Source organism: Pantherophis guttatus, chromosome 1 (genome assembly GCF_059756535.1).
Source record: "Pantherophis guttatus breed Tessera chromosome 1, ASM5975653v1, whole genome shotgun sequence".
Classification (NCBI taxonomy): domain Eukaryota; kingdom Metazoa; phylum Chordata; class Lepidosauria; order Squamata; family Colubridae; genus Pantherophis; species Pantherophis guttatus.
The window spans coordinates 236,254,700-236,543,057 of NC_142063.1; the positions used below are offsets into that span (position 1 = coordinate 236,254,700).

At 37.3% G+C, this 288,358-nt stretch overlaps 5 protein-coding genes and 4 long non-coding RNA genes across 13 annotated transcripts; 4 read left to right on the forward strand and 5 right to left on the reverse strand.

Annotated features, from left to right (window-relative positions):
• Window positions 1-45,058: 45,058 nt before the first annotated feature.
• RNGTT (RNA guanylyltransferase and 5'-phosphatase) lies at window positions 45,059-165,155 on the reverse strand. Its single transcript, XM_034408958.3, has 16 exons — window positions 164,898-165,155; window positions 159,552-159,661; window positions 158,038-158,141; window positions 157,872-157,960; window positions 152,895-152,970; window positions 146,321-146,573; window positions 130,610-130,719; window positions 126,691-126,792; window positions 122,074-122,209; window positions 118,798-118,869; window positions 110,495-110,659; window positions 100,768-100,836; window positions 67,884-67,984; window positions 56,747-56,813; window positions 47,814-47,937; window positions 45,059-45,732 (listed from the first exon to the last, which is right to left on the reverse strand). The coding sequence occupies exons 1-16, from the start codon at window positions 164,959-164,961 to the stop codon at window positions 45,569-45,571; spliced, it is 1,806 nt and encodes a 601-aa protein (XP_034264849.1). The 5' UTR covers window positions 164,962-165,155; the 3' UTR covers window positions 45,059-45,568.
• LOC148116808 (uncharacterized) lies at window positions 65,582-70,841 on the forward strand. Its single transcript, XR_015731382.1, has 2 exons — window positions 65,582-65,689; window positions 70,673-70,841. It is a non-coding gene; the product is annotated as an uncharacterized LOC148116808 (long non-coding RNA).
• On the forward strand, window positions 119,805-120,333 carry LOC132711101 (uncharacterized). Its single transcript, XR_009621891.2, has 2 exons — window positions 119,805-119,867; window positions 120,294-120,333. It is a non-coding gene; the product is annotated as an uncharacterized LOC132711101 (long non-coding RNA).
• A 14,848-nt stretch (window positions 165,156-180,003) lies between the features above and the next one.
• On the reverse strand, window positions 180,004-184,740 carry LOC117660758 (uncharacterized). Its single transcript, XR_015731384.1, has 2 exons — window positions 184,454-184,740; window positions 180,004-183,642 (listed from the first exon to the last, which is right to left on the reverse strand). It is a non-coding gene; the product is annotated as an uncharacterized LOC117660758 (long non-coding RNA).
• On the forward strand, window positions 183,903-187,589 carry PNRC1 (proline rich nuclear receptor coactivator 1). Its single transcript, XM_034408959.3, has 2 exons — window positions 183,903-184,653; window positions 186,564-187,589. Exons 1-2 carry the CDS (start codon window positions 184,219-184,221, stop codon window positions 186,996-186,998), a joined length of 870 nt encoding a protein of 289 aa, XP_034264850.1. The 5' UTR covers window positions 183,903-184,218; the 3' UTR covers window positions 186,999-187,589.
• Window positions 187,590-196,155: 8,566 nt separating this feature from the next.
• On the reverse strand, window positions 196,156-207,125 carry SRSF12 (serine and arginine rich splicing factor 12). Of its 3 annotated transcripts, XR_015731383.1 has the most exons (6): window positions 206,864-207,125; window positions 202,275-202,379; window positions 200,448-200,551; window positions 200,097-200,238; window positions 198,196-199,067; window positions 196,156-196,598 (listed from the first exon to the last, which is right to left on the reverse strand). XR_015731383.1 is itself a non-coding variant. In XM_034408961.3 (5 exons), the coding sequence occupies exons 1-5, from the start codon at window positions 206,926-206,928 to the stop codon at window positions 198,779-198,781; spliced, it is 705 nt and encodes a 234-aa protein (XP_034264852.1). In that variant the 5' UTR covers window positions 206,929-207,125; the 3' UTR covers window positions 196,682-198,778. The 3 variants fall into 3 exon arrangements, 2 of the variants coding, with proteins under 2 accessions (XP_034264852.1, XP_034264851.1); XM_034408961.3 differs by lacking the exon at window positions 196,156-196,598 and having other exon boundaries at window positions 196,682-199,067; XM_034408960.3 differs by lacking the exon at window positions 196,156-196,598 and having other exon boundaries at window positions 196,682-199,127.
• Window positions 207,126-209,616: 2,491 nt separating this feature from the next.
• On the reverse strand, window positions 209,617-219,155 carry LOC117660762 (uncharacterized). Of its 2 annotated transcripts, XR_009621890.2 has the most exons (4): window positions 218,038-219,155; window positions 216,566-216,736; window positions 211,768-211,887; window positions 209,617-209,958 (listed from the first exon to the last, which is right to left on the reverse strand). It is a non-coding gene; the product is annotated as an uncharacterized LOC117660762 (long non-coding RNA). The 2 variants fall into 2 exon arrangements; XR_004589789.2 differs by lacking the exon at window positions 209,617-209,958 and having other exon boundaries at window positions 211,718-211,887; window positions 218,038-219,151.
• Window positions 219,156-220,060: 905 nt separating this feature from the next.
• PM20D2 (peptidase M20 domain containing 2) lies at window positions 220,061-240,932 on the forward strand. 2 transcript variants are annotated; one of them, XM_034408962.3, is made up of 7 exons: window positions 220,061-220,817; window positions 221,529-221,677; window positions 227,627-227,769; window positions 233,514-233,668; window positions 234,486-234,618; window positions 235,558-235,665; window positions 237,658-240,932. In XM_034408962.3, the coding sequence occupies exons 1-7, from the start codon at window positions 220,311-220,313 to the stop codon at window positions 237,861-237,863; spliced, it is 1,401 nt and encodes a 466-aa protein (XP_034264853.1). In that variant the 5' UTR covers window positions 220,061-220,310; the 3' UTR covers window positions 237,864-240,932. The 2 variants fall into 2 exon arrangements, with proteins under 2 accessions (XP_034264853.1, XP_034264854.1); XM_034408963.3 differs by having other exon boundaries at window positions 220,084-220,817; window positions 237,164-237,906.
• A 12,156-nt stretch (window positions 240,933-253,088) lies between these two features.
• On the reverse strand, window positions 253,089-280,058 carry LOC117660763 (gamma-aminobutyric acid receptor subunit rho-1). Its single transcript, XM_034408964.3, has 10 exons — window positions 279,818-280,058; window positions 273,362-273,415; window positions 270,477-270,583; window positions 268,500-268,567; window positions 267,120-267,343; window positions 264,423-264,505; window positions 261,993-262,133; window positions 257,464-257,616; window positions 255,471-255,667; window positions 253,089-255,077 (listed from the first exon to the last, which is right to left on the reverse strand). Exons 1-10 carry the CDS (start codon window positions 279,931-279,933, stop codon window positions 254,787-254,789), a joined length of 1,434 nt encoding a protein of 477 aa, XP_034264855.1. The 5' UTR covers window positions 279,934-280,058; the 3' UTR covers window positions 253,089-254,786.
• Between the last annotated feature and the right edge of the window lie 8,300 nt (window positions 280,059-288,358).

The window sequence follows — 288,358 nt, forward strand, 5'->3', positions numbered from 1 at the left end:
ATCTCCATTCCCATCCCACTCCAGGGGAAGGTTACTGCAAAATCCCCATTTCTTCCCAATCAGCTGGGACTTGGGAGGCAGGGAATAGATGGGGGTGGGGCCAGTCAGAATTTTTACTACCGGTTCTCCGAACTACTCAAAATTTCCACTCCAGAACTGGTCAGAACCTGCTGAAATCCACCTCTGGTCTAAAGAGAGAAAGAGACTTTGAGTGACTGAGAGATAGCTGAATTCACATACATCAAAATGTTTCAGGCAATGTCAGAAGTTTTGGACAAACACAACACGCTTTTACATATAATTGATAATTGATAAGGTGCTTGTAATCTGTCTCATGTGTAACTTGCAGCTGCATACCCAATTTATTTTCCCCTTCCTTCCACGTCTTGCCTCATTTCAGTTTAATCCTGCATCATGGATTAAATCTGAAGTGAGCTACAGCTCACAAAAGCTTATGCCTTTTAATAACATTTGTTAATCAGAAAAGGTGCTATCGGAGTCCTTTTGATTTTTGGCTGCCCCTGACAAGACAACTTTCCTTCTACATTGTCTTCTGAAGATGCGAGAAGAACAGGATGTGATTCCACTATCAGTTTATGCACAGACAAGGCTACTTTTTATATGAACTGCACATATCGTGCTGCAAGCTTTCTGTTTTGAGTGTTGTAGAGAAAGTTGTCTCTTGATTGCTTTTCTGTTCTGACATACTGCAGCCTTGCCATCAGTAAGTTTCAGAGGTATACCTGAAAACAGCTGAAGTCTGTCAACTCACCCAACTGGCAAGCAATTCCACATTTCACAGCAGGAAGAGAAATTAAATGTATTGCTTTGTTGATCCTTGACAGAGTTACACTCAGAAAAAAAAAATCAAGCATATTTTTAAGTGTCATGGCATAAAGCCGTATGTCAGCCAAAGCAATTGAAGTAAAGATTGGAAAACATAAGACCGATGAAGTAAATTCTACAAATCTTCCCAGGATGTCTGGTAATGGAACGTAATCATTAGTAGTTTGATCATTTGAAAAAACAAGCAGGTAAACAAAGCTCCACTAATTCCACAGTACCTGTGTGATTATTTACGTTTGTGAAATATTGAAAAAATATTGAAACCTTTCTCAGAGCTGCAGCCCTTCTAGACAATGTCATTGCTGTTCTTTTCTGTCCAAAGAGAACAAATTATGGATCCAGTATGAGTCATAAAGAAAGAAAGCAATAGATGTGTCTGATGATGGATAACAAATAGCTACCTAATGTACATACCATCAAATAAACCAATTTATTGAATTGCCTATTGGAATCAACCAAGAAGCTATGGAACATTTACCTTATGCTTACTGAGGCTGTTTGAAGAGTTTCTCATTTGTGTTTTTACATTTTTAAAACTGTGTCTCTTTATAGTGGAGATTCTTCAAACGCTGAAACTGAGGACAGGAATCTTTTTCAAGGTAAACATTTAGATTCAAATTGGATTTAAGATGAGTTGGGATCAAAAGAAATGTGATCAAAAGAAATGTGTCAGAGAAGAACATAAACTAAACTAAACCAAACCAAACCCTTTCCAGTTTCATAGCTCCAGAAGCTATGTTTGTCTGGAATGGTATGGGGTCTCCTGCCTGAGCAGGGGGTTGGACTAGAAGACCTCCAAGGTCCCTTCCAGCTCTATTCTGATTCATTGAAGTCTTGGACAAGAAGACTCATAATTCCAATTGTCATTTAGCTCTTTTTCTGAATCTCTATTCTCTCCGTTCTATAACAACAGTATATTTATGGAACAATATTTATGGAAAATAACATAAATTATTATTCTAATAATCACACTATCACCTAAATGGAATTATTATAAGGGGACCTAGTGTTTTTCATTAGCCTTTTTTTTTTGTTCTAGTCCTAACCCTCTTCATAGTTTATATATCGTCATTCAATGATGACTGAATTTCTCTATTATTTCTCTAGCTGCTGATGGGAGCTAAAAGTACTGTTGATGTGGAGATTTCGTAAGAACGCCGCAAAGCAAGGGATGAATCTCTTGCTTCCTATCAACATCATCTGAGAGTGACCACAGAAGAAAGAAGTGAACCAGGACAGCAGGGACCCCTCTCTACTCCAATCCCTGAAGCTGCTCCAGAAGGATACCATGGTTGATGGTATCAAAAGCTGCCAAGAAATCAAATACACCTAGGAGGGATACACTACTCCCATCCTGCTTTAGTGATCATCAAAAAGCCCAATCAATGCTATTTCCATTCCATATCCAGGTCTGAATCCTGACTGGAAAGGGTCCAGATAATTCTATCTATCTATCATCTATCTATCATCTATCTATCTATCTATCTATCTATCTATCTATCTATCTATCTATCTACCTACCTATCTATCTATCTATCTATCTATCTATCTATCTATCTATCTATTTATTTATTTATTTAGTCAAACATGTACAAGATAACAGGTATAAGTATAAACATGGACAGGAACATAGGAAATGAGTACAAATAAATGGGAACAGTAGGATAGGGATGGTAGGCACGCTGGTGCGCTTATGCACGCCCCCTTTACAGACCTCTTAGGAATGGGGTGAGGTCCACAGTAGACAGTTTAAGGTTGAAGCTGTGGGGGTTTGAGGATGTAACAACGGAGTCAGGTAGAGCATTCCAGGCATTGATCACTCTGTTGCTGAAGTCGTATTTTCTGCAATCAAGTTTTTATTGCTTAATGCATTGTAAGCTGCCCCGAGTCTCCAGAGAAGGGCGGCATATAAATCAAATTAAAAAAAAAAAGTTTGGAGCGGTTTACCTTGAGTTTGTATCAATTGTTTGCCCAAATATTATTGAGGTTGAAGCTGAAGTAGTTGTTGACAGGAGGGATGTTGTAGCAGACAATTTTGTGTACTATGCTTAGGTCAGACCATAGGCGGCGTAGTTCCAGCTTGTCCAGGCCCAAAATTTCAAGCCTGGTGGCATAAGGGATTCTACTGTGAGCAGAGGAGTGGAGTACTCTTGTCGTGAAATACCTCTGGACCTGCTCAATTGTATTAAGGTCCGATATACAGTGTGTGTTCCAGGCAGACAAGCTGTATTCGAGAATTGGACTGACAAATGTTTTGTCCAGGAACCTCTGGAGCTGCCATGCAACCACCTTTTCTACAACCTTCCCTGGAAAGGGAAGATTGGAAACAGGAAAAAAATTATCCAATAGGGTAAAGTCTAGTGATGGCTTCTTAAGAAAAGGGTGGACCACAGCCTCTTTAAAAGGCTGGGGCACCATCTAAACCCACCGCATGTCACCTCCTTGGAAGCTTTTGCAAGCCTGGTGGGATATGGATTGAAAACACAGATGCCTGTGCTCAAATTTCCTAAGGTCCTGTCCACTTCCTCAGGAGCAACAGAGTCAAACCGTTCCCAGATAAATAAGGCACCAGATAGGTTTTCCTGTTTCCCTTTCTGTTTCTGAATGTGTTTAATACCCAATTTTTAAGCTGGATAAAGTGGCAAAAAAAAATGCATTCAAATAACATTGGTTGCCCAAGCAACTTTATGTGGATATTTGCTTCTTCGAGTGGCACCATTCCTGATGGTTTCTGTCCACCCCTGTCGTGCCTCTTTGTTATTTTTTTAGTAAGCTGTCCAGAATATATCATTAGCAGTCAAAGTATAAAAGCTATCAATGCATACATTCTTCAAGGCCATTAAGTGGATAAGCATAAAATATATAGTCAGGAGATCAATGTCCTTTAGTATGTGTCTGGGCAAAAATCATGACCTCATTCCCTTGACAGTACTGTAATTTTCTCTTCTTGATTAAAAAGGTGGTGATTGAAGCAGTTAGAATTGACAAGGGCTGGTGTTTCTTTCCATTAGTGAGGCTTCTTCCCCTGCCTGAAGATACTATCTGCAAATCAATGCCTAAGACGTACATCAAAACAAATAATAGGCTATGTCTTTAAGATTAGGTAATTACGTATTGAGCTTATAAACCACTCCTGCCATTGCCAACTCAGTGTAGCTTACATTGCCAACATCTGTGAATCAAAATAAGACAATAAATTATTATTACACATAACAAGACACAACTTCCACTTATTGTATATACCGAGGAACATAAAACTTTATTATGCAAACACTCCACTGCAACAAAGGATCAATCCCATTGATATCAACACCCAAGTCTGCTTAAGAGTTTTAATGCCTTTTCTGAATCCTAGCAGGGCTGGGTCACCTGGATCTATGGGAGCATGTTGGTCCATAAAGGTAGGACAGCAATGTAGAAAGAAGAACTACTGGAAAACAGTGTCCTCCACGCCTAACTCCCAGACGCAGTCCAAAAAGATACAATTATTGATTATATGAAGAGACATCAAATCAAATAAGAACTCTTTTATTTATTTACTGGATTTGTATCCCGCCTTCATAACTTTATAAGTAACTCAAGGCAGCAAACATATATAATACTCCTTCCTACACCTATTTTCCCCACAACAGCAATCCTGTGAGGTGAATTGGGCTGAGGGAGAGTGATTGGCCCAAAGTCACCCACTTGGTTTTCATGTCTAAGGCACATTTGGAATTCACAGTCTTCTGATTTCTAGGCCAGCATCTTAAGTACTACATCAATACATTTCTCACATACCCATTCCAGACTCACTAGAGTTCTCCCATAAGTACAGTTGTTGGACTTGGGAAAATACTGTAGGTAATTCCTACTTTAGTTTGCACTCAGCATATTCCCAGTCCATACCTATACCCAAATTGGAAAAAGCACACATGCCTCACCTTTCAGCTAGCCAAAAATATAGCTTGGTGTTTATTTATTAAACAACAGCAAACATCTGAAAGCAATGGTAAGATGGGACCAACAGCAGCAAAAGCAAAGAGAAAGACAAGAACAATAGGCAATATTTGATGTTATCTGTATATTTATCTATGTAGAAATAGATCAAAGAGACAGAACTTTCCAGAACCTCTGGAAACAATCCAATAGGTAATTAGTCTGGATAGGGTCGAAGGGAGATTCCAGTCTTAAAACTTTTATATATATCTAATATTAGCAAAATAGAGATGGCAAATGCAACATCAGGTAATCCTTCCTCTATTCTGCCCCATGAAAGAAACAGTGGGGTGAATGGAGATGATACATCCAACAGCTGGAATCTTGGCAGTGTCCCCAATGTCACATCAGTGAAGGTTGAGCTAAGCTATTTCCTCTAGGGCTCTTTGTGTCTTACCACAGAGCATTCACTGTTCATTTTATGCTATTTCATAAACAAAATGATTCACTTAGGCTGAACAGGAGGCATTTTGATTTTGTCAAAATGCAATACAGTCAGTCTCACTATTTCTGGCTTGGATAAATGAGGTTCCCTCACCTCTGTGGAATAGGTACATATTGGAGAAAAAGCAGCTGCTCACCTCTGGATCTTACTCCCTTGTACATTGTGGTGTGGAAATCTCCTTCCAATTATTATTATTATTATTTTATTATTTATTATATTTCTATACCGCCCTTCTCCCAAAGGACTCGTGGCGGTGTACAGCCATGATAAAATAATACCAACACAAAAATTAAAAACAATTTAAAATAATTTAAACCATTGGCCGTATTTAAAACCCCTAGCTAAAACCCCTTTAAAACCATTAAAACCCATTTAAGTTAATTCATTTGGTCAGGCCAGCTTGCTGAAACAATAAAGTCTTCAGCGCATGACAGAAGATGCGGAGGTTGGGGATCCTCCTTATGTCCGGGGGCAGCTCATTCCATAGGGCAGGAGCCCCCAGAGAGAAGGCTCTCCCCCTGGGGGTCGCCAGCCGACATTGTTTGGCCGACGGCACCCTGAGGAGGCCCTCTCTGTGGGAACGTATCGGGCAGTGGGAGGCATGCGGTATCAGAAGGTGGTCCTGTAAGTATCCCGGTCCTAAGCCATGGAGCGCTTTGAAGATTGTGACTAGCACCTTGAAACACACCCAGAAGACCACTGGGAGCCAGTGCAGCTCGCGCAAGAGAGGTGTTACATGGGAGCGACAGGTCGCCCCCCATAACCACTCGTGCGGCCGCGTTCTGAACCAGTTGGAGCCTCCGGATGCTCCTCAAGGGGAGCCCCATGTAGAGAGCGTTACAGTAGTCCAGACGGGAAGTGACAAGGGCGTGAGTGGCCGTATGTAAGGCGTCCCGATCCAGAAAGGGACGCAACTAGGGAATCAGGCGAACCTGATAAAAAGCCCCCCTGGCCACAGCCATCATATGATCGTCTAAAGACAGTCGCATATCCAGGAGGATGCCCAAGTTGCGAACCCTCTCTGAGGGGGGTAAGATCTCATCCCCAATAGCCAGCGATGGTACCAGCTGGCTATATCGGGGCGCCTATTTGTTTAAAATTAGATCAACATGTGGCAAGAATATTTCTTTCTTTGATGTATCATTGATACATCAATAATCAGAACTCTGATTATTTTTCACAGCCACTCTTTATTGGCTAAAAGACTACCATATAATGTTATTAAATACCAGCATTAATTATTACATTTTCTGGGTTTTTCTTGCCTTTGCCCCAGAAGCTAAAAGTGGCTAATTTAGAAATCTAATTCAATTTTCATCTGAGAACTTTAATACTATAAAACTGGTTGAGCTAAAAAAGAGAGAGAGAGAGAGAGAGAGAGAGAGATTGTCCAAAAGGAACCCATCATGATTTTTCCATGGCTGAAAGAGAATATTCCGCTGTTCCTAGAAGTTGTTTCTCATCCATGATCACTTGATTTTACTTTACCAGTTGAGGAATATTAATAACATGACTGAATAAATGCTATTTTCAAGGGTGGAGGGGACACGCTATCCGTTGCCAGAATTACATCTGAGCTTGTTGCATTATTTTACAGAGAAAACTCAAGCTCCTTTCATTCTTCATTGAAGAAAACCTTGGGGACTCAGAGTGAGCAATGTGTATGGGAAGCATGCAACTCATTGTGCATGACAGCAGTAAATCAAGACTTTAAAGGAACTTCATGAATTCATAAAAAAGGGCTCGTTCTTCTCCAATGGACACATTTATGTAGGGGCTAGCTCGAGTGTTTGCTTTTTTTGCCATTGTGTTTTTATTTTGGCTTCTAACTTATGACCCTAAGTTTTTCTGATAGTCTCCCATCAAATATGCTATTCATGAGCTTGGCTTCTTTCAGCTAAGGCTGCATGGGTGCTGTACAGTGCTGGGATTCAAAAATTTTTACTACCGGTTCTGTGAACATGGCTTGGTGGGCGTGGCTTGGTGGGCGTGGCAGGGGAAGGATACTGTAAAATCTCCATTCCCACCCCACTCCAGGGGAAGGATACTGTAAAATCTCCATTTCCTCCCAATCAGCTGGTACTCAGGAGGCAGAGAATAGATGAGGGTGGGGTAAATCAGGGGTGGTATTTACTGATTCTCCAAACTACTCAAAATTTCCGCTACTGGTTCTCCAGAACTGGTCAGAACCTGCTGAAACCCACCTCTGGTGCTGTAACAGTAGTGAAGACGTGCATTCTAAAACAAGAAAAAATTTATTTGTGGGGTGATGTTTGGACTAGTGGTTAAGGCACCAGGATAGAAAGCTGGAGACCGTGAGTTTTAGTGTCACCTCAGCATGAAGCCACCTCAGCATGAAGCCCACCTCAGCGACTGAGAGTGAGTCAGCCACTCTCTCTCAACCCAACCCACTTTACTGGGTTGTTATGGGGAAAATAGGCGGAGGAAAATGTCTTGGATATTTTACTCCATCTTTATCATGTAAACATACAAACAAACAAATATCCAACCCCAGGCCCCTTCCAACTCTGTAGTTCTAGGGATATTAGCTTCAAATTTCTCTTAGTGGTAAATTTCTCCACGTTAAACAGCAGTGAATCTAAGAGTCCCCGCTCCAATAATTAATATACAAATGACATTGACAATTACCCAGATATCACACGACTTCACTGCATCATTTATTTTCAGACAGAGGAGCTTCTAAGTTGTTCCCTCCCGCCCAACCTCACCACATTTAACTTTGAATATGGAATGAGCCGTTTGATTCGCTTGATAAAAATCAAGGACAATTAAACTAAATTGAGTTTTAATTTCAGACCCAGAACATATTTTTGCGGCTGAGCATTTTCTCCTGCGCCATCTGATGTAGCTGATGAGCTGCTCAAGCTAAAAATGGGGATGTTAAGAGGAGATAAGTGTGGGCCTATTGATTTGTGAGATGGGGAGGGGAGAAAAAATATGCCAGCCTCTAAATAACGAGAAGGATCTTTGTTTAGAATGATAAAGTTTCCTTTGAAACAAGCTCAACCTCTTGTGACTTCACGGACAGGTCCATATCGTTTTCCTGGCACCAGTTCAGAAGTGGTTTGTATTGCAGTCTTATAATTTCCCAATCTAGCCAACAGCCTGTGCAGAAGGTCAAATAACACTTGCTTTCAGCCAATTAAATTCTGATCAAAGTGCTAAGTGGTCCAGCTGTCGCTAGGTTTTATAAGAACTCCATTTCCTCAGCAGCAGCTCTCAAAAACTACTCAGTGTGAATCCATATCCATCCCTTCAAATCCTGATTGGTAAAAACATCGCTGAAAGCACACACTGAAGACACCCACGGCCCACTTGCAGACAGGCCAAGGGAGGCCTGGCTATAACCAGGTCTGCTTCATGAGACAACCTGATATGTTATTTATCCACCATTCACTGTGCAGTAGCTGCAGAGATATCTGCAAAGGGTGGATAAAATAGTGGTAACAGTGGTGCGATAAAAGTAATTTCCAGTGATCATCACAACAAATATAAACAAATTTAATAACTCTTCAGCCTCTCTAAAGTGATGAACATTTATCTCTTCATCCCACAGCCTATCTTTTATGTATAAACAAATCCATAAAATATCATCTTTTCAGCCCTGATGTCAGCAGAAAATCCACAAGGGATTGCCAGAAGTAACAAAATATCCTGTTTTAACTTTGGCCAAATAAACCACCTTCATATTTCTTCTTTTTACTTCCAACAGTCTTAATCTTTAGTTCATTCAAATATCGCTGTAAGATTTGATTTCTCTTCATTTCTTTGCCCCATTGCACAGAATTCTTCAAGGCTTTCACAAACCTCTTTTATAAATCCAGTAAAAAAAAAGTTACCCAGTTCACACTCTTGGTTAATTTGTATGTCCCTTTTAAATTTTAAAACCTCGGCCAGTTTCTTTTGTATATCTAATGAAATCCTTTTCCAAGTTATCCTCTTGGCTTGTCAGTTATAAATCCATTTTCAATACCCCTTCTAATCAGATAAAATTTTATTCTATATTTGTTATTCCTTCATTAGTGTTATTCCTTCCTACAGTGTTGATATTGTAGTTACTAATTTTTGGTTCCAAGATTTCCTTTAATATTTCCAATGTTTCATGTCATTTTGTAAGACCCATTATTAACTAGCATCAAGTACAGGCTGGGTTTTTTTTTTTTTTCACTTTTGCTTAGAATCTTTGGTCTCCTCTAGGTCCAGGTTCTAAAATCATTACTTACTTTTGTTGTGGCTTGTAATAGTCATGGTAGCCAAAGTAGGTCTGTTTCCCATTAGAAGCTATTTATTTTTTTATAGTTAATTCCAAAATCTTATAGTGAAAGTCAATATTCCAGATTTATCTGGACCTTTGATCTTTTTATAATTTTCTTAAAACAAAAACATATTTTAAGCTGCTTCTTTCATTTTTTTAAAAGTTCTTAAGCATATAATTAATTTTTCTCTTGTTCAGAGTTGAAGATAAACTCATCCAATGAAGATCTTTTTTCACACTTTATTCCAAAAATCTCTAAGAGCTTTAAGATGGTTAACAGGCAGTTTCCAAAGTGATTAGAAAGTAAACATAATGTCCTTTAAAAGGCTTTGTCACGGCTACAACACTCAGATGGTTGATCCCATCATCTCTCAGTGCTCAAGCCCACAGAATAACTACTTGAGCAAAGCAGCTGCACAGAGCACACATGGGCGACCTCTTGTCCTCTCTTTATCCAGAGAGGTTCCAAAGAACTTATCTTCTCATCAGTTCCTTGGTCTTTGTCATGGTCGCCAATTCCACTTCTGCAGAGCTGTCTTCAGTTCACTATGCCCCCACCCCACCAGAACTACAAAGTTCCACCTGCTTTTTAACAGGTAGAGCACCATCTTGATTTTTTGACCACAGACATATAACTCTCTGTGTCTAGTCAATTTACACTTTCTGGCCAGAGACAGAGCTATCACAAAAGCATGTCCCTGCTGTAATTAGAGTGGCCCCAGCTTGTAGTCATCCCCATCTCCTGGCACAACATCTGGAAGAGAAAGTTATTCAAGGGTTAAGCCTTTTATCTGATTACAGAGAGCCAAGAAAAGATTTAAAAGAACAAAAAGCAATGCATAATCTCTGGCAGTGTCTTTCAAACCAGATTATTTGCTTATTTATTTGACTCTTGAATAAGGTAGTCTTAGGTAGACATTATATTAATTGGAAATCTTTTTCTTTCCGGCTTGTCAAGTACCTGTACCAACTTTATCCACTTGTATTCCTTGTCCAGGAGACATTAGCAAGCATATTTTTCTGGAAAGCTAAAGGACAAATGCAATTCTCCCTTCAAAAGTCTCTACCACAGCTTCTGTCTTTGTTAACTTGCATCTGATTTCTTTTCAGAAGGCTCTCTTGTTAGCTTTCAGGCAAAGCTTGGGACTGCTCCATTTAGATGGGTTTTTTTTTTAAAAAAAATTGTGATTATGTTAACATTCTCTATCTCTCACCTATCAAAAAGTCATTAAGCACAATATCTTTTTAGACTGAACAGCTTAGAGGACTGCTTGGGAAAGGTGCCCCAATGAGTTCCTTTAAAGCAGACCTCCCCACCACCACCCTCCAAAAATACATCCTGAGTCTTTCAGGAGCAAAATCATGGCAAAAATAGATTTGAACAATTGCGTATCCTTGCACTAGCATTATCAGACACGAATCCGTCAAATGGCCGCTAGAGAATATGGACCTAAAATCAACTGTTTTCCCAGAGATTCTGAATACATTGACATAAAACAATCTGGAAGCACTAAAAAGGCATCTGAACATATTGAGCCCTGGTGAATCATTTAATTAGAATAGAAACTGCACAAAGCCAGGAGGGGGGAAAAAAAAGGGGGGGGATTTGCATCCATCAGAAACATCCGCTATCACAGAGAGCCATAGTGTCAGATATTATGCAGCTTAAGGAAAAGGAATTAATAAAGCCATTTTTTTTCTTATGAAACACATAAAAAAAATTACATCCCCACGTCATTTCTGACCAATATATCCATTTTTTCTTTGTTTTATAGCACAATAGTTAGATGATTAGCAGATTTGATGAGCCAGAAAGAACAACAACAAGGCTTAAGGGTAGAAGCTTTTCAACATATCTAGCCATGACTAGTATTATCAAAACCAGGGTGTCTTTTTTTTTTTCCCCTTTACCCTGTGGGAAGATGCACATTTCTTTTTTCTTTTCTTTTATTACGGTTTACTTTTAAAAGTTTGTTTTTTCATCTTTAAGGGAGAAATCCTGTATGCTGTAGAATGCAAGTGCTAGGACTTATGGGTTTGATTTAAAAAAAAAAAATCCTGCCAAACTGCCAAAGACAATCTGTGCTGACTGCAAAGCAGATACACCAGAGAAACAACATCTCTTGAATTTGGTTGACAACACTCCAGGGGCGGGTGATGTCTGGAAGTTATGCCAAGACTCTCCATGGTGCAAGGACTGATGAGATATCAGATACTTCCTGGAGAAAGTGCAAGAATTCTGAATTCCCAAATGGTTAATTTTGACCCAATTAGTAGCACAAACATGCACTGGAGAGATTGCAAAAGAAGGAGAATATAGAATAGAATATAGAGAACAGAGAACAGAGAACAGAGAACAGAACAGAACAGAACAGAACAGAACAGAACAGAACAGAACAGAACAGAATAGAATAGAATAGAATAGAATAGAATAGAATAGAATAGAATAGAATAGAATTCTTTATTGGTCACATGTGATTGAAAACACAGGGAATTTGTCTTCAGTGCATAAGCTCTCAGTGTACATAAGATACACTGTATTTTTCGGACTATAAAATACTCCAGATTATAAGACACACCTAGCTTTTGGGGAGGAAAACAAGAAAAAAAATCTGCCTCTGCCTCTTAGCAATTTGCCTCCTTGCAGCAAACAGCCTGGTCAGCTTCAGCACAGCCTGATTTAGCACAAGCAGCTGATTGGCGGTTGGATCTGCCTCCCAGAATACTGCCTATCAGCTGTTCCAGGCTGTGGTCATCACCGCCACCCATCACCGCTGCCACCTATCACTGCCCCTGTGCATCCCATTTTTGGCCTCCACGCATCCTGTTTTTGGCTTCTGCGTGCCCCATTTTTGGGCTCCGGGTGTCCCATTTTTGGCCCGTTCCAGGTGGTAGGGATAGGCAGTGGCAGCAGTGATCGCCACCACCTGGAATGGGCCAAAAATGGGGTGCACAGGAACCGAAAATGGGATGCGTGGAAGCCTAAAATGGGGTGCGCAGAGGCCAAAAATGAAATGCACAGAGGCCAATTATTGGGCACGCAGAGGTGGAGATAGGTGGCAGTGGCAATGGGGAGTGACGGTGGCGATGGGCAGTGGCGATCACCGCAGCCTGGAACACCTGATAGGTGGTATTCCAGAAGGCAGATCCAACCGCCAATCAGCTGCTAATGCTAAGTCAGGCTGTGCTGAAGCTGACCAGACTGTTTGCTGTTTGCTGCAAGGAGACAAACTGCTGGGAGGCAGAGGCTGAAGAGTGGGGGCCAGTGGGTGGCCGGTGCTTCAGCAACATTCGCTGTATAAGATGCATAGACATTTTCACCTACTTTTTTTGGGGGGGAGTGCGTCTTATACACCGAAAAAATACAGTAAGTGATAAATCATGATCATAGTCATCATAAATATATTCATCATAGGAGATGCACACATTCTCATACATAAAATTTCAGACTGGAGAGGACAGGACGTAACAAACAGCAATGGTTAAACTTTATTTCTGTCATGGACCCCAGAGTAAATAAAATTGCAAACCAAGTGAAACATTTTGGCTCCTTAGTGTATGTACCAGGGGTGAAATCCAGCAAGTTCTGGAGAACCGGTAGCAGAAATTTTGAGCAGTTCGGAGAACCGGTAGTGGTAATTTTGAGTAGTTCGAGAACCAGCAAATACCATCTCTGACTGGTCCCAGAGTGGGGTGGGAATGGAGATTTTGCAATATCCTTCCCTCAGGAGTGGGGAGGGAATGGAGATTTTGCAGTATCCTTCCCCTGCCATGCCCACCAAGCCATGCCCACCAAACCACACCAAGCCCACCAAGCCACGCCCACAAAACCAGTAGTAAAAAAATTTGGATTTCACCACTGGTATGTACCCAAACAAACATCAATATATTCAGATTACTTTCTAGTTGCTAGGTAGCAGAATTGGCAACTATATGGCAAATTTGGGGCTCGGTCTACTCTAAAGCATCTCTAATAAAATTCCTCTGTTCTACTGGGAACATTTTTCAAAAGCAACCAGACTAGTTTTTGTTTCAGGTCAGAATAAAATATGCAGCATTGAAAATCATTTTCCATTCTCTGTGCAATGATATTTTGCTGAGTCTGCCCTCTGAGAGGGTTGAGGGAAGGACATAAAAGTTAATTCTAAAAGGGCCATTGCTAGTTATAATATGTAAGAGGGGAAAAAAAGAAAAAAGAAACAATTTGCAGATAAAATTTTCAGCAGGGAGAAAGAAAAGACCAGAGGCACTGAAAGCTTTCTGATTCAGCTTTCAGATCTATTCTTCTAATAGACTTCTTTTCTTGAGGAAATTAGTTGTTTGACACAGGGACCTGCATATTGATCTTCTATTCTTCTAACAGGGTACAGTAATGTGGATGATCTAACTGGCATCGTCTGTGAAAAAGTCTTATCATAATCCACACGTGCCAAATAATAGAAATTAAGGCACAAACCCCCAAGTTCATTGTGCCACACAATCAGGAGAGCAACTGCTGGCTGGTTTTTCACCAGTAAGTGATATTTTGGGGGTGGGGGGGAAGAAATGACACTAGGAAATCAACCAGTTAGTGCCCTGAAACAGGGGTCTCCAACTCCCAGTCCATGGACCAGCACCAGTCCATGGCATACCAGAAACCAGGTCACACAAACAAACGAAGCCCCATCCATGGGATGCAGGCAGCACGTGAAACCACGCTCCCTCCATCTGTGAAAAAACCTCTCTCCATGGAACCGGTCCCTGGTACCCAAAAGGTTGGGGGACACTGCCCTGAAATCCTGATCTCAGCCTTCCCAGGTAAACCAGACAGAAAATCTGACTGCATGAACTAAATCTTCTTTATTGTAAGGCTTTATAGAACCCTACAAGTCTGAAAATACAAACTTCCCGCCCTCTGCTTCTAACCCGCTCCATTAGGGTGGGTCCTTCCTTAGTTTGCTTCTCTGTTTCTCTGATGGTTAAGCAACTGCAGACTTGTGTTCATTTTAGTGTGATGGTTTTCTGGATAACACTTCTTCTCCTCTTTCCTCAAGGTCACCCATACAGTCCATTACATCTGCTTTGCATGAGGACAGCAACATTGTCCAGCCTCTTTTTTGAGGCATGATAAACATGGCCATGGATTCTGCCCAATTTATGTCTATATTCTTTCCTCCCAACTCAAGGATGTCATCCTTGGGTAGTGGGTTAACCTCTTGAGGACATCTTTGGACAGTACTATATATCAGCCTAGGGTATTTAGTTATGACTGAAGACTGATTCATGGTTTGACAAGGGAAGGAGAATAACAAGGTGCCCAGATGAGAAATTAGTGTTCTCAGGGTGTAAGGTAAAGGTAAAGGTTCCCCTCGCACATATGTGCTAGTCATTCCCGACTCTAGGGGGCAATGCTCATCTCCGTTTCAAAACCAAAGAGACAGAGTTGTCTGAAGACATCTCTGTGGTCATGTGTGTTGTAACCTAGGCTTACTGAGTCATTACAAGACACAATTAGTCCCAAATAAACCTATTTTATTGTAACAGCTGAGAATTACGTTCATTCCCAGCTGAGTCCCAATTAGTTGCAAAACAAGTCCTTCGGAAGAAGTGCTTTGGGATAATCACCAACCTTCATCTTCTTTGACACCCTGCCAAAGGCCTTACTTGGCAAAGCCACACGAAGTTCAGAAATAAACAAGAGATGCCGACTGGAAACAGAGTTAGCAACGTTGCTTTCCTGCAAAAAGGCCCAAGTGCCTTTGTTTCTCTTTTAAGCCTTATGGGAGGGGCCAATCATCTCCTGGCCTTACTACCAAGTCGTCCCTTTTGCTTTAGCTGCTCTTGCCTTCTGGCAGCTCTGCGCATGCGTGGACTAGGAACAGGCTCCTCCTGTTCCTCTGCCTCTCTGCTGTCCGACTCTGGGGGCTCCGGAGTCCGTGCATCACTCCCAGATGGCCCTGACCCCGGCCCCATCTCTGCCTCCGATGCAGAGCCCTCATCTAGGCCTTCCCTGGACTCCAGGACTGGTCCATGTTCCTCCCCAGCCTCCTCACTCTCCGACTCCTCTGCCAGCTCCGCAGGCTGCTGGTGGACCACAAAAATGTGGCCGGCATGACTAAATGCCAAAGGTGCACAGAACGCTGTTACCTTTCCACCAAAGGTGGTCCCTATTTTTCTACTTGCATTTTTTACGTGCTTTCGAACTGCTAGGTTGGCAGAAGCTGGAACAAGTAATGGGAGCTCACTAGGGATTCAAATCGCTGAACTGCCGACTTTTCGATCAACAAACTCAGCATCTTAGCCACTGAGCCACCGTGTCCCTTTTTCTCAGGGTTTGCCATACTTAATTACAAATGAGAAAAGAGCAACAGGGGGGTCAGACAAACAGGCAGGAGCATCGGGGCCTTTAAGGGTTGGCTTTGGATCTTCTGCTGAATGCGAGTCTCAGCAGATGCTCAGTGATATAGCTTTCAAAACTCTGACAACCAGAAGTCAATACGTAGGGATTCAGTGAGATCCTCGCCCTTGATCTTTTGTTACACATCCCTTTAAGCTAGAGTTTTTAGAAGACTGTGGCAAGTGTGTGAATTAGTTAAAAAGATGGGTTCCAAAGAGAACTTATTTTATGGATTTCACTCCACCTCCCTCGCTTCACTCTTTCCTCATGAACCAAACACTGCCTTGGCATCTTGTCCAAGGAAAAAAGGCAACGGACGGTGTCAGAGCACTCCAAGCTTGAGAGAGAAAATTTCCTTGAACAAGAAATAAATTGCTTGACAGGTGACGAGCTCCTTCCATTCCCAGTATTGAAGTTCTCCTTCAATCATCACTCCCACTGATATAAACAGGAGACCATATAAGAACATGGGAGGAAGGAAGGGAGTTCATAGGGCTTGTTCTGCATGAGAAATGCCTGATTAATGGTATGCTGCGAAGTTGTGAAAGAGGTGCTCCGGAATGCACAGGAATTGTACAAAGCACCCTCTTTTCAAATTATTCAAGCTGCCAAGTGTCTTTCAAAGGTTGCACAGCTACTTCCAAAGCTGCCCCCAGCTGTCTCTTATTGTGAAGAGCTGCACGTGCATTTTCAGGAAGAAATACCTCAGAGCGGTTGTGAAGTTGTCACATGAACCTGGAAAAAGACAGCTTCTTTAATGCTGCAGGAAAAGTGCCCCTATGCCTATACATGTGCCAAAACACCCTTTTAAATGGACTTGCAGGAAAGGCAAGAGAATACTGGACAAAAATACATACTTGGTTAGAAAAAATGATAAAGCAACACATAGATTCGAAACCAGAAATATTTCTGTTGGGTATATTACCAGAACAGTATAATAAAGGGAATACATACTTAATTTTACATGTATTAATGGCAGCAAGAATTGTGTTTGCACAACAACGGAAAAATGAAGAGATCCCTACAGAGGAAAGTGTTATAAAAAAATATTAGAATGTGCTGAGATGGCTAGATCAACATTTAAAAGAAAAGAAAAGGAAGAAACAGAATTGTCTTTAACAAGGGACTTGTTTTACCAATGGCTAACTAATAGAAACAGAGGTTAGACATTAAAAAGATTAAAAAGATAATTTAAAAAATTTGTGTTGAAAATTTTGCAAGATGGATAAACTAATTGTTACAAAGTACTATTACTTTGTGATTAATATTGACATGTTTATTATGATTATGATTATTGTTGTACTTTTACTTAAAACTAACTGTGCCCAGACAACACGCTGTTCAGGTAGATATGGAACTTTTTATGTTTATTTTTTAAAAGTGTATCAATAAAACATTTTTTTAATGGACTTGCTCAGCCCTAACATGCAGCATGAAACATGAAAAATATATTATTCCCGTAACATTTGAGGCCTTTAAAAAGCTAGTTTTTCATTTTTCATTTTCATTTTCATTTTATTAAATTTGTATACCGCCCTACTCCCGAAGGACTCAGTTTTAAAAGCCTGTCAGAAATTCAGCATAATAGAACAGGGTTTACTCCATGGATTCCCACATATTATTGTTCTTTATCAAGAACAGTGAAATATTCTTTGTGACTCAGGGGCTGGATAAACATTGATTGTAGATTAAAGCAATGGTAAATGTAAATCTTGGAAATTTCTGCAGAAAACTGCTTATTGAAAAACTCAATTTGAATTAAGAGTTTTTCAAGTGTGTCAAAAGAACAGATACAAATTTATATTTATAAGAGATATAAATTTGAATATGTGTGCAGATGCCTGGCACCAAGAGAGACTTGGAAAGCATGGTTAACCAGTAGTTCAGTGCACAGAGTGAGAGAGATTATTGCTTTGGGAGCTGTTGTTCTTTTTTCTGAAGAGGACAACACAGCACAATTGTCATAATTTACTGCCAACTGAATATCACTAAAATTTGCAGCCCAGCGAAGTTGTCAAGATATTGAATCAAACAGGAAATCGTGAAAAGACTTTTAAAAAAAAACCGTCTGTCAAAGATTTGTTTCAGAAACATCAAAGCAGCTATCTTCAATCATGCTGAACTTAGTCTAGTATTCTCTTTCCTTTTCTGCAAGTTTAGAAAATTAATAAAGTTAGCAGCAATCATTTAATCTGATCAACTGTGCTCTAACATTCTTATCTCTGAAGCCCTTTGCAATTGGATATTTTAGCCACTTTCAAGTCCATTTAGTATGAAAGTGTGCATGCTTCTGCCAGATGCAAAACCAACAGCAGGAGGGTGGGTGCAATAAGGACTATTAAATTTCTTTGGATCCATAAACTTGAAAGTTTTTAAATAGCTTTGAGCTGCCAACATAGTATAAAGACCAAGCCTTGACGATTTATATTGGAATCAACTCAAACGTTTTTCAGCTGAATGATGATACATGTTCAGGGATAGCAGAAATTAGCTCCAAGCCTGCAGGACAAGGTTCAGAGCAACTGGATGACAACAACTGCCTAATTTGCTGAATGGATTCATATATCACATTAAGTGACAATATGATTTGATTCATTTGGGTTATATAAACCAATCATTATGGTTTCCTCAGTACACCACAGGTAAACAAACTGCAGCTTATAACAATTAGTCAACTAAGTTTTTGGATTGGATTTGCCTTTGTTCATTTAACATGCAATAATACCATGATACCATAAGTTTTATCAGAATATTTAAGAATTCACCAGTGTAGAATCTCAAGCTTCATAATTGTAAGGATTCACAGGTCAAACTTCTTCCAAATTTGTAGACCACAAATCTAAGATTCTATAGGAGTTAAAAGTAACTCATCTTAACTTTGTTTGAGTGCTTCGAAGACCTCCAAAACCTAATAGCTACTGTATGACTAACTGGATCTTTATTTATTTCTGGGCACTCCATTTATTGGCCACTCAACTCCAGTGGATTCTGGGCAGCATACAGAACTAGAAAAAAACATAAAAACAGCTGAAAACATTACATCAAACAGAAAGCCCCCCCCCAATAATTTAATCTATATATATAAAAGTGAAATACCACTCACACATCATCACAAAATCTCAAGAACCATAAAGCCTACAAACCTGAAATTTGCCACATATGTTCTTCTTGGCTCCTAGGTTCTCACTAAGAAAGGATTTTTCAAAATGACCATCAGAGCATTAGTATTTCCTATATTATTATTAACACTCTCTGATGCTAAGGAGTCCTACTCCCCCTCCCCACCTGAAAAGAAATCTGTTCCAAATGCAAAACACAAGCAGAGGAGAGGAGTTTCAGTTTCAGTTTTCCTTTCATAGCAGCAAGCAGGGGATAGGATATGGGAGGCTTCTGTGGGGCAAGCCTGGGGGAGAGAAGGGGCATAGGATAGGCTTCTGTGGGGCAAGGCTGAGGGAGAGAAGGGGAGAGGAGAGGCCAATCATAACTACTCAATTATTTTCAAGCTGTAAGTGTTGATTTATGAAGCCCGATCACATAGTTTAGTAGTGGAGCACGGGTTTTCAGCTAGTAGAGAATAAAATCAACAAAACAAAAAAGGGGCTATTGAACAAATAACAAGCAACAACCTCAGACCTGAGATTAAAGTCAGGTTTTCAAGGCTTTCTGGAACCCCAGGAGAAAGGGTGCCATCCTTATCTCTGGAGGATTCTGTCCCTGAGGGTTGGGGCCAAGGGTGGGCTTAAAAATTTTTAGCAAGGGGTTCTCTGCCTGGTTGCTGGGTGGGCGTGGCCATGGTGGACATGGCCTAGTCAGCCTCCTCCACCATGATGGGGGTGGGGCATTTTTGCCCTCCCCAAGCTCCAGAGGCTTTACTTGAGCCTCCGGGAGGGTGAAAATAGCCTCCCCAGGCTCTGGAGGCCTCTGGGCCTACCAGGAATTCGGGAAGGCCGGAACTTCTAGTAGGCCCGTTTTTCATCCTCCCCAAGCCTCCGTGTGCACCCTGCACTTACCTGCATCCAAAACAGGCAGCATGGAGACTCCTGGAAGGGAAGGGGTGGGGTGGGCAGGGCAAGCTTGGAGTGGGATTTGGGAGTTCTCTGAACTGCACAGAATCTTAGCTAGAGGTTTTCCCGAACCCCTGAGAACCCCCAGCAGCTCACCCCTGATTGGGGCCACAACAAGAAGGCACGCTTCCTTGATCCCACAAGACAGCAATGTTTAATGATATAGACTTGGAACACATCCACATTCATTCTCTTTACCGAGAAAAGGAGGCAAGCGAGGTTGAAGTCAGGCTGAGCTGAAGCAGAGAACAGACATTGCTTATTGCAGGAAACCAGATGAAATTTATAGGAGAAATCGAAATCTCTGGGAGGCTAGGACTGTGCAAATCATTCACTGATTTACTTTGCATAGCTAACCATCCAACATCCTCAAAGCAGCCATGCCAAGACTTTGAGCAATTGCAGGCACCATGCTGTTTGGTGGAACAAACCACTGTCTTCTTCACATGGAAGGCTTTCTCCTTATGGTCACACCATAAAACTATATTATTATATAACCGAAATTCAATTAGCTTCCAGCTAGCACTGAGGATTTGAACAGGCATTCCTGTTCCTCTTGCCTATCTCATCAACAGATAGATATAAATCTTAGAAATAGGGAAAGGGGAAAAGGCAGCAAGGCTAACAAGCGAATGAACCAAATTCATGAGTGAACTGTGAATAAAATACTGGCTGCAAGCAATAGGATCTTGAGCAGAAAAATTCTTGAGCTATGCTTCGTGCTGAATTATTTGGGGAGAATTAATAGTTGCAACTGGGCCTAAAAAAGATGCTTAAGATTATCTTTTTTTTTAAAAAATCACTTTTTTCAAAGATAGATAGTTATCTATCTGTAATAGATAACTATTAAAACTATTTTTGTCTCTCCAAAGGCAAATAAAAGAGAATGGGAGAGGAAGTAGAGCGTGACATGCAGTCTCCGTGACAAAATGAAATGTGTTGCTTTCCCAATATATTCATAATTGCTCGTGGCAGTTTGGACACTGTTCTTCTCGTATTATGACTACGTTGCTCTCTTTCTTGTCATTGAACAAATGCCATTAAGTGGCTAGGTTTCCAGTGCTGCTGAGAGAGCACTGTTATTTTGATAATCTAGTGTTTCAGAGTGCAAGATATAAAGTGGGGAAGCATATGGCCCCAAAATTACAAATGGTAACCTTCCCTCCCAATGTGAAGGTCTGTTGACTAAACCCAGTTTAAAGATCGTCATAGAAAGGAAAAACAGAGGCCACAGATTTTCCCATTAGCATTTCGCAAGCTGTGTACAAACTGAACCGAGACAATCTGACTTGAGAGCTTCATACAGAACTTGAGAAACAGCAAAACCCAGCCAAGAATTCACCCAGAATTTAATCCAATTCATTGTCTGCAATCAGAACACAATCTTCCATTATTTAGCATGGGAAGCATATATAGATCAGATGATATCTGTTGACTCATTAAACCTTTCTGATCAGATCAACTTCGCCAATTACCATTAATTTGGTTGTTTTCAGAGGTGGGTTTCAGCAGGTTCTGACCAGTTCTGGAGAACCGGTAGCAGAAATTTTGAGTAGTTCGGAGAACCGGTAGTAAAAATTCTGACTGGCCCCGCCCCCATCTATTCTCTGCCTCCCAAGTCCCAGCTGAGCGGGAGGAAATGGGGATTTTGCAGTAACCTTCCCCTGCCACATCCACCAAGCCACACCCACCAAGCCATGCCACGCCTACCAAGCCACACCCACAGAACCGGTAGTAAAAAAAATTTGAAACCCACCACTGATTGTTTTCATTGTCTTGTTCAATTCAACATTTTATATGTGGGGTTTTCTTAATTATGGCTTGAAGGGTTTTTTTTTTTACTTTTATTCTTTTATTTTTTTGGCTGAAATTGTTTTTGTGGTGTGCCTTCCAGAGTGATATTGTTTAGGTTAGACAGCCTTATAAATACCTGAGTGACTGACTGAGTGACTGACTGACTGACTGACTGACTGAATGAATGAATGAATGAATGAATGAATGAATGAATGAAAAGAAGCTGATTTTGCAGGCTGTTGAAGGGGATATAAGTGAATTATCCTTCAGATTTGCAAGGAGCTTAACAATTACTCATGACATGATTTTAGTGTGAAAATTATGAACCGTATCCATCTATGATAAACCGCTTCAAAGACTACAAAGGCTACAAGGCTACAATCTTCAAAGGCTACAAAATTAGAAGACTGATTAGCAGTAATTTTCTGAGCCCCCTTTGGAGAATAAGGACGTTTTACATGCAGATATACTAAGATTATTAGCTTCCTGAAGTTACCAATGAACACATGATTACTTTGTTCTTATTGATTTTATTGTATTGGAAAATGGTGCCAACAGACATTCAACGTTAATTTATTTAAGGAATTGGCGATATAGAATTGGCAATATCCCTACATATTTATTTACTACTTGCTTTATAAACTGCCTCAATTGCTGATACAACTCTAAACAACATACATTAAAACATACATAAACGAAGTAGCAGAACAATAATCCAGACATTTTAAACTGCTCTATCGGGGAGAGAAGATCCCAGAGTAACTAGTATATTAATTATTTAATATTATAAATTAATTATTTAGTAAGCATTAATTAATATGACACCCAGTATCAATGGGGAGGGGGCAAAAATTGCCCTGCCCAGGGCTTGTGGTAAAAGTTAACTTCAGAATTCATTTTAACTATATTTTTAGAAGAATACAATATAAATGAAAACTTGACTGTAAAAAAATATGATTTCTATAATAGAGTTGTCAAAGTCTGGAATGCCCTACCTGATTCAGTTGTCTCAGCTACAAATTTTCACAGTTTCATTCACAAATTGACTTCTGTGGACCTTACTTCATACTTAAGTGGTCAGTAGACGGGAAGTGCATAAGTACATTAATGTGCCTATAGTTCCTGTCATTGTATTTTTATTCTCTTATTCTTGTTCTTGCTTTTGTTTGACAAATTTCAATAAATAAAAATAAATACTAAATAAATAAAATTCTGGCAATCTCACATAAAATACCTCAAAAAATTTGGGATTTGGGTTTTTTATTTATATATATGTATATGTATGTATGTATGTATGTATGTATGTATGTATGTATGTATATAGATATATAGATATATATAGATATATAGATATTCCTTTTTCGTAGGCTTTTATGTGCATATTCTTTCTAGCCAGGTTTTACCTACGTAAACTAAGTTGTTCTACAGCCCTGGTTCTGTGAAATCTCATTCACAAGTTTCTGGGCCTTTTTTCTGCTGACAAACTGCAACTCCCAGAGAGCAACACAGAGTTGCAGTTTGTCAGCAGAAAAAAGGCCCAGAAACTTGTGAATAAGATTTCACAGAACCAGGGCTGTAGAACAACTTAGTTTACGTAGGTAAAACCTGGCTAGAAAGAATATGCATATATATATGCATATTCAGCTGGGCCGGTCACATTCTCTCAGCCCTAGGAAGGAGGTAATGGCAAACCACTTCTAAAAAACCTTGTCAAGAAAACTGCAGGGACTTATCCAGGCAATCTCCAATAATTGAACATAATTGAACAGAAGAAAAGGAAAGATTAATGTTCCACATTTCCTTCCAAATCTCTAGGTGACATACATAGAACGTTCTCCTCTGAAGTACTTTCTCCACACAGCAAAAGCCCTGTGAGGTAGGGAAGTAGCATGAAATCACCCAATGAATCTCTATAGATAAAGATGGATTTGAATCTGGGTCTCCTGTGGTGAAAGTCCAACACCTTAATTGGGGTTTCTTAAGCAGAACTACACATTGGGTAGTGTAATGTTCATAAATTAAGGGGAAAGTGTAGATTTCAGTATTAGAAGTAAAATATATACCTGAGCATAATAATGAAAAGTTAGAAAGCAGGCATACTTTTGGATTGATTTTTACTTGTATTTTTGCAAAGCAACAGCAAAAGTATTAGTAGCTGATAAAATTACCTCTGGATTTCAAAGCATTGATTTCTCTGCAAGAAGCATTATATCTTTTTTTTTTTTTTAAACGTTTACATTTTCTGTGGAGCAGAAAACAAACTGTAAATTGATTTTAAAAAGCCCAACCTGGCTCTTGAAACTGGATTGCTCTTTTTGATTTTTAGCTTATGAATGAATCCTGGAGATGTGAAGGATGTCTTGGCAGGGAACCTTCCATCTATTCAGAATACAAATATGCATGTGAATAGGGGTTTGTTTTTTTTAACCTTAGGGGTGCCAGCAACTTATGATTGAAAATGTCTAAAATCTAAGAGATACCCTAACCCCTCTATATACTACAGAATAACAGAGTTGGAAGGGGCCTTGGAGGTCTTTTAGTCCAGCCCTTTGCTCAAGCAGAAAACCCTATGCCATTTTATTTATTTATTTATTTATTTATTTATTATATTTCTATACCACCTTTCTCCCGTAGGACTCAAGGCGGTGTACAGTCAAGAAAAACATAGACACACAAACACCACAAAATTGCTAATTAAAATTGCCACTTAGTTTGGTCAATTAAATAAAACTCAGAATTAGATAACATTTAAAAAATCATTCGCATGTTTGTATGTTTAGCCCTGCCTGTTGGAACATCAGGGTCTTGAGGGCACGGCGGAAAGCACGGAGATCAGGGATATTCCGTATCTCCGGGGGCAGTTCATTCCAAAGGGTTGGAGCCCCCACAGAGAAGGCCCTCCCCCTGGGAGTTGCCAGTCGACATAATTTGGCTGACGGTACCCTGAGTAGTCCCTCCCTGTGAGAACGAACTGGTCGGTGGGAGGCTATTGGTGGCAAAAGACGGTCTCGTAGGTACCCAGGTCATTTAAACAAATGATTGTACAATCTCTTCTTAAAAACCTCCAGTGTTCGAGACCCACAACTTCTAGAAGCAAGTTGCTCCACTGATTAATTGTTCTAACTATCAGGAAATTCCTCCTTAGTTCTAGGTTGCTTCTCTCCTTAATTAGTTTCCATCCATTGTTTCTTGTCTTGCCTTCTGGTGCTTTGGAAAATAAGTTGACCCCTCTTCTTTGTGGCAGCCCCTGAGATATTGGAACAACTATCATGTCACCCCTAGTCCTTCTTTTCATTGGATTAACCATACCCAATTCCTGTAACCACTCTTCAGTAACAGTTGATGGTCCTAGCATCACAGTTGTTGTTGTTTTGTTGGAAATTAAAAAGTCAGCTTTTTATAGTCTTTCAGATAAGGTTGAACTCAATGCCCATCACCCATACCAATTAAGATTGATAGGAACTGGCATTCAACAACTTTCAGAAGACTATATAGCACTCTGATTCATTGGGCATGTGAGCCTTACAAGAGATGCTGTATGGAGCAGCTTTTTTCAGATCAGATCAGTGGTGGGTTTCAAAAATTTTTACTACCGGTTCTATGGGTGTGGCTTGGTGGGCGTGGCATGGCTTGGTGGCCATGGCTTGGTGGGCGTGGCAGGGGAAGGATACTGTAAAATCTCCATTCCCTCCCCACTCCAGGGGAAGGTTACTGCAAAATCCCCATTTCTTCCCAATCAGCTGGGACTCAGGAGGCAGAGAATAGATGGGGGCGGTGCCAGTCAGAGGTGGTATTTACTGGTTCTCCAAACTACTCAAAATTTCCGCTACCGGTTCTCCAGAACTGGTCAGAACCTGCTGAATACCACCTCTGGTTCAGATATGTTGAATTTTAACTCCCCTAATTTCTGCTGGTTAGGAATAGAAAGATGTGCTGCAATACTATTGGAAGCCATGACATTAGGAAAGGGGAAAGGAGGATACTGCATGGAGACCTAAATGACAAAACAGCTAGTAAAATTATCTACTGTCTGTATATTTCACTGCAAGAGAAAATGAATGATATAGAATATAATTAACGGTTCTGATGAGTTTTATGATCAAGTTCAGTTTGAATTTGACAGAATGTAAAAACAAATTACGGATCATTTAGTGAATGTTCGAAGTTACAACAGCACTGAAAATAGTGACTTATGACCATTTTTCACATTTACGACCACTGCAGCATCCCCATGGTCATGTGATCAAAATTCAGACACTTGGCAACTGGCTCATATGTATGATGGTTGCAGTGTCACTGCAGTAACACTGCATAGGAAATCCAGATTCACTTATCAACCATGTTACTAACTTAACAACTCCAGTGAAAAGTTGTAAAAAGGAACAAAACTTAACAAATATCTCACTTAGCAACATAAATGTTGGGCTCAGTTGTGGTCGTAAGTCAAGGACCACCTGAGTGCTGCTTAGGATTGAAGACTGGAATCTCAAAGCTGGAAACATTAAAGAGGAAAATGTAGTTCAACTGTATGGCTTAGAAAACTGAAATGAAGCAGGAAATTGATGTACTAATTTCTGCCACTCTAGTAATTTTTTTATAGTTACCACTGTTTTCACACAACTATACAACTTCTCTTATATGGACATCACCCGATGGCGTGCACAGAAAGCAATCTGGCTATATTATTACTAAAAGGAGTTGGAGAAGCTCAATCATTGCATCAAAGGCATGGCCAGGTGCTGACTGTGTAATAGATGGAGAACTACTCATTGTGCAAGTAGAAAGAAGTAGAAAACCAACCTGTTTTCACAATACGAACTTGGGCATATACCCACCATTTTCAAGGAGAACATCTAGAAATGCTTTGAAGTCCTGAACCCCATTGAAAGGGAACCATTAAAGATAAACCTGAAAAGAAACTGCCGAAAATGAAGTATGAAAAGAAAGCAAACTGGATGCCAGAGCAAACTGTGGAAATTGCTAAGAAGAAACAAGAAGCCAAAGGAAAAAAAAGAGAGAGAGACAAAAATCTCCGAAAGAAACTTAATCAAGGGTTTCAGAGAGCTGTTAGATGAGACAAGAAGCCCTTTGGTCATTACTAAGTCAGAAGGCTACAGGAGCTCATAGAATACCCACTGAAATATGGCAAGCAACGTAAGAATCAGTAAATATTCTAATCAAGCTGTTTTGGCACAGTGGCCAACAGACTGGAAGATGTCAATCTACATGCCAATACCAAAAAAGGAGACTTAACAAAGAATGCAAACTATTATACAATATCCTTAATTTCACATTGCTAGAAAAGAAATGTTCAGGATCATCCAATGCAGATGGAAAAAGAGATACCAGATATTCAAAGAAAAGGCCAAGGAACACAAGGTACTATCCTTGGTGCATGCTGGAGAATTGAGAAAGACAAAGAATACCCAAAAGAAGTCACTATGTGTTTCATTCATTATACAAAGACCGTTGATTGTGTCCATCATATCAAACTATGGGATGTGCTTAGACAAACAAAGTTCCTGAATATCTCATAATTCTCACACAGGTTAGGAATCTACAGTATGGGCAAAATATTGGCAAAACAGACCAGCTCCAGGCTGGCAAAGGAATGCAACAAGAGTGTATACCAGAGGTCTTCAAACTTGGCAGCTTTAAGACTTGTGGACTTCAACTCCCAGAACTCTCCAGCCAGCTATGCTGCCAAGTCTTAAAGTCTTAAAGCTGCCAAGTTTGGGGACCCCTGGTGTATACTCTCCCTTTATTTATTTATTCAATTTATATGCTGAGCATATATTAAAGAGAAGCTGGTTTGGAAGAAAATGAGCATGGTTTTTTAAAACTGATAGAAGAATAACCTGTGCTAAGGTGATGACACTACACTGAAAATGCAAAGGATCAGCAAGGTCTAATAGTCACGTTAATATACCCATTTTCCCATTATTTGAGCTGATGCAAAGTCCAGCATATACCAAGTTATTTCACATCAACCTCTTTCTTCTCAGGTAGTGAGGCTGTTAGTCATTTTTATAATAATAGCTTGTCTAGTTCTACATATTTTAACCCCATCAACTTTCCCCTCATTGGGCATTCACAATTACAGTACTAATTATAGTACTGCTAGCTTCTTTTCAGTTCATATAGAGTTACTGCAACCTCTTTTATCAACAGGAAAAGAAAGAAGAAAAATGGGAGGGGTACTCTGCTTGAGCTCTTCTTCCTCCCCTGCCTCACCACCCTCCTGAAACATAGATGGAGAAGGTGGAAATGTATTCCAAAATTTTTGGAGATCACCAGAAATGGAAAGGCTGGTGTATAAGTATTTTTTTACACCACCCTTTCTTGAATAAGAAATTCAAAAAAGAGGTTAGACTATACTGCACTGCTTTATTGAAGTCCCATTCTGATAGATAAAATAATGTTCAAATAACATTTGGAAAACATAATGTACCACTTGTCTTGTTATGGTCTTCTTCCTATTGTTTAGCATTTTCAAAGCCACATTGAAACAGCCAATTACAGAATGGTAGCATTTTAATGCAATTTTATAATACATCCATGAAAAAGCACCCATACTTCACAACAGCTGACATAGTTGTCTAAAGCATAGCGTAAAGAATTATGTATGGGTAATTAAAGAAACAGAAAGCTCTCCCTTGCTGTGAAGATGGGACATTTCTACTGTGTAATTATTTTAAATGTATGCCAAGTCACACATTAACATTACAACATGCCTGACAATTCACCCATATTAAAATTAAAAGCGAAACCAAAATTGCTGACAACCTAGTACATAATATGATTAACCCTGTATGGTATTTGTAGCTGTTCAGGCCTAGTTTGCAGAAAGCTCCAAAGATGTAGAATCACAGTTTGGCAGGAGAAGGGTCAAGAGTTCCTGCCACACATCTTGGAGGTAATTAGGTTCAGTAGCAAGTTCCATACCCAGAAACATAGTCCTGGTTGGAGGAGCCATGGTCTTTCAGTTATTGGTGAATTATAAAAGCAACAGCCATAGTTCTGACCAATTTGATCAATGATCAAGCTCAGTAACCTCTAGAAGGTTATCATTTCTCCACCTCTATCCTAATCTATCTTGACCAAAGCCTAGGCAAAAAAAGGCCCATCCAGAAAGGAGGTGGCGGATAGAATCCCATTGTTCTGTCCCCCCACCTCACATAGGCAGACACACGAGCAAAAGACGTCTAAAGTAATTTATTTTTACAAGCCGACCTGAATCCCTTTGGCAGATAAAAATTCTGGCAGCTACTTTCCAAATGCCTGCCAAGTTTCTTATCACCTCTAGAAACAGGAGTCAGTGTATCTGTAGTCCGTTGCTGGGGCAACCAAGAGTTCAAAGAGTAGTCAGAAGTCATTCACAAAGTCCAAGCCTTAATTCCGAAAAATATCCCATCCGAAGCTCACGATATGCAGTTTTTGTCCGTCACAGAGCCTGCAGAGCAACCCCGCCCACTTTTATCCCCTGTGGGGCATGGCTCAGTGACTCAGCAATCTCTGGCCCTTCCCCACCTCTTCCTTTGCTGCGCATGCCTCTCCCTCTGACGCTGCCTGGGATCAATCCAAGATTGATCTTCATCACTCCCTATTAGTGGGTCCCCCGACATGCTTTCCTCCTGGCCTTCAGCTGGAACCTGAGGCGTTGCCAGAAAGGAGGGTCCTGGAGAGGGAGGCCTTGTCAGTTCCTCCCATCATTTTCAGAGTCATCTTCCTCCGTGAGGACAGGCTCGGGAGCCAGAGTCACAACACCCATTTTCTGCAAAATGTGTCATCAGAAGCAGTGGTGGGTTGCCCCAGGTTCGGACCAGTTCACAAGAACCGATAGTAAAACCGCCCACCACCCCAGATGTCATCATAGGCGATCTGCACATGCGAACTGGGAGTAAAGGTAAGTAGAACCCACCCTTGATCAGAAGCCTTCATAACCCACTCCAATGAGAGATACAACCTATCTCTCTACAGAGTAACAGTAAATTACATGTGAGCATAATGATCACAACAAAAGTACATCACTAGAGAATTTTACATTGCCAATGGAAATAGTAATGAAGGTAGCTCTCTTCCCATTTATCCAAAAATTGAGGGTTTGGAAAAAAAATAATTTCAAGCATCTGTTTCTGCCTCCAATTTCTCCTCTTTCTTCCACTAGGTCAAAGGGGAAAAAAAAGTTTTCTTGGAGAAGGCAGAAGAACTTGCAGAGATGGGTGTATGTGTAAACGTGCAGAACATCTTTCTTACTGGGGTTCTTAGTCTTGTAGCCCGAGTTCAAGGATCCCTGCATATCAGGAGATGATAGGATAGGAGGGGACCCACTGTCAACTCCATGGGCTCATTCATTATATTTTTCAAAGAAAGATTTCTTCTCCTGGAAAAAGGAAATTAGAATGTGGAGGTAACATGTGCAACTTGCTTGGGTCCAGACATAGTACAATTTCATGCTGTAATGTACCGTGTTTCCCTGAAAATAAGACCCAACCGGAAAATAAACCCTAGCATGATTTTTCAGAATGCTCATAATATAAACCCTTCCCCCAAAATAAACCCCAGTTAAAACTGTCAGCCAGCCGGCCGCATTTAGTACCGTATTTCCCCGAAAATAAGACCTAACTGGAAAATAAGCCCTAATAGATCTGTTGGAGCAAAAATTAATGTAAGACCCGGTCTTATTTTAGGTGAAACACAGCTATAAACCAACAAGAGAATACTATTTTTCCTCATACCAACATAGAAGCAACGTGTGTGGCAATTTTCCAATGAGCTTTGTACAATAAATGTCATTATCTGGAAAAGAAAGCCAGGCCAGCATGGTAGGAAATCAAGACATGAAGATCAGAAACAATCAGCAATTAAAATATAAGAAGACAGTATCAGTATGGTTAACTGTGAAAAGAAACTTAATATTCCCAAACTGTATGCTGCTATGAAAGAATGGAAAACTTCAAAATTTATTAAAATGACAATGTAATTATAGTAATGCTATCATTTTTCCAGGCTATCTCATATTATATTCTCATTTAATTCAAGATTTCCTTAGATCTCAATTTTGAGTCCAACACTGTTTCTTCATACACTCCCCTCCTAGGCCCTCTTATTTTTATATTCCAAATTATGCATATATCCTGACAATTTTGACATTTGCCTATCCCTGCCCTGGATGACATGATGTGAGCATCTATTTCCAATTAATTGCCTAGGAGACTTTCAGTTTGGATGTGCCTATTGTCTTCAGGTTGGAGAAGGCAGTCCTTTGGATAAGTAGGTGCCAAACCATGAAGATTCTATAGGTCAACACCAAGACTTTAAACTTTTTACCCGGAAATAAATTATCAACCAGTGCAGGACCTCAGGATTAGTATTATATGTTCTTCTAGAACCAATAACAGAATGTGGTCTGTCACATTCTGAATAATTGCAATTTCTGACAGTCTTTAAGGGTAACCACATGTATAGTCCATTGCAGCAGTTTACTTGAGTGATAATCAAAATGTAAGTGACTACAGCCAGATACTTCTACATCAGATAGGTTCACAACTGGCCAAGCAGTAAAGCTAGATAAAGTCCCCTCTAGCCTTGCATCCACTTGCTGTTTTAGCAAGAGCTGTGAGTCTATAAGAATCCCCCAAATTTAAGGTGACCAGACGTCCCGCTTTTGGTGGGACAGTCCCAATTTTTAGCAATTTGTCCCGCGTCCCGCGGCGTTTTTAAAAAGTCCCGATTTTTCATTCTGACTCCTGAGTCCCGGCTGCCTCCTGAGTCCCAGCTGATGGCTAGAGGGGAAAAAAAACTGTTTAAACTCTTGCCGCGGGGCTTCAAAGGGCCTCCCTACAGCTGATCAGTGTTAAAAGAAAACAAATGAGTAGACCAATGCCTGCAAAAATAGAAAAAACAGCCCCTTACAGCTTCCGCATAGGTTAATTAGCACAAGTTGATTAGCTTGGCTTCCCCACTCTCAGCTGATTTGCTCTCAGCTGTTTTGTGCAGAGCTCTGTTCTGTTGCTAGCTGCAAAGAGTTCCTGGAGCAGATTTTTTTCCCCTAGCTATGCTGAAAAAGCAAAAGTGAAAGTAAAGCAGGGTCTTTGTTGCAACGTGACAAAATGAGGCAGAGAGAGATTTCTTTTTCTTTTTCCTCACCAAAAAAGGTAAGTGCAAAACTGCAAACAATGGGAAATTTAGGGCAAAAGAGATTTTAAAACACAAAAGAAAAAAAGCTCTATTTAACTAGGGAATTGTAATAATTAAGATACTATTAATTGTATATTGTGTTGAAAGCAGAAATGGTTAAGTTGTGGTTTGGAGGAATATATGGGGGAAATTATTTGGTTTATTGTTATTGGTAAATATAATTAATTGATTTGTAAGAAATTGGATTGCATGGAAATAATTGGAATATTCATGTTCATATTGATTAATATACAAAAAAGATAGTTATATAACTAATTGATTTATATTAAAATGTTGAATTTGTATTAAACAACTGTATTACATAATTACATAATTAACCAATGTGAGGATGGATATAAAAATAGATGACAATGGGAAGGGGTATAATATAGAATAGAAGGGAAAATTTGCATTTGATTAAGATTAGAGATGAAGATGAAGGGTAATATTGTTTTTTTTAAAAAATAGATGAGGAATAAATATGGCAAAAAGGAAATATGGAAATTGTAAATTTAATTGAAATGACTAAACACTGTTTAAATCTGTGAACCAGCCAAAAATTTTGTTCAAAGAAAATACATTGTATGTTTGTATGTGTGTTTCTAATTATTACTATTTATTCATATTTGTTCTCTTTTATTCTTTAAAGTTTAACAATTCATTCTTTATCTTAATATCTTTATATTTGTTTGGGGTTGGCTTTCTTCCCTTTCATCCTTTTTATTGTACAGCAATCTTTCTCCTCAAACCTACCACCTCTCTCTTTTCTTTCCTTCTTACTTTCTCTTCCCCCCCCCACCCTCTTCTTCTCCTCCCTACTTCCTCTTCCTTTCTCCTTCTCCTCCTCTCTTCCTTCCTCTCTTACCCTCACTCCTACTCTAATTTCCTTCCCTTCCTTCATTCCTCTCTATTGCTGTATCCTTTTACATTTTTGCCCTATCTTGTCATCATGGTGAAGAGAAGCAGTTGTGAAATGAGTGACATGGTTGTTAAGAATGCTGCACGGGCATAAATGTGAGGATAGTCATAAGTGTGAGGACCAGTCAAAAGTGCGAGGACCTGTCAGAAATGACTTTTTTCAGCCCTCTGAGTAGTCCCTATACACATAGCCATGGCCACCCGGTCACATGACCAGCTAGCCACGCCCACCCAGTCACATGACCTCCAAGCCACGCCCACAAAATAAGCCACACCCACAATGGTGTCCTGCTTTACCAATGTTAAAATCTGGTCACCTTACCCAAATTGCAAACATCTTCTTTCATGGATGGGGTCTGCCCATCCAGAGACAACAGTGGACTCAACAGAGAACCTCAATGTACAAATACAGCCATTTTTGGCTGTGCAACAACTCCAAGCTAGACCCTTCCTTGACCCTTTCCCTCCAGCCTAGCTGACAATTATCCAACATAATGTGTGAGTAGTTCATATACTTTTATGTTTTTTGCTAAAGCAAAAGTGTAAGCAGGTCACAAGTGGTGGGATGATCATTTTTCATATTGTATGGTCCATAAGGGACCTCTTGGAGCTCCCCAACCCTAGCCACCATTTATGGAAGAGCAGACAGCAACTTTGAAGGAATCAATTCTATAGAACCAGGAACATTATTTTTTTTTTTTACAAACTTTGGAAAGATGCAGGTATAATCCCAGGATTAGCTCCAACTTTATATCTTGGGCCACATAATTGACTGTAATATGCTATTATAGCAAAGATTGTTTTATATAGTATGTCTACATTGCAGTTAGTTATAAGGGCATAATAAAAATACTATTCCCTGCTCAGAGAAATATATAATCTGAAGTACAGAAACTTCAAGTTTACGGTCTTCTATAATTGCCTTTCCTTTCTCCATCCGCTATATTTAAAAGTTAATCTTATTGCAGCCCACATTCCAAGGCCTGAAATATATTTTTTGCTAAATAAAATTGCTATTTCTAAATTGCTTTTCTATAAAGATGGATTTTTTTGTACCAGTGCAATAATCTTTAAACAAGATTTACCCTGAAATCTTAAACCATGCCAGAAAATATTACAAATTTAAAATAATAAAATAAAATAACTTTCATATACATACATTTATATGTATTTATGTATATAATAGATTATTTATGTCATTGCTTCTGACTTCTAATATCTATACACCTTTCCATATCTATTTGCCTGTAATTCATATTTAAATGTTTATCTTGTATTTTCATTCTCCCAGAAGTCAATGCTCTATAAATCAACCGAGCATAAATATTCTCTTCAGAAGGACTTTACACTGAGACACTATTATTATTCTGCCAACCAAAGTTCTCAGCTTCATTTGTAGATTCCTGATCACATTTGCAGATTAGAAAAAAACAATATATAATTCTTCAACATTTTGGAACAATTATGAAAGGAAATTGATATAATAGCCAACCTGGTATAAAGGTCAAGGCATGCTGGACTGATGCTGGGAAGATCCAGGTTTAAGTCCACCCTCAACCATGGCAGTTCGTTAACTGGTCACTTTCTCTCAGATCAAGCTAACCAATGAGATTGCAACTAGAGAGGTGGAAAAAAAGGACTATTAAACTGGATTGAGCATATTATATTTGACTGGGAAGTAAGAAACACAAGCCAAAGTCTGGACTGATACAGGATAACTTAAACAAGACACCATTTTGCTGGACTGTATTGTGCTCCTTGAAGTTGGGTTGATCTAGCCAAGGATTTGGCACAGTCTTGCATGTAACAATTTGATTACAGCCAAGCCAGACTCTAACTCCATCACCTTGTCCTGCTCTCTGTTGCCTATTCAGCTACTGTCCTCTCTCAGACGGGGTGATTTTCAATAATTGGATTTTTTAAAAACTGGAGAGCTAGCTTTAAATATGTTTGCACACCTTGCAACAAAAACTACACCCTGTGCAAGTGTGTGTGAAAGAATATGTGTGTAAAAACGCACAAGTGCATTGACTAAGACAAAGCAACCACAGGATGTGCATGAGGCCTCTCGGCATTCTGCACAGCAAAGGAAATGCCGGGAATCAATGGAGCTGGAACAAATCATTGACATTTCATCTGTCCTTTTTATTTTTATTTTTCCCACTGGTAATGCTAAGGAACAAAACAGCAAGAGAGATTGAAACCACTCAGAGTCCTCTAGGCCAGAGGTCCCCAATCTGTGGGCCGCGGCCAATTGGCCACCAGACCACGTGAATAATAGCCACACTCAAACAAGCATCACCACGAGTGTCACAGGCATTCATGGCCCCGCTCGCATGGCCACTCGCAGCCCGACTAACATGAGCATCGCTGCAAGCATCTCAGCCCCATTCAAGTTGTCACGGGCACTCGCAGCCCCATTTACATGAACAGGTGTTTGCATGCACACATGCACCGATGCATACATGCACCTGTCCCTCCACAAAACCATCCCCCCTCTCCCCCCTCCCCCCACTCCGGGCCACCAACCCAGAAAGGTTGGGGAGCTCTGCTCTAGGCCTCAAAATACTCTAGGTACCACTCAGAATAATATTGATTAGAAAATCCTCCACATTCCTATTATTTTTTTCTACTGCTCTTGACATTTACATATTCAATACCTCTAATTCTAAGATTCGTATTCACTAGTGAATGCTAAGGTTAGCTAATCAAGCTGTTGCTGGCTTATTTCATTATTACATAAAAGGAAGCAGTAATTCACTGCCTGAGGTATTCATGTCTTTCAGACTTTCGAGCCATTTGTATGATTGAGTTCAACTAAAATGAAATAATCAAGAGGGAAACTGAGGGGCTAGGAAGCTCTTCTAAAGACCAGGGGCGTCTACAGGAAATGGGTTTTTTTAAAAAAAGTCAAGATGGCAGGCACAATTGTACAAAGGTTCCACCCATTTTTATGTACACTGAAAGGGGGCAGAGCTTCAATTGTGCAGCTGCATTCACTATCTTCTTCGGTATAGACTGCTAGTTAATCTATTCCTCTGCTGTACTTTAGTCCGATAGGTAAAAATAGGGCTTATTTTCTACGTTGTGTTAAATTTGGAAAAAGTTGTTTTCGTATTTCCTTTCTGAGTGATCTACTTCTGTGGGACCTTCCATGATTCTGCTTTTAGATGTGATTGGCTCTTCCAGTGATTCTTGGCTGTGTGACAAGCATTTCATTCTCAGAAGTACTTTCAGAAAGAGTTGCCTATTTCCAATTTGTTTATTCATCTATTATTAACAGAGCCTTGATACTTAACGTAGCTGTTGCAAATAGGCAAGTACGTCAAACACAGTATAGAAGAGAAAAATGGCATGTTAAAAAACCCATAGGTAGCAAGGCTAAGAGTTCTGTGTCTTAAAATATATAACTAATGTATATGCAGGGAGAATCGTAGCCTAGAAACTATTCCCTACTGCTCGTTCTGTTTTGTTTGCTTTTGAAGGGCTTTTGGACATAGATGTGGGTCCTTTCATAAAGATTTCTAAGGATTGCTAATGTTATTATTTTTATTGCCACTGGTCAGGTGGTCTGAAATATACATAGAAATGCTTGGCTGCCTTTTTGTCTCTATATAAGGCACCATGACTGGTCATTAGCAGGAAAGGCCCCTTTTTAATCATTTTCTTTAAGCAGGCAGCTTAATTCATTTCTCATTTTGTCTGCTAGGCAGCAATTTTTATTAGCTGGAAACTGTCAGTTGTCTTTAGATTCTTTTCTCCAATCTTCTCTGAAAATGAGCTCTATCGATGCAAAATCCTATTTGAAATATAGTCTGTGGCTATGGATTGTAGCTATTTAAAATGCTGTGTTTCTTACCACTATCCTTGCAAAGAAAAGAATTATTTCACTGTATTGCTTGCTATTCTGTTTTCCCAGCCTATGTTGAACACTGACACAAATCAACCTGCTTGAAAAATCAATGGAATAAATTATTGGAGGGGTAGATAACACTGGGTGCAGGTGGCCTTAAAGACACTCTTTTGTAATTCAAAAAAAAAAAAATCCAACATTTTTTTTCATACTGGTCACTAACTTTTGAATTTAATACATTATCATCATCATCATCTCATACTTATTTATATGTGATCATAGATCAGACAAGCATTTGATGCAACAAAATGGATCCGTAATCATATAATTACCCACAATGTTGGGAAGAATAGGCAGATAGAAACAAACTAGGAGATAAACTCTTTTAAAGAAAACTCGGATTATCATCAGAAGAGACAGAGCTCTCAACCACTAGCACAGAACAGGGGTGTCAAACTGGCGGCCTGTGGGCCGAATGTGTCACGCGCAAGCCACGCCCACCCCAGCTCCGTGAAGAGGAAAAACATTGTGAAACATCACGTGATGGCAACATGATGCTGCTAGTTTGACACCTGTGCACTAGCACATCACAGCTGAACAATGATATTGCAATTGGTAAAAAAAAAAAAAAAAATGATGCCATGCTAAATTTGCAACTCTGCACCCTCTAACTCTGTTCCAGAGGTACAAACTACAATTTACTGCTACTTGGCTGCCTCTGGCCCTGATCATTCTCAAACTGAAAAGCTTCCTGAAGAAATTTCAAATTGTTCCCATTTGGGTTTTCAAGGATTCTATTTGCAACCCTCCTAGAAATCAGGAATCGGGCTAAGGTTGCAATGGAAGATTAACAAACAGGAAAAGATTGGTGTATACCTCTTTTGTCAGCAGCCTCAGACAAGGCTTAAAATTGAACCCCTCCCTAGGCCTAAAGATAATAAGCATTGTTCAATCAAACACAAAAGAGAGATGCAGATTCAATCAAAGAGAAAATAGATTAGTTAATGGAGAGGGAGTTAATCTGGTCATTTAAAATTCTCATTCAGATTCAGCAAAATGAAATAATATTAGATTGGAAGCAATAAAAAGCATGCTGGTATCCACTGCATCTACCACAAAGTCACTAAAATGGATAATTCCAATTAAAAATCTAAACCTTCCCCCCCCCCAAAAAAAAGAACATTATATATTACATTAAATAACAAAACAAGGAGCAAACCTGCAGATAGATTTCAGACCCCAGCAAGTATTTTAAAACTACATAATGGAAGAGCCCAATGCAAATCCAAGAAGGCAACAATATATTGCAACAAATATACCATTCAGACATCAATCAGCAAAGATACACAGTTCAAACAGCACAACCTTCACTGCTTCCTCATTAACCAAAAAATGCAAATACAGAACCCAACAGCTGTAGTGTATGTGCCCTAAATGACAAGGGGAATTTATTCCATCTTGATCAAGCCATAATAGTTGTTTTGATTCATCCTGTTGAAAGATCTGGTAGGGAAGTATGTAATTCTACCCAAGCTTTTAAAGCAGCAATTTCCATAAAGCTATTCTATGTCTGGTGGAAATTTTGACACAATTACCTCTTTTATTGATCCAGATTATTTGAGTAATCTATGGAAATATCTGATTGAACATTCTATTGAGGAAGTCACAGAAATTTGCAGAATAATCTCAGATTTCAACAGGAAATACAGAATCTGAAGCATGCTTATTGCCCTTCAACCTGTAATGCTAATCCTCAATTATTGGATAAATAACTTAATTGTACTACTCACTGTGGGTGTCCACCCAAGTCTACAGGTTCCAAAATTTACTACACAGATGAAATTTTTGCTATCTAGAGAATTAAAGCTTGTTGAGGCTTTGCCATCTGCCTCAATTTTGGGAGGCATTTCATTCCCCACAGTTGCTAACATCAACTGATTTCCTAATTCAGTTATTAAAGTATCTGTTTGCTTTTTGCTTCCAAATTGAAGAACAGACATTTCCCAAGACTGCTCTATGCAGATGTCACTGTCATTCTATCTTTAATACATGTACGACTAGAGAATAATCATTGTCTTGATCCAGTACTTTCATGAGAAGTACCTGATTATTAATAACTCCCCAAAACAAGATGTTTTTTTCTCCAACAAACCTAAAAACTTAAGTTGAATCATTAATGGTCACAGGATACGACTAATTAAAATATTGAAATATCTTGGGATTATATGGAAGAAAGGGGCATTCATGCTGCTTATGAATCCAACTTGGTCAAAACATTAATTTAGCAATTGTATGATTTTATTATTCATAATAAAATGTTATTGTCATTTTATTATCTAACTTTAGACTGCTTTAATCTGAGTAATCAAGTTTCCTTAGTGCTATATAGTCATTGACATTCTTATATGTGTTTTAATGGGACTCTCAGGCAAGACTCTGGACTAATTAAGAATAGAAACAAGAGCAAGGTAATATTTAATTATTGACTGGCATTCATTTATCTTCCAATTGGCTGCTGCACTTTGTTTTAAATGTTGCCTTTCAATCCACCTGGCAGAAGTCCCTAAAGTAATAAATTATTTCAAGAGGCCTGTCCCTCACTATTTTAGGTAGCCTTTGCTGGTCCCAGCCAAAAGTCATGTTGTGGCCCCTAGAAATTGAATTACAGCACAATCTGAATCAATTGCCCACTTTTTCAAGACATCAAATTAACTAATATTTAATTGGAGATTAATTTCAATATTTAATTGAAGGTACAATTGGAACACTGTACCTTCATACAATGTTATACCAAAAAATAGCACTGGGCTAGCATGTTGCAATGTCCTATGGTGCTCTCTTGTCTGTGTCCATGTGACACAGAAGAGTTTGAATTGATTGCACATGTTCTATTGGATTGCAGATTTTGATAATGTATAACAAAAACTTATTTTCCCCCTTTGAGTGACAATCCCTGGCCATTCAGATGAGTTCTGTGCTGATTTTCTTCTTGATGACAATGCTTTTTTTGTAATATAGAGAATGGAGTTTTGTTTCGTAGCTTCAAGACTCAAATAGGAGATTCACAATGAAAAATAACCTGAATGCTTTATTTCCTTATGGGTGTTTTTGTTTGGTCTCTTCATAATCGTTTGGAGAGAATCTTGCAGAATTCTCTCGGAAAACTAAGAAAATAATACTTAATAAAATGAAAAGCTTTCTCTTCATAATAATAATAACCATTCTCATTTCTTATATCTGTCTCATTTTAATTTTTAACTCATTCAAAAGCCACAAGAGCTTTCAAAATAGCCTCCCCTGTTTTTTTAATCCCTTTGGAATTGTTTCAAGTGCATTTGCACCATCTTGTTTTTGAGAACTTCCCACTTGTATTATACTTGAGGATTTCTGCCCACTAGAACATGGTTTTGCAAGAACTTGATAGGGTTCTGTCTGTAGGGGAGGGAGAGGAGAGGAGTTCAGACGCAGCCAACTTTTTAATTACCAATGCTTTGACTTTTAGGGAATCCAACTAATTCTGTGCTGCTGCCAAGAAAGCTGCCTGGATATATTCATGGACTTGACAAGACAGGAGCTCAAAGATACTACTTTCTTTATATTAAATGTATATGGTCAGCTTTTCATGTCTACTAAATGATCACTGGAGAAAAGCCATGCAATTTGGCCTTGATCTTCTATTCTAAAGAGTTTGAATAATAAGAGTTGAGAGGAGCCAATCTGGCCACCAAATTCAATCCCCTGCTCACTGAAAAAAAATCCATTCTAAAAAGTCTGCTGGCTCTCTAGCTTTTGCCTACAAAAGGGGGGCCTATAGTTCTATTGTCAAACATCTTTTATTGTTAGGTTCCACTGGAATCTACTTTCTTGTAACTTAAAACCAGTACCATGTATTGTGCATTCAGAGGTAGTAGAAGACAGATGTTTATATTTTCCTATGTAGCATTTTTTCAGGTATTTCCACTCAGTTTTCTCTTCTTGGAGTAAAACATTTCCAGTTTCTTCAAGCTCTCTTCTAGTTTCTGGTTCTCGGATGGCTCTTCTTTTGTTCATCCTGATGGCTCTTCTCTCCAAGTCTGTTCCAGCCTGTCAGAAGCTTCGTGAAAGTACAGGTAGTCCTCGACATACAACAGTTCATTTAGTGACCATTCAAAGTTACAATGGCACTGAATAAAGTGACTTATGATCATTTTTCACACTTATGACCGTTGCAGAATCCCCATGATCACATGATTTACACTCGGATGCTTGACAACTGACTCACATTTATGACGGTTGCAGTGTCCTGGAGTCATGTGATCCCCTTTTGCAACCTTCTGACAAGCAAAGTCAATGGGGAAACCAGATTCACTTAGCAACCATGTTACTAATTTAAGAACTGTATTGATTCACTTAACAAATGTGGCAAGAAAAGTTGTAAAATGGAGCAAACTCACTTAACAACTTTCTCACTTAACAACATAAATTATGGGCTCAGTTGTGATTGTAAGTTAAGGACTACCTGTGTATGCACAAGAGGAGATGAAATACACAAGGTGGGATATAACCATTTCAAAGAGAAGTAAAAATATTACTTCCTTGGTTGAGCCTTGGTAGCACAGTGGACTAATGCACTGTTATTAACATCTGCTGCTTGCAATTACTGCAAGTTCAAATCCCACCAGGCTCAAGGTTGACTCAGCCTTCTGTCCTTTCAAAGGTAGGTAAAATGAGGACCCAGATTGTGGGGGCAATAAGCTGACTTTGTATAAATATACAAAAGTATGAAGGCTATTGCTTAACGCATTATAAGCCGCCCTGAGTCTCCGGAGAAGGGCGGCATATAAATTAAAGCAAAAAAAAAAATTACTTCCAATGATTTAAACAGTTTTAAGATTACCTTTGCCTTTTCTGCAGCTACTAGACACTGATTCATATTGTAATCAACTACAATTCCAAGATCTTCCCAAATACTATTGCCACGACTGTTATCTCCTGTTTTATACCTATGAATTTGACCATTGTTTCCTAAATGTATTTATTTGCATTATTTCTGTTATAATTCATTCTATTACTTTAATCCCATTTTTTTCTAACATATCAATAGCATTTTGAACATTTGCCTTCTTGGGTAATAGGTATCCTATCCAATTTTGTGTCTTTTATAAAAATGATAAGCATTCTTTCCACTTCTTTATTCAAGTATTTAATACAAAAAAGTTGAACACAGCAGACCTCAAGGGCAGGGGTGAAATCTAAAAATTTTTGCTACCGGTTCTGTGGGCGTGGCTTAATTAGTGGGTGGGGCTTGGTGGTAAGGTGACTGGGAGGGCGTGGCTTGTTGGTCAGGTGGGCATGGCCAAGTCAATGTCACTTCTTTGCCCTTTTTTAACCTACAAAACACAACTCAACACAACTGGCTCACCCACAATATAAAATGTCTTTAGAAGAGCATATGACGGCCGTGGCCAGGGGAGCTTTTTATCAGGTTCGCCTGATATGCCAGTTGCGTCCCTTTCTGGATTGGGACTCCCTACACACGGTCACTCAAGCACTCATCACTTCCCGCCTGGAATACTGCAATGCTCTCTACATGGGGCTCCCCTTGGGGTGCACCCGGAGGCTGCAGTTGGTCCAGAACGCAGTCGCGCGGGGGATTATGGGAGCGACGGGGCGCTCACATATAACACCTCTCCTGCGCGAGCTGCACTGGCTCCCTATGGTCTTCCAGGTGCGCTTCAAGGTGTTGGTGACCACCTTTAAAGCGTTCCATGGCTTAGGGCCGGGGTATTTGCGAGACCGCCTTCTGCCACCAATAGCCTCCCACTGACCGGTTCGCTCACACAGAGAGGGCCTCCTCAGGGTGCCGTCGGCCAGGCAATGCCGGCTGGCGACCCCCAGGGGGAGAGCCTTTTCTGTGGCAGCACCTGCCCTCTGGAATGACCTGCCCCCTGAGATACGCACGATATCAGACCTCCGGACTTTTCGTCGGGCCCTGAAAACACACTTGTTCCATCTAGCTGGGTTGGCTTGATCCCATCCTCTCAGTTTTTAATTGAATTTCGGTTTTAATTGGGTTGTTTTAAAGTTGGGCCAAAATTATTTAATTGTTTTTTAAAATGTTTTTAAATTTTATATGCTATGTTTTATCCTGGCTGTACACCGCCCTGAGTCCCACAGGAGAAGGGCGGTATAGAAATATAATAAAATAAATAAAATAAATAAAAGCAGCTGTGCTAGACCCAAAATGGCCCCTGCAACAAGCAGGAACCTCACACAGCCACAAAAAGCCCAAAAAACCAACTTTCACACTTTACACACACACAACACAACACAACTGGCTCACCCACAATGTAAAAGCAGCTGTGCTAGACCCAAAATGGCCCCTGCAACAAGCAGGAACCTCACACAGCCCCAAAAAGCCCCCAAAAACAACTTTCACACTTTACACACACACAACACAACACAACACAACTGGCTCACCCACAATGTAAAAGCAGCTGTGCTAGACCCAAAATGGCCCCTGAAACAAGCAGGCAGAGCCATTTAAAAGGAAATTTTTTTTTTCTTTTACATGGCTCTGGCGATCCAACCTGAGTTGCCTGATTAGCAGGCAACTGAGCTGGGATTGTCAAGAGCTTGGCTGGTCAGAGTCATTTAAAAGAAAAAAAAGCCTCTGATGATCGCGCGGCTCAGCTGGGCATGGGGGGCGGGGGCAGGGATTTTTGCTACCGGTTCTCCGAACTGGCCGCCACCATCGCTACCTACTCGCACGAGCCGGTCCGGACCGGGAGCATTTCACCCCTGCTCAAGGGCCTTACCTGATACTTCATTTTAGTTCGTCTGCAGCACTGCTATGAGCACTGCTTGTTAAGGAAGTTACCCCACCCAAGAGTCTCTGCAGATTTTACTCGATTTTACTCATTGCCAACTATAGGGGCCCTCAGCTCCATTTCCCCATCCATAAATGAAGTAAAATTTGACTGCTTAAGTTTTGTTTTTCTTTTATCTGGCTGACTACTGAAAATCACTGCAGGATTTTCAAGGTGTTTAGAGTTGTGATCTGTCCTAGAATTTTTGCAGGTATTGGTGGTAGACTGGCTTGCCTATAATTTCCTATACACAACTTTTTAAAGACAGGACCCCAATTTTTCATAGACGATAGCATGCAGGTTTGATCAACTCATCCTTCAGTACCTTAAGCAGGAAGGGCACTAGGATTTATGTAGTCTGGAAATTGAATCTAATTCAAACTAAATAAGCAATTTTAGGAACTTTCATCCTCCTGTTCAAATTGCCTGATGGAACATATTTCATTTTCTCAAAACAGATTGCTCCAAATAGGAGTTGTGTAATTCCAATTTTTCCTACATATTAGCATTCTGTTGTTTTCATTCAGCATTTAGCATACTGAAACTTTTCTCTTCCCTTCCTTGAATATATCTAGATAAGCTTTTTATTGTTGTTTTTAGTATCCTCCTCCAATCTTAGCTCATTCTGCACACCAATGTATTTAGCATTTTAATTGCATAAAATAATTAACCACATTTTTCCTTCAATGCTTGAAATATATTTTTGTAGAATCCAAAATGGGCACTGAACAAAGCACAAACTGATCTCCATGAAGAAAATGATTAAACTTTAAAAATATGAACACTAAATGTTTCTAATATATTCTGTTCAAAGTGGCTACCACTATATTACTAACAAATTTACTCAAATTTGTTGTGATCTACACATAAATGCTATTAAAATGCCAGCTGGTTTCTTTTACAGTCAACTTGTGAAAATGTTTACCCTTACAAATATTTCTCTTTTTTAAAGACAACTTTGTTCTCCACATCAATGAAATGCTATAGGGGCAGAATAAAACATACTTGTCCTGCAACTAATCATGATTTATTTTAAACTAGAATATTAAAACACCAGATTGTGAAAGATGTTGGCAATCAGCTAAACTGACTCTTGCTTCAAAAACTGAACATCTGACCTAAAACTGAACTGAGCTTATCATTCTAACTTCCTCAATGAAAATATTTCCTTTTATATTAACTGTTCTAATAGGCATTCTTCCTGGAATTGAGACTAAATGCCGCTTTTATATATGTATTTTGTTTTTTCTTCTATCATCTCTTTTTAGAAACTAACGTTATATTGTTAAAATGGCTCATCTTCATGAAACTCAAATTATATACCTTTTTGATATAACTTGTATTTATTTGTACAGAAATGGGAAATAATTTTTTATATCAAGGACTGTTTATGGTTGGTACTAATACAGAATCCAGTTTTAAAACAGATTCAGCAAATATTTAGTTCAAGATGAAAAAAAACACTCAGTGCACATCCAATACAATTTTTATATAAGACCTTGTAATGTCTTTAATATAAAAGGCTATATTTAAAAAAATAGTGAAACCTGGTAAACTTTTATTTAAGAAGAACATTACAATACCATTTGCAATTATTTTTAAAACAAGACCCTAAGAACTAAATTAAATGAAACAAGGCAATAAGTTTCACACACTCACTGAAATACTGTTGTTGTTTTTAAAAAAAGGGGGAAAACATTTTTATCATGGCTTCACAGTTCCAGATTGCTGGTATAAAATATCAAATTTGAAAGTTATCTACCAAACAATAGCTTTCCACTGATTCCACATCTTTTTAACCTAACTCTTTAGATTTAATATTTTTCAAATTTAGAAACAATGTTCAACTTATCAAGTAGAAAACAAATCTTAGTTCCTGATGCGGCATTCCAAAAAAAATGCACTTAAGTATTTACAGGATATTTACACCAAACATATTATATTGTAGAATTCTAAACAATTCTACTATTTTCTTGGTCAGAAGAGATTCGTTATGACGACAGCCGAGGCCTTTTAGGTGGTGGTGGTGGCATGAGTTCAGTGTCAGGATCTAGGTGATGTTTACGTGGCTGTCCTGGAGTTGCTGCCATACATTTTTCAATGAATTCAAAAAGGAATTCCTTTGTCACTGGATGTTGTATACTGTTGCATACAGCTGGAAGGCAATAACACATTGTGTGAGATGGAGAAGAGCAAGAAAAAACATTTATTCACAGCTGCATTTACAGAAAATTTAGATTCTCAAAATCCAGTGGATCCAAACCAAATTGCCTTGCAAACTGTTATGAGTATCATGACAACATAATCCATGCAATGAAACTCAAAGAAAGTCTTATTCATATGCAGACATGTTCAACTAGTTCAAAAGAAGAAGCTTCCCATTACAATGTTCCTGTAAAGGTCAATTTCTACACTGAAAGCTAAAACTCCTCATACCCTCAAAACTAGAATTGTTGATGTTTTTTCTCCAGCCTCTGAGACCTCTATTACTAAGATCAATCAATCAAGCAGAATAGAGCTGGAAGGGACATTGGAGGTCTCCTAGTCCAATCCCCTGCTCAAGCAGGAGACCCTATGCCATTTCAGATAGGTGGTTGTCCAGTCTTTTCTTAAAAACCTCCAGTGATGAAGCACTTACAACTTCTGAAGGCAAGCTGTTCTTCGTAGTTATTTATTGTCCTCACTGTTAGGAAGTTAATTCCAGGTTGCTTCTCTTCTTGATTAGTTTCCATCCATTGTTTCTTGTCTTGCCTGCTGGTGCTTTGGAAAATAAGTTAACCCCCTCTTTTTTGTGGCAGCTCCTCAAATAGTGGAATACTCTTTTCTCTAAACTGGCCATACCCAATTCCTGCAACCATTCTTCACATGTTTTTGTCTCCAGGCCTTTAATCATCTTAGTTGCTCTTCTTTGCCTTTTTCCAATGTCTCAACATCTTTTTTGTAATATGGTGATCAACAACTGGATGCAGTATGGCCTTACTAAGGCTTTATAAAGCGGTACTAATGTTTCATGTGATTTTTATTCTATGCCTCTATTTATACAATCAAGGATTGTATTAGGTTTTTTTGGCTGTTCTCAGACATTGCTAGCTCATGTTTAAATGATTGTCCACTAGAACTCCAAGATCCCTCCCAAAATTACTATTTTTGAGCCAGGTTTTGCCTAATCTGTACTTGTACCTTTGGTTTTTCCTGCCTAGGTATAAAACCTTGATAGGACCCATTGTTCAAGTCTGTCAAATCTTTTTGGATCTTGAGCTTGTCTTCTGGGGTGTTCGCTATTCCTGCCAGTTTAGCATCATCTGCACTATACTGTACTGAATCCTGTAATGAACAGCCTGGTGTGTGCCTTGTAACTATGTAATACATTTTGATATAGTATTTTTGGTCTAAAAGGTTAACTCATTATTGTTAAGAAGTAATTAAAACCTTTTAAATAAATTTCAATATTTTCTATTAATTGTAAGTGATTGTGCTATGTTTAGGCATGTACAAGCAACATATTATTTGGAGAACAGTACATATTTTTAAGTAATTTCATGTTTTTGTGGAAAGTATTGACACCTAAACTGTACAAATATGGAATCGTGAACTGCATGTAACTATGGTTGTATGGATAAATATCAGTGAGTTGTTAATAAATGTTAGTATCACATGGTACTTAAATATTTTTTGTAACTTTTGTTACAACATACCAATAGTATTTTTCCTCTGAATTTTTCAAAATAAGTTTTTGTCACATGAAGTGTATAGAGTTAAAATGCATTTTAGCTATATCTATTCAATATCGACAATAATAATTTGTAATGATTTTTAAGCATTTGCCTTGGAAAGAATCTTACTGTCTTATATATTTAATTAGATTATTTTTAATAGTAGTAGGAAATTGGAATGTACTACATAAACAACCATTTTTCATACTTTTAATCTTTTATTTCCCATGCTTTACACATTACTTTAGGATGTAGAAATTTTCACTGAGTAGGCTGTCTTAATATGAATACAATTGAAAGTGCCAGACAAGAGAAGACCACTTGATATGAATGCTCCATGCCAGTCCACATTTCATTTTTAAATATGCATGAGTCAAACTGCGGTTCTGAACTCCAATTTTTATTGAAGCCAAGAGAACTCAAATTATGAGTCTTAGAGTCTTTGCAAAAAAAAAAATGGTTAATTTTACTGGCTAAAGTTTAATAACAAAATGCAAATACAGAACCAGTTTATTGCACTTACCCATTGCTGTACTGTAAGCATTGGGAAAACTTTTGTCTATCCTTTGTCTCATAAAGACCCAGCTGTTGTTTTCAAACTTGCATTCTATTATTTTATTATCATATTGCTTCAAATCTTTTGTTACCTGTTTTTTGTTACAAATGAAAAAAGGAAGTCATTTTTTTTTCTTAAATTCAGATCATTCAGTACCAAATTACTTGCTACAAACATATAATGTACCTCAAAGATACAAGAGACATGATAAAAGCGGAAAACAGCCAAGTTAAATTTCAATCTATCTATCTATCTATCTATCTATCTATCTATCTATCTATCTATCTATCTATCTACCTACCTACCTACCTACCTACCTACCTACCTACCTATCTATCTATCCATCTATCCATCTATATAAAATATAAATAAATATATAAATTATATTTGAATACATCCCTATGGGGCGTATAATTTTTTTAAGGGGAAAAAAACCTAGAATGCAGAAATGCAAAGGATTTCTGTTCAAATCACAAGAAGTTTTATTCTTGATGTAATTACGGTACGTCTACAGAAATAAGAGTATCAAATGGAACACAGGAAATTGTGTCTATTGTGTTATTTAATCAGAAGAATATATTCCATAAGCTCCTAAAACTAACCATTTAGATTTTTAAATAAATTATACTTGTCATTTGAATCAGAAAATTTATATTAAAATCAACTCTTAAAATTGTCCAACATTTCTGTAATCCTATTTCTTCTCAAACTAACAATAATTATGGTCACGAAAAAAGTATGAGTTTGTACAAATTTACAATGATAAAATTTCCCACTGGTGTAAGTTACAAAACCGCTTTCCATCTGTGTGAAACTAAGTAACTGATGGGAAATCTATGGCCTCCAGATGTTGATAACTGTAGCTTCCAATATTCATTTCCATTAATATCCTCACTGGGGCTGCAGGGAATTATAATTTAACACATTTGAGCATCAGAAATGCCATATACTTGTCCTAGTGCCTTTATAATAAAATAATCTGAATGCTTCTAGGGTTGGTTTTATTTAAAAAAAAAGTTAAACCATACGCAGATATCTTTCAAGCTGTATTTTACTATTAGATTAACACTAAATCATAGAATTACTTGTATCCACTTAACATTTTATTTGTTTTGTATACTTTATCTTGTGCACCTTATTAGCCATGCAAAATTTTGGAGTAGCTATGGTAACTTCTGTTGTTGAACATGTTTTATTTTTCTAAACAAAACCCATGCTATTCTTGTTTTCATTATATGAGAAATGGTTTCTGTATTAGAGTGGAAATGAATAGCCTAATCTTGTCCCAAGGCAATATTTTATAATTCTTTGTTTTTTCACATACATTTTATTAAGAATTTTAAGCAGCAGATAAAACCTAAAAAGAATTAATGTAAAGAAAAGAAAGGAAAAAAGACAAAGACAAAGACAAATGTACAAAATGAAAAAATGAAAAAATGAAAAGAAACAGAAGGAAGTAGCTTTTGATTGTATAGATACCCTGCAGTAAAGGGCTTGGGTCTTTCCAAAAATTGACGATAGAATTCCAAAGGTATTCACTGGTGACACCATTTTGATGACCAATGTCCCTGATTCTCTCTTCTACTATTAATTCGGCCATCTCCAGGGTTAATTGGCTTAAAGATTCAGGGTAAGCACAACTGCAAAGTTCTGCTATACAGATACAGAGCCAATGAGATTGGTAGCTGTCTGTCAACAGCAGAGACATCAGGCCTATAGGATCAAACTTGATTCTAAATACTGAGATTAGAATCCTAGACCAGGCCTGAGTCTTAATACTTAGTACATTAGCTTCAAGCCTCAATACTGCACTTGGATACTGAACGAAGTCCTAAGGAAATTTCAATGGCTTCATAAACGCTCAGATTTGTGGGTGGGTCAAATTGTAGTCCACATAAAAGTTGGGCAATTGTTTTAGCTGTAAACAATTTAACTGCTGCTAGAATGTAATTTGCCTGTTGCCTATAAACTTTAATTATTGTTTGTGTGCTCTTTTGAGCAGTAGAAGTGGCATAATTTACCTGGGTTGTTAATTTCCTGGTGGCCTGAAATACTATGCTCAAATACTAAAACATCTGACCTGCTCTAATTCATGGGAACCAATTGTCCACTTTTGCTTTGTAAGGAAAAAAAAACTAGAACTTTGGATTTATCATAATTGATTATAAATTGTTCCTCATTACCAGGGTTCCCAATGCCTGCTTCATGCCTACAGAAGTATTTCAGCTTAACTAGTATCTCTAGTAACTAGTAACACTACTGTTAAAGCAGCAAGGTATTATTTTGTTCTGAAGAAATTTTACAAGTTCTCAAATGCACTTCCAAAATTTTTTCCCATCTTCTTAATTTTAAACTATTATTTCTGTAATAATTTAAATTTATTTAAATCTAATCATCACAAATGCTTCCTTCTAATCCTATCCCTCCCCCCAGCCCCCTATACACACACCAGTAATTCATATCACCACCACCGTAGCAACTATATTGATTTCTGGTGGATCATTGGATTTAAATCTTTTTAGCAGAAGTGACATCATGAGAAAGGTTGGGAGTTTTACTCAACAAGTTATCCACCACAAAATAGGGTTAAAATCATTCCCATTTTGTTTAGTATGATTAACAGCCCAATGTGTCCATCCATAATCTTTTTTATAGCATATCACATATATGTCACAGAAAAGCATTTCTCAGCCAGAGGTTTTATAGTTGTGGAATCAGCTAGTCACATTCAGGAAAATATACACTTTCCTAATCCATAGTGAATATGATTGCCCACAGAAAAAAACATTAGGCTACGTAATGGCTTGAAAATGCATATTAACTGGTAATCACTGCCAGGTAAAATTTATCTCTAGCTAGCTAAGTCCATCCATCCATTTCCTGTTGAAGGAGGAAAAGATGTTAGTGAACCACCTGTTTGAGAAGAAAAAGGGAAGGGAAGAAAGTTTATTGTAGTCAATGACTTTCACAAATCAGCATTCTCTATAAGGCTGTGTCACAATTTATCATTCTTATGGTGTTCACAGAATTAAAATAGCAGAAAATTATGTGCTTGCTCTATTTCACTGTGACAATTAAGTGGGATTAACTAACTATCTATGTACTTGCTTGGCCATTCATTAACAATCTGGAAGATCTTTCCAGAAAATGATAACATCTGCCAGAACAACGACCTAAATGCATTTTCCTAACAGAAAGGGCTGATCAGTTTAAACAATGACATGTTACTATAATTAGTCTGAATATGCTTGGAAGGAGGGGAGGGGGAGAAAACATTCCTTCCCGCCCCCCCATGTAATTTATGTGATCGCTATCTACTATAATCATTGGTCCAACCTACAAATCACGACTGAGTAATATCAGAAAGTAACACTGTTGTAAAAATTAGGATGACTTAGTTTCATCAATATTAGCCATCAATATAAAGATTGTTCTTGTTTTGTAAAGCAGACCCTCCAGAATTCTCTGCTTTTCTTATCCATTAAAACAGGAACAAGCAATATTTGGAAATGGACATTGTATGTATGTGGTTTTTTTTTTAATTAACCTTCAAGGGCCACTTGATACATTACTAGAAGAAGCCATCACCTTTTCCTCCATAAATGTGGAAAACCAGTCATAAGTCCCTTTTTGCAGGACCTTTGCTTTCCATTGAGGACCTGTATGCTGCACGAGCCATAAAGAGGGCTGTGAAAATATCTACAGACCCCTCACATCCTGGACATAAACTGTTTCAACTCCTACCCTCAAAATAACGCTATAGGGCCATGATGGCAAATCTATGGCATGTGTGCCAGAGGTGGCACACAGAGCCCTCTCTGTGGGCACACGGGCTGTTGCCAGCTGCTCTTCTGGTTTCCGGCGCACCCAAAGACCAGCTGACTGGTGCACATGCGAGCACCGGCCAGCTGGTCTTCGGGTTTCTGCTGCTCTGGCGCACACACATTCTGGTTTGGGCACTCGGTGCCAAAAAGGTTCGCCAACACAGCTATAGGACATTGCATGCCAAAGCTAGACACAAGGATAGGTTTTTGCCCCTGCCATCACTATGCTAAACAACTAATTCCCACAACACTGTCTAAGCCCTAGGATGTCAAACCACATAGTAAAGCTGTATTACCTATTATCCTTCTCATCTTTCCTATTACCTATTTCCTTAGCTACTTATAACTTTGTTGCTTCTATCTCATGATTTATGCTGATTGTCTTTATTTAGTATCCTATTAGGATTTATGCTGTTTGCTTATTTAGTATCCTATGACTATCACTGAGTTTGTAGCCTGATTTACGATGGTATTTTATGATTATGATCATGATTTATTACTTGTTGCTTGTATATATACTGAGAACTTATGCACTGGAGACAAATTCTTTGTTTCTGTTTCTATTCTATTCTATTCTATTCTATTCTATTCTATTCTATTTTCTAGTCTACCCTACCCTACTCTATTTTCTATTTATATAATCATGTATAAAAAGAATCCCCAAAAAGCAAAAAGAAAAAAAGAAAAAACAAGGAATTTTTATCTGTAAATGTTTACATAATAATATAGTTCAAATATATTTTAAAAATAACTGTCAGTATATTTTGCAAAACTGCTCCCAAATCACGATGTAAGAACAGCTGAACTGCCACAGCAATTCAGAGGTATAAGATAATACATTCTTTCAGTTCTACTCTTTAATTTGAAAGATGCTGTCCTTCATCATTTTAAATCCTTTTAGATAATAAAACAATGTTTCTACATAAAGCCTCTCTTCATCGAACACAGCCTCCCAGTTGGCATAGCATGGAGGAAATCCAATACATGTTTCTGTTAAAACAGCAGGGAATCCATTTCTTTTGGTGCCTCGGACCCTACTTGTTTACTTCATAGCTGATGGCTGCAGCAAAGAAGGGCAATGCGATGATGCTACTAGTAAGGCAGGGACCAAATACCTAAAATGTAATTATACTTTTAAAGATGTTTTAACCTATAGGAGGCTTCTTTCAACTCCTTCCCCTTAACTGCATGCTAAAATCAGCAGTGCGTCATGCCACTAAGTTTTGGTAGATTGCTGCTGATGGGGAACAGAGGAGGGGGACTGATTAAGTAACAGTCCTAACAGAAGCATCTTCTTCTAAGGACCTGGAAGGGAGAATGCTCCTGTTTCCTGCACTCCCCTGCCAAATACATTATAAATAATTTGCAGGACCACAGAAAGGAGAACTCCTGCTAACACAATATTAGATTCTACCATTTGTAATGTTCCTGAAAAAGAATGACAAGCCATTGCTTGTCATTTTAAATATATACTTTAAAATCAATGAATGTGACTTATAAATCCATATAAAACTGGTGACTTATCAAGGAGCAAATATAGATTTCAATTCTGTCACTGTATATGTGCTTGATGTTAACTGCAGTCTGCCCTATATATTAAGTGAAATGCCCTATATATAGCATATAGAATTAAAATGTCTCATTAAAATGACAATTTCAACATATGAACGAATCATTTAAATCATATTAAAATATGGAAAAATAAACAGGAATCCTTTGACACTTACTGTTATTTACTGTTTCACATAAAACTGAAAAACCAGGTAATTGAAAGTTTTCCTCAACTGTGCTTTGCTTCCCAGAAGCTAGCTTTATGCAAGTGTTTTTTGTTTTTTTTTGTTTTTTTTTAAATCGAACAAGCTTTCAACCCTGGAAACAATTATGCTAAAGCTGCCAGAAAATGTGTTTGCTTTGTTAAATTGAGCTTCAAAAGTATTTCAATTGAACACACATTTGTAATTGCAAGTAAGGCCTATTCTTATATCCAATTCAAAAACGCTTATTTTATTACAGCTTATTACGAATATGCTGTCTAAAATGCAACAGCATGACTCTTCCATTTCTAGCCCATAATTTTATGATAATTATATGTAATAGTATGCATGAGCTGGTTTCTGCTCCTAACAAAGACCCAGATTGGCATGATAGCAGTTCTGCTTTCCCTATGGTATAATACTTGCCTGCATAGGAACATTCTACAATAAGAAGAGATAAGATTTAATCACGTGTTCTCAGTTTTATATCTTTTCATCTGGCTGCAGTATACCAAAAGAATAAACATAATCTCCAAAGACTAATTATGGTATGTTTTCAGTAGCCAAGATTGGCAACTATGAAATATGTCTTTTATTAACTATCTCACATCCAAATGTTATTTATGGAAATCATCAGTTAAATCCTGCAGATCTGTTATTTCAACATGAAGTTATCTGAAAGCAATTTCATTCAGGCAAGATTCCAGTCACTTTCCTATAAATTAAACGATCGTGCCAGTGTTATATTTCTAAACTGTTGTATAATTTTGTCTTTGACTTAATCATAGCCAGGTTATCTTGGTATCATTTCAACAGGATTCTCGTTTGGTGTGGAAATTTTCTCTTATAAGATTTGGCAATCCAGATAAAGTTTCCCTTAAAATATAAACTCTTCTAATTGCTTTATTAAAGAAGTAAACGATTAAGATTTGGAAACTGTTTCACAAAAAATAAATATTTTCATAACATGGTTAAGAGAATCTGAGTGACGAAGAGAGAAAAAAGTGTATCAAGAACCACCTGATTAGTTATGCACATCTCCTTGGAGCATGTAGATTTGATCGCCAGCCCTTAAAATGGAATATGTACATAACAAAAGAGCTAAAATAATTGGGGTGTGTGGCTATTTCAATCTTTCTCAGAGGAAAACATAGACTATCTGTAAATTTAAAGTGGTTTTTCTCCCTCTAAAAATTTAGGATCATTTCTTAAAATAAATGCATTGACATCCAGAAGCATTCAAAGTTAAACATTGCTTATACAATGCATAGCTAAACTATGGGATTTGCTGCCATCAGGCCAATTGATAACCAGCAATTTAGTCAGCTATGAAAGAGGACTGGATAAATAAATAGAGTACTAAGCTATTGATGATACTAACCTTGATAACTCTTTATTACACCTAGAACTGTAGGCAGCATGTCTTAAATATAAGATGCTAGGAAGCAACAGTGGAAACAGCTATTGCCTTCCTCTTTGTGACAGTATTATTATTCTCTCTACAATAATTACAGCAATAGTAATAGCATTTAGGCTTATATACCACCCCATAGTGTTTTACAGCACACGCTGAGCAGTTTACTATGTTAAAGCATTATTTGCATATTGCCCCCAACAATCTGGGTCCTCATTTTACCAACCTCAGAAGGATGGAAGGCTGAATCAACCTTGAACCCCGTCAGGATCAAACTCCAGACTGTTAACAGAGTTAGCCTACAATATTGCATTCTAATCACTGCGCTACCAGGGCTCCTAATATAGAAATTAACCTGGAATTATTTAATCCTCATGAAAAAGATGAGTATCTCAGATCCTAATACACTAATTCTACCAAATGTCTGAAAAAGAATGGATTTAAGAAAGTAAAGAACATAATCATTTTAAAGTATAAATACTTTATCAAAATGTTTTAAAATATTGTATTTTTCGGAGTATAAGATGCACCTTTTTACCTCCCAAAAGGGGGTGGAAATTTAGGTGCGTCTTATACACCGAATGTAGCCCTGCCCACCCACTGGCTCCCACCCTTGGGGCTGTGCCTCCAGCAGTTACCTCCTTGCAAGCAAACAGTAAGAAAAAATAGCTCCTTTCAGCTCCAGCATAGGTTAATTAGCACAAGTTGATTAGATCGGCCTCCCGACTCTCAGCTGATTTGCTCTCAGCTGTTCTGCGCAGGGCTCTGCTGCTTGCTGTTTGCTGCAGGAGATTTTTTCCCCCTAGCTATGCTGAAAAACGAAACTGAAAGTAAAGCAGGCTCTTTGCTCCAACAAAATGGCAAAATGAGACAGAGATTTCTTTTTCCTCACCAAAAAAGATAGGTGCAAACAATGGGAAATTTAGGGCAAAAGAGGGGAGTTCAAGATTTTAAAACACAAAAGAAAAAAGGCAAAAATAAAAATAAGAAAGGAGAAAAAGAAAAAGAAATGAAAGAGAAAGATGTTATACATATTTAGAATTGAAATATGAATAGTAGTAAGAAATAAATGGGAAATCATGATTGTAAAAATGAAATGAATAATAACTGGAATATTTTTCTATATGGGCAAAACTTTGGGTTATTCGGAGAGTTTAAGATGTGAAAATGAGTAACATAAGGGGAAAGCTCTATTTAACTAGGTAATTGTAATAATTGAGATACTATTAATTGTATATTGTGTTGAAAGCAGAAATGGTTAAGTTGTGGTTTGGAGGAATTTATGGAGAAAATTATTTGGTTTATTATTATTGGTAAATATAATTAATTTGATTTGTAAGAAATTGGATTGCATGGAAATAATTGGAATATTCATGTTCATATTAATATACAAAAAAGAATTGTAATATTACATAATTAATCAATGTGAGGATGGATATAAAAATAGATGACAATGGGAAGGAGTATAATATAGAAGGGAAAAATTAATTTGATTAAGATTAGAGATGAGAATGAAGGGTAATACTGGTTTTTAAAAAAAAAATAGATGAGGAATAAATATGGCAAAAAGGAAATATGGAAATTTTAAATTTAATTGAAATGACTAAACACTGTTTAAATTTGTGAGCCGGCCAAATACTCTGTTCAAAGAAAATACATTGTATCTTTGTATGTGTGTTTGTCTAAAAAATAAAAAAAACCTTTTTTTAAAAAAAACAACCAAAAAAGGTAGGTGCTTCTTATACTCCGGTGCGTCTTATACTCCGAAAAATACGGTAAGTTGCTTATTTCTCACAAAGTTGCGAATGCTGAGCATAGGAATGGTACCACACACACACACATATACACACAAATTAACAGTTTTATAACTTTATCTAGGCAAAAACTTACAAAATTAATTGCTGTTACCTTAATTTCTGCAAAAGGTCTATCTAAACTTCCAACATAAAGCAATCCGACGTTCCGTGGGAGAAGCCTAAAAAAAGAAAATGTCTAATTAAAAGCTGTCAATACCATTGTGCATGTTTTGATAAGTAAAGTAATCTATCCTGGCCCATATATACTGTATATTTTAGTTAATATACCCAGAACTGAAGTAATAGTATAAAATCTAGTAATATACCAAAGTCCATGTTTTGTATTTTTGTCAGAAGGCACACCTCCAGAAAACTAATTATTATGCTTCTCAAAGCATGAGCTGATTAGGAATGGACAAAACTCACTTCATTATTTCTACAAAAATGAGTACTTAACCAAAAAAAAGGTTACATGTTTGGAATAAATATAAAATTCTCACAAGAGTACAATTTTCTAATTTATATGGCACTTCTTAGCTAGCATTAGAATAACTTTTCCCTTACCGAAAGATGGAGATCTGACTTTCAAGTTATGTTACACTTACTGATAATGATCAATGCATGATTCTAAAAGATCTGTGGAAGAAGTCATGCAGAGATCCAACACAGATTCAAACTTAAGAAAAGGCGAGGCCAATGGCCAAAATTCTTTTGTAAAGACTTTCCTTCTGAGGCCTACTTAGAACATGCCTATATGGAAGCTATCATAAGTATCCCATATTATCTCATAAAGATCCCAATCCTCCAAAGAAAGGCAGCTACTAAAACAGGTAACACATAAATTGCATGTTATGTAAACTACAAAAATTATCCAGATCTTCAGATTTCAAACTTTTATTCAGACTTTTAAGCATCTATAGAAAATTAAAATGGTTGCTGAGTTTAATCCTGACCTGGGCATTTTATGGCCCCTAGGTGACATCTAGCCCTTAGGTTCGTTGTCTGCCCTTTGTGGATTGCTTTTATTTTGAAGACAACTGCTATTTTTTTTTCCAATATGTCTGTGTGTGCATGCCTATGCGCCTTCACAACCCTATTGGTTTGGCCCTCCACAACAGTCCCCGTTTTCTCATGTGGCTCCTTGGAAAAATTAATTGCCCACCCTGGTTTAATATATCTATATCCTTATTGTGGATAATATAGTATCCCCATCCTATTCCTGCTACTTGTCAGAATATTTAAGTTTCAGAATAAATGGCTAAAATTCATTTTTATCAGATTATCATAGGCAAAAAAGCCTTCCATGAAAAGAGCAACAGCATTTATTTAGCATAAGAAAACAAACATAAAATAGTCCGTGATAGTTGCTTTTGCTATTAGATAGGCTTCTGTAGATTATAGAAGAATATTTTAATTAGTTTTCTCGTTTTGGTTATTTTAAATATTGTTTTACACAAGTACTAAAGTAGGTTTTCTCCAAATCATTTTCTCCCATGCAATCCAGAAAGAAATTGTGTTTTTAGCTAATTGAGCATCAAAAGTCATAAATCCAATTTAAGATTCTTAGTTGAAATTAATCAAAATGTAAATATGGAAAAGTAGCAAATTGGCAGTCAAAACTGTAATACTCAAGATTTCAAAATCAATTGCAACTTCATCAGCCATACTTCCTGAAAGGCAAATTTTTGTTAAGCAACATTTACAAAACTTTTTTTACTAATCAATGCAAAACACAATGCTAAAATGTAATTGGAAAATAAAATGTAAGAGTTATCTCTCTGTTATAATTATGGTTTTCTTTTAGTTAAGGGTTCTGTGGTTGAATATCAACATTTTAGGATAATAAATATGAAATCATTATCGCAACTTGCTAGGAAAGTTGCTGCTTATTTAAATGAAGGCATATGCATTAATGGAGCTGCGATGGTGAAGTGGTTAGAATGCTGTACTGCAAGTAACTCTGCCTACCACCAGGAGTTCGTTCCTGAGCAGCTCAAGATTGACTCAGCCTTCAATTCTTCTGAGATAAATAAAATGAGGACCCAAATTATTGGGGACAATATGCTGGCATTTGTAAACCACTCAGAGAGTGCTATAAAGCACTATGGAGTACTATATAAATCTAAGTGCTATTGCTATTAACAGAGAGAAAATTCTACATGAATTATAATTAATATTCAAAAAGCCATCCTTTAGACGTATCGAGGCTTAAAGCAGAATATGTCATCCCCTTAACTTCAACATAGGAAGGACATTGCTTTGATGAGAAGCAAATATTTATATATAGGACTAAGTTATCCCAGATCAGTTTTCATTGTTTGAAATATAAACCAGCTATAGTGAGAACCGAATCAACTGGATAGGAGAGTTGTTGCTTTTTTGATTATGATATAAATGGACTAGCACCAACTCTAGTGTTCTTTGCTTTCATATTGTATTTCCTTAATGTACCATTAGGACTCAGATTAAGTTTCACTGATAATATTTAAGGGAAAGATATGCAAACATTCAGAAAATCCATAAAGGAGTAAGTATATTTTCACAGAACTCTGTATAAACTGGCTAATACTTAAGTCAGAGTTAAAGATTCATATTCTTTCTCGTATATAAGTATTATTAAGGGTAATAAAAATTAAAAAGGACAGCTTTTTTGCTTTCATAATTTTTTCATAAAAATTGTATTTTTTTTCCCTTGTGTATTTTAACCTTGGAAATATTTTTTTTTAAAAGAACAGCATAGTAAATAGCACCACATGCCTTTACTTTCACCTGACAGTTTCATTATAGTGTGTTGAATACTTCGTCCATCCTATTTATAAATTATTCAAAGAATTGATCTTCTCTCATTCCTTAGGGAGATTATTATTTCATCTAACAGCCATTGTTAGAATCTTCTCCATTTTGGTGAAGTCTCAATTCCCTCTTCCATTTCATCCCCATGTAAGAAACTTTTGTCCTCTCAACAAAATATGTACAGGAAATATGAGAATAATCCGCAAATCCTCCACAGTACTTTTTGGACTGGCAGTTTTTAATTCTTATACTGATTTTAATTCACAAATCAGATAAATTGTTTTAATTCTGTCAAAAGTTTGACAGACTAAAGCAATTGTTTTGCAGATTGCTGAAATCTGTCTATGAAGGATGACAGCAATGTATTTCTACAAGCGCTGAACTATTAAACAATTTCTATTATTAAATAGTGGCATCCTCTGACTATTTTAAAAGTATATTTTCTCTTGTTCTCTTTAAGCAATACTTCTATTATCTAAAGACTTGATCTGATTAATATTGTAGTTATTTTTTTCCTATCCTGATCTCTTACCTTCTGAGAAGGAAGATATCAAAATAAGGAAGGAAAAACTATCTAATACTGGATGTAAAACTGAAATGATAAATGTAGCTTTTTAATTTGTAATGCTATCCTTTGTGTGTATAAATGGAAAATCTACTATTCCATCCTTATCTTTTGAACAAGTTAAACAGCTACCTTAAAGAATTGCAGTTTTGATATACAACCAGCAGCTCATATAAATGATAGCATGTTGTTAATCTAATTAGCTACAGGATGTTATTTCTCTATCCCTGGGCTCCAGTCCATTTTATCCAGTGTTCATTTGTTATTTTGGAACATCACTCTTACATAAGGGAATGAAAAAACAGGATAGACTAGAAAACAAAAAGCTCAATAACAAATGCCAGTAGAGATGCCCAATTCAATTCCATCAAAGCAGACACATTATTTTTGTAGTAAACATTAAATATAAAGTTGACCAATCCTTCACTTAAAATATCTATAAACCTGACTGGCTTACAAATTTTAGCAAGGACAAGCATTAAATATGTCACTTTCACAAGGTTATATATACACTGTATATTATGTTGATGCAAACCTTAATAATCTACTAGAATAAATCAAATGTTAATTTAAATGATTTTGGGATATTTGCAAAGATGGAAAACTTTATTCAAGTTAGCTTGACTAAAGGACTTCCATTGATCAACAGACTTCACTGTGAATTAGGCACATGACCAAATGCCTGCTGATACTACATAGCATGTAAACATTGCAACTACATTTAATATTGGTCCTATGAACAGCAATAATAGTCCTCAATTTACGATGGCAACTGGGGTCAGAATTTCTGTCACTAAACATTAACCGAATCCCATGTTAGACTAGGCAACTTCCAAGGCAATAACAAAGTCAGTAGGGAAGCCAACGGGAAGTTGAAAGTCTCAGGTGGCTTGTAAGCAGGCTAGCAAGCAGGTAAGTAAGTTGCCAGGTGGAGGACGGCATGAGATGTGAGGGAGGCTCAGAAAAGCTAGAAGAGGATGCAAGGGAGGCACAGCAAGGCTTGGGGAGAATGTGAAAATGGCTGATGCAACACAAATGCAGAAGGGCTGGGGAAGGGTGCGCGAGTAGGGAAGATTTACCCCAGTTAATTTTGATCTTCCCTGTCAGCTTCCCCATTGACTTTCTGGGGAAGCCAGCAGGGAAGTTCATAAATGGCAATCATGTTATCATGGGGCACTGCAAGCCATTTGCCAAGTGCCCTCAATACCATGATTCCAGGGTTGTTGGGATGACCAAAACTCTGAAGACCAATCAATCCCACCATTTGTTCAGTGCCATCATCAATTTGAATGGTGGCTGAACGAATGGTTCTAAATCAAGGATTATCTGTATAGTCAAAAGAATGACAGCTAGAGCATATCATTAAAGTATAATATATTACTTCAAGATTTGCAGATTAGAAGTCCAAATTTAGTTAACATCTATCTAGCTAACATCTATCAAATGTAGCATGACTTTATTCTAGAAATCCACTTCAGATGCTGTAAATTAAAGAAGTCAAGATAAAAAACAATTTAGTGCATAAACGTGCATAAAACAACCCTAATATGTAAAACAGACCCCATCTGGGAATATTTTGATGAAATTCAACTATTTGTACTTGAGAACAAGAGAAGCAAGCATGAAAATGCAAATAGTGCAACAAAATATAAGATCTGTTTGCCCAAATGAAGCATCATTATGAGAAATGCTGCTCCAGCTGTAAAACTCTGAAAGGAGCATGAGTACTAAAATATAATTCAATTTTAATGCCAATTCATCTAAAAATAATCAATATTATTCTATATGCTAAATGTACCTTCTAGAAATGAAATTTACATCTCACTGTCAAAGGTGTCATCAAATAAATGCACTTTTAACTAGAAATGGTAATAGGATCTTCCAGAACAGTAACTAAAATCATGATTTAAATCATTAAATTTCAATCTTCTCTACTAATATTTTAAATCAAATCTACCCTGGTTTCCAAGCAACTATCCATAAGAATTTTTACAAATGTCCTCCCCTTTCCCATGTTAAATGGGTTACTTTTAATTCTTGGTTAACGGGGATTTAAATGATTTTTGACTTTTTGAATAAAGCTTAAAACTAGAGTTTAAATCTACTTCTAAATTAACAAATATTTGCCAAAATAGACATGGTATTAGCAAATTTATCTTGATGCTTTTTTCCACTATTCTATGAAATACTTGAACTTCTTAAAATGTATGCATGGAAACAAAAAGCTGGTGTCTGATAAATTACTATTCAATTGGCCGCAAATTGACCTAACTTTAAACATTTATACAACTTAAAATCATTCTTGTTTAAAATGTAGTACAGTAGAAAGCAATTGTCTTGGACCTTCAAGTCTCATCATAAAAACATAACTTGCACCAAAAGACTGGAAACATTTTTCTAGTATTAAGTTTTATATCCAGTTTAGTAACTGAGATAGCAATATGAATTTTACTTTGCTCTCTCTTTATGCATTCCATCACCAAGCAGAAGGACTATAAAATAATTTAAGGTATTCAATATTGTTATGCATTCCAATTCAATAAACATATTGAATACCTCAAAGTTGTGGTTGTAATGTTGTTACCTTCTACTGTCTAAAGAGAATCGGAAGATGGTGCCTTTTTCTTTTTTTTCCCATTATACTATATTCCTTCTTTTTCCCTTCCTCTCTTAGTTTTTATGCCTTTTTTCCTTTGTATTTTATACGTTGATAGACTAATAAAGAAGTTAAATCTTAAAAATTCAATAAACATATTGAAACATAGTTTTTTCACAGTTTAAAGTATGTAGAAGTATATTTGTCCATTTCTATATAAATTCAATGTCTTCATATTGTATCTATTGATCTATTAGAGGAAGTATATTTTAAAAACAAACCAAAACCATCTTTTTTTAATCGTGAAGATAATTCTTAATATCACAGGTAATAACAACTTTGTGGTAAATGCAAAATCACAGCAATCAACACAGAATCTGGGTTTATTTATATGTTATAGTTGAGAGGAAAGAGTTATTATGGAGTAACCACAATACATAATTACATATAATGTCAAAAACTATTCTAAAGCAAAGTAATAGGGAGAAAAACAGAATAGAAGCTTCTAATTAAAGAAACACTCTAGGCAAGGCAAACAGGAGAACAATGGGAGGTAATGTGAAAAACAAAACAGAGAATGCATAGGTTAAGGAAGACAAAAGCCATGAAGAATAACCCATGTCTTTGTAGCTAATGCTTGGTTAGAAAAAGGAAGAGGAGGAGGCAAGGATGCTCTACATTTAATATTCAACGTAGTCGTTTATTTATTGATCTCAAAGATTCAATAGAATGGGGAAGTGTCCCAAATGGCACAGAGCTTTATTGTCCTGGCTTGAAAACTGAACCATGTATAGATTAGATTCTTAAATTCAATTTAATCAAGCTATTGGTGCCCAATAGCTTTTCTAGTGAAATCCACTTGCTGATTTATTTGTGGCAATACAATTTTGTAATACTAGTAGGTCTTATAATGAAATATTGTAAAGTTTTGATCAAACTAAGCCAGTTCAAATCTGTTGATAACAGCCAATATTTATCATTGTCATGAAATGGTATATTTCCCACTGCAAAGATTACTCAGCTGTGATAGTTTCATCTTCCGGTAAATCATATCACACATCAAAGTTTCATTTTTAAAACAAAACAAAACAAAAACAAAACCCCTGCACTGTAGCAATTTGTGCATTTTTTCTATTTTATTTTTTAAAAAGGAGGGGGAAGGCAGAGAGAAGAACAAGAAAAATTTAAGGTAGTGTGATAACAGTTATCTGGATATCCCATATGACTGGATGGGTGCACAGTAATTCTTTAGAACCTGGTATACAAAGCTCATTAATTGTAAATAAGGAATATCATATCATATAATACCGTATTAAGGTCTGAACTGGTATTAATAATAAGCAGAACATCAGAAGTAGAACAAATTCCTGACTGGAACTTGACATAATGGATGTATGAATAAAAATAGTTACAAAATTTGTAGTTAATATAAACTGCATTAATGAACTCTATATAAAATGTGGTTCAGATTTAACAGCCTATCCAACTCAATATTACCTATTAATCTATTAAATCAAGTATTTATTGTATTGAATACTTTCCCATGGATGAGTGGACTACCATGAGCAGCATATTTTATCTTTTAATATACTGTAGCTTTAATTTTAAAAGCGACATTTTCATAGATTAAATATATTTTAAAAATTCTGTCTGGCTATTATTTTTCTTACTTATTTGACCTACTTTCAAGACTAAGCTACTAGTCTTGAAGCTACATAGATACTCTTGTATGTTTTTAATAAGTTGGGGCAGTCTATCTTTTCTAAAATTTTGCAAATCCAAAATTATTTGTAAGATGTGTGATTGAAGTTAATACTTGCTAACAGAAATATCTGTCTTGGAGTATAGTTTGATCTATATATGATATAAAGCAGGGGTGAAATGCTCCCAGTTCGGACCAGATCGCCCGATCCAGTAGCAATGGCGGCGGGTGGTTCGGAGAACTGGTAGCAAAAATCCCTGCGCCCCCCACCATGCCCAGCTGAGCCGCACGATCATCAGAGGCTTTTTTAAAAAACTTTTAAAAGCATTTTTTCTACAACTTCTTCTGCCGAAAAAATGCTTTTAAAAATAAAAAAAAAAAAGCCTCTGATGATCGCGCGGCTCAGCTAGGATCTCAGAGGCTTTTCAAAGCATTTTTTTCTGCAACCTCTTCTGGGGAAGAGGTGGTTTAAAAAATGCTTTGAAAGGGCTCTGACGATCAGGCAACACAGCTGGGATCATCAGAGCCTTTTCAAAGCATTTTTTTAACCACCTCTTCCCCCAGAAGAGGTTGCAGAAAAAAATGCTTTAAAAGTCTCTCTGACAATCCCAGCTGAGTTGCCTGATCGTCAGAGAGCCTTTTCAAAGCATTTTTTTCTGCAACCTCTTCAGCGGAAGAAGTGGTTAAAAAAATGCTTTGAAAAGGCTCTGACGATCCCAGCTGTGTTCCTGATCGTCAGAGGCTTTTCAAAGCATTTTTTGCATTTGCAGAAAAAGTGCTTTGAAAAGTTAAAAAAAAAAAAGTTGGCCACGCCCACCCAGTCACATTACCGCCCCACCAAGCCACTCCCACAGAACTGGTAGTAACAAATTTTACATTTCACCCCTGATATAAAGGATATATTCTTCAGCCAAAATATATAAATTCCAGGCCTCTATTGGGTTTCTTTCTTTAATTGGCAATACAGTACTACCAATTGTAAAGCAATATCAAGCGTAATGTAATAATGTTCAGTTAACAGAAGAGCAGATTGTTTTGCAGCAGGATGAGATGTCCTGCTTGGGTCAGAGTTGTAAATTAGTCTCAAGGTTATGTCTTTGCCTATTTGCCAGATCCATGCAAAGTGTCACACAGACACTAGAAGCTTCCTGCCTAATTAATACAACTGACAGAAGGGATGTCTGCCTTTGGGGGACAATATATAAAATTGACAGAACTGTTAGGTAATGTGGAGTGGGGGGTTTGTGTTTGTGCTGTGTGAGTCAGAAGAGGAATCTGTAGCTGAGGACTAGCAAGAGCAAAAGGATCAGAAAGAACAATTGGCAGGGCAATCTGGCTGGAGAAAAGGACAACAAGGTTTACAAGGACAGATCAGAAGTCAGCAAGGACTTTGACAAAGGTACTGCAATTCCAAGAAATTCAGAAGAGTTGTTTTTTCTTTTCCCATTCTCTTCTCTAGGCTTAAAGCCAGTCCAAGAAATGAAAATAATGAGGCTGTGGTAGTAGCAGAGTAAGCATATCAAGGTTGTGCTAAGAAACACATGAATCAAAGAGGAAGGAATAAGACAATTAAGATACTAAAATGCTCTGTAAAGAAATGTCTGTATGAAAATGTTTGTATGATTTATTAATTAAGCAAAGGGGGAGGCAGGGTGGAAGGGGTTAGAGAGAATAAGCACCATTTATTTACTTGAAAAGCAGTATAACACATAATTACATCATTGTAATTTAGAGTACAGTGTGTGCATATGTGTCTGTGCCTGTCTGTCTAGAAAATTGCTGACATTTTCCTATCCTTTGACATTCCTGTTATCAAAAGGTACAGATTTCTCTGTACCTTTTTCGGTCTTCTGACATGGTTCTATTTTAAAACCATTATAGAAAAAACTTATCCCAAAGGAAGAGTTCTGCAAAGTCTGAACTTCCTTTTCCCAAAAACTTTTGCAATGATAGGAAGACATTGTGCTATTGTCTTCAGCAGTTTTACTCCCCTTCCTCTGATGTGTTCTTTATGCTTACTTTTAAGCTACAATCTCCTTAGCATAAATGCTGCCTCTCTCATTGTTTAAAAAGAATCATTTATAAAGATGATTCTATAATGTAAAAATGTTTCCTCAACAATGTGTCATTTGTAACACAGGACTAGCACAACTATTAAAAATACTGAATACCTTCCTATAGCCTTTCATACTTTTCATAGTAAGCAGGAAGAACCTAGACGGTATTGTTAAAGCATAAATAATGGGAAACAGCTAAAACCTATAAATTTTATGTTAGTCGGCCAATGCAAACTGTCCCATTTGAAGCTCTTAGGAGAAAATACACCTATAAGACAGTACATGAATTATATCTAAGGTGGCAATGAACTGCACTGCTTTTCAAGCATTCCTCTCTTTGATGAGATATCAATTTCAAAATTGTTGAAACAACTACTCTAAAAGTGAAAGTCTGAGCTACAGTCATTTGTATCAGTTTGATTGATTCCAAGTTAATAAAGCTGCCTTTAGAGCAGGGATCTCCAACCTTGGCAACTTTAAGACTTGTGGACTTCAACTCCCAGAATTCCTCAGCCAACTTTGCTTTGCTGGTTGAGGAATTCTGGGAGTTGAAGTCCACAAGTCTTAAAGTTGCCAAGGTTGGAGACCCCTGCTTTAGAGCACAGTAATGATGTTAGTTAAAACACAACAAGAAACAGAAGTAGCACCAAAAAGATTTAAATTTGTGAATTTAACCTTCAATTTTCCATGGTCAAAGGAAAATATATGTAATACAAATTATACACTTCTGCTCATATATTGGGATTCTTGAGAACATATTTGAAAAGGGATAGGGAAATGAAACTGATACTAGATGCAATTTAGTGACTGAATGTTATACTGTCTTTGCAACATCTATGGACTACTTCAACAGATCTTACAAATCCAACAGAAAAACATCCAAAACAAAAAGAAGGAAACAGAACAAATAATTGTTTACAGATTTATATTCAAGTATTGCAAGGGGGCTTGTTGGATTATGATTATCAATACTGCATTTTAGGGGTTTTTAAGAAGTCTGAGAATACAGGTAGTCTTCAAGTTATGACCACTCATTCAGCCACCATTCGAAGTTACAATGATGCTGAACAAGGTGGACTTGCAACCAGAGCTCCAAATTCTGGCTGTCCCCAAATCTGGGCACTTGATGAAAAGTTATTTGGTTATTTTACATCAGTATCTAGAATTCAGTTAATTACTTTCCATCTCTTTACATTGGAGTTTTTATGAGCTTCATAATATTTGATCCATCTGCTTCCTACCAAGCAACAGGATGTTTTTAAAAATTGTACAGAAATGAAAAAAAGGGAAAATTGAGATACCGTGTGAATTTCTGTCCCAGAGTCTTTCTCTGCCCAGCCTTTTTATTTCTCTTCAGCTTCCTTCTCAAGCAATTGTCTTCAGCTATTGTTCCTGTGTTGATCTGGGCTTCTGAAGCCGGAATGATTACCTTGTCTGATAAATCTCTTCTTATGCTAATCAATTTTGCCTGTAGCTTTTTTCTTTTTACCAGCAGCTCATTTCTGATAATAAGTTCCTTATGCAAGACATACATACCCTTCTCCAACAACTCTTGCAATTTTTAGGCGAAAATCAACTGAATTTAGACTGGGTGGCTTCCATTTCAAAATGTCATCACACCGTCCAGGCTTGTATTTCTTAAAAACGAAAAATTAAAGAAAGTTTATTTGTTTGCTTTCAAGCCAGCATTTAATACACCTGTTAAATATTTGAAGAAAAATAGTTATAAAGTCATACTGTATCATCCTTTCTTAACATGTATAACACAGAAAGCATTGCAATTAGTAATTGCAATAATAACGAACTTTACTAAGTTTTAGGATTCAGTGGTTTAATGATTAAGGCACGGACTAGAAACCAGGAGACTATGACTTTTACCAGTAGTTCTGCTTTAAGCATGAAAGCTGGCCTGGGTGACCTTGGGCCAGTCACTCTGTCTCAGCCCAAATCACCGCACATGGTTGTTATTGTGGGGAAAATAGGAAGAGGAGGAAGTATTAGATAACCAGCGTGAGTTATTTATAAAAATAATAAAGGCAGGGTATTTTTTCTTAAAGAGTTTATTAAAAATTCTTGTTTCCACGTGTATAATGCAATATACATTATTCATGTTATTCATTTTAATCTTCCGAGGGTATTTATTGGGGAATTCATGTGGGTTGGATATAGTGAAGTGAGAAAATTCCCACCTTTTTCAATTCAATTCTGACTTTCAATTCCAGACAGTAATCAGACTTTTATTTTTCAGGTGTCAGATTGATTGATAATTCATGAATGAGAATGCTAGTAGTATATTTAAGTCTATGTGGCAGACATCCCAAAGAAGCAAATTAAAAAGAAAACTAATATTGACCTGGAAGAAATTCCACATGGTTTTAGGAAGGTAAACAAATAATCATGATAATGTTGGGCAACAATAATGTTATGTCCAGTTAGACATATTGAAAGTCACTGAAGTCAATGGGTTGAAGTCATTGATTCAATTGTGCATAAAAAGCTGTCTAATATTGTTGATGCTTGAATCATATGTTTTTCATTGTATCCAATTTCCTTTTTCCTGCACTATATTAAATAAATAGATTAAAAAGAGTAAAAGAGAATAGACTTTCTCACAATACTAAAATTCAGGTTTATCTGGTTAAAATCAACATGATTAACTGCCCTAGACAGAATTATCTTTGGTAAGCAATCTTATACCTGTTAAGGGTGCTCATTAAATTAAGTATGTGTGTATATAAATGCTTAAACTGTAATATTATAACATAGATATTTTATTTCTTATAGCTATTGCCCCAGATTGTCTGCATCTTCTGCATTTGATTTCTCTTAAATCTACTGTTTATCATTCTTCCAGTCACAAGCAAATTCTCCTTAGACAGAATAATATTTCAGAGGGCAAATGAAGTTGTCTGTATTCCTTGATCATAGCTGACTTCATAAATATATCAAACAGATGTCACAAAAATCTGGTCTATTATTTCTGTTCTGCCATCAAGTTTATAGTGATATGTTGCCCACAGCTTCTTCCTTACTTTTGTCTTTAGTGTTCTGTCACTCCACCCAGGTGCAGATATGATCTTTAATTAGATTTTTTTGTATAAACTTTTAATTCAGTGGAGCTGGCTGTCTCAAAAGAAATAAATGATGCCCTTGTATGTTCCATTATACTGTATTTGATTATTCCTATTATGGCAAACACATTGCTGTCTAGTAGAATTTTTAAGATATAGATTGAGGGCAAACATTTTATCTGCATGCATTATTATTTCTCTGGGCAATCAACAACCTTTTTGTAAGACAGGCTCCTACATAATTGGTTTCTCTCTCAAAGCACAATCTCTTAAGGCTAAACTTCAGATGAGCTAACACTGAATAAAACTTACAAAGAGTAGTTTCAACCAGAGACTCCAAGAGCTCACTTATTAGATGCAATTCTAATAACTGAATATTTGTAAGAGTTAATGCTATGATAGTAGTAATTATACATTCTGAAATATGCCGGTAGATGAAAATCTTCTATCTAGACACTTATTGAAGCAATCTTTGATTTAGCAAGATCACAATGATTAGTAACCATATTCCTGCAAGGAGGGCTAAAATAGCTACAGATTTTTCATACATTTTTAATGAACATCCATGTTCTTAGCATGTAGAAAAAAATACTTGATACCCCCTAAGTCGAATTCAATACATTGCATGCCAGTGTTTCCTGCCACGGGCCCCGATTCCAACCTGTTTTTAATTGATTACAACAATGCCATATAAAGCACTAACAATGTAGCCCAATGACTTTGCAGAAAGACAATAAATAACTTAATGCATACAATACAGGGAGTTATCTCAGGCACTGATAATATGGATATATGTTAAAGGACTAAGCCTGGTCTAGTTCATCAGGAATCAAATATTAAAATTCAGCACATTTAGCAGCTAGTCAAATACATATATTAATGGTATCACTTACTTAATCATTATTGTATGGTCAGAAAGGAGGGAGGGAGGGAGGGAGGGAGGGAAGAAGGAAGGAAGGAAGGAAGGAAGGAAGGAAGGAAGGAAGGAAGGAAGGAAGGAAGGAAGGAAGGAAGGAAGGAAGGAAGGAAGGAAGGAAGGAAGATTTACTATTAGCTATAGTACAGAAAAACCAAAACAAAACCATATAGGAAATGTTTCATAATGAGCTCAGTGAAGAAAAAACAGAAACTGCATCTTCTATATTTTTACTGTTCTTCTCCAGTTTCTGGTAACAGTAAGATACAAAACAGCCACCCTTTACTTTCTCACACATTTATCATCCTCCTTCACAAGTCTTTTCTTATTTGTTGCAGGATGGAGAGGCACTGTTTCTTTCAAAAAATAACTGGATTAAGCATTTCAAAAAGAAAAATGGAAGCCTTGATGAGGTGAAATTGGCATTGCTTTATCTCTACCCTCAATCATGTTAAAACCTGTGAAGTTCTTCCTTGAACTATAATAAATGGTAACTCTCAGAAATCATTTATGTGGCAAAGATACCTTTTTTTCTTTTATGTCTTAACCAGGTTTCAGCCTTCAAGGGCTGAGTGTTTAGTTTCATCTTGTTTACTGACAGCCATAAATATTCAAAATCAAAACGACTTAAAATATAGGAGTGTAATTTAAATGTACTTGATTACAGAATAATTTTCAAGCATACCGTTGTATTTCTGTTGTCTGAATTTTTCAAATGGCCCTGCTTTTAAGGATTAGTTTCCCATTGCAAAGAAAACAAGTTATTAACATTTGGAAACCGATGCTGAACAATTTTCAGGAAGACATGGAAATGAGCAGCAGACACCCATAGAACAGGCTTTCTAGAATGCAATAGTCTATAGAATATGAACCAACTTTCCAAATTAATTCATATGCTGGGTAATATTTTGCCACATACACTTCCATAGTCCTGCTTCCATGAATGATGGAAGATTTATAGACTACATGACAGCAGGTAATTAAAATCAGTAACCTGAATAGCATTATTGTAACACTGCATTGCTTGTTTGCACCACTAAAATGCATAATCATAAAAATAAAATAGATCTCCTCAGTTTATCAAGTACATATAAGTTTTTGACTAAAAGAAGAAGATACCATTTACTGCAGGGGAGAAAACATTTATACTTAGAGGCAGATAAATTTAATTTGGCATCTCTCAGTATCAACTTTTTTTTTATTCTCTTTTGCAGGCCCCTAAAATTCTTCCAAGGAACATCAGGTTTTTCCAGAATACAATCTGAAGACTAGCTAATTTAACAGACCATTTGCTTTTAAGGAAACAAAACAAAACTGCCAAAGATATCTGACTAATAAGACAGATCAGAGCTCATGTTGACATTTCAGTTGTTAAATAAGAATATTTCGTGCCACAGTTTCTTGCAAAAGCACAATTTCCCCACACTGACACTCATTTCCAGTTATTAGAAACAACTCCTTGCAATTAATTAATATGTAATATGAGAATGGGAGAGAGGAATGGGCAGCTGAACGCTTCTGTCCATGTAATGAGTTATTAAACTGATCACAATCAATGCAAACCCATTTGAATTGACATAATCATAACTATCAGATGCCTTCATCTCTATTATGAATGGATGCATTTCTGTGGTAACTCCGGTAACTGAAAAGATTTATTCCAGACCAGCAGTTAGAAGACAAATAGTGGCAGTTTCCTAACTTCAACATCAAAGTACTGACCCCTGGTCATTTGTATATATTTTTATTTATTGCTTAATATTTTTTTCATGTCATGAAAAATTGCCAGTTGCTGGGAAATACAAACAGGAGATTGTTCTTATGTTCATATCTTGCTTTGGGATTTCTCTTATGAGCATCTGGTTCGCAAAAGTGGGAATTAATATACAGAATTAACAGGTTCTTTAGTCTGATCCTACAATGCTTTTATGTTTTTAACAAGAAATACATAGTGGTGTACTTCGAAGATTTTGTTCTGACCTAGGCTTCCTGAGTCAGTAAAACACATGAGTAGTCCCAAAACCCTGTTTTATTTTAACAGCTGTGAATTCTGTTCATTCACAGATGAGTCCCAAATAGTTGTAAAGAGTCCTTTGGGATAAGGCTGATAATCACCCTCCTTTATCTCCCTTGGCACGCTGTCAAAGTCCTAATTGGCAAAGCCACACGGAGTCCAGAATCAAACAGAGCTTCAGACTTTAAACTGCACAGAATTACGAGCATTGCTTCCTACAAAGGCCCACATGCTTTTGCTCCTCTTTTAAGTCTTATGAGAGCAGCCAATCATCTCCAAGCCCTATTCCCAAATCGTCCCTTTTGTTTTAACTGTTATTGCCTTCTGGCAGCTCTGCGCATGCGCGCACTGGGAACAGGTTCCCCCTGTTCCTCTGCCTCACTGAGGTCCGACTCTGAAGGCAGCATGTACCTCCCAGATGGTCCTTTCTCTGCTTCCGACGCAAAGCCCTCGTCCGAGCCTTCCCAAGACTCCAGGACTGGCCCATGTTCCTCCCCAGCCTCCTCACTGTCCGACTCTGCTGCCAGCTCCGCAGGATGCTGGCGGACTACAACAGATTTCATTCATCTTCTTCTGTGGTGGGCTCTAACCCATATATGTAGGATGCTATAACAGATCATCTAGTGGACCTTCATAGACAACTGAATTACTCTCTTAATACCAGTAACAAAAGTTAACTTAATTTCCTATATGCTGGCCTGGGTACACCGTTCTAAACAAAAGTGGGACAAAAATACAACAAACTAATTACAGAAGATTACAATTTCAGCTGAGTCAATTTAGCAATGCTAAAATTTATCTTCATTGCTTTACCATCACATTGTCTGATACAACTTCAAAACATATTAGAAATAAATAACCTCAAAAACAGAATTTCCCTTTCTTCCTAAAATCACTAATGTATTGTCTTATGCTCCAGCCTTTTCTCATGATCCAGCTAAAGAAAAATAGCATATTTTTACCATGGTTGTTTTAGTTGGGAGGACAGAAAACAATAAATTATATGTTGTAATAAATATAAATGTGCTTTTTGATATTTTTTGGATAACACTACTTTTTTCGTGAAAGTTGGACCATAAGAAAGGCTGAGCACCAAAGAATTGAGGCCTTTGAACTATGGTGCTGGAGAAGGCTTCTGCGAGTCTCTTGGACTGCAAGGCGATCAAACAGGTCAGTCCTAGAGGAGATCAACCCTGATTGCTCTTTAGAAGGCCAAATCCTGAAGATGAAACTGAAATACTTTGGCCACCTAATGAGGAGGAAGGACTCACTGGAGAAGAGCCTAATGCTGGGAAAGATTGAGGGCAAAAGAAGAATGGGACGACAGAGAATGAGGTGGCTTGATGGAGTCACTGAAGTAGTAGGTGTGAGCTTAAATGGACTCCAGAGGATGGTAGAAGATAGGAAGTTCTGAAGGAACGTTGTTCATGGGGTCATGATGGGTCGGATACGACTTCGCAGATTTTCTGCAAATTTTCGTAGATTTAAACTGTATGGCTTTTTTGTCCCCCAAATCTTCTAGAATAGAATCACAGAATGGCAGAGTTTGAAAGGGCCATATCTGCCATTAAGTTAAACCCTATGCCCAGTATATAAAAAAGGAGACCCTGTGGATTTTACTCCTCTAGCTGTTGCCAACTATGGGGGGGGGGTGTGCTCATCAAGGCCACTGAGCCAGCATTGTCCAAAAATATTTCCAAGTTCATGTAACCAGCATGATGTTATGGAGCACTGTTATCTTCCCACAGAAGTGGTACCTATTTATCTACTCGCATTTGCATGCTTTCGAATTGCTACATTGGCACGAGCTGGAGTGACAACAGGAGCTCATCCAGTCACATGGTGCTCAGGTCTTAAACCTGGGCTGTTGGCTTTCCAACCAACAAGCACAGCATCTTAACCACTGAGCTACTGCCCAGAATAGATACCCAAATTACAGCATTTTAAACTGATGGACGTCTGGCTTCTGCCTGAACACCTTCCAAGAAATGGTACTCAGTTCCTCATTGGGTACTTAGGTCTAATTTTTTAACATTTAATTGGGATCTGCCTGTAACTTAAATCCATTATTCCATGTCCTGCAATCTGGAATAAAATAAAATAAAATGTGCCTTTCTTCTATGTGCCATCCTTTCAGATATTTGAAGAATGCTACCATACCCTGCCTCAGTCATCTTTTCTCAAGTCTAAACAAACCCAGGTCTTACTGGCTTAAGGTGCGCTTCAAGGTGCTGGTTATCACCTTTAAAGCGCTCCATGGCATCGGGCCTAGCTATCTTCGAGACCGCCTGCTGCTACCGACGACCTCCCATCGTCCCGTGTGCTCCCACAGAGAGGGCCTCCTCAGGGTGCCATCAGCCAATCAATGTAGGCTGGTGACCCCCAGGGGGAGGGCCTTCTCTGTGGGGGCACCTACCCTCTGGAATCAGTTGCCCCCAGAGATAAGGAGAATCCAAGACCTTAGTGCCTTCCGCCGTGCCCTTAAAACCCACTTTTTCCAGCAAGCCAGGCTGGCTTAAGAAGAAATTTAAATGTTTTAATTGGTTTGTATTTTTAATTTTGGGCCAAATTTATATATATTTTAATTGTTTTTTAATATTTGTATTTTATGTTTTTTCATTCTGGCTGTACACCGCCCTGAGTCCTCAGGGAGAAGGGCGGTATATAAATTTAAATAAAAAAAAAAAAGTCAATTTGCAATCAAGTACTATTTCAAGATCTTTTTCACAAGTACAATTATCAAGACGGTATCCCCACCCTACATCCTAATCCAAGCATTAGGATTTTCTTGTTTCCTAAGTGAAGAACTTTGCTCTTGTTTGCATTGAAATTCATTCTATTTCAGCACATTTTTTCCAATCTACTCGGATTTTATTTTTGTCTTCTGGAGTATTAGCTATCTAGTCCAATTTTGCATTATCTGACGATCTGATATGCAACCCCCTCCATCTATTCATCCAAATTATTGATGGATGACAACAGAAACACAACACCCTTTGAAGCCTTTGTCCAATAAGTACCACTGATGAGCACCTGAGCACAATTTTCAAGCCAACTAAGTATCTACTTGTCATATCATCCAGTCCATACATTAGAAGGAATACAGTAACTGTCTTATGTGAAGCCAGTCTTTTTATCTATCTAGCTTAGTATTGTTTATTTATTTTTTTATTTATTTTTATTTATTTATTTGATTTGTATACCGCCCTACTCCCGAAGGACTCAGGGCGGTGAACAGCCAACAATAAAATACATAAATACACAAAATTTAAAAACCCGATAAAATCAAATTAAACTTTTTGGCCCAGACAAATTAAAATACCCCAATAATTTAAAAACAGATTAAAATTTACATATTTTAAAAAGGGAAGAGATCAGTTTACACTGACTATTTAACAACTCTTAAATGTTTCCAACTTGATTATTTTTCTAGCTTTATCTGGAGAAGCAAAGAATTAAATCTGGGACTTTAATATGCAAACCAGGGGTCTACCTCTTAGGCTACAGTCTTTCTTACAACTTGAAAACACAATGAGAATTAACACATTTAGTAACAGTGATGCTTATGTTAAGTACATATAGGCAGAAATGAATATATTTGGGCAGTCTATGTTCATGTTATTGATCAGCCATTTTATTCATCAGTTAACTGAAAATAACTTATTTGATTGCTATGTTGCATCAACAATCTTAAATCTATATACCTATTTCTGGAATTGTGGGTTTTGTGTCTGGCTGCACATTTAACAAAGTAGGGGAAACATACTAAGCAAGGCTTCTTATATTCTTTCCATCCCCTTAATCATATTTCTGCTCTGGCCACATGGTAAGGAAAAGGGAAGACTTACAGTAAGGAATCAACAATATTCTTGGTAAGTATCCAATTGTCTCTCCTAGAGGGATGAATTGAGAATTTTTTTTACTAGAAATTTCTTCTCTGCAAAACTCAACTACATCAAGCAAAGTAAAGATTCAGAAAAGGACAAATAAGATAATTGGAAGATCAGCAATTAAGTCCTCTATACAGAATGAAAGGATTGAGAATGCTTCACCTTGAAAAGATTGAATGGAGGTAAACAAAAGGATATCAATGAAAAGAAGCTCACCCTTGCTCTTGTCAACTTACAGAACAGAAGAAAAAATAATGGACTTCAGATACAGGAAAATAGATTCTCACTGAAGGTTAGAAAAAAAAATCCTAATCATAAGAATAGTTTGACAGTGGAACTATCTGAGACCAAAGAACTATCTGAGACCATAATAGAGTCGTAGGCCAAGATAATACATCTTAATGTCCTTGCTTGAGTAGTATGAAGCTTTAGTAGTGGTGGCACTATATACCAAAATGTTCAATGGAAACATTAACTCATGAAGGAATAAAGAATACATTTCCAAAGACATTATTGTAACATGACTGAGAGAAAATGTGGAGGGTGCTGTCTAGAACCATCCCTCCAAAAAAGAGCTCAATTCTAAAATGTTCAAATAATGCCTGTGCAAATATAGGAAAAACCTGCCCATAATGAACAGAAATCAGAGTGAAAAATCTACAGATATTACATAAACATTTTCTATAAGATCCTAAAACATCAAGCTTCACTGGTATTTCTTACAAAATATCCTAAAAGTCACATGTCATGTCAGCAACAAACAGCTATCTTGCTTGAAAAAAAATACTTTCTCATAAAGTTTTCTCTTTCGCATTAGGGTAAATCTGAAGCTGGGTTCCAAAAATCTGGCATAAGGAGATCAACAAAAATGGCTTGTAATATTATTGTTATTTTCAAATGTAGGCCTACAGAAGTACTGATTTAGTGGGCAGCCACTTACCTCCAGTGATGACAAAACTCTCTGACTTCTGGAATGCGTTTCTCATAAATCTCCATCTATGATAAAGCATATTAAAGCTTTATACCCCTGAAATATTTCCTTAGAGAGGAAACAAAATTCCATAACTGGAATATCATATTGGAATTTGGAAATTTAGCAGTTGGACTAAATAGCTACAGTTAAAAAGTTGAGGAAAAAAAGTTTACTCTCCAATCATGCATTTATAAATTTCTTCTTTTGTCACAATAAAATTACAATTAGGTAACAACTGCTGAAAGTTTTGGGTGGCTGTTCACAGGTCTTTCAGATAGCCTTAGGTCATAACCTACCTTCCTATGAAATCTATTTTAGGACAGGGATAAGAATTCAGATATGAAAAAGTCATGATTTAAACAATGGTACTGTTTATTGCCATGGATACCAATAATTTTATAAACTATAATTTCATATGTTATAAATTTTGGTATAGGGAATCTTTATTTTCTTAATTGTTTTTGCTTCTAATGGTTTTGTTTTGTCAAAAGATTATAATATGTTAATGCAATGGAGCATTGAGATGAATGAATGAATCATCATTTTTTCCATAAGTTTCTCTGTAGTTTCAGGATAGAAATTTGCTTTATCAAAAAAATCAGACAACTGGACTCAGTTGCACTAATCTAGGATTTTTGTAAATAGTGCAATCGATTTTCAATGTCTGGATTAAAAATTAACTTCAAGCCTAAACTATTTTGCCACCTTGGCCCATCTAATTCATGTGCCTTGGATAAGTTACAAATTGCTATGCGAACTGAATTGCCAACAAAATGCTGGATTGGCTGACCTGCACTCTTCTTCTTCCTCTTCACCCACTCACATCACCCTCCTCTTTTGAATGGTACTACCATTCAAGGTACTACACAAGGAGATACACTTGAATTATAACTTGGTTGCAAAAATACTTGCAATATTTCAATAGTTCTTCAGAGTCTTTTGACAGATCAACATGTTATATTGCATTTGTAATTACAGAGTATAAATGTCTATTTCTCATGCACCAGCATTTATTACTGAGACTTCAAGCCTCATTAAACATCTTATTTCAAAAAGCAGCTAATCCTTTTCATGATACTTTATTCTACTGAGCAAAGAAACATGACCACATTTTATCCACAGATTTAGACATTTATAATTAAAACCATTATTTCTTTGATATTTCAGACCACACTAAAAATTTTCCGATTTAGAGGGAAGCGGCTACAAAAGTTATCAACTTCTATTTCTGCCAAATATTACTTCCTTCTGCTTCTGAATGCAAAAATCGCACCACAAAAGTGGGCAATTTTGCTACTGAATTTTGGCAATATGATATGGGAACACAAAATCAGATCAAGGCAGGTCACAGGTTGCCTACCCTTATTTAATATATGCCAAATGACACCATAATGAAGCATAGCAAGATGTAAATTTGAGGTGAAGATAAATGCAGAAAAACTGATTTTCTAATTGCCGTAACCATGCAACATTCAAAAGGGCACTGCCCATAATCTCAAGGCCTATGGCAGCAATTAAGAATGCTCGACAACTCATGAGCTTCACATGCCCTGGTAGAGATCACTAAAATTGAGATGCCAGAGTGGGAGGAAAAAACACACTCTGGCATTTCAAAGTAGAATTCAGGGACACTGAAACAACAAAGCTGGTAAAGAACTAACCAAGATAAGCAGTTTACAAGTTATAATGTCCCAATTGTTCCAGTCGCCAGCTTTGCTAGCCATATATGAAGAACATTATTATTAGTAGAGCCAAGAGAACTACCATAGTAGTTTATATTGATTCTCTCAAACATGGTTTTCCTCGTTAGTTACTCCTTCTTCTTAAAAAAACAGGCTATTTGTGGGCTATATACCTTCCCCTCAACCAAATACTCTGTAGGATTTGATCAAACTGTGGCAAAGCTTAATTCAAGCAGGATATCTAGGTCTTTTTTTAAAAAAAAAACTTCAATTACCACAAGCTCATATATGCTCCAGTTTACACAACTAGATACATTTATCATATATTTCATGCCCTACATAGAAGGGCATTTACTTTGCTACCATTTGATGCCAAGCTTACCCTTAGTGATCAGGATTATCTTTCCATGACCGTAAGGAATCAAGGTTGAGTTCACAACACGTTAAGTCTTTTTTTTTAATCATACTGTGATTTCCTTAATCCACTTTACTAGCATGTTTTCTTGCCTGTCACAATCAGTGATTATAGATCAGCTGCTGCAAGATCAGTGCATCAAAACATCTAAGAAGGTCACAAGAGTCCATAGCTGCAACTAAACCCATTACGAATCAACAGGTTTATTCTACAACCAGCTAAAACCAGGGTTTTTTTTCCTTTTTCATTTCTCTCTTCTACAATTGTTCTGTTGTGAGCCACAATTCAGAATGTGACTCTGACGTTCATGATGTTGTTCCAGTTGAATCTGTGGAACTTCAGATTGTCAGCCTCCAGAATTATTAAGCCAGGATTGATTTGAGGCTGATCACCCACAGACATCTCCTGTACTGCTACAACAGTGAGATGAGGCACCAAATCTGGACGGTAAACAAAGCAATACTCCTTAATGAGGCTGGGTCCTCACTAGACAAAGGGTAAGGCATGAGTATGCAGACTGAATTAAATAGCTGCTATGCTTTTAGTCTTTGTTGGAAACAACTATTCGGTATTCCAACTTTTGATACTTGTTCCTGCTTCTTGATTCCTGGACTGGCTGACGATTCAATTTGGCATTCTCTAATTCTTGGAATATATTAGGACTATCTCTTGCTTCTTGGACTGTAATCAGCACTCTTCAGGCAAGCTCTCTCTGCTAGATATTTGAATTATGATCCTGTCTGCAATTATAAGCCTAAACTGTAGTGAATACTTCAGTTCCTTAGAAACTCCAAGTGTGTGCCTGCAACCTTGACACAGAACAAGGTTCCCTCACCAATCTCTGTACAGAACATCAATATATTTTGCAATACTTTATTCATTACCAAGTTTGAGCTATTCATTAGGTTGACCTTTGTTGTGTTAGAAATGTATTTATATTCTACAATTATTACTACTTAAGAATTACTATTAATTACTAATATTTTCTTTCTTTTTTCTTTATCTATGGTCTATGACCATTTACAAATAAGTGAATGTGGCAATATCCAACCATGATCCTTTAATATCAGATTTGCACTAAGCCTTTGAGATGATGATCATGATAATGACTGTTGCTCTTATTGTATTCCTTTCACTGAAAATATTTATGAAGTGATTACTTCTTTACTCTGCCCTGAATGTATACACATCTAGAAATAGCAATCTCTCGAATGAAAAGCTCAAAACACTTTAAAGAGTTGAATTAAATAAGATACAAAACATCTAGACCTTTTTCCAGGATGGCTTCATTCAAATGAATAAAGTAATTTTTGATTTGGATTCAAAGAACATCATAATGCAACATACAGAATTTTTCTTTCAAAATTTATGCCCTAATGTATTGATGAGTTTTAATTACATTAAGTGCATATCCTCATAATATATCTAGATTAAAATTGCTACTGCTAAATTTAACTGTGCTTAATTCTGCAAGAATACATTTCAATAGTTAATTGGAGGAAAGGATAGGATATTTCATTTTTTTTCTGTCAAGTTATCAAATTCCGAAAGATTTAGAAAGCTGAGTAATACATATATTGAAACATTTGCAGAATACCTTTACTTCTATACTAATAAATAAGTTTTAATTGTTAGTTTGTTTAATGCTGCCGTGCTCTGAGGATAAAATAGTTTCAGTATACCATGGAAAGGAAAGGGCTGTAATCTTGAGAATATTTTGCATCTGAATAGGCTATCCCAGAAAAACAGTCCTATATGAACTTTACAAAGCCAGAAATATATAGTTCTCAAACTTTAAAGTCAGAAAACATGGACTACCAAAATAGCCAGCAATAATGAAACATTGGTTCATTTTAGGTGATAAAATCCTGCTTTAATTTTGGAGTACATCCACCATAGAAAGTCTTTATCCTTTCCAACACATTAAAATGCTGAAATTATGTAAATAATTCAAATCTTTTGTCAGCAGGATAGTTCTTCCAAAATGGAACAAAATAGGACTAACGTTGATTTACTGGGAGAAGCCAGCAAAAGACAAACTAGGCAAGATCTGGCTGAAGACTGCAGAGAAAAGTATTCTTTAAAAAAACAAAAAACAAAAACAAAAACCAGCCTCCACTTTATACAATTGGAAGAGGCACTTTGGGGGAAGTATGGAGTGCTGACTGCCCCAATCTGAGCCCTACTCCTTCACCACATGACCCAGGGAAACAAACAGAGACATAAGATATTTGTTCATTACACATAACAAAGCATAGTGTCTCTTAGAAAGAATTTTTTAATATAAACCAGGATATAAATTTATTTCTCAGAATAAAATTTATATTTTGCTCATAAAAAAAAAATCACTGGACAAGTGAGGCGGAAGAAATATTAAATATGTTTGCTATCTTGAGTTGTTTATATAAATAAAAGAGGGTTGGATATAAACAAAATATAACACCTCCAAACATTCAGTGCTGTTTACTTCTGGCATAATACAGAAAAAAAATAAAAGTACCCTGTTTCCCCCAAAATAAGACATCCCCTGATAATAAACCCAATTGGGCTTTTGAGCACATGGCAATAAGGCCAAGCACTTATTTCAAGGTTCAAAAAAATATAAGATAGGGTTTTATTTTCAGGGAAACACAGTATATACTGAAGACTATATCTAGAATTCCTGTCTAGCTAGGGGAAAATAAAAGGATGGCGTATTAGCGGCCAGTAGAGGCACTCCAGAACAGATTTTGAGAAGAAAACTAACAGTGTCTCATCTGGAACATAGGCTACTATACTAGCATTTTGAGAAATAGATGGATGAATGGATGGACAAATGTGTCCGATATTTCAATGCCTCTAGCAATAATAGATTTCACCAATAATATTTATAAATAGAACCACTAAAGTTTGATGGGAAATCTGCTTGGTTCATTTAAAATTAATTATTAGATATTAATATCTAAGAGGAATGGATTGGCAAAAATGAAATAGTGGTTGAACCTGAAAATGTACTATGACTTCAACCACAGAGACAATTGTGTGATTTAGATAATCCCAGGTATATAAAGTCATTCTATAAAACAAAGTTTAAAAAAAGCAACTCAAGTGCAACTGTGACTTCTTTTTCCTGCTGGAGTAGTGAATTTAAAAAAAAAATACATGGAAAGGAAAGCAACTTGGTAAAGTAGGAGTATTTGTAATGTGAGGTATAAAGAATTAAGGAACACATCAGGAATGGCAATTAGAATAATTTCTGCAGAAGAATTACAAAAGCTGCCAGCAGATTGCTATTCCATTTATCATAATTACTGTTCAGTAATTAGGCCTGAAATGACTAGTACATTTATATATGTTGATTATACCACATCAAACTGTTATTTTTTATGCTTCAATAGCTCTTAATATATTAATTGCGTCAGAATGCAATATAGAAACCCCATTGAAAAGATGGGGGGGTTTAGAATGGGTGGAACTGTGCTGATACATAAGCACCTACATAGACATATCATGACAAGATACATTTTAGCACCCAAAATGTACAACAGAGGACAAAACCTTTCCTGGGGTTCAAGGCCTACTAATATTTGTAAGCAAATGTCATGGAAACCAAAGCTCTCTCCATGGTAACATCACTCTTGGAACAGCACCTAGCCACAACAATACTGAGCAACTCATCTTGGAGCGTAGTATTAGTATTATTTTACAATATTCAATGTATCTAACAACTGCAAGATATAATCAGTAACTTCAAATGCAATCTTCAGTCAAAACTTAAATATCTAAAAAATAAATTACAAAACTGTAAATTGTTCTGGATGTGTCCAAAAATCCTCAATGTTCAATCTATTGAAGCTTATTTTATTATTTATTTATCAAATTTATATGCTCATTTTGCAATGTGAAGCAACACCGAGCGGCTTAGATAAACTGTCCATTCAGTTTATATTGAGAAGCCACGTTTGCTACATTTCTACTTCCAGCCCATATCTATACTGCTGACTATGATTCTTAGAATGTAATTCGATCTCTTGAGAATGAAAACTTTGGGATTTTCTTTTCATTTCAAAACAAATTTGCAGGTATCATAACTAATCATATAGGTTTGGAAGAACTGTGGTACCAAGTAAGATCTTAAAAGCTACAAAGGTAATTAAATCTGATTTTAAAGTTTAAATAAAAGATTCAAAGACAGATTTCTCTCATGACAAACAAAGCAAGAATCATGAGAATAGCAATTCCAAAATAGGATAAATTATGTAAACTGTTCCAAAGTTTTACACAGCACTTCAGCTTTCTGGTGCAACATTTGGATTGGCTGACACATAATTTTATTTTTTTTAATTTGATTTATATGTCGCCCTTCTGTGGAGACTCAGGGCGGCTTACAATGTGTTAAGCAATAGCCTTCATACTTTTGTATATTTATACAAAGTCATCTTATTGCCCCCATAATCTGGATCCTCATTTTACCTACCTTAGAAAGGATGGAAGGCTGAGTCAACCTTGAGCCTGGTGAGATTTGAACTTGCAATAATTGCAGGCAGCAGATGTAAGTGGATGTTAAGTAGTCTGCTGAGCCACCAGAGCTTCCTATTTTTTTTTAAAGAAAAGGATGCTGAATACAGATAGCTTTTGCTATTTTAAAAGTATTTTCAACACCTTGAGAAACGAAGCTATTTGATTTTTTTATAACTTCATCCACTAGTTCAAATAGGCTTTTCAGGTTTCTGAAGCCATGTTTGATAAACATACGGCTTTTCCCACCCAAGAACAAAAATCCCTAAAGGCAGCTAGGAAAAGGAATGCATTATGCATGTTTTACCACAATATGGAGAACTTGGCAATTACCATATTTTTTGCAGTATAAGAAGCACTGGACCATAAGACGCACATTAGCTTTAGAAGAGGAAAATTAAAAAAAAAAATCTGCCTCTGCCTCCCAGCATTCATCCGGTATCCAATAAACAGCCTGATCAGCTTCAGCACATTCAGCACATTATCGCAGCCCCAGCACGTGGCTCATCAGGGCTCTGCTCCATTGAACCTACCACGGGTCAACTGAGCTAGAGGCTTCGCTGCTGAGCACCTGATTGGCAGTTGGATCGGCATCCCAGAATACCACCAATCAGCTGTTCTAAGCCGCAGGGATCACCACCGATTGCCACTGCTGCCATCAATTGCAGCTGTCACCCTTCATCAGCAATTGGCGGCAGCGAATGGCGGCGGAGATGACCGCCACCTAGAACAGCTGATCGGGGTATTCTTGGAGGCCAATCCAACCGCCGATCAGCTGCTCAGAAGCAAAGGCTCCAGCGTTCCCTGGTGGCGGCGAACGGAGGCGGCAGGGACCAACCCCCCTCCCCCCACTGCAATATTTGCTCTATAAGACGCACAGACATTTCCACCCACTTTTTTGGGGGGGGGAGAGTGTGTCTTATAGTGCGAAAAATATGGCAATATGAACCATGTAACAAAGGTGGTCTAATTTCATTTACAGAATTTTTATATCTTGAGTAAGAATTCCTCAAGTAATTGTCCAAGTGTAATTTAAATACTGTATTTTTTGGAGTATAAGACGCACCTTAGTTTTTGGGGAGAAAAATAGGGGGAGGGGAAATTCTGCCTACCAGGTATTCATCTGGCTAGTCCCAGCACATTAGTTCGCTTGCTGATTTTGATTTTGGTTGGGGCTATGCTTTTAAAGCGCAGCTGATTGTCGGAGGGAGCAGCAATTAGAAAAGCAGGCAAAACACAGAAGATCACTTCACTTTCGTTGGGACTGAAAAACAGTTTCAAAAGCACAGCTGATCCTCTGAGGGAGCTCCAGTGACTAAAGCAGGCAAAGCATAGAAAGGGTAGGAGAAGGCAGCAGCTGTTCCAGGTAGCCATTTTGGGGACTGCACGGGGTTACATTTAGAGCAGTGGTTCTCAACCTTCCTAATGCCACGACCCTTTAATACAGTTCCTCATGTTGTGGTGACCCCCAACCAGGGGTGGGTTCTAAATTTTTTTACTACCGGTTCTGTGGGTGTGGCTTATTTTGTGGGTGTGGCTTGGAGGTCATGTGACTGAGTGGGCGTGGCTAGCTGGTCATGTGACCGGGTGACCATGGCTATGTGTATAGGGACTACTCAGAGGACTGAAAAAAGTCATTTCTGACAGGTCCTTGCACTTTTGACTGGTCCTCACACTTATGACCATCCTCACATTTATGCCTGTGCAACATTCTTAACAACTATGTCACTCATTTCACAACTGCTTCTCTTCAACATGGTATAAGATAGGGCAAAAAACGTAAAATGTGAGGACAGTCGTAAATTCGAGGACTGGTCAAAAGTGCGAGGACCAGTCAAAAATAACTTTTTCAGCCCTCTGAGTAGTCCCTGTGCACAAAAGGACTACCCAGAGGGCTGAAAAATGTGATTTCTGACAGGTCTTCGCACTTTTGACCGGTCTTCGCAGTTATCATCATTTATGCCCATTGTACCATTCTTAACAACCATGTCCTCATTTCACAACTGCTTCTCTTCACCATGGTGACAAGATAGGGCAAAAACGTAAATTGTGAGGACAGTCGTAAGTTCGAGGATTGGTCAAAAGTATGAGGACCAGTCAAAAATAACTTTTTCAGCCCTCTGAGTAGTCCATATGCATAAAAGGATACAGCAATAGAGAGGGATGAAGGAAGGGAAGGGAAATTAGAGTAGAAGTGAAGGTAAGAGAGGGAGGAAGAGAGGAGGAGAAGGAGAAAGAAAGAGGAAGTAGGGAGAAGAAGAAGAGGGTGGGAAGAGAAAGTAAGAAAGAAAGAAAAGACAGAGGTGGTAGGTTTGAGGAGAAAGATTGCTGTACAATAAAAAAGATGAAAGGGAAGAAAGCCAACCCCAAACAAATATTAAGATATTAAGATAAAGAATGAATTGTTAAACTTTAAAGAATAAAAGAGAACAAATAGCAATAAATAGCAATAATTAGAAACACACATACAAACATACAACGTATTTTCTTTGATCAGAGTATTTGGCCGGTTCACAAATTTAAACAGTTGTAGGAGGTTAGCACCCACCCCTTTCCTAGAAGAATGAAATATTTTGGGAAATATTAAAAAGGCAGAATATTATATTTTCCTGTATGAGAAATGGGGAAGCATATTTTACAGACAAAGCAACTCCCACCTTCCTGCCCCCCACCCTTTGTTAATGGGCCAGACGCACAAACTCAATCCTTTGTCAAAGGACATTTGCAACACAATAGCAACAGAAACTAACACAATGGGCCCCATCAAGCCATGTGATCCTGTCCACCATTAAACCATCTTTCCAAGCAGTCTCCATGTTTCCAGTGTCTTTTTCCCCACTTGGAGCAGAACCCAGAAGGATATTTCTTCCAACACAGTATTTAGTCATTTCAATTAAATTTACAATTTTTATATTTCCTTTTTACCATATTTATTCCTCATCTATTTTTTTAAAAAACCAATATTACCCTTCATCCTCATCTCTAATCTTAATCAAATTCAATTTTTCCCTTCTATTCTATATTATACCCCTTCCCATTGTCATCTATTTTTATATCCATCCTCACATGGGTTAATTATGTAATACAGTTGTTTAATACAAATTCAACATTTTAATATAAATCAATTAGTTATATAACTACCTTTGTTGTACATTAATCAATATGAACATGAATATTCCAATTATTTCCATGCAATCCAATTTCTTACAAATCAATTAATTATATTTACCAATAATAATAAACCAAATAATTTCCCCCATATATTCCTCCAAACCATAACTTAACCATTTCTGCTTTCAACACAATATGCAATTAATAGTATATCAATTATTACAATTCCCTAGTTAAATAGAGCTTTTTTTCTTCTGTGTTTTAAAATCTTGAACCTCCTCTTGCCCTAAATTTCCCATTGTTTGCAGTTTGCACCTACCTTTTTTGGTGAGGAAAAAGAAAAAGAAATCTCTCTGCCTCATTTTGTCACGTTGCAGCCAAGACCCTGCTTACTTTCAATTTCGCTTTTTCAGCATAGCTAGGGGGGAAAAAATCTGCTCCAGGAATTTACCTCTTTGCAGCTAGCTAGCAACAGAGCCCTCCTCAAAACAGCTGAGAGTAGGGCGGCTCTTTGAAGCCCCGCGGCAAGAATTTAAAGTTTTTTCCCCTCTAGCCATCAGCTGGGACTCCGGAGGCAGCAATAGATTGGGAGTGGGCGGGGTAAACGAACGGCGACCGGGCGATCCAGCAGAGGCAGAGGGGGAGGGGGAGTGAAGGCGTGGGGGGGGCGAGAGAGGGCTTTGGCGACCCCTGTGAAATGGCCGTTCAACCCCCAAAGGGGTCGCGACCCCCAGGTTGAGAACCGCTGATTTAGAGTATAAGATGCACCTAAATTTTCAGCCTCTTTTAGGAGAGAAAAAAGTATGTTTTATACTCCGAAAAATATGGTATTTTAATATAAAATTACAGCAAGTAATAATAATCCAAATTTGTTGTGGTTTCTATGATGAAATAATCCTGTACTGTAATTAAATGCTTGCAGGCACTGATAGACAGATTCATTGCAATTGAGACTATATTTTAAATACTATAAACTTTGAAGATTATATATTATTTAAACATATGGTAAAACTAACATACAATTAAAGTACAGTTTCCCACAGAGATAAAAGTTGGTTTATTTTAATCTAAGCTATACATAATAAATTGGCTCTCAGTTCTGTCAGTCATTTAATTACTGAAAAAGCAATTCAACTTAATAACATGTAATTTAAAAGTTAAGATCTCATAGGATGTTGCAGATTTAATTGCAAGTAACTCTTTTAACTTTCTATAACTTAAACCTAAAAAAGGGTGGAGTAAGAAACAACAATACTCAGAGGTTATTTTACACAGTATTCTCAAAATGGATAATAAATGACATAAGTATGTTAAGTCTTAATCCCATGTGCAGTATACATAAGAGAAATAGGATGCATCAGATTCATGTCATTCATTTTTCCAAATGCACAGGTGTAAAAACAACATTAATACCTCAACAAATTCAATCCCTGTAATACATGCCACTTCCAAATCAAGCATAATACTACCAAATTTTGCTCATGGATTTGACTTGAAATTTCATTACGCAATATAACTTAAAATGTCTGTTACAGAGCCTGATGCATGGTCTATACATTATTATCCACATGTTAATTTCTCCCATGCCTGAGGCATTCAATAAACAGGCATTGTAAAAGTATAACAATGCACATGAACAAAGAATAGGCAGTCTACAAAAATCCACTGATATTGTATTGTTTCTATAAACTGCACAGTATTTTCTCTCTTTAACACCATCCAACATGTTTTAATTTATTTAAATACTACTATTTACACATGACCTTGGAATAGTCTCCAAATGTTTGCATGTTGGCAGGGTTGCACTCCCTAGCAAGAGTACAGAAACTGTTCCTTATTAGTGTTGCTGTAACATACCATACCGTTGAGAAACAGAAACTGATATGGATAAGTTTTATTGGGCTATTAAAAATGTCTCTGGGTGATCTTTGTGGACAGTGCATACATATGTTTGGGGATTTGTGGTATTTTAGGACAAAATCACTAGTTGATAAGTAGCTTACTTCCTACCTATAATAGACTATGAAAAGACAAAAAGATCATATAAGTGTCAGTTAAAGATCTGCAATCTTTGAGCTACAGGAATTCTTCTCAGCCTTTTTCCCAAGTGTTCCAACCAGGGTTTGAACTTCCAACTATAAACAAGTAAATAGCAATACTTTTTGGGTCAAATAGATATTGACTCTCAAGTTATGCTAGTTACCCAGAGATACCTGCATGTTTCTTATATGTGCTAGCCACTAAACATGCCTGGATTTTACTGAATTATCATTCCCACCTGTATGATTCCTGACAACATTGTGCAAGTTTTTTGTTTGTGTGTGTGATTGCTCACTTACTTGAACCAAGAATGTCTAGCCTTTAAAAAAATGTAATTCAAGTCTATCCAACAACAAAATGGGTACTGTAGTTAACATAAAAGTGATTTAGAATAACATTTCTGGGAAAATTTGCTATGAAAAGTATTTTTAATGGATATCTATTCATGGCCAGAAAATGCAGCTGTAAGGGTCAGAAGTGTTGTAGAAAACATACACCATGTTCTTTACAAAAGGGCAGTCAGCTACCTCGGCATGACAAGTAGCCAATTTCATAAGTAATTAATTTAATTTTTAGAGGAAGGAAGCAGGCACAGAGAGGCATGACTACCAATGAAGTTAAAAATATTTGCTTCTGATTATATAAGCTGAAAGAATAAATTTTTCTTTATCTATCTATCTCTCTATCTATCTATCTATCTATCTATCTATCTATCTATCTATCTATCTATCGTATGTTAAAGCAGTTATCCTGCTATAAAAATAATTTATTTCTAAGAAACATTTTGCCCATTTAAAAATGAGGGAAATATTCAGAAAATAATCTCATCAAGAGTGATTTCAAATGTTACATCATGGAAAACTGGTCACCAAACTCTTGCAACATTCCTTTTCTCTCTCACACACAAGAGATAACTGCTTGCTCTGAGCCAAAGCTTTTCGTTCTCTAAAAATATTTCAGTGGTGCTATCCATGAATACAGAACTACCTAAAGGACTCTTAGAAGAAAAATCCATCTGGTAGGTTGGTAGGTTTTCCTGAATTTAGGGCAAATTTGAGAGCTAATTTTAACAGTCTTTATAATCATGGAATCATAGAGTTGTAAGGACGTTAGAAGTCATCTAATCCATCCCCTTGCTTTGAACAGGATCCAGCATCTCTGGCATACGATTGCTCAGCTTCTGCTTGATCATCTCTTGTAAAAGAGAGGTCATCACCTCATGTAGCCACCAGTTTTGCTGGCAAACAATGCATAATCAAGAGGGTCCTCCAAACATCAAAATGTAACTTACTTCTGTGTTGTTTTTAACCACCGATTCTGCTTCTGCCTCCTGAGCAATAGAGAGTAAGTCTATTTTATCTTCAGTGTGGCACCCTTCAGAAATTTGGAGATTCTTTCTCTTATACCTCCCTTGGTTATCTCTTATCTCCTCTGTAGGCTAAACATATCTGGCTCTTTTATCCCATCCTCATAGGCCTTGGTTTCCAGATCATCATCGTAGGAGACCTTCTCATCATCGTAAACCTTCTCTGAAGTTGTTCCAATTTCACTTTTTTTTTTTCAAACTGGACACAGTACTCCAAATGGAATATGATCATGGCAAAGAACACTGGGACACTCCCCATGGTATGTTATCTTAATGCAGCCCAAAATATTTGTTTGCTTTTTTTAGCATCTGCTTCACACTGTTTATTTATTTATTAGTCATAGTTCTATGCCGCCCACTCTTCGAGGACTCTGGGCGGCTTACACCAAAGACAGTATACTAAATAGCACATTGCCCCCTAACAATCTGGGTCCTCGTTTTACCCACCTCGAAAGGATGGAAGGCTGAGTCAACCTTGAGCTGGTGAGATTTGATCCGCTGATCTGCTAAACTAGCAGTCAGATGAAGTAGCTGCAGTAATGCACTCTAACCACTGCGCCACCTCGGCTCTGTTGCCTTATGTTGGTGACTGACACATGGAGCCTTTTCATATGTATTATTGTCATGCCAGATATCCCCTATCCTAAACTTGTGTGTTTCATTTTAATGTCCAGTGGTATAATTTCACATTTTTTTTTCTATTGAATTTCATATTATTCAATTCAGACTCTGCTCACATTTGTCTTGATCTTTTTGAATCCCTTCCCTGTAAATTAACAAAAACTTCCAAACTTTGTGACTTCTGCAAACTGGCCTCCCTTATTCAAGTCACTGATAAATATACTGCTCAAAAAAATAAAAGGAACACAAGCAGACGACCTCCGAGATCTGAATGAATGAAATAGCCATATTAAATACTTTGTTCGTTACATACAGTAGTTTATACACTGCTCAAACAACTAAAGGGAACACAAAACTACTGTATGTAACAAACAAAGTATTTAATAAGGCTATTTCATTCATTCAGATCTTGGATGTCTTCTGCTTGTGTTCCCTTTATTTTTTTGAGCAGTGTATGTTGAATAGCACAGGGTCCCAGCCTTGAGCCCTGTAACACACCTGTAGATCCTTCCATCCATGCACGCTTTACTGAACATCCTCTGAGTACAGTTATTCAGTCAACTGAATCCATCCAGAATAAGATAAATCTAGCCCATATTTTATCATTCTATTGAGGAAAATATGACGACTTTGATGAAGACTTTGATTGTGTCATGATATACTACATATAAGGCATTCCCCTTATCTACTAAGCTAATAACTGCATCAAAGATATAATTACTTCGGTGCAATTTATCTGTAATAACCATACTGGCTCCTGTTTACTGGAAAATGTCAATCCAATGCACATGATATAATGCTACTTATCTGGAACATCCTTCCTCTCTGAAAGAGAGAACCTTCTCTTCCAATCTTCTGGGATTTTTCCAGTCCTTCAGGGGTTCTCAAAAATTACTGAGAACTGTTCTGTGATCATACCCACTATTCCCTCAGTTACCCTGTGATGTAACCATTTGGCCCCAGAGACCTGAATTAATTTAAATTAGTCAAGAAAAGAAAAGCCACATATTATAACTTTAAGTTACCTTTACTCTGAATATATTTCCATTTTAAGTGCAATTGACAGTAATTTTGTGGCTGCAGAAGTCATGAGAACTGACGCCCTGAGATTTAGTTTTGATCTCAAATTGGGACTGAAGAGATCCAATCATTGTTGCTTGCCTTCTCCATGTTTTTTAAAATGCCAAAGGTCTGTTAAGATATGTTCAGATTTCCATGGGGATGGGCCAAGCAACACCTTTGCTTTGTTCTCAGTACTCATTTACTGAAATAGTGTTACCCGCTCGCACAAGAAGTACACTGATAACATGTAAAAAAAGGTTACAATGACTTTAGATACTACAGATGATAAACCAACTGCCTATTAATCAAAGCAGTCTCAGCTGAGAGAGAATAATGTTCTCTGCCTAATGTTGTTATTCTGGCACTTGTCTCACTTATGATGATAAGATGCTCCTTGAGAGCAAAGACATACACAATAGGGGAAGAATGCTTAACCCAAAGTGAAAATTGCAGGGAAGAACGCTATTAATCACTTCCAAGAAGTATCTCAGACTTTTTAGAATTTGGGCACATAAAAATGGGCAGTTTAAAAATACAGAATTTGACAATTATTGACATTCTTCTGAGATTCTGATACCAAGTATTGAGGAGGAGGAGGGGGAGGCAACTGTACAAAATTGCTTAATGTTATCCAATACCTCAAACCACTGAGAATTTGCAGTAGCACGAAATCAGCATACAAGCAATGTTCTACCCTTTATCTAAGATTAAGGGGTGTGGTTTCAAAGTTATACATATGTTTGCTGAAAGCATTTTCTGCGGTTAGTGCTCTCTATAGTAATGCTTGCATTGGCATCTACTTCAAGCAATATTTACAGTTTCTAAAACTTACATGTACATATCACAATTTTGAAATAAAGGTCGAAGATTAAGGTAGGCATCCATACATACAAAAAGGAGCAGGAGCCAATTGGTCTACTGTGCTGCATTAGCATTTCAGTTTTACTATATATTAAGCAAAGATGGTGAATTTGATTTCATAAAGTGTGGCTGACAGGTCAAACTCTTTTTATACTAAATTTACTAAAAATTGCAATTAAAAAGATAAAAATGAATACAAATTAAAATGCAAAATAATAAAAAGAAAAAATAGAAAATAGAAAAGTAACAATGAACAAAAGTGAAAGAAATATAAAGAAATTATTCACCTTTCATTACAATAAACAGTTTTAGTAGCTTGTCACCTGCTCATAAATTACAACAAATGATCTCTTCTTTCCATATCCCATCTCTTTATCTATAAACAAATCCATGAGGGATCATCATTTCAGTCCTGCCTGGTGTCAACAAAAGATTATCAAAGATAACAATATATTTATTTAATCTTGATCAAATAAACCAACCCTTCCTTTTACTATTAACAATATAATTCCTTAGTCCCTTCAAATCATGTTCTAAAAATTCATTTCTTTTCATTTTTTTCTTTGTCCTTTCTCAAAAATTCTTCAAAGTCCCTTTTGTAAATCCAACATAAGAAAGCTATCCTGGTCACTCTTTTGCTTTATTATTTCCCCATCCTTTTAATTATTAAGACATCAATTGGTTCCTCTTGTTTGTTGTATAGAAGCTTTTTTCCAAATTATTCTTGTATTCTGTCATTTTTAAATCCACATTCACATCACTCTGTTTTGTCCAGAAAAACTTGTTCTCTTCCGTAATATCTTTTAAACATAGTCTTTCTATAGAGGCAGGCACTCTTAAAACTGACTTCTGGGTCCATTGTTCAAATATATCCTTCAGTATCTCCAAAATTAAAGTATTTTGCTCCATTCTCTATGAGTAAGTCAAATTTTTAAGTGTTCTTCTTTACTTGTAATCTTTAGTTCCTTCTGGTTGCCTCTAGGATACAACCTTCTAAGCCTATTATGGTTTTTCTTACAATTAATGTCAAAATCTTACTTCAAATGCACTATTAGTCTCTTTCCAAAATCAACATTCTAATTGCCCTTTGTTGTTTATTTCATAAAAAATTGCAATTATATTTTAAACATCTCTCACTAAGAATTGAAAAAAAAACAAACTCATCAGGGGCTTCCTAAAACTTGTCGATCCAAAGGTTTATAAAAGCTGAAAGGCAGTTAACAATTAATTTTCAAAAGTGTTTAGAAAAGGAAGTACATGAACCCAGTGTTCTTTTAAAGGCACTAACACAGTTTGAACAAGATGGGTATTCCCTTGTCAACCAGAACTCTAAATTGACCAGAGACCGCTGTTTTGTGGTCTCCTCATGAGGAGCAACTTTCTAGAGCACTTGTGAGTGATCTCAAATCCTCTCCTTGTTAGAATTACAAATGGCCAGTTTGCTCTTCAGCCCTTCTTTCTGCCATAATCATTAACTCTGCTTTTAGCAGAACCATCTTCAGTTCATCATTTTTTTTTTCCTGGAACTTCCCACTACAGCTCAAACTCTTCTAGAAAAAGAATAAGATTTTCAAGCCCATAAACAAAGAGCCATTTATGGCTGAGTGCTCCACTTACTGAGACAGTTATAAAGCCAAAAAAAAAAAAAAAGTAAAATGTATTACTTAATTAGCAGCAGTTTTTAAGCACAGAGTAGTATTTTGGAGAAAATAAATGACATTTATAGATGTACTTTTCCACAACAAGACAATACTAATAAAGTACCTTTGAGAGTTTTTAGATAAAAAATAAAATATTTAAGCAGATTATAAATACATCAAACAATAACTAAAAACTATATTACAATATCATGATTCAAGATAGGCTGGGAAGCTGTAATATGAATTTTTATAGGTATTATTCCTTTTTTTTAAAGTAGAACTTTTTGATGAATGCAATCATTCTTGATGTTTTACTTGTAATTAGCAATTATTTAACTAATAGCAAAGATAGGATTTTGTGTATTCATTTATTTATGTGCTAGAATTGCTTATCCAATCTAATTAGCAATAAATTTATAAATCCGTGGGGATATTTATGATTGTCCACTTCTGCTTACAAAGCAAAAACTTCAAGTGTCTCATTTGCAATATAGGCATTTGATTACCTTCTTTTTTTTTTCCTCAAGTTTTTCATAGACATATTTGTTGGGAAAAGAGCACCAGTGCTACTGATTGCAGGCAGGCAGTATTACCATGATATCTATATTAAATTATTCTGATTCTAGGAAATCTATTTCTAATTATGGTGAGCAGAGCCAAGTCTTAGCTTGCATGCAGAGTTTCAATTAGCTTTATTGAAAATTCTTGTGCAGGTTCACATATTAGTTTTTCTTAAAAATCATAAAGCACCAAGAAATATTGTTCAGCAATTATATCCTACAAAGTGGTTTAGAGAAAATTGCTTGTATGGTACAATACATAGTATTTGAAACTATTTAACAGATTATTAAACAGCATGATCTGAAGTGTATTTCTAACAATGTTACATAGTGAGGAATGTCACCTATTCCAACTAGAATGGCATATAAAAATAATAGACCATTATGAATTCCAGTGCACCGAGAGTTAAAGGTATTATAAAATATCTATACCATGAAGATAATTTTATGCCTTTACCGGATAGTAATTTTATTTCCTTGGAGAATGAATAATTTTATGTTCAAAATTTTATTTTAAAAATTTACTGCCATTTTCTAGTTTCATCTGTGATGTGGAACAAGAAGATGCATTAAAAAACTAAACTGTCTGTTTTCTGCAGCATTAGTTAGTTTATACTTTCCAAAAAGAAAATTTTGTCACTAATATGAAATGATCAAAGATTAACCTATATGAGAAAGTTATGGATAAACACTGGTCTTGGATGCTCAACAGAGTTTACTTAATTTTAATCTAGTCCTATATGTACCAAGAAATAATTTGGAGAAAGCCACACTCACATCTATGCTAGGGATAAATCAAATTCACTGAAACTGCTTGCAGCTTATGTTGAAAGATCAAATGTTCACGGTATGCTGAAAAGCTATCCCACCAAATTTTCAAGGAATTAATTGAATTATTTTTCCCTAATCATTTTACATTATCATTTGACCATACTAATACAATTTAAAAAGTAGAGAATATTTGGTGAATATCCATTTGAATAAAAAACCTAAAATGCTCACTCCATTATTTGATGAGAATGTTTATTCACAACCTTAAGAATGGTGCTACTTTAAGACTAAAAATCTAGTATTAACCCAGTATATTACTCCAAGATTTATAAAGAAGTCATTAATAATTATGCATCCTTATTAAACATTTACATTTTGAACACATCCGCATAAAATATTAGTATATATTTTATATATTATCCTCAGTAGATATAATATTTCTCTCTCCATCCTACTGAGTCTCTCAGTGACATTTTTGAAACAATGAGCAAAAACAGTCACTGGATTATAAATCACTGATATGAATTGAAACATACAAAAAAAATAGAGCAGAAAAGAAAAAATATATGAATAGAAAAGAAAGGAAAATAAGAATATAGTAAAGAAAAAGAAATGATTTCCTCCTAAATCACAGGTATAAACAATTTTTGTAACTTGTCACCTGCTCTTGAATTACAGCTAATGATCTCTTCTTTTCATATCCCATCTCTTATCTATAAAATCCATAAAGGATCGTCATTTCAGTCCTGCCTAGTGTCAGGAAAAGTCCATTAAAGATTACCAGAGATAACAACATATTTATTTTAATCTTAATCAAATAAACCAACCCCTCCTTTTACTTTTAACAATATAGTTCCTTAGTCCCTTCAAATCATGTTTTAAAAAATTATTTTCATTTTTTCTCTGTCCTTCTCACAAGATTCTTCAAAGTCCCTTTGGTATATCTGATATAAAAAAAATTATCCAGGTCACATTTTTGGTTTATTATTTGCACATCCTTTTAATTATTTAAGGTATCAGTTGGTTTTTCTTGTGTGACATATAGAATCTTTTCTCAAATCATTCTTGGATTTTATCATGTTTAAATCCACTTTCACATCAATCTGTCTTGTCCAGAAAACTTGTTCCTCTTCCATAACATCTGTTAAACATAGTCTTTAAGAGGCAGGTACTCTTAAAATTGCTTCTGGGTCCATTGTTGAAATATATATATTTCAGTATCTTCAAAATTAAAATATAAATCTTGACTATTGCAATGCGCTCTACATGGGTCTGTCCTTGAAAAGCAACCAAATGTTATTATTATTTTATTATTTTTTACTTGTATTATTTTTATTTTTTCTATACTATGTTTTTATTGTCTGTAAGCCAACTAGAGTTGCTATGAGCAAGTAGGTGCTATATAAATTATCTTAAATAAATAAATAAATAAATAAATAAATAAATAAATAAATAAATAAATAAATAAATAAATAAATAAAATTTTAGTCCATTCTGTATGAGTAAGTCAAATTTTTCAGTGCTCTTCTTTACTTGTAATCTTTAGTTCCTTCTGGTTCCCCTTAGGGTCTAGCCTTCAAAAGTCTATTATAGTTGTTTTAACAGTTCAAAACAGCAGCATTTTCTCTTAGGAAGGATTCTTATAATTAACGTCAAAATCTTACTTCACATCCATCTGGACCCTTAATCCATTTGTAACTTTCCAAAATCAACATTCTAATTGCTCTTTTGTTGTTTATTTTGGGGGGGGGGGAAATTACAATTATATTTAAAACTTCTCTCACTATGGTTTGAAGAAAACTCACCAAGTAGTTTCTAAAACTTCAAAGGTTCCTAATAGCTGAAAAGCAGTTGACAATAGTACTTTATAGTACTCCAAAGAAAATCTAAGACTCTAAAGGTTCTATTTAATTAGCATCACTCTGCTTATAAAAGACCTCTTCTTTGATAGATTGGTTATAGGTATGATTTTGGAAATTGATTAGAAAAGGAAATATGGAGCCCAGTGTCCTTTTGAAGGGCACTGACTGCGGTTTGAATGAAAATGGCTTTCCTTTATCTCCCAGAGCTATAAATTCACTGGAGACTACTATCTTGTTGTCTCCTCATAAAGAGCAACTATCTGCAGAACTTGTGGGCAATCTCAAGTTCTCTCCTTGTCTGGAGAAGAATTACAAAACAAATTACTCTCTGGCTCTTCATTCCACTATGGTAATCAGCTCTAATTTTAGCAGAACCTTCTTCAGTTCACCATTTCTTCCCCAGAAGATGAGCAATTTGCTGTCATAGGTAGTTTTCATGTGTTTCCATCTCTTTGGAACAGAATAAAATTGTCAAATGTGCAAGGAGAGATCAACATAAATCATATCTGTAACCAATCTATCAATAAAATAGTATTTTATAAGTGGAGCGATATCAACTAAAAGTAACCCCTAGAGCCTTAGGATGTTTCTTTTGAATTACTAAATTAGCACTGTGACAAATCTTTTGAGGTAATAAATTGACATTAACCTGTTGAATTGTAATTAATTCTATGATTGAGTGTATAATTTAAGCAAAAAATCATATATTTATATGAGTAATGAATTATTCAGAAAGTAACAAACTTTCTGAAAATTCTGTAATTTGAAGCTAGGAAGGTCGTATTATTTTTTTTCTTTTTATTCTATAGAATTACTTGTCTGCTTTCTTAATATTTGGGAAAAAACAACTGAAAAGATTAATAGGTATGTCATGTTTCTTGTTAACAAATGTTTGTTTCTTGTTAATAAAATACTATATATCTCTATCTGCAGCAGGATTTTCACAAATCAAAAATAATGCATTAACCAATATTTATATATAGTCATTCAATGCAGAACAGATAGTTCTCATTTAGCAACCATAATTGGGACCAGCAACTCAGTCACTAAGCGACATGATCACTAAGTGGAAAATAAAAAGACTATGAATCTGGTTACAAATTGACTTCATTTTTCCTTTTTTTTTCACTGCCTGCTCGTTTAATGTTCACTATGGTGCTAGAATAATTAGCAAGAAGTGAATTAATGTTTATATTTACATTGATTGGAGAGGAAAGGATTACAAGAGCACAAGTAGGCACACAGTGGTGAATACACATCAAAAGCAATGTGCTGGTTGTCAATATGCCTCTTCCAGGAGCTCCTTAGGAGGCAAACAAAATCCGAAGGAGTGAAAGAGATACATGGAGGCTAATTAAAGTCATAGAACTGAGCTTGTTAACGTAGATAGAACTTAGAACCTTTAGGAGAAGCACTGCGCTGATGTGGAGAAAAGCAGCTCAGGAAGAGATTGTTTGGTTAAGTAATCTTTCTGCTTTGGTGGGAGCAGAGAAAAATGGATCAGGCACAGAACAATGGGTACTAATTGACTTTAATGGCAAACACAAGACTGAGGGAGGCAAACACATGACTCATGACACATGACAGGGATACTGTGAAAGGACGTAAATGGACATTGGTTGCAAAGTTATTTCCAAGTTTGTAAATATGGGCATATTTACAAATATGGTGCAAGGGGTGGGGCGAGGCACACAGATAAAAAACAACTTTGAATCTTTGCTGTCCAAGGCACTTGGTTAGTGAGGTATCCCACCCACCAGTCATTTCTGATCTAAAGGTAAATATAATAGAACATTACAAAGGACAATTGCATTGTGCAACACTTGTCGAGTACCATTTGGTACCAAATCAGTACCATTTCTGAAAAATTAACAGAAATAAATTGTTCTTACTATAGAACATACTTATGTTAAGCACTATAGAAGAATGCCTTAGCGTTCTCAAAATTGAAGAATGTCTTAGTGAATAGTAGTGTGTGTGTGTGTGTGTGCGCGCACACACACATGCATACATAAACACATAGATCTTGCTCTTTTTCCCCACCCCATTCTCAGAATTATATTTCATGCATCTAGTGAAATGAATTGTGATAGATGATATCTTGGTATCTTTAGTTGATATCAACTAAAGCAAATTGGTTAATCTTTAAAGTGCCACAAGACAATTTGTGGAGTTTCATAGTATTCTAAGATATTTATTCTGAAACAACTGAATCTTCTAAACATTTAAGAATATGTAATATATTTATGATTTATAAACTGAGAGGTAATAAAAATACGTAATCTTAAATATTTCATATTAATAGGGCATGCTATTTTTTTGCAGAAACAAGGAAAAAGTTACTATCAAAAATATTCTATTTTAAGTACTGTTTCTCCAAAAAGACGACCCACCTTGAAAAGAAGCCCTATCACGTTTTTGAGTACATGCAATCAAATTAAGCCCCACCCACAAAATTAACCCTAATTAAGACCCCGCCCACCCCGGGGTGCAGGGGGTGAGGTGAGGCACACAGGTAAAAAAACAAGCTATGGGGGGGATGGGGGGGGAGCTGCCCTACTTACCAGGCCTCGCACACCCTGACACCTGCCTCGCCTTCTTCTGCAGCTGCTTGCTGCCACTCGCATGCATCGCCCTGGCCTCCGTTTTGCCTTCAAATGTCTGCTGGAAAGCATCTGCAGCCATAACAGAGTTCTGGATCGATTCGGAGCTCTATTATTGGCTGCAGAGGGCCTTCTGGCAGGCATCTGAAGGTGAAACAGATGCCGGGGTGATGCGTGCGAGTGGTGGCAAATGGCCGGATAAGAAGTAGGCCAGCAGCGGGCTCCTGCTGGGCAGGGCTGTCGATGCCACCACCGTGAGGTGAGTCAATAATTAGAACCCTCCAAAAAGAAGGCCTAGCCATTTTTTCAGAGGTCAAAAGAAAATAAGACCAGGCCTTCTTTTTGGAGAAACATGGTAGAATGTTTTTGGTAGCAATTTAAGCATTCTTCTGTAGCTTAAATTGATTACTTTTAAAATTTATCACATTATTTTAATACAGTAATAATCAAATTCATGCAACTTACTCCTACAGGCTGAAAAATTAGTCCATCCACTTCATGAGAAACTTCTCTTGCAAAATTTCCCTCAAGAAGCTGCAAGAAGCACCAAATGATTATTGGCAATTACAATTAAGAAGTAAAACAATCCTGGCATAGAGAAGAAAAATATCTAAACATCTATACTTATTTAGTTATGGTATTTATATATTATATAACTCTCCTCAAGATTATACACAGCATTTATTGGAAAGAATTAGCTTCTAATGTCTATTAATTAATCGTTTAAAAAGCAGATGGTATTAGGAGATAAACACTGCAATAAAACAGTAAACACATGTTTTCATGTTCATGAACTGAAGTCTGCATTGCAGAAGACATGAGGCCAGTTGAGATGTAATAGTCCTTGCCTTTATTGTGCCCATTTTTTATCTTGCTTCTCCCACACTAATTTCTAATTCATACCAACAGTGGCTCTAAGCATTACTAGTCAGCATCGTTTTAAATGCTTCCAAGTATGAGTATGGGAGTCATTTTACATGTGGCCATATTACATTTTACTCATTCTATCTGAATTAGCAGCAGTTCAACTGCAGAAAAGAAAAAAATAATCCAACTAAATTAGGGATCTAAGGCTTCATCCACCCATTCCTCAAATATGACCATGAGATTAGATTAGCCAGAGTTTATTCAGGTTAAGACATAGAACTAAACTCTAGGGAGTCAAAAGTGAAAGCTGCCAGAGGAGAGGGGAAGTACCGTAAGCATTTTACAATAAACATTTTTTGTAATTGTTCCTAGTGTTTTTCTAGTGTAGAATCTGCTTTTATCAGAACAACCAAGTACTGATCCATTTGGTGGCAACAGGAATTGACCAACCAACCTGTTGCTTAAGTCTGGCATTGTGGTCTGAGAGACAGCAACTGAGAGAGAGCAGGCTTTCATGACTAAGGTAGATTAAGGTAAAACGCCTGGTTTCTAGCCCGGAGCCTTAACCACTGGACCAAACTGGCTCTCGCTAAGGTATGCAATACATCTTTAGGTATACATTAATATAACAATGTTCATCATTATGCCAATAAGATCTCCCTTTTGCAGGCTTGTTTCTTTTTTGAATAGTCTTTATAGGACCACTTTTTCCCCAGTTATTTTTTTTTTCTTAACTTTTTCCATTACCTTATAAAAGCCAATGAATTTGTATCTGAAGTTGTTATAAATCCCTTAACATTTTTTAAGGTAAACATCAACTTCTTCTAGTAGTTGGGTTATTACATATGAATGAGGAAGTCTTGGGAATGTTAGAAGATGAAATCTACTAGTATGTACTTAGTATAAAAAAGCTGCTATAAATTTAAGCCAAATAAAATCTCTTTTTTGTTAAAACTACTGGTCTACTGTGTTTATTCTGCCTAAATATTAATAGGAAAGGCAGCACACTGCTTAAAAAGAATAAAGGTAAATTCAAATATCCATTCTTCTTCAGACCATAGTATTAGAGTAAATATTAAATCTGATTAAAATCTGATTAAGATGTATTAAATGTTAACTATAATGGAAGTTTTAATTACTGGTAAATGAATTTATGGCAGGCACAAGAATGAGAATGCTGTTATACTAATAGATTTTTTTTGTACAATTTCGATAATGCAACATGAGCTATTTATAATTGCAAAAAAGGATAGCCAAGTATATCATATATATGGGGGACAGATACTAATACTAATATAATCAGCAAATACAAAATACACATAATATTACAGAGCAAAATATATTAAAACAGTTGTTGAAGACAGTAGTAATATGTTGCTAATTTCACAGGTTTTATTTTTACTTTTCATTTGCTAGTGCATATAATCAAATACAATTTACTATTCCAGAGCTAAGGATTTTTAAATAAAATACTGTTTTTATAATGAAAAAATAAAACTAAATAAATAAATTCCATTCTGAATTATATTGAAAAAGGCCATTATCTGCAATAATTTTATATCGGCCAAGGAAGAACATGTAATAAGCATGTGTATGTGTGTGTGCATGCACACTCACATGTGTGTGTGTGGGAATTTGATACACAGACATACCACATTCTGGTATTCATGACTAGGCTAACTTATTCCAAAACATATCTCATAATAAAAGCATAACTCTCTAATTAGCCTGATAAAATTAATTGACAGAGGGGAAAATCAAAAGTGATTTTGCACACCATTGTACTACTATGGAAAAAAGACCTGTTTTGGGTCATAGTAGTACTAGTATGTGGAGAACAGGATGCAAAGCAAGACCTCTTCCTGAGATATAAGAGCAGATGGAAATATACCATCACTGGTATATATTAAGACCCAAGAGAAAAAAAATGTTTGGAACAGTGAAAATATGTCTAGCACAATCTAAGAGTTGAATTCAATCTTATTCATACTTTAGACAAATCCTTTGAAATTAGTACAGCTGTGAATAAATTCTCATCAATTTCAACAGGAATATTTTTTAAATGGCTACTTTTAGATTCAGCTACCACTAAACATAAAGCACAGAAACCTATGTAATGTTTGGATAGCCAATTTGAAGTGACTTTTTTAATACATTTAAAAGTAATATTCAGTCTCATAGTGATGCATGTACATATTTGCCTGGAGGGAAATAAACAAGATTATAATTAATTGTATAGGGGTAAAAAAAAAAAAAGGCATCACTCAATTCTGAGTGGCACACAATAAAACCAACAGAATAAAAACAAACTGTAATAATTATGAAAATAAAGAAATAAAAGAAATAAATAAGAACTGATGGAAGATCTATACAATCACACTCACAAGCAATCTGGCAGGAGCCCCAAGCACCCTAACCCAAGGTCTTTAAGGCTTTCCAGAAAGCCTAAAGAGTGGAAGCCACCTTGGAGTATCTTATTTCAGAGGACAAGCAATGTGACAGAGAAGGGGTGGGTCTGTCTGCTTTTGGAGCTCAAATATGACATTGTTTAATTGAAAGGACCCAGAGTGACCAGCTCTGTCAGACTGAACGAACCAGGCCGATTCCACAGGAGATAGGTTTTCCCTCATGTAACCAGGCCCAATGCCACATAGGGTTTTACAGGTCATAACCAGCACCTTCCATTTTTCTGAGAAGCATACTGGTGTCACTTAGGCATATAAAAACATGTCTATTATTGTCCACAAAACTGAATTCTGGACCAATTGAAGCTTCCGAGTGGGCTTCAAGGACAGCCCACTCACAGCCCACTTACATGTGTAATTCACATGTAAAGTGAATTACAACAATCACACAATGAAGTGGCTAGGACATTAGTGGCTGTCTGAAGTACTTTCCAAGCTAGAAAAGTGGGCAATTGGCATATTAGATGAAAGTATGCAAAGGCTTTTCTAGCCAAAGTAACCACCTGTATAGATTGCACACCACTCTAAAACCATTTCTTTATCTGGTTACGCTTTTAATATAATAAATCAGACTAGCTAATGAAGAGGAGGGAAATTCATTGTGCAGAATTCTAAAGATATTATTATCACCAACTATAAATTAACAACGTAATTGTTTTTTTTTCCAAAAAGAAAGGAAAAAACAGTATGATATTGCTGCTTGCTAATAGCATCAGCTCACTAATTACTATCCATGATTCATTTGTAGCATTCCAAGCCTGATTAATGTCAGGTCAAGTTTAACATATGACAAGGTTTATTACTAATGTTTTGCTAGCCCACAGCTTGACAGTCTTTCACAGTGAGTGCCATCTGTTACATAAGGGAATAAAAGTCAGAGCACTGCTAACTCTGAGTTGCTCTAGGTCACTATGGTATGTTTTCAAAGCTGTCCAGGGCAATTAGGCTAATAGTATTTGGTAGTAATTGCTAACTTTAAAAGCTACTCATCATGTACTTTATTTCATTTGTAGTAATGCTCATATAACATGGCCTTAAAACTATATTGCTAATCATCCATATCTTATAACTGCCAGGCAATTATAATGTGCTACACTTTACAATCAGCAATTAATCCTAAATTCAAGTCACAAAATTGGAAACAGAACAGTAATGCCCATGGCTCATTAAATTTGAACCCAAGGTAAAATACTCTATGCCCAATACATCACCACCTATGGATATTCCAGCCTCTGTATGTATATCTCAAAAATCTATTAGTAGTTAGTCTTCACTTAACAAACCTAATTAGGATTGGAATCTCCACTGATAAGCTATGCTGTTGTTAAGTAAAATATTACAGGACCACACTGCTTAGCGACAGCAGTTCTGGTAGTCTCAGTTGCAGTCATTAAGTGAGGCCCTCATGCTTCTTATGCCCTATTGTGCTAGTCTCTGCTTCAACTCCTCCCACCAGCCTCCCATCTCTGCTCTTTTGTCCTCCCTGCACTCTGCCACCTACCCTAACTGTCCTCACCATCCATGGAGGATCTTTGCAGTGTGGCCTCTCCAAAGTAACCTTGGAGTAGTCACATAAGAGCCTCGCAAAAGGCAACAGCTGCCTCAGTCAAATGTGTCTCATGCGCAGCAGGAAGAAAAAGACAGAGGGGAAGGAGTAGGCAGCAGAGTGCAAAGTAGACAAAAGGCAAAAGATGAGAGGAGATGGCTGTCTGGCTGTCTGGCTGGCTGGCTGGATGGATGGATGGATGGATGGATGGATGGATGGATGGATGGATGGACGCAGCTGAAGCTCACGCCGCAGTCATAAATGCAGTCAGACTGCCAAGAATCCAGATTTTGATCCTGTGACCATGGGGGAACAATGCAACAGTCACAACTTTGAAGACTGGCCATAACTACCGTTTGTTCAGGATCATTGTAACTTTGAATGGTCACTGAATGAATAGTTTGTTAAGTAAATACTTTGTTAAGTAAGTAATAGTTTGTTAATGGTAAATCCTATTAACAAGAATTTCTTGTTAATAGGATTTACCTGTTAATGTAGATTTAACATTATAGAGGCTTTTATTTTTTTTCCAAATAATGATTTTTTTCCTGTAATATTTTCAAAACCCTTGAGTGTCTATATAAAAATAAAACCCCAATAATTTCAATGGGTCTTAGTTTCAGTCAGTTTAAATTGCAGGATGCAATTTAAAGTAACAATCAGCTCTGGATTCTTTGTAACACTGTTTAAATTATACTGCTTCAGCTTCAATCTTGACAATAAGGATTGAATTCACAAGTCATATTTGAACCCAGACAAAAACTGCAAACCAGCTTCGTCATATTTAATGCACTCAAAATAATAACCTCGAAGCTACACTAACATATTCCAATGCTTAATTCAACAATACGTACACATTAGTACATTTAGTATGTAGAGATACCTCAGTACATTTAGGAGAAAGGTAGAGCATATTTTAGAAATGCTCTTTGAAAGGTGCATTTTTTTCATTCTTGTTGCATGTGCTGCTGCTGCTGCTCTTTAAAGTCCACAAGATAAACAGGAAGTTCCCCTTTCCCACTGCTAACTAGTGCAGCCATATAGTCACAGTTACTCAGGGTGCATTCAAAAGGAAAAGAGAGCCAGCCATGACTGGCAAAAGGAAGGGCAACCTAATCCAAGCCACAGCGAGCACTGAAAAAAAATGTGAGATTTTCAAACCAAATTAGCAAACTAGATGGGCTTTGTTCTGACTCATCTTTTGTTATTAGAGCATATGAAAAGTAGCGTTTTATTTAGCCCTTTTTTCCTCAACAGTTCAGTTCAAGTAACTAATTACTCCACCACACATTCCTTTCTTCTGTAATATGTAGACTAATTACCCTTTCAGGGGATAATTATCCCCCCTCTCTCCCTCATCCCCCAAATTACATTTTCTACCTTCCAAAGAGACAGAACAAGCAATGCTAAACATTTTCCACTTTTCTCATTTCATTAATGAGAAAAATGAGAGCGAGATATCATATCCTAAAATTTTAAGACAAAAGCTATTTAATATGCTAATCTGCGAAACAGCATCAACTGATGTTAAAATTGAGAGCAAATTGTGAAATAGTACATGAGCCATGAAAATAACATTTCTTCTCCTTTGGAAATGTACCCTACATGAACATGATTTGCCTCTCCATATATGTTGTAAGTAATAAGCCCTAATATATATGTTAAATGCTGAGGAGATAGGCATGGCATTCAGTGATGACTGTAAAGCAGGGTAAAACAATTAAGCCAACTTGCAAATCATCATCTACAACGCTGAGGCTCAAGCATCCTCTTACACTGACACTCTATGTTAAGTCCCTTTCCCTTCCGAGATAGATTTCATTACATGTTGTACACAAACCATTAATAACAAATTTGATTGTCAGTCAAGCTTGTGTCAGTACTGCCATAAATGGTAAATTAACACAACAGTAAACTATGGAAAGAAGGAAAAATAGAAGCAAAATAGATTTGGAAAATGAAGGTATGCAATACAGGGTTTTGCTATGATTTGTGACAATCCTTCTAGCAGTTGATCATTAAATACTAAAAGAAATATTTTTGCAAGGGGCGCTTCATGGATTTCATCTGCAAATTAAACTAGTTCAGTCACTAATTCAAAACATAAGCCAAATGGTTATTTGAATATTGTAAACAAATAAAAAAGCTACCTTATAGGTTGATTGTTACACTGGCTTAAAATTTTAATTATCCCAATTGATTTTGAGATCACTATTGACTTATTGAATAAGTAATGCTGCCCTATTGTCTAACCTGAATTACTAGGATGTCATACAAACAGATTTAAATGTCCCCCCCCCACCCTTAAAATGGTTACCTCAAAAATGAAAGAAACGGGGTATAATGGTGTCTGTTTGGCTTCAGATACTCATCAGTGAAACCATATAAGCAACTCTCAGTGCTTATTTTCAGCCCAAAGAACTGACAGATATAGCAACCTTATCTGCAGTATTCCAAAAAAGCAAATCCCAGCAGTCAGTAAATTGTGACTGTGTAGTTTATTGTTCAAGTCACAAATGGAGGAGTGGTATGGACAGCTGTTAAGAAAGGAAATGAAGAAACAGTGTGAGGGAGAAACAGGAGCAGCTGGAGGGCAACTAGAAAGAAACAGCAGTGGGGGCAGATCCCAGTAATATTTTTTTAAAAAATCTATGTGCAATTCATCAGCTTGGAAACCTCTCAGTTCTAGTGTATTTTATTTTGATTTGGAACTGGAAGCGTCACTCTTGATGAGTGTTAATCGTGATTCAATCAGGATTGTGTTTCATAGCATGACTTGAAATTAAGGAACAAGTTCTTACACTGCGCAGAAGAAAACAAAATAGTGAAATAACACGGCAAAGAAGAGAACAGTGATCACATTTATAAAAGGAAAAAAAATGGACATTACTAGGCATTTTTTCCCCAAGAAAATGGAGATAGAAAAAATGACAATGCAAAACAGAGAAGGCATAGGGAGAAGAGACGAACTGTGAGAAGATAGAAGACAAAAAGGGGGGAAATGGAAATGAACAGATGGAGCTAGGAAAAGGCAGAGAAAAGAATGCTATGTCAATTCTGGCAGAAAATATGGGGCTGATATAGGTGATTCAGAATTACTGATGGACTAGAGAATAAAAACAAAACTGAAAATAAAACAAAGGAAGGAGTGGGGGGGGTCATGATTTTGGCAAAGTAATAGCTCCAGATGGTGTCAACAGTTCCTCTCTTTAGCTATAGAAGTCGATGAGTTCAATACCCACATATTTCTTCTTGTGTCTTCTAATGTATTTTTGTTCTCTTCAACGCCTAGCACATTTTCATTTTACAATGGCAAAAAACTAATCCATCCTCTACCAATTATTAATTTCAAGTCTGAAATATCACTATTTCAAAACTCTCCCTACTCTGCTAAGAGGATGGAAAACAGTTCAATATTAAATGTGATCACTTTCTAGAGATGAGCAGAACTTCAGAAAATATTGTGGGAACAGAAGGCAGATCCAATTTGCTTGAAAAGCAAACCACTGCCGCTTCCTCAAGTCCTATGTCCCTTACCCTATTTCTTCTGTTAGCTTTATAAGCTAACCTAATATATTCTTCCTAGATGGATTTATAAATGTGCAGCAAGATGGAAATCTGCAGTTGCAGTAATAAATAATAAGAAAGTGACTAATGCTTCCTAAAAAATAATAATATAATGGCAATCTTTAAATCCGAGCACAAAATTCAACTTTCTCACTATTAATTATGTGGCTCATGATCAGGCACTATTTCCATGAGAAAGACAGAAAGATCAATTATACAATGCACTTTGATTAAACAGACTCTACCAAAAGAGTCAGTATTAAAATGCCATTGATCATTGTTGCTTACTCTGAAGTTATCTGTTTCTGAAGTTCAGAAGAAAACACAAGCTTATTTAGCTAAACAACACATCTGCATCAGCAGTTGGCATCAGCAAAATTCAAAGTTTGCAGAAGCCCAAAATGCTGAGCAAAAAAAGAAAGGGAAGAAGACCCTTCAGAACTCTCTAATAAAAATTGCATAAAGGATAGAATTCTAGATAAGGTATGTCTGACTAAATAAAATGTAACAAAAGCACTTTGCAAAGGCATAACTATTTGCCATGGCAATATACTTAATAAATTTAGCGCAGGCCCAACCTGAAAGTATTTAGTGTTAGAAATCATTACCTATTAAAGTTTCTCATATATTAATTAAGTTTAACATATACTATTATAGGACAGGACTACATTTTTCCAGAAACATCTGGAAATCTAATGACCACTGAAAATGTATTGTCGTACAGACTATAAAGGACACTTTGGCATAGGTACATAGCTGTTACTAACACAGAAGGGGGGGGAATGAAAAACGAAATACTTGTTACAGATCACAAAACATTCAAATTTTGTGTATTAAGACTTCGTGATTCCATTAACTGAAAGGTTTATTGCTTGTCTAATGAGTTTAGTTTCAGGCTGAAAAGCTCTCTTATTCATTCAAGCATTTTACCAGTTGAAATGATAAAGCAGAGCTGTGTGCCCATGTTGATGAGTTTTCCAGACTGACATTTAGTGAATGATATAATAAGAAGTTATGTTTTATACATGAACTTACAAGTATCAATAAAACAGTAATTCATTTTTGAAGTATATTATAATGGAAACAAATAAATAAGAACAAATGCAAATCAGCACATACTACTATGGATTTTTTTATATATAAACAAAGATCAAAAGCAAGTGAAGCAGTACATTGATATGGCATGCCTCTTGATTAACAGGGTCATTAGGTCAGCAGAAACCATATCTCTAATACATAAGAGGCCTGTGTTCAATCTTTCCAGGCCTGATTCTTTCCCTATAATCAAGCTACAAAGGAGACTTATCTGTGTTATTTATGAAATAATACTTTTTTTTGCTATTTCCCAACCTAGACAAGAGTTTTGCAAAGCTGCTGACACTAAAGGACATTTTAGATGTCCTCCTTCACACTCTGCTATGTGTGACTTTATTCTTGGCCCCTTGCTTTTTCCTTGAGAATTTGAGCAAAGAAACATTTTCTCAGAAAATAACTGGCAATGTTATTCATTAAGAGATCAAATCTTGACTTAGTTGCATGCCTGATTTTGTCCTTCACTTTTCTGAGAAAACATAATTAGAAGCTGGAATCCATTGGAAAGCTATTTCTATACACATGTACATACACATACACAAACACACACACGCATACTTTGAATAGAATGTTTAAATTTAGTAAAGTCTTGTAAGGCTTGAAGCATTATGTGCTAAGAAAATTACTATTCAGCAGATATCAAGAGTATTTTTACCTTTTTTGCAACGTGGATGTCAAAAAATGGTTTGTTACGAACACTAAAAGGTTCTTGTGCTTTGTCAATTTGACCATTCTTCATTTTATCATGCCGTGGGAGTATAATCTCTTTTTCTATACATGACAGACGAATATTAAAATCACATTCTCCAACTGGTTGTGCCTGCCAAATTAAAATATCAGAAGTCCATGAATATACAATTTATAAAAATTAGATAATACACAAAAAAATGTTCACTTAGGTGTGTTTAACTCAACAATGACTTTCTAACATTGTCATAATTTTGCTCTAGCAATAAGGGTAGAAACGAAAATAATGATTGGAAGGGAAACAGGACATCTTTTATTTTGGAGTTCAAATCATTTTGAAAGTTTTATATTTATTGATTTAAGAGGACACTTCAAACTATGGACAAATCTAACATATTTTATTAATAGTCTCCTTTCTTTTTTGTGCCCAGTATGTATTCCTACGTCTGCATAGCAGGATTTCAATTATCTAATCTTTTCCTTCATATTTCTCTGTATTCCATTTTCATTACTCGTCTTCTCTTTTTAGTCTTTCTTAAGTATGTACATTCAGTCCATGTTAACCCCTCTCTTGCTCTGGAGCCTCTTGAGCCTCTCTCCATAGTATTCCACATTCCCTCCACTTTCCTTATATAAGTTTGTTGTCCCATCAAATTCTCCACTTCATTTTTTCCCATCACCCATCTATAATATTCCTTTTACTGCATGAACACCAACAATTAAAAAGGCGTTCACTCTCCCAGTAAGGTGTAACATGCTGGTGGATAATGCATTATGGTCTGTTTATTACAGTGGATCAAAAAAAAAAAAGGTAATGTCGATTGAATCAGAGATGTATTGGAGACTAACAATATAAGCATTCTCTACTCCTCCCTTCATTTACACAAGTGCATTTATTGATCTCAACAAACCTTAGATGATGCCAATAAAACTATAAGAATTCAGAGGGCAGCAAAATGTATAGAGAGAAAGAGCTGTAATTATCCTTATGTTTTGTAGGGATAGTCTACTACAACAAACATGGAGTACAACGATTGACTTTGCCCCAGAAATTCCAACAAAAAACAGCAAATGTAACAGTCACTCTGACCAAATTTGACAATGTATAGCTTTTCCTTCAAAAAATACATCATTTTCCCCTAAAGTAGAACATGCTTTCTTTATTACTTAAATCCTTTTTAAAACCACTCATTAGAAGTGCCAGTCTCAACTATACTCCTGCATTTCCCTAAATTGCTTCCTTTCAAACCAATGGAAGACACACATTCCTACTTCAAACAACACTAAAAAGTTTTATGTCTCAGTATAGAAGTTTCTTTATTAAGACTGGTATGTAAACTTTGACTTTAAACTGTTTTCTTAAATACATGGTCATAAAAATCATTCATCATTGGCATCTTTCAGTCTCAAGAGACTATGGTATCGTGCTCTGGAAAGAGGTCCTAAAACAGCATCTAGTGTGACTAAAAAGGCCAATTCGAGAGTGACAATCCCTTCCACTCAGCAATCCCTCAGTGTGGGCACACTGAGGGCAGGGGACAGAATGTATCATAAAAATAACACTTAATAAAATAACATAAGGTTATCCAAAGCAAGTAATCTAAATATATTTCTTATGCCAATGTGACATATTAATGATTCAACACATTAAAATGTATTTAATATCAGATTTCACTTTAATTTCTTAATGCTGACCTTAAAAATAATGGATTTCTACAAATATCACAGCTAATTAAATTGAGGGCTACAAATATTATAAGGTAAAGTATGTAAGAAGGGTTTTGTGTATATGCGTGTGTCTCTGTGTATGTGTCTGTCTGCCGGTATATGTGTGTGTGATTTCATGTTCATTCAAATATAGAATCTGGCTACACACACACACAGACACACACATTCATATAGCAGAAAGTTAAATCATCAGATAGACTCCACTTGAGAATATCCCACTAACTCAAAAGTAAAAATGGCTAGTCTAATCAAAATATTTTAACTTTTACCAAAGAACTGGAAGCAGTAATTTTGATACTAGAGTTTTAAAGAAGTCTAAGAGGATCCATGGCATGGTGAAACTGTATGTATTTATGTATGTATTTATTAAGCCTTTACATCAGAGGTCTTCAAACTTGGCAGCTTTAAGACTTGTGAACTTCAACTCCCAGAATTGTCCAGCCAGCTAGCTTAAAGCTGCCAAGTTTGGGGACCTCTGCTTTACACCCACAACTCTTGTTGAAGAGGAATCTATGAAGAAACCCTATGGATTTTGGAAAGGTAAACCTCAACAATTTTTCAGTGTAATTTCAGAGTACAAAGAAAAACATGGACAGAAATGATTCAACAGAAATGGCATAATCAGAGGAGCTATCTTGCCCAATGGGAATGGCTCATTCCACTCACTCCAGTGGAAGAGGCCTACTTTGGATCCTTCTGCCAATGTATTTCAGCTGGTGGAGTCCAAGACAAGAACCTTTCCTTCTGTGGCCTCGCCCTTTGGAATATTCTCTCTCCAGAGGTGAGGTTGGCTCCCACACTCCTGCCTTAATGAAAGAACCTTAAAACCTGCTTCTGCCAGCTGGCTTGGGGCCCCAATAATGGTGTTCTATGCTGGAGATGGCAGATGGACTAGAGCGAAGATCCCCATCCCTAAGTCACCAGTCCTTTGGTTTTTAACCTTTAGATAATCTTTCTTAATTTTAATTGTGTTGTATTTTATTTTTATCATCCTGTAAACCGCCTAGAGTTGCTGCAACAGAGATGATGGGCAGCATATAAATTTAATTAATTAACAATGGCGCTTCCCACATCATTCTGATAGAATCTTTCACTGAAAATTTGAATAAACAATTCAAGATGAAGTAAGCCGCCTGTTTGCAGCTGAGAGCCACATTTAGTGTTTCCTTGGTTTACCAGTAGGATAATGATACAGAGCAAACAAGTCACAGAATTTATGTGGGAGCAGCAGGGGTGAAATGCTCCTGATCCGGTAGTGATGGAGGTGGGTGGTTCGGAGAACCGGTAGCAAAAATTCCTGGCCCTCCTCCCATGCAAAGCTGACGCGTGCAAACATCAGAGGCTTTTTTATTTTTAAAAGCATTTTTTCTACAACCTCTTCGGCCGAAGAGATTGTAGAAAAAATGCTTTAAAAAGCCTCTGACGATCCCAGCTGAGTTGCCTGATCCGCAGAGGCTTTTAAAAGCATTTTTTTAACAACCTCTTCGGCCGAAGAGATTGTAGAAAAAATGTTTTTTTTAAAAAAAAAAAGCCTCTGCCGATCAGGCAACTCAGCTGGGATCGTCAGCGGGTTTTACAAGCATTTTTTTTACAACCTCTTCGGCCGAAAAAAAAATAGAAAAAGCATAGAAAAAATGCTTTTAAAAGTTAAAAAAAAAAGTTGGCCACACCCACCCAGTCACATTAAACCCACCACCACCACCAAGCCACACCCACAGAACCGGTAGTAACAAATTTTACATTTCACCACTGGGGAGCAGCCATTATTTTCTTGGCTTTGTTGGAAAGGGGCTAGAGATTTCTTCTTTTGAAATCTACTTAAAGTTTACATTATGTTTTATACATTTCCTGACAATTTTCAACTACCACATGTTTTACTGTCACATATGGCCCAGAGCTCACTGGTTGTTCATCAAGAGGACCAGTCACTTTATGGTCAAATTGATTAAGGAAGAAGAAAGTAATTTCTTGACCCAAACCTCGTACACTCAAGTACATTATATTGTATATACGGGAAAGTCAATATCTCTCATATGGTCACTGAAAAAATAGAAAATTTTGCGCCAATGCTAAATGCATAAATTATCTGTAAATCAAAATAAAATAAAAAATTCAGACCACATTCAATTCTATATCATTATTTATAAACTATCATGGTAAGTTTTGTCTAAGAGAACAAAGTAACAGTAACTTATTTCCTAATAATGGACCATATGTGTGAAGAAACTGTCCATTATTCTCAAGTTATCTATTCAAGATGCTAGTACATTGTCATGGTCATTTACATCATGGCATAATCAATCACCACAGATGTCATAAGATTACAGAAAAAATAATTTACCTCATCCGCCTCATGTAAATAGAAATTTGATACGCTGCATCTAAAGTGTGCTGGGGGGAATCCATTAAATTGAGCTTTCACAGTGTATCATTTTTTGCAGCATATTAGATTTTAGCTTAAATTTAAATGTGAGGCGCAAAAACTTTAAACACTTTTCAATTAAAGTATTTGCTCAATTTCACAGTTCATTTGAAATAATTAGTAATACTTTACTAGCAACAAAATAAGACTGAAGCATAAGAAATAAAATATTTAGAGTTCTATTAGTGGGAAAGTCTCAGTAGTTATAAGAACACAAACTAGACACTGTTTGGGGTAGACCAGATGTGTATAAAGACCAGACAGGAGCAATGTAAGCAGGGCAGAGAGGCAACTCAAATATGCCACCATCAGACCAAGTTGCAATCGTGGTTGAGAAGAGCTGCCAGAACCTACTGGTCAATCATCAGCACAGAAACCTATCAATTTAGGAAAGAATGGTATCTACTGTATTTCCCCAGAACAAAGGCAAACCCAATTTTATGAACTCTGCCCTTCCCTCAAAACATGTGGCCAGGAAACATAGTATAACAAAAGTCCTGTAAAAACCTAGCTTTCCTACTAGATTGCCAACTTTTAACTAAAACCAGTCCTTCCTCTCCCCAATGAACACATGCACATGACATATTTGTGTGACTGCATGTGTGTAAGTACAGTCTACATCTGCCAAAAATGCTTCAAAAAGCTCAATGGTTGGGATAAAAATAAACTGAATTAATTACTATTAATTTAAATTACACGCCTCTAAAATTTATTAACTGTAAATAAAATAAATAAAAATAAGAAAATAAATTGAACCCCCTCTAAATAAACCCATAATTCTCTATCACACATAGAAACATACATGCACACATTCCCCACCCTCTTCTTTCAAGCATCAAATAGGAAAAATACTGAATGAAGATGGACAACAGGAACGATAGCTGAAAGGAGTAGAAACACAAAGGAACAAAACTGGATAGAAGTAGGGTAAGGGGAAAGGTAACTAGAGCGAGGATGAAAGGAAAATGAGAGATGTCCTATTTAAATGTTCGAAACATAGCTAAAAGTCACTAGGCAAATCTCCCCTCCCAAATAAACTCATTCTCAAAAGCATTCACACTTTTTTGTATAGCTTGCAATTATCTGTAACTCCTGCCCATTTCTTTTATTTTCTACAGCTTTTGCTATTCTTAACAGCCCCCTTATTGATCTAGGAAAAGAAAGCCTACTCTTAAATAGGGTAATGTTTCCAGGAAATCTTTTCATTTAAGTATTTCAAATTTCTAATACCTGACCATTTTTAAGTTGGTATTTTTAACATTCAAGTGCCAAACGTGGGCAGAAGGAAGGGAGGGAAAGAAAGAAAGAAAAAAAAGAAAGAAAGGGGAAAACAATGTAAGATACTAAAGAGACCACAAGGTGGCTCTGATCTGCTACAAATAAACACCCATTGGCCTAAAATATTACAGGATACAAAACAAGAAATCAAAATTTTATAGATTCCAAGAACATTCTTTAAAAAACATTCTGAATATTCATAATTGTTTGCTATACGAATGAATGCCAAAATCAAACACTCTGCACTATTAACATGTACAGAAAAATAAAAAGAGATAAAGAGTGAACACAACCCAGAAAACCCAGATCAGAAATCTAGCAAAAATTCTTGGCTATTTTCTGAAAATAAATACACACAAACACACACACAAAAACAAACACACACACACACATATGAGGAATGGGTAGTTAATGTCACTATACACTACTTTACAAGAAACTATCTCATTTCAGATGATGTAAATTGTGAGTCTCAAGTCTGCAGCCTAACAATGCTTAAACCAATACCCTAGAGCTGACTTTAAGGACCTTGCTTGTTAAGACATAATGGAATGATGATATATCTCTCTTAAGTGACTTGGATATACAACTCTAGATAAAAGTATTCTTAAATGTTACAGCAACTGCGTAAATATTGCTTGTGTACTATTCCAGTGTGATTCGAAGTATGACTTTTGAAGAATAACCAAATTTGGGTTTCAAATTTTTGAAGCCTTTTTTAAGATGAAGGAACCAATTGAATTCTCTGACACCTATTGTAGAAATGATATGAATAGGAAATGGGTAAATTAATTCATCAGATACTAAATTATCAGCTCAGACTTTGATTCTAAGGCCAGAATGCCCCATATTAATTTGTCTGACCTCCTGTAAAGAAAATTACATCTCTTCCCATTATTTAACATCCGAAGAATCCAATTTGCATTTAGACAGACCTTGTCTAAGAAAAAAATAACTGTCCTCATTTTGAACAGTACATTTTATTTCTCCTTTCAGAACATTAAGGAACTACTAAAGTAGTTGTACTCCCCAACCACCAAAAATCTTTGGACCAGTTGCTTTGACTAGCTTTTAATCTCATTTTTCCATTATTAGGAAGAGAAAGCTGCTTTCTGTTGTCAGTTAAAGAACCAAAAGTCATCAGCAATAGTACTTTTTATCTTCTAGGAAGAACAAGGGGGAGGACAGCTTAGTCCATTCATATAAGCAGTCTTGTGAGGGTAGCAAACAGTCTGGCCTGTGAGCATTTCCTTCTTTGCAAGTATAGCACAGCAGGATAATAATTAGCCTGGACTCAACTTTATTGTTGTTATTGTCAATACATTTTTTTGCATTAAATGTTTCCTATCTTATTGCTTTGCTCTCCTAGCATCTTAAATCTCTTAGTCTTTAAACAAAGAAGGAAGATCCATTCATTTAGGTGCAATTCCATTTGAGCAAATGTTTCATTTTTCAAGCCACTATAAATCGACTAACCTGACGTCCAGAATAAAACACATGAACAAAGGTGCCCCAAGTTTAGACATAATGAGAAAAGCTTATGTTTTAAAACTCCACCGTGTATAAATGTCAAAGAAAAAGATGACAGTAATAGCCATTACTTAAGTATGTAACGTGTGTACGTGCATACACAAATATGCACGCACACCTTCAAGTCCTTATCGATTCCTGGTAAAATGCCCGGATAAGTCCTTGCAGTTTTCTTGGCAGCTTTTTCAGAAGTGGGCTGCCCTTGCTTGCTTCCTAGGGCTGAGAGTGAATGACTGGTTCAAAGTCACACCACTGGCTTTGTCTCCAAGGCATGGCTACAACTCAGTCTCCCGGTTTCTAGTTTGGTGCCTTAAATCTCTAGAACAAACTGGCTTTCTGCCTATGTTACTTTTTGCCAAAACAAATATCATTAACCTTTTATTTTTGCAATTAAACCTTTATATCTAGCATAAAGACAGTTTATTGACTTTAACAAATCTTTACAGCTTGGCTGTAAATGCCGTTAATTTTGCTGTTAATGGCCCTTTTCCAATAAAGTCCTGCTTCTGCTTCTGCTGATAACATATAGGCTGAACTTGTCCTTCATTTGGAAGCACAACGCTGCCTAGAAAACTCCCATTAGAGGTTCCCACTGAATTCAATGTAAGCTAAAATATTTTGACTCAAACATTACTGATTGCAACCACATGTAGTATATTTTGCTTACTAATAAAATGTGTCCTGCACCACAGACCTTCCTTTCTTGCTTACTGAATCAAACAATCTTTTGCATCTTCAGTCCAACAACTTCTAGAATATCTTATTAATAGCTTTATTGAATAAGAATGAATATTCTCTAACATTGAATCTTTTCTGATAATAAGAAAAGCTATGTTCTCTCTGTTCAATAAGGCAAAAGGTAATTGTACTTCCCAAGTTCCCTAAATAAATTTATTTACTTAACTTACTTATTTGATTTCTATAGCCACTTAGCAGGCAACTCTAGTCTATCTACCTAAAAAATGAAGGTACACCTGCAGTTCTTCATCAGTTTCGTACATCTCCCCACTCCTTTTTTTAAAAAACATCAGTTTGTCTTACATAATTCTTCAAGAACTTTTAAAAAAGCTTTAGAACTCAGATTAGTTCTATCATTCAAACCACTGTAAACATATTTGAAAGTGCATTCTATATTATCACAAATATGGCAATCTATTATATGTTTTATATTATTTGACTGATGTAATTATGTGCCTTATTCTGATCTTTCCAATGGCACCTTTGATTTATCTATATTTATTAAAAACATTCCTCCCTTCTAAAACCTACAAGTTACATAGACAAATGGGCTAATCAAAATATAACATACTTACATTGAATTTTATTATGTCATATATCAAGTACCGAGGAACAACTTGACCATTTACCTTGTCAATTATCATTTCCTTAAAAAGAAAAGCAAAACAGTATTTTAATATTCACTCAACAACTTTGGCAACAGTTCAACAATTGATTTTAATTAAAAAATATTTTATGCAGATTTCCACAACTGATTTTAGCTAAAACATTATTTATATTGGACACTCTTTTCAACATGGTTGATTTATTTTTGTCTTTTGTCAAAATCAAGCAGGCAACTGAAAGAGATGAGTAGGAATAAAATGGAATGATGTAGCAACTTTCTTAGAATTTTATCATTTCTTTTTATCTTCAAGGATACAATTTACAATATCAAGATTTTAGCAATATTTTTTGTAAAGCAGATCCATTTAGAACTCCTGTTCATAACCCCTAGCAGAAAATAACCAAAACTGGGAATCCATAAAGATTATACCCAGATATTGTCATTCTAAGGCAAAGCTACAGCGGTACATTCATCTGAATAGCACATTCTACCTTTCATTAACATGAAATTAATCAAATCCAGGAATTGCAACATTACTCTGCTGAAGGCAATAATTATTATGAGCCATGATGCAGAATCTGACTCTGACCTTGAATCTGATGATGTTGCTCCTGTCTGTGCCTCAAGATTGTCAGCCCCAGGAATCAGTAAGCCAGGATTCAACTGAGGCTGAACAGTCACAGACGTGCCCTGTTCCACTAGAGCAGACAGGTAACTTTGCACACACACCCCAAGTCCTAGATGCATACTGAGTCAAGCAGAGCAACAATCCTTGATGACGCTCTTCACTAAGCAAAAGGTGAAGCATGAGTAATTGCAGACAGCTGTCTGCAGACAGATTTAGATAGCTCCTTTGCAGCCTTTGTTGGAGACCAACCATTTGGCTGCCCAGCTCAGGAACAGCTTCTTCCTGTTTCTTGTTTGTGATCCCTTGACCAGCTGACTACCTGATTTGGCTTTCTGTGACTCCTGGAAAGTATTTGGACTAGGCTATTGCTTTTTGGACTCTAATGACACTTTTCAGGCAAGCACTCTCTGGTAGGCATTTGAATTACATTTCAGTCTGTTGTTATTTACTTCAACTACAGTAAACAAGTTCTGAGTACTGTATCTGTGTGTGTCTGTAACTTTGAAAGAAAACAATAGGTGAGAACAACAGAAGTCTCTATGAAGATTTCTATTATCCCTGTTGTGTTGCTAAGAAAACAAAAAATAACTATGGCATAGTCGGGTGATGCTCTGAACTCCCAATAAAGAATTCTGAAGAACTAATAGATTTAGTTGCAAAGTGATTATCTTTAACAAGCACTTTATATTTTATTAGAACTATTCCTGACCTTGAATATGGTTTTCAATGCACTAAATAAAAACAGCTTTTATTCAGGTCAATATTAAACTTGTGCTGCAATGGATAATATGACCTCTGATTTATTCTTAAATGTCTTTTTTTTTTTAATCTTCTAGGTTTAGATGAAGAAAGAGTCTACTTCTGAAAGAAAAACCTCTCACACTGCATTGAAGTCATTGGTCCTGGGAAAAGATAGGGTAGCAAATCTGAAAAAGATATCGCTCAATGTTGAATTGAAAGTTATGGGTTGGGTAAGGGATCTTATTACTGCCTGTCAGTTTAAATAAACCCAAGTGTGAAACTACATAAAGTGATGGTGATTAAAGATTTTAAAAGATATATCATGATTCATTTCTTTCTCTACCAGCCACCATGAACATCATTGTGGTTACTGTAGAGACAAAATGAAGGAAAATGCCCATGTAAATTGCCCTGAGCTCCTGGACAAAAGGCAGAATATTGGTCAAATATATAAACATGCTTAAAATACACAAGAATTAAATCCGCTCAAGAAATGATGTGTAGATACATGTTGCTCTAACACCAGGGCATTTTTGTAAAGTTCCATGATAAAATAAATATAGTAGGATCTCCGGCCAAAGACAAATTTCAGTCTTTCAATTGGTGACTAACATGACAGTGACACATTTCACTACTAATGATCTATCACAACTTGTAGCATAAAGAAAACTTGCTTTGTAACGGGATTTTTATAAAATGATGTACTGCTGATACTTGTCACCAGACCAATTTTCTAGAATCTATAAAGTTACTTCAAATACGTTGGAAATGTGAGCATGAAGAAACATTTTATCATGTTTGGTGCAAATGTAAAAAACCCAAAACATTTTGGATACAAATGCACACACTAATTCAGAAGATTCTAAAGGTTAAAATACAACTGAAACCAGATTCTGCATGGAACATGCCGAGATGGCTAAATTAACTTCTTCAATTAGAGAAAAAACATCTACATTGATAGCTGACTGGTAACCCCATACAGATTTTTCACATGAAATGAGGGAGATTGCACTTATGGTTTGTGGTTTTGATGATTAGAAAAAAACTGTATAATAGAAAAAGAGCACTTTTTCTTTTCTTTGTAATCACACAGCAAGAATTAATTTTGTAAAGGTATTTCTATTTGCTAGGAGCCATGGTGGCGCAGTGGTTAGAACGCAGTATTGCAGGCTAATTCTGCTGACTGCCAGGAGTTCAATCCTGGCCAGTTTAAGGTTGATCCAGCCTTCTATCCTTCTGAGATCAGTGAAACGACGACCCAAATTGTTGGGAGCAATATGCTGACTCTGTACCCCACTCAGAGAGTGCTGTAAAGTGCTATGGGACAGTATATAAGCCTAAGTGCTAAGTCTAAGTGCTATTGTTGCAGAAGAAACTGGAAGCTTCTTTTTTCTGCTCTTTCTGCAGTTTTTTCTTTCTTTTCTCCTTTAACTCCTTATTAGTTTGTGCATTTTGTAAAACTTTTAATAACATTTCTTAAAAACAAAACAAGTGTTGATTGATGCATTTATTTGCTATTTCACCAAAGATCACTGCAATCTTAGATTAAAATAAAGTCATATTCGTTCATCTGTGGAATGACGGTACCAGAAAAAACAAGGAGCTATTTCTATTAAAATTTCTCACTTTTAATGGTTCTCTGATAAGGTCCAACTCTGGAATTTGGGAATAAAAACAATAAAATAATAATATTATTATAGTGTGGCAATAAGAAACCAATCCCAAGGACACATATTTGGTAAATAGCAATTTATTTTGTGAACCCTAGGAGTCTGCCCTACTAGGATAGTATCTGCGCTTTACCATTACAATAATCACTACAAAATCCAATACTGAATTTAAGGAAAGCATGATTCTACAAAGAAAACCTCTTACCCCATCCAAAAGAGTATTTTCTAAATGCACACGTGGATCTTTACGAAATGGAAACTCCAAATTAGACACATGAAACACAGAGTTATCTCTGTCAATCATATAAACTTCATTCTTACCATCAATTAACATCATATACCTAAGGGGAAAAAAGAATGTAATATCAATTGAAATTCTATTTCCTTCATAATGTTTACTCTATAGTTATTGAATCTTACCCCTCTTAACAAACTTTTTTTTTTCAAAAAGAAAGGGAAACTACTACTTTCAACTCAAGCTGAGTTTGAACCATTGGTTTTTTAGGATCATCTATTGTTCATGTAATTTCATACTACATTTGAAATGACATTAGGCAAAACAGATATACATAATTGAAAATTACACATTGCACACTCTTTAAGCAAGCAAGAACACAATGAATGCTAAAGCATAAATCTTCATGCTCAGACCTGCCTACAGCTTGCTAAAAATTGCATTTGTCAAGGCTGGAACAAAATGAAATTTTAAAAAAATATATTATATATGCTTAATATATAACATCATTGGAACAAATCTCTGTAATGCAGAAAAGCAAATGTGTCCAGTTACTTGCACGTACTGTTTCCCTGAAAATAAGCCCTCCCCCGAAAATAAACCCTCCCCGAAAATATTTAAGTGTATGCGCAGCCGGTCCCTGTCATTTCCTCTGGTTAGGGGGACAGAGCTGGAAATCAGGTAAGATGGCAAGAGGAGCCCCAAAATAATAAGACCTCCCCAAAAATAAGGCCAAGCACTTATTTCAGGGTTCAAAAAAAATATAAGACAAGGTCTTATTTTCGGGGAAACACGGTGTGCATGATTTATTTTGAACCAAAGGAATAGCAGACAACTTGAACTTCAGAGCTAAATACTTGCCAAGAAAGTCAATAGCAAATCATCTTGACAGACATACAGTATACAGTACACTCAAATATCCATTTGTAACTTGATGAACCATGGAATATACCTTAATGAATGTTCATGAAGCTCTTTTAAAAACTACCTGTAGAAAACTCCAGTATTCATTCAACATTAAAAATATTTTACTTAATATAGTTTACTATCACATTATCTTACTGCTTTCATAGCCAGGTAATTTAAGCCAGGTAATTTAAGCATCCTTAATCATTACTAAATCAATCTACAGTATATATTTTTATAGGTTTGGTGATTTCAAAATTGTAACTGAGAAAAAACTAAAACTTTATTGGAAATTTAGGCATTTCAGAAATTCAACCTGCCATGAGCATAAAAAAACCTCCTTTTTTACAACCCTGTAATCCATTAATTCAGGGTAGAGTGGGGGTGACTGGATGGAGCATAGCACTTACTGGCTGGATGCCCTAGGAGAGAAACATCTGCCTCTATTTAGGATTGCATTCTCAACCTTCCAAGTGGGAGGCAAGTGTCTTTACCACTAAGCTACCATGTTGCTCAAGCATAAATAACTGTTAATACTTTATATATTAATTTGTATGTAGTACTGAACTCATAATATACTAAATATTATCTTTCTTTGGGCTTTCTTTTTTTAAAAAGAAAAACTTTTATATGACTAAAAACTTTTTTCTTACCATAACCTCAGCCCCATGTTACATGGACAACAACAAGGACACTATTAGGACTATCATATTTGGACAAGTATTTAGAGCTTTTGGACAAGTATTTAGAGCTATTTTCAGTGGATTTTGTCTATCTAACATGAAATTATAATGCAATTGCCAACTTTCCAGTGTTTATGAGACTTTAAATTTTTCTATTCTTGCTACTTATTAGACACCACGATATACATATATATTTACCTGGATATATTTGTATTATAAACCAACAGCCATTTTCAGAATTAACTAAATTGATGTTTCATCTTTTTATTTAAATAATATGATTTTTTCTCTTTGGGTTTCTAGAACAATATTTTCCATGTTGGTATTGAACACATGTTCAGAATCATCTTAAGTTCAAGTATAAATGAGATCTCATAAACCTAAATTCTTCCCATTCCTGCATTAAAATATTGCATTGAAAAGAAGAAAAAATGAGGATGTAGTAATTTTATAAACTATCAGGAAGTGATTTCATTAACATCACTTCAAAGAGATATTTCATTTTACCTACTACATCCCAGCAATACTTTTGACCTGAGGAAAAAAAACTGTTTTATTTACTGGTTTTGCCTATAAGCATCTCTGTGCATTTGAGAAATGCAACCACTGTGATTTTATGCTGAATTACTTAAACCAATAGAAACCCCCAATCATCAAAATATTATTTATGCAAGTTAGAAGTTAATCAGGTTCAAATGTAACAACAGATGTTGCACAGAAAAGCAGACTGAGCTAGCATGTTCACATTTGGTTTGTTACAGCTAACAACTATGCACATGTTATTAAAATGCAACAATTATTTTCCAAAACAAAACAAAACAATTTCCTCAAGCTAAAGGAACATTGCCTCTATGTGTCTCTTTTAATAATTTCAGGAAATTACAAGTAAGCCTCAAAAGCAAAATTATTACATTTCCTAACAATTGGATTTCACGTAATCGGTTTTGGTCAGTTTGCACATTTCTATACATAAAATGTAGGATTGCCTTCTCATAACTGCCATTTATTTCGCAGACTACCAACATCTTTTTAAAATTATCTGTAGCTTTATTCTCCTAAAGATGAGTGTCTCATTACCTTTGCTATGCCATTCAGGCCTGAACATTCAACTCTACTCATTAGAAAAAACATCTGCTACAAACATTATTAATGAGGTATGTATCTAGGGACTGGAGAAAGCCACTAACCACCTGGGCTAATTATACTTTTTATTATAAAAGCCAAGAGCACCACATATAGAGAACAAACCTCTCCTTCCTGTGATAATTACCTTTCTTGTATAATTTCAATTTTGATAACCTACTTCTTCCAAAGTTATTATGTTTGTAAAACTATAGCTCCCTGAACTATTAAATTTAGAAGCCACCTGACTCCAAAATGACTCTGGGCAGCTTATATTTAAATAGGGGGGAAAAAAAGAAAGAATTAATCTAAGTATCTGCAAAAACTATCAACCAATCATTCAGGGTTCCCCAAATATCCTATCCTAGGGCTTAGGAAACTAGACAGACTTTTAACAACTTGTACAATATCATCAAGATAGCACCCAAATTAAGCTCTGGAGGTGTCACAACAGAGAAGGTATACCAGATGACAATCCCAGATGTTGGTTCACTTTCAAGTTCTCCTTCTCCATGGTCATCCTGGAGGATGTAGCATACAACAATTTCTGTTCCTACTCTAACAACAGAGTTTCATTTTTTAATTGACTATCTCTAATTTGTACAAGATGCATTCCAATTATGCTAACTTGGAAACTTAGCAATTTGTCTATTTTTAAAACATTGACACCTATCAATATGATATCAGAAAAAATACTAATACCAATAGGTAAGACAAAACAAACTTTTTTAGTGTTTCTCAGACAGTCCCAATAATTATCTTTGTACCAAGTTATTAAATGTAAAAGCAAACTCAAAAAAAAATGTATGGCTATAACCATATAAAAAATTTCCAACAATCAATTCAAAATATCTGAATCTTAACAATCTCAGAATTAGAGGAAAAATATGGAAAGGAGCTTAGCACATTTATCAAATGGCAATCCTACTTCTCAGAAAAGCAGATTAAGGCAAGCTGCATACATAAAGCAGCATTACTTACTCTACAGTTTCATCAAAATCACAGATTTTAATACAGAATACAAGACTTCTTCTTAAAGACTATTATTATACAAACGTAAGGCCCCATAGGTAATTTATTATATAAATTATATAATAATATAATATAAATTCATTGCCATTTTTTCCTAAACATTTTCTTACTCATTCGTTGTGCCTTTGAACATTTTCTCTCAAAAAAAATCATTAATAAAATGAATAAAACATATTGTGATCGGCCTATGGGACCTGACTTTTCGTATATCCTGTCTGTTGGGGAAAATGTACAAATGAAATATTCAGCCTTTGTCAATATATATTATGTTATTCACAGTTGGATGTAATCTTCTTTAAATCATCCTGACTACAGCTGCTTATTTTCTTAACAGGTCAGCTTTCATGTACTTCTGCTCTTAATTTTGGTTAATCGAAAGCATTAGTTAAGTACCCACCTGCACACTGACCAAAACAACCAGCACCCAACTGATCTTATGTTGTTCTTCCCCTATCACATTAGTGAATAAGGTTAATTGGGTGTTGCAGCATTTAATATCCCATGTTAGTACTATAAATAATTCATTGGTATGTGTTAAAAGCAAAAGGATCCCATTTTTATTTGGAGACAGACCTTAATAAGCACCATAGCATTTATACAATAAAAAAACCTTCATGGTAAGACAAAACATGCAAATTAAAATGAAAGATGAAAAGTACTGGTGTAACACATAAGAAGCAAGCTAAAAATATTCAGACTGAAGGTTTTGCAACCTTAGCATAAACTAATTTATTAAATTGTAAGGCTATATAAAACTGTACCAACAGATTTAAAAAAGAAAACAAACCTAATGTATCAGAATTACTGAAATAACTCCTTTGATTCACAAAGAACTTCAACTTACCGAGTTCCATCTGCTTTCCAACTTACTTTATAGGGCTTTTGCTCTAACAATTTAATATTCTGTTCATCCATGGAAATAGGCTGTGCCCCAGGGAATCCAGTCCTAATGAGAGGAAGTGAAAAAGGATCTTAAATAGTACCCAGTACCAACCATTTCTAATCAGTCTTTCATGAATATCAATTTTACTATGAGTTTGAAGGTAGGAATATTTTTAATAAGGTGGACAAAACAATCTTCTTCGTGCTCCATTTAATCCATTGCTGGATCTTCAGACAATTTCTAAATTAAAGTAGCTTTTGTTATGAAGATTATTTAGAACACTGCACACTATTTAACCCCATACCCTTTTATCATCATTTTAATACTGCAATTATAACATTAAAATGTAGGAGTTGATAGTTGAGGGTCAAGGATTGACAAGAATTAGTTGAAAATGATATTACAGATTGTTAGATAGCTGTCACACACCAGTGTAGAAAAATGAACTGTCGGTTCCTTTAAAAAGTCTGAAACTTTCCTCTGTTTTTCAAATGAATTGACTTGCTTTCAGATTTTTTAATGGAAGAAATAAATATTTTAGAAACAATGACATTTTTGGAGTAGTGCTTCTCGCATGTATGCTTTACATATAGCTAAAAGCTAAGTGGGTTTTGGGTTTGTTTGTTTTGTTTTATTTCATTCTAGATAGGGTCAGGCTGCTATAGATTTCAGAGATTCAAAGACAGCAACAATTGGACTATATGTAACCCATCTCCTCCCACTTATGACTGTATGTCTGTAACCTTGCTACTGGTATCCTTAAGATTTATATTGACTACTTCCCTATGACTATCACTAAGTGTTGTACCTTATGATTCTAGACGAATGTATCTTTTCTTTTATGTACTCCAAGAGCATATGCACCAAGACAAATTCCTTGTGTGTCCAATCACTCTTGGCCAATAAAGAATTCTATTCTATTCTATTCTAACTGAAAAGACTTTGAGGAGGCATGCATACCAATAAAGAAAACAAAATGTTATAAAATTAAAATATGGTAAATCTAAAAAAAATAAAATTAACTATATACCCTGTTTTCCCCAAAATAAGACATCCCCTGATAATAAGCCCAATCGGGCTTTTGAGCGCATGGCAATAAGGCCAAGCGCTTATTTCAGGGTTCAAAAAAATATAAGACAGGGTCTTACTTTTGGGAAAACACGGTAATATATTTCAGAAATATTTCCAGACAACTTGGGGGAAATACTATGTTTATTGGTACTGAGAAGACTAATATGGTAGTATGCACGAAGGACTTGGTGCATTATATACTGAGAAGCAAAACAAATATATCCAAACAGACATATAAGTTATATCATTCTTATTTAACTAGTACATTTTTAATAATATGAACAGTATAGTTCTTACACTCATTCATTCACTCACTGAAATAAATGTGGATTCTTCTCGGGTAATCACAGTTGATTCAATATTACTGAAAAATTCTCAGAATTAATTTCAGTGGAGTAAATTATAGATGTATCAATGGAATTTTAAAAACACAATTTTAATGCTGTACAGGTTTGTAAAAATGCTGTCCCTATAGCAATATTTTTTATACCAGCATCATGTAGAAGAGCAGACAGAGGGGGAGGAGGCAAAGTTAAGTGTGTCATCATCTTAGAGTTGTTACATTGCCACAAATCCAGACCCCCCTTGAATCCGTTGCCTCTTATCTACTGTCTATATAGTGCTGACCATTAGTTGACTAGATTCTTATGTATAGGCTTGAGTTATAAATTCTGAACTGCAACTTAATGAACATATGGTCCTGATCCTGTTATATCACCACATTTGAATCAACCACTTCATAAGAAGCTCATTTGATCTTATCTGAAGATGCTTCTTATTTCATTATTTCATGCCAGTTCCTTAAAAAACCCTAATGATATAATATACAGGTCCTCATTTACAATCAGGCCTAAGCAAGTCCCATAATCCTTAAATATTATCCATGCTAACTAACAGATTTATGAGAGCTAAAGTCCAGATCATCAGTCCACTTTGTTTAGCTGTATTTATTTATTTATGAGATTTATATGGCCATTCATCTTAAGTTAACTCTGGGCAGCTTAGAACAACTCTGAAATGAATAAATAAATAAATCATATAAACAATAAACAAAACCAGCAGAATTGTTTCCCTTGTGGTGCCTGCGGCAGGCTCAGCTACCCTCCTTCCATGCCTTCTACCCATAAAATCCCAGCACCTCAATAAAAAGCCAAATTTTAACAGCCTTCCAAAAGGCTAGAAGGCCTGTCAAATTTCCAGCAGAACGATGTTCTACAAGGTAGAGGCAGCTATGGAGAAATCATGCTTTTAAAGTCCTGTTAGATGACAAAATATCAGGGACGGGACCTAGAGCACACACATTCTTTCTGATCTATGGAGAACAACAGATATTCTCAGAGAAAGGTAGATCCACAAATAACCAGGTCCCATACATAACGTGTCAGGCTTTAACGAAACTAAGCAGGACCTTGGATTGCACCAGAAAACTGGAAGACAATGCAGCTTGCACAATAAGGATGAAACATGAACAAACCTACTGGTATCCAATATTGTGTATACTGCTGCATTCTGAACCAGTTGCAACTTCCAAATGTTTTTCAAGGGCAACTCCATATAAAACACATTGCAATACTTCAGTTGGGAGGTACCTAAGTCATGAGTGACTCTAAGCAAGGTCTCCTGGTCCAGGAAAGGCACAATTAGCACACAAGACAAATCTGTACAATCGAACAGAAGCCATGGAGGGCTCTAAAATTGGTTCAAAAAATCCAGTTCAGTCCAGGGAAGTTGAACCCCATCCAGAATCAAATCACCAGATCTTGGAGATATAAAAATTAAAATTGCTATTCTGTATTATCAGAGTTGAGCCAAAGTCAGTTCATCCCCTTCCAGACTCTTCTAGCCTCGAGGCATTCAAACTATACCAGAACACATCACTTACCTGGCCCAGGGTACAGATGTACAGACACTCAAAGATTCTACCCAATGTTGCATCTAATGCCTCACGCAACATTCCTTCAATCCAACTCTTCCATCATCCAAAACCCAACCTTTCTTCTTATACCCCATCTCCCCACCCCATTCTTGCTGTCACCTGGGAGTGGAGAAGTCATGCACACACCCAAAAAGAATGGGCCACAGACCCCTCTTAATACATACTGTTTCTCACACAAGGGGACCAAAAAGGATCCATCCACACCAAACAATCACTCAAACCAAAACCAAGCAAAAAACCCTCCTGGCTCATATAAAATCTCAAATGTAAGTGCCAGTGGCCTCCATCCCAAGTCTTTCCTGGTCTGCAAAAGAATCCAGCAAAATGGTTGCTTTACCATGCAGTAATTGGAACAGCAGTTGCAAGACACACAACAATTTCCCCACAGCTCTTCTGCTTTCTCCTGCTCCTGGTGCCACAAACTGCCTGATGCCTAGGCCATCAGCTCATCCTGTACCAGCCCAGCCAAGTCTATCTTTAAAATTTTCTATAGCAACATTCCCAAGAAGGTGGGCAAGAGCCAAGTCCTCTGGAGTTTATTCTGAGCCCCTTGTCAACTGAAGTAAAACAACTGATCCACTGCACTACTAAGCACAACCATTGAAATGGAGAGACCACTGCCCAACATAGTTCCACTTTTCTATGTCGAGAAAAGCACACAAGCCTCAAACTACTCAATCCACTGTTGTCTTGCCAGCTATCTGCGCCATTGTTATTGCTGCTGCCACTCGTTCTGTTCCTCCTGTTGGCCAAGCAACTGGCACCATTCACAACATCCCCAAATAAAACAAGTAGACATTCATCTTGGTGCCGTGATGGAGAAAATGTATTACAGAATATTCAAACTACATTTTAAAAATTATATTCACATACCCTTTCCAGCCACAAAATTGTTGGCATTTAAGTTGGATTTCTCCTAACCGTGGTTGAGTTGTGACTTGAGTTACACGTTTAACTGATATTCCTTCCAAAAACACAGCACCCTAAAATGTAAAAGAAAACATAACAATTTTAGAATACTATCAGCAACACTCAGAATGTTTCAAATTTTATTAAGATTTCAACTTTCAGTTAATTTAATTTTAAATTTAGAATTGATTTATTAGATTATGTGCCATCAAATCAGAGTCAATTCTTAGCAACCACGTAGATTTTCTCCATGAGGATCTGCCCTAACCCTAATCTCCAGATCTATGAATGATGCATCCATCACTTTAATTGAACCCATCCATCTTACAAACTTAATTTTTTTTTCCTTTAACAACCTTATAATCCCTTGCATTGAGGTGGAATCGAGGTGACCGAATGGAGCTGAGTATTTACTGGCCAGATGCCCTTCCTGATGCCTACACTGAGTTCACAGCAGATATTTTCTCTTCGCACCCAGAGAGAGAAATCTGTTGCTACCTAGGATCGAACTCACAGCCTCCTGATTGTGAGGCAAGAGAGTTCCACTTCTGGGCGACCAGGCTGCTCAGCTTGCAAAGTTACAATAAGAGAAAGAAATTAAAAAACATAAAAAATATCTGCCATCCCTTCACTTGTAATGCAGAATAATGATTTAATCAAAACTTAAACTGCTACCAAATTACAATGCATAATCTATAAAAGTCATTATCATACCATGGTCACTAAACATAACCATAGACTGTAATAGCTACTAATTGTTATGGCTCAAACTGGACGTCTAGGATCAGAAGCAACAATCTGAAGTCACAGGGAAAGTTGCCTGCTCAAAGTAATAGAAAATTTCTTTCTCAGAAGATTTCTAAATGCAAAAGAGAAAAAAACGATCCAAATTTGAAGAATTAAAAAGAACTGGAATAATGGAAATAATTAAATGGGAATTAGAGAAACAATGTGTAACTAATTAGAAGACAACAGACATCATCTTAATCTCAAAATTAAATCAGCCATGAGATTCTGTCAGCCTGAGCTTCAATAATAGAAATGCTCAGTTTCATTTCTGTCTAGAAATGGATTGATTACCAACCTTATCACCTTCAGACAATAATAAAAAAAAATAAGAGTTGGTTAAATTACAGATAGTTCTTTATTTACAACTGTTAATTGAGCCTGGTAATTATAGTCTTAAAATGAGATGGTCATAAAATGTGACTGGACCCATTTTTATAACCTTTTCTTAGGGTAATTGTTAAGTGACCTGTTAAGTGTTTAAACAAACTCATTGTTCACTATGGATGGTTTCTTTGCCAAGTAACCACTAGTTTGCCACAAAAGTAATCACAAGTGTGCCACAGAACATCATAAATCAAGGTCACATAACCACATAATTGTGGGCTGATTGCCCAAAATATGGTCACATGTTTGGTTACACAGGGAAGGGGTTCGACACTGGAATTTCAAAAGCAGGTTAAGTCCATTTTGGGAGGTTTGAAGTAACCTAAAATGATCTCTAAGTAACTGGTTATAAGTCAATAACTACCTGTATTCACATGAAGTTTGAATTAACTACTATGAGCAATGTTTTAATTCAAATAGCATTGACCTAGAAATTCGAAAGTTACACTTAGTATAAACCTTAGTAAATGACAGCTTTAAGCCTTGAACATGTTATAAGTATATAAAACTACTGTACAGGGCTTTTATATGGTATATGGATTTTAATTATATTTATTTTTCTTGGATTTTGACTTATTATACACTATCAGAGCAATTATGTTCAAGCTGAGCAGCCTCATTCATTCATTCATTCAATAACTATAATGGGAAAAGTTATCTTAGCTTCTATTTATTCAGCCATTTTATTTTCCATCTTGTATGAATCTTGTTGAAGTGGGCCTCATTGAGATGAAACTGTCACACATTAAATCAGACATTAAAAAATGAAGCCACTAAGCGTAGCATTTAATCAACAAGCACAGAGCCAGGAGAAATAAGGAACTCTGATTTAAGATGTAGCCAAACCATAAATTTGTCAAAATATTTAAAAGACATAAGGGAAGGAAGCCATTTTATAATCTGAGACAGAATGTGTCATGACAAGGGTAGCTCTCTCCCTATTTACCATTTAGCATACTTACGTGCTTGAGCAAGTTATTTTGAGCGGAGTTTCTCTTGCTAACCTGAATAAATGAAACCGCTCCGATTAATCTGATACTATGATGTTTTTTGTTTAAAGGAGATAAAACATTGTAATTAAACTCAGAAATTAATGTTAGCACTAAATAAAATTCTATCACCTTTGCTACATGTAGGCTGGGTTCAACAAATTATCTGTTGAATCACAACTGAGTAACCTTAAGTAACAAACCATGGTTTACAAGACCCAATATACCGTATTTTTCGGAGTATAAGATGCTCCGGAGTATAAGACGCACCTTAGTTTTGGGAAAGGAAAATAAGAAAACCTTCTTAACTCAAAACTCAACCTTCTTCATAAAACATGATTAAGGCAAACAGATGTCACTTATTGCATATTTCTGTTGAATGATGACAACTGAAAAATGAATTGACTTGATGACAACTGTGAATTGATTTCTGTAAAGATATGGAATGGCTAGTAAGCCTTGATACAGAACAGGATGCAAAAAAGTTATGTAACTGAAATTTAATTTATATGAAAGCTGGGACATGATCAATGAAGTAAAGACAAGGATAGAGAAAGTTTGAACAGCATTCTTCAAAATGTAAAAGGTCTTCTGCAGTCACGACATAAGCCTAAGACTGAAAATCAGGCTTGTCAGACGTTACATCTTTTCTATCCTGCTCTACAGAGTAGAGAGTTGGTCTCTGACAGAAAACCACTTGAAGAAATTGGAAGCATTTGAAATGTGAATTTCACAACTGTTATGTATAAGATGGGTTAACAAAATCACAAATGAGGTGATAAGCCGCCTGGGAAAGCAAAGGGAAATAATCAAATCCAATAAAAAGCGAAAGTTAGAATATTTTGGACATGTGATGCGACACCCAGAAAAATACGGCATCCTTCACTTAATCCTCCAGGGAAACATTGAAGGCAAATGAGATCCAGGCAGAAGAAGAATATCGTGGCTTCAAAACCTAAGGGACTGGTTTAGACAAAATTCAGCAGCACTTTTTTAATGCGGCTGTTGACAAAAATAGGATTGCCAACATGATCGCCAACGTCCGATGACGGATATGGCACAAGAAGAAGAAGAACTGAAATCAGTATTTCTTGCTAGAAATTCTTGTTTTGGTTAATGCTCTTTTCAGCATATATCACGGGATGAAAAGTTGATAACATGAAAGAATCTTAATAGAAAAATAACAGAAACAGAAAATAGGAAAAACCCAATCTTAAATTTAAAAAAAGAAAGAAAGAAACAACAAATCAAGTGAGCAGCAAGGCTATCTTTGGCCCATGAGTCTGAGCATATAGCACTCAAGCTGGGATTAGGTATATGCTGCCATGTCAGCATAAGGGCAGCTCCATAGGAGGGAGAGGATTTTCCTACCAAAGTGGTATGGGGGCTAGTTGTGTTCTGTTGGCTGTGCTGTGTAGATGCTATGCAGAATGGAAGCAAACCTGGCTCATTCTGCAGCCAGCTCTCCGGAAGCAACAGATGGACACGTTAATGAAAACTGCTCTGCCCTAGTTATGCATCTTCCAACCCAGGTTGCTCAGGGTTTAAAGCAACATGCCACTACTAAAATTGCACATTCCTAGCATCAGGTAGAAAGGGAGTGCTATGGAGGTGGGGGCTAAGCATTTCCAAAAACAGCCCCACAGGAAGACAGGGATTGGTGCCTGTTATCCTCTGGATCTGAATTTCAGTCCTGTGGAGTTGTGCGAATGGAGTGCTGAGTCAGGCTGGGGGAAGAGGGGGGGGGTTGTTGATGTGGGTAAGATAGACATTCACAACAGGTTGGATAGGAGTGGAATATTGAGCAGTAAATGACCCAACAGTGGTGCATCAAGTCTGGTGGAAGAGTTGTGCTTTGGAAACAAAACTGGCAGGAGCAGCCAAAACTGGACAATTTATTTATCATCTAGTTTCAACATTTAGCCACCAATCACAAAAGCAACCACTAATTACAGGGCTGGCTAATGTACTTGAAAATTCACTTATCATTTATTTATTAATAAAATATTTATGCGACGCAACAGCTCTGGGCAGCCTGACATGTACAAGAACTATAAAGTCACCAGTAAAACGTAATATAGTATCACCCAGAAAGAACAACTAACGAATTGTATCTCCCACCGGAAAAGTCCCACATGTGAGAACCTGAGACAAAACTGTGTGAAAATGTGAAACCAACTTGAAGTTGCAATCTTCTAAAAATAGAGGTGGCATGGGTGTGGGGAGGATAAAAGCCAAAACACCTTTCAAGAGATAGATAAGAATCAATTTGTTAAGGAGAAATATTACCAAAGGAGCCTGCGGGGTTGGCATTGAGCACACAGAAAGAACTCTTAATCCCATCAATGGCTACCAGAACTCATGAATCAACAAAGCAAGGACTTTAAAGGATAAAAGGTCTCCTAAAACTCGTCCTTATTGCAGTTGTTCTGGATGCAAACTTTGTGGTTTCCATCTATCTAACCAGTATATGGACAGCCTAGTTGAGAAATGCATTGGTTACCAGATGATCAAATGTATGAGAGACAGAAGGCGAATCCAGTGAAGCTTAGCTGAAATTTTGAATTAGTCAAATCTCCATGTATTCCATGATAACACTATGTACCCCACTGTTCAGTTTATTTGAATATGTTCCTAAATATTTCCTGGCTGTTAATCAGAGTTGTTTCATATACTCTAAACCTAGGTAGCGAGCAGGAGAGCACTATAAGATGTGCAGGCCCAACAGGCCATGTGTACAACTGAATGACCATAAGACTAACCTAGATGTGCATGTAACATACACAACCATACTAATCCACATTCTTCTAGGGAAAGAGACATGTTTTCAATTCTCTTTTATAGTCTGGTAAACTAATGGTCCCACAAATCTCCAGGGGATGCTGTTTCAGAGGACAGGCATAATAATAGAGAAGCTCCTGTTTCCTGAGACCTGCTAGATGGTATTGTTAATCAATAGGACAAGCAGCACATTTAATTGCACCCAGAAGTCAACTGGTAACCAATGCATTGCACAAAACATAGGGGCTAAAGGGGCATGTACATTACTGCTCATGCTGCTGCTTTCTAAACCAGCTATAGCTTTTTTGAACAGTTTACAAGAGCAGCCCCACATAAAGCACTTTGCAATAATCCTTCCATGAGATGACAAACGATGAGTGATCATAAGAAGGATTTATGGGTCCAGAAAGGGTGCAACTGGTACACAAAATCATCTGTTGAAAGACATTCTGCCATACTGTCTTTCAAACAGGAGCTGTGAGTCCAAAAATATCCTAGATTGTGCAGCAGACTCAAATGAAGTAGTATGACTCCTTTCTGGATTAAAGATAAAAGATCTGGAGCACCAGGTGGCCTAAGGACCCACGGCCATTCAAGCTTGTCAGATTAATCCTAAACTTCTTCCTTCCCATTCAAACATTCAACTTCTTCCAGGCACTGCATATGGCTTTAACATTATCATTTGGGTTTGCCTAGCCTTAGAGTCAAGATGAAATAACTTGAGAGGTACCGGCACATTTCTGATATACCAAATGAATTGATTCAGAGACTTCATGTAGATGTTAAACAGGAAGTTTAACTGTTCATCAAGGCTTGAAACTCCACACAAATTACAGCCATCGGACTCAACCTCTTTCTTGCAACCAACATCAACTGGACTGGCCATGGAAAAAGGAGATCCATCGCTCCATGCAGTCAGTCCAGACGTGTACCATAATCAATGGTACTAAAAGCTGCTAAAAGATCAAGAAGAACCAGGAGTGTTGCACTCCCACGATTCCTGCTCCATTACAACATCAAACAGTATCTCCATATTATGTGTCAACCTGAATTTAGCTATATATTTGACTCATATAAGTAAAGTCAACTTATATAAGTATAATGGGCAACTTTCTCCAGAAACAGAGTTATTAAAACATATCAAATCACTCCTAGCTATAGTTCTGTCTACATTATCTCATGGCATTTCCACCCAAGAAGCCTATAGCTAGAAAAAACCTGGACCTGGTTATCGTAACAATTTTTATCTCCAGGCTAAAGCTGCACAAACGGAACAGCATTCATAAAAATAAGACAGCTGCCAAAGCCCTCTTTGGATCTAGGATGTCAGCAATTACTGTATACTCATGAGTATTTCTTTTTGAAACAAGAACTTAAGGGGATGGTGACTAGACACTTGCAGACTTTTCAGAGGATACCAAATCATCTTGACCCTTTTAAGACTGAGTTCTTGTTTCAAGAATCAGCCATGGTAGCTCTGATTGATGGCTTCTGCCAAAAAGACATCTAGGATGACTCTGTTGAGCCTACTTGATCTATTAGTTCTCTTACCAGTTTTTTTGCTACTTGCAGGGAAGGCCTCAGAGAACAGCACTAAATGACCATGCAGCCTCCTTGGCAATTTTGCTACAGGATACAAGGTATTCTTCTATTCCCAATACTATTTAACAACTATATGAAATTACTGGGGACAGTCATCAATCTAGTTCTCTGTAACATATGAATGTGGAAAGGATACATGTATTCTGAACCAGCATCTAGATACAGTAATAAGAATAATAAACTGAGGCTAGATCTTGTCAGGATACAGGCTTTATAGACAGACAGCTGTCTCTACCGTGTTTCCCCAAAAATAAGACCCCGTCTTATATTTTTTTAAACATCGAAATAAGCGCTTGGCCTTATTTTCGGGGCGGTCTTATTATTTTGGGGTGCATGGAGAAAGATGTGGCTTCTCTTGCCATCTTACCTGATTTCCAGCTCTGTGTTTAAATATTTTCGGGGAGGGCTTATTTTCAGGGGGAGGCTTATTTTAGCGCATGCGCTCAAAAGCCCGATTGGGCTTATTATCAGGGGATACCTTATTTTCAGAGAAACAGGCTACTTGCTATCTAAGTATAGCTTATTTCAAATGGGATTGCACTACCTTAAGGGGGAAAAACAGGCTAGAGTTAGGCTTATTTGGGATCAATGTCATTAAACGCTGAAAGCAGCTTCATCTAGTATAGAAACTTCCCTTTTTGCTTGATAAACAGAGCTGGCTATTATTGTCCATGCACTACTAATTGCATTATTGTAATGAACTTTAGTGGGTAACCCTTGAATAGGGTTTAAACGCTGCAGTCCATGCAAAATGCAACAACACAGTGAAGCAACTGCAATGGCTGCCAATTGGCTACTGAGCTAGGTTCAAAGTTCTGATTATGATTTACAGTACAGATTAGACCTGGTCAACCACTGAGATGAACAGGGGAAAAGTTGCTGTCTGTGCTGATACTCTTCACTACTTACTTGTGATCATAATGGTTTGATAAAAAAAAGTATGTGGCTCCAAATGAAATTCAGCACTGCATCTGTAACTCACAAACAAAATTTCCCAAAGGCCTTACTTCAAGAGCTGTTAAATCTTTGAAAACAAATATTTGTGAAGAAAATAATGAGCAAGACCACCCAGAAAGCCTGGAAATTTTTGATTCAGTCGATCAAGGAAATGAATTATTTTTTTCTTCTGCCAAATCATTGCATATTATCTTAAGTCCCCAGAGAGCTCAGCCAATAAAAATCCTAGGCATTTTAGACAAGCATGGAAGGACTTGTAGGCAGATCCTGACATGAAATGAATAGGGATTATCTAGTTATGAATAACTGTCCAGTAGGCTCTCAGTTTCCTTGATAGAAGTGGTTAAACTGGTAACAGTTTTTAAGCATGTAGAAGGAAGCATATAGTGAATTTGTCCTACCTGAAATAATGAAAATGAGCCCAGACTTATGGGCCCCTTTGTTAATTTGTTTGTTAACCTTTTAAAAAACTTTTTATTTAACAGATTTGAAACCAAAACAAAGAAAAAGAGAAAAATGAAATAAAAAATTTACAAGCTACAAAAAATTAAACAAGAATTTTTCTATGTGACATTAGAATAGTACTGCATATAAAGGTGATCTTAATTTATTATTAGTCAGAGAAAGCATCTCATAATTATAATGAATCACACAAAATATGACATTTTAAAGTCTAACATTAAGAAATACACAAACTTCGGATGTGGCGTAAATTCATGCACTAAGTCGTACTCTATAAATGGTTTCCAGATTAAATTAAATTCAGTATTTTTAACTACAAAGCTATTTTTTGACAATAATGCATATTCCCACAGCTAGTTTGCTACTGTTCTAAAAAAAAAAAAAGGAATTACATGTAATTTCTAGTAAGAAGGATAAAGTATCAAAGCAGTTGTTATCATATACAACAGCAACTGTGTATGCTTTGTAGGAATATTAATGTTTAATAATATAGAAAAATAGCTGGTGGAAAATACATTTAAAATTTGGCTCATTCTAGGATGAATCATCTTCCAGGATTGTTGAGCTTTATGACATTGCCACCAAGTCTAAAAAAAAATGATCCATCCCTATTATTGTATTTCTAGCAGATTCTGAATCTGAATTATCAATTTTGGCAATCAACAATAGTATAGTATAGCAACAAAAAATCATCTTGTACCAATTCTGAATGTAATACCAGCATAAATTTAATAATGATCTTCCATTGTTATTCACATGGTTTCATTATCAATCATTCTATTTAAATTCTGTATCTATTTAATGGTACATTCTTTAATTTGTTTAGTTTTGAATCATATTCCAGTAACAAAACAAACAAATAAGCCCAGCGGGTATTTTGAAGTTTTGTTACAAACTTTTCAAATTTTACTAGGTCTCTTAAGAGTCCATCCTGTTTCTGTCATTCCTTTCAAACTATTGTATTTGTTTGAAGATAATGGAACAAATAGGGTATTTCTAACCATTATTAAGAAAATGTCTCAGAAAACATCCTCTTTGTTTCATTTAAGATTAAAGGCCTTTCCAAACTGTCAAAAGTTATCTTTGCATCAAGAACAAACATACCAGCTTTCTTACTTGGCTGATTAATATTACCAACAACATTCAAAATATACCTTATATTGTTTTTCATGTTTCTTTGGGACAAATCAAGTCTGATCTCATTCACTTTCACTGACAAAACAGGAAACATCACCAAAGGTTTTTATTTATTGGGGAGGGGGGGGGTACCAATTGGTATAAGTACCAATACACCAAAATATAACAAGAGACCTATTAGGCTTTTAAATATAGTAAACCAATTATAAAATTATAAGCTAACACATACACTAAAATTTCCAATACTGGATGGACCTTAGTTGTACAACTAGAAATGAACAAACAAGATTTAGAACAGGGTGTCAGAGTGTATTTTATAATTATGATTATCCCTTGTTGCTTGTATGCACATTGAGAGCTTTATGCATCAGAGACAAATTCCTTGTGTGTGTCCTATCACACTTGGCCAATAAAGAATTCTATCTTCTATTTATCTTCTATCTTCTATATCTGGTTTTTCTTGATTTCAAATTTGCCTCTGAATTTGAATCCAGCACCATCTCATTAGAAAACCTTAAAAGTACATCAATTTATATGATTACTTTTTTCCCGATTCAGAAGTTTAACAGATCTTTAAGAATGAGATGCAATCCACAACAGCTGCTCTAAAAATGATAAATAGAGAAAGGAGTGAGGCCCCTGCCCTATTTAATTCTGTATTAGTTCCATGGCAAACACTTTAAATCAGGGGTCTCCAACCTTGGCAACTTTAAGAGTTGTGGACTTCAACTGAGTTGAAGTCCACAAGTCTTAAAGTTGCCAAGGTTGGAGACCCCTGCTTTAAATAACCTAGACATCAAATTGCAGGAGGTAATTCCTGCGTTCTTGTACAAGAATGGTGCAGCCTTCATCTCGCCTGTTTCCACTGGACTAAAAAGAGGAGTACAATGTTTGGTCACCGATTTCCAAAAATTTGGGTATAGGCCAAAAAAAAAAGCAAAACTACAAGGAGGGCTCACTGAAGACAGTAGAAAAGATCTGGATCATACTTTTAAATATTTTTAGATCAATATTTAATTCCAGAAAGCATGCTTAAAATGTGCTATCCGAATGGTATTAAAACCTTGATGGCCATTACAAGTTTCTTTTTTACTAAAAGGAAGAGAATAAACCATAGCTGCTTCAAAACATGTTGAGATCCAAATTTAATACGGCATCCACCCAAGTGACAATTTATGCAAACAAAAGAAAAGAAAAAGTGCCAACAAAATTTGTGAGGTCCCCACTCCAGAGGCATACCTAATGTACTACTGTTGACTTGTGACTGGAATGTCTCACATCAAAATGAGAATTTGGAAGCAAATGATCAGTTTAAGAGCCATTTTTCCTCACATATTTATTATCCTTAGCTCTAGCTGATGACCACTCCATGAGTGTCAAAAACAGCAACTGAATCAACATTAATGTGTTACGGATTTGTGGTAGAATTATTTGTTATCCATTGGTTATGAAAAGATTTAAAAGATTTTTCTTCAAAAACTAAGCGATACGGAACACCAAAACAAAGTTAACAGGATCTCAGAGTAAAAAATAGTGGGCCGCAAAATCTACTTGGGAACTTGGGATCTAAGTACACTTACCTTCCCCAGATTGAGAAAAGAATTTTTAAGGCTAGGCACAACGTTCTGCCTTCTGCACTTTTGCAAGGTAGATACTGTAAAACCCCATTAGCTGAGCGTACTTGCCCATGTGAATCTGGGGAAATTGAAACAATACAGCATATTCTATTATACTATGCTTTCCAGGATCTCTGTAAAAGTTATATTTTGCCCTTCCTATGCCAATATCCAGGCAAAACACATGAGATTTATGTCAACGTTCATCTTACAAATACAAAACATTCCATTACCTATATAACAGCCAAATATTGAGTAGCCACCTTGAAAATGAGGCAACAGATGATGTAAACATGACAAAGCCTTGTATTATTGTCTGTATATAATTTTGTTGATCACTAATTACAAATAAAGACATAGATGCAATATGCTTTTTCATCATTCGGCCGCCTGATTTCCAGAATGCTCCTCCCCAGAAATGCATCAAGTAGCTAAATCTTTTAAACTCTTTACAGGGTCTTTTCTAAATGAAATTGGATGAATGGGAGGTTTTAGTTTTCATTTTCCCCACCTGATTTGTATATGAAACTGATCAAAATGCTTCTGGAGTAATTCATTCATATTCAAACCAACATCTGAGACTGAAATGAGATTGATCCAAGCTCAAGATGGAGTTGTTTCATACTCAGAATGCTTCTAGTATGGTCATATCAATATCAAAATACTTCTGAACATGTCTTCTGAATTCAACAGAGGACATTTTAAAATAATAGAAAATACTTGCAGTTTGGGTTTTAGATTTTGGCAGTGGTTTGCTCTCCAAGCTTGTTTCAATTTAGTTTCTGAACATTTCGTTACTAAACTAGGTAACATCATCAGCAAGATCTTCTTGGCTATTTTATTTATTTATTTATTTATTTTATTAGTTTGATTTATATGCCGCCCTTCCCCGGAGACTCAGGGCGGCTTACAATGCATTAAGCATTTTTTTCTTTAATTTTAATACAATGCATTAAGCTTGTATATGCTTTAATACAATGCATTAAGCATTTTTTTCTTAATTTTCTTTAGCTTATAAATGTATTGATTTTAATAGAGGACATTTTAACTCAAAACAGAATTTCTTCCTTGAAAGTTTTGGAATCTGAACTATTTTGCACACCACTTCTTTTGATTAGGTTTTTCCTGTCCTGAGCCCTAAATATCTAATGAATGACCACCCACATCGTCCCCAGATAGTAGGGAAGATTGAGAAAGCTTTATTACATTACATTATCAATATAGGATATTGTATACAAAAGTTAAAGGAAACTGTCATGACACATTTTAAATCTACAAAAAAGGACTATGATGGGAAATATAACTGGTTTCATATTAAAAATTCACATCATGATTATACATCCTTCTTTGAAAAATAAAATATAATGTACATTGAACAGAAATACCTCTTAAGAATCTGGGCAATGTATCATCTTTCACCTTATTATACTTCCTGCATAAATTATAATGGAATCATACTAAGAAAAATAACTACAGGCTATAACAGTGATGGCTCAACTTTTTGACATCAGGTGCCAGGAAGGGGAGGGGGCGGGGGACGTTTGCGCGTGCGTGTGCCCACACCCATAATTCTATGTACCCCGCCACACGCATGCAAGAGCAACCCCCCTTGCCCCCCTCTCCTGGCACGCGATGGCCCGGTAGGCCCATTTTTCTTTCTCACCTGGCTCCAGATCTTCTCTATGCATCTGGGGAGGGCAAAAACAGCCTTCCCCACCCCCTCGGAGGTCAGAAGTTGAGAAACGGGCCATTTCGGGCCTCCGAGGGGGTGGGGAAGGCTGTTTTCGCCCTCCCCAGATGCATAGAGAGGATCTGGAGCCAGGGAAAAAGAAAAATGGGCCTTCCCCCCCCCCACCAAGCCCTCTTCTGGTGGGCCCAAAAGGGCTGAAAATCAGCTGACGGAGCTGAGCTGGCATGCCAGGCAACATGACTCCGCGTGCCACCTGTGGCATAGCTTCGCCATCATGGGGCTATATTTTATGCCTAAAAGTGATCTAAACTGAAATCACATCAAGTTTTAATTTATATTTCTAGCTATGAAAATGAATACTTTTTCTCTAAAGCCATCCTATAAAGCTGTTTTTAGCAAAACATATAAAAGGTAAAGTTGCTTTAAACCAAAGGGATACCCATTTTACTTGTTAAACCACACTATCTTCCATCTCAAATATACCCTGCGCATGTACATAATAAACATAGGAGATTTCACTTTCATCTCACATGTTTCTCAAATGTCACTTTGATAAGCATACAATTGCATTTCTATGCCCTCCCCAGGATAAAGAGTGCTGGAAAAGCTGTAAAACTAAGTCAAATGAATCTACCAAATTATTTTGTTGTTTTTTTTTCAAATCTTTTCACCTTTGAATTAAAATTATCAATATGCTTATTTGACCATTAGCCTTCTTTTTTAATGGATAATCCATTAATTTCTGTCCAGCTGGGTCTTTTTTGACTTCTGTTCTGAGGATGGACACAAAGATAATGAATCAAAATCACAGCACAAAAATACAAATACTGCCGGGGGGAAATTAAAAAAAATACTCTCGTGGTTATCAAGTCACTCAAACCAAATAGTTATGTACAATAAGTCATATTTGTTAATGAATAGTATCTTATATTACATTTCCTGGCTGCATTCCCCAATGCACATTTACTCATCTATATACTACTAACACTTTTTGGTTTGTCCATGTGTAGCCTTTAACTGGGCAAAACAGCACATCATAGGACAACAAATTTTGAATCAAAATACCTCAAACAGGCTAACTCACAGAATGTGTCCAAAATCTGGAACCCATGACTCTTGTAAGCATTGAAAACTGGCACATTTTATAAAATATTTTGTGGCATAATACAAAATGCCATAAAATATTTCTTCTGGTCAACTCTTGCTGTTTGACTCTGCCATACAGTTCAACATGGGCTATTTTCAAGGCAGATACATCTCTAAATATGTACCTGGACTTTTAAAAACTTTTGCAGTGAAGGTAGTACATTAGAAGCTCTGTCACTGTTGAAGGCATTGGGGAATCTGGTAAGAATGAGTCAGGCATTGAGGAATCAGTCCAATGTGTCATGGGGTCATCAAATGTGTGTATGTAGACAGAGACAGGAGACAGGCAGAGATGTAGGCAGAGGCAGAAGCAGAGATGTAGACTTAGAGGTAGACAGAGGCAAAGCGAGAGCCCTCTCTTCTCCCCAGGTAAGATTAAATTATGCTTTGTTAATAAAAAGCCTTTGTTGGTAGAACTGGCAGAATCCAATGTCCTTACAGTCCTCAACACAACTGCACCCCACCTTATCACCACAGTACAAAAAGCTAAGGTATTCTCCAAAACATCAGGATTGCAGAATTATCTAAAACCTTACTCTTCTTCATCTGGTTAATGATGGGACCTTAGATTCTATCTTTTAGGGCTAGCAGAAAATCAGAAAAAAAGATTTATTAATACTCATATTATTGCTTGACAAATCACATAAAACATACAAAATTATATGAAGTTTATATACTAATTTAATAAACACAGAATTTTAATATCTTGGCTAGCTAGAAAGTCCTACTCATTAACTAAAAGCTCAAAGCTCTTTCAAAATTAGATCACATAAAAGCCATTAGAATGCCAATTATGACCTGATACGATTATGTTCATTCTTAATTCTTTTAAGAGTTAATTCATTTTTTAAAAAAACAATTTTTCCATTATCATTCAGAATTCTTTATCAGTTGCTGTATTCCTTCTTTTTAACAAAATGTAAAAGCATTATGTTTAACTAAAACCATTAGTTTTTAATTGTGCAATATTAAATAACAGTAGCAGCAGAATTATAAATGTAATCAAAATTTGTATTAATTTAACATGGGTGCAAGCCTTTTATTTATTTATTATAACTTTTAGAATAGAGGTATTTATGGCTGATAAAGTAAGTGAAAAGGAAAAAAACACATTGAATATGGAAAGCGAAGGCGGACGAACAACCAAAACAGTTATTTAGAACATCGTAAATTTTGAAATATTTTTATGATATTCCAAAACTCTCTGAGAATTTGGCTGCTTTTCCAGGCTTGGGGGTAGATTTGTTAAGTACTTTTTCTTTGGTATATTGTGTTTTTTTCTTCTGGATGTGCCTGATCATTTTCTTTTCATATTATGGTACTTTACTGGAAGCTACCCAGAGTAGTTTGGCAGTATATTTTATTAACTAAATTAATATTTCACTAGATGCCTTCCAATCCTGGACCCCAAATTCAGTATGCAACTTCAAATGTCTTACCGATCAGGGATTTCTTCTCTAACACTATCAGAATAATACTACACTCTAAACTATTAGAGCTGAAAACCAAAGGGCTCAAAACTTTTTTTTCGTCTATCAAAATGAGATCCCATCTTATCTCTCGTATTGGTCTACCAAGCATGAAATTAATGCTAGATTAAAAGAATGTGTGATTAATACAAATTTGGTACCTTAAACAACATAGCCATCTTGTATGTTAATTGTACTATCTGTATTCTACCAGCACTCTGTAAAGGAGAGGTACTTCTTGTTTTAACTCTATATTTCAGCAGCAACTCTGTGGTTTCAGTACAGCATGTACAATGGGGAAATCAGGATGCTAAAGTTATGAAATTGTGGGTAATTTATCAGGTTCTGAATAGCTTAAATTTAGCATGCTCTATTAACATTGACAACATTTTCATAACTGGCTTGCCAATGTCTTCTTTCTAGGGTCAAGAAAGAGTGACTGGCTCAAGTTATCCAGACGACTTAATGTCTAAAGCAGTACTAGAATTCAGTGTTTTGATTTCCAACCTGGTGCCTTAACAATTATACCAAGAAAATTGCAGGGACAGTCCAGGGAGTTGCCAGGAATCAATTCTGACTTGAAGGCACATATTTTAAAAAAGTAATTACAATAACATATTTAAAAAGACTATTATGCTCTAGTTCATCATTACCAGCTTTAAGTGTTCTTTTCTTCTTCTGCCAGAAAAGGAAGTTGACGAGCAAGCTTCTGATTCTGGAGTTCCCAGTTTGCAGTTATCTTCTTCACCGTCTTCCTCATCTTCCTCAAAGCACCATTCTGGTAGAGGAGGTGGCGCTGGCATATCAGCCACATCACCATAACGACGGAAGAGTTCTTTCAAATAGTCACCTTTGTAGATACCAGGCGGTCTGGCTTGAGTAAACGTAGCCACAGAAGCTTCAACACTGCAAAAAAAAAAAGTGACATTGTGTGAGACAATGTAGGCGTGAAAAGAAATATTCAGAAATACTGTAGCTCCAAAAAACCAAGAGGATGGAGCAGAAGCAGATCCAAGAGTCAAACATCAAATATTCCCAACTGGCTCCCATAAAAACTCACAGCAGTTCTTATTACACTGCCAAGAGGCTATATTGAGAGGGTTCTTAACCGAGGCTTTCCTGAGGGCCATGAATAGATGTCATGGGACCCATGAACCTGGATAGCAAATAATATTATTTTACTTTGACTAACCTTTAACTAAAACTTAGCTTTTCATTCAATAATATATACAGGCAAAAAACCAATTTACGGGCTGCAGACTCCCAAAAATGTTTCTTAACTTCAATAAAGTGTAGGTATCTAAAATGATTATTTACAAGTGTGCACCTTTGTTACTGATGTAATAAAGAAGCACACAATATTACTAAAGCACATATTTGTTATTGTTGTAATATTTTGATATCTACATTTGAAATGTATTTATTTAATTGCTTGGCTACCCAACTTGAACAATACGTAACTAAATAATTTGTAAACTGGAATTGCTGAGAATTGAGCAGCATATATATTTGATTAATTAACAATGAGACTCTGAGCAGCTTACAAGAAATCACCAAGATAAAACCAACAATCAGGAATTAATAATAATTGCAAAAGGTAACTTTACTTGGAACAGCTTACATCTACAATGATACTTTTAATGCCATCAAAAAAAATCTGCCTATCCCAGGTCCTTAGGAAGGACTCAATAAGTGGATAAAAATACCAAATCCAGTCTAAACATCTGGTTGACAGCATGACAAACCATAATTACAACTCATTTCTTTTATATAGGTAGCCTTTGAGTTATGATAGCAATTGGGACCAGAATTTCTGTCACTAAGCAGCAGTATGATCATAAAATGCAACATCCTGTGACCACATAACTTACTACCGGCAATTTCAGTTGTCATCATAATTAAGGACTGCAGAGGATATTAAGTGAAAACCACATCTGATCACAACTTCTGACCTCCTGCCAGCTTCCCCATTGACTTTGCTTGTGGGAAGCCAGCAAGAAACAATGGAAATTGTGATCACATGATTGCAGCTTCTGTAATGTTGTAATCATGAGCTGGGCATCAAACAACCAGATCATAACCATGTGCCTACAAGAATACTGCAATAGCTGGAACTCCCAAGAACCAGTCATAAGTACCATTCTATAGTGCTGTTGTAACTTCGAACAATATAGTAAATGAATGGTCATATAACCCAAGGATTACCTGCAATACAATATATATCTATGCATTTAATTTTATGCATTTAAATACATTTTACTGAGAAAGGGTCCATACGTTTCACCAGAAACTCAAAGAGGTCTATAGCACAAAGAACAGTATGTCTGTACAAAAAACTGTATTTCAAAACTTCTCCCAAACCACAGAAAGTTAAGGCATACAAGAATTTCACCGAGATCACAGAGCCATTCAATGATAAGCACAGATCATGAATTATCACTGGCCATGCAGAACAACAGAAATAAAATGATTGTTTCTTCTGTCAAGAAGTAGCTCCCTTTGATCCTCCCTGAAGGTTCATCAGCAGAAAAAAACAGACAACCATAACAATTAAAGAACCATGTAGGTGGATAACCTTGGCTGATCAGGAAAAACTAAGCACAAATAAACCAGGTTTGTGTTCAGATAGGAACCAAGAAATCCGTAGGCTTGTTGATTAAACTGGAAAATAAAAGCAAACAGCAAAATCTGGGAAGAAGGGCATGGCAAACCACTTCTGTATCACTGCTCAGAAAACTCCATGAGTTTACCAGGAGTTAAGCTCACCTCAAAGGAGACTTTATTCTTAATGGTAAACACAAGAAAACCAAGCTTGTTTTTTTTCTATCCTCCTTCACAATTCTTTTTTCCTTATTTTTTATATAGATAAACCCAAGTATAAGACTATCTAGGCAAGTCACTTTGATAGTATGCTTGCCTAAAAACAGGGAAAATATTTAAAAGTTCTAAATATTTGAAATTTTAAAATATTTTAAAGTAAATATAATTCCTAACTAGTAATTATTAAATCTTGGGTTCCCAACATATCCTGCAACAGTAACGGGTCTTTCATAATGTGTCAAGAAAATATGAAACTGTCAAGAGAAACCAAAATATATTAGGAAATTAGCATGGGTTTCAGTCTTAACATACTTAAGGTTTTTTTTTTTTGTAATATTGTATACTTCTGGTGGAAATAAGGGAGCAAAATTATAAAAGTAATTGCCAATATATACTATGTTTTAATTACAAAAGAAACAGCCTTGCATTTTCATGGAATACAATTGCTTTGGAAAAAAAGCAAAGTGGTTGCTAAAGAAGAAAATACAACAAAGCTCCCCAAACAATTATTGGTATGATGCTCTTTTTCTTAAACAAGCTATAAAATCCATATCAGCATTTTGCATCTGTATTTCTACTATATTCACATGCCTAAGGAATAAATGATAATAGAATATTCTGTAGGAAATGTATTCTCATAAATGCAAATAAACACTAAATGTCTATTTGAAACAGCGCTGTAACAAAGGACTTTTTAAAATGTGACGATTCTGTTAAACTATTATCTTGAAGAGATTCTCCCCTTGATTCCATCCTTTCCACCATTTTTAGAAAATACTTTAAATCTGCTAGATTGTCAGCCAAAGGTGAGCAGAAAAAACAAGAACTACAATTATTAATTTATTCATTTAGCTACTGTATCTCGTATGCTACTCAATTCAAAATGGTTCCAACCAATATATTGTATCTACAGTAGATACAAAATAACTGTATTTCGTATTTTCAGGTTGTAATCTGGAGAGCTTTAGGAACATAAAATTAAAATCTGGCAGCATATAAATAATGCAAGTAAAATGTATAACAACAGCACAATAAAACAATTTTCTGATCAGGAGAAGCATCTCCCCTCAGTGGCATAAAAGGCACATTGATAGCTAAATGATAAAACTAGAAAACTTTAATTCTAAATATAGTAAGCATAAAATCCTTCATTTTTGGTGATCCTTTTATTTGGTGAATAAAATATTCACCAAAGCAAAGCCACAGGACACCTCTGAACACTTAAAATCATGACAGAATGTTAGACAGGAGGGATTTAGCCCAGTAAAAGACATACATACAAAAAAATGGAATCTGGTGATCTCTACAGAACCCAAACACCCAAAAATTATGCCCACTGAAGAGCTTCCTAAAACAGTGGGGCAGGATGTCACTTTCTAATTTTCTGCTAAAGACGGGATACCTCTCCACTTGACTGTGATTCCAAATTAAAGAAGATGACCATCTTCAGCACTAAGCAATGACATTTTTTTGAGAAATGGCATGCCTTGAGAATGCAAAAAAAAAGGGGGGGATGTAATTAAATACAAACTGCAACTATTACAGGAGCTACTGTAAAATATTATTAATATGTGTCTAGACATCACTGAAGTGTGAAAAATTTAAGAACATAAAAAATAGTTACTGCTGGCATGTACCATTCAACATTTAATTAATGGAGAGAAGCAATATAGGTTCTTCAAGAACCTTCCAATTCACCTGAGCATATGACAAAGAAACCGTATTCCTAAAATCTTAACTTTTCCTGGATATAATCTTCAAATTATCTGAATAAAATGTAAAAACATATCTCAACGATCTTGAAATTTTAAATCCTATCAAGGACGACAATTGAATATTATTTCAGTGTATACAACTGTGTACCCAAGCCACACTGCTAATGCCACATACCGCCATCTCAAGATGATTTTTTTAAAAAAGTATTTTCAAATCTTTCACCTTTCTATATCACATATAGAGCACAGATTGCGGTTAGTTCTTGAATAAAATAGATTTATCCCTGGGTATGTATAAGATTACCCTTTTTACAAAAACTGGTCACCCTGGAATAACCAATTTGCTCAGCAGAGGGTCTGTTAATGTCAGCTATTCTTTAGAAGAGGTTATTTTCAAGCATGAGGGCATAATAAGCATCTCTCTTTGCATCTTTAAAGCAGCCACATCTTTTATCATGCTAATGATGCAGTTATGAAAGTATATGCACATGCATAACTGGCCTTGCTTCCTTCTACAATCTGTCATGCAGCCACTGTTAAAACAGTCCCCCTTCCTTCTCATGTAATGTCAATTTTCACCCTTCCTTCCCCTCCTATTATATGCCTGCCAATTTAGTATTATACTTCAAATTTCTGATGGAATATCCTCCAGTCCATTATGCCAAAATAAAGCACATTAATATTTAATACGCCACAAGCAGCAGCTGCACAAGCCCAGAAAAAGATCTGGCTGATTTAATGATTCAAAGAAAAAGTACTTCTTACACATCCCACACATTGCAATGCACTCCTTTCAAAGGAAGGTCAGGCAGCTGGCTTTGTGCCTGGGGCAGGACTAGAACTCCGGGTCTCCCGATTCCTAGTCTGAAGCATTCACCACTACATCCAACTGGCTTTTGAATACTTTTTATAGATATGTAAAATGTTTGCATTTCTCTTAAAATCATATCTATATCGTTGTGGGCTGAGGGTTGTTTAAATGTGCTTTTCTTTGTTTTACTTTCTTTTAACCTTATGCTGGGGGGCGGGGCGGTTACAAAAGATTATTTTCTACAATCTGCAGGATATGTTAGATTGGACCAAAGTTCAAATTATGGGAATAAAAGCAAAATGACTCTATTAAATTTTTTTCATTGAATGAAATGGACAGGTCTGACATCTATTCAGCTCTACCACTGGACTCTTGTTGATTTGTTTTTCCAGAACTTTGCTAGGCAACTAAGGGTAGCAACTAAGGCCACTCCAGAAAAGAAGGGAAAAAATGCTACATGTATAAAACTACAGGTAGTCCTAGACTTACAACAGTTCATTTAGTGACCGAAGTTATAACGGCACTGAAAACAGTGGCTTATGACCATTTTTCACACTTATGACCGTTCAGCATCCCCATGGTCATGTGATCAAAATTCAGACAGATGACAACTGACTCATATTTGTGATAGTTGGGAGTGTCCCTGGATCATGTAATCACTTTCTGCGAACTTCCGACAAGCAAAGTCAAAGGGGAAGCCAGATTCACTTAACCACCATGTTACCAACTTAACAACTGCAGTGATTTACTTAATAACTGTGGCAAGAAAATGGGGTGAAATTCACTTAAATGTCTCACTTAGCAACAAAAATGTTGGGCTCAATTGTGGTCGTAAATCAAGAACTACCTGTACAGACTGGAGAGAAGAGAAAGTAGAAACATGTGTTTTGACAGGTCTGCTTTCCTATTAAACATTTATTGCCCTAACAGCAGCATTTCTGGAAGGGAAAGAGAACTCGGTGTTAAGTTTTATCACTTATTGTTCATTATACTGTCACTCACTCTCCTGCTATATGACAATGTTTATAAATAGTTCATGAAATTCATAAAGTTGTTGGGAAACAAAAAAAAATAGTTGTAAGCCACCATGAATCTGATCAAGCTTTGTAGCACACAAATGATAACAGCAATGATAATGGTAGACTAAGGAAAAAGGTGATATTTGTTTTCCAAATTTCAGATCAAAAACAGACATCAAGTCAAAATTACCTTCAAAACATTTGAAACAGGTCAAACTTTTTCTAAAATCCAGATCAGTCTTGAAACAAATTAATCTAAATATTTCTATCTGGCAATAATAAAATCCATTGAAGAATACATAAACTTATTTTGCCTCCTTGATGATATACTGGAAAGTTGACAAATACTATATAACACAAAATATTCCATTTTATGGGGTGGGGCAGTGGCTCAATAGTTAAGACACTGGTCTTGTCAGCTGAAAAGCTGGATGCCCAGATTCGAGACCCAAAAGCCACACAACAGGATAAGATCCTGTCCTCATCCCAGCTCCTGCCAACCAGCAGTTCAAAACCATGCAAATGTGAGTAGATAAATAGGTACTACTTCCATGGGAAAGTAACAGCACTCCTTGATGTCATGTTGGCCACATGACCATGGACAGCTCTGGCTCAATGCCCTTGAAACAGAGATGAGTACTGCCCCTTATAGTCAGCAATGACTAGCAAAGTAAAATCCACAGGGTCTCCTTACTTTTATTAAATTTTATAGCCATTTTAATTTATATACCCCACTAGCAAGATGTAGCAAAAATTATCTATAATTAATTATGTTGATGTCGTATTTAAATAATGTAATTATGCTATTATTGCTATATCGCCCAAAAGTTTGGATGCCCAAAAGTTTTTTATAAAAAATTACCTCCAATCCAACTTTGCAACCAGAAAGGCACAGATAAGAAATCCAGTACGATTGAAACCATGTGTACAATGAACACCTAGAAGACAAAATTGAAGAAAAAATATAATTGCAATTACCAAGCTCATATAAAAGCATCAGGAACATTTGCTTGTCATAATCACTTTCCTTTCAAGGGAATTAATCCTCAGCTAGTATGTGATAATTCATTCTCTTCTCCTACCATTTACTTCTTCCTTCTCTGCAAGAGGAAATTGGAGCATGAACAGGGCCAGCCACATAAACAGTTCCTTGAATAAGCAAAAACTTCAGTTCTTTGCTTTGCACATTCAAAACAAAACTAGGGATTGAGGGCAAAAGAGCAACCTATGACCATGGAAGGCATTTTTCCAACCAGTTTTCAATCATCATTCTCTAGCTCTAAAGTGTCAGCAAATATCAATAGCTACTGACACATGAAGAAAATAAATATTCTGTAGGTTTCTGAATATATCTTAAGAATGTTCCTATCAGAATTTTTTTTTGGGGGGGGGGGGGGGAATCTTCAGTATATTTTGCATAATACACATTTAGGAGGGAAAGCCGGGACAATAGTCTGCTTTTTCAATACAATATAGTACATTTGCTGAGTTGTCATATTCCTTTGAATGAATGCATACTTCTCTAAACAAGCTTCTGACAGTCACATCATATTCCATTCATCCCAAAACCCTGCATATAAATAACTGTATCAATGGCTTTAAATATCTGATTGAACCATAGACACACTGAACAAATTTAGCAACCGAAACCAGGAAAAGAGAAAAAATGCACTTACGTAAAATCAAATATATACCAAGGTATTTCTTTGAACATCATCAGAGTGTGAGTCCGAAACCTTTCCACACCCTGTTAAACTGTCCTTTCTAACCTATCCTGTACTTCTGTACTATCCTGTACAGAAGTCCACCGCCATTTTCTTTCTCATGAGGATCTGGAGAGGAAAATTCTTTCCTGGCCCATTAGCTTCTTCTTGCCTCTACCTTTTATAGTTTACTGTCAGTTTTGATTTTATGACCGAACCTGATTACTGAATGTTTCATGATGCATGGCACTTAAAGAGACTAGCCATCAACAAGCTGTTTAGCTCAATTTATACAGCAGCGGGGGGGGGGGGGACACAAAAAAATGCTACTGTTGCAACATAAGGCAAAAAAAAATCTTCATAGAACACGTAGTTAACAATACTCACAATTGGTGAAATTTTGTTGCCTATATAGCACAAAAAAAGAGCATCAAACAGATTATGGGAAGTACATTCAGTAGTTATTCTGGAATCAAAAGAGCACATGCTTTCATCTTGATATCAATTGCTGAAATGAGGCTACTGCTTCACCTCTTATTGCCAGAAACCAGGGCCCTATTTCTGGAATAAATGGGCCTCGGGGCTCTCCTATTCTCATAGGATTTTTCACTCACTAGCTTCTATTTTAATATGGCTTAAAACTGACTGCACATCAGCAATCAGCAACTGTTATAAGAAAATTCTAAAGACTGCATTCAATTAAAGCAATGAAGCAGTAGCACTAAAAAAAATCCAAAAACATCTCTGCCTTATTTCTGTGATAATGTCTCCATCTAGTGGCCAAGAAAAAAAGAAATTCTTAAAAATTACATGGAGGTATCCAGTTCACGTTTTAAAATTCAAATGAGGCTGTTGGAGTGAAATAGTCATTAAATATCTGTTGCAATTATTCTGGACAGCAACTCATTAGAACAAATAAGTTTGCTCAGGAGCACCGTCTTTCATGGATTTCATTATGTTTCAATATTGGAATAATTTAAGACTTTTCATCAGTTTTGAATCTCCCAAATCTGTCTAAATTAGCTCAATTCAATTTGATTATGTGTCTTGAAGTTGGTGTTCAGTTTTACCAAATAGATAGATCTGCTTCAGGATGACCTGTTCCCAACATGGCCCTGCAGGCCTTTCAATGTGCACCCAGCAGGGTGGATTTGATTTAAATCGAGTTGATTTAAATCACAATTTAAATCATGATTTAAAGCACTAGTAAAGGCTTGATTTAAATCAACTCTATTTAAATCATAATTTTTAAAGAGCAACTGTCATCTCTGCTACTCCTTTGACCCACTGTTGACTCACCGATAGTCCCAGTGTTGCAGAATATACAGCCTCATGCTACATAACTAAGCTCCATTTCATGCTGAATAAACTAAATTATTTATGTATCTTAAATAGAAAACTATCTTACGATAGATTTTTACCCCAAAAGTTTTTTATTAAAATAAATTTAAAAAATTTAAAAAAATTCAATTTAAATCAAAAAAATCCAATTTAAATCAAAAAAATCTGATTTTTTTTATTTTCTTTTAAAAATCATTGATTTTTATCCACCCTGGCACCCAGTAACTGAATCCTCTGCCTTGCTGTTGGTCATCTTCTTTCTTTCCACCTTTCCCAGAGAGCTAGGCCTTCACATAGTATGTCCACATTTTGGTAATTTGAACCTAGTCATTTGGGTGAGAGATCTGGACTGTCCTATGATCCATTCCATTTGTTTTTTGGATTATGAATGCTATTTTCGAGAGTCTTCTCTAACAACAAAGTTGAAAAGGATCTCATGGTATCTGGTTTCCTCATCTTTTACTTCCACAAGAACTGTTGTTTACCTGATGCCAATCTTTGTTAGTATAGAGGATTTCCATATACATTTTCCAAGGCTTTTAGTGCTACCCCACACTAAACGCTAGTCAACAGCGTACTTCTTGATTTCTTGTTCCTTCACACTGCAAGCCAATCCTAAAAGTCAGAAACTATCTATCATTTCAATATCTTCTATTTTAACACTGGTTGCTGGGCTTGTCATTAGCTTCTTTATATTTAATTATAGTGCTATTTTTCCTCTGTCCCTTGACTATCATTACTAGAGCTTGAATCATTCACAGATTATTGATGCTTCTGTGTCAATTTTTATTGGTATTCATTAGTTATTTTAATACAATGTATATGCTAACTATAAAGCAATACACACAGAAGACTAAATAAAAAAATCAATATAAAGTTTAACCTAGGTTTTCCCTGAAAAAATAGAGAGTACATTTTCTTTTCAGTTAAAAGAAAATAGTTTACTTATATTCAAATATAGTCATCATTTGGTATTTAACAAATACATTTAACAATTCAAATGGCGACAATTGAAAGAGAAACTCTGAGGAGCACATTCCCTTAATTTTGCTGCTTCCACAGATTTTTTAAAAATCCTTTATTTCTGCTGCTTGTGTTTCAGCTAATAGTAGGGACTAATAAAGCTGTATAATGAAAGTAAAAATGAATGATTTTGTACTCATGTATTTATTTTGAATCTTAATTTACACACAAGCAAATATAAAATATTATATATTTGTAGAGAGACTGGTCTAACGGTTAAGGTACCAAGCTAAAAAATGGGAGACAGTGAATTCTAGTCCCGCCTTAGACATGAAAGCCACCTGGGTAGCTTTGGGCCAGTCATGCTTTTTCAGCCCCACCTCACAAGGTTGTTATTGCAGGGAGAATAGGAGAAGGAAGCAGTACTTGGTATGTTCACTGCCTTGAGTTACTTATAAAAAATAAAGGCGAGATATACCGTGTTTCCCCGAAAATAAGACCCTGTCTTATATTTTTTTGAACGCTGAAAAGGTGCTTGGCCTTATTACCATGCACTCAAAAGCCTGATTGGGCTTATTATCAGGGGATGTCTTATTTTGGGGAAAACAGGATACATACATACAATTGTTGATATGTATGAAAAACAGTTTCCCTAAAATAGTTAACAAGTCTGGTCAAGACTTTACAATCAAAATTAGAATGCAGATTAAAATGCACTAAACAGCATGTTCAAATATTAAGAATAAACTTTATTGTGTATGGGTAATTATATTAAGAATTTAATAGGCAACTGATACAATCATTTTGGCCTCTCTCCAAGCTTGTCACTTGTACATAATCATGTAAAGAAATTGTGTGGTACATAAATAAAAAGGCATACAGTTCTTGTTTAACAATGCTAATTGGGACCGGAAACTCTGTTAAGTAATATGCTTGTAAGTAAAAAAAAAAACCATGGGACCACACTGCTTAGTAATGTCCATCAACATTCAGCATTGCACTGTAATTAATGTCATAAATTAAAGAAGGAAATTAATATTGGAAAAGTATGTGCAAATCCAGTGAGGCATTTCCATAACAACATTTATTCCAGACCATTAAACATATCTGCTAACTTTAGTTCTTGTACATGTCCCAATATAATCAAGTGATGAAAAATACCTGCAATCTCGAAGTTGGTGTGTGTGTGTGTCAGCCCTATGAGACAGACAGATGAAGAAACTGATTCTATAGGACAACTAGAACTACACTATATTAAGATGGGTTACAGTAACAGAATCTAGCAAGTTTACTTGAGTTTTCCCTTTCTTCCCTCCCTCTTTTTCTTCCAAGGGTCAGGGTGGAGACAGTGGCTCTTTCTAATACTTCCCCCACCACCGCCTTCATGCATGCTTCTTCTATATCTGTTGTCCTAATTGCTTCTGGACAACATGATCACCTCTATGACTTAACTTTCTGATTAAATTATTTGGATTTCAGCTTAGATTTCATCTTGATGCTTCCGTATTCAGCAAGACATTGGTGTTAGCAATTTACTGTGTGATTTATCTAGATGAATGGAAAACTAAATAAAGTTCGCGACAGTCATTCAGGCTTGCCCCTTTTTACAAACATCATCAGGAATTTTTATTTCCAACGTTCTGGTATTTCACTCTATTTGGGGTTTTTTTGTTCTATTGCTTGCTGTCATGATTCAATGTTGGCTGGATTATTAAATCGTTAAATGTTTATATGCAACTACAATGGAAAGTGGCAAATGGAGCATTAGTATATTACATGGAAAACAATCAAGACAGATGGAAAATAGTCACACAGCAGGTTAATATACATACCTATAAGTTCTGTTGGATTCTTACTGCGAAACTGTTCACATATACGAATGAATGTTTCTGTGTTTTCAGGCGTGGGACACTCTCCATGCCTACCAAGAAGAGAAGAATCAAGTATAGGCAAGAATTTTCCTCCATAAAACAATATTCAGGAGTCTCATCAGCTTACCCTTTACACTGAAGCTTTACATATGTGATGCCATCTTTTTCTACGTCACTTCTGTCATAGAACCTACTGGTGTTTGTCAAGTCTATTAACAGACCCATTTTAACCTGAAAGTAATAAAATTAGAGTTTAATACGGATATGTGAAGTTACACATATGGTGAACATAACCTTTAGGTAGTTTATTTATTTAAAACATGTGTATCGCTGCCAATCTTCTAACCAACTCTCAGCAGCTCTCAACTAAAAGTTAAAACAACATATACAATCATATTAAAACTATAAAATTAAGCCAATTAAAATATTAAAAACAACAAAGACCTGGTGCCAAGTCAATTCCTAACATGCAATTGTCCAATCCTATCCCAGTGCCTGGGAGAAAAGCCAGGTCTTTGGCAGTTTTTGGAAGGCTGGGAGAGTAGAACCCTCACGGGGCAGAAGGTTCCATAGGGCAGGGGCCACCATAGAATGGGAAACCATTGCTGGTTTCAGGTCTGGCTTGGTATAAAGAAAGAGAGTCCAGGTGTTTACCTTGATAAGCTTTTTTACATGTTTATTCAGCTGAATAAAGACCCGGAAGGGGGGGGGGCTTAGCAAGAGGGAACCTTGAACGTATTTTGACATTCATATTTATATGCTTGTTACATTGTCCACTTCTCCACCCAGAAGCACTGGCACACTCCACCCAGACAAGCTGGCACACTTTAGATAAGAGAAAGAAGTACAGAAATAGTCATCCACCACCCTTGGAGATCTTCCAAGGACATTGGATGTTCTCCTAGGGACATTGAGTGTTTCCCAAGGAACTTTCCATGGACTTGAAGGCTTGTAGAGTCACTGGTGGTGACATTGGCACATATGCTTCCTCAGAACTGTCAATAAAAACGTTAGATTCCTGGTCAACACTAGCCCTCATTAGGTGACTAAGAGCATACCCACCCTATCTGATTTGGGAGGACAGGTAGATATCCTTAGGAAAAGGTGGTCCTGCAAATAACCTGGCCCTGTGCAATAAACGGCTTTAAATGTGATAACCAGTTTATGATAAACATGTGTAATTCTAATGGTTAATATTCAGAAGTAACTTTTTTTTATGTTATACATACACCATGGAAATAACATGGCTGTGTACATCCATCCCAACTGTATATCCCATCATTGAAATCCTCATATGCAGAATTTACAAGAGAAAGGATAGTCCATGCTTCACTCCGATGGCCAGAACAGAAAGTGTGGTTTCCCCTTTTATTATTTATAACGTTGTGAGCCACTCAGAATCACTTGCTAGTGAGATAGATAGATAGATAGATAGATAGATAGATAGATAGATAGATAGATAGATAGATATAGACAGACATACAGACAACAAACAGACATACAGACATGTATTCCACCCATAATAAATATATTGGTAAGATATTTCTAAAGTTAGCATACTCAGAAAAAAATATATTAATAAAGTAATAAAAAACCCTTTATTATTTATATAGCAAAGAAAAATTCAATTATATTCTTTACCTTGAGACTCTTTAAATAGTTGGATAACATAGAGGGATGGAAACGATACTCTTCAGCAACTTTATCATCATATTTTGGTCCTAGCATTGTCTTCAGAGGTAAAAATATTCCTGTTTGGCAATAATTTTTAAAAATGCATGTAACAAACATAAAACCTCATAAAAACATCTGTCTGTTTGTTTGAATCATGATTAACATTCTTCATTAGGACAAGTTATAGTTTATGACAGAACTCAATATCATTTATATCAAAATTAAGTGCTGAACTGTAAAATCCAGTACCTGAAAAGCTTTATTAAATAATTTCCCATTCATTGAGAATACTCCGAAAGCATTTCTAGAGAAACTGTTAATTAAACCCCTTATTAGCCATATCATATAATATCTAAACTCATATATATTTAAAATAAATTATATGAAGATGAAGAGACCAAAATTCAATCCAGATAACATGGAATTGCTCAGGGACAAAAAACATGCAAATAATATTAACTGCTTCTGAGATAAAAGAACACAAGGAAATTCCTGGATCTGGCCTAGCTACTGAATTATCAGATGATAGCCATGGAAAATAAAGTGTTTCATCAGATTTAACGGCCTAGTTGTCAACAAGGTAGAATAATGTCTCAATTTGATTACAACATAGCATTCAACATATGTCTCTGAAAATAAATTTAGCTTTAGTTAGTCCAAAATATGACTGTCATCATTACAATAATTTTGCAAGTGTTCTACTGTTACAATTTATTCCAACTGAATACATTTTAAATACTAGTTTTTAACCAATAGCTTTGGGGTTTTATGTGTTACTTCATTATAATCAAAGTTACTCCAGTATTCAATATACAGTGCATTCAGAAAATATTCAGAGCCCCTTCACTTTTGTCAATTTTGCTGCAGGCTGATTCTACAGTTGTTGAAATTCATTTTTTTCTCAGTAATCTACTCTCATTACCTCAGAATGACAAAATGAAAATAGAATTTTAGAAATGCCTGTCAATTTATTAAAAAGAAAAAACTGAAGTATCACATTGGTATAAGTATTCAGACCCTTTACAACAACACTTGAAATTTAGCTTAGGTGCCTCCCATTTCTCTTGATCATTATTGCCATGTTTCTACTCCTTGATTGGAGCCCACCTGTGGTAAATTAAATTGATTGGACATGGTTTAGAAAGGCACACACCTCTCTATAGAAGTTCTCACAGCTGACAATGAATACTGTAGCACAGCAAAAGCCATAAGGCAGGGGTGCTCGCGGCGTCACATTGTCGCCACATGACACATCGTCACTTTTTTCCCCTTTGCTAAAATGGGGATGGGCGTGGCCAGCACGTGACACATCCAGGCTGCGAGTTTGACCCTGCCATAAGGTCATAAGGTCAAAGGAACTGCCTGCAGAGCTCAGAGACAGCATTATTGCAAATCTCGAGAAGGCTACAATAAATGGAAGGTTCCTAAGAGCAGAGTGGTTTCCATAATCCTCAAATGGAAGACATTTGACACAACCATTACTCTTCCAAAAGCTGATCACCCAGTCAAATTGAGCAATCGAGGGAAAAGGGCCTTTGTAAGAGAGGTGACCACCAAGAACCCAATGGTCACTCTGACTGAGTTCCAGAGATCCAGATTTTATAGGTTTGGCAGAAATTATTGGAAACAAGTGTTCCTATAAATAGAATAGAATAACAGCATCAAAATAATAACAGAATAACAATAAAGGAATTGGAAGGGACCTTGGAGGTCTTCTAGTCCAACCCCCTACTTAGGCAGGAAACCCTATAGCATTTCAGACAAATGGTTATCCAATTTCTTCTTTAAAATTTCCAGTATTGGAGCATTTACAACTTCTGAAGGCAAGTTGCTCCACTGATTAATTGTTCTGTGAGGAAATTTCTCCTTAGTTCTAAGTTGCTTCTCTCCTTGATTAGTTTCCACCCATTGCTTTGTGTCCTGCCCTCAGGTGCTTTGGAGAATAGTGTGACTCCTTCTTCTTCGTTGCAGCCCCTGAGATATCAAAACACTGCTATCATGTCACCCCAGGCCTTCTTTTCACCAAACTAGACATACCCAGTTCCTGCAACCGTTCTTCATATGTTTTAGCCTCCAGTCCCCTAATCATCTTTGTTGGTCTTCTCTGCACTCTTTCTAGAGTCTCAATATCTTTTTACATCATGGCAACCAAAGCTGGATGCAGTATTCCAAGTGTGGCTTTACCAAGGCATTATAAAGTGGTATTAGCACTTCGTGTGATCTTGATTCTATCCCTCTATTTATGCAGTCTAGAACTGTGTTGGCTTTTTTGGCAGCTGCAGCACACTGCTGGTTCATATTTAAATGATTGTCCACTAGGACTCCAAGATCCCTCTCACAGTTACTACTTTGAGCAAGGTACCACATATACTGAAAAGACTTTACAGATGCTCCTTGAATTGCAATTGGAAGCCAACTGAGGGTTGTCCAGCTAGTGCAGCTCACAAAGAAGGGGTATCAGATACACTGAAAACTATTTATGCCAGTACAATCTGGATGAGCTGTAGCTTCCAAGTGGTCTTCAAGGGTATCCCATATAAAGTCCATTACCCTAATTCAAAGAAAAGGTGAAAAAATATAAGTGACAATAAGACAAGCTTTTTACTCCAGAAAAGGATGCAACTGATGCACAAGCAGATCTATGCAACGGTTCTCTCAGCTATGGTTACAATTTATTCTTTGATCAACTAAGAATTCACAAGGACCTCAAACTCTGTATTAACTTTGTCTAGGGAAATGCCCTATATAGAGCTAGAAAGCTACCAAAAATAATGGATTTTTGAATGCACTGCCACTTGGTCTTGCTACAATTCAGTTTAAGCTTGTTTCTCCCCAACTAGACTAACATCTTACAGGCCGTAAAACAGAACCTCAACAGCATCACTTGGTCAGTCTCGGATTAAGATACAGAACTATCAGACATGCAAATATTGATACCAACCCATGTCATTGGATAACCTCACTCACCAGGTTCACATAGATGTTAAACATGAGTGAGAAGAAAGCTGAGACCCGAAGAACCACACAAAGCAAGGACCTCAGTTTCAATCTCTCTCCACCAACATCAACTGGAACTGGTTTTAGATTAGATTGAGAAAGGAAGAAAAACATTGCAATGTAATGTCTCCATTCCCTGTCCTCTAATGCCTAATATGGTATTCTTTAAATACCATAAATAATGGTATCGAAATCCACTGAAAGATCAAGAATAATCAGGGAGTTGCCACACTGCTACCCCAATTCCACCAGAGTATACATTCTCAATGTTGTTTTCGTGCTATAACTATGTCTAAACCTTGCCTGAAAGACGATTACATAATGTGCTTTCCTCCAAGGCCCTTTAGAGCTGCACCTCATCACTTCTCCACAAACATACCCCAAAGCTAATTAGAAATTATCCAATACTATTGGATCCAGAGATAGCTTCTTGAGGAAGGGAGGCACCATTGCCTTCTTCAAAGCAGGAAGTATTGTCCCCTCACTCAAGAATAAACTGGGCTGAACCACAAACTTAATCAGCCAAGACATGGGTCTGCCCCAGAAGTGAAATCCAGCAGGTTCTGACAGGTTCTGGAGAACTGGTAGCGGAAATTTTGAGTAGTTCAGAGAACCGGTAGCAGAAATTTTGAGTAGTTCGGAGAACCGGCAAATACCACCTCTGCTGGTCCCAGAGTGGGGTGGGAATGGAGATTTTGCAATATCCTTCCCCCAGGAGTAGGGAGGCAATGGGGATTTTGCAGTATCCTTCCCCTGGAGTGGGATGGAAATGGAGATTTTGCAGTATCCTTTCCCTGCCATGCCCACCAAGCCACACCACACCCACCAAGCCACGCCCACAGAACCGGTAGTAAAAAATTTGAATTTCACCACTGGTCTGCCCTAGTGATTACTGCACTGACAAGTGTTAGAATCCTGTCCACTTCCTTGAGATTCACAGGCTCAAAATTTTCTCTGATAACAAATATCCTACCTCAGCCAGATTCCAATCAGGACAAATCTAGAATATGTCCTCACTGCAACGCTTAAGAAGTTCTTCTGATCTCTCCCTAGGGGTATCTGACTCATTCTAAAAAAAAATCTCTGGTCAGCAACCCTCAAACATAACAACAATCAATAAACTGTGATAAATTTAGAAAACAAGAGGTGCCTAGGCTGAAATAATTTCTCTTAGACAAACTATGGCTGCAAATATTTGCCTTTTCAATTGCCAAGAAGCTGGCCCAGCATTAGCTTTCCTTACTTAACTGAAGCTCTATTGGACTACTTAATAGTCATGTTTTACTTTAAAGGATTACCGGTAAATTAACTAGCACAATTAAGTGTTGCAAATAATCTCTCCAACTCCCCTCCCTTTTTCCTAAAACAATCAAGAAGCTGTCCCTGCTATTTGGGCAGCATGGCTCAAGCTTTTGATTTGGGAGCATAATTAAACTAGGCCTTTAATTGGGCAGGTATACCTAATCTAAAACTGGTAATCCACAGGTTTGCTCCTATCAGGCTGCTTGGGGGTTATTTGTGTTTCTGTTAGTTGTAGTGGGTTCAGTGAATTAGTAGTTAAATGTATTCATACATTACAAAAAAGAGGTTTTTTCTTTCTTTCTTTTGGAGTGAGAATGTTAAGAGAAAGGTCTGCATTTTCTCTTCCTTTTCATAGAAATACTATCAGAACAGCTGAAGAAAAAAACTTCTCTCTGCCTCCTATCTCTAAAATCAGTCTCAGCACCTGATCAATGATTTTCCTATACAAGTAGTCCTCGACTTACAACGGTTCATTTAGTGACCATTCAAAGTTACACAAGCATTGAAAAAAGCGACTTATGACCGTTTTTCAGAATTATGATGCTTTGTAGCATCCCCATGTTCATGTGATCGAAATTTAGATGCTCGGAAACTGGTTCATACTTATAACGCTTGCTGTGTCCCAAATCACGTGATCCCCTTTTTGCAACCTTTGGATAAGCAAAATCAAGGGGGAAGCCAGATTCACTTAACAACCGGGTTACCGACTTATCAACCGCAGGGATTCACTTAGCCACTGCGGCAAGAACGGTCATAAAATGGGGCAAAACTCATGTAACAAGCGCCTCGCTTGACAACAGAGAGCTTGGGCTCCACTGTGGTCGTAAGTCGAGGACTACCTGTATTAATAAGCCTGCTGGTCCAACAGAGCCAAGAAGACCCTCAATACGATCTGGACCAAAGGCTGCTCAGCCTGCACATGCGCAGGAGAGACTGAAGCACCATCTGGCGGGATACGCGACAGGCTCGCTTATCAAAGCCCGGCACCCAGTCCTCCGTCCCGCCACAGTTTACCTGCCACGGGTTGTCCGCGCCTCGGGCAGTTCAGCCACCGCGGTGGGATTTTGTTGAAGGACATGGCCGGGCCGAATGCAACAGCCGCAGCCGCCGCTATCGGAAGCGCTCGCCGTTAGAGGGAAACGGGACTCGGTTGGGGTGGGGGGGAAGGAGACCCCGACAACAGCCGCTTCGCCCGCAAGTAACGCCGACAACCCACAATGCCCCGCGGCCTATTGTAACCGGTTCCGGGTTCTTTTATGTCGCTGCCGTTCTGCCAACTCAAGAAGGGCGGGGCGGTGAGTCTCTATGGTAGGTCATTATTTTTTTTTCTCCCTATAGAGATAGAAAGAAGAAGAGTAGTAGATGCGTTTTCACTTCTGGCTTGGCTTAAGACTTTCCATTGTAGTAGTAATCATGCACTGTAAATCAATCCTGCACAGGAATCTGCGTTCATTTTTTTTACCTTATTTGTATTTGATTTATCCATCGTATTTAGAGACTTCCCATCTCCCTTATAGAGCGATTCTGGACGGTGTACAGATATACATTTTAATTTTTTTTTTTTAACATTGCTGTAAAAACCGAGAAAACGAAGGGTGGCCCTGAGTCTCTAAATTCCATCATAACTTTCACACAGGAATAAAGCCACGTTAATGAGGCTTTGGCAGGGCAGGTGATTGAGGAAGGAGGTGAAAGGGCGATTATATATTTAATTAAAATGCATTTCTGATGGGGATCACGCTTCCTCGGAAGTGAGTGTGATCAAGGATTTCATTCTAAAAATAATGCTGATAAAAGCCGAGACCATCTTAGTACAACTCAGTTTTATTAATTGAGGTTATTGTTCATAATGTCCTTGTTGATGCCCGCACCGAATCTGAGCAGCAAAAATGCCAGGAAGAGACACAAAAACTTAAAATGTGGGCATGTGAGTTTTTAACAACCAGTTACAGAAGCCCTACTACTACCCAAATGTCATTTCTCAGGCAGGAGTCAGATCAGTTTTGAATGGCATTGGTGGCCTCAAGGATAATCAGCTTAGCTCTCTGGCTCTCTCAATCTCCTACAGCTGTTGTTTCTATCCACACAACAAGCTGTTCTGTTTATTTCACCTCTTTCTTGGCTGCCCACAGCTGTTCTGACCATTATGTTGCCGACTGATCCTACTTCTTCATACTGCTTCTTTGCTGGGAATGTGATGACTTCATTTTTGCCCATGCTCCTGCCTTCAGTAAAGATTTCCTGTTCATCCTGTAAAATGCTTGCTGTACAATTCAATTATACTAAAATAATCAGTGCTGCACACACATTAGCAGTAAAATAATCTAGCATTAGAAGGTTGACTCAGCCTTCCATCCTTTCGAGGTAGGTAAAATGAGGACCCGGATTGTGGGGGCAATAAGCTGACTTTGTATAAAAAAGAATACCGCTTAGGGGGGGCCGAAAGCCCTACTGAGCAGGTATATACAAAAGTATGAAGGCTGTTGCTTAACGCATTCACCGCAAACTGTTAGAAGCACAAGACAGGGAAAATTAGAAAAGGTGTTTGTTTTTTATTGTCTTCTTTCTGACATGCATAAACAATAAGAAACAGTACCCTGGCAATCTTAGTGTTAAGAATTAAGCCTAAAATGTGAACAATTTAATGTATTTTGCAGTTTATTATAATGCCACACTCAGCTTTAAATGTAAAATTTAAGCAACCTTATGCTGAACAACATTAACGTTTTAGAAATCACAGTTAATAATTTCTAAATCTTCATTTACCGGTATCTTTAAAAGTGTAAACTATCTAAATCATCAGGGTTAATAATCTGTAGCCAGCACTCCATAAATATCACTGTATCCAATAGTATAATGTACTACCTGTGCTTTACAATAAAACAATATAAATAAGGAAGCAAGGAAAATACAGTAGTTTGGTAAGCAAATAACTCTTATACAGGTTTTTTTCCCCACAGCATAAAAGTAACAGGTTAGTGTTTTGGTTTTTAAAATTGTTGGAAGCAAAATCCATCTGGTTCAGTTCCAAGCCAGGAATAAAATGGAGGCTTATTGGAAAGGAAGGTTCCCTTTATTGATGAACAAAACCACCAGGGTTTGTGGTTCTGGGGCAGCTGACAAAATGGAGTTGAGAGTAGGGTGGGTTTTTATCCCTTTTTGATTTCTATGGGGTCATCTAGGGGTCGTGGCTGGCTCTATAGGCAAACGGGGAAATGAAAATCCTAAGTGTTTGTCTGAGCTAATCTTGTCAACCTTTGGCTTGTTGCTTATCTGAAGTTTCTGTCTGACCCAGTCTTTCTGAATGGATTACCAAATCTGCGTTTTCAAAAGCTGGCCTCCTCAGTTTCTGCTTGGGGCAGGGAGACAGGCTGGTTTCTGCCTCAAGATTTTTTTCCCCCCATTTCTCCTTTAGGGGAAATATTCTATCCTGCCTTTCTAATATTCCCAAAAATATTTCATTCTCTAGGAGGGTGGGTGGGTGCTGACTTTCTACAAAAGAACAAATAAGTATGCATTATTCCTTGAGAGGGGGGGAACAATCAACAGAAATGTTTGGGTAATAATGATCAGTAAATATGGTATCTATTCTTTCAGAAATTAAAGCAAAAGCTACCTCAAATGTATGGTTGATTTACAAAACCACCAATATTGTCATCATTATCAATAAGCACGATACATTTTATTAGCAGCATTTTAAGATCTCAGTAGGCCTTTATTTTTTATCAGCAAGAACAGAATGCATGCTAAAGATTTTTGGTGAAAAAAAAATTGTGTGTATTTACATCTGGGCTATAGATCACTAGGTGGCAATATAATACCATCTATTTACACACCAAAAACATTGCAAAACTGAAAGAGTGAGATATTAAGAATCAGACATCAACTGCTCTAATATCTTATTATTTAATTTTTACAATGTATTGTGCAATAAGGCAGTTATTTAAACAAACAAACGTGCATCCTCCTGGACGGTTATCACTTGGCAACTACGAAATATGATAATTAAAAATCATTCTATGTCTTGTCAAAAGGATAATTTTAACTTTTAAATACATTAACTTGAAGATTATTATGATTTATCTTCTTATGAATAAGCAGTCGTGAATATGAAAACATGCCATTGTGATTTACTTTTTTCCTATATTTGCAGGCTTTTGGCAATATTCATGCTCTTCTTGTGTTCTCTTGTGTATTCTTGTAACATGCAGTTCAGTATGCACTTGGTTGGATATATGTTATATTAAACACTTTCTGTGCCTTATTAAAGTAATCAGGCTTTACTTTTCAGTAGATGGGTGTAAGGTAATATTGTAAAGTATTGTATTCTTTCTCTATTGATATTTTAACTAAATATTTAGTATCTTTCTATATTTGTAAATAGCTAATTAAAAATAAAGCATTAAAAGAAAAAAGGGTTAATGCACATAATTTCAAATGGAAATAATCCATAACTAAGACTAAGATAAAACATGCATCGTGTGGATGCGATAGATTTGCCCATCAGATTGTCCACATTAAAACAGCAAGCACAGTACCAATTGCTGACTTCCTTATAATAACACAATAGGACTTGATTCTGATGAGAAAGCATGTTATTCAAGAGGATACACTTTCCAGAAAGAAAAACAAATTATTTTTTGAACTACAATTTATCAGCTTTGCATAAACTGCTAAGAAGTAGAATGTTTTATGTAAAATGATTTTGTAAAGCTAACTGTTATACAAAGTAGCATTACTCTAAACTTTGAAAGACTTCATGAACATTGAAGAACTTGAAAGACTTCATGAACATTAACAGGAGTGGAGTTACCTCATTTGGGAACATGTGGACGGGGAGAAAATGTTCCATACAGTGGGTGCTATACAGAAAAAGCCTGCTTCCTGGGACTCACCAAATGTAGCTTTCTATCAAATAGGACTAATAACATGCCCTTTCTGACAGATCTGATGGAATAGGCAGATACAATCGGGGAGAGGCAGTCGGTCCTTCAGATAACCTCGCCTCATGCCATGAAGGTCTTTCAAGATTAAAACCAGCATCTTGATTTGGACCCGGAAGCAAAATGACAACCAATGAAGCACATGGCATAGATTTAGCATGTGTTATTCTAGAAGCACACATAACTGTCCATGCCCCTGCATTCTGCACCAGTTAAAGCTTCTGGATACTCCTCAACAGCAACCTCTTGGTGGGAATAGGAGCAAAGTAGTCCTGAAGTACTTGGTAGGAGCAAAGCAAAGTTATCTTGGATGACAAGTGGATGGGGTAGGGGAGGGCAAGAGACATGCTTCTTCCAAGTTCTTCACATACAGTAAAGAGTTACAATATTCAGGTTGCAAAACCTAGGCAGCTGTCAGATGGCCAAAGAGAGGTCAAAAACTCCTGTAATTTATGGATATTTATGGAATATCCATTAAGTGGATGTTCCAAAGATAATCAGTAACTCTGTAGATGAAAAGACATTTTCAAATAAAAACATTTGAGTAGGACCTTTTATAACCTTGTTCCTGTGGCTGACCATCTGCACATAACCCAGGATGATGCTGGTTCTGAAAAACATATCATATATTGTATGATCAGATTGGATGTTCTGGCTAGCAGATTACATAGTTTGCTACAAGAAGCTTTCTCTTCTTTTATGAGAAACATGAGAAGAGAAAGGAAAGAGCAGAAGCAACCAATTGCTCTACCTGAGTGCTTCCTTGCCTGCCTACTTGGAAGTGAAGCAACTGTTGCTTCTGTTTTAAGATTTCATTTGGCCTAATGTCTTGATGCATTATATTATTGTTGTTGTTGTTGTTGTTATTTTATTCATTAAATATGAAACTCAGGATCTTGACCTGTTCATTTTCAAGAACTTAGTGAATTTGGTGTTCCCAGTAATTTTTATTGCATTCAAAAGCAAATGTCTGGCAAAGCTTCCAATATATGATTTTGGCAAACCAATCATGACGTTGTAGATAATCAGTTTGTGAGATTTTGCTACAGCCACTGATAAGGTGATCCATTGTTTCATCTTTCTCCTTACATAAGTGACATTTGCTGCTATTACTGTCATGTTGAATTCTTGCTTTCATGGAATTGGTCTGCAAGGGTTGTTCTTGGGCAATGAATCTTTCAGTTTCTTTCTTCAGCACCCCTGATCTCAACCAGCTCCATGTTAGCATTGTAGCTGCTTTTTCTTCAATGTCCTTCAGGTATTGCTGTGCGTAGGCTTCTTTTTCCAGTTAGAAACATGATGCTCAATTTTTCTTTTCGATATTCTGCTTTCAATATTATTGTTTTTTTTTTATGTAGTCATTTAAGCCGTGTCTTTTCCTCTTCCAGAGTTTGTTTCACCTATTATTATTGTTGTTGTTATTCGTCGCACAATCTGCCAGATGTTCAGACTGGATTTGGCACCTTTGTCTACCTATCGAGTCCTTTCCAAGACCTGGGATAGGCAGATCTGGATGTTTGATGGTGTTACAGATATCGCCACAGGATCGAAGTTGTTCTGACTAAAGCTGCCTTTTCCAAATTGACTGATGGTAAATTTGTCAAAGCTGAGAATGTTCAAGTGGTGCTCAAGTTGTTTTGAGATTACACCCAAGGCTCCTGTGACTAATTGGTACTACCTTTGTTGCTTTTGCCACAGTCCTTCTATTTCTGTTTGTAGGTCTTTGTATTTGGATATACGTTAATGAAAAGAGTTCATTTTTACCTGCTCTGCCTCTACAGTAGCAGCACATAATAGACTATTTTCTGTAAAATTAAATCAGGCTGCTATCATAGGAGCTGAAACTGAATTTGCTTGAGGGTTGGGGTTTTGTTTTGTTTTTATATTTGTTCACAGATTTCCTTAGGCTACAAAATCGGCAGATTGTATTCATGTTTTTTTAAAATAGCCTAAAGACCCTTACTAACCACTGTTAAGTAACAATCCTCATGACATCACCTGAATGTTGCCCCTGCCAGCTGCAGGGACAGCTGAAGTTGCCTTTAGTTGCTCTGCTGTTAAAGTCAGTGGTGGGTTGCCCCCGGTTTGGACCGGTTCACTGGTAGTAAAACCGGTGGGAGACTCCGCCCACTGAGCCAGACGTCATCAAAGTTGATTTGCGCATGCACAGAAGACCACACGATGCAAACCGGTAGTAAAGGTAAGTAGAACCCACCCATGGTTAAAGTGATATTATAATGGCCCTCTTCTTACAATATAAACCTTGCTGTATGAACAATTGACAGTGTCTCTGAGATGATATTGATGACAGCATGGTCAGAGGCTCGGATCCTCCCATCTCTAGTAAGGTGACTCTGAGCCTTCTGACTACTAATTTTATGCAGCTGTTTGTAAATTGTGAAGAATTCTTATGGAGTCAGTGGTACAAAAATACTATAAAATCAGCCAGTCTGTGCCAGTTTGTCCTGATATGGTTCTGGGCTGATTATCACAGAAGACATTGGTACATGTACTGTTCTGGTACCAACATTGTGTGTAGTGATGTTAAACTGAGAGATTTTTTTTTTTTGGACAAACAACATAGGATTCAATTTCAGCCTGTTCATTTTGAGCCTAACAGCCCCCAAATACTAGGTCACTCTATCATTGGCACATTCCGGGGATATGCAATCGGTTATCATCAGTGTATCAGTGATACTGCATCTCAAACTGATGGATGACCTCCTCATAGCAGCTTCAGGTAGTCAAGTGAGCAGCCACTGGATGACTTCTCCTCCCTTATTTCCATCAACTGGTCTGTCCACTCAGGAAGTAGCAGAATCACTACTTGCTCTCAACTTCCAACCCTTGTAAGCAGTCCAGGATATTTTGCTTAATAATACTGAAGGGCCCTAGAAATGTAAAAGAACCAAGAAGGGTGCATTTTCCAAGCAGGTCTTGAGACTGTCTGTTGTGACCCAGGCCCAAGTAGGTAGTAATCGACGTAAACAGTTCCAAAACAAACAGACTTTATTAGAACAGCTGAGAATTAACTCATTCTCAGTGTAGTCCAAACTAAATTAAAGCAAACTCTTCATAACATAACATAACATAAATTCTTCAGTCTAATCAGCAACCTTGGTATAATTAGGCAAACTGCCAAAGGCTTCTCTTGGCAAAAGTTCAAAAGGAGAAGATGCTGACAAGAGATAAGTGCAGCAAGACTATCAACGTCGTTTTCCGACAAAGAGCCTAAGAGCCGTTGCTGGTCTTTTAAGCTTTATGGGAGGGGCCAATCATCTCTTGGCCTTACTCCCAAATCGTCCTCTTTGCTTTAGCTGCTCTTGCCTTCTGGCAGCTCTTCTCATACGTGCACTAGGAACAGGCTCCTCCTGTTCTTCTGCCTCTCTATTGTCAGCCTCTGGAGGCTCTGGAATCCGCACATCACTCCCCGATGGCCCTGGCCCCATCTCTGCCTCCGACGCAGAGCCCTCATCCGGGCCTTCCCCAGCCTCCAGGACCAGTCCATGTTCTTCCTCGGCCTCATCGTTGTCCAACTCCACTGCCAGCTCCGCAGGCTGCTGGCGAACCACAACAATTTCATCCACCAGGGGCAACCAATGCCCTTTCTGCCTAAGTCTTGAGTCCCACCACTTTTTCAACAATTTCCATTTTAAAAAAAATTGCCAAAGAAGCAGATAGACAACATGTCTAGCCTACACATGATACAATTGATATAATGTGCTCATAAGCACATAACAGACTATTTCAATTGTTTCTTGACTCCATGCATGTGATAGATGTGCTGTGTGCTGCATGACAGTGGCCATGGGATCAACCCCATGGTTTGACATGCTAATATTTGTTTCTGCCATTTTCCTTCCCAATTCAAAGGCCCTTTTCCAATCCGTGGTCAATTCTTATGAACTGAGAGGCTGCTTTTCTAAATGTTGCTTTTTTTCCCCCTCAGGTGTTTTGTTTGGGCAGAGGAGCTTGTATCCTTTTGTACAGTGGTCAATGATGTAAACAAATGGATTGTCATGGGAGCAGGTATATGGTGGAGGGGACAGCATTCATGCATTGCAGCAGATTGTCTCCACCTATCACAGCCCCAAACAGTAGGAAACGGGGGGGGCTTTCTCTCTCATGCCCCACTACTTCCGACCATCCAATTGATAAATTGAAAAAGGGATGAAGAACATGCTGAACCTTCTCCAGTGCTAAAAAGGGACATGGGATAGTGGAGCAACAATGTTCACTATTTTCTAATGGGTGCTTCATCCATACGGCCCTTAACCCTGACTACCAGTAATGGCAAATGCAGTTTAGTGTATCATCAAAATAGAACACTCACTATTTATTTGTTTACTTATCATATTTAAGAATTGACCATCTCCCTCCCAGAGGGACTATAGGCGCTGTACAAATGAAACAGAAGCACCTATGTAAAATTTAAAAAGAGGCCAGCAATGTTAAAAATTAATTAGGAAAAGGGATTTGAGGACTCTAACCAGCCCCATGACTGTGTATTTCTCTGTGTGCCCCAAGCAAGGTCACAGAGTCATGTTTCCCAGCCTTTCTGGCTGTCCTGTGGATGTGTTTAAACTAAAGCTATTAACACAATTCACCAATAAAGGGCCTGAAAGAAGATGTACAAATATTTTTAAAATATTCAAGTTCCAAAGTTATTCTAAAACAATTTTTGCTTGTTCCTAGATTCCTTCAATTCCTGTTTTACTTCATCATCATTATCATTATTTATGTCATGCTACCTGTCATGTTACCTCTTTGAATCCTACACCCTGGAGTCAGACATGCAAGTTGACAAGTAAGTAAATAAATAAAATAGAGGATCTCTTACCTCAAGGAGGGCTTTCTCCTTGAGGTAAGGAGTTCCTAATATAGGAATGTCTTCATGATTAATTTAATGTCCTAAACCAAACTAAACTAGAGTAGAGTAGAGTAGACTAGATTAGACTAGACTAGACTAAACCTAACTAAACTAACAAATATAATAAATATGATAAAGAAACAAATAAACAAATGAATACTGTAAAATAAATCAAACCTAAGATATGTAAATGCATTTAAAAAGAAAACCAATCCTGAGTAAGGAACAGTATACTCTGCGCCCACACAGAGATAAAAACTCTTGAGTGAATAGCTTTCATTCAGCCCACTAAAAAGTTTTATTTACTTCTCCTTTGTGAGGTCATGCACCTGTCAGCACTATTATGAGGCATGACCTCACAAAGGAAAAGCAAAGAAAACTGAATGACTGAATGAATGCTACTCAGAATTTTATCTATTTTTCAATATTGACAGAAATGTAAATACAAATTCCTGTGAATGTGTTTGGTGGAATCAGAGGATGAACTAACAAGAAAAATGCCATAGAAAAATTAGTGCCACTGAAGAAAGCAGGGAGATGTCTGTAGAAATATGTACAATTGAGAGTGAAAAAGCGGTGCAGTGGTGAATGAATAGAACTGGAGATATTTCTGTGCTTGGTAAATTGCACTATGGCTCTTGCTCTACCAAACTTCGACAAATACAGTATCTGTACTTAACCATTCAGCAACAGCCCTTTATTTTCTGCCCTGAACTATTGGTATGCAATACTGCACATAGTCTTAATTTTAATCTTTGCTTTTAATTTTTTCATGTTTTTTTATTGTTGTTGTTGTTCTTGTTGTTATCTCTTTTATTAATTAAACATGAAACTCAGAAAACTGAACTGAACATTTAAAAATGTATCACAAATATCATTGACTGGTGCTGATGGTTGATACGGGTAGCTGCCAGCATTCTAGGTATCAACCAAGTATCTTCTTAAAATGTGCGATGTTCCGAGTAATGCAGTTTTTTGCAGTTCCACTGGTGTTATTGCAGAAAGTTGCAATTTCTTGATGTGTTCTATAAAATTCTTGGACATGGTACCAAGTGCCCCGATGACAATGGGTATCACAGTTACATGTTTCATCCATAATCACGTAGTGTCGATGGCCAGATCACAATATTTCATGATTTTTTCCAGTTCTTTTTCTTCAACTCTGGCATCTCCTGGTATAGCGATATCACTAAATTGTATGCTTCAGTTTTTGACAATTGTGATATCTGGCGTGTTGTGTTCCAAATGACAATCCGTCTGTATTCGAAAGTCCCACATCATCTCCACCTTCTCATTTTTGACAACTTTTTCTACTTTATGTTCCCATGACTTTTCGGATACAGGTAAGTTGTATTTTTTACATAATGACCAATGGATTAATTTAGCAACTCAGTCATGTCTAGCTTTGTAATAATCAGTTTGCGCGATTTTGCTGCACTCATATATTAAATGTGAAACAGTTTCAACTTCGTCATTGCAAAGTCGGCAGTTGATTGTTGTTGTTTTACCCTGGGCATGCTGGGAAATTTTTCTGGGAAAAGAAGAAATCACTATTTGGACTGGCTGCTGAGCCCAATGCTTCTTATGTGCATTCTATGTGTAACCTTGGTCTTAGTCTGGCTTTTGCTTTCTTGGTTGGGGACCCATTTAATCCTGTTACACTTTGCTTCCTTATTAATAGTCTCCAAGCTGTTTTCACATGCCCTGAGATGAAAAATACCGAAGCAATAATTGTATTTGAGTCATTAAGATCACCATTACCATCTCCCAATCCATCTTAATCCAAATTAAAGCCTATCAGAAACTATTATTATTTAGCTATCAGGACAGCAAAACATGGGCATATTTTTATGTTTTAAATCTAGAGTTTGCAGAGAATTAAGAGCCAGTACAGTACCAAGTGATTCCTATTACAATCTTAGCTTTGTATTTAAACCAATGTCCCTTCTCCCTCTTTAATAAAATGAGACTATTTCCCAAGTTTCAGAATCTACCATGATGGCAAATCTCTACCAAACTCCTAATGCTGATGTGAAGCCACTGCTGCATTTGTGCTCCTTATCTAATCACACACCAGTCAGTAAGACTGACATATACCAGGAGAAGCTAAGTGAGGTCTGACCTGATTAATAGTTGGAAGGAAAAACCACCAGGAAAATCGTAGGCTAGTGATGGCTAACTTTTTTTCCCTCGGGTGCAATCCAACAACATTCACTCCATTAATTTGATCAGTTATAAAAAGACCACTCATATAATGGGGAATCAAATTGTAATTGCCCCATTTTCCCAGTTACTCAATGTAACACCAAAACAGTGGAATGGTGTCAATGTGAAAAAAACAAACAAACCCAGGGACAATAACATTTGAATTTCCTCCTAGTGAAAGAAAACATTTCATAGGCGTCAGTTTCTATGGCTAAACAAAATTTGCCTTCCTGGTTATTTTTCATCTATTGTGTGTCATGACCATTACAGTTCAATTTGAAAACGTTCTCACTTAAAGCTTTATGTTTCCCAAATTCACCAAAGCAAATAAGTCCCAATATAGAAGTTCCATAGTGTTTTGACTGGAGACAGAAACTAGGTCACTTTGATCCAGGATCTTCCTGACTATTTCTTTAAAAAAAAAAAGAAAATTGTGGCTGGATATGCTCTGAACAAAGCTAGTTTCAAGGCAAACAGTGTTCTGGAGCCTTATCACATATTTTCTGTAAAGCCAAGAGAAAATGCCTCCCTCTTTTGCTGACACATGAAAGTTGTAACCAACTCCCAGTACTACGTAAATGCCAGTAATCATCCACATGCAATGCAGTGTCACTTCTCGTTTATGTTAACGCAAACAGGAAACTCCAGGCTGTTAATGTACAATTGCTTCAAATACTTCCCACTCCCTTGTTCAGCAAAAACTTCAAAGTTCAAAAAAAAAAAAAAACCCTGTACAAATAAAATGCCATGACCTCTTACTAATAGTGGATTTTCTTAGAGTTTTATAATCTTGCTATGTTCTTGACATAGCACCCTAAACATTTATTAACATATGTATAGGATACCATAGCACTGAATATGAATATGTTGAGAATAACAGAACAATTATATAGCTATTTTCATCAAGAAAGATGAATTCTGAGTGAGAAAGTAAGATTAAAATGTAAATACAAGACAAAGGCTGAGAGATAATGCTGCCTGAGTTATTTATTTTGGTTAAAATAAAGTTTTTGTAAGTTTTTCAAACAAGACAAAACTTGTAAAACTATTTGTCAGAAGATCATCAAAAATAGAATAATAGGAAGGAAGGAGGGAAGATGTACACGGGCATTGATATACATGTGCATTGATTGAGATATTGGACTAGAATCACAGCCATGGAAATATATTGGATGACTCTAGCCAGTCTCTATTTCTCAGCCCAACTTGAGGTAACAATTCTTCATAAGCTACCTTGAGCACGGGGTTAAATCAGAATACAAATCTTAAACTAAATCATATACAATATATAATTTATAATCTACCTCCCCTAAAGTGGTTTTCACATAGTCAGTCATCCAAGAGCTGATTCACAAAGACCACAATAAAAAGCAGACTTTCAGAAATTTCAAGAGGGTATGAGAAATGTCATTTGTGTGTTCATTCTACCCACTTTTAGTGAACAGATTTTGAATGTTTTACTGTGAAATTTTCTTATCAGAAAATGAATCAAAAGAAACATGTACAGATCCAGAAGTAACTGATGCTTCTCAATCCAATCCTTAATTCTCAATTCTCAATTACAAACTAAGCAGAACATGTGGTCTCCGATAGAAATGTATACTTTTTTCCCTGCCACTAAGTGCTTTACATAGATCTAATCTACGTCAGAGCCCATCAATATTTCATGTACATTTGTCCAGAAAAATCTATCCTTAAATCCAAAGAACATTTAGTTCCCTCCCACAAAATAGAGCATTCATGTGGTTCATCAATATTAAAAATGGAAAGTCTTTGATTGTTGCTTTCAAAGATAGTTACTGTTGAAGAGTGTGGGACAAAATAACATTGAACAGGGGGTGATGAAAATTACATATTTCCATTCCATTTTGAACCAATCATTTTCATCATAAATCCGCATTATCTCCCTTTTGTTATGTGAATATAGGAAGTTAGAATTTGAATTGATTAACAACAAAGAAAGGTGTAGGCATAATGTTGGCATTATTGTCTTTTTGTCCACAATGTAGAATAAAAGGAACATTGGCCACACCGTGTGTGTGTGTGTTTTTGTATGTGTGTATGTGTGTGTGTTGCTCTCCTGGGAGTCATGTGTATTTCACACTCATTACATCACCTCTCTCTGCACATCACATGAGACTGAGTCATCCACGTTCCTGCTTACAATTTTCAAGAGCAAGTCTAGGCAGCAGCTGTTTAATATTCTCTTATAACAGCCTTTAATTTATAGCAGACAAGCCCTTGATCAGTTATTTTTTTCCAACTGCTTTTGCTATATAATTGAGGTTTGCTACATGTTTTTGCTTGTCAAAGTTAAAGAGCCTCAAAATGCCAACAAAGCCTACCATCTCGTTCCCTGATAAAAACACAATTCTATATTTTTGAGGCATTTCTTTTTACCAGCAGCATTATAGCCATACCAAAGATTTGAGTTTATATTGCTTTGTTTCCCATGGACCGGGAATTTGACAGCCCTGCTCTAAAGGAAACACATGAATAATAATTTATTATGCTATTATTGTTTTGTGAATCTCAGAATAAGAGTTCAGATTTTCAATCTCACAGTTTTTACATGATGCACAGTAGACTGGACAATAGCAACTAGCTCTAAAAATCCCCCAGTGAACTTTATGGCTGAAATGGGCCATTCTATCAAGTGTTTCTGGTTCAGTTGCAATGTTCAGTACTACATAAAATGCGGAGAAAGTCTGTTGCCATTTTGTCCACCACAAACTTGCCCCTGGCAAGATAAATATTCAAAACCACTGAAATAGCTATGTCAGTTTTTTTATAAATTGCTTTTCTGGCCTGGAAAAGAATAATTGCAGAGCTGTTGAACATAGGAGCAGTGGTGTCTTGAAAATAGGTCACAGCACCTCCAATGGAAAAGGAGAAAGGTCAGCAATACAAATGATTACAGTTGAAAGAACTGTTATTTGGCAATGAGTCAAACAAGGATTGCATGTAAAACAAGCCAAGATGAAAAAAAAATGAAAAATTATTATAGTGGTCCTTCTAATGTCAGCATTATATGCTCCCAACAACATAAAAGTTGTAGGCATCTAAGGACATGATTGTTTAACTTTGAGTTTATTCCTGATTTCTTCCTTTCCAAGGTATTTTTCTGGCAAAGCAAAATCCAAAACCTTCACTAGATGATCTGCCACCACCCCCTCCCCCCCCCACCCACACTACTACAATATAAGAACATAACGAACAGCATTATTTTTACCCTAAGGCAGAAATAACTGTGTGAGCTGCATTCTTTCTACCATGAAACAGAGGTAAACAAGGGTTTTGCCATAAACACAAAAGAACATATTTATTTCAGAACTGAAGCCTAAGTGCTTCGGGCAAGGAAAGTAAAATGAGACTAGATGAAACATAGGTGAAACTATGTTTGTTCTGTGACATTCTGATAATTTTGTTAGAAAAAGAATGTTTTTGTCTACAGGTAAATTATACTAAAATTCAATTTCCTAATCAAATATATTCATACCTCTTATTGAAGTTTTGGGTTTAGTTTTAGTTTCTTATTTAGTTTTCAATAAACTAAATAAGAAAACAAAAACTACACAAAATTATAAATCACAAAAGAGAAATAGCTGAAAAAAGAAAAATATACAAGATAGATATTTACAGATTATACCTATATTGATAAATTCAAGCCATTAGTCATTCCAGTCACCCCTAGCTGATCTATATTAATCAATTCTGCAAAGCTATGAAGGCTATTGCTTAACGCATTGTAAGCCACCCTGAATCTCCGGAGAAGGGCGGCATATAAATCAAATTTAAAAAAAAAAAAAAAAGCACTGAATTGTTGGAGCCATATATTTCTTTTTCTTAAATTGAACAGCAAGTCTTTTGACTATAAGCCCACTTTCTTTCTCCAACTCCCATGAGCTAAATTTCAAAAGAAAATAAACACCTGAAAATATTAAATACCAAAAATACATGCAATTGCTTTTTACCTAAATGGAACAAATGTATTAAAATAAAGCATCAATTTCACTGTATCTGCGACAATATAATGCAATGAAGTCATTTTTTAAAAAAATAATTCTCGCTGAAAGGATGTAACCTAAAATATTTACTGAAATTTTTAGTTAACATCTCTTTTTTATTGAATAAAAATGCAAGCAAAAAATCCCAAATACATACACTGTTTACTTTTTATTTTTATTAATATTATGAAACAAAAAACCCAACAGCTATTGCATTTTTTTTTAAAATCATAATTTACTCAGATGAAAATAAATATATCTGGATCCATCCTTCATGAACTTTACATTTTCCAAATGTTATGAATATTCTCTACTACAGATGGCTCTTGATCGTGCTGAGGTTTGGACTTTAGTGAGCATTCATTCATTGAGTTGGACAAGCTAAAGACCTGTCCTTATGTATCACAAAAAGATGGCAAAGCTATAAACTAGTGCTGTGTATTTCACATGCATGATCAACAAAGAATCTCTTTTTGAATTATTAGAGCAGCAGTGTTTTTGCAAGGCACAGATGGCTGCTTTGTAAGCTGTACCTGGCTGTCCTGAAAGCAAAGCAATTGCACACATACAGGCCTGTGGGGATAGCTGGAAGCCATTTTCATCCCCGTCAGCTTTGCAGCAGTGTAATTGCTTTAATTATTGTTAAAAATGTTTCTGCGTGTTATGACACATGTTCAAATGCTCTCCATTGCCAGAGTATAACTCAAAAGCAGTACTCACGTTGAACCACAAACTAGCCAACCATATTGTATTTTAGTCTGTTGTGCAAACTAAGGTCATATGATGTTTATACTGGTTTACTAGGTATGTTGGGTGACTCCAGAAATTTGGTTTAAGATGTTAATATCTTTAGCAAACACAACTACAAAGAATCGAAGTACTTTCTAACTATAGGATTAGGATAATGAACAAGTTAGAGATAATTAAAGATATCTGAAAAACTTATCAAGCAGATTAAAAAAGCATGATTGTGGAAGTTTTATTCTAAACCCTATTAATAAAATTTTCAACTTTCAACTATGTACTATAAACTAAAACTTTAACTATAAAGCCCTAATAGAATAGTAAAGCAGCTGTTTCCAAATTAGCAACTAGTGTATATTGAATTTCTGCAGTAAACTTACAGTACCACAATGCTTGTTTTATAGCATTTAAACTTAAGGTTTGAAAAGTAACAAAATATATTATAATTCACCATGTAACTGGCCATACAAAAGCTTGTACAATGGAGATTTGATCCTTAAGATGGCACAAACCTCTAACATTTTTAGAGAATAGTGGTATCTTGATTATTAAAAAATTAGTTCCTTTGTACACTGACCCTATGGTATTTTTAAAAAATCAATGGGACATATTAACATAGCAAATTCCTACATAAAAGCATTTCTTTAGTATCATAGATTTCAACTAGAAAATTAATGACATTCTCAAACAGAAGTGCTGAACTTTGAATAAATCTAATGACTACAGTGCAGTTATACATCTTATATTCATATAGGAAATTTTTATTAATATTACTCTTTTTAAACAGGAATATTATGGAACAGACTCTTGATTTCAGCAATAAAACCCAAGAACACAGTTCAAAGTTTACTTTACCATTTTGTTATTGTTTTAAATGGTAAACATCATCAACATAGATTATTTTGTTAATAGTTTTACAGGTCAATAATTAATATTTCATATATTACTGGTACCTGAGAGCAAATGTTAGATCAGAAGAGATTACTAGAGAGATGAAGCCACAACACTGTCAAGGTAATTATAGGCAGAATCAAAAAATAACATTTGACCTTTACATTTCATCTTCCTATAGGAATCAAGGCACTATATATCAGGTCTGTACAGAAATTAGAAAAGAATCTGCAATACATTTTAGCATGATGAACAAAGACTTGCAGGTTCATAAATCTTTATTGCTTTTTAAAGTATTTCCCCATTTTAAAGTGACTAAATCAAGAAAACCTGGAGAATAGTATTAGTATATACATGACAAGATTTATGCTCGAATTTCAGGTTCATCTCTAGTAATGAAAATAAATTCCCAAACTAAATATATATTAAGAAGCACTTCCTCCTTAATTCTCCTGTCTGGTGATTTTTGTAATTCTACTGAAAAACTATGTGGATCTCAAAAGCCAACCAATTCTCACCAATATGCTGCATTCAACATATTCAAAGCAATCAGCCTGCTTAGTTTCAGCATATGTGTTTTATGCCATATCTTGGGATTTGTATATAGTGATTTTCTGCAACGTCATTCAGTCAGTTCATAAATGAGGGCAGATTGTAGCCCTGGAAATTCCCAGATCAGTTATTACTTTGCATCTTCTCAATATTACGTCATTGCCCTCCAGGAATTTTAGTCTAAGTAATGTGGCTTGGCTGATTTGTGAATATTGAAAATAGATGTTGCTTCACCTTAATATTTCCAGTATTTTCAAACTTCAACCAATATAAGCCTATAAAACAATATAAAAATTATGTGGAAATTTAGATGAATACTAACTTTTAGTTTAAGATAAATGCTAATATTGCTCATATAAACAATTCGTGAAACTTAGTTTAGATATTAACATTGTCCAGTACGTTAAATTTATCTCAATGAGTCTATAAATTATCCAGTTAAGAATGTCATGTATGCTTACATAAACAGTTGCAAATAAGCATGTTTTATTCAGTTTGCAGTTCGACTTACACATTCATTCAGGAATTAAATTCTATTGTGTGGCAACTCAAGACTAAAATCTTGCATGATCTTTATTTTCACATATGCCTCAGCAAACACATTAGGACTTATTTCTGAATAAACATATATGGAGCAGACTACATAAAATTTATTATCAAGACTAAATGTTTAGGCGGTTTTTACAGAACCCTTTATGTGCAAGGAACTATGGATTCGTCTTTACTGGCATTGTTGCAAGAGAGGGGAAAATGAGACTGAGGAAGAACTGGTTATTTATCAAACGGCCAAACCAATTTCATCCAGTTTCTCACAGCTGGTTAACCATTAGCTTTGCAAGGATCCTGAGATTTACCAAGCAGCGGGTTCTGAAGAAGTATCTACTAAGAGACAGGCATTCTTGGCTGGAGACAAGCCTCAAGGTCCGAGAGGCCAGCAGGAAAAGCAGCCCAGTAGATTTATTTGCAGAGGCCTTCCAGTCTGTCCAGCGCACTCTTCATGTCCCGGATGGATCTGGCCAGGGCCGGTACCGGCTGCAGCTCCAGATCCAGCTCTTCGCAGCGGGCCATGAGCGTGTACATGGAGCGGATGCTTGTGTCTACGGCTTCTCCCAGGCTCTCCACCCCATCTCGGTAGGTTTGGATGCAGCCCACGCTGAGGGTTGTCAGAGCCTGCAGGGCGCCTTGCACGTTTCGCAGCAGTTCCTCTACTTGCGTCGCCACCCGGACGGCCAGACTTGCCAAGTCCTGCAGCGCCTTGGGATCGATAGCTGGGATTTGGCAGGCGGGACTCATCCAAGAGCTCAGCCAGACCTGCTGATGATCTAAGCCGGTGGCCACGAAGCGAGGAGGACTCTCCTCCTGGTGGACGGGACCATCGAGTTCCTCTAGCAACCCCGCAGCCTCCGGGCCTCGCGGCACCAATATTACTGCAGCAGCCGCCTCCTCTGCCATAGCGCCGCCGGCGTTCCTTCGGACCTCCAGCTCTTTACTCCTTCTCCTCGGGCTGGCGACCACTTCTCACTCTCCTCCTCCTCCTTCCGGATTTACTGTCACACAAATAAGAGAGGCGGGCTAAGTGCCGTTCGGTCCTCCTGATTGGACGCCGCCGCCCCACAGGCGCAATCCTATGCTTGTTTACTCACAACTCTACCGAATTGAGAGGGAGGGCCCGTCGCTAGACAAAGGACGCTCCCCGCCCACCACGGCTCACAGAAAACTTTTAAAGGCCTCTTAGAAGGGTGAGACCCCCCCCGCCCCACCTCCCTGCAAGCTTTACGCCTGCCCGCATTGGTGGCGCGGATGCCGTAAAGGAGCGAACTCCCTGCCGATTGGACAGTAGGGACGGGAGGCGGAAGCTCTCGCTGTGGCTTTGTTCTGATTGGCGGTCAACTGGAAGAGGGCGGGCCCCTCTTGGAGTAACAACAGCAGGGCGTTGGGGCTCCTCGCTTCACTCCCCCGCCATGTTCTCCTGAGAGAGGATCTGCTCGCTTCGACCAGCGCAGCCTCGGCTCCGACCGAGGCTCAGCAGTCCCAACCCTCCATCCCCGATTTTTTTGTCCCCCCCCGCCCCCCTTGCTTCTCCCTGCCCCTGCGCTGCTGCGCATATATTCCAAGCCTTCACTATGGTGACTACCACAGCGCCTTCGCCCTTTCTAGCCCGGTTGTCAGCCGGTACCGAGGACCATCGTCCGTTTCCTACGTCCCTTTTTCAACGACTCCTGCGGGCAGACTACAGCAGCGAAAGCCCCCAACCCGGCTGCTGTCCGGGACTAGGATCAAACGGTAGCGCAAGACCGTCGCTGAAAAGAGTCAGGCGACGAAGAAGGAAGATCCGTTCTGCTCCCTGTGGCCTCTTACAGTGTCGCTGCTACCAGCAATTCCAACAACACCGCGCCGGCTTGGGACGAAGGAACGCCGCGCAAGGGACGCGCAACCGCTGCGAAGTCTCCACCGCTTCGTCAGACTCTGGATTAGAGACGGGACGTTCCAGCGAGGAAGCTCTGGCGCCTTCGCCAAGAACGACCCCGGTCGTTACAAACAAGCCCTTCAGGAAAGAGGTGAGGCGAACCACAGGGCCGAAAAGCAGCTCTTTCTCGAAGCTGGGAGGGACGAGCCGCACGGAGTCCGCTCCGGGCTCGGCGGGCGGGGCCGAATTTCCGTTACATCGCCTGCGCGCGAAGGCAGTCGCCGCAGGGAGATTCCACGGGCGCGGATAGGTAGAAAGCGCGCGCCAATCGGCTTCGAGCCTGCGCCCAGCAACAGACGGATTCAGCCCCTGGGCTGAGGCGGAGCGGCAGAGCGACGCGACGGCCGAGGCTGTTGCCCAATGGGCGACGGGGGAGGGCGGGCCGCCTCCGTGGCGGAGAAGAGGCTGTTGGTTTGGTTTCGCTTCGCAGTGCCCGCCGTGGGGGCGGGTAGCGGATGGCCGCTCCCTCTGCTTGTTTACCGAGAAGTCGATGCCACTCTTCCACCACCCCCCCTCGATTCGGGGGTGGGGAGAGTTACCTGCCAATTTGATCTGTTCGATTTGAGCATCTCTTAAATCTTGTATATTTTAAATCTGATGTCGTATGGGCTATGCCATATTTTAATTGTGATGCTTCTGACAGGAATAACCAGCAAACCTGCCGGTGAAGTGACTTTGATTTGGAAGACGTAGTTAGAGAAGGGTCCTTGTGGCTTATTTTTCATCCTGGCAGGCAACTGGTCTTTAAATATTTTTAAGCTCAACCCCCCCCCCCCAAAAAAAATCTTCCAGACCTTAGGGGACAGCCTACGGAAAATCCACTGTTTCCTGCTGAGTGCTCTCTTCATTTTCGTAATTTTTCCTCTCCCAAGATCTTTGTCGCATTTGCAGTGTAGTATAATCGGATGGGTTACGCAGGTAGTTCTCAACCTATGACCACAATTGAGCCCAAAATTTCTGTTGCTAAGCGAGACATTTGCTAAGTGAGTTTCCCCCCGTTTTATTACTTTTCTTGCAGTCATTTTTCAATGAATCATTGCAGATGTTAGGTTAGTAACACTGTTATGTGAATCTGGCTTCCCCAGTGACTGTGCTTGTCAGGTTGCCAAATGGGATCACGTAACTCTGGGACACGGCAACCGTCATAAATATGAGTCAGTTGCCAAGAGACTGAATTTTGATCATGTGACCATGGGGATGCTGCAATGATTTTGTGAAAAATGGTTGTGTCCCTTCAGTGCTGTAACTTTGAATAGTCACTAAATGAACTGTTGAAGTTGCACCTTAGTTTTAACTGGCACTGTTTCTCACTTAGGGACATTATTTATTTTAAAATGTGTTCTGTGAATTATACATATTAGTAGGAAACAGTATTACAGCTATGAAATCCTTAGATCCTGTCAGATCCTCAGAACTGTAAAAGGTCATTTCAGTGGGAACCTCTGCCTAGTTAGAGGAAAATTGCATTATTCTGTTAATCTACAGTTTTAAAGTAATTTAGTTGAATATACAAGATACAGCAGTGGTCTGATTGGTTATAAAGATTCATACATCATATAGCAATACATTCCTCAGCTGTTTAGGCAGTAACCTCTAATTTTGGGGCTTAAAAACAAACTCTTGAAATCAGTTGCATTGAAGCATACACTGTATAGGATTAGCGTTAAGATCACTAGAATACTGCTTGTTTCCATTTTAATTTTTAATTATGATTTTTAGACAAGTGCTATCTCAAAACTATTGTCTCTAAAGTGAGACAGGTCCTGACATCTAGTTAACAAACTGAAGGCAAGCCAGGAAATGAAGGAAAAGGATAAAACAATTTGACAACAATTGTGAAGTGCAAACAGGCAATTTATAGCTAGGTGAGCCTAACTTTTATTTTTATATGGAACTATAAGCTAATGTAATAGAATAAAGGATTAACTGGAGTTTATTTAATATTAAGACATTAGAAATTATTGTCAGAGATATTTATGAGATTATCTTCTATCTTTACAGTTGTTGAAAAACAGGATAGGAAAATCTGAGAAGATTCCGCTGCCTTACAATCAGCCTGTTCACAATATGCATCTATCTGACCAATCAAAGAGTAACAGACAGAGGAGTAAATGTAACATATCACTAAATAAATTTCCATCTACAAAAAAGTGTGAAAATACATTTTGGCAAGAATCGTTATCATCTGAACTCATTAAAAGGCAGGAGAAAAAGCCTTTGAAAAATACAGAAAATTTTAAAGCAAAGAAATCTATTTTTGTGACAGAAGCTAACCAAAAAGAAAATTATGCTGGGGCAAAATTTAGTGATCCTCCTTCACCCAGTGTCCTTCCAAAGCCTCCCAGTCACTGGGTTGGGAGCACTGTTGAATTTTCTGACAAAAACAGAAAGATGATGGCAGTCCATTTAAAGACACTCTTAAAAGTTCAAGCATAGCTTCTGACAAAGAACATGCCAACAATCTGAACCCAGCCTTGTTGCATTTTGATGTTCAAAGGACTGATTAGTCTTAAAAACAGAAACCTGTACTCTAATTTTTTATGGATATGTAAATAATGTATATCATGTAATGTGTATATTCATATTTTGAGGTACATTTTAGTTTTGTTATGAAAGGATGTATTTTACACTGCCCATGCGGTAGATGGCTTTTGTACATAATAATGGACATCTTTTTAAAGTGTGTTTGACACATGGAAAGATCTGTCAACATTTGCACAAGGTATTGAGATTTTTCAAAGGAAAAAATACTAATTTTCAATGGAAATGTGAAAACATTACTGTTGCACTACTGAAAAAATTTACAGTCCGTGGCACGCAATGTTTTATTGAAAAATAAGCTTTCAGAAAGATGTGAAATTGTTTGAAAAGAATATATGGAGTTAAATTCAATTACACCATACAAACTTTGGGATTTAATTGACACCTGAAATCTAGCACTTATCTAACGTAGATAACAGTGCTATCTGCCAGAAATGATTGGCTAGTTTTAAAAAAAAAAATTAAATAAAATAATTTGGCCTCCCCCTTACTTGGTTATTTTTTATGTGTTTTCTGTCTGGCTGAATCTTGAAAAGCAATACTAAATGCTAAGCATTTTTGTGTTATGTCAGTGATACAGGTTACATTTTCTAAATGCTAGAATTATTAATTAGAAACAATGTATTTTACAATATAGTATAGTAGTTTCTTTTTATGTTTCGTTCACTGCATTATATTAAAATTGCATATAGAACACATTGATGCAGTATTCCATAGCCTTATGGAATACTACAGTATTCCATAGTCCTAATGACCTAGAAAATTGGTCATTAAAATCACAACTGGATGCAGCTGCATATTGCAATGTGAATGTGTGTATACACACACACACACATATACATACATACAACTCAGAAAGGCAGGTCAGAGTTCCATTTACTCTGGCAAATTTAATTTGCTGAATTTAGATATGGAAGGCTGTATTCTTCTGTATAATAGGAGACTTAAAGTAAAAACTAGTTCCTTAATGTAAGAAACATGAACAAGAACCATATCTTTTCAACAAGATCACATACCTAAAGGAAGAAGATATCTTCTGTATGCTGATGAAAATGCAAGCAGATCTTCATGGTAAGTATATTTTTTTCAGCAGTATTCCCAACATTAATTGCAGCCTGTATATACAGTTGCTTGTTCCTTATCAAACTGGTTCAGAAACATGATGTTTACCTGAAATGTGTCATTCAGGGAGCAGTTTGTATATTTTCCATGAGCAAAACTTCCAGAACAGATGAAAGGGAATGTGACAAAAAGTGTTCTGTTTCTGTAACAATGAGTTGCACACTATCATTGCACAGTATACAAGTTGTATACTGAAGTAACAAAAAAGACATAATTATTTCCAAATCATATTACAAAGTATGGTTAATTTACAATAAAGGCAAAGCACATTAACCCCAGCTCTGAAATACAGCACTGCTTTTAATAAGTTGTTTGCAAAAGTATGCAAGATAAACATTGTAGTTATTAGAATTGTTTCATGCTTTGAGGAAGAAAGGTGCTTTGTGGTACACAGTTGTGTGGCAGCTTGCAACGATTCCTTAGAACCTTTTATTTTTCCAAGACTGCCTCAGGCTGCTGTAAAATCCCAGAAATAAATGTATTTCATTTCAGGAAGTGCCAACAGGTACTACTTGATATCTCCACACAAGCACCTTACCCTCTGGATCGAATAGCATTGCATGCACCTAGTGGCTATATCTAGGCCTCATGAAAAGTATATTTTGCTAAATATGTAACAAGGATCTTTAATAGAATGATAGTTTAGCCCATTTTGGTAGAAATAATCCTTCACATTCAATATATTTTCAGGGGAAATAAAACGATGATTTGGATAAATCCAGTTCCGCCCATGCTTTCCAAAGCAACAAGCAACATTCTGTAGAAATTTCAAAAGGTTTTAAAAATGACAGATGGGATAGATTTCAAAGCTTCATTTTTTCACAAAGGCAGACAATGTACAGTACACGTAGTCCTTGACTTGCAACAGTTCATTACAACGCACTAAAGGGTCAAAATACTTCCACAATTAAGAGAGAATTGTACTGCCCCCATATACTGTAATAAAGCCACTGCAAGCTAATGGAAGTAAATTGTATTCTTGCTGAATGTGGCGTCCATCTGTTTTGACTAATCTTTTTTGTAAAAGTGATTCTGGCCTTGGCATATTTATATTGCTTATAGGTCTACCAGATTTCATACATGTTGCCTTCACGATCTGTGGATGGATAGGCATCAATCCTATGTATGAGTTTTTGTGATCTGTAGTTTTGGCCTTTGTGATGATGGTGTTAACTTTTTGTACATGCAAAATGGAAGGCTTTTGCACATGTCCAAAAGATTATTTCAAGGGCAAACATGTACAATGAAGCTGGATTTGCTTCTCCTTTTCATTACTTGTGGCAAATCTAGTTATGTCAGCCGGATTTGAAGGCTCTACGTAATTTGCTAATGACAGAGCTTTGGAGCATCTTGCTCTTCTGGTGATGTAGGGAGCTGCCTCACTCCATATGGCTCACACTGCTGTGTCCTGTCTGCACAGCTCCTTTGTGAACTCAGTGAAAGAATCTCTTAATTCCCCAAGTGGGTACTAGCACTGCCCACAATGTAAAAATATCTCAACTATACTGCTCACTACTAGTGCAAAAGTCCCCTCATCAAACTGAAAGAGCTGTGTGGTGTAGACAAGCCAGTATGAAACCATATGGTATGAGTAGGGTAACTATCTCTAACGTGAGTTGATCTGTTCCCTTGGGCTGCCTCAGTATAATCTGCCATATCTGAGAGGGGAATATGCATGGTACACTCTGCAGAAGAGGTCTTCAGGAGGATTTTAATTGTTTCAATTTTGAGGCTCTATAGCAGGGGTGTCAAACACAAGGCCTGCGGGTTGGATCCAGCCCATGATGTGACTGGATATGGCCCGCAGGGCCATCCTGAAAAATGTAAGTAGCTGGCCTGCGTTGCTTTGGCCCGATCTACCCAATGCAAAGAGGAAACATGCCAGCAGTTTGGGAAGTGGTATCAAGCTGGCCACACCCATCCAGTCAGCCACAGCCGCCGTCGCCCCCCCCCCAGGTCAACCTCAGCCCTCATGCGGCCCTCAATGAAATTGAGTTTGACAGCCCTGCTCTATAGCAACTCGAGTGGTTTACAGATAAAAGAGGGAGGGGGAGACAGCCAACCAGGACCAAACTCCAAAAGCCAAGCAGTCAATAGTCAACCAAAGAGGGTCATTCTAGCTGAAGTCTTGGGTGAACAACCAGGTCTTAAGCAGCTTATAAAAGGTAAATGATTGCCCTGCCTGAAAAATGACATTTCTGCTTATAGGCCCTGTATGTGTAACAATTGCTCCCTCCTTTCTCTCATTAGAGTTAAACGAGTATTAAACTTAGCTGGCAATTCCTCACACTGACATAATAGGATCATAAATGTTTCTCTGGAAGGTGACTCCCTTTCAAATAAATCTCTTCCCCCTTTGATGCCTTCCTTCTTCAATAATCCTGTCCAGATCGTATTCACAATTCCTTCAGGAGTTTTGAGTGAGCTCCCCACCTTCAAAACGATGAAACTCTTCAGCAGGTCCAGGACATCCTGGTCCATCTTGTCTCATTTAAGGTGAGACAAGTTTCACCTGTTTCCTTCCCAGCTTCTTGAAATCCATGAGAATATATAGAAACTTGTTTCCCAGCAAGTTTATTGATGTTCAAGAACATCTTGCTTGTTCTACAGCTTGTTTGCAGTTAAGCACTAAGGTTAAGTGCTATACACTGTCACAGATAGGCCATATGTCTGTGTATGTTCCATAGACCAAAGTATGGATTTTGCTTAGTGAAAGAATGATACACCTGTTAATCTTAAGGTGACATTGGCTTCACCATTACAGTGGATATTTTCATATCCATATTCTTATCCATATCCATATTCATATCCATATTTTCATATCCATATTCATATTCCATATGTACAGTGGATAAATCTTAAAGATTTAAGATTCCAGAACTTTTGGGGCAGTTGTGTGTCCCAATTCATCTTAATAAATATAAATATCTTACATTTTTTGGTTACAATTTCCTATCAGCCTTCTTGTCTGATTGTCTGATTATTTTGTCAGTAGCAGATGTTTTAATATCATGAGCTTTTAGCACTGGAAAGGAATGACTTCCTCTGCAATAAGCTAAAAACAGAATTGAAATTGTTATTTCAGCAGGCACTGAATATAGCTCTATTTTTCAATTTTAAAACTGATCTATTAAACCTTCCCATTGCCAAGATCCCATTACTAGAAATGACCTTCAGCTGGTCATATTCTTTCTTCACAAGAGGTACATAGTAGAGACTGGGTATCAATCTATTTAATAAAATTGCAATTGTAGTCATCTTCCGAACTTCAAAGTCTAATAAGGTAGTTACTGTAGATCTTTATTTCTTCTCTCCCTCTTATTTTCCCTCTTCTCTCTCTCCTCTTTTTCTCTGCTTAAGGTAAATTTCCAATGTTCAGATTGCTAATCTTTCTTTGCGTAATTGTTTAAATGAATTTTCAAAAAGCCAAATGATCTTCAAACAACCAAAACAACACCAACGTACATGCATACCATTAGACAGAGTACATAGAAATCAAACTGACAATATTATTGATACAAGGAATTGGAAGAGCTCAGTTTTACAGCAAAGAGCATGAACTGCTCATGTAGACAGATGATGATTAGACGGAATAGATCATGAACTGCTCAAGCTACCACAGCATAAGAAAATCAACCAATTTCCATGATATGATATAACATATAAGCTTATAACAATTTTCAAGGAGAACATCAGGAATTGCTCTGAAATCTTGAACTCCACTGATAGGGAACCAGACAAACTACAGAATCAAATAAAAATGTTATCAATGAATATAAAAAGACATTGCCAAAGAACAAGAAACAGAAGAAACCAAACCGGATATCAGAACAGTCAGTAGAAATTGAAGAGAAAACAAGAAGCTAAATCCAAGAAGTTGTTCTCCATCATCTCTGGGTTACTCAACAAAAAGCCAATTGGGGGAGGAGATGACATTGCAGCGAAACGGTGTGCTTTCATGGGGCTCCATGCTAAGCCGCCGAATTCCACCTGCTAGGAGGTCCAATTGGACTCATTTGGACCCAAGCCACCTTGGAAAGGTGGTGAAAACAGAGTGAAAATTCCGTTGATCACAAGGAGTCAGCAAACTCCTTGTTCTATCTGGAAAAACCCCTCAAACAGGCAGAGGGAAAAGACAACCATTAAACTGGCCGGATCAAGGCTGTGACAGCTTCAATGAAGAAGACAGGTGGATAACAGCATGGTTGATCTGGGTGAGATACTTTCAATTTTCCAACTTCTGTTGAGGAATTTGCCCCAGAAATTAACTTTTTATTTGAAATGAGACTCTAAAAGGGAAGAGGTGGTCTTTAATCACTCCTCAAGAATGGCAGCAACTAAGCTCATGAGCTGCTGACAGATTCAAAGGAATGAAAAGAGAGCGCTTTTAAGAAATAGACTTTTAAGTGACTGAGACCCTGGGCTGATTGTTTGAGGACATTTTGCCTGATTTCTACAGCACATTTAAGACATTTTTTTTGAGTATTGAAAACTTTGAAAAGTGAATCTTGGACATTTTGAAAGCACATAAAAATTCTTGAAGTGAAACTGTGTGACAGTGGAGAAACAGAGTAAGGGCACCATCTACTGGTAGAATTTGACACCGGGAGGGAGAAGACCTTGAATTGCCTTGGAAAAAGTGAATTGTTTGGGTTTGCCTGGAATTGAATTGATAAGCCTGACTTGTTGCAGACTTATGGAATTAACACCTGTAAATTGTTTACATTTGACACGTGGAAGACACAGAAAACTTGTGATTGAAACTCTCTGAATCTGTGTGGATTACAAATACCTGGGCAGTGTGAAACTTGGATTTATTTTGAAGTTAAGTGGATGGCCTTTTGAACAGCTGGAGAGGGCAACTTATAATTATTGGAGGTTTTGTGGGCCTTGTGGATTATAAATACCATTTGCTATAAGAAGAATAAGTGGATTAAAAAGAATGCTGAAGAAATCTTTTGGATTAGTTCAGACATAGACTGTGTGGAATTTAAAGTTAAAGAACACTGAAGTTGGTTGTTGACTTTAAAAAAAGGGCGGGGGAAGAGACCTATTGGTTAATACTAAAAAAGGGGAACAAAAGGGAGTGGAAGATTTGGCAGAATTTAGAATTATTGTTGGGCATTTGCTTTAATATATCAATTGATATATTGATAATAGTTTAAAATGTCAAACTCAAATTTATCTAAACTAGTGGGGGGGAATCCCATTGGCACCATCATCAGCAAAGTCAAGTCCCTCAAACCAAAGGTCCATAGAAAGTTTGATTCAGGAGAAAATGAATACAATTCACAAAGACATGCAGGCATTGTTTCAATCACTACAAAGACCATAGCCAAGAACCACAATGAAATGAAGAATGAGATGGGAGAGATTAAGACGGAGATGGGAGAGATGGAGTAAAGGGAAAGCATGGATGAAAAATTGGGGAAATTTAAGCAGATGTTAGCCAAAACCGAAGAAAAGATCAAAACTATTGAAATCAGAACAAACAGAGGAAAAAAGCAGAGGAAATGAACCAGAGATTAATGCAGGCTAATAAGGAACTGGAGGGAACTGTAATTCAGCTGCAAATGGAGAAGGCCAAACATTTTCTGAGATTCCAGAATATTGAAGAAGAAAAGGAAGATGTTCCAGCTGAATTGATGGCTGAGTTAATGGCACAGGCCCTACAGATAACGAAACAGGACATGAGGGCTGAGTTCGATGAAGTGTTTAGAATTCATACTAGTTATGCAAGAAAGAAGAAACTCCCAAGGGAGGTGCATATGAGATTCATCAATAAAACAATAAGAGCAGAAATTCTTTAAAAAGTAAGAGATGAACTGTTGAAATATAAAGGGAGAGAGATTGTGGTTTTAAAACAGGTGCCCAGAAGAGTAAGAGACCTACGGAAGCAATACCAATTCCTGACAGGACAGTTGATTAAACATCAGATATATTTTCGATGGCTGATACCTGAAGGAATTTTGGTTACATAGAATGACAAAAGAGAGATTGGATTCATTAGATAAAACATATGAATTCTATGGCTATCATTTCAACCCGTATGATGAACAAGAAAAAAGAGAGGAAATAGAAGAGAGAGGACAAGAGGAATTAACGGCACGAGAAACCACAAGTAACAAGAAGAAGAAAGTGAAACAACAAAAAAGAGAAGGAGCAAGAGCTAAAGAGTAGAGAGAAACAAGAGCAACTAGAACGGCAAAACCTATATATTAATGAAATAGAAGAAATAAATTTACTGTTGATTAATATAAATGGACTAAATTCTCCCATGAAAAGAATTCTTATGAAATTGCAAAAAATGAAATTAGATATAATTTGCCTGCAAGAAGTACATATCAAAAGACAATATAGCAAATTTTTAGAATACCCCAAAATTGGTAAATTATATTCTTTGTTGGCACAACAAAAGTAAAGTGGGGTGGTCTTATATATTAAAGAAGCAATAAATGCTCAACTATTATCTCTAGCCCTGCCTTTCAGGAGACACTATGCAAGTTTGTGTTTTTGACTGTGTTAAGCTTATTTCAAGGCATACATGGCCATTTTTATAGGCTTATCTCATGACAATTGAAAACCATGCTGCTATTTTTAGCAATTCTGTCGCAGATGATCTTGGATGTAATCAGAAGTGCTCCAGGATTTTCAAAAAAGAGTTGAGGGTTGCAAATTGCCCACAAACTGCAAATTGCTTATGCTGTTTTATAGCTTAACCTCACGTAAATTTATTTTGCTTTCAGGTTTTTCTGAATTCAAGAGCAGGTGTGAATCAAGATGATACTTGCTTAAGTTCATAGATTTCTGCTTAGGATCATAGACTCCAATTTTTTTTAATTCATCAAGATTTTGCCCGGCCCTGCCTAAAATAATTAGTATATACATATAGTAAGGTAATTGGTAAGGTCTGATGAAGTGCTTTAAAAAAACAGTGCATAATGCAGCCTTTCTGCTGTTTCCCTCAGTTCTCAGGGATGTAAAATACCATTTCTTATCTGGCAATCCTATTTTGCAACTTGTTTCAATGAGGGAAAGAAAAGTATTGTCACGGTTAAGAATACAGGTGAATGCAGAAGCTCTATGCATTGGCTTTCTCATATTTCATACACATACAGACTGTTTACATAACACTTACATATCCATAGTCTTGCTGGTTGATGAGTAATCCACAGGTGTCACCTTATTCCCAGCACCCCATTTACAGTCCCAGAGACAGTGGGCAGGGAGAAATATGGGAGGACTTCTTTTTGCTTCTTTTTTTTAAGAGGGGTTAAGGAAATTTGAGGCTTCTCCAAAGATCTGCCCTTTTCCATAAAAAAGCACCTAGCTATAAACTGAGCCCGAAAGTGAGAAGTATCTGTTTTAACTCAAGTTCATCTTTCCATGAACTTGGGAGATTTTGCTAAACTGCCATATTTCCTGCTGATTCTATTTCATTTTAAACTATATGAACAGAAATACAAACATTTCTGAAAATTTTCTAAATGTCCAATCAGTAGGAATGACCTTGGGAAATGGAGAAGAGCCATACCCAGAGGAGCAGTCAGATAAGTAGCAGCTTAGCCCACAGGAGTGTGGGTGCTGCAAACCTCTCAGAAGGTATCCTCTCCCTAATTTCTGGGGCTGTAAAAGCAACCAAGAGAAATGTACTTTCAGGCTTGAAAGATTATGTAATAAAGTAGAATTGGTTTATCTGGGAGTGCTTCCTATCTTACAAAGCCGAGAGGGTGGTATATATGTACATACCAAATCAAACAGTGGTTTAATTGGATTTAGCAGCATGTCATTCTGATTTAGCTATAAATGATCATGACCCTCAATAACATTACTGAGGATTACTTCAGAATAGGCACATACAAGTTCATGCTATCTCAGCGACCAAACTTGACCGAGAATAGATGGAGCAAGTAAGCTATCAGACTTCTGGTTTGCCAATTAGCAGGTCATACTTTTAATGTTACACCTGTTTAACAAGCAGCAACAAAATAACTCCCAATCCAAATTATGCTGCTGAAATAAAGAAACTCTGGGATAATCAGAGGTTATGTTCACATATAAGGATTGTGAACTCAGTTAATTCTAAGTGCATGTCTGCTGTATCAGACTGCTGAGTTCTGAAATAAAATAACAGTTATTTCCATTCCATCCATGCATCATCTTGGAGAGGCAGATGTAGAAAGGAAATGGTTGTAACATTCCTGACAATGCAAAAAAGCTTGGGGGAATGTCTCTAATGTAATTGCTCTTCATGACAGCATTAATCTTCAAAAGCTAACACTCACAATAGGAAGAACACTGCAGAATTTCCCCTATATGGCACCAGTCTTTTCAAGCAACCTGAGACCATAAGAACTGTGTTGGTTATGGTTCCTGCAATACAAAAGAAAAGTCAGTCTGATTCTATTGCAATTTACAAAGTTCTGAAAGCAAACACATTTTTAAAGAAGCAAAGATGAAAACTGCATGTATTTTATTGAAACATCTTAAGTTATGAAATAACAATGATACTCCCAACACTTGCTCATGAAATGTAGTTTTACTGCCACTACAATTATTTTAATACAATGCAGTGCTTGTACCATGTAACAGACATCACAGTTACCATACATTTAAAAAACAAATAGTAAGTTTCCAAACATTACTACACAATGCAGTGTCATATATTGTAAAATACAAAATTGTTTTTAGAATACCCTCTGTTACTTGAGTTAAACACGCTAATAATGACTTTATACTGAGTCGCTTAACTGTTAAATCATATTACAGGCTTAGAATTTAAAATGCTTGTTGGTGTCATCTATACTGATCACCTACTACAATGATATTTTGAAAATATAGATGTGATAAATTTTACACAACAAACGTTAAGAGTTTCACAAAAACATTTAACCACACATGAAAATCATGTGCTTAACAATTTATATTACAATAACCCCAAATTATCTTATATTTCTAATTATTTCCTTTTTAAAAACCTGTTTAACTAATCTGTTTTCCATAAGCACTAATTTCAATCAAATTAATCATGTGATCATTATTCATGTTGCAGAGCAAAAGATTGCTGCACAAGAGCAAAAGCTGTTTCTACTAAATAGCAGTATGTAATGAGAAAATGAACTGTACCAGTTCAGTCTGCAAATGGAAATTACATTATGAAATGTATGTTTTGTTTTAAGCTCTTTGCAGCAGAGACAGCCCATCCAGGAATAAAAAATCTAGACTTAGCATTTAACTGCCAAGCTTTTTTTCTATTTGCAGGCAAATTATTTTATTATTGATCAAAGGTCTAGCACTTCATTTGCACTGGTGTCCTTGTACACCCTTTCACATGCCACATTCCATCTAGAAATCCAATATTCAACCATATTTTATGATTTAAGGGAAAATAATGATTTCCTGAAATTCACCTCCATTTGGCAACAGAAGTGAGATCTAATGTAATTCAATGTTACAACGCATTCACGTAAATTCATAATTTTAGTTCCAGAAAATTCCAGAGCATTACTTGCTGTTCAAATAGAAGTGTGAAGTGAAATTGCCAGATCTAATCAGTTTTAAATATGAAATTAAGAAAGACAAATGCTAGACTTCTACTACCTTATGTCATACATGTATCCCCATGTTATACAAGTATCCCCATTTACACTGTTAACATGCTTTAGAGAAACATAGACAAGCTTTAATTTAAAGAAACTTTACAACTTGAGTTGCAGTGCCTTCCTATCAGTTTTTGTTTCTTAAAACATACTTGTTTTAAGAATATACATGAATGGTTGTCCTCAAATAAAATCTTGGTATCACCAAAAAGGCACCAAATAGTGCCAATTAAAATAACAGCAACAGCAGCAAAATTATTAACATAAACAATGTAAAAAACCAAATTATTGGAACACTTAATCCTATCCCAAGGACAGATTTGCCATTCAAGCATTGAATTACATGTAATTTTACTTTGATTTTTACTCACTTCTGCATGCTCATCTTCCTCTTAAATCTTGCTTGGAAATTTCAGGGGGAGGGGGATGAGTTGCATAGGTGGAATGGAAAATCTGATCCATCAGCATCTCCACATTTCTGGCAGACTGACACAACTGTACTGCAATACATACTAAAGTAAGTAGAAATGGATAGAGAAAGGCTTTCCCTTCCAACTCCACTACAAAGCACCAGACAGACCTGTGTGCACCTTTAAGCCAGTACAAAATTACAGTAGCATAAATTTCTTGCTGTTCCAAAGGTTTGGAAGAAAGGTCCAAAGACAATTCTGTCCAAAAAAGAAAACTTGATGTAAGAGCAGAGCATAATGCTAGCTTATACCCAATAGAGTCAAACTAGGTTCAAATTGTATTGGCCTCTAAGTTAAAAGAAACTAATCTAGGCTAAATAAATGTTTATTTAATGCTAGCAAATTTTAAAGAGTTCTGCTTATTGAAATATGGACCAAGAGAACATAGCAAGACCTCTCATTAATCAATTATCTTACATTTCAGGTACATTTGGACAAATTTTGTTCTTAATTTGTGCTCATAAAAAACTCTTAGAAAAACACATTAATCTTCTTCAGATACTGACTGGTTACTATTTCTCTGATAGAAACTTCTAGAGCGAGAACTGGAGTTGGCATGTTTCCGTGGAGATTTAGATAGTGATCTGGTAACTGAACCTGAGCGCTTTGGATGTGAGCGTGACTTTGTCCTTGAAGTAGAGCGTCTTCGGTGGGAGCTGGATGGCGATTTCTCTGCATATTTTGAACACCGCTGCATTGATTTTGACCGCGATCTTCCTCGAGAGGTAGAATTTCTTTGAGGTGTGATTGATCGTCTTGGTGAGCTGGAATGCCTTGGAAGAGATTTTGAGCGAGACTTAGATTGACTATAAGAATGCCGTCTACGTCTTGACCTGCAAATCATCCACAGTATTAGATCTCTGCTTGATCCAAACAACTACTGTAGTTTATTTGTCTAAGTTTCCTTTATTGTGCGTTCTAGGCAGACTTTATACCCAAAGTCCCCAGCTGTTTTTTGAAAGTAAGGAAACTACTGTGGACATTTTTAAAAGGATTTAAAACAATCCCAGAAAGTGAATGTGGATGGATCTTCCTTAGACAACATCTCTAAATTGTTTAGCCTTCTGCTGAAACCAAACACATTCCAAATTGTATTTTGTATATCTTGTGTGTACATTTTGTACCTTGCAACAGCAACAAGAATACAACCACTAAGAGACAGCATGCAAAGCAAAAATAACTCAATGCTTCAAAGTTATAAAATATAAGCATTTATAGATAACTCTACATTGTGGATCAACTCTAATCTCTACTCCTAGTGTTCAAATTATTTTTTAAGGAGACAGATTTACTAAACCTATACATATAACAGATGTCATTATTCATTCTTTTACATGGTTTCTATGCCATTCTACTCCAAAATAACTTTGAACAGCATTTCCTTTCCCTCATTGGTTACCATCTTTGCTATTATATTCTCTTGAAGCAGTTTATACAATTGAATCATGCCCCACTTTATGAAGTAGCATTTTTTTACACTGGTTGATATTTAAACTACTGTATTTTTCAGATTATAAGACGCACCAGTGTATAAGACACACCAAGATTTCGAAGAGGTAAGTAAGAAAAAAAAGGGGTTTGCCCTCCCTGGCCCCCAGAAGCTCTCTGCAAGCCTCCCAAACCCTCTGCACACCCTGTTTTTGCAAAAAACGGGTCCATTTTTCGCAAAAATGGGACGAGTGGGGTGGGGCTGTGAGAGGCCAAAAATGGCTGTATTCGGTGTATAAGACGCACCAACATTTCCACCCTCTTTTAGGAGGGAAAAAAGTGTGTCTTATACTCCGAAAAATACGGTAACTTACTCTTTAAAGCTGTCAGAGTGTCTTCTACTCCAGCCCCATGATGAACTTCGGCTACGTGTCCTCCTTCGGCTACGGCTTCTTGATCTTCTGTAATCCATTGGAGAACACTGGCGACGTTCTTTTGACTTCATCTGACCTGGGGCTGGAAATTAAAACAAAACTGGGCAAATGCAAAAAAACAGAATCATCTTACATTGTTAGCATGCTATTACTTTTACATTTTAATAAACTGTCCCTCTACATTGTGAGTGTCATGATTTTTGTGCTTGTATAATTCTAAGCAATATGAAAATCTACTTTCTTAAATAAATATTTGCAGAATAAGTAAGTGATGTGTTTATTTTCACTTACTTTTGCGATCCCCTTGTGCAAACTGTATTTCAATTTGCCGGCCACATACCCACTTTCTATTGAGGTTATAAAGAGCATCTTCTGCATCACGAACATCTTCAAACATGACTGTCTGTTAAGGACACTTTAAACATGCACAAAGCAAAAAAATGTATCATATAGCATAGACCACACACTCAAATGTTTTTAAAATAAATGATCTTATTTTTATATTTTACATAAAACTAAACTGTTACATATTCTATGTGGTCTCTTAATTATAACAACATTTCATCAAGGTATATGCTAAGAAATATGTAAAGTGTGAAAGGAAGATCACATCCCCATTCATGAAAAAGGACCAATGGCCACAATTCACTTTAAGGTGTTTACTAAATGTTTCAAAACACTACTGGCTTTGCATTCTATCACTACCAAGGTCCCAGAATAGAAGGTATCATTACCTTATCATATAATCATTCCAATTTTGCACAGGCATGCAAAAATTAGTACATAGATTTTATTTGCAAGTATTATCTATTACAAGGTTGGTGGGTATTTTATGTGGGACTTCAAAATCCTGGTCAGCTGTGTTTGGAAATGTAAATCTCCCTTCACACTTTGTCTATATTCACACATTATAGACATAATTGTTTTAATCATGGCTTGCTGAATCATACTGGATGGATTTACATAACATTGGCCAAAAGTAAACAAATGCAATAAATCAACATCTGAAACTAGTCAAAAGCAGCAATGGAAGACAAGTATATCTGGTGTACTGCAAAATATGAAGCATCTCAATGTCACAAACAAAATAGAGAAGACTGAATGCATTATAAATCCAAAATTCTTTGAGCACTGAAACAAATACAAAATTTCTGCACAGGCTAACTTCATTTCATTTCAATGGCATATCTTTGTGTAACAAATCTGCTTCTTCTTTTATACGAATGCCAAAAGTCCTGACAGGAAGGAATTCTCTGTATAATTGAGCCCTTATATCTCTAGTACATCTTTGAATGGGTGCAAATATAGTTACGGTATGCACCTTGCAATAAGGGTCTTCATTGGCATCTAATGGATAACTAGAGTTTAAAATTTGAAAATATAGTTCAATATTCTGCCACTTATTTTCATAATCATCTGACTTTCTTTTCGTTTTGCTGTTTTTTTAATTCTTTTACAACAAATAAATTTTGATGATATAGAAATTGTGCTAGATAATCAAAACAAGCACTATTGCACTTATATCTATTTTGTTAGGGAATAAATTAATAGAAAAAACCAACAAATATTCGTATACAATTATTTTGTATTAATTTAAGAAAACAGTATTTAAAACTAGAACAGTTATAAACAAACAAATTCTTGACTTGAAATGTAAGAGTTTGAGCGATAAGATACAAAAGGAAACTTTGTCAGTTACCTCCATGTCACTTGATCTTGACCGTTACTCTTTTGGGCTTGCTAGATGGACTTGACAAGGGCCGTAGAACCAACCAAATCAGACTTGGCTTTGACTTTGGAACTCGTGCAAATGTCGGAAAGCCGAAGCCTTAACTTGGTGTTGTGGCTTTGTCTTTTTCCTTGAAAAAGGACTTTCCCTCTTCCAGTTTTCTTTTTATCTTTTTCCACCCTCCCTCTTTATTCCTTGAAGCTTGAACTTTAAGGTGTCTTTTGGCTTGCCTGCTTGGACTCTATCTAACCGGGTTCATTCAAACTTTGGGGTGCTTGCCAGCCACTGTGGACTGCTTTACATTTTCTGAGACAAAGAAATAAATACATTAAGTTAGGATGCAATAACAACAATGCACCGCAATAACAATACAATGAAATAAAGGATATTGTATATAAGCAAATCCTCGTGGGCGTCTTGTGTAGAAGTCAAGCGGAATGTATACGTCTACTACAGGGCCATATCGACCAAATTCACGGCGCAAATCCTCAGGCCTGAAGTGTTTTAGAAATAAGGCAAAAAAACATGAGTGTATCTCTATAATGGCACCTGGTACCCATGAAATGTTTTCTATATTTAAAAATATTAAAGAAATACTTTGTATAATCCTAATATTTCTTGTGGTATTAATTCAAACTTTAACCACTACTTTGGTTACTTGGGGAAATCAAAACTGGCAAATATTGAGTACTTTCAAATATATGACTATTATATTAAGCAAAAACAGACAGGAACCTTTAAAGCCTCCCTCAAACTTTATTTTTCTAGTAATGGACAATTTTTATTTGTGTTTATTATTTGAACAGTAAAACAATTCAGGCAACTAAATGCATGACAAAACGGCCATAAACAAGAACAAGAAAAACATCTCAAAGTTTTTTTTCCTTCCTGAAACTGCTATTTATACACTGCTCTCTTTTCAAATCTAAAGAAAGAGTACAATTTAGCCTTGTGAATACCAGGACCTATGAAGATGAGAACACTATGGAAAAATAAAAGCACACCTTCTTCTTTCACAAATATAGTGGTAGCTGAATATGAAGTCTACAATTAAACTGATTCAGGAAAGAGAAAATGAAAATGTCTTTACACAGTAAAAATGTGATGTAGTGATGAGTTTGAAAAGGGTTACAAGAACTCATAAAAGTGATCATGCACTACAGAGAACTGAATAAATGGGGATCAGAGAATCATCACATTTACTGAAGGACCTATACTAATTAGTAATTAAGAACTGCATTTCTACAATACATTATACTATGTATTGTATAATATAACCTTAAGTAGGTTAGTTATAAACATAGTAGCTGCAGTAGAGGACAAATATTAAGATGTTAGATTAGCACTGGGGAAAACCAGGTTAAATTTCCACTTTCACCTTAGCATCTCACCTCAGAATCTAGTTATCCAGCTCAATCTAACAGACATTCAAAAATTGAAATAGAGAATGCTGTACAGAGAATGCTGAATGTATGAATGGATGTGCTACTTTGAGATCCTGGAGAAAAGGGCAGGATATAACACATATAAAAAAATCTGCACAATGTGTGAACTTTAATTGTTATTTTTTGAGTCTTGGTGCAGGAGGGGTCAGAGTTGACCTAACCTATTTGATTAAATCCAATAAACGTAATATGAACTCAGAAAATGATTAATTCAATATCCACAAAATCTGTGTTGTACAAATGGAATCATGGGCTAAATAACTAGGTATTTATACAAATTTCTGATAGGTTGGACATAATAATCATTTATTCATTACCTAAAAAGAAACTTATTGGACACTTATCATAGATAATGAATCAGCTACTCATTGCAAATAAACAAAAATCATATTATAAACAAGGGAATTGTCTCACTTCTCTAACAAAAATTAAAAGAAATTCTACTCTGGTTGGAACAAAGCCTTTGCATTCAAAAAATAAAATAAAAATGCTATCTCTAAAAACTGAAGGAAATCCCTAGAAGCCTGGATTTAAACAAACTGATCCCAATTTACATGAGTCTCATTCTGCTATATGTATAGTTAGTGCATAAACAGTTGTTTGATTCATTGCTTGTTGTTTAAGTATAAGAACCAATAAATAAAGATGGAGTATCCGAGTATCAAAGTACATATTTCAAAAACGTAATTAGCAAGCTACATGGAGGGTGTGTGAAAAGAACGGTGGTACAGATCCATATTAGAATCTTAGCAAGCAAATTTTAAATGTTTAACAGACATGATCCTAATCAATTTGCCTTGCACAAAATTAATATGTTTGTTTCAATAGAGCATTTCTTGATTATGTACCTTTTGCTGGTGCAAAAGGGCCAATCTACATTGCAATTGCATTGTGATGTAAAACAATAATAGTATTTCCCCACTGTACAGCTGTAAGCTAAATTGAATTCTCCCCAAATTTTTATTGAACAAAAAGAAAATCATTAATTGCTTATTTCATCTTTAAAGAAACAGGTAGTTTAATTCTGAAATTCCCATTAAATGAAAGAGGAATTGCAGAAACCCCAATATAAATGCAGAATATGATGCCTTTCATCCTAAATTCCTGTGACAGTATCTCTCCTCATTGAATATTCTGATAGAAATGGGATATAATACAGTAATGAAAGTGATCATATTCACTGTCCTTGTGCTTTCTCATTCCACCCTTTCCTTGCTGCAGAAAGAAAGCTGCTAGATCAACAGCAGGTAAAATAACTCACTAACAACATCCTTGCTTTTTCCATCAGTGGGAGTTTCCACAGCATCATTTTGTTTGTATGTAAGCAACCTATAATTTATGGATCCCTTACAATGAAAATAAATTCAGTGAAATTGTCAGAGAAGTTTCCTATTCCCAAATAAATGGCAAAGGCCCTTTCTCTATTGGTACCTAAACTATAACACAAACATGGCCTGAAAGCATCTTTATTTTATCAGATCTCCTGATGTTGCCCTCATCCATGAGTGAGATAAACTTAAGATGCACTTGGTTGTAACACTAAAGGAATGTTTCCCTCCTGCTCTGATATCATCATGGCCAGTTTTATCACTCATTACCTTGGGGATCAGGGAACTATAAGGAGTTGAAACAGAAATTATAAAGACAGGATATGGTTTAGCAATGATAACAGCAGATTTTATAGGGATGTAGTTTCCTGTTAACGAAAGATAGAAGGGAAGTAGTTCAATAGGGGAAAGAACTATACAAACACATTTTAGTTCCATTCACAAAGTATTGCTTTATAATTTATAGTCAGATGTGTGCAGTATTTAGATTTGAATAAAAGTGTTTCAAATTAGAAGTGAGTACACTCTGTATTTCTTTATAACTCCTGAAAAGAGCCACAGTAGCAGTGTGCGCTCAGGAAAATATTATATGAATTCAAGAGGCTTTCAGAAGCAGCAGCAAGATAGGCTGCCTTGTCACCATCTTGCAAAGTATTAAACATATATTATGCAAGATTGCCCAAGACATGCGTTCTGTTCTTTTTAGGTCCCAGGAAGACAGGATAATTAAAAACTTTTAGATAAAGATCTCCTATGTGAAAGAAAAAATGTTTCAATAGGTTTACTATATTCATTTTTGAAATGATAGAGGTAAACAGGATCAGCCCTGATTATATTTAAGTGAAGAACAATTTGGAAATCTCTGGATTGATGATTAGAATGGGGAATAAATGACTCAACTCTCTCTCTCTCTCTCTCTCTCTCTCTCTCACACACACACACACACACACACACACATACAGAGAGAGAAACAAGGCAATTTTGACAATACTGCCGAAAAAATTGCATGGATGCAATTACCAGGAGCCAAACTCAATTTGGGAGCATCTTTACCATATATATTAGAAATGATTAAATGTTAATTTAATCAGGGAACTGTACTTAAATCAGTTAAAATTGAAAATTAATCTATATGATACTGATGAAACACAGTAGACACTTTATATCTACTTGAAGTTAAGATGAGGGCAAACAGCTTATCATTTAACATAAGACAAGTTATTTTTAAAACATACCAAAAACTGAAACCTATACCAACAACTGGATGCAAAGTTTTTGCCTCTTCATAGACAGGAGACAATTTCAGCAACTACAATCCACTTCCAAATTATAATCTGCACATCTCAAAATTTACAGTACCTACCTTTTATTTAAAAAAAAAAATTACAGAAGACTAATTCCCATTTGCATCATTAAGTTATATGACTTTCAATTAAACCTCAGGCCTGGAGGTAATAATATCAAAAGAAAAGGAAGGTGAGATTGAATCCACGGAATTATATCCTTGGTCTGATTTTAAGCTTATATTTCACCCAAAGCACACTGGAAAGATAACAAAAATCAGTGAAGGTCTTCCCAAATCTTGGGACCAACGTGTTGGGGCATGCAGCTACATTCCCCCAGAGAAACATACTGCTATGGTGATACAAAAGCAAGTTAAGTTTTCCTCGTAGGAATTAATTCGTTGTCCCCTTAAAGCAAGGCGTGGGGGAGACTTGACACTGGAGGGGGAAGGGAGAGAAGAAATCCTGCTTACTTCTTAATCTTATGGCGAGGCTTTTATTTATTTTTCCCCCTCGTGCTTTTTCCATTGTGCGTTCTATGGTGGTTTTTTTTTTTTAAAACACCCAATAAATAACATTTTGGGGAAAAAAAATAGCAAGGAAATGAACAACGTTCTCCTTGGGATAGGCCCCAGAGGCCTTGAGAAGCAAAGCTTCGCCCAGTAGGTTTAATATTCGGTGCAGGTATTAAATGCACAGACGTCGGTGGGGAATTAAAAACAGAACCTCTTCGAAAATGGTGACGCTTTCTTCCCCCCTAACCCGGGCCGCTCGTCACGCTCCGGCCGAGCCCACGTTGTTGCCCCGCCGCCCTGCTCCCAAAATAGAGAAGCGACGGGCCCCGCTCTTCCGAAAAGGCCCACCGCCCTCCCGCAGCCGCTCCCTTATGACTCCAGGCCGCCTCCCTCCACCGTCTCCTCACCTAGTGGCGTCCGCCACGTTCCTGACGAAGAGCGAGGTGTTGGGAGGCCGCGTATAGCGGGACATGGCGGTCGGAGGCCTGGGATCTCCCCTTCGGGAACTGATCAACGGCGAGCCGAGCAAAACGAGCTCGAGATGGAGGAGGAGGAGGAGGCTGCAGCTGCGGCAGAAAAGGCCGGGATGGAGACGGCGAGCGGCGCCGCGGCGGCCACAGCGAACAGAGGCCCGAAAGAGTCGGCGAGGGGGCGGGAACAATGGCGAGAGCCGGAGGTGGAGAAAGAAAGGGCCGCGCAAGTCTCCTCCTACAGGTCGCGGCCTCGCTAGACACCGCGGGAGCTGTCCCGGGAACTGGGGGGGAGACGGAGACGAGAGGAGGGGGAATGACTGGATTTCCTATGGGGTCGGCCGGAGGCTTCGAAACCACCGCGGAGTCTCATGCAGCTGGGAAACCTATCAGGCTAAATTCTCAGTCGAGTTCTGGCAAATTTTAGAAGCAGCCAGACATCCCGGGTCCTTCAGTGGTTCCCTCCCTCCTTCCCAACTCTTCAATTTATTTCATTCTCTAGCATCATTAAATAGGAACTCTCCAACGATAAAGGTTACTGAAATAAAAGAGCAATCCGTCAAGAGCCGTAGGGATGCAAGAAGAGCAAGTTTATTATTTATTTAGCATTACACCTCCCTTCCCCAAGATTCTGGATTTTTTTTAAAAAAAAAAAACTACTTAGGAAGTCCAATAAAATGACATAACATGGGTATTAGAAAAGGAAATATAAGTAAAAAGACTCAATATATTATATCCTGTTTCCCCGAAAATAAGACATCCCCTGATAATAAGCCCAATCGAGCTTTTGAGTGCATGCGCTAAAATAAGCCTCCCCCCAAAATAACCCCTCCACAAAAATATTTAAATGCAGAACTGGAAATCAGGTAAGACAGCAAGAGGAGCCCCATATCGTTCCACACGCCCCAAAATAATAAGACCTCCCCAAAAATAAGGCCAAGCGCTTATCTCTGGGTTCAAAAAAATATGACAGGGTCTTATTTTCAGGGAAACAGAGTATTACGAAAGTTGGAGTATGTGGTATTACTGGCTAGAAACTAGAAGTAAAATTAATGCATAAAGACTATATAGAAAGTATGTTAAACTGAAAATTGTTTATGAATGTGATAAAACATGCTAAAGGGTAAAAGGAATATGTAAGTACATATATATATATATATTACATATATGAAGAATATACTAAATTGAAGTTAAAGAAGAACAAGTGTAGAATATAGTAAAAGATATTAAGTATTTAAAGGTGTACATAATGTATAGAATAATAGGCCATAAATTGGAATTATGAAATTTGAATTGATACCGATAATTGAAAGCTCTAAAAATGGAAATGTGTTTTTAAAACTAAAAAAGGTTGAATAAAGACTATTTTTTTGAATAATGACATAACCTCAAACGACTCACTATCTCCAGCTCATAAAATAAAATCCCAACTAAAGGTAGTCCACCATCACCATCATAAGTTTCAAAACGAAATGGTCTTTCCTGCCTTCCAAAGGGTCAAATGCATTCCTGGTGGCAAGATGTACCAGACTAGTAAGTCCTCTATAAGAAAACTGCTTTTCAGTCTACATCCCCCTCATCTCTTGAGGCACTGGAAGCCTGAAGTAAACCCTTTTATAACTGATGCTACAAGATGGGCAGAATCCATCTGAAGCAGATAGTTTTGGATGAAATTGAACTGTGCAGGGCTTTTTAGATTAAAGCTACTACAAATAGAAGCCTATTGATAACTACTAAAGCAGCCAAAGTAACATATTATAGCAGTAGTGGCTTTCCCCTTTCAGAAGTCTGGCTGCTGCTTCTTATGCCAATTGTAGATGCCAAATTATCCATTAAAGGCAGCTCCACTTATCACACAATAGTCTAAAATGATGATAAAGATCCAAGTCATTGTCACCAAGGCTTCACAGTTAAGGAAGGGCTGAAATAAGAGTTTAAACTTTAAAGCAACGTTTCTCATTCAGGTAGCAGTTGGAGGCCAGGGTAACAGAATTACTAATGACTAGATATTGGGATACGGATACGGTCCAAAGGATTGCAATAAAGAATTGATATAAAAAGCCAGTTTCATAGAAGTTCATACCTTCATAAGTATGTGTGAGTTTTGTGGCTATATAAATTTGTTTAATAAATAAATTTAGAAGTCCGTAAGTTCATAGAAGTTCATATCTTCTGCTAGACTGACGTGCCCCCTATCTGCCACCAGATTCTCACCACCCATTACCATGACATTATTCTCTATTCTAATGCCACCTAACAAATCAATCCTCTCTGGCCATCAGATCCTTATCAATTCTAATTCTTATTCTGTAAGAAAGAACTCCATCCAATATCAAAAGGACAAACATACCGAACAGCTAGGTGATCTGGCTCTTTGTATTGCTTCTGCTTTGGAATCCAGCAATTCCTAGTCCGTCAGCCAGTTTATCCACCTCCCCCCCCCCCCCCGCAAACACATCATACTCTCAATTCCACACTGATTTTTACCAGGGGCAACTGGGGGCCTAAAACAGTATTCTCAGCTCTCTTTACAGGCTAGGGTTACCAGAAGATCCCCAATATGGAACATTAGGCCACTGTGTTCAGAGTTTATTTTAAATAATTATTCAGGGAGGGAAAAATCTAGCCCTTACACCATTTCCCAGGATTATGGAACATTCTCTGAGAGCCCAGATGCTGGGTGCTGGATGTGGTACTTAAACAATTTTTATTGTAAAACTATGTCCGAAGATATTATATGAAAGCAGGCAATGTTCCTGCATTTTTAACAGACATGGAGAAGAGAGGAAGAGATACAATGGCATTTTGCCATAGGGTTGAGAAAAGGTGCAACTATTGAATGATAGCTCCATCTTCTACATGATATGTTCTTTTATCTGTCACTGCAACCATCTATGCTGAAGCTATTCATTAGTATGGGGAAATGGTAGTATTATAACCTCTGTTTGATGTGCAGTGGCAAGAAATCACATAAGGTGGCAGTAAAAGACTGTAAAACATGTAACTTTTCATTCATTGGAAGGATTCAGTCTCTGCAACAAAAAATACATAATGGGAGATTAACTAGAAGTGTTTATTCTTTTGATTTTTCAGTAGTCAAAAACCTTCTCTTTGACAATTGTAATGGAAAAGAAGCAGAACGGTTGTTTTGTAAAATATTCTTTCTTAGGCCTTTATCTCTTTAAGAGTTATGCAATAGTCAGAAAGGTGTTCATTTATAGATCACCCATTCCTTCCAACTGCCTGTCCTTGGAAGAGATCAATTGTCCCTTTTGTTCAACATTTATATAAAGCCACTGGGTGAGATCATCCGTGGTTTCGGGGTGAAGTACCACCAGTACGCTGACAACACTCAGCTATACATCTCCACCCCGGACCACCCCAACGATGCCCTTGAAGTGATGTCCCGGTGCCTGGAGGCCGTGCGGATCTGGATGGGGAGAAACAAGCTCAGGCTCAACCCATCCAAGACCGAGTGGCTGTGGTTTCCGACGTCCCGATATAGTCAGTTGGCACCATCACTGATTATTGGGGGCGAATCACTGGCCCCCATGGAGAGGGCTCACAACTTGGGTGTCCTCCTGGATTCACGGCTATCTTTAGAAGAGCATTTGACAGCTGTGACCGGGAGGATTTTTCATCAGGTTCGCCTGATTCGCCAGTTGCGTCCCTTTCTAGATCGGGACTCCTTACCCTCAGTCACTCATGCCCTCGTCACCTCTCGCCTGGACTATTGCAACGCTCTCTACATGGGGCTCCCCTTGAGGAGCACTCAGAGGCTCCAACTGGCGCAGAGTGCGGCCGCACGGGTGGTTATGGGAGCGACGTGGGGTTCCCATGTAACACCTCTCCTGCGCGAGCTGCACTGGCTCCCAGTGGTCTTCCGGGTGCGCTTCAAGGTTTTGGTTATCACCTTTAGAGCGCTCCATGGCTTAGTACCTGGTTATTTACAGGACTGCCTGCTACCACCAATAGCCTCCCACCGACTGGTACGCTCTCATAGAGAGGGGCTCCTCCAGGTGCCGTCAGCCAAACAATGTCGACTGGCGGCCCCCAGGGGGAGAGCCTTCTCTGTGGGGGCACCTACTATCTAGAATGAGCTCCCCCTGGAGATACGGAGGATCCCGGATCTGCGCACCTTCCGTCACGCTCTCAAGACTTTTTTATTCTGTCAAGCCGGCCTGGCCTAAATCTTTCCCCTTTAAAATGTAAATTTTAATTTGTTTTTAAAATTATTGGGTGTTTTTAATTTGTTTCGGCCAAATTGTTTTAATTTGGTTTTATTCTGTTTTTAAATTTTGTATTTATGTGTTTTATTCTGTGGCTGTTCACCACCCTGAGTCCTTCGGGAGTAGGGCAGTATACAAATACAATAAATAAATAAATAAAAATAAATAATGGCTAGATGACTACATAAATTGCTTAACGCATTGTAAGCCGCCCTGAGTCTCCGGAGAAGGGCGGCATATAAATCAAATTAAAAATAAATAAATAAATAAATAAATGGCTACTTTAGAAATGATTGCAGAATGTGGGATGAATACCTTTATTCTAATCATGATGCCCAAGTGTAGCACAGCATATGCTAAGTTCAGTGAGAATTTTGAATAAACATTGATAGGAATATAGGATAAGAACCAACCAGGCCTCTAAACTGAAAAGCCGCCCTGAGTCTCCGGAGAAGGGTGGCATATAAATCAATTTTTTTTTAAAAAAAGTAATTTCTGCTGTGAATTCTATAAGAGACTGTTAGTCAATCCTTTTTTAAAAATGATAATGACAAAGATGAAAGACAACTTAAAGACTTTAAACATCACATGAGAAAATGCTGATGAACTCACCCAAAACTGAAAATACATGAGATACGCTACATAGCATGGTAGAATCTAATGTTTATGTTAAGAATGACATTGGATGGTATCCTCTCTTTAGTGCTGGATTTTTTTATTTGCTGAAGTTTTCTGTGGAAATAAAGAGCATTTTATGAATATTTCTCTTTGTCCTGTAACTATTTCAAGTATTGTTCCAATATATTACACCCTATCCTCTAGAGCATATTTTGATGAGTGCTGGGAATTGCAACAAGGGGAAATCAGCAATGTTTAATATATGTGAAACTGTGCAAACTCTCTAAAATATTGAACTCAATTCTTTTCTTTGAAAATCTTCAAGGAAAGTGCCCCCAGGTTGCCTAGATAGTCTCACTGGCAAAAGAAAAAGCCATGACATTCCTAATTAACAAAGTTCACTATGACATCAATGCAAGTCAAATAATTCTTTATAGAGACACCAAAAAATTGAAGGGAGGGCAGTACAATAAAATGTAGGAACTACTTCAGAGCTACTCATGTTGCCCATTCCTTTCCATATGAAAGTATTTTTTAAATGTTGATAAAATAGAAGAGGATTAGTCCATATGAGGATTTTCTTCTTTTCTTGGACTTTTTCACATCATGCTGAGTTGTAATACAAGTGAGTGGTGTTCCAGAAAAGATCCGTTTAGAAGAATTACATTAACTAGGATATTGGCTGAAATAACTTTTTTCGGCTTTCTATCTGGGCAGCCAGTTGGGAGTTCTTTAACAGTCTTTGGCTCCCTGTCCCATTTCTTCCAAAGATGAGTATCTAAAACCTAGTGTTCTCAGAAATCTGATTTGTTACATTTTCTGAGATTTTTAAGCCCAGTGTGTATTGACATCTGGCGACTGTGTGACTAGTCTGCAGTTTCTTGGCAAGATTGCATTCTGCTCTTGCCTGTTTCCTAGGGCTGAGTATGACTGGTCCAAGATCACACAGCTAGCTAAAGTGGGACTAAAATCAGTCTCCGGTTTTCTAGTCTGATGCCTTAACCATTATACCAAACTCTCATTCTTGCTCCAGGGTTGCTTATATTTACAACTATGTTCACTGAAGCTTTTGATCTTTAAATTCTCCTTATCTCATTTTTCTAACTATATCTTTTTGTTTTGTTTTGTTTTGTTTTGTGCAGAATTGGAAGCAGGAGAATGTTAGGACTCCAGGAGCTATAGCAACTCTTGAGGACATATACTATTTTGAGTTCCATAAAAAAAAAAAACCTTTTCATCAGTTGAAGAGGTAATTTTGTGTATTATTCCCTGCCTGTTCTTGGCTGTTTGAAGCTGACAGAACAGAACTGATAGAAATGAAGGTAATCAAAAGTCAGCTTTGTATTAGTGTGTGAAGGATTGGGAGTAAAAACAGAATGAAAACTGCCATAGAGAAGTTTCACATGTTGTGTTTTTGCTCTCTGCTGCTGCTTTCTTGGATGTAAAGCTTTTTTCCTTCTCAGTTCTATGGCTTGACAAATCTTGTGGGTGGTTTGTTTTTCCACCAGTGGGAATACTTGCCTCATCTACCTCCTGGATTCATGGCAAATGTTCTTTCTCACATACTCTCCCCTCCCAGATCATCCATGTCCTGTTCCTGTACAGCATGTGTCCACTCATCTCCACTCCAGTAAGCTCAGCCATAGTTACCATTATTGGGGAAAAGATATTGCAAAACCTGTTGCAAAAATGCCAATGTGCTCCATTTTTTCCTTAACAATTCAAAAAAGATGTTTTAAAAAGCCAGGATAGTGAGAGCCAATTTGCTCTAGTGATTAAGGCACCATAATTATTATTTCATGTTTGTCCAATAAACATTGCATCTCATCTTTGTCTATGTTATATTTGGTTAAAAGTTTTTGAATAGATAAACCTGGGAAGTTCTGGGAATATTCTTAGAATCTGCCTGTACACATCAGTTTGTGTCTCATCTCAAACATGCAGGAGTTCGCTGTAGAAGCAACAATGCAGATATCTAATAAAAATGTAAGATAACCATGGAACACTCAAACATGAATCTGTAATCTAGCAGCATTTCCGGACATTTTCCCTTTTAATTCAGTAGATCTCATCTTGACTTTAAATAAGAATTCTTATATAATGCTCTTATATAAATTTTTATTTTTAAAGCTTTCTTAAAGTATGGTTTGATCCACTTACAATATATGTCAGTATAATGGATTTTTCCCCAATCTCCAAAACAGGAAAGGAAAACTACTACTGTGTTCGTGCAAATCTGATCATATGCTGCTGAAGCCTACTCATGCTGAAATCAGTGACTGTTTTAAAATTGCAAAGAAATATTAGGGATTCATACAATTTAGACTAATTGTTTTAACACAGCAAATATTATACATTTTGGCATATAAAAAATATAATGCCAAGATTACTGTAAATCTTAAATCATCCAAGAACTGTGTCTTGAATAAAGGTAAGTAAATAAAAGTAAATAAATATACAGTGTTGTTTTCTTTCTGCATTATTGTTTTAACAATTTAACATTCAAACAAAGTGGTCCCCAAACTTTCTGGCTTTGTGGACCAGCAACAGTGGCAGTGGTGGAGAGGGGATGGTTTTGCACATCTGCCCACCCATCCACTACTTGCACAAATGGAGCTTTGAATGTTTGCCTGCCACTTGCATAGCTCAGTTCCAGAAGGGCTGCAACCTGGTACCAGGCCACGGATCAGGGTTTGGGGATCACTGAGGATGAAGTTTGTTTACAGTGTTCAGAATCACAAAAATTGACCATATTCAGAATGAAACAAAAATATATCAAAATACATTGTCTGTTTCCAGTACCATATGTGAGTGGAATTGTTCCTTATTTTGTTCATTACAATCAAATGATATCTTCTAACTTCTGATACCTACCGTGTTTCCCCGAAAATAAAACCCTGTCTTATATTTTTTGAACCCTGAAATAAATGCTTGGCCTTACTGCCCTGTGCTCAAAAGTTCGATTGGGCTTATTATCAGGGGAAGTCTTATTTTGGGGGAAACAGGGTATATATTGTTAAACAATATGAACATCAGTATATGATACATTCAAAATTGATTTGATATATGTATTACTAAATTTTGTATACCTTTTTTACAGAATAAAAGTACGTAAAATGTTATTTTAATAAGGTCCAAGTAGCTTCCTGCTGGATACATAGTCAAAATGTGACTATGGCTTCTCCTCCTACAAAAGATATTTCATCTTAACCGGTAGCTTCAAATAAAATATGTTAGTCCCTACTTGTTCATTAAACATATTTCTGTGCCAGTCTAAAAAACCAACGATCAACAGCTTCCATAGGAAAAAAATATAATATGAAACATACCCAGTACAGAAAGCAAAAATATAACATGGTAAAATATACAAATAAAAGAAAAAATGGGAGGAGAATAAGCAATCTGGTACTTGCAGAACTTTTAGGCAACAATTAGCATATTACCTTGTCACTGACCTCCTTGCTGGGACATACAGTATTAAAATCCAAAACATCTGGATAGAGAGAGCTGTTGTGCACTCTTTTTTTGCTGCACAGCTTTTGAACATTTTCTAAGTTCCTACACCTAACACTTTCCATAGAAAATTTACCCAAGCAAAAGAAAGCCAATGAACAAAGATAAAGAGCATCTTTCTATGACTGTGTAGGCTTATCTCATTGAACTTCTTTTGCTATTATTTTATTTATCAAACTTCTTAACCACCCATCTCCTTCATAGAGGGGCTCTTAGTAATAGTAATAGCCAGACCCGTAATTTCTCCAAAGCAGCACAATAGCAAAAACAATGAATTGCTTCTTTTGTTTTTGAATAGCACCTAGTGGTATTACTTGCTGCATACCACCTCAAAGTAATGTCTTGAAAACTATATTGTTTACTTTTTTACACAATCAAATTTCTTCTCTGAGTTGTTTTTAGTAAAGCCTGGAAACTGTTCAATATTTTAAAACAGTATTATATATATATTTCCTTGTTTTAATGCTATATCAAATTAAGAAAGTGACATTTTATTAAAACTGTATTAACCTGTTTATTTTGCAATAGAATAATACAAAAGAACTGGATTTGTATAAGAACTATAATCTATTTTTGATGTATTCAAAGATAGCTTGCTGCTAAAGGATTAAAATTCTAGTGACAGAAGGATGAAGAGATAACATTCCCAATTGTAACTTGCTAAAGTAAAAAGTCAGCAATTGAAACATGTCTATTTTTCTTCCAAAAACCGAAGGACAAATCTTAACAGGGAAATTACCATTCATTTCTGTTTCACTAACAGGTATTGATTGGATCTGGGAGCAAAGCTCTTCTAAACTACTCTCCAGAATCATTTGTAGTTTGATTTGATTCTGGCTATCTTCTGCTATTTGCTGTAAAAGCACAATCAAAATTAATTTTTAACGTGTTATAAAAGCTTGCTTGCAGAGGTTGTTCTAACAGTAATCTCTTAATTCAAACCACTAAAAACTAAGTACCATGGGAATTGAAAAAGATAATTAAATATCTTCTATTTTAGTTCCCTTGGGTAGTATAGTAAAAATAGGAGACTAGAAAGGTGAGACAATGCCTCCTCAGATGTGTAAACATTAAACTTCTCATCATTCTTTGCCTCATGGACACTGGTATCCTGCTACTGAAGGGATACTAGATTGGGGAGAGATCTTTAATGGTTTTCAAGAATTCAAGATAAATTAAGCTGAAGAATTGCAATGTCAACCAAGTTTGTGAATACATGAAACATTCATATAGACAGTCTCTTTTTCCATGATGGAGTACTATCATGTAAGATACTTACAGCTTAATTTTATCAATCACTTCCTCATATTTAGTTATCAGTGCCTTTTTCATGTTCAGTTTTTGACTCACTATGCAGTTTCTTGTTCTTTTATTTTCTTCTGACATCTGTGTCAGTGATTGGTTCAACTGGATTATTATGATTCATAACTTTTGCTAACTTATTCACAGCCTGGGAAAGAGAGTGTAAGAAAGAAAAGTTGCTATAAACTGATGATGTTACCTAGTTGGGAAATGAAACATCTGAAGACATCTGCAAGAAAACAACCAAACTTAGAGAGCACAAAAGACCCACAGTACAGTTTCTCTATCTGATTAAAACATAATATTGTTGGAAGAAATATCCTTCTGGGTTCAGTTCCAACTGGGGAAAAAAGACATTGGAAACATGGAGACTGCTTGGAAAGATGGTTTAATGGTGGGCAGGATCACATGGTTTGAGTTCCTGAGCAGAAAAGGGCAAGATGCTGAGATTCCTCAGTTTTATACCCTCTCTGGCTTTGAACTTCCTGGGGCACAGGAAGAGTATCCTGATTGGTCACTGTGAGAGGTCATAGCTAGCCCTGCTGGCTAATGTAATTTCCCAAGGTGCCATGTGGGGAGTTTCTGTTGCTAGGTGGGTCCTATTGTGTTGCAGATGATGGTTCATTGACAAAGGGGGTGGGTGGGTTTCTGCCTCTAGCCCATTGACAAAGATGGTGGGAGCCAGGAAGGTGGGAGCTGCTTTGTTTTTAAAACATGTTTCTCCATTTCTCATCCAGAGAAATATATTCTGCCTTTTAAATATTCCCTAAAATATTTCATTCTTCTAGGAGAGGGATGGGTGCTAACTTCCTACAATATATTTCCTTCTCCACTTTCTTATGTATAATATTGCAGTGATAACTGTGGTCACTTTCTCATCACCTCATTTATACACACACACACACACTGTACAAGACTGATGGTATGTAGCTTGGCCCTAGTATTTGTTAGAAGAATCTAGGCATCCTGGTAGACCACAGATTAAGCATAGTCCAGTGCAATTGCCAAAGGATCAAATGCAACCTTGGGATGTATCGAAAGATGTGTAGTGTTCCGATTATGGTAAGTAGTATTTCCATTCTATGTTGCATTAGTCAGGCCACACCAAAAATTTTATGCCCTGTTCTGGCCAGCACAATACAAGAAGGATGCTGAAGACTTGGAACAAGTACAGAGAAGAGAGACAAAAAATGAAGAGGGACTTGAAAGCTAACTCCTGTGCAGAATGGTTAAAAGAACTGGGCATGTTTAGACTAAAAACTCCCCTACGTGGAGGCTTGATAGCAGACTTTCAATACTTTAAGGGCTGTCACAAGAAAAGAGGGCATGAATTTATTATACCTACCACCTAAGGGTAAAACAAGAACCAATCTTTACAGAATGGGATCCAAAATTTTATGAAAGAATTTTCTTAATAATGTGAGGAATTTTAAGTAGTGTAAAGCCTACCTCCTGGAGTGGTGGATGCTCTTATCAGTGAAAGTTTCAACAAAGGTCAGACTGCCATTTGTTGGGAACGGTCTGAGGATTCCTGCCATGGCAAGGGGTTAGGCTAAATAAAACTTCCAACGTTCCTTCCAATTTTGTGATTCTGAATTGCTTGGTCTGATAAAAGGATTGTACGAAAGTAAACAAAACGAAATTGGTTATCCGCTGCGGCGCTGTTGGTCAAGACCTGGATCCCGGATCTGCGCACTTTCTGCCGTGCTCTTAAGACCCTCTTATTTCAGCAAGCCGGCCTGGCCTAATTTTTCTCCCCTTTCTTTTAAATTTTTAAACTGAAATTTTAATTTGTTTTTAAATTATTGGGATTTTAAATTGTCGTGGGCTAAATTATTTAATTTAGTTTTAAATTGTTTCTAACTTTTGTATTTCTGTATTTTATCCTGTGCCTGTTCACCGCCCTGAGTCCTTTGGGAGTAGGGCGGTATACAAATTTAATAAAACAAACAAGACAAAATTAGGTGGGCATCAAGCATAGCTGATTTTTTTTTTTTTTTTTTAGTGATGGCAATACCAAACTACCTAGAAACAGGCTTCCTGCTCAGAAGCACTGGATTTTTTTTTTGTTCGTTTCAGTCTCGCTCTCTGCGGGATTGATGGGACTAAAGCTCTACAAAGCTGGACGAGATCTGCATCATTTCTGCCCCAGACGAACCTTTCGCTCGGCTAAAACGCTACTTGCAAAGATAGGAAATCAACTGCGGCTGCGCGCGGGGAGCTACTCCCCCCCCCCAATCTTGGCTCCCAATCGAGATTCCGTCTTATCTTGCGACTGAACATTGTTCCGCCGGCTTCTCCCTTCCTCCTTCTCAAGTTAAACGGCGACTTTTGCCCTATCCGGTCTGCCGTTGAACTCCGCGTTGCACACGCTTCCCCATCCCCAAGGCTGCCCTTCTTCGCCGGCTCCTGCTCCCCCTGGTGCCAAAGTCGAAACGGTCGGGACTCGGGGGCACCAATTCAGCAAACACCCAAGCCGGAGGTAGCGGCGGCAAAATGCCTTCGACCGCTGGTGCCAAGAAGGGAACCGTTAAGCCAGGGGTCCCCAACCTTGGCAACTTTAAGACTTGTGGACTTCAATTCCCAGAATTCCTCAGCCAGCTTTGCCAGCTTTGCTGGCTGAGGAATTCTGGAAGTTGAAGTCCACAAGTCTTAAAGTTGCCAAGGTTGGGGACCCCTGCGTTAAGCGCACGTTAGCAACGGACGAGACGTCACGAGCCTTCGCCCCCTTCCCCCTCCAAGGGGTGATGGAACTTGTAGTTTTGTCGGGAAAAATCGCGTGAAAGCCCCGGCCCCGCCCCGAACTGAAAAAGGGCGGTGGGTTGTGTACTCCCGCGGAGTCTTCTCATGTTGTTGTTCGCATGTTGTGGTAAGCTGCATTAAACATGATATAATAGCTCCTTATGTGACCTTAACAGATGGTATCCTTGTAAACCAATTGAAAGTTGCAGAATTTTACACACCCATGGTACAAAAATACAAGTGCAATTGTCTGATGCAATGCGCGGCGTAAAAATATCCTCAATATTTGTCAATATCAATATTTGTCAGATAAATCTGATCAGTTTCAGGAAAACGTTTATATGAATATTTTCGTTGACCTTGCTCTCAAATTACTTATATAAAACTGGAAGTAGCTTAAATTTCTAACAATCCTAACAATTCTAGGAATACAGCTACCATGGATCAAGCTGTAGCTCAGAAATGGATTTTTAAATGACACCTTGCCTTTCAAGAATATATAGAAAGTCAATGTTGACAGTGTCAAGTCTAGTCGACAGAATGCAACCCTACAGAGAGATTAAAAGGCGTGACATTGCAAATTCCATCGCTTTTAGAATCTTACATCATGTTTTCTTTTACATTGTTTACAGTTTCAGTACTTCAATGCCCCAGTGGTGCAATTCTGGCAGAAGTCCAGTTCAGAAATACTTGTACAGTATAAAATTAAAACAACAAAAAAAAAACTACTATTCCCAGCAGGCTCCAGGGAAAGAGTTGCGAAATAAACGAGGATATATAAGATGCCTCTCGGGCAACGTGAAGTTCAGACTGCTCGGCGAGTTTCGCAGCCGCTAGTCCTTTTTTAGGGGTATTTTTTTTTTAATGCAGCGTTATTATTATTATTATTATTATTTTTCCTCTCCTCGGAAAGCTGAGAACAGTCCCTCTGCTGCCTTTTCTTTTCTCCGGCGCTTCCTTCCTTTTGTCCGACCATTGCAATGAGACCCAACGAAGCAGGGGAGGCGTCGTCCGCCTCGGAGATGCGCTTGGACGAATGGAAGCGATGGGCGGCTGAATGCATCGACGAGTCTTCGCAGCGCCTGGGCGAGCTAAGCCGGGAGATCTGGAGCCACCCGGAGCTGGCTTTCGAGGAGCACCAGGCTCACGCCGCCCTGACGCGCTTCTTCGCCGGCCTGCCCGTCTCCTCCTCTTCGGCCGCCTGGTCGGTGCAACGCAATTACAAGTTAGAAACGGCCTTCCGGGCGGACTGGAAATGGGACGGGGCGTCCTGCTCTCCCGCCGAAGCCAGCCAGGGTCTCCCGCAGCCGCCGCCGCTTCGGCTGGCCTTCCTGTGCGAGTACGACGCCCTGCCCTCCATCGGGCACGCCTGCGGGCACAACCTCATCGCCGAAGTGGGAGCCGCCGCCGCACTGGGCCTGAAGGGCGCCCTGGAAAGCCTTCGCCAGAGTCCCGCCGGCCTCCCTCGCCAGGCGCCCGCTGTTAAGGTGAGAAGCTTAGAATAACTTTATTGTTACTTTAAACGTACACTAATCGACAGACCTTAAAATGAAATTTCGTTGCATACAACTCACCACCTCCAATATACACTACATAAATATGAAGAAAGAAGGAAGGAAGGAAGATAGGAAGGAAGGAAAGGAAAGGAAGGAAGGAAAGGAAAGGAAGGAAGGAAGATAGGAAGGAAAGGAAGGAAGAGAAAGAAAGAAAGAAGAAAGAAAGAAAAAGAGGCAAGCAAGCAAGAAAGAGAAAGAAAGAAAGAAAGGCAAGTAAGCAAGCAAGCAAGAGACAGAAAGAAAGAAAGAAAGAGAAAGAAAGAAAGAGAAAGAAAAGAAAGAAAGAAAAAAGATTATACATATATTATATGACACAGAGAAACAACACAGTCTAAGTGAGTTGGCATCTTGGTCCTCTTCACCACCCTCCTTGGTTTTAATGCTAGGGAGCACACGGGATTATAAAATGCTAACTTCAGATTTTGAGCATATCTCCCCCCCCTTCCTCCTTCGTTGTTGTTTTGTAAATCTCTTATCTTTATCTAGAAAGCTATGCATTTTGAAAATGTCAGTCTGAGCGCAGTGTTGAAGAGAGGAGCACACGCATCCCAGTAAACAGGCTTTCCCTGGCTGGGATTCCCAGGCGGGATGTGCTGTTGTTGTTTTTCCAGACCCTGATGTCTTCTCATCTTCTCGTTTTAGATCACAGTGCTGGGTACCCCTGCTGAAGAAGATGGAGGAGGCAAAATAGACTTAATTAAAGCTGGAGCTTTTGATAGTTTAGATGTTGTTCTTATGGCTCATCCCTCTCAAGAAGATGCAGCTTATTTACCTGATATTGCAGAACACGAGTGAGTACGGAGGAGTGGGAAAGCTTTGCTGAGAGTGTCTGAAAAAGGGTCCTGTGCCTTTTGATCTCCTTTTAGATTCGGAAGGCTGCTCGGAATCCTTTTTCATCTTTTGTGTCAGTTCGTGAACAACACCCTACAACACATTTATGTAATTCAGCAGTAAACTTCTTCATTTTGCCTGTGTTATGCAAAAGTTGAGGTTCTGTGCTCCGTATATAATATCCTGAAGGGTCTCTTTGGGAGGAAAATGGTAGATAATATAGGAGGGACATCAGAAGTCCATATTTCAGTTTTTATTGCTTTAGAGCCACTTCCATTATTAACATTTTTGTTCCTTTGACTGACAGTTGTAGCAACAGCATGAATTCTTCTTGCTCCTACAGTACTCCTACATTTGAGGAGTCCTACTAAAATGGCCCTTGTTCTTACTCATGGTTAGTACTCATTATTAAATTATACCTTACTAGGGAAGCAGCAATGGTCAGAAATAACAGTTGCCACCACTACCAATAATTCACTTGTATTCAGTGTTCCTGTCTTAATATTTGAAGGTGGCAGAATGCCAAACTTTAATCCCCAAAGAGAAAGGAACAATATCTACGATAAGCAAAAGCAACAATTTCTTGCAACCATAGTTTACCCAGGGCTCTGTGTTGTTTTGTTAAACACGGGGGTAAGCATTTTCAGAAACTGCTTCTACAAAAAATAGTTATTCCAGGTAGCCCTTGAATTATTATTACTCATTTAATGTCTGTTCCAAGATATGGCTCTTGAAAAAGTGACTTACAACCAGTCGTCACACATACAACTGCCAAAGTCACCACGGTCACATGATCAAAATTTGATACTTGGCAAATGGCATGTGTTTACAACAGTTACAGGTCCCATGGTCAAGTGATCACCGTTTGCAACCTTCCCAGTGGGCTTCCAACAACCAAAATCAGTGGGGGAACTAGGGTTCACTTAAGGACTGTGGCAAAAAAGGTCATAAAATTTGGGGCAACTCACTTAACAACTGCATTGCTTAATAAAGCAAGTTCCAATCCCAATTGTGGTCATTAATTGAGGATTACCTGTAATAACTTGCCTGTACTGTTTTTGATTTTTTTTTCTTGTTTTCTCATTTTTAAGCGGTGTAATTCTAAGTTCGGCCCAGTAGTATTGGCCAATTGTTTATAACTAGTAAATATAAGCCAGTTGTTTATAACTAGAAAATGGAGCAGCCATTACTTTTTTACAGGGGCTTCTGTCGTTGTGAGGATGTTAAAAAAAAAATAGTGGATGTTGAATCCCTCACCTCTTTGTATGTTCCACCAGTTGTACAAAGAGGTAGGGCTTTAATTGTAAGGGCATGCCTGCCATCTTGACTTTTTTGACACATACACATATACACAACCTTGCAGGCATTCCTGATGATACCTCTATTGATTTTCTATAAACTCCACAGCTATATATTACCCAAACATCTGCTAAACACCAAAGGCTCCCACATTATTGTTATCCCAGAGCAGGGCTATGGAATTCCTTTCTTACCTGCTTATTTACAATGCTCCATATTTGCTTATTGGTTCAGTTTTGCTTGGTAATATACTTGGTAATTGTGAAGTAAGGAAAATATCACAAATGGCATCCTGTTTTGTGACCTTTCAGTAACTTCTTTGGTAATGTATTACATGTAAAATTAAAGTAAAATAAAATAGTAGGAAATCAGGAGAAATCAGTTATCAGATATATCTGAAATATGCAGTATTCATTTAATCTGAATATTTTTATATTGTAATTTTTTATGAATGTGTAGCTATCAGTAGTCCAATATTTTATTTAAAAAAAAAAATAAGCAACTATTTTTAAAAGTTCATGAAACTTCATCATTATAGAGGTTGCAACAAGTACATCTTTCTCCCCTTTTACCATGTTATTATTTTCAGTATTTCCAAATGACTACTTTGTCATGTGACATGTAGCTGTTACCTTCCCACCAAAGGTGGTCCCTATTTTTCTACTTGCATTTTTTAAGTGCTTTCCAACTGCTAGGTTGGCAGAAGCTGGGACAAGTAATGGGAGCTCACCCTGTTATGCGGCACTAGGGATTCGAACCGTTGAACTGCCGACCTTTCAATTGACAAGCTCAACGTCTTAGCCACTGAGCCCCCGCGTCCCTTACTCCTTATACTTAGCACACATTTTATAGAAAGTTATTTCTCATTTACTTCTCAAATGAGTCAGCATTAGATTTCTAGTTTAGAACCGATTACATTTCTAACACAGAATCCTAGGAAACAAAAATATATTTTCTAACTAATAATTGTTTACAGTGTTTATATGCCACATCTTATTAGCTAAACAAAATTATAAAAATGTACAGGTACAACCTACCTTTTGCTTCAGCCTTAGGACCAGATATTGCCTGCTAGTAGTATTCCTTGTCAGAGGCACTATTTTGTGTGCTTCTCTTCATCTGAAAAAGCCCGCAGGTCATCTCTATCTACAGATTGATATAGTATAAAAGATGCAAAAGAAAGGAAAAAGCTGAGATGGAGCAGGGAGAAGAAAGCAAGTTCAGATAGTAGTTCTTACCAATGCGTTTAACAGAAAAACAGACGTAACCTTTACATGAATAGGTTTATATCTTAAATTCTGTGTTTCATTTCATGCTCACTCTAATTAAAAAATGTATCTATAGGCATAAATAGGCAGAAGGATTCATGGATACTGGAAGGCTGAATTTACCAACAAATACTTGTTCTAGAAATGGAATCTTTGGTTCTTCGTATATTGCCCTGTTTCATTCTTTTTCATGCTAATAAATTAAACCCAGGCATGACCCAAATAAATTAAGTTCTGAAGTGTCCTTTGCAAGTTGCTTGGTTATTTGAGACAATGCTGATAATGCAGCACAAATCTACACAATTGTTTTGTGCTCTGGAAAAGAATATTCTGATGTGTTTGTAAAGTTTATTTAGGAAATGATTTGGGAAAACCATCTTTTTTACGCTGTAAGTTCTAAATTTAAAATTAATGTGTAGCACATTTATTGTATGGGTTATATGCATCTTCTAAAACAATGTTATGAAATGTGCAGATCTTTGCTAATCTTAAATGTTCTGCTTTTTTGTCTTTGAGCTTTGGCGCTCATCATTTTTATGAAGGCCCATTACATGGGATGGGAATTGATTATGTATCATCAAGCCAATGTCAGATCTTAATGAGTGCATAGATAAATTTTCTTTAAGGCCATTGGTCCTTAACCTAGGCCTTCAAGTCTTCAGACCTTCAGTGCACCCATCGTTGTTGTAACTGAGTTCATCCACCTTGCTGCTGATCATCCTTTTCTTCTATTACCTTTCATCTTCCCAGCATTCAGTGATCTGGCATGTCCTCTGTGACACACATATCGTATCATCAATGGACTATGCATACAGATCTTTCATTTGTGCTTAGAAATCTATCATGCTTGGTAGTTACTTATATGAAATACAATATGAGTACAGGCATCTACCAGTAGCATTAAGTGAAGCATAATATTCAGTGTTGTGAATGAAAAATATGAGCTATAATCCAGAGTTCCTCTGTTTTGAAAGAAGTGCACATTCCTTTACTTATAATTCTTTGCAGAATCAGAATTCCCTAGCATGCTGAGTAAATTATAAATATATAAGTAGAATAGTTTTAAATGTATTTTTTCCTAAATTCAGAAATCAATAAGATGAAAAGAACATGAATGTAAGGAAAAACAAACTACAATTATAGTTAGTTTCATGTATTCATGCAGTGATTTTTGGAAGGCTGTGATAAAGTGAAATAAGCAATAATTACCAGCTGTTATTATATTTCCCCCACTGTAATTATGAGACACTGATGGCTTACTGTAATAAGGAGTGATACAAGGATTTAATATAAAACATTCACAGTTGGAACTTAAATATATAAAATTTAAATACCTATGCCTAAAAACAGTTCAGATGGGCATTTTATCACTCATCATAGAGCCCTCATCAGGAATATCTGGAGCCTATAACAATTGAGACCTACCTAATCTCTTAGTGAAGACTATTCTACAATGAAGGTGCAGCTACTGAAAGATTTCTGTTTCAGTTTTAGATATTTGCCAATAAATTCTAAATCAGCAAAATAGGGTTGAAATTTTAACATTCCCAAATTCTGTTTCTTGATATACCGGTAATTTTTCATAATTTCATAATGCTTTATAAACATTCAGTTTTCACTCATTATTTTTAAGATTGCATTTGTAACTCGGTTCCTGTTAGTCAAATGTTATATTTTATCATGTTTTTCATTATCAATGCTGTCATTTTAGTATATTACTTTTCTAGATTTAACAAACACATGTTTATTTGGAAATAAACAGATGGGTGACCACATTTGGGCAATTAGTTGATCCAGTGGTGAAATGTAAAATTTGTTACTACCAGTTCTGTGGGCGTGGCTTGGTGGGGTGGGGTGGGGTAATGTGACTGGGTAGGCGTGGCCAACTTTTTTTTTTTACTTTTTACTTTTTTTTTACTTTTAAAAGCATTTTTTCTACAACCTTAAGAGGTTGCAGAAAAAAATGCTTTTAAAAGCCTTTGATGATCAGGCAACTCAGCTTTTTATTTTAAAGGCATTTTTTTTCTACAACCTCTTCAGCCGAAGAGGTTGCAGAACAAAATGCTTTTAGAAGCCTCTGACGATCCCAGCTGAGCCGCACGATCATCAGAGGCTTTTTTTTTAACTTTTAAAAGCATTTTTTTGGCCGAAGAGGTTGTAGAAAAAATGCTTTTAAAAGTAAAAAAAAAAGCCTCTGATGATCGTGCGGCTCAGCTGGGCGGGGGGGGCAGGGATGTTTGCTACCGGTTCTCTGAACCCCCCGCCATCATCGCTACCTGATCGGCTGATCCGGTCCGAACCGGGAGCATTTCACCCCTGAGTTGATCTCAAAAAAGCTGATCAGAGTTTGACTCAGTATTCAAATGAGAGGCCACCAGTAAGAAGGATGGCTGCAAGTGAGGGAGGTGAAACATACATTCTGTAGGAAAGCAATGGCAAACAGCCTTCATTTCATTGCCAGCAGAACTACAGGGACATAACCATAGTCAAGCTCAAGTCAAATAAGACTTCATCTTTGGAAAGGAAGTAAAATATATTTTACCAGTCATGTACACTGCATAAAAGAAACATCTGCTGTCTTACCTCTTTATTTTGGCCTAGTTCAGATGACTTGGTCTTCTATGGAGCTCCTCTGTGACACATAGATTTCTTTATTTGAATTACTGTGAGAAATTAATCTGTATAACTACACTTATAATGCAGGTGTATTGTGTTCTGTAAAACATTTTTTCCTGTCTAGAAATGATTTCTGGGTTAGCATATAGAAGTAAACAATAGTGAGATTTGTTCATTTTCCTGTCCTAGGAAGAGCAAATGAGTTAGTCTTATCTGGGTTTGCTCTGTACTAGATACTGGCCAAGAACAGTGGAAGGAAACATAGGAATGACCAAACAAAGCACATTTAATATGCTCATTTTTTAGATAGGCTCTGGCTTAAACAGTAAACCATGGTTTAAACAAAATTGGTGTAAGCAAAACTACTGTAGAAAGAAGACAGTAGAGAAAATAAACCTTTAATAAAACTTCAGGATGTTTTCATCTTCATACATGTTTAACATGTTCTTTTTACATGGTTTTGCTAAAGATTTTAGGTACTAATTCACTAATTTCCTCCAGGCTTCATTTTATGTGCCAAAGATTAGCTTTGACTATGGAAGCTCTGTATCACCTTCCATTCATAACCTTGTGTTGTTGAGTTTCAGATCTTTGTAGAGCTTTGAAGTAATACTATACAATGCAGCATGCACTTACCTCCTTAAAATTATTTTCATGAAATGAACCCAAAGGGATTTTCTTTCCTTTAAAATTGTTTAAAAACAAGCGATGACTTTTATTTCCTAGTGTGACTGTGAAATACTATGGAAAAACTTCTCATGCTGCTGCTTACCCTTGGGAAGGACTAAATGCATTAGATGCTGCTGTGCTTGCATACAACAATCTGTCCCTTTTAAGACAGCAAATGAAACCGACATGGAGAGTACATGGTGAGACCTTCCTTCACTCTTAAGTCCAACAAGTTATATAAGACCCTGATTAAGCAAATGTGTTCTATCTGGCATGTTAATAATGTTATACACAATGAACAGCTGCTTACGTTTATTAGTTTTAATTATTCCAGTGTGGTATTAAATGCATAATGGTAAGAACTCTGTTTTTCATATGAAAATATGAAGCAGCTAATGCTATCAAATTAGCTTTTACATAATCATTAAATCCATATTTTCAGAGTGTAAAGTTAAATTAACATGTTTAATTTTAATTAAATGTAAATAAAATAAAAATGTAGCTTTAATCCTCCATTCTGAAGTTAGTTTAATTCAAAAATTAAACATGGCCTTTGCCCGAGGAAGAACTTGCATTCATTCTCTAGATATATAAAGGAAATACATATGTATGCATTTAGAAGTAATCATGGTGAAATCAGTAATTTTATTATATAAATGCTTAATTTAAGGACATTTCTTGAAAGAGACTGAATTATCTTGCATCCCAAAGATAATTATTGTGGATGCTTTAAAAATAATTATATGCAATATGTATCTAATAGCTACATAATAATAATAATGAAAAATGGAGTTAAATGAAATCCATATGGTTTCTTTAAATATGATATATATATAAAAAATCTCTCATAAATTATTTAAAAAGCAAAAGATTCTTGGTTAAGGGATAAATAATTTGTTTTTCCCAATATTGTCTTTAGGGTATTTTAATCACCATTTTTCCATGCCATTTGATCTTGTTTAATAAAATATTTGGATTTTATTTCCAGTTGTTGGGGTTTCCTTTCAGAGTATTACACATATATAATAAGGGAATTAATATACCTTAAATAGAAGATAAAAAGTGTTCCACATGCGACATGACATCTGTTTTGACCTAGATAAAATATTTATTTAGTGACTTATTGGTAGAGGCAAATTATCTCCTTTTCCAGATAATTCTCTTTTCTGTATTTCATCCATCCAGTTTCTGCTTTGTGAAGGTTTCATTTCATACTCTCTTAAGTTAGAACGACATAGCTTCTGAAGTCTTAGGCAGAAATCATTAATTTAAATTTACTTCAATTTATATACTGCTCCCTTCAAACAGTAATTTGTACAGTTCACTAACACTATAGGAGAGAGTAAGTGATGGTGTGTTTTATCCCCCAGGTGATCTACCTCCTCAAAATTGCATGGAAGTTGGTAGGGGACTTCGAGGAAATCTGTAAATATTGCTATGAAACACTCTTTTTCCAGGTGCAAATCTGTGCTGATACTGTTTTTGTTTTTTTTTTCTTCTGTCCATTTTGGGTCCATGTTAGGTTGATCATAATAGAGTTATTGTAGGTGAATTTGTTGCTAGTTAGGCTGGCTACAGAAGATTATTTTTTCTATAATTTTAAACTAAACTAAGCCATCCTTAAGTTGTATTTATTACATTAACTTTCTAGTAAGCATTTAGCTTTTCTTCTGACCATTGAAATAAATCTAAAGAAAAGCATTTAAGCAGACAAGGCATCTGTATGCCAGTTTGTAATTCAAGCAGCTTTCTGCTTTTAAAATGAACATGTTATGCCACTGAGAATGATTAGCTAAATGTTAAGCATCATATAAAGCACCAATCTGTAGGGTAATTGGAGGCACTAGGCTAGAAATCAGAAAACTAGGGGTTTTAGTGCTGCCTTAGGCAGGAAGCTAGCTAGATTACTTTGGGCCAGTCACTCTCTCACAATACTAAGAAGTAGACAGTAGCAAACCACTTTTGAAAATGTTGCCAAGAAAACTGCAGGGACATGTTCAGGAAGTCAGCACACACCTCAACAACAAGCATTATATAAGTGGATTTTTAATTGGTATGGCAATTGTTTTTTAGAAAGATGTAAATTGGTTCATAGCATTGCCTAATTGTTCACTGTTTTAGTTTTTACATTCTCTTCAAATGAGCAATTTCCCAGGATATTTATACAGCAGTATTTGTTACTATATAAATATCTTAAGTATGGAACAGTTTGGTTGGGTATGGGATGTTCCATTCTTTTATTTTCATCTTGCTGCGGAAATTAATTCTGTGTGGCAATAGCAGTTCTAAATGTTTCATCATTTAATGGGCTGCTGACAAAGCAAGATGATTTTGTATATTAATTTCAGAAACGTGTGGCTCAAAGTAATCTTTATGCTTTATATCATATAAACCTTAATATGTTGGATAATCTATGATTATGAAATTATAATCTCAAATATTGGGAAGAGATACTGCTTACCCAAGGACTCAAAAATACATACTTGGTCTTTTCAGATATTTCTGACAGCTTCTGAATATCTGTACCATGGGATCTTTTTGGGTATATATATCTATCTATCTGACTCTGGAGGGTGAGAAATTTCCCCATCCCTGAATGAAACTGTTTTATTAATACCATAGATATAATTTTAAAACTGTCACATTACATTTAATGAATAGAAGCTTATTATAGATGTCACATTGCAAAGCTTAGGATATGGCAAATTTAAAGTAGCTTGAGACAATAATATTTTGATTGTAACTCTTTTAAAATAAGTACATTGTTCCAAAATGAGCAAAAGAATTAATAAAACTAGATTATCTAGGATGAGACCAGGTTGGCAGCCTCTAGCTAAGCTCCGCAGGACCAAATCACCTGCTCTGCCGAGAAGGCAAAGGAAGAAGCCAGAAGGTGGTTAAGCCACTGAGTCAAACCATACCCTCCCCGGGTGTGCTGCGAGAGGCAACCCTCCTCACCTGCCCCTGGCCAACACATCTGGCAGGTTGGAAGGAAAAGAGATCCCAACCCTTTCTGTGTGTTTTCCCATCTTGTATGCCCAAGAAAGCTGTATGAATCAGGCGAGTGGAAAAAAAAAATACAAGGCACTTTATTATCACAACAGGACCTATGAGTGTTACTTATTATTACAATTAATTAAAGATTATTCCAGCCAGCCTCTGCCAATTATTTTGTCCGTTCATTTGGTGTTTTGCTGACACAGCAGCTTATTTGTCTGAGCTGCATCCAAGTTGCCAATTGTCCTTTGCTCCGTTCTCTTTTGTGCCCTGTGGGTACAGTGACCATATTTTGTTGGAAGAAAGAAATAAAGAATAAGCCTGAAAGGGAGCAAATCTGAAGCTCCCAGCTGCCACCTGCTTCCTCCCAACCATCCCACCCATCACCGCCACTACCAAATGGTCCAAACTCCAAATGGCCTGGAGGTTGACATGGAAGCAATGGCGGTGGCAGCAGGGAATGTGAAAATGGGAAGCCCCTTTAGATTTGCTCCCTTTCAGGGTTATTCTTTATTTCTTTATTCTTTATTTCTTTCCTCCAATGAAATATGGTCACCGTATCCCCACAGGGCAAAAAAGAGAGCAGAGCAAAGGACAATTGGCAACTTGGATGCAGCTCAGACAAATAAACTGCTGTGTCAGCAAAACACCAAATGAATGAACAAATAATCCTTAATTACTTATAATAATAATTAACATTAACAGATCCTGTTGTGATAATAAAGTGTTTTCTATTTTTTTTCCACTCGCCTGATTTGCAAAGCTTTCTTGGGCATACAAGATGGGAAAACACACAGAAAGGATTGGGATCTCTTTTCCTTCCAACCTGACAGATGTACTGGCCAGGGGTAGGTGAGGGTTGCTTCTTGCAACACATCTGGGGAGGGCATGGTTTGACTCAGTGGCCCAACCACCTTTTGGCTTCTTCCTTTGCCTTCTTGGTGATTTGGTCCTGTGGAGCCCGACTAGAGACTGCCAACCTGGTCTCATCCATGCTGGTGGCAGGTAGAGCCGGAACAGAGTGCAGGTGTGAAGGGCTACTGAGCCCAGGGAGAAAATGCCATTAGCGACACTCCAGACAAGAAATTTGGGCTCAGGAAGACCTCCCCTTCCTATTATTATCCCTTCTGTTCTCCTAGAGAAACGCACTCTGCACATGACTAGAAACATCATGAAATCACCCTCCTGGCTTTGGAGGGAACATTGCCCCAATGCTCTATCAGCTCCTCTAAAATCTCTCCATAGTGGCTGTGGAGTTCCCACCTTGGCTCTTCCTGGCAGAGAAAGGACTCATGGCTGCCACTACCACCATACCTTAACATTCCTTGACTCTGGTGCTCTGCAAATGTTTGTGTGCCCCAGTGCTCTTTCCGACTGTCTCACACAATATCCAGTGGGGCAGAAGCCCAGGCCCTGCAATTAAGTGGGGGGGGGGCAGCAGTGATAAAGCTACCACCCATCCCCAACTACACCCTCACTACCGCCTTGCCTTGCCTCGCCTTGCCCAGCTGGATGGGCAAGGCAGTGGTAGTGGCAGCAGGGGATGTGAGAATGAGAAGACCCTGATTGCCACCTCCTCCCCACCCACCGCTCCGCCCACCTGCTCAGCTATCTCTCCTCACTTGCTCACCCCAACACACACCCCTGGCTCTGCCACCTCTCCCCCTCGCTCACCCACACACCCCCAGGCACTCACAGCAAGTTGTTCCCGCAACAAATTGTTCATGTTGGGTTGTTCTGCAACAACCTGGCAGCAGTGAGTTGGTAAGGGGACTTGGTGGTGGTGAGGGGGCTGCCCCAAGCTGCCCACACCCAGTTGCCTGCATTGAGTTGTTACAGAACCAAATTGCTTGCCTAAAAATTATTGTAATGTCCCATAAGAGAGAAAATAGATTAAACCTTTTGGGGTTAGAATTACGGTGATTTCCCACAGAAAAACATGGAGCGCACCTGAAGAAAGAAGTAGAGAAAATAAATAATTGTAATTGTAGATATATCAGGTGTATCATGTCAGATTTCAGTATTTCTTCCTGATTTTATATTTATTATCATGCATTATGAATTTTGATTTTAGTAATATTACAATTATGATGTATTTCCATTTCAGTTTCATGACTAAATTGTTTCTATGCTAGAATGAAAGTAAATTTGAGATTAAGTCATGCTTTCAAATCAGAGCAGGGAAGTATAAAGTAATTCCTACTCTTAAAACTGGCATCAAATGTTTTTTTCTTGAGGTATATGTTAGAATTAAGCAAGTAAAAACAAATGTATATATGTACACACATACACCCCCCACCCCCCATATTTCACAATATTTTTCAGGTCTGGAAAAGATTCAGGGGTTAGAGTAAATGTGCAATATACCATGGATGTCCTTCCGAGGTTTTGGCTGATAATAATACAATGTACAATACAAAAATACATTAGCACTGTTCTTCTTTCTAGCATAATTATATTGAACAGAAAAAAAGAGAAATGTATTTGAAAATGCATTGATATGGATGCTGAACTAAATATGACATTTTAAATTGTCCAATTTTAACCAAAAGTTGAGGCCCTAAGAATTAAAATACGAAAGGGTGGTTTTATCCTAATTTCTTCCTAATATACTGTAAATATATTTTGCTTCTGCTTGATATTTCTTATTTGGCTCTGCTTGGTATAGATAGGGTGAGAAGTTTTTTTTTTTTTTTTTCAATTTTAAGAGCAATAAATAAGCAACAGAGAAATATAGTAGAAAGTGGAAACTCCTGATTTTGGAATTCAGATGTCCATTGCTTTTCTTTAGTGCCTGAGTGTCTTCAGTGTAAGTTCTCATTTATCTACTGGCAAAGCAGAGAGCCTTGGATCAAGTTAGGACTTTTCTGTTTAGCTGTTTTGCAATAAGCCTCAGAAAACCTAAGTGCCAAACTAATTTCAATTACCTATTTCTTCTTCATTGTAGGAATAATAAAGAATGGAGGTGTGAAGCCTAATATCATCCCTTCTTACACTGAATTAGAATTTTACTTGCGTGCTCCTTCCTTAAGGGAACTCTCTACCTTAAAGGAAAAAGCAGAGAACTGTTTTAAAGCTGCAGCTCTAGCAACTGGGTGTGAAGTAAGACTGCTGGATAACTTTTCCAAAGAATAATATAAACTGATTTTTTAAAAAAACATGGATTATTTGAGTTGAAAGAATAGCAGTGCAATATTAAGTTTGCCTTATGTATAATTGTGAATTGTTCAAGTACTGATCAAAACTACCGTAGTATGTAGGGAAGAGATGGCTAAAAAGTGCTCTCTAACTACTATAATTAATTGTATCTATTGGCAAATTCATGAATTATTAACTCAAACTCAGTTATTTAGCTAGTATCCACAATTTCCATTATTCTACATTCAGATAATCCTTGACTTAGAACATTTGTTCAGTGATCATTCAAAATTATGATGACACTGAATGATGTGATTGACAACCTGTACCCAGAGTTGTGGCCACTGCAGGGCTTCCATCATCACATGAATAAAATTCAGGCGCTTGGCAATCTTTATGACTGACCACCTATCTTGCCACCCCCCTCCTGCCCCACTGGGTCCCTAGGGCCTACTTCCAACCTGGCTGGGTCCCACAGAGCCAATGCCATTTTGGAAGGAACCACAATTCTCACAATCTGAGAATTTTTATCCCTTTAGGATAAAAAGGGTGGATTAGTCCTAATCAGTTACAAATAATGCAGTAAGTTTTTATATGTTTACTGTAGTATAAATCCAATTGTATTAACTATGGTTTAATTTCAAATACCTGTGTAAAAGATTTAAATTTTATTGTTATTTTTAGTATATTAGTGTTTTCTGAATGAAATGTGCCTAGGATTGAATAATAAGCTCTTTATTTCCTATGGCCTAATATTTCCAAATATTTTTTTCTTGTCTAGGTGGAATTACAAGATAGTGAAACTGATTTCTACAATGTGCTTCCTAATAAGACTCTACAAAAAATTTACAAAGAAAATGGCAAGAAGCTTGGCATAGACTTCATTTCTGATGACAGTATAAATGAGTTAACAGGTAACAGTTAACATATAGCCCCTTTTTAAAAATATAATTTTATTGAAGAATATCTGCCTTAGAGAATTGTCAAAAGAAACCATTTATCTGGCCTCATCACATTTGTCATCTCCTAAATTATGCCAAAGAAAATCTCAATAAGTTTGAAACATTTTGGCATCCATTAAACATGGGTGTGGCTTTATTATGCTTGGAGGATGTATGGTAGCCAGTGACCCAGAAAATACTGTGCAGTTGAGAAGGGGTTTAACTAAATATGTATATATTTTAAAAGCTAATATCCTACAGTTAACAAAGAAGCTGAAAAGATGTTGCATATTTCAGAAATATGAGATATACACCAAGAATTCCCATGAACTTTTTACAAGAAACATAGTCCCAAGACATCAGTATTATCAAAAATCTGTGGGGACCTTTGAAACATGCAATGCATGCAATAAGATCTGACATAACACTATTCCTAAGCTAGAAAAAATCCATAAGGAATGGGAAAAAAATAAAAAACAAGAATAGATAAAAAGCAAAAAATAGCTGGCTATCCAAAACATTTGGAAGTTTTTTTTTCTGTCAAAGGAAGTGTCACCTAATGTTGATTGACATAATAACCAAACTTAAATTCACTGTTTGCTTATGCTGTATGATAGACTGGCCCTACATTCAGTAATGATGGATAGGAAGTGTCAACTTTTAATAAGGATTCTTGTTTCCTCATTGTTTTTATTTCTCACGTTCTTAAAATGGAGGGACAAAAACTTGGAAATCCTAACATTTGACATATAAAAAAAATCCACCTTAGCACTTAGGATCTATAAGGGAGCTGAATATTTTTATTTGCTGTACCCTTTAATAATACTTTTATTTGTAACCCAAACAATAACATTCCACTTTGTAGACTGTTTGGTATATTCCAAAACCCAAAAATGTTTTGGCTTTCTTTAGGTTCTACTGACTTTGGAAATGTTAGTTACGTGGTTCCTGGGATTCACTCCTATTTTTACATTGGTTCTGATGCATTGAACCATACTGAGCAGTATACAACAGCTGCAGGTTAGTAGTTAAAAGTGGGTATATCTTTCACATTAAAAAAAAAACAACCACCTATTGCGAATAATGTGGCAAAATGCACATGGAGTCAAGTTTGAGTGATCACATTATTCTGTTGTGGCAGCCAGTGCCTTTTGAGAGTGGTAGAACAGGGCTGATGGTAAGGATGCACATCTCTACCAAGAAAATATGAAAAAAAAATCATTTTTTTTGGTCTAGGAAACTAACCAGCTATGTTCTCTATTTGCGTAAAAAGCATGGCCTCTTTACAGCTGTTCTCTCCTATGAGGCCAGTATTTCAGGATGTAAAAGGAAGGGATAGAAATAAATGCCTAAAAGGCGAAAGATTTATACGATCTGAAGAGAAACCAGAGTAATATGACATAGAGATAGGCAGCAATGGGTTCGACAAGATATGGATGGGCACGGATAATAAATTATTGGCCAAATTATATAATTATTTGGTGGAGTACGACTTGATAGAGGAGGTGGTTAAGGACCCAATGCTAGCATGGGCCAAAAATATTGGACAAACTATAAATCTGGATGAGTGGGACAAAATTTGGAACAACAATCTCAAAATGATCAGGGCAACAACTTATAAGGAAAACCAATATAAGATGATTTATAGGTGGCCCTTAGCACCAGCCAGGATTGCCAAAATTTACCCAAATATGAGTCCAAACTGCTGGAAGTGTGGTCACCAGCAAGGTACTTTTTATCACTGTTGGTGGTCCTGTCCACAAGCCAAAAAATTTTGGAGGATGATATGTAAATGGCTGTCGGAAATAATAGGACACGCTATTGAATTAGAACCAAAAATATTTCTCCTGGGAATCTTGAAGACAGAAATTGCAAGAAAGAAGAAGTATCTTATTGTACATATAATAACAGCAGCAAGAATCTCCTTCGCTCAACATTGGAAAGAGAAAAAGTTACCACCCAAAGAGCATGTAATTAGGAAAATAATGGAATGTGCCGAAATGAACAAACTGACATTAGAAATTAATGATAGAGAGGAAACTGACTGCTATAGCGTGTGGGATATGTGGTATGAGTGGTTAGAGAAAAGAAAATCGAAGTGAAGCTCGAGAGAGCTAAAGGTCAATCTGATGATTAATTAAATGGGTATATTGAAATGAGTTGTACTACAGGCAGTAGGAAATAAAATGGAGTAAGGATATAAGTTTATGTAAATAAAATGTAATAATACGTATTAAGGATGATATAAGTAAGAATTCCTACGGGTAGTACTTTGTAAATTAAGATAATCAGGCAATACCATGTAAATAATAAGTAAATATTATGTATATGTATGTGTTTATCAACACCATGAAACCGGAAAGGTGGAATTGTATTATAATTTTCTAACAATAAAAACTTTAAAAAAAAAAAAGAAAGAAATGCCTAATTTTGGTGCTAAATTCATGTATCCAGATTACATTTGCATAAGCATTGAGAGTTATATTCTGTGCATAACAATGATTAATTTTCTTCTCAGTCTCTTGGCAAAAGATCTGATGGCTTCACAACAGCTGGCTCTAAACTGGACATAAAATGAGTTTGTGGAATTGGTAAACGCCAATTCTCTTTGTTTCATCTTGGTTTCTAAATTGAGGAGCAAAGGCAGAACCTGAGAAAGATGCCTTTTGCCAACTAAAGGGTTCAAGTAAATGGATACATTTGTTCCAAATCTGCTGGCCATTCATGCAAGCCAGAGCATCCTGTGAATGGAGTTCTTCTCTCACAGATATTGGATACAACTCAATGCAAATTTATAAATACAATTTTAGTTGAATAATGTGGATTTTACATTGGTAGATACATCTGCATCTGTAAGAGAAAACTGTTCTATAGTCTCTATTTCCAGCGGAATTGAGATTGCAATCTTTTAAAAAGGAAATTGTTTTAAACATCTCTTCAGATTTGAAATTACACTACATTGTTCCTGTACTTAAATGAAATCTCTATCTTTTGTGGATTTGATTATCCTAGGATCGGAAAAAGCTCAGTTCTATGCTTTGAGAGCAGCTAAAGCTTTAGCCATGACTGCCTTGGATGTCATTTTCAAGCCAGATGTGTTGGAAAAAATTAGAGAAGATTTCAGATTAACAAAACTGAAAGAAGAAGGTCATCTGAATGTTCCTGGAAATGCAAAAGGACCAGATAATGGTAATGGAGCAGAATGTGCATCACATTGAAGTAATGCAGCATATTACAACATTAAAAAAAACTCTATGGAAAGTCCAGGACTGATCTACTTCGAGGGAATATTTTTAATAATTGGAAAGACATTGAAACCTCCATGTATTTTTTGCAAATAGTATTTTTGTCTAAAATTATGTCATTTGTCTTAATTTCAGACAAAATTACATGGTGTAATTCTAATTGAGCAAAATATGTATATTAGACTTTTGAACTGTTGCAAGTGCTAGCATTATTTTTTTTTAAAAAAATATTTTATTTCTGTAGCCATTATTCTAATGTCAAGGAAAACAGGGAGCCATGCTGTTTATATGGAGAGCCAGTTTGGAATAGTGATTAAGGTGCTGGCCTAGAAAGCAATATATTGTGAGTTCTGGTCTCACCTTAAGCATGAAAACCAGCTGGGTGACTTTGGGCCAGTCACTTTCTCTCAGCCCAACCCACCTCACAGGGTTGTTGTGGGGAAAATAAGAGGAGTAAGTAATATATGGTATATTCTTTGCCTTGAGTTACTTCTAAAAAAAATAAAGATAAAAATCTAACAAATAAATAAACATAAACATAATCATCAGGAAAATTAATATTCTTTGTTAAATTATGTGTAATTGAATTATGACTTTTGCAAAGGGGAATACCAAAGGTTAAGCATTGTTTGAAGGATGTGCTTGTGTTTTTAATATTAGAAATAACTTCTGTTCTCTTAAATACATTCTCATAAATGGAGTTTAGTTTTCAAAATGCAACATTTTTCATTATCTCTCAACTTTCCTGGAAGGCTATTTTTAATCACTAGATATTTCATACCTGAAATACATTCCTATATTCCTGTTCTGCACAATTTTTAAATCAAATGTCTCAGTAGAATGTATAATATTTATTCAAATAATAGAACTGTGTAATGTTTTGGATTCAATTCTATTTTGATGTTTTAGAGTGAAGAGTAGGGTGAAAGTAGCCTCAAAGGGTCAGTTATGTGGACCTAGGAAATGATGTTATCGCTTTAAAGAGTTGTGTGCAGGTGGAACATTTGCATACTTGCATGTTCAAAAAGTGCCTTTTTGAAATCATACGCGAAGAACTACACAGTATAGTACAGAAGTAACCAAGCATAGCAATTAAACTTGAATCCAAGTGGGAAAAATCTTGTGAACGTATCTAATTAAACAAGAATGGGTGATTCTCTCTATATTATAGATAAGGGCGCAATATAAAGCAGTATTTTGGGTTTTTGTTTACCGTACATTGCTTTATAAAATATTCAAAAGAAAAAACAACAAAATTTCCTCTATTGCATTTGCTTAATTGTCCATTTAAGTACTGGAAAAATCATTCTTTGAAAATTATTCCAAAATTTATGTTATGGGTGCAGTACAAAGTAAATTAGTAGACTGGAGAATTGATTTATGACTGTTCCTTTGTGTGGAAAATAGCACTTCCTTCTTCATGTAAAGAAACAGAATTTGAGATTAAACTAGAGTAATCTTTAGGCTTCTTTTTCTGCTATAGAACACTTTGAGCCTTTCAAAATCATTTTATATGGGCATAAAACAGTTCCTCTCCTTCAGAAGATCATAATCAGTCCTCTGAAGTATGTTGACTGAGAGCAAATTGAGAATCTGAAATTCAGTAGCTGCCATCTTGAAATAATAATTTGCCAAGTAGCTAATAGCATGGATTTGGCCTCTAAAGTATTTGGAATAATGCTACATTTTTTGTATTGATGGTGAGAAGCAAATAAACAGGTGAGAAGTGAATAACCAAGAAAAAAGAAAATGTTGCTATTTTCTATTGCAAGGGGATATCCTATGAAAGAGGAAAATTAATATTCATTGTAAAAGAGCACTTATTATAAAATTCTAGATTTTTTTTTTAAAAAAGTATCAAGCATTGATTCTTTATTCTAAGGGATAGTTATTTCTGAATGTAAGGTAATACAGAATCTTGCCCTTACTGACAACATTTTTAGAGTTGATTAGTATTTTTTTCCATTTTAAAAATTGGTTAATTCTTCCCATATTATATTAACACTATCTAGAGCTGTTCAAGGTGCTCTAGAATACTATATTGCCAAACCACTCCATTAATTAGATTACAAGCATCAGTTGGAAAGTAGTCATGTGGTCTGTTTGTTTTGTATTGATATTGTCAGCCTTTGTATTTGGTATTTGTAATATTTATAATAACCAGTTTAGTGTAGTGGTTAAAGCATCAGGCTAAAAACTGGTTTATTTCCAACTTGGGTATAAAGCCAGCTGGGTGACCTTAATCCAGTCACTTTTTCTTAGCCCTAGGAAAGATAAAATGGCAAAACATTTCTAAACAACCTTGCCAGGAAAACTGTAGGGATTTGTCCTGTCACCAAAAATCAGACATGATTGAATAGGAGGGAAAACTATAATAGTGTTAGATCAAGCCTTACAATGCAGTTCTGTGAATACCTACTCAGAAGGAAATCCTATTCATAGATTTTATATCTACTGTCTGTCTGTCTATCATCTATATCTAAATATCTATATGCGTATATAGTATACAAACACTTTCACATTGCACCTACTTATCTAAGCAGTTTTCTCTATAAATATCAAGTGTTTACTCATTTTTCAACTGATCCAATTTATTTTTAACATCTTTGCAATTTAGAATAAATGTATCTCACTCATTTGAATTAACATTCTAAATATTGTAGCAAGTTCAACAACTGTAAATTATATGGATTTATGATTGAAGCAATATGCCTACTTTCTTAGATGTACATATTCATATGCAATGGAGGAAGAGACAGTAGCTAAAAAGCTCTAAAACTATTTGAGAGTTTTGCATGTTGAACACTGAATTGCATGTTAGAAGATTTTACACCTAAACAATAATAATGTAATGTTTGTTGCCTGACAAGATTAGGATATTCTTCAAAATGAGCTGCCTTTTTAAATTTTTCTATTATATCTGACATGCTGGAATTTTTTTTTTATCTTCTACAGCTGTTCTTGGAAGACAAATCATAAATTATTTGTACAACTGTGATATTGTAGTTGCGTATATAAATGTATTAAAGTTACAGTTCATTGCTTTGTCTAAGTTGGTCAGTCCTACTGTGCACAAAAAATAATTTTATCATGTTATATCTAGCATTTGATTTGACTGAACTACCACTTGAAGTAACTTTGCTTTTTCAGGAAAAAATGTGGCTTTGGAGCAGTGGTGGGATTCAAAAATTTTTACTACTGGTTCTGTTGGCATGGCGTGGCTTGGTGGGCGTGGCGTGGTTTGGTGGGCATGGCAGGATACTGTAAAATCTCCATTCCCACTCCATTCCAGGGGAAGGTTACTGCAAAATTCCCATTTCCTCCCAATCAGCTGGGACTCGGGAGGCAGAGTATAGATGGGCATGGGGCCAGTCAGAGATTGTATTTACCAGTTCTCCAAACTACTCAAAATTTCTGCTACCGGTTCTCCAGAACTGGTCAGAACCTGCTGAATACCACCTCTGCTCTGGAGAGATTTTTCTCTCTGTCGCGGAATCCAGTTGTGACAATACTACAGGGAGTAGAGAGCTATCGGACTGGCCAAACCAGGTTTTCCAAAGTTCTTGTCAAGGCTTCCCCTCTCAACCGCAGCGTTTTGTTGAACTCTAGAAGGTTTTCTTCAAAGGAGCTAGCCATATTAGCTAAGTTGGGAACATTCCCATGTTTGTGTTGGCTGCTAGCTGCAGTTTGGCAGTGTCTGGCAGTGCACAAATCTTACTTTAAATTGGGTTTCTGAAAAACACTGTCTTAGATAGAACGCAATACAATAATCGTTTATTAAGAAGTTGCTAGGCTGTAAAGTTAATGGGTTTCATTATTCTCAGAATTCCAGATGGAGTGAAGGGAAGTAGAAACCATCATAACAACTCAATATTTGTTTCTCAATATCATTATTTTCCTAAATGGATTTCTTAGCCTGGTCTCTAAGGAAGAGAATTGACATTCAGAATGGAAAAGAAGTAGTACTGCACACTAGGAACATTTTTTTCCTAGACTATTGATAAGACGGTTAATGAGAACTTAACAATATTTCATCTTCTTGTCCTACCCTTTTCAACTTGTATCAAAATTGCAGAGCTTGATCTGTTTTTTACTGTTTAATAACTGTTTAAATTAATTAATTCAGATTAATTAATAACACAATAACACAAAAGTGCTTAAAAATTGATTTTGTTATACCCAGAAACATTCCACTGTTAAAAATTAACTTCTGTCACCTGAAAAGAAATAGACATGAGAGAATGCTCTGCAAATGCTACTCCACTATTCATATTTTGTTGAGCAGTAAAGTTAATCAATTGCATAATTTTTACTTTTGCACTTCATAATGATCTGAAACTGCTTACAGCAAATCAGAATGACATAGTAAAAGCATCTATTAGTAGTAGTATAAAATAGGAAGAATGTTTGACTTATTAAAGCCTGTCTCTCTAAGATAGCATAATTTAGTTTTAAACTTCTAAAAGAATATTTATAAATATATACTTATATATATTTATAAATATTCAAATCTTTGTGTACATGTACACATTTTACTTTATTTCTATTTTTCCTCCCCCTCTCATTATGTTTAACCTATATTTTGATTCTGCGCAAAATTATCTTTTACCCCATGGAATTTTCCGGATTTTCTAACCTTTCTACACATGATGGTTTGAAATTAAATCTTGAGACACTCCTCACTGAAGCATGTAGTGAATTCTCAAAAGGTGCTATAGAAACTTCCCATACTACACACATTTGCTCTTATCTGAAAAACATTTCTTACAGCGAGAAAGAACTTAGCAGCTGTATTTGCTCCATATAACGTGTGAGAGTTGAACAAATAAGCTGAATACAAAAAGTATAAAGGGAGGGGAAGAGAAGGCATAGTACATTCCAGAGTGAAGCATTAACTGCGGTGTAGCAAAGGAAGAAAGATTACCCCAAAGGCGCTTTTTCAAAAGGCAACTTGACTTTATTGGGATTTTTTCCCTTGAAAACATTTTGCTTCTTAGTCACGAAACTTCTTCAACTCTCGCTACAGCTGTCAGAATTGAACAAAGTTCTTGGATGAAAAGTGAAAGGTTTTCAAGGGGAAAAAACCCCCAAGAAAATCCAGTTGCCTTTTGGAAAATCAATTTTGGGAGAATCTTGACCTGAATGATTAAGGATCTCCATAAACATGAAGAAAAATTATGTTTCCCAAGAGTGTAAGGTGATGAGTCTGTATCTCACAAAGGGTGGGAAGGACAGAGCGAGTCAGAGTCCTACAGTATAAGAATTTTGAGCTGTGAGAATGGGAATTTCATTTTAACTTCATGATTATTTTGGAGCAGGCATGAGAGAATAGAATAGAATAGAATAGAATAGAATATAGAATAGGAATAGAAAAAAGAAAAAAGAAAAAAGAAAAAAAAAGTTGGAAGGGATCTTGTAGGTCATCTAGTCCAACCCCCAAACCCCCCTCCCCGCCCAAGCAGGGAACTACACCATTTCTGACAGATGGCAGCCTGGTGCTGTTACCTGGCAGCTGCATGGGCCTGAGGTGAAGGGAGCAGACAATAGGAATAGAGAAGCATTTGGACGAATGGAAGGGGTGGGTGACGGAATACATTGACGAATCACTTGGAGGTCCTGAGAGAACTAAGCGGGGAGATCCGGAGCTGGCTTATGAGGAGCACTGAGCCAGCGCTTCTACGCCACCCTGCCCTCGTCCTCTTCAGATCAGTGCAGCGCAGCTACAAGTTAGAAACAGCCTTCTGGGTGGACTGGAAGCAGGACGGGGTGTCTTGCTGTCCTGCCGAAACAAACCAAGCGTCCTCCCTGTCACAAGTAAATGCCTAACATTATGTTCCCATGGCAGGGCAAGGGTTAACATCATCCACCTCACCTAGCCCAACCCTTGACCCCTCCTTATCTTGACTCCGCCTCCCTGGCATATAAGTCTCTGTCCAGGAGTCCAGGGGCATTCCAGATATTCACTTGCAAGAGATAAGTAATATGTAAATAAATGCTTTTGATTCAAAATTAACTTGTACTGGAGTTATTGGGCTGGATCCCTGAAAACACTTTACAGATTGGTAGCAGAGGATGGTTAGCCCATAACTCAAAATAATGGCAGAGTCAGTAATTTATTCTGAAGCAGAAAACAGAAGAAATACAAGCGCCTACACCAAGCAAATGGCTGAGCTACAGGCAATTGAAGGCGCCACAGCAAGAATCGCAACAACTGAGAGATGGACTGCAATCCGAACCCACTCATCAGAAGCGAGAGACCACGAGAGGAAGCAAGCAACTACGAAAGAAAGGAACCGCCAGAGAGAGACGAATTCAGGGCGACCATACTGAAGATGATGGAAGTGCCCATCAGCAATGGGGAGCTCATTGCGAAACTCCAAGGCCTCCTAGAAAACCATGGAGCAGCGATGATCACCCAAGAACAAAACCATGAAGCCGCCAGTCTGGTAAGGGAAAGGTATTCCCAAGCAGAAGCACCAGACATGGTCAATTCCATTTTTGCGCCATGCTCCCGGCGGCCATCTTGGGATGACCAACAGCCAATGGGGAGCCGAGATTCAAACCAAACAGCGCGAAACAAGAACCCCCAAAACAAATGGGGAACAACCCGAAAACAACCAAGAGGGAAGAATCCAAACCAACGGGAGCTCGCCTACCGAGCTCGAAGTAGAAAAGGCCATTGAGACTTTAGCGGCAGCATTCGGATTCACATTCAAGCCTCCCGCGCCAGCCGCAAACCACAACAAAACAACAGAGTGGCCATCGAAGTCGAAACATCAACCCACCAACGACCACGAACTGGGGCCCATCGTCGCAGCCGCCGCCACACCGCCGAACTTCGGCTTATGACTGCTGCCGCCGCGCCACCGAGTGGGTCTTTAAAGTGGGTCTTTAAAATCAAAGAACTTGAGGACAACAAGATTCTATATAAGGCCAGACTAGTGGCACAGGGGTGTGCACAGAAATACCCCGAGGACTATACTGATACATATTAACCCATGGTTAGGGCTGAAAGCGTCAAGAGCGCCCTGGTAATAGCATCCATTCTAGACCTCAAAGTTTACCAATTTGACGTACAGACAGCCTATCTCCACGCAGAATTAGATAAGGAAATCTTTGTCAAAGCACCCCCGGGGAAAAACACACAAAAAGGAGATACCTGGCTGTTGAACAAAAGTTTGTATGGACTGAAGCAGTCTGGTAAGAGGTGGTATGAATGCCTGGAAAAACTCTCAAAGACATGGGTTTCACAGCCACTTCTGCTGACCTCTGCTTCTTCATCAAGAAAGAGGGCACATCTATTGAGTACGTGCTCGTTTATGTAGATGACATTTTATACTGTGGCCAACATAAACAGAAATGCAATGATTTCACTGGTAAGCTAGGAAAACATTTCACACTAAAAACATTGGGAAAAGTGAACAAGTATCTAGGGGTTCAAATCAACAGAACACAGAAGGGATTCAGAATCTCCCAGAAAGAAAAGATATTGGAACTCCTACACAAATGCAACATGAAGGATGCCAAACCATGCAAAACACTCATGCAGGCCGACTTTCTAAAACATATGAACGAAGAAGGTGAACCATTTAAGGACAATACCCTCTATAGATCTGTCATTGGATCCCTACTATACATAGCTAACTGGACAAGACCAGATATCATCCTAGCAGTCAATCTTCTGTCCAGGCATGTCAGTGAGCCAAAAATATATCACTGGGAGGGGGCAAAAATATAGCATAGATGCCTGTCTATGTTTAGAGCTGGTGAAGTCCAAAGAACCTATATTATCGTGTTATGCAGATGCTGACTGGGCAGGTGACACGAAAAGCAGGAAAAGTACCTCTGGCTACGTATTCTTCATCAACAACTGCCCGGTGCACTGGTACACCAGAAAACAAAATTTGGTGGCTGCATCTACGGCAGAGGCAGAGTACATCTGTCTATCAAAGGCAGCCAACAACTTGACATGGTTCAATGACCTGCTTTCTAACATTTGGACTGAACCAACTTATCCAATAATTATACATGAAGATAATAAAGCAGCTATAGACATATCCACGGTGGACACTGTGGGTCAAAGATCAAGACACATCGATATCAAACATAAGCACGTTAGACAATTAACAAACATTGATTTTATCAAAGCTACACACTGTGAGACTGTTGAACAAATTGCTGACATCCTGACTAAACCCTTACAGAACAGACAACACGCTTACTTAACTTCAAAATTAGGTGTACATATGTAACACACACACAACTCCAACTGTTAGGCATTTAGAGGGGGATTTGTCACAAGTAAATGCCTAACAGTATGTTCCCATGGCAGGCCAAGGGTTAACACCATCCACCTCACTTAGCCCTTCCCTTGACCCCTCCTTACCTTGACTCCGCCTCCCTGGCATATAAGTCTCTGTCCAGGAGTCCAGGGGCATTTCAGATGTTCACCTGCAAGAGTAATATGTAAATAAATGCTTTTGATTCAAATTTAACTTGTACTGGAGTTATTGGGCTGGATCCTTGGAAACACTTAATACTCCCCCCATGGTTGAGTTTCCTCTATGTATGTAAAGCGCTCTGCCCGCCACCAGGCATTCCTGTGGGCACAACCTGATCGCCTAAATGGGTGCACCGTCATCCTGGGCTTGAAAGGGTGCCCCAGAGAGCCTTCTCCAGGCGTCCCGGGGTGTGCCCTGCAGTTCGCCCTTTTCCTTTCATGACGCTGACCCATATTCTACTGCTTCAGCGAGAAAATTACTTTTGGGCACATCCTCCTTTCTCATTTTAAAAATAGTCCTAGTCTATCTTACGTATCTTAGAATATCCAACTTGAAATCCAGTAGGATAGGACAGCATTGGGTTTTTAACCACTTACAGGTAAGTGCTAAGAGAAGGCTTTGCCTGCCCCCTGTAGTATTGATGCGCGCCTCTTGCAATTTAAGCAGGCATCTGCCTCAGTTACACTAGGCCTAGAGGAGAGGTGCTGTCTAAAGCAGGGGTCTCCAACCCTGGCAACTTTAAGACCTGTGGACTTCAACTGCCAGAATTAAGGATTCTGGCAGTTGAAGTCCACAGGTCTTAAAGTTGCCAGGATTAGAGCAGGGGTGAAATGCTCCCGGTTCGGACCAGATTGCCTGATCCGGTAGCGATGATAGCGGGTGGTTCGGAGAACCGGTAGCAAAAATCCCTGCCCGCCCCCCATGCCCAGCTGAGCTGCGCAATCATCAGGGGCTTTTTTTTTTTTTTACTTTTAAAAGCATTTTTTCTTCAGCCGAAAAAAGTAGTGCGTAAGCCGTAGTGCGGCTCAGCTGGGATCGTCAGAGCCTTTTAAAAGCATTTTTTCTACAACCTCTTCGGCTGAAGAAGTTGTAGAAAAAATGCTTTTAAAAGGCTCTTGACGATCCCAGCTGAGTTGCCTGATTGTCTAAGACTTTTTTTTATTTTAAAAGCAAAAAAAAAAAAAAATGCTTTTAAAAGAAAACAAAAGCCTCTGACGATCAGGCAACTCAGCTAGGATCGCCGGAGCCTTTTAAAAGCATTTTAGAAAACATTTTGTTTACATAGAAAAAATGCTTTTAAAAGTAAAAAAAAAAAAAAAAAAGTTGGCTATGCCCACCCAGTCACATTACCCCCTACCAAGCCACACCCACAGAACCGGTAGTAACAAATTTTACATTTCACCACTGGGTTAGACACCTCTGGTCTAAAGTGAAAAAAGGATAAGATAACAAACTGATAGCACTACGCACATACTTTATGCCCCCCCCTTTTTTTTTGTCCATTCACCAAACAGCATCCATTGTCTGTAAAGCAACCCAAGTAGAAGAAAGAGGCAGGATGGCACTTAAGAAAAATTATGCATAAGTCCTAGATTTACGACCACAATCGAGCCCAAAATTTCTGTTGCGGGGGCAGTTGTTAAGTGAGTTTTGCCCCATTTTGCAATCTTTCTCGCCACAGTTATTAAGTGAATCGTTGCAGTTATTAAGTTAGTGACCTGGTTGTTAAAGGAATCTGGCTTCCCCAATGACTTTGCTTGTCAGAAGGTTACAAAAAATGATTACATATGACCCTGGAACACTGCAACCGTCATAAATATGAACCAGTTGCCAAGCATCCAAATGTTGATCACGTGACCATGGTGATGGTGCAACGGTCATCAGTCACTATTTTCAATGCTGTTGTAACTTGGATCAGTCGCTAAATGGATGGTTGTAGGTCAAGGACTATCTGTAGTCATCCACCCATTTTGTGTGTTAAATTTCCCAGATGGATGGTGATGGTGATATTGACTACTTGGGGAAAAAATAAGTTGAAACAAGTGTTTTACCTTTTAGCCAGGGGTGAAATCTAGCAGGTTCTGACAGGTTCTGGAGAACCAGTAGCGGAAATTTTGAGCAGTTCAGAGAACTGGCAGTGGAAATTTTGAGCAGTTTGGAGAACCAGCAAATGCTACCTCTGGCTGGCCCCAGAGTGGGGTGGGAATGGAGATTTTGCAATATCCTTCCCCCAGGAGTGGGGAGGGAATGGAGATTTTGCAGTATCCTTTCCCTGGAGTGGGGTGGGAATGGAGATTTTGCTGTATCCTTCCCCTGCCACGCCCACCAAGCCAGGCTCACAGAACCGGTAGTTTAAAAAATTGGATTTCACCACTGCTTTTAGCTAATCCTTGGAGAATCAGTGGGAAGTTTTTTTTTTCTTTCGAAATGTATTTATAATTATTTAACCCCACTGGAATAAATTAAAGTTCTCAGGAATGCTTCTGGACTCGTCCCAAAGTTTAATCTGTGTTCTTGAATGTTCCTCCAATCAGTTTTAAAGATGGAAGGTTGTAGTGATGTGGCTAATTGATTGACTGATTGATTGAGGTATACACACAGTATGTGTGTGTGTGTATATATATATCTGTTCTGAACCTCTCTATACCTGTAAAGGAATTCAGAGCTGATATAAATAAGAGAGCCATTAAGGGAGAAAGAAAGGAATGAGCCATTAAGGAGGGATGTGGGTAAGACATTCAACAGTCCAGATATAGGGAGAGAAAGAAACTCAAAATAACCCTGTCTTAATTTTGTGTAATATAAAATGAAACAGGGAGAAGCTTTTGAGGCTTTTAAGGCCCTTTACTAATTTCTTAAATCCTTGTGCTAGTTTTTCACCTGATCTCCATCAAAAGGTTGACAATAACCACAACTGAAAGACCCACAACTCTTTTCCTAGGTCAGCCTTCTAGGTGCTTCCCCAGAAGAAGGTAAACCAGGCAAAACAGTACTGATTAAAACTGGAACGTTTGACAATTATAATATGTTTATGGATTTTCCATTTCAAGAGCGTGTCATGCTATAGCAGTTCACAAGTAAAGAAACTACATTGTTGTGTTTTTTAGGAAGAAAGACATTATCCAAATGGATACTATGGCAGTTTATCGAATCAAACTAAAAATAAAATCAGGAATAAGTAAATATAATAAATTTTTAAAAAAATTAAAGTGTGAAAGGTATTTTAAAAGCTGAGTGTAGAAAACATGTTTGTCCTAATGAAAACAAAATTAATACTGATAGTTTAAAATACAGCTGTGTTTTGTGAAGGATATAATATGAATTTTCCAAAATTTCTGAATACCAAATAATATGTAGGCATATATTTAATTATCTTTAAAGACAAAATATTTTTTAAGTTATAGCATCTGCTTTTTTATGACCAATAGTTTTGGTGGTTATTGGCCCAGCCTATCTTAGAGGACTGACAGAGTCATTCTACAATGACATCTTAACTCTTAGTTGACTACTTGGTTGGGTGAGGGATACTGTAAATGCTGCTCAAGGCTGAATATTAATTGTGAATTTGAATTGAAACTCCTGTTACGATATATGCACTACTTTGTAAAAAAAAGCTTGACTTAATTTAAGGCTATAGCTATATCCACAGAATGCAAAGAATGTGGCTTTGGTCATTTGAAACATTGTGATTATTATAATAATTCGCTGTCTTTTTGCTGACACTAGTACTAAGTTAATGGTGCTTCATTTATAATAGTAAGGCAGAAAGATAAACAAATTTGGCTTACTGAGGGAGGTAATTAGTATCATTCATTGCTTGTATAGCCTTTATTTGATTATATCCTCTTTTCATCCAAGAGCTGAAGTCAGTGCTGTCCTATTTCCGCCCAGAACATCTTTAGAGGGAGGGTGGCTGAGAAAGAATGATAAGCTAAATAACCTTAGACCTTTTGCTCTTAATCCAGCATCTTAACCACAACACTACATAGGACTGTTCTACTCCAGACATGATTCATTCAGTATTCAGCTTACATATTTTTGTAGCTTCAGAAAGGTTCCTTTGCGGTACTTGAAAATTGAGTATTTTGGGCAGATACCGTAAATTAATCTAATCTTGGCCTTCTAGTTGTGTGACCAAAGGGATCTCTCAATTTTAAAAAATCTGATTAAAAATGATTTGCAAAACTCCTTAATTTTGTTAAAAGTACCACTTTAGATAAATTCTACTTTAATTTAGAATGCACGCTTTGATTCTGAGACATTTTATCACTGTGCATGGTTCTATTGTAATTTTCTAAGTAGAGTTCTACAGCAGCTGTCCAGATTTTTACAATGTGCTTCAGAAAAAAAAAAAAAAGCTTGGAAAATAGAGAGCATTAGCATGGAGTTTTCTAGCAAAGCTGTATATGCTGCTTTATTGGTAAGACAGACTTTTGATTGTTAATGTGTGAAAATCATGGGAGTCCTACTCATCCTTTCAATAAAGAGGGTGGACATGTTCAATAATGTATTTTATTATGCCAGAAGACCAGAGATCTACGAAGCATTATTTCATAGGCAGTATAGGATAGTCTGTTCTCTTTTGCCAAAGTAAGAAAAAATTCTGAACACAGAAAATGAAATGCCTCTCTGTGTTTGAGGACAAGCTGCTCCATATGTTAAATATATGACATGAGGTAGGCAATCAGCATCTAGAAATGAATTTTGCATATGAAGGCACCTAAGCCCATCATTTTTCACCATATCCCCAAACCAGGGAAACATTTACAGCAGTTATTCCTCTTATTGATATTCTATATGTGTGTAAGAAAGAGAAAATTCACAAATATATGAAGATGGGCAAGCATCATTCCCTCTGACTTATTAGTCTGCCATTGGCAGGGCAATTCTGAATTCTTTGGAATGCTCTAAACGAAACATTTTTGGACTGTAATACAATACTTTTTCTATGATTCAGGCTCAAATTGGCATACTTGGTTCATATTATGAAGTGAAGTGGAAAAAACTCCAATGCTGAAAAAGGGGAGGGGGGAGAGAGAAGATGACCAGCAGCAAGATGGATGGACTCAATTATAATGGCGATGAGTCTACCACTACAAGACCTAAAAGACCAGGTTAGGGACAGATCATCATGGAGAAAAATCTATTTTCCCAACAATGGAGAAATACTGAAAGTGAAATGGTGATTTTTAGGTTTGTTAATTGAAATGGGGTTGAATATGGGATAGAAGGGATCTCTCTAATGCAGGGATGTCAAACTTGTGACAACATGTTGTGACGTGACGTATCACAACTTTTCCCCCTTTGCTAAAATAGTGGGCGTGGCCAGTGCGTGACACATCCGGTCCATAGGCCACGTGTTTGACACCCCTGCTCTAATGTGATATGAAAAATGGAAGAGGGATAATAACTTTATTTGTAACTGCTACAAAGAAAATCAGAAATTGCTTCTTTAGGTTTTTTGTCTTTATTGCTTTTTTTACTTTTTAACTTTTATATATATATTTTCATGTTTATCTTTTATCTATGTAAATTTTTTCAATAAAAATTATACATAAAAATATATATGGTTTCTAGGAATTAAAAATTACTTGATGACTCATAATTCACTTATTTGTTTGGAAATAAGAAAGAATGTGTGTTAGCAAAATGCTTTTTTAATTTGTTTATTAAAGATTTGAATTGTTTTTTTTCTACAGTGGATGAGTGTCTGTGACTTCAGGTAACATCCAATAAACCTATTGCTCAGAAAAATACAATTTCATTGAAGTTAATAGAAACATGTTTTGTTACTAAATCGGGAAAAAAATGTTTCTTATTCCAGATGTTGGACTTTGTTTTCCATGGGTTTAAACAAGCTAGGCAATTGACTGATTTGAAACCATTTGTTTTGTTTTTAAAATAAAGTAGTTCCACTGATTTGGGGAATGTTTCCTATGATATTCCTGAAATTAATTCCTATTTTAATATTCAGTTGCTCTGAACCATACATTCATTCAGCCTGCTTATAAGTAGTGTTAATTCAGTTTCATCTGGGCATGATATTTCTGTTTGTCTGAAAGGCTAATGAAAGTCACTAAAGTACAAAACTATACATATTCACTCTTCATTGGGTAATGAAACATCTGCAAGAAAACAATCAAGCTCAGAAAACAATACAGATTCCACAATTCAACCCTGAGCTACAAATATTCTCTTCTGTTAGTATACCTAGTTTATATTTTGATTTATCTTCAGGGTCAGAAGTACATAGCTAGCCCTTAGGGACAATTAAAATGTTATGGCAATGACTGCAGTAAATATAACTTTTGTACCAAGCTTATAGGAACAAAGTTTCAGACAAGCAAAGCTCTTAGTAGAAAAAGACATGTGAGAGAGTAAATTCTGATCTTCACACAAATGTTTTTGGGGTTTTTTTTAAACTTACCTGTCAGGTCTAGGGGTACGAGTTAAAATAAATGGAAATTTTGCATTTAGATAATTAAAATTCTATGCCAACAACATTATATTTTCAATTAATAATTTTGCATAAATCTGCTAGGTTTCGTTATTCTTTACCATCTCTTAAAGGTTTTAAGATTTTTACAGGATTGCATCTAATGTAGAAATCTTAAAAGTTTGACTGGAAAGTTAAATCTTCTGGATCTATTTTATTAAATGTCTATGCAGACATTTATCCTTATAATGTTTCTGCCATTTCTACAGGTGAAGTTTAAGTCTAAATTGGGAACCATTCACCTGCTTGGTTCTAGCTCTTCCAAAGTGCTAATTACTTTATGATCACAAGTATTGCTCTTAAATATTAACAGGTCTTCTAGCAAAAAAGAAAAAAAAACCACACACCAAAAACAAAAAACTAAAGTGTTTTTTTAAAGTTTCAAAACCCACCTGGATTTGAAACATAAGGACTGTGATATCTGAATAAAAATCTTTATTTATTTGAAAATTGGTTAGAAGAAAATACTAGCTTCGGTTTTAATGCTTACATAAAATTCAATTCATCACCTTAATTTTTAATTAACATGTAAACAATATTCCTTTATATTTAAGGTCATGTGATATATCCAATGGAGAGCTTGGAGATTAAACAGTTGCTTCTTTATTTGGAAACATGTTGTCCAATGCAACAATGTCACTCTGAAAAGAAGGGGAGCTCTCAGCATCATTGATCTCTGCCAACCTTAGTGCTGTTTCCTCCATTGTTGTCCAAAAACCTCATATTCATAGAAGGAACCCTTCTGCTGGAATCAGAATATATAACTCTATTACAGTGTTTTAAATATTCATGACCTATCGTTAAGCTGACAAATTTCTCGGAATCAGAAATAGGGAATTATGACATTCCATATGCCAGTGGATCACAGCTCCCAACAATCCTCGAGGAAGTTGGGAAATGTAGTTCAGCATTTATATGGTCACAGGTTCATCACCCTTGCCATAATAGGGCATTGTAGTAAAAAAAAAAAAAAAGGATTCAATTAAGTAGAACATGACATCTGTGATACTGCTTACAATAATCCCATAAGATGCATCAGAATAATCCACAAAACTGATGCTATTTTTTATATATATCTCTGTCTCCTTTAAAATGTCAGATTCGTTGATTTAAACAAAAAAAACAAACAACCAACCCATTCAATTTAGGCACCAGCAGTATTGATAATTCATTAAATGGCCTTCATAAAATGTTTTTCTAACATGTCATAATACTTTTAGGTATTCTGTTTTCTTCAAAGTACTGTATCAAAGTATCAAAAATATTTTCTAAGGCAGAAAATTCTAAGCAAAATAAATACAAGCTTAACATTTACACTTCTTTTAAGATTATTAAATCTTATAGAGTAGCTGTATAGAGTAGCTACATTTGTAATTAATCTACAATTTTTTAATTTATGATTTTTTTAAAAAAAAATATCAATGCTTTTGAACTTTGGTGTTGGAGACGACTTCTGAGAATACCATGAATAGCCAGAAAACAAATTGATCATAGAACAAATCATTGCAAAGTTCCTATTGAAAACAAAAATCGCCAAGTTCACATTTTGAGGTCAATAATTTTAGGAAATGTGGGAAGACAGAGAAAAAGAAGACAACCAGCAGCAAAGTGAATAGACTCAAACTGGCAATGGGTACATTGTTTGAAGATCTGATGGGCCAGATCGGAGATACATCACCCTGGTATCTATATGGTGGTTAAGAATCAATACTGACTTAATGGCACATAATATATTTACAAATGAAAACAAAAATTTAAAATATAGTCCATTTCTGTAGCTGAAATAAAAATGCCATAATTAGAAGTTTCAAAGGAGGACTTTAAAGTATCTTCTTGCCTTCTTTTGTCCTTTAGTAATAATTTAGTACAAGTCTTTTAAAATGCAAACACTGTTCAAAGAATCCCCTTTGCAAAAGGTAGGCTTTTCTCTTCTCTTTGCTATTTCCCATTGAAACCACAAGAAAATGAACAGCAGAGCAATTTAAGTGATATTCACATTAGAGTACCAAACTTTATCAGGAAGCATGAAGAACATTCAGTTCCCACTCTCAAATTTACTTGATAATTCATGCATGATGTTGTTGCAAGCACATAAAAAATAGCTAAAGAAAAAAATAACTATGAAAAAATGGACCAGTATATCAAATTAAATAAAATGTATGATCCTGGAAATATTATTCTGGAATACTTGTCAATGGCATGAGTGTCGATTCTCATGCTGCTATATCTCTGGATTTTCCTCCTATTTGAATTTCCTTCTGATCCAAGACCCAACTGGACCATCATTCTGTCTTCTTTGCCTCCATTTTCAGACACATATTGCCCTAATTCATTTACTTCTCCATCACTGTAGCTGCCTTCCATCCCTGTCATTTGCTTTGGCTGTGGTATTGCAGAAGCACAAGAAAGCTGCGGAAGAAAGAGAAGGAATGACATTCAAATCGACATAACTACATCCATTGGTTAAGGTCAGTTCCTGCCATAATTATATATGACTTTGTTTTAAATTTGAATATTTAGATTATTTAAAAATACTAAATATCTTACCAAAGTAACAGAATATTTGAAAGTTAGGGTTGAATTGTGGGGTGCTCTCTGAGCATTGTTTTTTCTTGCAGATGTTTTATTATCCAACTAGGATATATCATCAGTGCTAGAACTCCACTCCCTTCTAGCACTAATGATGTTATCTAGTTGGGTAATGTAATGTCTGCAAGGAAACAACCAAGCTCAGAGAGCAACAAGGATTCACATTAATGTCTCAGTTGTTCCCTCTTAGTTCCTTATGACAGTAACATTTACCTTCTCACATTGCTTCCGTTCTTTTCTCTCTTGAACCGTGGTCAGGTAATTCACTGCAGCATACTCTAATACTGAGAGGAAGACAAACACAAAACTGACCCAGAGGTAAATGTCCACAGCTTTGATGTAGGAAACTCGAGGCATGGAGGCATTGACACCAGTGATGATGGTAGACATGGTCAGTACCGTCGTGATACCTAAGGACATTACAATTTTCCAATTGAAGATACTCATTTTTAAATAATGCATTTATTTCACCAAAGGGCAAGCTTTTTTTTTTTTTTAAAGAAAATAATACGTTGATTTAAAGAAGTTGGTCTTATTTATACTGACAGCCTGGTATCTTTATTTGTGTTTCTGCCTTTTTAGGATAAACTAAAAGCCTGTTAGTACACACCCTACCCAGTGGTGGGATTCAGCCAGTTCGCAACAGTTCGGGAGAACCGGTTGTTAACTTTCTGAGCAGTTGGCAAACTGGTTGTTGGAAGAAATCATTAGGACAGAGAACCAGTTGTTACTTGAATCCCACCACTGACCCTACCCAGTATTGCCCAGACTGATGCATAGATAGATGCCTTGAGGATAGTTAATTCTGCTTTTGAGCCACAGAACCAGGCTAGCGTTGCCATCCTAGACACATTTGGTGGAGGAAGTAAGATAGTAGAAAACAGCAAGACCTATTTATGAGAAAATAATTGTTGAAAAGGGATCTCACATTTGCAGTCTAAAGCAAACTTATCTCTGATAAAACTCATTGGACTTAGTATTGTTTTCAAATAAACAATTGATACAAATGGCTAAATCTACATAGTTTTAGTCCCTGTGATTATCTGTCTGATCGTCTATCTATCTATCTATCTATCTATCTATCTATCTATCTATCTATCTACCTACAGTATCTATCATCTATTTATCTTTCTTTCTTTCTTTCTTTCTTTCTTTCTTTCTTTCTTTCTTTCTTTCTTTCTATCTACCTTCCTACCTACCTACCTACCTACGTACCTACCTACCTATGTACCTATAATCAGCTCCCACCTGCTTTTTATCCATAGGCTAGCTAAGACTTCCTATGGGGAAGAAGAGAGGAGGTAAAAATACAAGTAGTCCTCGACCTGCAACAATTTATTTAGTGAAAGTTACAACGGCCCTGAAAAATGTGCTTTATGACCAGTGGTAGGATTCAAGTAATTTAACAACCAGTTCTCTGCCCTAATGATTTCTACCAACAACCAGTTTGCCAAACTGCTCAGAAAGTTAACAACCGGTTCTCCCGAAGTGGTGCGAACTGGCTGAATCCCACTACTGCTTATGACCATTTTTCATGCTTATGACTTTTGCAGGTCAGGTGATCAAAATTCAGATGCTTGGCAACTGGTTCATATTTATGACCGTTGCTGTTTCCCACGGTTATGTTTTTACACCTTTTACATGTTTTACACCTTTTACAACCTTCTGACAAGCAAAGTCAATGGCGGAAGCCACGTTTTTTTTTTTTCCAATTTGATTTATATGTCGCCCTTCTCCGGAGACTCAGGGCGGCTTACAATGCGCTAAGCAATAGCCTTCATCGTTTTGTATATTTATACAAAGTCAGCTTATTGCCCCCACAAACTGGGTCCTCAATTTACCTACCTTAGAAAGGATGGAAGGCTGAGTCAACCTTGAGCCTGGTGAGATTCGAACCTGCAGTAATTGCAGGCAGCTGGTCTTAATAACAGGGTGCTTTAGACCACTGTACTACCAAGTACATTCACTTAACAAGTGGGTTACTAACTTATCAACTGCAGCAATTCACTTAACAACTGGGGCAAGAAAAGTCATAAACTGAAGCAAAACTCCCTTAACAAATTTCCCACTTAACAACAGAAATTTGGGGCTCAATTGCGGTCATAAGTCGAGAACCACCTGTATTACAACTAAGTTTACTTGTCAATACACACTGTCCTAGGTTGCAGCTGTTCTAAATAAAGCAGAGATGGATTCCATCACTTACCTAAGGGAACTCTTGCAGGCACAGCACGGCGGTCTATCCAAAAAGAAACCCAAGACAACATGACCATCAGAGTGGCAGGGAAATAGGTCTGAAGCAAGAAGAAGAAGATATGTCGTCGTAATGTGAAGTTGATGAAGAGACGGTTATACCAACCTGCAAGAGAAAGAGGGAGAACCAGATCACACTGAAGTCTACCAATGACAACAACCACATAAGCAGCAAGGAATTCTTAGAATATTTACTGTGGATTCAGTTTAGGTGTTTTTTAAACATTGAGCAAAAGAGACTGGTTTACCCAAGTTTAATGAAATAAAATAGTCTGCTGCAAATAGATCTGGTTTTTTTCTTCCTAATTCCTGTAAATATTTTTGTACATCGTGAAAGAGACAAAAAATGTCTCCGCGTTTTCTATCTCTGTGAAGCAAATGTTGCAATTTGTTTTGACACTTCCTCCTGTCAAAATACCCTCAGTCACACTGGAACAGGTGGAAAGTAACATTCTGGCAAATAGAAATGCCCTACTCCTACTAAGTTCCACTAACAGTTCTATTTGTACAAGAATGACTTCTGTTCCTTCTCTCTAGCCTTTCTACGTGAACATGTTTAGAATTCATAAGACTGAAACATTTTTTCAGACAATAGCAATAGCACCTAGACTTATATATCACTTCACGGTGCTTTACTGCACTCTCTAAGTGGTTTACAGAGTCAGCATATTGCCCCTAACAGTCTGGGTCCTCATTTTACCGAGCTTTTATATCTTTCACACACCACTTTTAAGTACTGATGAACAATTATACAGCCGTTCTTGAATGCAACATCATTAAACTTGCCAAGGAAATCTTATATTTGTGAATATTTAAGTTATATAATCTTCTTGGATTATATACTTTAAATCTTCTTTCTTGGTAAAACCTGTAAAATAATGTTACGAAAGTCCTTTTTTGGCCTGATGGACAATTTGGCAAAAATAGATTCTTGGAAATAAAAGAATGGCAACTCTATAATATACTTTCTTTTCAGATAGGCCTAGAACTTTCTCGAGAATTGATATCATATGCGTTTCAAAAAGGTGGCTAATTAGATAGTTAAGGTAGATGTCTTACCTAGAATATTTTCTGATCATAATCCAGTGATTTTAACACTCAAGGGGAAAATCTACAATTTTTAGATGGAGATTAAATTTAATTTAAAAAAAAGAATTGTTTAAGACTGTAAAAAGAAGTTAAATGATTTTTTAAAATAATAATTTGGACAAAGGCATGGCTTGAATGACTGTCTTAGATGCCATCAAAGCTGTTATGAGAGAAATCCCAAGAAAAAAAAGAACTTTAAAAAAAACAGGAAGATTTACAGAAAGTATCAACAGACACTGTTATTTTATATCACATTAAAATTTTACTTCCACAATTACCTATGCTAATTATAAGAGAAATAGAGACCAAACTAAACTATATGAAATAGAAGAACTTTGAATTTGCAGATAAACTAGGGAAATGGTTGGCATATGAATTGAGAAAGGAGAGAGAAAAGAACACAATATTAAAGATCCAGAAAAGGCAAGATTGTACTAACAGATAATGTGAGTATTCATTATCCATGACTTCTATTTAAATTTGTATAACAAACAGGAAGTTTCTCTGGAAAAGATTGATGAATACTTGAAAAAACAGAGTCTACCAAAACTTTCACAACCTCAGTAGCAAATTATGAACAAGCTATAAAAAAAGATTAAAAGTAGGAAAGCACCAGGTCTGGATGGGTTGTGAACTCATATTATAAATGCTTTGTGGATCAACTTTTATACCTCTTAAAAAACGTGATGAATTCCATTCTACAAAGGTCTGCTATGCCAGAATCCCGGAAAGAGCCACTATTTATTTATTTATTTTATTTTATTTGTATACCGCCCTTCTCCAACAGGACTCAGGGCGGTGAACAGCCATGGTAAAAACACAACATATAAAATTTAAAAACAATTTAAAAAACATTAAATAATTTTGGCCATCAATTTAAAATAACCCAATTAAAACCAATTATAAATTTAAAACCGCAAGGATGGGGTCAAGCCAGCCCGGCTAGATGGAATAGATGTGTTTTCAGGGCCCGAGGAAAAGTCCGGAGGTCTGGTATCGTGCGTATCTCTGGGGGTAGGTTGTTCCAGAGGGCAGGTGCCGCCACAGAGAAGGCTCTCCCCCTGGGGGTCGCCGGCCGACATTGTCTGCCCGACGGCACCCTGAGGAGGCCCTCTCTGTGTGAGCGAACTGGCCGGTGGGAGGCTATTGGTGGCAGAAGATGGTCTTGTAAATACCCCGGCCCTAAGCCATGGAGCGCTTTAAAGGTGGTCACCAACACCTTGAAGCGCACCCGGAAGACCACAGGAAGCCAGTGCAGCTCGCGCAGGAGAGGTGTCACATGGGAGCGCCCCGTCGCTCCCATAATCCCCGCGCGGCCGCATTCTGGACCAACTGGAGCCTCCGGGTGCACCCCAAGGGGAGCCCCATGTAGAGAGCATTGCATATTGCCAATGGAAGCAGAGCATATTGCCAATTGAAGGACAATGTCTCACTTCAGCCAAGAATTATAGACTGATGTAGTTGCTGAATAATGGTTATTAAATATTTGCAACAATATTGGCTGATAAACTTTTTTTTTACAGGATATCATTCATAATGATCAATGTGGGTTTCTATTCAAAAGACAATTAAGAAATCACATGATAAATGTATTGGATGTAAGAGCATTTTCTACAGCAAAATGAGAAGCAAGTGGCCTTGATTCTTGCAGATACAGAGAAAGCTTTTGACAATTTGAATTGGACATTTATGTTTAAAGTTTTGGGAAGTATGGACTTTGGGGAGAATTTTATTCAGGGAATCAAATCAATATATACCTTACAGGAGGCATATATTATTATTAATGTAGATTTAACCACGCTTATTTATGGAACAATTATGTTAAGGTATGAAATGATATTAAGAAAGACGTATTGAAGTGGAAGAAATGACAATTGTCATTATTGAGCAGAATTTCAGTGTTTAAGATGAATGTTTTACCAAGGATATTGGTAAAATCCAAACAATACCGATGCTGACGATTGATATACCATTCAAACTGTGGCAAAAAGATATCTCTAAATTGTACAGCAAGGCAAAAAAACAAGAATCAAATATAGGATTACCTGATTTGAAATCGTATTTTGCTATTTGTTGTTTGGTACGGATGAAAGATTGGGTGACTGAGGAATAGGAGGTTACTGGAGTTAGAAGGACATGATTTGAAATTTGGTTAGTGGCTAAGATGCTGAGCTTGTCGATCGAAAGGTCGGCAGTTCAGCAGTTCAAATCCCTCGTGCCACATAACAGCGTGAGCTCCCGTTACTTGTCCCAGCTTCTGCCAACCTAGCAGTTCGAAAGCACATAAAAAATGCAAGCAGAAAAATAGGGTCCACCTTTGGTGGGAAAGTGTTCCGTGCGCCTTTGGCATTTAGTAATGCCTGCCACATGACCACCACATGACCACGGAGACGTCTTCAGACAGCAGTGGCTCTTCGGCTTTGAAACAGAGATAAGCACCGTCCCCTAGAGTCAGGAACAACTAGCACATATGTGCGAGGGGAACTTTTACCTTAACCTTTTATGACAAAATTAATATAGATTTTCAAGATAATTTTGTTAGATGTCCCATAATGAGGGTTCGGATTAGGTATAAAATAAGACTGACTCCAAAAATTCCTCTATGTATGTCACCCCAAGAAACCTTTCTTAGAAGAGAAATGATAGCTATACAAACTTGGTTGACCTATTCTGATTTCTTGACTTATTCTGAAATAGAACCTATGCTAAACTCTTTCCAGAAAAAAAAAGGATTGTTATATTTGACAATATTTTGCTTATGCTCAATTTATAGATTTAAACTGGATAAAAATAATTTTATGAATGAATAATCTGTGTTTGAAGTGGATTTATGTACTAACCCTGACCATATTATTGCTAAGATTTATAAATTATTATTGAAAATGAAGATAGAAGATAATTACGTCAAAGAATGTATGATTAAATGAGCAAAAAACTTTGGATATAACATAGTGCTTGATCAATGTGAGAATATGTGGAGTAAGGGATTGAAATTTACATTGAATTATAACTTGAAAGATAATTTTTATAGGATTATGTATCATTGAAATTTAATAACTGATCAATTGTAAAATATGTACAACAGTATGTCAAACATACATCTGCTTGTTTAAGTAGAGGTGGCACTCTTTCTGGGGTGATGGGGGAAGACCTGCAGAGGGTGAAGATCCCAAAGAGAGGTCTGGCCAGATGATGTGGATATTTGTGACAGACAGACTTCTTCCTCCCCTTGCTACAAATCCAACGAACGCCAAGTTACAACACTGCAGTTAGAGATGTGCAATTCAAGCCTGAGTTTGGGATTTATCTGCTGAGCTTTTGTAGGAAAGAAAACAAATTAATTCCCATTGTAAAAGTATGAAGAAATACGCTTTGTGGTCCAAGCGAACTTACCTGTGCTGCTATAAAAAGCAAGTTTGGTGGTGGTGTGAAACTCTTGTATAAGGAACTGAGATAATGATATTCTATCATCTGTTTTCAAGGACTCGTTCCCATTCTTCCAATACAGCATAAGATCATCTTCAGTATAAGCATCTACAGAGAAAAGAAATATTTATGGCAATGAATCCAGGTAACATACAACACAGAGTTTAGTCCAATCCTCAGCAGCCTGGTACCCATAAAGTAATGTCTTATATTTCAACTCTCAATCTATTTTATACACATCATAATTTAGTTCTTGCTATTACAAACATGCTAGCAGTTCTTCCCAATGCAATTGTAGTCCGATCAATGCTGTTAATATTAATGATGAGGGGCAGGTTTTACCCCTTCAATATCATTGACAGCAGCATAACAAAAAGTGGGAAACATTAAATGTGAAATTGGACAGCTACTACTTTATGTAGTACTTAATATGAATCATTATATGCATACTTAAGTCTTCTATGTTTAGTTGCAAAATATGGATCTGGGGTCCAATATCATTTGTCAGTCAGTTCATAAAAGAACTGTTGTAATCTAATTGTTCCCTCTGTTGTTTTTGACTGTGAGAGATGCAATATCCAGTTTGGTTGCCATGTGTGTAGACTTTTAGCCATTTAGTTAGAGTAGAATGTTGCCCAGTGTATACCATTGTGGAGGTAGTCTACAGTTCATATCTTAGATAATTAGCTTCCTTAGATATCAAATTATAACTTCAAATTATTATGTGGCTCTATGATGCCATATTATGATTATTTTCTAATAGTCTTATCTTAATTTAATATTTTATCTTGGATATTTTATTGTCCACATACAGGTAGTTACAACAGTTCATTTAGTGACCATTCAAAGTTACAATAGCACTGAAAAAAGTGATTGATGACCACTTTTCACACTTACGACTCTTGCAGCATCCCTATGGTCATGCGATCAATATTCAGACACTTGGCAATTGGCTCATATTTATGACGGTTACAATGTCCCAGGGTCAAGTGATCACCTTTTGTGACCTTCTGACAAGCAAAGTCAGTGGAAAAATCAGATTCACTTAACAAGTGTGTTACTAACTTAACAAAACTTCAGTGATTCACTTAACAACTGTGGCAAGAAAGGTTGTAAAAGGTGGCAAAAGTCACTTAACTGTCTCACTTAGCAACAGAAATTTTGGGCTCAATTATGATCATAGGTTGGGGACTATCTGTACATGCTCTCTCTATCTCTGTGTGTGTGTCTCTCTCTCTCTGTCTCTCTCTCTCTTGATTTATATTTATATATAGTGATTATATGTAGTGATTATATATAGTGATTAATGATGGTTTATTTAAACTTATATTTGTGCCTCTATGTTTGTTTTATTAGTGTTGCATACCAGTGATCGCATAACCTCTGAAGATGTCATATGCTAAATAAACAAAATAAAAAACTGTATATCTAATTTCAGCACAACACCTTATTGTCACTATGGCCATAACAAATCAGTCAGCAAAGGAATTGTTTTATAATTTCCAGATTATTTGCTAAAATCGTGTTGACTACTGTAATGCTCTCTACATGGGGCTGTCCTTGAGGACCACTCGGAGGCTTCAACTGGTACAGAATGCGGCCGGGCGGGTTGTGATGGGAGAGTCCCGATACTCCATGTTACACCCCTCCTGCGCGACTTGCATTGGTTGCCGGTTGCCCTCCAGGTGAGATTCAAGGTGCTGGTGATGACCTATAAAGCCCTACATGGCTTAGGCCCAGGATATTTGGTGGACCATCTGCTGCCAGCAACAGCTGCCCATCGCCCGGTGCGTTCTCACAGGGAGGGCCTGCTCCGGGTGCCGTCGGCTAGATAGTGTCAGCTGGCGACCCCTAGGGGTAGAGCTTTCTCTGTGGGCGCACCCACCCTCTGGAATCAACTCCCCCTGGGGCTCCCGGTTGGCTCCTGACCTTCGCACCGTCCGCCGCAAATTAAAAACATGGTTGTTTACATCGTCCAGCCTGGACTGAGAGGGTTTTTAGAGTTTGGGGGTTTTAATATAACTTATATATGTACATTATGTATTTTATAATTTTAATTGATTGTTTTATTATTGTGAGCCGCCCTGAGTCTTCGGAAATAGGGCGGCATATAAATTTTATTAATAAATAAATAAATAAATAATAAAATCTGCACTACAGGCTACAGTATTTCCTTTTTTTAAAACAAAATCTTTAAAAAACAGTTGGTCGGTTTTATGTGAAATAACTAAACTCAGTCTAGACCCAGATCCTTATGGACTAAGAAGAAGAAGACTGAATCTGCAAACAACATCAGTTACGGTATTAGAACACCTTCTGGGAAAATAACATGCAAACCTACTTAGAAATCAGTTTTAAGGAATCAATATGTGGTTTTTAAGTACTTTTTTTACTTACAGCTTTCAATTTCCAGGGAACATGTCTGTGTGTCAAGGGGAAAACGACTGAAATCCATGTTACACATTGCTGTTACAGTGACCCTAAGAACACAGTAAGAGTATTTAATGAGTTAAAATGAGAAATGGGAGAATAAAAGAGGAATAATGCAGGTTAGATCCACATTCCATTTTTAACAAGTTTTAATGGAGTGCTGCGTAATAAATGCCATTTTGTTCATGCTTGGTTATAGTAATTTCCAATATTTTCAATAAGATATACACCCAGAACTGCAATAGCCACAGTAGCAGTATAAATATTGAATAAACTCCAATTAAGTCATGGAACGTGCTCCTGAGTAAAGATATGCAGCTGGCAGGGCAGAGGTGTAACATGGCTGTATTGTGGTGTGCTAATATACACAGTGGCACCCCAATCTGGACCAGATGCAGTTTCCAGATGGTCTTCAAAGACATCCACATTTAGAGCACATTGCAATTATCTGCTTTAGAGGTGTCTAAGGTATGAGTGACCATGAACAATGCTTCCAATACAGGAAGCAACTGGCGCACAATGTGAAACTGCAAAAGCCTTCCCAGCCACAACTGCTAATTAGTCTTTAAAAAGGAGTCATGAGTCCAGGAGGATCCCCAGACTGCATACAAATCTGTTCATAATACTGCAACATCATTCATAACAGTGATGGGTTCCTACCGGTTCGCCCTGGTTCGGGTGAATTGGTAGTGGCGGCAGCGGGAGGCTCCAGCTACCCACTCAGATGTCATCATGGACGCTCTGCGCATGTGCAGAAAGCATGCACGCTCACAGCTCCAAATCGGTAGCGAAGGTAAATGGAACCCACTATTGATTCATAACTAAGGATGGAAAAACATGGGCCCTTGAAGCCCATAGCCACCCAGTCTTGAGAAAGAACATCCACAGCATCACTAGATTGGCCTTAGGGATCTAGAACTCTGCCTCATCCTATGCCATCAGGCGATCTGATCTATAGCACTTTCTTTCTTAAAAAAATAATTTCATTAAGAATTATAATTATATAAATAAAAACTAGTGGAAACTACAAAAAATTCAAAGAATAAAAAGAAAAGATAGAGTGCAGGAAGAAATATATATAAAAAATAGGTGGGGGGGAAAGAATGTAAGGAGAAAACAAATACCTAAAGAACTTCCCCTTCATCACAATAAATATAAATAATTTGACAACTTATTATCTTCCCTTAAGGTATAACACTCTTTATCCAATATTTCATCTCTTACCTATAAACAAATCCTTAAAACCTTGTCATCCAGTCCTGGTCAGCAAAAATCCATTAATGGTTACCAGAAATAACAATATCAATTTTAACCATAATCAAATAAACCACCTTAATATTCCTTCCCTTTATATTTAACAATCTTGATCTTTAGTTCCTTCAAATAATATCCCATAACTTGATTTGATTTCCTTTTTCCTTTGTTCCTTTTTACCAAGTCTTTCAACACTTCAACAGATCTGCTTTGTAAATCCAATATAGGAAAATTATCCAACTCATTCTTCTGGTTTGTTATTTGTATGTCCTTTTTAAGTATTAAAACATCAGACGGTTTCATTCATATAGCTAGTATATCGTCTTTTTCTAGATCATTCTTGTAGCCTGTCATTTTTAAATCCAATTCAAATTTCAGTCTTGTACAGTAGAACTTGTTCCTCTTCCCTAACGTTATTTACACGTACTCTTATATATTCTTAAAATTAACTTCTGAATCCATTGTTCACAAATACCTTTCAGTATGTCACATGTTAAAGCATTTTGCTCCATGCTGTGTTAGCAAGTCACATTTGAGTGTTCTTCTCCTTTAATTATAATCTTTAATTCCTTCTGACTCCCTTCAGCATACAACCTTCGAAATCCCACTTATCAGTATTTTTTAATTTGTTAACAACAGCAATTTGAAGGATAATTTTAATGAATTAATTTGATTATAATTTCTTTGATTTTTGTAAGCTACCAACAGTCATTGACAGTCAGTTAGCATACAAGTTGAAATTATGATTATATACACAAGAATGTGAAATCACACTTGCCATTTCTTTAATTGATGTTGGTCTTTGTATACATTGAGTTCTTCCCACAAACCTAGGATGTTGTAATGTATCAGTGCAGTATATGTGCCAATCCAAGCAGTATGGCCTTTTGTAACTGATAGGTGGAAATTTTGTCAATGAGCATATTTTCTAAATGACATCCAAGATATTTTGGTATGGCATCCAGTGTGCCAATAACCATTGGGACCACCACTGCTGGTTTATGCCATAAATGTTGAGCTTCACTTTTCAGAACTGGATAGTTTATGATCGTCTCAGTTCTTTGACATCTATTCTATTATCCTCTGGTATTGCCACATCAATTATCTACATTTTCTTCTTTTCAATCATAGTTAAATGTGGTATGTTATGTGCCAAGACTTTATCAGTTTGTATTCAGAAATCCCACATTATTTTAACTAGCTCATTTTTTAGTTTTTCAACTACATGTTCCCACCAATTTTCTTTACTGGCAGATGATAATTTTAACAGAAGTTCCACTGAATCATTTTGGCAACTGCTGTTATGTCATTGTTGATGATCAATTTGTGTAATCTTCTTGCATGAGCTGAGTAGATGATCTACTGTTTCTTCTGCTTCTTTGATCAATTATTATTGTGATTGCATCTTACCTCAAGCTGTAAAGTACTTGCCCATCTGGCTGTACTCGAAGCATGACATTATCTGTTGTTGTGTCATGGATAAAGGAACGCTTTGAATGGACAAAGAACATGTCAGGCACCCAGATCTTTTTCACAAGTCTGCCATCAAAGGTCATACTTTGGTTATTGGTACTTGGAAATGACAATCTTTCATCTTTCCAGTAATGTCTCAGGTAAAGCGTCATGGTGAAATCCTAATTTTAAAAAATGGAAAAGAGACATTTTCACTGCCAATCCTACCTTTTCCCCATAAATATTATTTAATCACATGTGGCAAATACTAAAAATACAAAAAAAAACTAAGTGTTTAAGCATTTAATGGAGTAAACAGAAAAAAAAGATTTAAAAATTTTCATCTACCTTAAAAATGAGAAAAATTCTCTTAAACTATTTGATTGAATGGTAATTATTTGTAATAAAAAAAACATAAAAACCACTAAAACTAAAACAGAAGCCATTTTGATAATGCAAATTTCAACATCTGCATTATGTTACATTAACCCTACAATAAATACATCCTCTGCATGGAAGCAGAAGTAGTGCTCCTAAATGATACTTAGCGGCTCCTATGTTCTTCTAGAACAGTGGTTCTCAAACTGTGGGTCGCGACCCCTTTGGGGGTCGAATGACCCTTTCACAGGGGTCGCCTAAGACCATAGGAAAACAGATATTTTCAATGCTTTTAGGAATAATTTTATGGTTGGGGGTCACCACAACATGAGGAACTGTATTAAAGGGTCGCAGCATTAGGAAGGTTGAGAACCACTGTTCTAGAAGGCTCTGGTGGGAATTCCCCTGTTTATAAATGTGCTCAAAGGACTATAATACTTGTGAATGTTTTCTATTATGTCCAGTTATGTCTGAGCCAAGGTTTATGAGTGGCATTTGAATGGCATTGCAAAAAGCATTAGGTTCAAACAAAACCTAAATTGGATTCCATTTTATTTATATTTATTGAAAATTAAATATTGTTGATACAATTATTATCCAGTCATGTTTATAATAATTAAACTCTTCTTTGCTATTAATAATTACATGAAACTTTAGGGAGTTGCATAAAGCTTTAGGAGCATCTAGTTGCATACCTCTGGGTCCAATATTGCTAACTTTATATTGAATTTCATGAGCATTTATGAGACTGGGATAAATTTATGATACAGGAGGCACTGTCTGAATTACTTTTGTAAATACATATGAATGTGCAAAAATAACTCCTTGAATACTCCAGACAATGCTGATCTCAATAAATGTCTTAAGAGTCCAGGGAATCCCGGGGTATATTCATGAACCACTAAATGAATCATATTCCAACTATCAATTTGCATTTTGAATCATAAAATGGATACTTACCATGTCTACCTCTGAAATGCTGTCCAGACTTTCAACTTGTACATCAACTCCAACAGGAATTGAAGGGCCTGGGTAAACATAGAGGATATTGATGTCAACCATTAGGATAGATATTCAAAAAGAAAAAAAAGTAGTGCCTATTTTTTTTTTAAATAGAATTTTTAAGGTCTCCCACTCACAGTTTGGGACTCTTGGTGGAAATCATCATTAGTAACCAAAAACAATAACATCAAAAATAGGTATCACAGGAAAGGTAGTTGTTAATTAACTACAACTTGTTCAGCGATCATCTGAAATTCTTTTATTTATTAGATTTTATCCGGCCGTTTTTACTTTAGAAATAAATAATACTTTTATTCCTCTTCCTATTTTCTCCACAACAATAGCCCTGTGAGACAGGTTGGGTTGAAAGAGAGTGACTGGCCCAAAATGACCCAGCTGGCTTTCATGCCTAAGACGAGGCTAGAACTCACAGTCTCTTGGCACGCCACAGATCACAACCTAGATACTTGGCAACTGGAACACACTTATGACAGTTGCAGTATTTCATAGTCGGGTGATGGCCATTTGTGATCTCCCCTGCTGATTTCACAAACTCAGTGGGGAAACTGGCAAGGAAAAGTTACAAGATGTTCCTGTAACTCACACTACTGCAGCTTTTCCCCCTGAGAAGTCTGGCTGAGGAGTGCATGCATGTCCTCAGTACAATTTAATATCATCAGCATTCAATAATAGCAAATAGGACTGGAATTGTGGTTGATAAGGAGTGTCATAAATAATAGTGTCACATGACCATGTTGCTTGTTGACGGCATGTCTAGTAGTCCCAGTTGCTGTTATTCAGTGAGGACTACATGTGTCCTTAAACGAGGACCTCATGTAACCAAAACTTCAAACTTACTGCTCGCTTCTCCATAGATTTTGCTTGGGAGGACCAACAAGAAATTTCATAAATTGCAATCATGACAGCTCACTGTGACGTTGCAATCATTAGCTGGGCACCAAGCACCTGGATCATGAACACATGACCTCAGAACATTGCAATGATCAGAACTTTAAGGACTGGTCATAAGTCCCTTTCATTCAGTGCTGTCATAACTTTGAATAGTCACTGAATGAATAATCCTAACCCGAGGATTATTAAAAGGTAAAGATAAAGGTTCCCCTCGCATATATGTGCTAGTCATTCCCGACTCTAGGGGGCAGTGCTCATCTCCGTTTTAAAGCCGAAGAGCCAGCGTTGTCCGAAGACGTCTCTGTGGCCGGCATGACTAAATGCCAGAGGCGCATGGAACGCTTTACCTTCTCACCAAAGGAGGTCCCTATTTTTCTACTTGCATTTTTTACTTGCTTTTGAACTGCTAGGTTGGCAGAAGCTGGGACAAGTAACAGGAGCTCACCCCTTTTTCGTGGCATTAGGGATTCAAACCGCTGAACCGCTGTCGACCTTTCGATCTACAAGCTCAGCTTCTTAACTGATTATTATTATAGATTATTAGTACTGTACTAATCATTTTTATTTCCATGCTGGGAAATGGCCTCACCCAATGACGTCAGGTAGATGTTAAACATTTTCCCAAAATCCCTGCCATACCACCCTCATATTAATAGCACCCAGTTTTTGCAGCTTAACAACAGGCAGAAATTCAATCAGTAAATTTCTGAGTACCAGAATGCAGTGAGCAAAAAAATGAATGCAACATTTATGTCTGTCCTGCAATATTAGCAATCCTTGTACCCTTCAAGACTGTAATTTCAATTTATATCAAGGACACCAGGTTGGAAATGAATGCATTCAGATTACAATCATCTCTTCCAAAAAATGCCTACAATCTGAAAAACTACATCAGGAAAAAATCCCCTATCCCCTATCCCCTATTTAAGCAAACATTTACTGTACATTTCACAGGATGCAGTGATTCTTCCTATTCGTTTTTGTACAAAATCAATGCAATGTTTTTGCAAGAAGCTATCATACCTCCAAAGCCTGGCCGCATGCTGAAGTCATGGTCATCTATTTTGAGAAGTTGTTCTGACTTTATCAGTGGTGATTTGGTGATATCGGGACTTCGTTTAAGTATAGGGCTATATGGCAGGGAGACAACAAATACAATGCAACAAATTATTTCTTAGTTTGGGAGTTGGACCCCCAAGGAATCAGCACATATCAGAGGGGTAGGAATACGTTTTTCATATTTATGCTGATGAACAATATCCATAAATATTCAAAAATGAGGATTTTCTCCAGATTCTATGATAGAGTCCGCAAGTTCACTGAAAAGACTGGGTGTGTCAGATAATTCTTGAATATGTGGGAGCCACATGTGGGTAACTGATAAAAATGATAACATGGTAAATGATAGACCAAACAATAGCACTGGAGAAACAGGAACAAATAACATTACAGTGGCACTTGTAAAGAATTTCTAAGCTAATTTTGCAACAATTTGATTAAGGGGAACTATTAAAGAATTATGCATAATATAAAATCTAGTTGCAGTCCCAAAAGAAAGAAAAGGATTTGAATGCTTTATGAACTCAACAGAGCTGGGAGTATAGTAGCCAAGTACTACAAAAGCCAAGTATCTGAGGGCACTCTAAGTACTTAGAACAGGGGTGTCAAACCTGCATTGTCACGGCAGTGTCATGTGATGTATTGCAACTTTCCCCCCCTTCGCTAAACTGGGCATGGGCGTGGCCAGCGCGTGACACATCCAGCCCATGGGCCACGAGTTTGACTTAGAAGATAACAATTGCCTTGAAATTGCTCAGCCATAGTGTCATCTGAAGTACCTGAACAGGTACTCTGGTTACAATCATATTTGAGATGGAGACATGGAACGCTATTTAAACCATAGTAATTATTTACCACGTTGCACCATATGCAAATCTTATTAAATCTCTGTTCCTGTTTTGTTTTCTCTAATTTGGCAATGCACAAGGGTACTCCGTAGAAGAACAGGCTGCACACTTAAATAAAGAAAGTGGTTGTCCTAAAGGTGCATTTTTTCAAGAGCCAACTGGAGTCTCTTGCTGTTCTTTGAAGATGTTTCACTTCTCATCCAAGATACTTCTTCAGCTCTGACTGGATGGTGGGGAATGGAAAGATTTATATTCTATCATCCAGTCAGAGCTGAAGAAGCTTCTTGGATGAGAAACAAAACGTCTTCAAAAAAAACAATAGATTTCAGTTGCCTCTTGAAAAAGCACCTTTTTCATCACCATCATCTGGATGACTGAGAATCTCCATAGACAAAGAAAGTGATTGTTTCCTTCTCTTGGAAACCTCTCCCACACCCTTACAAAACATCTTTTATGGGTTCTCTACGTTGCCCCTTTCTCAGCCTGACTGTAGAAGCAGTTCTGTTAATGGAAGAGCAGGTTGGATTCTAGACTGATGCACCAAATTCTGCAAAGAGCGTAGGAGATTGGAGAGGAGGCCTAGCAGAAATACTTCTATCCCTTGCTGTTTCAAACCCAATAATCCATAAATTCTATTGCTTTCTAAGCAGAGCTGTAATGTGAATCAGTCAAACCAAGTACATACATGTGCAAATTAGTCCTTTAATAAAGACTGTTACTGCCCAGGAATTCCTGAGTTGTGATCTTGATTCTATCCCTCTGTTTATGCAGCCTAGAACTGTATTGGCTTTTTTGGCAGCTGCAACACACTTCTGGCTCATATTTAAGTGATTGTCCACTAGGACTTCAAGATTCCTCTCACAGTCACCACCAGGGTAGGTTCTACTTATCTTTACTACCGGTTTGCAAGGGGGCCCTGTGCACGCGCGCACTTGCTTCGCTCACACGTGCGCGCTTCTGCACATGTGCAGAACCTTCCTGATGACATTGAGGTCGATGGGCGGAGACTCCCACCGGTTTTACTACCAGTTCTATAGAACCGGTCCAAACCGGGGGCAACCCACCACTGGTAACCACTATTGAGCAAAGTACCACATATACTGTGCATTTTGTTTTTCTTGCCTAACTATAGAATCTTACTTTTTCACCATTGAATTTCATTTTGTTGAATAGCGCCCAATGTTCAAGTCTGTCAAGATCCTTCTGTATCTTAAGCCTTACAGTCCTTGGCCTAAGGAGCTTTTTTAAAAAAAATTTTTTTTTGATTTATATGTCGCCCTTCTCCGGAGACTCAGGGCGGCTTACAATGCGTTAATCAATAGCCTTCATACTTTTGTATATTTTTTTTTATACAAAGTCAGCTTATTGCCCCCACAATCTGGGTCCTCATTTTACCTACCTTAGAAAGGATGGAAGGCTGAGTCAACCTTGAGCCTGGTGAGATTTGAACTTGCAGTAATTGCAGGCAGTTGATGTTAATAACTGTTAATAACAGTATTTTAGTTTGCCGCGCCACCAGGCTCTTCCCAATATGTTAGTTCCCCATCTCCTGAATTAGCACAGTTGTGAAATCAATCCATATTTTTAATTTTTATTCTAATAAGGAAAATAGATGATCCATGAAAGGGTTAGAAAACTGGCAACCTCCAGATGTTAACAACTAATGTGAGTTGGAGAACAACAACTGTAAGGACACAGAACCTTGGTCTGTGGATATCTTGTTTGAGAATGGCAGACTAGCTCTTATAGGAAGTATGAAATGGAACTTTCCCATCAGATGCTGCAGGAATATAATTTACCAAGTTTTGAAAGTAGTAAAATAATACATGTACTATTGCCACCTTAAAAAAAAATCTCATTCCCTCCAATCAAACTGTCAAATCCAGAATTTAAAGTAGCAAAACCATTCTACTAGTTTCTTGTTTATATATGGGGATAAGAAAGGAAAAAAGCTATAAGAATTTCAATTTTCAGTTTATCACTTCAATTTTAATTGCTTACCTGCCTTGCTTGTGTGTTGCTCCATGTGTTTCTCTTCTCTGTCTTTGTGGCTGGCTATAAAACCAAAAAGAACAACAACAGTAACACAATTTTTAGAAACTTCCATAAAAAACTTAAATCAACATGTCAAGTCAAGAGACAAAGCAGAGTTTATGAATCAACCCCAGTGTAATCTAAGCCCAAGCAGGGAGAGACTTGGCAATACCAAGTGTGTACAATATACCAAGCCTCATAAAATGGAGGTAATTCCCCAAGGTGGTTATTTGGGCATATCCTAAGTCCGTGATGGCGAACCTATGGCACACGTGACCAAAGTTGCACACCAAGCCACGTCGCCTGGTACGCGCTGATTTGCCTGTTTGTCTTCCGGGTTTCTGGGGCACATGTGTGCGCGACAATCAGCTGTCCTTTGCACGTGCGGCAGTGCCAAAAACCGGTGTGCCTATGCATGCCGGCCAGCTGATTGTCAAGTGCACATGCGTGCCAGAACCCAGAAGTTCAGCTTTCCCAGAGCGTGATCCCTTCGTGCGCACGGCAGTGCCAAAAACCAGCCTGTGCATGTGCGCCAGCCACCTGATCATCAGCTGTGCATGCACGCTAGAATCCAGAAGTTCGGCTTTTCCAGAGCATGGCCCCGATGAGCATGCACGCACGATGTTTCCGTGGTTCACCATCACTGTTCTAGGTATACAGGAGCATTTGTAATATCTTGTTTGTGAATCAAGGATCCAGTTGGGGACTGGATTGTTCCTCTTGTTATATGGACCTGAAAGCCTACTTCAGGATGGCCTTGATCTAGAATCTAGATCTACATCTTTCCTGTTCTTGCTCACCAATCACCTAAAAATGTAGAAAGCATACATATTTTTAGACAGTAGAGGACATAAACTCAGAAGTGGTTCCCACTACTCAAACTCAATGTGTGTTTTGCAGAGTAATAATGATGATACTCTGCTTAACTCTGCTTACCCCCATCTCCCCCACAACAAAAGTCATGTTCTAAGTTTCATTATACTATGGCTATTAACTTGATTACAAGTTTTGCAGGCCACTTTGAGAGATAGTTAACACTGATGCTGAATTCTTGAGAGCATCTATCTATCTATATCTATCTATATCATTTATCTATATCATCTATCTATCTATCTATCTATCTATCTATCTATCTATCTATCTATCATCTATCTATCTATCTCTCTCTCTGTGTCCTTTGTGATATCAATTCCCATACTGTACTTTGAACTTTCCTAGTTTTCCATTGATGGTTCACTATTAATCTGGATTAGATGGCTCAACTGGTATAGCAAAGATTCTACTCTTGCTAGTAGAAGATGGAGGTGACTTTTGAGGATCCACTTCTTGGATCCTCTAAAAATCTATGTGGGGAATTGAGAGAATCTGCAGAAAATGCCAGCTGCAGAGAGGCAGAGATTTAGTGAAAATTGGATCCCCTTTTCATACTCCTCTGCTCGATAATGGAAGAGAAGATATGAATCTTCTTCATCGCTGGATTGCATATCCCACATTTCATTATGAAGCCAGCAATATTTGGATTTTCACATCAAATCCACTGCATTGGTTTTAAAACAGCAAATAATATTTTATTTTAGTGCCAGCCCCATTCATTTTGATTCCCTGTTTTTACTTTGGAAGGTGGCCTTCAACACATCCCTCAAGGGGTAAAGACCTAAAAAACTTCATTCTCTACATCCCATAGCAAGGGCCATTTCAAGAGGAAAAGGAATTGGTAGCTGTAAAATGCCAAGGATGTTTGGGGGAGGAAGAGGCAGCAAGAAGGAAAAGATCATAGATATTCATTCTTCCATTGCTTATGATAGATTATTGAGCTCATTGTATGAAAACCAAAGGGCTTAGACAATAGTAGTTTAGTAGAAATGACAGCTGGATGTGAAGGGGAGGATGAAAACGGATAATAAAATGGGAGAGATATAAATAGATGAAATCTGGGTCATAGTAGGATTCCCATGGCAGCAGAGGAAAGAAGTGTATCTGCTTTGTGGCAGCAGAAAACTCTGTTCTTCCCCTTCCACCCACCCCTCAGTATCCCATCCCATTCCTCAATTCCCTCTCTTTGGCAAACTTGGTCACCCTGCACATACGGAACAAGGAAACAAACTTCAGTCCTTAAGTTCTTCTTTCAGCAGCTCTTGTGTCAAGCTCTTAACTCACTTTTATAACAGGCTCACTTGCAGTTTTCCCATAACAAAATTATCCAGTCGAAAGTAGCTCTGATTCTGACTAGGAATTTGAGAAGCTCTGCTCGAAAATGAAGGCTAAAAATTATGTTGGTTATGCTAAATGCCTGAATCTGCTCACATGGGGTATCTACATGTTTATACCCCATAAGGAATATTTGTAGCTCAGGATTGAAATGAGGGGTCTTTGTTGCTCTCTCAGCTTGGTTGTTTTCTTGCAGACTTTTTATCACCCAAACTAGATAACGTGATCAGTGCTAGTGGGAGTGGGGTTTGCTCTCATTTTATATTCTAGTGACTTGCCCTGTCGGTGTTGGGGGGAGTGGTTTTGGAAGTTGTTTGGTTGGGCTGTTTACTATTAGCTTGTTTGAATATAAAAGGTCACTCTTTGCTAGCACTGATGCTGTTACCTAGTTTGGGTAATGAAACATTTGCAAGAAAACATCCAAACTCAGAGAGCACCAAGGACCCCACATTTTTAGGTATTTTAGAATGCCAGTTGAAGATAAAATTTATGTATGTAATTTATGAATGCCTGCTGGGACAATAATTTCCACCTATTGAAAATAAAATATGAAACTACTGATACATTCATGAGTTTCTCTGGGCAACAAAATAAAAACATTTTGCCATTGCCTTCTTGGATTTTTCCCTACTTTCCTAATCTAGTCTATCATCCAGAAATAATTGGCCTCCATTCCAGGTATTAATCAGGCTGAACTTTCTTAACTTCAGAACTCACAGAAGGTCAACAATATGTTGCTCTAAGATCTTGGCTTAATAAGAAACTTACAATTAACTATAATTTCCAGTTTCATCCAGTTTGGAAAACATGGTTCCCAGCATGGGGGAGCGAGATATTCAACCAATCTTAAACCATCATGGTTTGCATTAAAGCTAGCTCATAGTTTTGACTGAAAAGGGCAAATTATGACTAAACTTTCTGATGTGCTTCCTGTTTAAAAGAGTGGATTCAGGACTTGCAAGCTTATCAATAGCTCAGAAGATGAGGAGGAGGAGAAATACATTTACGTATATCCTGCCTTACAGCTGATACAAAATCTCATTAAATCTTAGTATGAAAGTGCTCTTAAGGAAAAAAGATAAGCTATTCAGTGCCAGTATGCCATTCCAATAAAGTCCAATTACATGTGAATCCTCTTTTCAAATGCAGCTTGCACAATGCAGATTGAAAGAATGTTCTGCACCAGTAAGAAAGTAAGATTATAAATAAGAAAGAAAAGATTAGCTGAGACAGGTAAGGCTCTTTGCCGCCATATTCCAAACTACTTTCATCTTCCCCATGCCTTTTGCTCCCTTTTAATTTGCCGCCTCCCCAACCTTTATAAACAGTGCTAAGAGGCAAACAGCCATTCAGGCATCCTGCGCAGAATGACTATAAAGAAGAAAACTTTAGAGGCATAGCTGAAGGATCCACCCCTGGCTTAAATGTATTTGTGTCAATGGCTGAAATGAGTCACTGGCCATATGGTCAGAGATCCAGTGTTGGAAAGGAAGCAGTCTCGCAATGATTCTGAACAGGCATTGACCAATGGAGGCTTAGGATCTCAGAAGATTAGGGACCTAAAATATAGAAAAATCTCTGCTTCTTGAGTCCAGACGCCATTTATACATTAGTATACCATACTCTGACCATCAGAGTCAGTATAAAACCACTCTCTATTAATGATTTACACGCAGTGTTTCTCAACCTTGGCAACTTTTAAGACCTGAGGACTTTAACTCCCAGAATTCCTCTGACAGCTTGGCTGGCTGGAGAATTCTGGGAGTTGAAGTCCAGATGTCTTTAAATTGCCAAGCTTGAGAAACACTGATACAGGATCACTGATTGGGTGATGCTATGAAAGCATATATGGGAAAATAAGCTGAGCACAAAACAAGGCCATCTGTCCCAGAACACTGTGTTTCCATAGCATGGGCCAATCCAAACATCATGGGGTGATTTGTCCATTCTTAGAGGTGAATCTTCTGGAGATGGAGTTGATAGCTACTTTCGGACCCTGGTTTTCAGCCAGCAGACTATTGGCATTTCTACACCCCTGAGAGCTTCATCTTTGCAGAGTGTGCAGTTTTAAATAAAAAATAAATCTTTATTCCCATGATAAAACAATGCTGACAATTAAGGCATCTGTTAAACTATTGCCAGGGCTGGTTTAAAGAATTTGGAGGCCCAATGTAACACGGAGTTTGGAACCCCTCCCCCTCCTAAACCTAGATTGATATTACACAAGAATTCCTGCAAATTGAGATGCTGAAATATTTAAACTGGAATATTCACAGTATCTGAACTAAAACTGAACATGTGTCTTAAAGAAACATAGGTTACACATGTCACCACAGTACAAAATCCATTTTAGGAGAATAGCCTCATTGGCCAACATAGAGCAATATTATTCTGTAAGAAGACTTGGTTCCCTGAAAATCTTCTTAGATTGATAAATATCTTGCCTAATATGGAGCTGCGTTAGCTAATAGATAGGGTGGCCTGCTTGAAAACCTCATTGGCCTCAGGTAAACTCTCTGCTCTCAGGTACATAATGATGGACACAGGAAGGCATGTCTGTACCTTCAGGCACCTATAGCTTGCTTCAACCTGCTGCTCCTCAGCCTATAGCTACATACACTGCAGTCCCCGTAAATTGGCCTTGCTATTTCCATGAGCATTTTCACGAACAGCTTAAAAATTAAGTGATAAAGACCTCAAAGGATTTATTTTGCCAGCTTCTTTACAGCGCTCTTCAGTTTAATTTTGCTTTTAAGAACTTGATTTGGCAGACAGTACTCTCCAGACAGATGTGTCCCAACCTGGCATCTCCAAGATATGGCAGATGACACTTCACAGAATTCCTAGCCAGCACCTGGTTGTTGTTTTTTAGTATAATACACTTGGAGATATATTAAGTTGGAAGAGGCTGTTTTAAGACAATGTGAATAGTTTCCAAAGTCAGGAGTTGGAGGGTATATTTCTTTAAAATAACATTTCATGTTGAATTCCACTTCATAAAATAATGTTTCTTCAAGTTTGAGGAGGAATCCCTCTACTGATTCCTATTTTGAATTTTGAATTGACTCAGACAAATAAAAAAATCAGGAATTCAACAACTTGGTGCTTTTTTACATAGCAGGTAGCTTATTCCTTGTTCCCTTTAACGAGAATTCTTCAGGGAGACTGTGTTGGATGCAAAATTCTGAGAGGACAGGAAGGGGAAAGGGGATTATTTTTCTGAAACTTCCTGAAATTAACTTATCTAAAAATTCAAGCAATTAATGCTAATACATTCACTACACTAAACTTCTTTGCACTAAGAAAATTTTGATCTACCTAAATCATTTGGAAGAAAAATACTACATTGGGTAATTCACAATAAATGTCTTTTTAATTAAAATAATTTCCAAGTATAATGGACACCTTACAGCACATAAAGATGGTACAAATTCTATAGTTCCACAGAGTTCAGTAGAGTTTGCCTTGTAATGAACACAACCTTATTTATTATATTTCTTAGGTTATAGTTTTTGTTAGAAGTGTTAATATTATGAACCAATGTATAGAAGCATAAATTTGACATACTGAACTCATGCAAAATGAAACCCCTTAGTTTTTACTAAGATCCTCAACAACAGCATATTGACATTAAAAACTCAAGGAAACTTTATGTCCCTGGTAGAAAAAGAAGCAAATCTAGATCAGGAATATAGAAGTAATTTGTTCAAGTCTTTTAAAATTCAAATTATGTAATAATTTTGATATATTCTATGATAATGAAAATGTTAAATAATTGTAATGAATTTATACACAGAAAATAAAATGTCGAAGATGTCTGGAAGAAGCATATCATGGATGTTTGACACAAGAGACATTTTCACTTGGTGCAAGTGTGAATGGATTGAAAAATATATTCAAAATATTAAACTGAGAGAAAAGAAGGTGCGTTAGTTTCTCATTTAGTCTAATTATTCTAATTGCATCAAATGAAATGGTTGATCGGTTGCTATCAAATAATCTCTCCTGATTTCCTTCCTCATAATGTTCATGTGAAATTAAACTGATTTATATTTATTTAGTGTATTGATTATAAACTCATCACATCAAAAAGGGACATACTTTTACAATAAATAGTTTTAGTACAAATGAGAGCTGGATGTTTGGATGTCTTAAATCTGGGCTGTATATTCTCTTGAAAACTGCATCACTTTTCAACTTTGGGGTTTCACTCACCTGCCCTTTTTATAGACTTCATGGATTTCTTTTCCATTAGCTTTGCATTCTCCAAATAAAAACCATCCACAAAATAGCAAGAAGACGCTTGATTGCATTTTATAAATCGTCAACATGATAGCTGTTGTTCTTGCATCCAGAATTATTCCACAAAATAAACAAAAAGAAGAAGAAGAAAGCAAAACGAAGGTTCGTTTTATCTTTTTAAAACATGATCCGTCTGTTCGTTATTGGAAGGATGTTTACTGGTAGGAGGGGAAAAAAAGGCATCCCACAATGTTTAATCTGGACAGTGGAGAAAGCAATTTGCACTAAATCTATAAATCCTCCTACGTCAGTGGCAGGGATTTTCAAACCATGCAGAATTCCTGAATCTGCAGATAAGAATTCTTTTGCTTGAAAAGGGATGTTAAAAATTGGTCTAAAATGAAGCATTTAAGGTATTTTAGGAAATGGCTTTTAAACGTGTCCCCCAGGAGAGTCAGCATTGTACAAAAGGATTTGGCAGAGCTCTTTATCCAGTAAGAGAGGATCCAAGGGCAACAGGGGCACCTGTTGAGATGCCTTTAAATACCAGCACTAATTTTAACAAACAGTCGTTTTGAGTTCTATCCTAGGTCAGTGCCTCATCCTTGTAGCTTGGCATCTAGGCGGTGAGAAATGTTTGATCCCCCAGCTCTGTTTTCTGGTGGCACTTGACACTTGTTTCTGGGTATCCTGTTATTAGTTTTGTGCTAAAGCTGCTTAGAGGCCTGCAGGGGTGTTCAAATACATCCTATGAAAACAGTAAAGCTATATGAAGGCCGGATGCCATCCCCTTCCCAGAGGGGGGACATTAGTAAGCTGTTGTAGTAGCTTGCTGCTTTCAGTGGGCCCCATCCCTGAGTGCGCCCCCTTCATTTGCATCACTGCTCTTTTGAACCCAGTCAGGGAAAGAATCAAGTTTCTTCTCAGAACTGACCTGTTTATTCAAAGCTCATGATTAGTCAGTGACTTAGAAGAAGGAAATCAACATGGCCAAGTGAGGTTTGCTATTTGTTAATAGACATTCCTACAGGGAATGGCACCGTGGGCATTTGTCCACTGATATCACAGTCTGATGACAGCCCTGAGATTAGCTGTGCTAGAATGATAAAACACAGCAATTGATTGGCTTAACACTCCATTCTTAAAGAACTCATTGACCTCTCAATAGCCATTTTTGGTCTCTAAAGTCCAAATGGCTTGATATTTGGAGTCTTTCTATTGCTTCTTTTACTTTCCTCATCTCTTTCATCTTACTATAGTGGGACAGTACTTACTATCTATACTTACTGTGGGTGTAAAGGGGGAGTTTCCCTTTCCCCCCCACCTTTTTCTTCTGTGTGCTCTGCATGCTGTTTGATTTACCTGGTGATGTTCTTGTGTTCCTGAATATCTTGTCTGCTATGAATATAAATGTAAAATATATCTATTTATATAAAACTACAAGTTTCGTTTAGGTGTCTCCGACTTCATTTAGACAGCTGCTACGCAATCCCTTGACAAAAGTCCACTACTATTGAACTAGACTGGATTATATCATTATATTTCTACTACATTTCTGCTTTGTAAAGTATTTCCACCACCAGGAGACGGTGGGTTCTAGTCCTACTTAGGCATGAAAGTCAGTTGGGTGACTTTGGACTAATCACTCCCTCAACCCACCTGTTTCTACCCCTTGTGGAACTTCTGTGTCCTTTCAAATCTCAATTACATTCAAATACAACAAAATTGGTTTTAGCCTCACTGGTGCAATCTGTTATGTATGTATCTATTTTGTGCGGGAAATTCAAATGCAACAATGCTTGTGATTGGTTAACGGGTATTTCCGAACTGTATATAAGGAGGGCTGTTGCCTGTTCTTTGCTGAAGTCTCACCCTGAAGTAAAGAGCTGTTGTCACTAGCTTGCTTGTGCCTCTCGTTATTCCTGCGCTACAACATTGGCGACGAAGGTGGGATTGAGGCCACAAGAAGCAAATCAAAAAGAGCTCTGAGTTTCAGCCAGGGTGAGGAGCGGACTAAGGAGACATACTGCGATGTCTGCCTACGTCCCGCCAAAACCCTTCGACCCGACCCGAGAGAAGTGGGGGTCGTATCTGACCAGGTTCGAGTGTTCCCTGGAAGCAAGTGAAATGCAAGGATTCTCCGCGAATTGTAAAAGAGCCCTTTTCTTGAGCCACTGCAGGCCAGACGTTTTTGAGATGGCCGAGTCCCTCTGCGAGCCAACTCCAGTCCAGATGGTCCCCTGGGATGTCCTACAAGCAAACCTGAGAGCCCACTACGCTCCCGTTCCTTTGAAGTTTGTACAACGCTACGAGCTCTGGCAACGAGTACAAAGAAAAGGAGAACCGGTCAGCGCATATGTGGCTGTCCTTCGAAAAGCCGCAACGCATTGCAACTACCAGGATTTAGACAACGCGCTCCTCGAACAGTTGATTTGTGGCATGAGAGACACTCGATTACAGAGGCGCTTACTAGCGAAGCCAGATTTGACATTAGCTGGCACGCTCGACGAAGCCAGAGCACACGAAGCATCCACTAAGGCTTCTGAAGCACTACACCGGCCACAGCCAAGCAAAGACGGGCCGAAGTCAGCCCCTGTTCACAGAGAGGAGGCGCGAACCAGTACACAGGAAGAGTCAGACGAGGACGTCTTCCACACAGATAAGAAAAAGAGCGAGCAAAGTCGCCGCCACAAGAACTGTTCGAGTTGCGGCGGAAATCACAAGAGACAGTCCTGCAAATACAGAGGCACCATTTGCAGGCGCTGTGAAAAGAAGGGCCATCTGGCTAGAGTCTGTAGAGCTCAATTTCCGCAAAATAACAAGTCACGTGACTATTCCAACCAACCAGAACCGACACGTTCAAACCAGCCAACCAGAGATGGCGGCGCAAGAAAACGGCGCGAGAATCAAAAGCGAGAAACCTACAGCACGAGAATAGGCCAAGCCAGCACGTCTGCAGAGGAAAAGGTCTACACGAGAGTAGAAATTGATGGGAGACCATGCGACATGGAAATCGACACCAGGTCTACCCTGTCAATCATGTCCTGGGCTACGCTTAAATCGCTTCTACCGAAGTTCCAGAAAAACCAGCTGTCACGGCAACGAGTTCGCCTCCTCGACTACCAAGGAAACCGAGTTCCTGTGGAAGGCATGGGCACATTCTGGGTCACCTACGGCAAGTCCCAGAAAGAGCTTCCCCTGACCATCGTCAGCAAGCCACTACCAAGTCTCCTGGGCCTAGCATGGTTTCGAACCCTCGGCATGGGCTTCACGGGTGTCCACAGCATCGGCGGACCATCGCTTAAAGAAAACCTCCTACACGAATTCCAGGACGTTTTTGAAGAGATGCTAGGCAAGTACGTGGGGACCCCTATCTCTTTTAATTTAGATCCTAATGTAGCCCAAATTAGGTTAAAGGCAAGACGAGTACCATTTGCCCTAAAACCAAAAATAGATGCAGAACTTGACAAATTAATCAAACAGGGGGTACTAGTTCCCGTAGATCACGCTAAGTGGGGAACCCCAATAGTCACGCCAGTAAAGTCAGATGGATCGATCAGAATCTGCGCTGATTATAAATGCACGATCAATAAGGTGTTGCAACAGAGCGCCTATCCCGTTCCGATCGTCCACCATCTACTACACTCCTTGGGCCCTGGCAAGATATTCACCAAGTTAGACCTTGCGCAGGCGTACCAGCAGCTGCCGGTAGATGACACTACGGCAGAATCACAAACTATAGTAATGCACAGAGGTGCATTCAAATGCACTAGGCTACAGTTTGGGGTTAGCATTGCCCCAGGGCTCTTCCAGAGCACTACGGAACGCCTCCTACAAGGACTTCTGGGGGTTGTCCCCTATTTTGACGATGTCCTCATTAGTGGCCAGAATGAGGCGCAGCTTGGAGACAGAGTTAGACAAGTTCTAACTAGGTTTAGAGAAGCGGGACTTAAATTCAAAAAGTCCAAATGTAAAATTGCGGTACCCTCCGTAGAATTTTTGGGCTACCGAATCGACAGCACAGGCATTCACCCCACAGAAAGCAAAGTAAGGGCTATCCAAAATGCACCCACGCCCAAATCAAAGCCCGAACTGCAGGCCTTCCTGGGACTTCTAAACTTTTATACCATGTTCCTCAAAGACAAAGCCACCATTGTGGAACCATTGCATAGACTACTAAGGAAAAACGTTCCCTGGGTGTGGGGCAAAACTGAAGCGGCCGCGTTTAAGGCTGTTAAAAAACTTTTGTCTGAAGACAGCTTCCTTATACAGTATAACTCTAAATTGCCGCTTGTACTTGTCAGCGATGCGTCCTCTTTTGGTGTGGGCGCTGTGTTGAGCCATAGACTACCGAATGGGTTAGAGGCGCCCATTGCCTATTACTCTCGCACTCTGTCTAGTGCAGAACGAAATTACAGGGAGGCCTTAGCGGCTGTAGCGGGGGTCAAAAAATTTCACGAATATTTGTTTGGCCAGACTTTTGAACTTATCACGGACCATCAGCCATTGTTGGGACTTTTGGCTGGCGACAAACCGACCCCGGCAGCTCTCTAGAATGGTCTATTTTCCTGGCTGCTTACTCGTACAGACTAATCCACCAACCGGGCCGGATTCTGGGCCATGCTGACGCCCTCAGCCGATGCACCTTGCCTGATCTGTTGGAAAACCCGACTCCGGAAGCCCCTGTATTATTGATCGATGTTGTATCCCTGGGGCCCCTCTCGTCTGGCGAGGTGGCGAGGGCATTGGCCAACAACTCTATTTTACATATTGTGATGGGCTGGGTCATGCGGGGTTGGCCAACTAAGGTGGACGGTGGGGATTTTCAATTGTTCTTCAACAAAAAGAATGAATTGCCTATGTTGGGGGGCTGTTTGCTGTGGGGCGGCAGAGTGGTTATCCCCTCTCGTTTAAGGTATCGGGTGCTAGAGTTGCTACACGAAGGGCACCCTGGTATAGTCAGAATGAAGAGTCTGGCTCGGAGTTATATGTAGTGGCCACATCTCGACCAAGACGTCACTGAGTGGGTGGGGAAATGCAGGCCCTGCTAGGAGTCCCGCCCGGATCCCCCTGTAGCTCCCGTTAGAGAGTGGGAAAAGCCTAAGGGACCAAGGGGGAGGATCCATATTGATTTTGCAGGCCCGTTCCACAGCCAGAATTTTCTCATAATTGTAGATGCTTTTTCCAAGTGGCTGGAAATAGTTTTGATACCGTTAACCACTTCCGAGGCCGTAATTAAAGTCCTCAGGAAACTATTCGCAACCCATGGGTTGCCAGACACCCTGGTCTCTGATAACGGGCCTCAATTCACGGCAACTCAATTTGAAAGCTATCTGCAGAGAGCAGAGCTCTTAATGGGCCGTAAACTCAGGTGCACTCTCGACCGCTTACACCCACTACTCCACAGATAATTTTAAGGGGGAAGAGGGAGGATTAAGGCAATTCCAAATCGGAACTCCAGTATTCGCTAGGAATTATGCCAGAGGCCCACTGTGGATCGGGGGAATTATTGTGGGAATCACCGGTCCAAAATCATACACAGTAGACATAGGGCAAGGTAAAATTTGGAGAAGGCACATAGATCAATTGCGTAAACGTTTGAATTGTGAAGCCTGTGAAAACTCCAATATTCTAAAACCTAACTTCCAAAGTTTCCCCAAAACAGCTATCTCAAGCCCGAGTACACCGGAATACTTATCGGGAAAGCCTGAGTTCCAGCGCCGCCCCTGCGAGTCGACACTCCCAGCCGGGGATGGCCACGCCTCTGGAGAAATCCAGGAGGTTCCATTGGCGGAGCCAGGAGAGACGGGAGGTCCCTTTGACCGGCTCGACGCCTCTCCAGCAACTGAACTGTGCAGGTCAACCAGAGTAAAGTCACGCCCTGGTCACCTACGTGATTTTGTATGTAAATATGTAAATAGATAGGATAAGTGCCTTCTGGGAATGGAGGGGTGTTATGTATGTATCTATTTTGTGCCAGAAATTCAAATGCAACAATGCTTGTGATTGGTTAATGGGTATTTCTGAACTGTATATAAGGAGGGCTGTTGCCTGTGGTTCTTTGCTGAAGTCTCACCCTGAAGTAAAGAACTGTTGTCACTAGTTTGCTTGTGCCTCTCGTTATTCCCGCGCTACAACACAATCCATGACAAAAAATACAAAAAACATAAATAGTATAAAGAATAATTCCTATGCAAGTAATTAGGCGGGAAAAAAGAAAAAGAAAAACTAGTCATACGTTTCTGCGTGTGCTTGGAGTGATTGTGGTTGTGTTTAAGAGTCTGACAACCCAAGGATAGAAACTATTTTTAAACCTATTTGGCTGACTATGCTTCGATGTCTTCTGCCTGATGGTGGAAGTGCGAAGAGACACTGACCAGGTTGTGAATCATCTCCGAGTATCATCTTTACTCTGCCAAAGTTTTCTGAGGAAACACACAGACACACACACATAAAAAAAGCCGTTCAAGTACAGGTATTTTCTTTCAGTGTTCTTTATATTTCAAAAATAAGATTTCCCACACCTACAGCACCTCTTTTCTCCTATTCTCTATTTAGTCTGTTTTTCCTAGACCTACCATATGTGGAAATGTTTTATTTGCACAAATACAGCTATATATATATTTTAAAATGATACCTTATGTGATATTTTTTCTAAAATGAAAGAAGTCAAATTAAAGCTGAAAACCGAGGAAGTGGCTAATGATAGAAAACTAAACATCTAAAACAAAATAAGAAAGCACTCTAAGCAAATTGCTGGTGCAAACCTGGATGTCCTCTTCAGCAGTGAGAATGCCTTGGTTTCTCCTTGGGATCACAAGAAAAATACTGCAATGTGATCAGTCTTCCAGCCTGGCACAGCTTGGATGCCTTAAAAGAAAACAGAAGAAAGCTTCTCATTGCCCTCACATATCTGGCTAAAATTAAGATCCAGAATGTCCAGGACCTTGGCTTCCTTAAGCCAGAGATAAAGTAAGAGAGAGGCAGGATACAGCTCGTCATGTACGTTAAGTCTATGTAAATCCCTAAATGGATGTAATGCTGTCTAAAGAAAAAAGGGATACACTAGAGCAGTGATGGCTAACCTTTTTGCCATCGCGTGCCAGGAGAGGGGGGGTGGGGGAGGGTCGCGGGTGCACGTGCCCACGCACATGTGTGCGCAACCCCCTCCCCCCCGCTCCTGGCACATGATGGCCTGGTAGGACCGTTTTTCTTTCTTACCTGGTTCCAGATCCTCTCTGTGTATCTGGGAACGGTGAAAACAGCCTTTCCCACTCCCTTGGAGGCCCTACGGAGGCTGAAAAAGCCCATTTCCCAATTCCCGGTGGGACAGGAAGTGACATTTTTTGCTGTCCCCAGCCTCCAGAACCTCTCTAGGAGTCTCTAGGAGCCTCTCTAGGAGTCTCTAGGAGCCTCTCTAGGAGTCTCTGGAGGCTGGGGAACAGGAAAAAACGTCACTTCCTGTCCCACCGGGAGTGGGGAAATGGGCCCTTTGAGCCTCCATAGGGCGTCCAAGGAAGTGGGAAAGGCTGTTTTCGCCGTTCCCAGATACACAGAGAGGATCTGGAGCCAGGTAAGAAAAAAAAACGGGCCTTCCCCACCCCCCCAGGCCCTCCAGAGGCAGGAAACAGCCTGTTTCCCTACTTCTGGTGGGCCCAGAAAGCCCGAAAATCAGCTGGCCGGCACGCGCATGCGCCCCAGAGCTGAGCTGGCGTGCCCACTAATATGGCTCTGCGTGCCACCTGTGGCACGCGTGCCATAGGTTCGCCATCACGGCGCTAGAGTGTAACCAAGATGCAGCCAACTCCAATGCTGTGCCTCCAGATTGGCCACCAGCCAAAGTGAGCTAATGCCCCTGGATGATGCTCAAATCTATTTTGTGTAAAAGAATGACCTCCAAACTGAAAGACTAGATTTAATTTGCATCATTTCTTTCACCTAAGTCCAGTGGTGGGATTCAAGTAATTTAACAACCAGTTCTCTGCCCTAATGATTTCTTCCAACAACCAGTTTGCCAAACTGCTCAGAAAGTTAACAACCGGTTCTCCTGAAGTGGTGCGAACTGGCTGAATCCCACCACTGCCTAAGTCTCTTATTCAAACTATTTTTGTTTCATTTGTCATCTTTTTATTTAAGCAGGAAAGGGAGCAGAAAGACACATGTCTGCACCCTCTCAAATGCTCTTCACTTTCTCCTGCGCCTCCATCATTTTGGCTCTTCATAAGTCCAAAGTAATCCTAAACTTTCTTCTTGTCTTCATCATCTCTGTTAGAACCACATAGGTAGATGTGATTACACGGAATACCCATGGTACAGTTGAATAAATGCTTCGAATGAGCAAGTATATTCCTATTCATAGCAATAAATGAACATTTCTATGATGTAAAAGATAAAGGTTCCCCTCGCACATATGTACTAGTAGTTCCCGACTCTAGGGGGTGGTACTCATCTCCATTTCACAGCCGAAGAGCCAGCACTGTCCAAAGACGTCTCCGTAGTCATGTGGCCAGCATG

Bases quoted from the DNA above. Each gene is read 5' to 3' on its own strand.
- LOC117660763 (XM_034408964.3), bottom strand. From the start codon at position 279,933: ATGTTGACGATTTATAAAATGCAATCAAGCGTCTTCTTGCTATTTTGT. The intron at 264,506-267,119 runs GTAAGATGCAAT...CTGTGTTCTTAG, and splicing joins CAAGTACTTTACAGCTTGAG to GGTCACTGTAACAGCAATGT. The intron at 257,617-261,992 runs GTAAGTTCGCTT...TTTCTCTTGCAG, and splicing joins TGCTTTTTATAGCAGCACAG to GTTGGTATAACCGTCTCTTC.
- RNGTT (XM_034408958.3), bottom strand. From the start codon at position 164,961: ATGTCCTTCAACAAAATCCCACCGCGGTGGCTGAACTGCCCGAGGCGC. The intron at 157,961-158,037 runs GTAAGCTGATGA...TCTTCTTGGTAG, and splicing joins GTAAAGCTTCAGTGTAAAGG to GCATGGAGAGTGTCCCACGC. The intron at 122,210-126,690 runs GTAAGTTGAAGT...TTTTCCCCTTAG, and splicing joins TGGAAAGCAGATGGAACTCG to GTATATGATGTTAATTGATG.
- PNRC1 (XM_034408959.3), top strand. From the start codon at position 184,219: ATGGTGACTACCACAGCGCCTTCGCCCTTTCTAGCCCGGTTGTCAGCC. The intron at 184,654-186,563 runs GTGAGGCGAACC...CTATCTTTACAG, and splicing joins ACAAGCCCTTCAGGAAAGAG to TTGTTGAAAAACAGGATAGG.
- PM20D2 (XM_034408962.3), top strand. From the start codon at position 220,311: ATGAGACCCAACGAAGCAGGGGAGGCGTCGTCCGCCTCGGAGATGCGC. The intron at 221,678-227,626 runs GTGAGTACGGAG...TTTATTTCCTAG, and splicing joins CCTGATATTGCAGAACACGA to TGTGACTGTGAAATACTATG. The intron at 234,619-235,557 runs GTAACAGTTAAC...GGCTTTCTTTAG, and splicing joins CAGTATAAATGAGTTAACAG to GTTCTACTGACTTTGGAAAT.
- SRSF12 (XM_034408960.3), bottom strand. From the start codon at position 206,928: ATGTCCCGCTATACGCGGCCTCCCAACACCTCGCTCTTCGTCAGGAAC. The intron at 200,552-202,274 runs ATATCCTTTATT...ACAGACAGTCAT, and splicing joins CGAGGATTTGCTTATATACA to GTTTGAAGATGTTCGTGATG. The intron at 199,128-200,096 runs GTAAGTTACCGT...GATGATTTGCAG, and splicing joins CACTCTGACAGCTTTAAAGA to GTCAAGACGTAGACGGCATT.